The following is a 288,358-nucleotide window of genomic DNA, read 5'->3' as shown; positions in this document are numbered from 1 at the left end:
ATGGTATATGTTTCCATTTGTTTCGACCTTCCTTGGTTTATTTCTTCAGTGTGTTGTAGCCTTTAGCATAAAGATCCTATGCATATTTTGTTAGACTAACACTTAAATGTTTCACTTTTTGGAGGTGCTACTTTAAAATTGTGACTTCCAATTGTTTATTGCTAGTATATAGAAATACAGTAGATTTTTGTGTATTTGTCTTGTGTCCTGTAACTTGCTAAACTGACTTATTATTTCTAGGAGCTTTCTTGTAGATGCTTTAGGATTTTCCACATAATAATGTCTTCTATAAGTAGAATGAACTCTATTTCTTCCTTTCCAATATGGATACCTTTTATATATCCATGTTAAGGTCAACCTCCATCCCTGGTTAAAATTTTTCCCTTCCAAAAGCCAAACTGTGCAGTTCTTAAGAAGTTGTCCATCTCCCATACTGCATACTGACAACTAAAACTGGGGAACAACTAGATTACATCAGTCAGTATAGGTTAGGTTTTGCCGTAGTAACAAATAGCCCCAATATTTGAACAACAAATATCTCTTACAACAAGAAAATGTTTATATCTTGCACACAATACCTGTCCACCATAGCTTGACAGGACTCTTCCCTTCATGTTCTGTTAGGGACCTGGGCAATAGACCAGACACTCTCTTAAATACTGTCTGTGGCTAAGCCATAGCAAAGGAGGAGACTAGGAAATGCAATTCTACTCTACACCTGGAAGTGGAGAGCCAGAAATATTTTGTGAAGGCCACTAATGACTATTAAGGAATACATACACAGAGACACAGACACAGACACACAGACATACACACACACCACAGAGACAGAGAAAGAGAGAGAGAGAGGAGCGAGAGGAAAATAAGACAAATAAACATCATTCTAATGCAAGCTAGAAAGTGGCATGTGCCGCTGGGTGCGGTGGCTCATGCCTGTAATCACAGCACTTTGGGAGGCCAAGGCAGGTGGCTTGCCTGAACTCAGGAGTTCAAAACCTGACTGGGCAACATGGTGAAACCCCATCTCTATTAAAAATACAAAAAATTAGCTGGGCATGGTGGCAGGCCCCTGTAATCCCAGGTACTCAGGAGGCTGAGGCAGGAGAATCACTTGAACCTGGGAGGCAGAGGTTGCAGTGAGCTGAGATCGCGCCACTGCACTCCAGCCTGGGCAACAACATGAGACTGTGTCTTAAAAAAAAAAAAAAAAAAGGAAAAGAAAAGAAAAGAAAGTGGCATGTGCCTTTAGAGAGATAAAGAGAATGCACAATTGGAGTTTAAGCAAGGTTTCTCTTGTGTTAGATCAGGAAATTCTTCAAGCAGCAGGAACCTTATCCCACGCCTGGCCCAGAGGGTCTCATGCCCACGGAGCCTCCCTCATTGCTAGCACAGCAGTCTGAGATCTAACTGCAAGGCGGCAGCGAGGCTGGGGGAGGGGCACACGCCATTGCTGAGGCTTAAGTAGGTAAACAAAGCCACCAGGAAGCTTGAACTGGGTGGAGCCCACCACAGCTCAAGGAGGCCTGCCTGCCTCTGTAGACTCCACCTCTGGGGACAGGGCATAGCTAAACAAAAAGCAGCAGAAACCTCTGCAGACGAAAATGTCCCTGTCTGACAGCTTTGAAGAGAGCAGTGGTTCTCCCAGCATGGAGGCTGAGATCTGAGAACGGAGAGACTGCCTGCTCAAGTGGGTCCCTGACCCCTGAGTAGTCTAACTGGGAGACATCCCCCACTAGGTGCAGACTGACACCTCACACCTCACATGGCTTGGTACACCTCTGAAACGAAGCTTCCAGAGCAAGAATCAGACAGCAACACTTGCCGTTCAGCAATATTCTATTTTCTGCAGCCTCCACTGCTGATATCCAGGCAAACAGGGTCTGGAGTGGACCTCAAGCAAACTCCAACAGACCTGCAGCTGAGGGGCTTGACTGTTAGAAGGAAAACTAACAAACAGAAAGGACACCCACACCAAAACCCCATCAGTACGTCACCATCATGAAAGACCAAAGGCAGATAAAACCACAAAGATGGGGAAAAAGCAGGGCAGAAAAGCTGGAAATTCAAAAAATAAGAGCACATCTCCCCCTCCAAAGGAACACAGCTCATTGCCAGCAACGGAACAAAGCTGGATGGAGAATGACTTTGACGAGTTGAGAGAAGGCTTCAGTTGACCAAACTTCTCAGAGATAAAGGAGGAACTATGTAACCAGCAAAAAGAAACTAAAAACCTTGAAAAAAGAGTGGAAGAATGGATAACTAGAATAACCAATGCAGAGAAGTCCATAAAAGAACTGATAGAGATGAAAACCATGACACGAGAGATACGTGACAAATGCACAAGCTTCAGTAACTGACTGTATCAACTGGAAGAAAGAGTATCAATGATTGAAGATCAAATGAATGAAATGAAGTGAGAAGAGAAGTTTAGAGAAAAAAGAGTAAAAAGAAATGAACAAAGCCTCCAAGAAATATGGGATTATGTGAAAAGACCAAATCTATGTCTGATTGGTGTGCCTGAAAGTGACAGAGAGAATGGAACCAAGTTGGAAAAAACTCTTCAGGATATTATCCAGGAGAACTTCCCCAACCTAGCAAGGCAGGCCAACATTCAAATTCAGGAAATACAGAGAACGCCGCAAAGATACTCCTCAAGAAGGGCAACTCCAAGACACATAATTGTCAGATTCACCAAAATTGAAATGAAGGGAAAAATGTTAAGGGCTGCCAGAGAGAAAGGTCAGATTACCCACAAAGGGAAGCCCATCAGACTAACAGCAGATCTCTCGGCAGAAACTCTACAAGCCAGAAGAGAGTGGGGGCCAATATTCAACATTCTTAAAGAAAGGAATTTTCAACCCAGAATTTCATATCCAGCCAAACTAAGTTTCATAAGTGAAGTAGAAATAAAATCCTTTACAGACAAGCAAATGCTGAGAGATTTTATCACCACCAGGCCTCCCCTACAAGAGCTCCTGAAGGAAGCACTAAACATGGAAAGGAACAACAGGTACCAGCCATTGCAAAAACATGCCAAAATGTAAAGACCATCGAGGCTAGGAAGAAACTGCATCAACTAATGAGCAAAATAACCAGCTAATATCATAATGACAGGATCAAGTTCACACATAACAATATTAACCTTAAATGTAAATGGACTAAATGGTCCAATTAAAAGACACAGACTGGCAAATTGGATAAAGAGTCAAGACCCATCAGTTTGCTGTATTCAGAAGACCCATCTCACATGCAGAGACACACATAGGCTCAAAATAAAGGGATGGAGGAAGATCTACCAAGAAAATGGAAAACAAAAAAAGGCAGGGGTTGCAATCCTAGTCTCTGATAAAACAGACTTTAAACCATCAAAGATCAAAAGAGACAAAGAAGGCCATTACATAATGGTAAAGGGATCAATTCAACAGGAAGAGCTAACTATCCTAAATATATATGCACCCAATACAGAAGCACCTAGATTCATAAAGCATGTCCTTAGAGACTTAAAAAGAGACTTAGACTCCCATACAATGATAATGGGAGACTTTAACACCCCACTGTCAACATTAAACAGATCAATGAGACAGAAAGTTAACAAGGATATCCAGGAATTGAACTCAACTCTGCAGCAAGCAGACCTAATAGACATCTACAGAACTCTCCACCCCAAATCAACAGAATATACATTCTTCTCAGCACCACATCACACTTATTCCAAAATTGACCACATAGCTCGAAGTAAAGCACTCCTCAGCAAATGTAAAAGAACACAAATTATATTAAACTGTCTCTCAGACCACAGTGCAATCAAATTAGAACTCAGGACTAAGAAACTCAATCAAAACCGCTCAACCACATGGAAACTGAACAACCTGCTCCTGAATGACTGCTGGGTACATAACGAAATGAAGGCAGAAAGAAAGATGTTCTTTGAAACCAGTGAGAACAAAGAGACAACATACCAGAATCTCTGGGACACATTTAAAGCAGTGTGTAGAGGGAAATTTATAGCACTAAATGCTCACAGGAGAAAGTAGGAAAGATCTAAAATTGACACTCTAACATCACAATTAAAAGAACTAGAGAAGCAAGAGCAAACACATTCAAAAGCTAGCAGAAGGTAAGAAACAACTAAGGTCAGAGCAGAACTGAAGGAGATAGAGACACAAAAAACCCTTCAAAAAATCAATGAATCCAGGAGTTGGTTTTTTGAAAAGATCAACAAAATTGATAGACCAGTAGCAAGACTAATAAAGAAGAAAAGAGAGAAGAATCAAATAGACGCAATAAAAAATGATAAAGGGGATATCACCACCGACCCCACAGAAATACAAACTACCATCAGAGAATACTATAAACACCTCTACGCAAATAAACTAGAAAACCTAGAAGAAATTGATAAATTCCTGGACACATACACTCTCCCAAGACTAAACCAGAAGAAGTTGAATCCCTGAAGAGACCAATAGCAGGCTCTGAAACTGAGGCAATAATTAATAGCCTACCAACCAAAAAAACTCCAGGACCAGACGGATTCACAGCCAAATTCTACCAGAGTTACAAGGAGGAGCTGGTACCATTCCTTCTGAAACTATTCCAATCAATAGAAAAAGAAGGAATCCTCCCTAACTCATTTTATGAGGCCAACATCATCCTGATACGGAAGCCTTGCAGAGACACACACACACACACACACACACACACACACACAAAATTTTAGAGCAATATCCCTGATGAACATCGATGCAAAAATCCTCAATAAAATACTGGCAAACCGAATCCAGCAGCACATCAAAAAGCTTATCCACCATGATCAAGTGGGCTTCATCCCTGGGATGCAAGGCTGGTTCAACATATGCAAATCAATAAATGTAATCCAGCATATAAACAGAACCAAAGACAAAAACCACATGATTATCTCAATAGATGCAGAAAAGGCCTTTGACAAAATTCAACAGCCCTTCATGCTAAAAACTCTCAATAAATTCGGTATTGATGGAACGTCGGTATTGATGGAACGTATCTCAAAATAATAAGAGCTGTTTATGACAAACCCACAGCCAATATCATACTGAATGGGCAAAAACTGGAAGCATTCCCTTTGAAAACTGGCACAAGACAGGGATGCCCTCTCTCACCACTCCTATTCAACACAGTGTTGGAAGTTCTGGCTAGGGCAATCAGGCAAGAGAGAGAAATAAAGAGTATTCAGTTAGGAAAATAAGAAGTCAAATTGTCCTTGCTTGCAGATGACATGATTGTATATTTAGAAAACCCCATTGTCTCAGCCCAAAATCTCCTTAAGCTGATAAGCAACTTCAGCAAAGTCTCAGGATACAAAGTCAATATGCAAAAATCACAAGCATTCTTATATACCAGTAACAGGCAAACAGAGAGCCAAATCATGAATGAACTTCCATTCACAATTGCTTCAAAGAGAATAAAATACCTAGGAATCCAACTTACAAGGGATGTGAAGGACCTCTTCAAGGAGAACTACAAACCACTGCTCAGTGAAATAAAAGAGGACACAAACAAATGGAAGAACATACCATGCTCATGGATAGGAAGAATCAATATTATGAAAATGGCCATACTGCCCAAGGTAATTTATAGATTCAATGCCATCCCCATTAAGCTACCAATGACTTTCTTCACAGAATTGGAAAAAACTGCTTTAAAGTTCATATGGAACCAAAAAAGAGCCTGCATTGCCAAGACAATCCTAAGCCAAAAGAACAAAGCTGGAGGCATCACACTACCTGACTTCAAACTATACTACAAGGCTACAGTAACCAAAACAGCATGGTACTGGTACCAAAACAGAGATATAGACCAATGGAACAGAACAGAGTCCTCAGAAATAATACCACCCATCTACAGCCATCTGATCTTTGACAAACCCGACAAAAACAAGAAATGGGTAAAGGATTCCCTATTTAATAAATGGTGCTGGGAAAATTGGCTAGCCATAAGTAGAAAGCTGAAACTAGATCCTTTCCTTACTCCTTATATGAAAATTAATTCAAGATGGATTAGAGACTTAAATATTAGACCTAAAACCATAAAAACCCTAGAAGAAAACCTAGGTAATACCATTCAGGACATAGGCATGGGCAAGGACTTCATGTCTAAAACACCAAAAGCAATGGCAACGAAAGCCAAAATTGACTAATGGGATCTAATTAAACTAAAGAGCTTCTGCACAGCGAAAGAAACTACCATCAGAGTGAACAGGCAACCTACAGAATGGGAGAAAATTGTTGCAATCTACTCATCTGCCAAAGGGCTAATATCCAGAACCTACAAAGAACTCAAACAAATTTACAAGAAAAAAACAAATAACTCCATCAAAAAGTGGGCAAAGGATATGAACAGACACTTCTCAAAAGAAGACATTTATATAGCCAACAGACACATGAAAAAATGCTCATCATCACTCGCCATCAGAGAAAGGCAAATCAAAACCACTATGAGATACCATCTCACACCAGTTAGAATGGCGATCATTAAAAAGTCAGGAAAACAACAGGTGCTGGAAAGAATGTGAAGAAATAGGAACACTTTTACACTGTTGGTGGGACTGTAAACTAGTTCAACCATTGTGGAAAAAAGTGTGGCAATTCCTCAAGGATCTAGAACTAGAAATACCATTTGACCCATCCATCCCATTACTGGGTATATACCCAACAGATTATAAATCATGCTGCTATAAAGACATGTGCACACGTATGTTTATTGCAGCACTATTCACAATAGCAAAGACTTGGAATCAACCCAAATGTGCATCAGTGACAGACTGGATTAAGAAAATGTGGCACATATACACCATGGAATACTATGTAGCCACAAAAAAGGATGAGTTCGTGTCCTTTGTAGGGACATGGGTGCAGCTGGAAACTATCATTCTCAGCAAACTATCACAAAAACAGAAAACCAAACACCGCATGTTCTCACTCATAGGTGGGAATTGAACAATCACTTGGACACAGGAAGGGGAACATCACACACCAGGGCCTATTGTGGGGAGCGGGGACTGGGGAGGGATAGCACTAGGAGATATACCTATTGTAAATGACAAGTTAATGGGTGCAGCACACCAACATGGCACATGTATAGATATGTAACAAACCTGCACGTTGTGCACATGTACCCTAGAACTTAAAGTATAATTTAAAAAAACAAAACAAAAAAAAGAAAGCAAAAAAAAAAAGAAATTAGGGCTTGAAAGATGGAATTTAGACTTTCAGTATGTTTATATTTCATAACATAGTATAGCAGTTAAAAAGATATCCTGGAGTTATATTGTCTAGGTTTTAATGATCTGCCCAATACTAGCTGTTTGACCTTGGGCTAGCCACTTAACTACTCTGTGCCTAAGTTTCCTCATCTATAAAATGAGGCTACTAATAGTACCTGCTTCACAGGTTGGTGAGATAATTAAATGAGTTAATATTTGTAAAATTCCAGAGTAGTGCCTGGCACATAAGTGCTATGAATGGTACACACACATATCCCTGATGACAATCCATTATAAATCCAGAAGCCCAAACAAGCGCTTTCTTCAAGATCTTTAAACACAAAGACTGGATAGTAAAAAAAGAAAAAAAAAAAGTCAGAAAATGAATTATCTCTGGTGAAATTTACCCTTAAATTTTAGTTCCAGTGAACAAGGCCTACAAACTGACACTCCTTTCAATACTTTAAAACCAGAAATTCAGATCAGATTTCCAGATTTCTTAGCTATAGGTCAGCATTTTCCTTTCCTCTGTCCAGAACTAGCCAGGGCTGGATAATGACAGCTGAGCCTTTCCTAGGATATTTTTCTCACTAACTTTGGAGACTTTGGACATGGTGTTTAAGAAAGTCTGTTCATCAAACTATGTAAAACCAGACCTTCACTCATCATCTGCCTGGGAATGTCCTTGAGTACTAAAGAGGAGTAGAAACCCCACAGGACAGATAAGCATGTGAAAATATGGGATTTGCTCAGAGACACTCTGTCCTCAAAAAGAGTGGGACCAGCACGAGGAGACCTTCACATCTCGTGGAAGATGGGCAACTGAAGAAATATTTCTACTGTAAATGGGAAAACAGTAAAACTCCTAAGAGGAGTAATAATGAAAATTTCCATTGGTCTGGCTTCTCTAAATGAATAAAGCTCTTTCAAGTATCTTCCCATGTTTGGTTCTCATGACAACCCTATAAGAAGTGCAGGGGTGAGAATTAGTATTCCCTCTCATTTCACAGCTAAGAAAACAGGCTCAGAAAGGTGAAGTGACTTGCCCATGACATTGCAACTGGGAAGTAACCAAGAAGAAACTTGAACTCAGTGACGCTTATACCTCATTGTGGTTACCTGTGAGACCTGGTTTCCGAAAAAAGTGGAAGGCATACTGCTGATGGGGAATAAAATGATATAATTTTATATTTTGTATATTTATTAGAAAAAAATATAAAACCAGGACAAACTGGCGATGTGAAGCTTCCTTTTTTCAATAATTTATATTTAAAACATTAGTCAATTTTGAGAAAATCTTAAGCAATTGTTTTGCACAGATGATTCATGGATGTGGCCAAAATTGTGAAGGTGGTCCCCAAAGGTCTGAAGGCTGGAAGCCCTGCTGAAAAGTGGTTGGAAAGAAAAGTGACTTGGGTATGGGTTCTGTAGGCCTGGCTTTGTCACTAAAGGACCACGTGACCTTGGACTAGACACCGAGCTCTCTGAGCTTCTGTCGTATCCTATGTAGAATGACAGCATTAGTTGCAGTAATTTCTGGAGCCTGTCCAGTTGGAATCTTCCAAGATAGAAGCTGGGTGTTATGCCCAAGAAGAGTGTGAAGGGCTGGGTTTCTTTGGCCCCTTCTCCTGCAATCAGCTTTAATTTGCCTGAAATAAAGCTGACAGGAGGCTGCTGCATTCCGGGTACATTCCTCTGTGTCAACCACTCAAGATCTCTTTTCTCAGGAGCTTCTAAGGAGGGCCCGTTCGGCAGATTTGAAGGTCTCCTTCCCTCTTCTTGGCTGTGTGCCCTGGTCCCCACAGCCTGCTTAGAAGGGGAGAACATGACAGACAAAGAAGGAAGGAAAAGATTTCTGCAGAGCCGTCCTCCCATAATGAAAGAGCAAAAGAAAAGACTTGTAAAGATTCCAGCAGGGAGGAAATTTAGGGCAGCGAGAGGAATAAAATCCATGATAGGCCACTAGGAATGGGATCAGGGTCAGTGGGAAGGTTTTTCGGAAAAAGCCATGGTTCCCATTGTTTTAATTTTTTTTATTTCAATAGCTTTTGAGGTATAACTGGTTTTTGGCTACATGGATGAATTGTATAGTGGTAAAGTCTGAGATTTTAGTGCACCTGTCAACTGAGTAGTGTATATCGTACCCAATATGTAGTTTTTTTAATCCCTCACCCTCCTTCTACCCTCCCTGCTTCTGAGTCTCCAATGTCCATTATACATGGTTCTTATTTTAATGTGTCTTAGGTACTTGTGAGTGGGTGGAACAATGGCAGCTCTCCTACCACTGAATCAGGTCAGCACCCAGAACAAGAAGGTACAGGAGAGTCACCATCAGCTACTAAAATTATGAGAAAATCCAGGGCCACCTTGACCTGCTTTGTGACCTTGGGCATGAACTTAATCTCCCTGTGCTTCTGTGTTTCCATATGTGAAATGGACATTATAACTTTAACTATCTCCTAAGGCTATGGTGGGGATTAAATAAAATAATACATGTAACGCCTGGTGATAAGAACACAATAAATGCTACTGATTATGTTTACTACTGGTGATCTTATACTTGAAGGCTAGCATAGTGTTCTAGCTTGGAGTTAGACAAATGTGAATTGAAATCTTGGCTTGACCACCAATCAGTCCTATAACTTTGGGCTTCAGTTTTCATTGACAAAATGTGATACTAATGGCACTCACCTGAAGAGAGGGCTGTCATAAAGACTCAATTGCATAATAACATAAAGCTCTAAGCAGAATGTCCACACATTTGAATTGCTCAATAAAGGATATTTGTGATAGACGTGAAGCTCCCAAACCCTCCCTCAAGGAAAGACTCATTGCCCCAGCTGCAAGGAATGCTGCCAGCAGACAGTGTTCACTGTTAGCACCTTCGGGGACTGTGTGTCCCTAGTAAGTTTTCTGAAGCAGAATCTTCCACTTTGGGGTGTCCTCAAGATATTCAGCACAGCACTGCAAATATGGTAGGTCAACTCTAAATATTTATTGATGGGCTGACTAATTTAATGACTTGCTTCTGAAATATGAAGTAGATTTTGATGGAGTATACTTTGAAACAGTTCAGGTGTGAGGAGGGAGAAATTCCCATGTAACTTAATTCTAATTTCACAGCAAGAATGAGGTTGCCCTTGCTAGCATTTCTAGCCAACTTAAGAAGGTTTTTTGTTTTGTTTTTTTGTTTGTTTTGTTTTTATGTTTTGTTTTGTTTTTGTTTTTGTTTTTGTTTTGTTTTTGTTTTTTTTTACTTTAGATGGGACACAGAGCCCCAGCTTTGAGGGATCCGATTTAGTCCTCATCAAAATCCCTCCACTGTTTCCCAAGGCCTGGCTGGAAGAGAGGACACTCGCTTCATGCTGACCTTGTTTCCAGTCAAGACTGCCTGTGAAAATGCAGTCTTGGCAGATGTGCCCTTTTGAGAAGATTTTTATCTTACAGAACGTGACAGATTTTCAGCCTCACTCTTCAATTTAAAATTTCTCATATTACCCCCTCCCCTCTCTCCATTCCAACTTGGGTAATTTTTCTCTACAGCGACAGTTTCTCAGTTGGTGGTTGCATTCAGAGTGGGTTAATGTGAAAGGCAGAATTGCCACATCTTGAATAACTTAAGCCCAAGTGAGGACTGAATATGGGATTGACCAGAATGTAGCACAGTTCTGGGCTTTTGAGCAATAGTTTCCAAACACCAGTCCATGGACCAGGGCCAAAGTTCTGCTCTCGCAGAGTTACAATCCAATGGGGGCATGATAAAATGCAATACTGGCTGCCATACTTTGCAACCTCTCTCATCAAGAGGAAGACCCCATTTCTGTATCCCGTGAATCTGGGCTGGTCTAGTGACTTGTTTGACCAATCCAATACAACAGAAATAACACTGCAATTCCTAGCTTAGAGCTCGAGAAGCCCAAAAACTCCCACTCTCAAGCTCTTGGAACACTACAACTGCCATGTGAACAAACCTGGGCTGACTTGCTAGAGAATGCAAGAACATGTGGAGAAACGCCCCAGTACTCCAGCCTTCCCAACGAAGGCCATTATAAACCAACCAGCTGTAGCTGATCCTTCTGCTGACAGCACGTGCATGATCAGGCCCAACCCAAATCAGCCAACCCTCACCCAAGCAGAAGAAACACTCAGCTGAGCCTAGACCAAACTGGCAACCCACACAATCATAAGTAATTGAGTACGTGATTATTTAGGCCATTAAGTTTTGGGGTAGTCTGTTACACAATAAAACTGACAAAGGGGAGACTAACTGATATGGGGGAGATAGAAAGTAAAGAAGAAAACAAATAGATGACCATGATAATATAGATTGTAACACGTACATTAAAAGAAACAAAGAGGATGAGGCGATGGAGAAGGACTACCGGTGACATATTTGGGGAAGACCTCTCTAAAGAGGTGACATGTTTGCAGAGATCCAAAAGGAAGGAGCCAGTTAGGTGAAAGCCTTAGGGCAAAGGAAATTACAAGTCAAACCCTGTTAGGTGTATTTTCAAGAAACAGCATAAAGGCCAGTGTGGCTGGACTGGTGAGAGAGTGAAAATGCGGTCAGAGGGGAAGTCAGAAAGGTGAGCAAAGTGCATTAAGAAACCACTGGAGGACTTTAAACAGAAGAGTGACATCATCTGATCTCCGTCTTTTAGAGTTCTCTGATCTGCATCTTTTAGAATTCACTCTGGCTGCAGGGCAGAGGATGGATTGTAGAATTGCAAGAGTGGAAGCAGGAAGCCTAGTTAGGAGGCTGTTGTAAGGTCCAGGGGAGAGAAGATGCTGCTTAGACTAGAGAAGTATCAGTGGTGGTCGTGAGACGGGATCAGATTCTGGAATTATTTTAGAAGGAAAGCCTCATACAGCACATATGCTGGCTTGAAGCAAAATTTTATTACTTGATCCATGGGTCTAATAAACTTTAGGTCACTGGTATTGCTTTACTCTTCATATACTTATTCTACAACTTTTATTAAGGAGTTTTTTTGGTTTTATCTTATTTTTAATTGACAATAATTATATATATTTTTGGGGTACAATGTGGTGAATAAGTGTATCATTTCCTCATATTTCATACAGGTGTTTATTGTTAATTATTTATAATAGGCATATGAAGTTTTCCTCATACTTACAAAAGCAGATGAAACATAAATCCAGCATCGGTTGCGTGTAGAATACAGTATTTGGTCCACAATTCCTGTTTTTACAATTTTGTGAATAGGATTCAAATTTTCCCTAGTAAGTTCTCTGAAGGCAGAACCTCCTTCAGGGAACATTCCTCCTTTGAACATTTTTCACCAGAATTCCCATTATAGTCTCCCAAGATATCCACATTTGCTTATAAACCACTTTCTTAAAATGTTATTTTTCTTAGAAGTTAATTTGGAAACATTGGTTTGTTTAACAATTATCAAGAAACTGTATAGTTTGCTGACTAAAATCATGGACTCTGGAACCAGTCTGCCAGATTCAAATTTCAACTGTGCCATTTATTACTTGTGTGATGCTTGGCAGATTTTTTGAAATGAGGTAATAATAGTACCTCCCATATGGTGGTGTGTGATGATTAAAATACTCAGGACAGCTCCTCATACATAGTAGGTGCTTGCTCAGTGTTAACTATTATTGTTTCACGTCAAATGCCCTTGCAATGCCAGTCACTGGGTTGCATGTCTTTGTTAGTGTGACTATTCGAAAGGTGCAAAATAACATTCCATTTAAAAATGGACAAAAATAATTTTATTTCTGATTTTCCCTAATTCAGCACTGCCTTCCTAATTTTCTGGCTCTGTGAGTTCTGACTGTACTTCTGTTGTTTACTAATGACTGGCTGTCATGCTCACTGTACCCTTGGCCAGCAGCAGCCTTGAGTTCTCAACTGCGGATTATGTACATAAGGAAAAAAGCTGCCAACTGCATAGGGCATGGAAACTATGTCTGAAACTATCATGGTAAAGTTACCTGTTCTCCAGAAGAGGTGATTGCAGTTAGAGTGGTGCTGGGGCTGTTCATCTTGCAACCTTATTCGGTCAAATTTCCAGTGCCTGGGCTGAACCAACTGTGGCTCTGCAGGCATCTCTCTTTACTTCTTTAAGGTCTCTCCATGTGGCTTCTCCAACATGTCAGCCACACGGTAGCCAGACTTCTTACATGGGCAGCTCAGGACTCCAACGGAGCCTGTCCTAAGATAGATAGATAGATAGATAGATAGATAGATAGATAGATAGATAGACAGATAGATAGATGGAGCACACTAGGTAGAAGATGTATTGCCTTTTATGACCTAGCCTCTGAAGTCTATTATTACTAATCACAAATAACACTGTATTCCATTCCTTGAGGCTGTCGCAAAGTCCCACCCGATATTCAGGGTGAAACAACATAGACTCCTCCTGTTGATAGGGGAATAGCAAGGTTCTGGAAGAGCATGTGAAACTGGAAATATTATGGCCATCTTTGGGAAAATATGCTCAGCCACAGACAGAAAGAGGCAGTCAGTTCAAGCACGACTTGTGCTGGCCAAAATACCCATGTGAACAAAAAGTCACAGGCCCTACTTGAATTGGCTAAATGTGTAGCTTTACTTGAATGGCCTTACCTTTATCAGTTTAAGAGAGAGAGTGATTATGGGGCAAGGGAAAGGGGAAGAAGAAAACTCATATTTATTGAGTACCTATTTGTATGTCCTGAATGCTTTACATAAAGCTAACTATGGATCAACCACTATTGAGCACATGAGTCTATAGATGGCAATTTGAATTGGACTCAGCTGTGCAGTGTTCCTGAGCTAGGCCAGGCTCAGCAGATTGCTGGGCCTGCTGTGCATCACCAGTCAGCTGCTAGTCAGCTGAGGCTCCTTGGTTCTCTTCCATGTGGTCTTGCATTCTCCAGCAGGCTAGCCCAGACTTGGTCACAGAGCGGAAGGGTCCTGTAGTAGAAAGCCCCATTATGCAGGCACTTTTTGAGTCTTCGTATGTCATGATTGCTATTGTCCCATTGACTGAATCAAGTCACATGGCCAGACCAGATCCACAAACATTGCAAGAGTGTGGATACAGGGAAGGGAAGAATTTGTGACCATTCTTGCAACGTACCATAGCCTGAGACAGAAAATGTTGTTCACCTACTCGTGCACAATAATTTCCCTTAGAGGTCACAGTGAGAGAAGGACCGTGTTAAAGACTCCTTATGCTTCCCCCTGGAGGGGGAGGGAGGATCAGGGCCAGAAGTCTCCAGGGCTTCTAGTCTAGGGCAGCCCTACATGGTCCATGATCATGAAGAGAAGTCTAGGTACTATGTCCAGCCTGGAATGAAGACAGCATACTTTTAGGCAAGGAAGAACTGAGTGGGAGAAAAGAGATATATTTCAAAATATTTCTGATTGAAATATTGGGGATTTGAGAGGTAGAGAAAGTGAATTTGGGGGTGCCAGCAAGAGATGGCATGGTTAAGAAGGCTGGTTTTGCAGCCAGACTGCCTGGATAACAATCCTGGCACTCTGCTGCTTACCTATTTTTGACATTGAGATGTGATAATACATGTAAAACACAAAGTTTCTGGCACACAGTCAAGGATTAATGAATCATCATCAGCAGCAGCATCATCATCATCACTATCATCTGTGTGGAGGTTACTGACAGGAAAAGTGGTAGGCAAAGGATTTTGACGAAGTGTTGTAACATTTTACTTGCCCCCCACAATTTTCTTTTGGCATTTCTGTGTGTGTGTGTGTGTGTGTGTGTGTGTGTGTGTGTGAGAGAGAGAGAGAGAGAGAGAGAGAGAGAGAGAGAGAGAGAGAGAGAAAGAGAATCAAAGCTTGAAGTGCTAATTTCTTTCTTTTTTGTCTGTTGGACTGTGTTTTTCAGGTGGAACATCAACCGAGACTGGATATGCAGAGCTAAGGCTTATTTTGAGGGTAATCACACAAAATGATGTTCTCCTTTAATCCTCACAATTACACTGCAAAGTAGACATCGTTATTTTTCCTTTTTCCAGGTGAGGAAACAGAAGCCCAGGGAGGTCAGGTAGCTTGCTCAAGATCGCTTAGTATATAGCAGATCTAGGATTCAAGTCTAGATCTGTCAGATTCCAAGTTCCATGCCCTTTATTCCTTTCTTTCTTAAACTTAGTAGGAAAGTTTATTTTCCTTTCTTGCACTTCCTTTATTTCAAAAACAATATATGGTCATTCTACCAAGTGAAACAATCCAAAGACGTATAAATTTAATATTTTCACCCTAAGACCCTCCTCAGGATCACCACTGTGACCACGATTCCTGCCTGACCCACTCCCATATATTGCTGATGTATCTAATGTTATCATCATGGTATGTGTCTTTCTATGAAATTCTCCATACTCCTATAAACATATATACACATGTACAGAGGGAGTTAATTGCGGTTCATTTTTACAAAAATTGGATCATATTATAAATTACTCTACAACATGTTTTTCTACCTTAACAATACATCATAGCCATCTCTCTAAGGCAATTAATATAGAGCTAATTGATTCTTTGCAATAACCGCACAGTCTAAGGTACAAACATGATATACAATTTGTGCAATCATTTCTAATTGCCTGGTGTTCTGATTGCTTCGAGGTTTTTTTTCCCCTACTGCCATAGCACAAAGACATCTTTACAGATCTACTGATGATGTTATATCTATAAAATATATTCTGAAATGTGGGACTCTTGGGTCCCAAATATTGCAGTTACCTATTATTACTGTGCAACAAACCACCCCAAAACTCATTATTAAAGTTTATTGTTAAAAACAACAATTTATGTATGCCCTCAAATATCCAATTCAGGAAGGACTCAGCAGGGATGGATCATCTCTGTTTTCAGTGGTATCATTTAGGGGAGCTCAACTGGGCTCTGGAAGATCTACTTTCAAGATGGTTCATTCATATGGTTGGTAAGCTGGTGTCAGCTGTCAGTTGGGAGCTGAGTCAGGATCGTGGGTCAGGGTCCTTGGTTTCTCTCCACTTAGGCCACTCCACAGGCTGCTTAGGCTTTCTCACAGCATGGTGACTGAGTTCTAAGAGTGAGTGTCTCAAAAGAATTGCACAGAAGTTGCACAGTCCTTTTAGAAGCTAACCTCTGAAGTCATACAACATCACTTCCCACCACATTCTATTTGTGGAAATAGTCACAAAGCCAACCAGCCAGCTCCAAAGGGAGGGGCATTAGATTCCACCTTTTGATGGGGGAAGGCAAAGTTCTAGAAGAACATGTAAGATAGAAGCTACTACTGCAGCCACCTTTGGAAAATACAGTCCTGCCAGACAAAGATCGCAGAGCTAGTAAGTGATGAAACTAAGATTAAAAACCTGGTCTGTTTTCTCATTCCATAATGTGATGTTTCATTAGCAGATGAGTGGAGTCATCTCTTAGGGTTGGATTTGGTGTATACAAACCAAGTCAAGGAAAGACTGAACAGGGGAGCCAACTGTGCACTAAACTTTACGGAAATTAACCTACAGGATTATCCAAATACTTTTTTTTTATTTTTATTTTTTTGAGACCGAGCCTCGCTCTGTTGCCAGGCTGGCATGATCTCAGCTCACTGCAACCTCTGCCTCCCAGGTTCACGCAATCCTCCTGCCTCTGCCTCCAACGTAGCTGGGACTACAGGCACGCGCCACCACACCCGGCTAATTTTCGTATTTTTAATAGAGACAGGGTTTCACCATGTTGGCCGGATGATCTCGATCTCCTGACATCGTGATCCACCCGCCTTGGCCTCCCAAAGTGCTGGGATTACAGGCATGAGCCACCACGCCCAGCCTATCCAAAGACTTCAAAAGCCCCTGTCTATGGTGAGATGCCTTTATGCCTATAGCGTAGCAAAGTTAAAGACAAGGGGGCTAGGGACTCACAGGGACTTCCTAATGGTCTTGGCAACCAACTCCCTTCCAGAAGATGTCAGCCTAGCACTGCAGCTCCCATTCATCATTTACCATCTATCCCAGAGGGAGTTATAATTCAACCACAGTAATTCACAGTCATCAGCAAAGAAAGGAAAAGCATCTCAGCTCAGCTTTTTATTCTGTGCTTTTCTTCTTTTTACAGTTTTGGTTTGACAGAATGGAGCAGTTCAAACCAGGAGACTGGAAGAATGAAAGATTAGCTGGGCAGAAAAGCTCCCTACCACATAAATGAACAAGGTTACATGGTCAAAGTCCCAATGGTAAGTGTGTTACTGTGCAAAGTGAGGCCATGAGTGCATTTCAGAATATTACATTTAAAAAAATGTTCTTGGGTTTTTGGCCTTGCTTATTTCTTCCACTTAGATGTCTCCTCTATTTACCAAAAACATAAACCATGACCTTCCTCTGTGGCTACATCTACTTATGGGGGTTTCGTACTTTTAGCTAACAGTTTCATCTCCAAAGGACAATCCCCATACCCACATTCCATTCTCCTACACCTGTGCCTTTGCAACATCCACTTGGCAGGTAAACCCTTAATGGAGTTCCAAATGTCTGTTCCTCCTTCATTCTGGAGGATTAGGCCTGTAGAGTTGAGACCAGACACTGACAGCGGACACACTCTTGGCCGAGATCCAGGGCAACTTCTCCCCCAACTCCTGATATTTTTTCAGTCATAATAGCTGTAGGTAGGACACCCCTTGACTTTAGGTTTCTCTCTACTTATTTCCCAAATTCACAGGCCTGGTGTAGCAGGTTAAGGCAGCAACAGAAAACTGAAACAGCTGGTATTAATCTAACCCTAAGTAGGACTCAGGTTATGTTTCCCAGAAGCAGAGCCTAAGATAGGGATTTCTGTTCAAGTGATTGATTGGAAGGGAGCAGGATGGGGCAGTGGGGAAAGCCTAAGCAAGGATGTGGTTCTGGCCAGGCACAGTGGCTCACGCCTGTAATTCCAGCACTTTGGGAGGCCGAGGTGGGTGGATCACTTGAGGTCAGGAGTTTGAGACCAGCCTGGCCAACACGGTGAAACCCCATCTCTACTAAAAATACAAAAATTAGCTGGGCGTGGTGGCACACGCCTATAGTCCCAGCTACTTGGGAGGCTGAGGCAGGAGAATGGCTTGAACCTGGGAGGTGGAGGTTGCAGTGAGCCAAGATCGCCACTGCACTCCAGCCTGGGTGACAGAGCCAGACTCTGTCAAGAAAGAAAGAAAGAGAGAAAGAGAGAGAGAGAGAGAAAGGAAGAGAGGGAGAGAGGGATAGAGGGAGGAAGGGAGGAAAGGAGGAAAGGAAGAAAGGAAGGAAGGAGAGAAAGAGAGAGAGAAAGAGAGAAAGAAAAAGAAAGAAAGAAAGAAAGAAAGAAAGAAAGAAAGAAAGAAAGAAAGAAAGAAAGAAAGAAAGAAAGAAAGAAAGAAAGAAAGAAAGAAAGAAAGAAGAAAGAAAGAAAAGCATGTGGTCTCTACTGGAGACTTGCTTCAGCCTGATCCCACAGCAGCCCACGGGAAGCATAAAAGCACAATGAAGTTACTGAAACCTCAGGGCAAGGCTTTTATACCCCCATGCCAGTCAGTCATTTGTTAGTCTGGAAGCTGTGAATGAGTAGGGGCGGGGCACAGCTTGCAGAGATGGGAGCAGCTATGAGCTATCAGCCAACACTCACAGGTGCTGGGGAATGGGAACCCCTGAGACATAACCTTGGGCAAAGCAACCTAAATGTATAACACTCAGCTGCCTCATTGTTAGGCCACAAGCACAACTTTTTTCCCCACAATTTTACAGTGCATCTCTCCTGTGCCTTCTCAAAGATGTGACTTTGCCCTGATTAGCCCAAGGCACCTATTTGCTAGGAGGTGGAAGTGGGTGTGGTAGGGTGAGGGGAGATTGAGATTTTGCTAGAGGGGGCCAGGTGCAGTGGCTCATACCTGTAATCCCAGCACTTTGGGATGCCGAAGAGGGTGGATCACTTGAGGCCAGGAGTTCGAGACCAGCCTGGCCAACATGGTGCAACCCCATCTCTACTAAAAAAAAAAAAAAAAAAAAGCAAAAATTAGCCAGGCATGGTGGCGGCTCCCTGTAATCCCAGCTACTTGGGTGGTTGAGGAAGGAGAATCGCTTGAACCCAGGAGGCGGAGGTTGTAGTGAGCAGAGATAGTGCCACTACACTCCAGCCTAGGAGACAGAGCAAGATTCTGTCTCAAAGAGAGAGAGAGAGAGAGAGAGAGAGAGAGATTTTGCTACAGAGGGAATGTAGACAGAAAATCCAAAGTAATATTCGGCTTTTAGGGAATGTAGACAGAAAATCCAAAGTAATATTCGGCTTTTGACATTCAAAATCGGATTATGCAGCAGGCAAGAGGTTTAGAAGCCAAGAGATTGTCTTGAGGAAGGACTTTCCAGAATCCTTTGTCTCCTCCTGTAGCCAATAGTGAATAAAGTTGGAAGACTCAGCTCCTGGGTTTTTTACTATAGGGCAAAGGGGAGGACTTTGTCTGCCATGAAAGCTTCTCAAGCTCAGGTGCTACCTCAATTTCAGCTCGGTGTCCCCAGGGCCTGACATGCTGAAGATACTCAATGAATGTTTATGGAATGAATGAGAGCCGAGAGACCATCGTCAGTAAGCATCCTGTTGCTGAAGGTGTGGTCCATGGACCAGCAGCATCAGCATCACCTGGGATCTTGTTAGAAATGCAGTGTCTCAGGTCCCATCCCTGGCACACTGTCAGAATCTTCATTTTCACAAACCTCCAGGTGATTCCTGTGCACATTCATGTTTGAGCACCACTGCCTCAGCACACTGCAGGATCGGTGACTGGATGACCACAAGGTTGGCAAACTTCTTCAACAGTCAAACAGTAAATATTTTCACTTTGTGGGTCACATATGGTCTCTGTATTAACTACTCAACACTGTTGCTACAGCATGAAAGCAGCCAGTGGCAATAGGTGAATGAATGAGCGCAGCTGTGTTTTAATAAAACTTTATTTACAAAAACAGGAGGCCAGCAGGATCTGGTCTGTGGGCCATAGTTTGCTGACTCATGGTTTTCCAGAAGGCAAGGTGTCTGATTTCATGGAAATAATACTTTTTAATCCCAATCTCCCCTCCCACCCTTGCTTCCACCCTGAGCTTCCAAAAGGGAAGGAATTCCCAGTGACCCTCAGAGAAATGTGTAGCTTGACTTCTTAGCAGCTGAAGGAGCTCCTGTAGAATATCCTTTGCTTTCCATAGCCCCATTCCTATTAGGAAGTGTTATCTGCATGAAATTTTTGAGAGAAGAGATGCTTCAGAACTTTCTCTTTTTTTATTTTTCTCTTAAAGTATCAATAAAAATGTGTATATATTATACAAAAGAATGTATAAAACATACGCGTATTCATACCCTAAAGAAAAGCAATAAAATGAACACCCATGTACCATTACCCAGCCTAAGGAGTAGAGCTTTACCATATCCAGAAGCCCCCGCACCCCTTATGTCCATCTACAATTGAACCCCCCTCTCCACCCCACCAGAGGTAACCATTATCCTTAATGTGTCTTAATCTCCCCCCCGCTTTGCTTTCTATTTTTTTTATCACCCTATGCATGTATCCTTTTTCCTTTCATGAAACTGTATGCAAATGGAATCATACTGCATAACTCCCTCTATGATTCTTCTCATCAAACATCTCATTTCTGAGATTCAGCCATGTTGGTGCATGTAGCTATAGTTCCTTCATTTTCACTGCAGTATTGTACTCCATTATATGAATCTACCACAACTGATTTATCCATTCTATTGTGGGCAGACACATGGGTTGTTTCCAATTTGGGGCTCTTACACTTTCATGAATGTTCTTGCACACATCTCTCATACATGTATGCAAGAGATTCTCAAGGGTGTATGCCTTGGAATGAAATTGCCAGTTTGTAGGGTGTGCACATGTCAATCATTCTCCAACCAGCCATGGATAAGGCTTCCTAGTGCTCCACACCCTTGTTTCATGGATTTATTTATTCCAGTTCCTTCTATTCCTTCATCCCTTTTTTAGTCATAGTTCTAGCTTCATGCTTTTGGTTTCTTTCTCTAGTAACTCTTCAGTTCTGCTACATGATTCATTCATTTGGCATATATATACTAAGCATCTATGCTATACCCATACATTGATTTGGGCAATAGAGCTTGGACAAACATAAGACATGGGCTCTACCTTCAAGGGGTTCAGTTATTAATTAAGACAAACATAAAAACAAATTATTTAAAAATAATGTGGTTTGGGCAAAAATAGAAATTTGTGCAAGGCATTATGGGAGCACTGAGGAGGGGCACCCAGGGCTTGGGTCCAAGAGGCCATTGACTGCAGATGGGGTAGGGTGGAGATAATTACCAGCTTCTTAGACACTGTCAATGTGGATTACACACACACACAAGGATTCCCACCTCCAGAGTGCCAGCCAAACTTAAAAACTGACAGTGAAGTGTTAGATGTCAAATCCCAGTCCTTTTCCCACAGTGAAAGGTGCATGAATTAAGTTAAGTTTCCTTTGAAAATGTATTCTTCCAAGTTTCTAACATCAGGCTCTACATCCCAGGCCATCCTCCCTCCTCTGCTCGAGTTGTGTATTCAGTTTATGTCATGGCGAACAATGCCCTATATAGAGAGGGGCTTTGGAAGCCCCACACTTACCACAAAGCCTCTACCCTACCCGAACCATCCCTGGGAGTCCTGGGATCCAGGCAAAACTCACTTTGTGCTCTTAGCATAAAGGTGATATTAAGTGCTGTTCCAAAAGAAAAAAGCAGCCTCCAACTAGGCACAAGGTCACTGAGGAATAGGCAGAGACCATGAGTAGTCCACACAATTAGCCTCAGAGCCACTCCCCATTTTTGTACATGGTTGCTGGTGGGATTTCCCACCCAATTGCTAGCGCCCATGTCTTGGTTGGTTGGCTGCCCTAGGCTGCCAGAGCCTGCTTGGTCCTTGGGTACAGACATCTGAAATTGCTCAGGGAGCCCATTGGCAAAATGGCTGATGGGTACAGGGTGTAAACCCCCCTTGTCCCCTGATGGAGACACTATCTCCAGAGCACTGCTGCAGGATTGAATCAGTTTTATCTCAACGGGGTTTTCCCTGATGCACCCTTGCTTGGCCTCCTTCTCTTCTCAGGGCCACTTCTGCATTCCCCAACTGACCTTTAAATCAGTACTTTCCTATGAAGCCTGAAGTCAGAGTTTACTTCCGGGGAACTCAACCTAAGGCAAAAAGTGAGTATTGGTATTGGCAGGCTGTGGGTCCCTCTACTCAACTAGGTAAAGATGGAGCAGAAAAGAGAAGTTTGCTTAAGAGCCTCAGACCTTTGCATACACAATCTGGTGACAGGCATCTGGACCAGCTTGCCTCCTAGTTCAGCCATAAGCCACAAGGCGTGCCTCCCCTCAGCAACTGCCCTGTTTCTCTCTATTCTTGGCAAGGTAATGAGCCCCCCTATGTTTTCTAGACCAAGGTCTTCCCCACTAAAATGCAAATAGGTCTCCTGGAAGCTACTGAAAGTAGCATCACAGATAAACTTTGCTTGGGCTGGCCCTCGTGTTTCTGAAAAGTGTCATGGAAAAGGCATGCAGGTTTGAGTCCTGACCACTCCTCCTGGCGTTCCAATGAGGAAGGATTTGGGAGCACTTTCACCTGGGAAAGGGAGATAGCAAAAGAATGCTCATTTGACATCAACTGGGCCCTTCCTTGCCATATTTGCTCTGAAGGAAATTTAAAGGTATAAGTGTCCTTGATCACAGAGGGTTATGGAAATACTAAGGGAACATTTTCAGTCTTAATGGAGTGCCTCTAAATCATGTGTCTTGGTAGCACAGATCCTGCTGACTTGGGATTTTAGAACTAGCAGCTGTGAAAAACCCCTACCGTCCATCACTGTAAAACTCATCATTTCCCTGGGGTCTGAAGCTGGCAGAGCTAAGGAAGAAAGAAAATACACCGAGGAGGAGACACTGCAGGAAAAGCAGTCGGGGCTTTTGGAGTCACACACTGACATTCATCATCATTAGTCAAATGAAGAGGTAAGCCAAGGGCCAGCAGCCACCCCATTATTGACTCCTGCCTCTGAAGGGCCAGCAGAAGGTGGGCCAGAGATCTTGTGAGAGGCCCATGGTCTTTAGCCCAAGTGCCACTTGGGTGTGAGGTGGCCCCATAGAGACCTTCAGCAGAGCCATGGCTGGGTACCCTTGGTGTTCCTGCCCTGACCTATGCACGATGGGCAGAAATTTGGTACAAGGTAATTATCAATTAGAGCAGAACTGAAATGAAGTGTAGGATGGGTTTCTGGAGAGGGTGTAGGTAAGATCAAGAAGGTAAGGCCTCAAGAATGAAGATACTTCAGGGGCATATATGGTTGTGAACAGAACTACTCTATGTTCACTGAAATCGATTTCCTTCTCTTCTGCATACCGCTGAGGAAGCAACATTCAGTCCTTGTTCTCTGCTCTGAGCTGTCAGAAAATGGCCCACTAGAGTCAGGCTGGAATCAAATCTCTGTGTAACACTCCAGAGTCAACTCAGTCTGCTTAGTTAGCTTGGGAAGCAATCAATTACCTGCTGCTTTACCCTCTGGTGTGGGTAAATCTGTATTAAAGCCAGTTGAGGAGTCTAGAAGTGGCACTGAGAAGGGAAGGAGGCCAAGCAAGGGTGCATCAGGGAAAACCCCGTGGAGATAAAACTTTGACTTAATCCTGCAGCAATGCTCTGGAGATAGTGTCTCCATCAGGGGACAAGGGGGAGTTTATACCCTGTACCCATCAGCCATTTTGCCAATGAGGCTGTCCCTGGGAATTCCAGCTGTCTGTACCCAAGGACCAAGCAGATTCTGGCAGGCCCCCCAACCAAGACATGGGTGCTGGTTGTTGGGTGGCACAGAGCTAGATGCATTCCCCATCCTGCCTTGGCTTAGGCATTGACATGTGACTGAGTTCTGGCTAATGGAATGTGGACAGAAGTAAGGTGTACTGTGTCCTCACCTGGGCTGTGGAACCTCCTACAGGATCCTCCATACTTCCTTCCCCCACCTGCCTTTCTGAGGCAGAGGACCTAGTGGATGACACTGAAGCTCTAGGGGAGGGCAGAGCCTCAGGCAGAAGGGACCTGGATTTCTGCATGACTGCATGGAGCAAAACCTTCATCCTCACATGGCCAGCTGGACTTTATGTGAGCAAGAAATAAATGTCTATTGTGTTAGGCCCCTCAGAATTGGGGGTTTGTCTGTTGTAGCAGCTAACATTGCCTAAATTAATTCAATGAAGAAGCTGGACTATGACAAAAGTAATCTTCAATATTGCACTATTGAGCCAAGGATGGGCCCTGATGGCAACAATCCTAATGAGAGGCAAGGAAACTCACACAAAAAAACTAGCTGCCTGTATCAAAAATGTCCCTTCCCAATTTGAGAAGCAGGGTGGTATGCAAAAGCCAAGTGCTATGCAGGCCAGCAGGTAAAAGCATGAATTCTGCTTTTGTCATTTGCTAGTGATGTGACCTCACAAGGAGGCTTCCTCTCTAAGGCTTAGTTTCTTTATCTGTAAAATGGAGATAACCATGTCTAATTCTTGTGGTTCTATCACTCAGTTTCAATAAGATTATGCATTTAACGTGTCCATACAATGCCTGACACCTGGTAGGCCTGTCTGAAATAAGAGTTTTCCATTTTTTTCCTTGTCTTTCTCTACACCACCATTTCCCCCATAATCACTGGGTAGTGTTTGACCTCAACAAAATGGCACACACATATACCTTCTCCCAATTTCTCAAGTGTAGGAGAAAGGCAGAGGCTGGTGCTGGCCTTCTCTGTCATGCTGGGGCCACTTGACCAAGGCTTTCATTCCCTTGATTGATCACGTTCATTTCAAACTGCATTTGGCTGCCCAGAAAAATTCATCTCCAGCCTTCACAGTGAACTGGAAGGCTGGCCTGGCCCCAAAGACACCTCAGCAAATCTGCTACCCAGCTCCAGTGGCGGGCAGCCAGGCATCTGGTCCCTCAGTCTCAGTCATGCAGCTGTGACTGACAGCAGCAGGGAGCTGAAGCTCTGATGTGAAGATCTGCTTTGGCTTCTAGAAAAATAGCAGCAGCAGTAGCAGCAGCGGCGGCGGCAGCAGTGACAGCAGGCTCCATTGAAAAGCAGCCCTGCCAGCACAGCTGAGGTTGATGCCCCGCTGCCCAGAGACCCACACTGGAGGGTAAAACAGCAGGTAATTGATGGCTTCCCAAACTAACTTAGCAGACTGAATTGACTCTGGAGTTTAAGACAGAGGTTTGATTGCAGCCTGACCCTAGCAGGCCATTTCCTGACAGCTCAGAGCAGAGAACAAGAACTGAATGTTGCTTCCTCAGCTGTATGCAGAAATAATCCCTGGCAAGTGTGGGTGGCTCTAGTAGTGGGTCTCAACCCTGGCTGCACATTAGAATCACCTGGGAGCTTTAAAAATTCCTGATACCCAGGCCACGCCCCAGACCAATTACATCAGAATTTCTGGGGCCAGGACCCAGGCATCTGTTGTTTTTAAAGCTCCCCAGATGATTCCACTGTGCAGCCAGAGGTGAGAATTTCAAGTACCAGCCCAAGCATTAACTCCCTTGATGTATGCGAGGTAGTGTAAGTGCTGTTAATCCTATTTGACAAAGGAGACAATAAACTCAGACAGGAAGAATAATTTGCTTAGTCATATGCTTGATGAGTGAAGAAGCTGGGATGCAGTTCAGGCCTTTGGTATTTAAGTCAGTCACCTAATGCCTACTCTTCTGGCCTCATCTTCTATAAAATGGGAATAGCATTAGTACCTACTTTACAGGGTTGTTGTTAGGATGAAGTAACTCAATTATTATTTTTTTTTTAAATTCATTTGACTTAATATGTACATATAACCTTCCAGTGTGCCCAGGACTATTCAAGCACTTTACAAATGTTAACTCCAGTTAGTTTGCTAAAATGCCTCCTGTGCCCTCCTACACCACCAGGGAAATTGATCTAGGGAGCAATTTAGCAACACTATCAATTGCCTCTAAAATATGTGAACTTTTAACCCAACAAATCCATCTTTTATAATTTGTGAAAAAGAAATAATTAAGGGCCTATGCAAAGATTGAACCACAAGGGTGATAGGGTGATCACTGCAGTTTTATTTAAAATGACAAAAATACATTGGAACACTAACGTTCAAATATAAGGGATTCATTAAATAGTATATCAAAAGCAGAAACAGTGTGGCTCAATTCTAAGTGGTGTATGGCAAATGGATCCTAGAGTAGCTTCATGTTCATGCCCTGTGTAATGCTCCCACTTGTGGAGTGTGAGCAGGACCTGAGACTTGCTTCTAACAAATAGAATATGGCAACGGTGATGGGGTGTCACTCTTGTGGTTAGATTATGATATAGATAGAGATATAATACTTATCTTACAGGCCTTAAGGAAACAAACCACCATGTTATGAACTGCCTACAGAGAGGGCCACCTGGCAGGCAACTGTGGGTGGCCTCCAGGACCTAAGGGCAGCCTCCATTCAACAGCCAGGAAGAAGCCAGGCCCTCAGTCATACAGCTTCAAGAGAATAAATTGTGTCAACAACCCAAATGAGCTTAGATGAGAGAATTCTTCCCCAGTCAAACCTCCAGCTGAGAACACAGCTTGACCTACCTCATGCTAGCAGCCTTGTGAGACTCTGAGCAGAGAATCAAGCTAAACTGTGCCTGAACTCCTGATTCATGGAAACTGTAAGATAATTAATATGTGTTGTTTTTAGCCTCTGAATTTGTGGTAATTTGTTACATTGAAATAGAAAACTAATACAGATTATTTTAGATGAAAGACATTTATAAAATATGATTAAATTACAAAGCTCAGATTATAAAGGACTATGATACACACACACCACCCCCCCCACACACATACACACACAGAGACTCTGAAAAGCAGCAATACAGTAAAATTTGGAATGACTTTGATTTCTTTCTTTTTGATTCTCTGTACTTTCTAAAATTACTTTTATTATTAATATAATATTAGAAAACATTGAAAATAAATACTAAATAAAATATTCAAGTGTTAAGAGTGGTTATCTCTGGGTGGTAAAATTATATATTAATTTTATATTCTGAAATTCTAGGAAGTTATTTGAATTTTTCTGCTATGAAGAGCTAACACTGCCTAGTGTAATTAAACAGAATAAATAAATAATTCTCAATTGTTTGTTCCAGTGTAGAAAAAATTCTACCATCATTGCTCCCAGATTTAATTAAGACAGAAAAACCATCCACCTAGGGCCTGTAGTCCATTCTCACATTGCTATAAAGAACTACCTGAGACTGGGTAATTTATAAAGAAAAGAAGTTTGATTGGCTCATGGTTCTACAGGCTGTATAAGAAGCATGGCTGGGAGGCCTTAGGAAACTTACAATCACGGCAGAAGGTGAAGGAGAAGTAGGCACATATTACATGTGTGGAGCAGGAGAAAGAGAGCGAAGAGGGAGGTGCTACACACTTTTAAACAACCAGATCTCGTGAGAACTCACTCACTACCGCAACAACAGAAAGAGGGAAATCCACCTCCATGATCCAATCACCTCCCACCAGGTCCCTCCCTCAACACTGGGAATTACAAATCGCTATGAGATTTGGGCGAGGACACAGACCCAAACCGTATCAACCTGTCTGCCACAAATCAAGATACAGGATAACAGAGCTAACAGCACAAATTCTAGTATGACATGGCCAGGATTCTAAGCCTGGCTACCCAAGTATTGTATTTTCTGAAATTGGGCAAATTATTTGGCCTTTGTATATCTGTTTCCTCATCTATAAAATGGGATAATATCTATCTCACAGGGCAAGCGTATCATGGGGAATCAGTAAGATCATGTACATCATTTATCCTTAAATGAGCCTGACATGTAATAGGTACTCAAAGAACATTTGGTTAGTGTTACCATAATCATTATTATTATTAACCAACCTCCCATCATAGGGGTAGCCAATATTTCAGTCCCAGTATTATTCTTAGGTTCAGTTCTTAAAACAAGTGCAGAAGAAAAACATAAGAATTATAATTACGGGCCAGGTGCACTGGATCACGACTGTAATCCCAGCACTTTGGGAGGCTGAGGTGGGTGAACTGCTTGAGCCCAGGAGTTTGAGACCAGCCTCGGCAACATGGCAAAATGCTGTCTCCACAAAAAAAAAAAAAAAAAAAAATATATATATATATATATATATATAAATTAGCCAGGTGTGGTGGTGTGCACCTGTAGTCCCAGCTACTAGGGAGGCTGAGGTAGGAGGATTGCTTGAACCCAGGAGGCCAAAGCTGTAGTGAGCTGTGATCACAACACTGCACTCTAGCCTGGGTGACAGAGTAAGACCCTGTCTCAAAAAAAATTATAATTATGGCATATTTGTTCAGATACTAGAAGGAGTCTCACATCTCTTGAAAGGCCTAAAGTGGATGCTGTGGGATGCTGAAGACACATTTTGCCCATTTCAGTGTTAGAAAGAGGTTTAATAAAATTAGCATTATGCTTCTGCCAGGATGACATGGGTGGCAGAACTGGCCCTTTAAGAATCTGAGTCAAGCTGGTTTGAGGTTTATTGCATGCTATAATAAACTGGTTAGTTATGGTGTGAGGTGAGCCAGGTCTAGGTCAAAGCTCTCTCTCAACATTCCAGAGGCCTCTGGGAGCTGGGTGGGAAGCACTCCAAGGCCGCCATGAAGCACAGCTGAAGAGATACAGCTGCCCTTGGGATATTGTCAAAATCTGGGCTTGGCTGGGGCAGGCGAGGCCAAGAAGACTTGACAAACAGGCTGGAGCAGGGGAGAGGCCAACACCAGGGGACCCGTAAGCAGGGCGTCTGTTGGTGTGGCCACAGGCAATAGGCAAACACCCTACCAGGCAGACAGATGGAGTCAAGGATGTCCTACAAAGTTTTCCCTGTCTAAGACAGACCTGGCCTTTGGAGTGTGGCAGAGAGAGGTGGGCAGAGGCTAGGCCAAGCCAACCAATGTCACAAAGGAGCAAAGTTACTGGTGGCAGTGCCAGAGCTCCAAAGTGCCAAGGATGGCTTGTTGTCTCAAGGAGCAATTCTAAGGGATGAGTCTCTCTCAGAAGCATGTGGCTCCAAGACACTCCCATGCACAGGCACTGAATTTCCCTCAGAGTGATCAGAAGTGAAATCCATCTAAATCTTTCCCCAGAAAATTCCTAAGATCATCCTGTTTCCTCAGGAGGGCCTGTGTCCACTCACAAAGAAGAACTAAGCAGCCAAATGGTGGCATCCATTTTGTTTAGATTAGGATCTCAGTAGTGCATGACAGAAAGGAACAATGTATCCCAGACTCAGAGAAGGGACAGTGCCTCTCTGGCAGGTCCAACATTATTATCATTATCCTTTAAAAGAACCTTCGGATGTGTTTGTTTTTGAAGAATTGGCCTTTGAAGATTCCAATCTTGAAATGCTAGAGCCAGCTTTCTAACAACCAAACAGATGGAAACAAGTTTAGGCGTAAATATTTTCTTGTGCATGGTAGGACTGTCCACAATTTAACCAGTTTCTTACCCTGGAAGGAAAATGTCTAACTTGAAAGGACACTCTACTTTGGTGCTTTCCTTTTTGCTTTCATAGCAAAAGCCATATCCAGGTCATTGTCTCCTTAGTACCAGAACTCTGGAGGAGCCATTTTGCCCTGCCTTTGGCTGCTAAATCCTACATCTCCAAATCACTTTTCTGAGGTATACAATACCCAACTCAAACTCCTGTGATGGTGTCAACATTCGTCAGGGCAAGTAATGCCAGATGCTGTAACAACCACCAAATCTCAATGAATTAACATGATAAAAGTTTATTTCTTGCTCACGCAAAGTCCACTCTGATGAAAGGTTCTCCTCCAAGGGGAGACTCAGGAATTTGGCGTGTGTCCATCTTGAGGTGCTGCCATCCTGTGGGTGCAAGATTGCCTGGGTATCATCCAACTGCCAGATAGGACAGAGGGAGAGCTTGGAGTGTCCTATACCTAACCCCTAGCCATCTCAGTCTGAAGGTTACACACACCCCTGCCATTTGCATCCCACTGGAGAGAACTAGTCATGTGCAAAGAGAACTGGGACAAGACAGTCCCTGGCTGGGTAGACCCTCCCTGGCAAAAACTCAACACTACAGAAGGGGGAACCCAAATCTTTGATTTTCAGCCAGTCTTTTCTTCCATGGTGCTTCTTTTGTTTCCTTTTTTGAGACAGAGTCTCACTCTATCACCCAGGCTGGAGTACAGTGGCATGATCACGGCCCACCCTAGAGCCTCAATTTCCCAGGCTCAAGCAATCCTCCCACCTCAGCCTCCCAAGTAGCTTGGACTACAGGCATGTACCACCACACCTGGCTAATTTTTAAAAATTTTTTGTAGAGATGGGGTCTCACTCTGTTGCCCAGGCTAGTCTCAAACTCCTGGGCTCAAGTGATCCTCTTACCTTGGTCCCCCAGAGTGCTGGGATTACAGGCATGAGCCATCATGCCTGGCCCCACAGTGCTTCTTTACCTACTGAATTAATGCTGAAATCTTTGGGGTGGCATACAAAGCCTAATGTACCCCCAATTCACCATGGATGCCATCTTCTAGCTCATCAGGATGATCCAGTTTTCCCCTGGATATATCAGTTAGCTTTCATTGCGTAGCAAACCATTCCAAAACTTAGTAGCTTAAAACATACAGTTCTTCAAGTCACAATTTGCATTCAGCTTAGCTGAGAGGTTCTTCTGGTCCAGCTGGGCTCACCCATGTCTGTGGTCAGCTGCTAAGCTGGCTGAGGGCTATAAGTCTAGAAGTTTCCTCAGCTGGGACAGCTGGTCATTGCTTCACATGGTCTGTCATCCTCCAGCAGGCTAGTCCTGATTTCCAAATATGGCAGTTTCTGCTTTATGACAATGAGAGCAGAATTGCGTTGAGCCATCTGAGACCCAAGCTTAGAACTCACATAGCCACACTTCTGCAGCATTTTATTGGACAAAGCATGTCAAAGCCAGCTCAGATTCAAGGGGTAGAGAACAGATTCCATATCTTGATAAGAAGAAGTTCAAAACTACTACTGTAACCAATGTACTGTGCTCTCCCATGCCTTCTCTACAATGTACCTGTAACTGAAACCTCCCCTTTTTCCTTGTCTTTGCCTGTGAACAAGGCCCAATTCAAATGCCTCTGAATCCACAATAGCTTCTGCCTTAGTTTAAGTTGTTCCAAAAACAGAGCCTGAGACAAGAACTTGAGTACAGATATTGAGTGAAGAAGTGAAGAGAGTAAAACAGATATGGAGGACAAGCCAATATAAGGGTGCTCTACTGAGATCACTGTTGTAGGCAGTGAGAGGTGAATTCCACAGAGATCCCTGAGAAGCTATGAGATGCCTCTCAGACAGAGTCTTGCTCTGTTGCTCAGGCTGGAGTGCAGTGGTGCAATGTTGACTCACTACAACCTCCACCTCCCACGACAAGAGATCCTCCCACCTCAGTCTCCCAAGCAGCTGGGACTACAGGCATGCACTACCATGCCCAGCTAATTTTTGTATTTTTTGTATAAACAAGGTTTCACCATGTTGCCTAGGATGGTCTCAAACTCCTGGGCTCAAGCGATCTTCCTACCTCCGCCTCCCAAAGTGCTGGTATTACTGGTGAGCCACCACGCCTGGCCCCCACCTTCTATTGGTTGAGACTTACCCCACTGAACAGTATCTTCCCCGCACTTTCAAACTGCTCTTGCACATGGACCAAGCCAGCTCCCACAGCATTACAGAAAGCCCTGAGGCAGAAAGATACATGTGCCGACTTGAGGTGGGATGCTGTCAGCATGACTCCGAGTTTGCCTGGAAGTATCCACTGCAGCTGTGTCTGAAATCAGAGGGAGACCAGAGGTTTTGTGAGGTGCCAAAAATGTCAGGTATAATTTCCCTGATATCTTGTTGGAAGTAAATTCTTCCTCCTCAGAGATCCTGTGCTCCAAAGTTTCCATCACTCCAGTGGTACCCATCATACAGTTTTTAATTGCAGACATTCATAAATGTGTATAATCTCCCCTGCTGAACTACAAGCTCCTGGAAAACAGGAGCCACACTGGATAGAATTTTTAAAAATCCTACCTTAGCCCCTAATGCAAAGCTCTGTCAGTTTTGTTGGCTGCGTAATAGAAGAAACTCCTAGATCCAAGACATTGGAATATACTATTTCATTCATTTGTTCTGTCAACATGTGACTGTAAGTGCCTGCAATGGGCAGTACCAGAACATCTGTAAACAAACAAACAAATAAAAACAAGCAGGAGACCCACTCTCCCCAGTCTTGAGAATCTTTTAATCTAGTTGTATATATAAACCACACATATATACCATAAAGTCCAAAACACCCAAAGCAACAAGTAAGCATGTCTAAGGCAGTGTCATCAGAGTGACCTGAGTGGACGATAGTTAAGTAGGGAAGACTCAGGTGAGGTGTTACATTGGTCTGGTGGCTGTAACAGAGGTCTATCTGAACGAGATAATATAACAAAAAGGCAGTGCCATCTTCACCAAATGGTTCAAAATTTTTACTACGTTCTTCAGATCATATATAATATACACGCTTTATGGAAGATTTGGAAGAAGCCATAAAGAACAAAGAACAAAGTTAGTGCTCCCTCATAATCCTACCACCCAAAGGCAATCTCTGAAAACATTGTGGCATAGTTCCTTCTTGCCTTCTTCCTACATATTTATGTTATATGGTTGAAGTCATACTAGGTATTGATTCCTGGTTTATTTAGCATGAGAACTATAAGAGACAGAGAAAATTAAATCCAACTCCCACACTGTGTACATGAGAAATAGAAGCCCCAAAGAAATCAACATAAAAAGGCCCCAGAACTGAGATCAGAATGGAGGTCTCCCAATCTTAATCCAGTCCTTTTTCTATATGACACTACCTCTATTTACCTTTTCCTCACCACATAATTGTGAATCCAGACTTCAGAAACTTATGTTTGGGGCTTTAAAATTCCCCAAACAGTATGTACACCTAAAATTGTCTGTGTACATATGTATGCACCACTGTGGAAAGAACTAATGGCCACCAACATGGCTGCTATGAGAATTAAAGAAGATAACATAAATGAGAAAGCACCCAACATACAGCAGGGACTCTGTGTGACTGGGGCAGACACATGTGTGTAGAGAAGGGCAGAGAAGAAATCCCAGCTCTGTTTTCTCCACACATCCTCAAGTGTAGGCACACAATGTTCTGTAGCTCAGGCTGGAATATAAAATAAACTTCTCAGCCAGGAAGGTGGCTCTGCCAGGTCTCCTCTGTGTCTGGGTGGATTCGTTTTTCTATAAACTTTATGGTCCTTTGCAAAGAATGACTACAAGTGCTGCAGATGTTGCAGGCTCCTGTGAGCAGATGTTCATGACTGTAAAAATCTCAGGGAAATTATACCTCAGCCTTTTAAGTCAATGAGCTAAAACCCAACATAAGGTTCTGGGCTCGTTTATTATTTTCCCCCATTAGAGCAGGCTGTGTATTAGTAGCAATGAAACAACTGCACTTCTTGGGGAGTAGCCCACGGTCACTGGAGTCCCAGATAAGCCCAATCACTCTGTGTCTTAGTCACTATAATTATTTTTTTCTGGGCTTAACTGACAACACAAACCCTCTGGTACCAGAGGAGAAACACATTCAGGGACTCTGTGGGTGACAAAGAAAGCAACACCCCTTCCACCTCTCTTCCCACAGCAACTTCCAATCCCTCCACTGCTATTATCACACAGGTCAGTGACGAGAGGATCAGAGCACCGAAAGAGAGCTTTGGAATTATTTAGCTTCCCTCTTGTGCTGGAACCCAATATAATCATAAAAATTGTGTATAATAATCATGAAGGCATAAAGGAATTTTAGGAATAGAGCATTAGAAGAAGCCACAGCTTGCTTGCTTTTTTCTTTCTCTCTTTTTTCTTTATTTCAGCAAATGCAAGAACATCTCTTTTGTTCACATATATATCAGTGCCTTTTGCAAGGAGGGATCAGGTTACTTGTATAAAGCTATGAATAATTTCTCTTCAAGAGTAAGGACAGGACATAACATTCTCACCACCATGAGCAAACAAGTATGCAGGCTGTTCTTTTTCCTCCCCACCACCCAACCTCTCCTCCCTTCATACCACTCCTGCTTCCCAAGTTTAGAAGTAAATGAGTAATTTAAAACAACCTCCCTGGCATGATGCTTCAACATTAGGCCAGGGCATTGCAAAAAGCACGCTCCAAGTAATTTTCAAAAGCAGAGTCTGTTCAAAAGCACACTCTGCTCCTCCCTCAGACAACTAAACAGGGTGTAGATTGGTTTACAACCTGATTCCCTGCAAATGGAATAAAAATGGAGTAGCATCCCTTAAAACAGAATTCTGGAGAAAGCCACATGAAAATATTGAACCCACTTTAAATGCCCAAGGGGAGAACAAGATTCCCAGGAAGGCAAACACTATGAACAATTTCTAACCAGCAAACAAATAGGCACTTCATTGCTGAGCCCGTCCCAAGCAAAGCAGCCAGGAGCCACCCTGGTTCTTTTGGTGGCAGTAGGCAAAGGTCCAGGTTCCCTTAGTTTATCCAAAGTGGTTCATCATCCACTTAAATATGCAGAGTTTGTTTTCAAAAGTCATTGCCAAAGGCTTCTCTCACAGTCTGACTGACTCAATAGATCCATGGAGTGAACCAGGGCTGCTTAGTAAGTTTGGTGGTCAGAAGCTGAAGAATTTCCCATCTGACAGCTTCTATTTTCTCTATGAAAATAATGACAAGTTTATTTCCCATAAATTCAGTTCAAGTGGTGTGTGTTTGTGTGTGTGGTGGTGGTGGTGGTGGTGGTGATGGTGGTGGTGGAATGTCTAGGAAAATGAAGAGGGCTAGAAATAACCCCTGCAGAAAATGGGAGAAGGGAAGCTAAGGACATAAAAGATAACTGTTTCAAAAACACCACAGAACTGACCCAATAAAGGTTGGTTAATTTTGTTCATCTTTTCAAATACCCAGATTTTGGTTTCATTGATATTTCTCTATTGTTTTTATATTTTCTATTTCATTAATTTGCATTCTAATCTGTGTTCTTTCCTTTCTTCTGCTTTCTTTGGGTTTAGTTTTCTGTCGTTTTTCTAATTTTCTAAAGGTGGAAAATTAGGTTATTGACTGGGGATCTTTCTTCTTTTTAATATAGGTATGTACAGCTATAAATTTATCTGTAAGCCCTGCTTTAGCTGCATTTCATAAGTATTGTCTATTTCTTGCTTCAATTCTGACAGCTTTTGCTTCATGTATTTTAGGACTCTGTTGTTAGGTGAACATATGTTTATGATTGTTATATCTTTCTGATGAATTGACTCTTTTATCATCATAAAATGTCCTTCTTTGTCACCAGTAACAATTTCTGTCTTAAAGTCTATTTTGTCTGATATTAGAATAGCCACTCTATCTCTTTTTGATTACTGTTTCATGATATATCTTTTTCTGTCCTTTTGCTTTCAACTTATTTGTGTCTTTGAATCTAAAGTATGTATCTTGTAGACTGTGTATTATTGGATCATGCTTTCTGTAATCTATTCTGTCAATCTCTGCCTTTTGATTGGAGTGTTTAACCCATTTATACTTAATGTAATTATTAATAATGTGAGATCTACATCTACCATTTTGCTATATTTTTGAGTCGTTTTCTTAGTGATTGCCCTGGGTATTGGAACTTACATTTTAACATATAAAATTTGTATCTTAACATATAAAAAATCTAGATTCACAACTTATTTTCAATAATATACAATAACTTTTCTCCTACATAGTTCCATTCCTTCCTGCCTCTTTTGTGCTGTTATTTTTCTACAAATTACATCTTTATACATTATATGTTCATCAACAGATTTATAATTATTGATTTATGTAGTTGTCTTATAAATCAGAGAGGAGAAAAGAAAGAGTTACAAACAAAGTATATTTATACTGTTTTTTGTCTTTATCTATGTAGTTACCTTTACTGGTGTTCTTTTTTTCTTGATGTGGAGTCAACTTACTATCTAGTGTTCTTTCTTTTTTTTTTTTTTTTTTTTTAAATTATTATACTTTGAGTTCTAGGGTACATGTGCATAATGTGCAGGTTTGTTACATATGTATACTTGTGCCATGTTGGTGTGCTGCAGCCGTCAACTCATCAGCACCCATCAACTTGTCATTTACATCAGGTATAACTCCCAATGCAATCCCTCCCCCCTACCCCCTCCCCATGATAGGCCCTGGTGTGTGATGTTCCCCTTCCCGAGTCCAAGTGATCTCATTGTTCAGTTCCCACCTATGAGTGAGAACATGCGGTGTTTGGTTTTCTGTTCTTGTGATAGTTTGCTAAGAATGATGGTTTCCAGCTGCATCCATGTCCCTACAAAGGACACAAACTCATCCTTTTTTATGGCTGCATAGTATTCCATGGTGTATATGTGCCACATTTTCTTAATCCAGTCTGTCACTGATGGACATTTGGGTTGATTCCAAGTCTTTGCTATTGTGAATAGTGCCGCAATAAACATACGTGTGCATGTGTCTTTATAGCAGCATGATTTATAATCCTTTGGGTATATACCCAGTAATGGGATGGCTGGGTCATATGGTACATCTAGTTCTAGATCCTTGAGGAATCGCCATACTGTTTTCCATAATGGTTGAACTAGTTTACAATCCCAATATGTCTTGTAGGACAGGTCTGCTTGTGACAAATTCTTTCCATTTTTGTTTATTTGAGAATGACTTCATTTCTAAAGAACAGTTTTGCTGAACATCAAATTCTTGGTTGATAATTGTTCTTTCAGCACTTTGACTATGTCATCCCACTATTTTCTAGCTTCAGTGGTTTCTGATGAAAAATCAGCTCTTAATCTTATTGAGGATACCTTGTATGTGATGAGTTGCTTCTTTTTTGCTACTTTCAAGATTCTTTCTTTACCTTTGATTTTCAACAGTTTGATTATGAGGTGTCTTAGTGTGATGCTCTGAGTTTTTCCAACTTGGAGTTCATTGAGCTTCTTGGATTTGTAGATTCATGTTTGTCATCAAATTTGGGAAGGTTTCACCCATTATTTCTGCCCCTTTATCTGTCTTCTCTCTTTCTGGGACTCCCACTATACAACTAATGGTATGCTTGACAGTGTCCCATAGGCCTCTGAGGCTCTGTTCATTTTTCTTCATTTTTTAATTTCTTTCCTAAGATTGAACAATCTCAATTCACCTATCTTCAAGTTCACTGATTCTTTCTTCAGCCTAAAGAAATTTGCTGTTTTTCCCCTCTAGTACTTTTCAACCCTGAATTTTTATTTGTCTGCTTTTATAATTCCTATCTCTTCATTGGTATTCTCTATTTGGTGAGACGACATTCTCATGCTTTCCTTTAGTTTTTAAGATACGGTTTCCCTCCACTGTTGAATATACTTAAAATAACTAATTTAAATTATGTATTTATCTAATAAGCCCAAGATCTGGGCCTCCTCAAGAACAGTTTCTATTGATTGCTTTTACTCCCATATTTGGGGCATATTTTCTTGTTTCTTTTTATGTCCTATAATTTGTCATTACAAACTGGACATTTTGTATAATGTGATGTGGCAACTCTGAAAATCAGATTCTTCCTCCTCCCCATGGTTTGTGGTTGTTACTGTTTGGTGTTGTTGCTCTTTGTTCAGTGACATTTCTGAACTAATTCTGTAAAATCTGTATTCTTTGTCTCTACTCAGCTTAGTAGTTAATAATTGTACTGTCATTTCCTTAAATGCCTTGAACCAATAAATCTGAGTCTTTGCTGAGGGACTCTGTGCATGTTAGGACACACCTTTAACACTCAGCCGGTATGAATGGTCTTACAGTTCTTGTCTAGATTCAGCCATTTTTCTTTGTTATAAGCCATTGGTTAATTTACAGAACTAGTTTAGAACTCTGTCTTAGCCTTCCCTTTCTGCTTATGCAGAAGCCTAAGGTCAGTCAGAAGTGAGGACTTAGGACCTTCTCAGTTATTTCTTGAGCATGTATGCAGCCCTGAGTATGCACACAAACCTGTACATGTGAACATGTGTGTAGTCTTCTAAATTTCCAGGAATATGTGACAGCTTTTCAAGGCCATCTATGAACATCTCATTCCCTAGTTTTTCGATTTATGTTTTTTAGTTAGCTTGTTATTTGTCTCAACTTTTACCACTGCCTCCGGCAGCCATAATATTAAAAAATTGTTGCCGATTGTTTTTGACAAATGCCCTTGAGGAGAAGGCAGTTCACACTGAATGAACTCCGAGTCAGGTCAAATAAAGACAAGCATTGTGGGTGACCTTTTCCAGGGAACTATAAAATAGGTCAAATTATGACAGTTCTCTAAGAATGGGGCTTTGAAAGAGCTCCAACTCTGTTCTGACTCACCCAGTGGCTACCAGGTTGCTGGTTCTCACTGCAGTTGCATAGATCAAGCATACCCAAGCCAGTCTTTACTTCTGCAGGCTATTAGCTTTCAAGGCTATCACAGAACTGGGGAGAAGAAGATGGGAACTAGACAAGTTAAAATACCAGAAAACTCACTGTTCTTACTGAGGGCCACCCTATTTAAAAATTTAAATGCTTCCCAGATTGCTACAAGCTTTGGGTTAATTTCCAGAGTTCTGAAAAAGTTGATTTTGACCTCATTTGCCAGTGTTCTTGTTACTTTTATGCAGCAGAGGATTTTCAGAGGTCCCTGCTCCAACACTCCCAGTAATATTATTCCCAGGCAGTTCGCTTTTAAAGAATGCCTATGATCTTGGGCAGGAGTGAGATGGATTAGCTAAAAGTGTGGAAGTAAAGATGGCTGTTACTTCTTCTCAGTAGGTATTGCATTATTGTTTCCAATTATCCACCCTTCCCTGTATCCATGCCCTTTGCTCTGTGATGTTGCATTTCTTTGATCTACAGGTGGAGTATATTTCTCTTTTCCATTAATGATGTTTCTTGGCCATGTGGAACACAGACAAAAGTGAGCAAGTCAGTTCTGAGCTTACATCTTAAAGCACTTGATGTTCCCCCCACCCCTTTTATGCTTCTGCCATTGCTACAAGAACATATTCAGCTAAAACATTCTGGTCCAAGAAGGAAGAGAGAGACACTTGGAGCTAGTCTGGACCCAATCTTCAACTTGCAGCCAAGTTTAGCCAAGCTCAGTCTATATCATCCAAATGCCAGTCAACTCACAGGTGCATGAGCAAGAACAAATTATTTAAGCCACTGAGATTTAGAATGGCTTTTAATGCAGCATTATTGTGGTGATAGCCGAGTTATTGTGGTGATAGCTGAGTGATACAAAACATTTTTTGGTTACACCCTTAGAGTCTGCCTATTCTAAGAGCTGGATCTCAAATGTATCTATCAGTTATTTGTGCCACCACCACTTTCCCTTTTTCCCTCTAAACAAATGGAAGAGTTTGCTCCTCCTTCTCTGGACTAAGATAAGGAGCCATTGAAAATTTTTGTCAGTTATAGAATGAACATCTGATGTAAAAGGCAACAAGTATAACAGATCAAGCACACCCAAGCCAGTCTTTACTTCTCAGGAAAGCAACCAGCAAATCACTCTCCAGATAGCAGAAACCCAAAGTCAAAAGATCAGGTATTTTTTCCAAAAGAGAAATAGTCAATTCTTCCCTGAGGAACAGTTTGCAACATGGAAAGTTATAATGGAAACTCCAGTTTTCATTCCAGGGATTTTTTTTCCTCCAGAAAACTAGGTATTTCCTTTAAAGCAGTTTGAGATCATTCTTTTGTGATTGCATGACATCATTTGTAGGGAAAAATGTTTTTTGCCTCAGTACTTTTCTGGTCAAAATTTGCCCTGAAAAATGGTAGGCCGTGTGGAAGATATATGAGAAAATGGGTGGGAAGGTACATGGTAAACTTTGTAGGTGTTTTAAAAAGTATTGGTACTTTCTCTATTGACTACTGTCTTTTGCTCAGTTAAGTTTTTAGTCTTTAATAGGTAAGTGCTAACTTACCAATGATGTTAATCATGAATGATGATCAGTTATCATTAGAATAATATTAGAGATGAAAGTAAATATATAAGAATTGGTTAATCCTTTTCTGGATACAGGAAAGAGTGTGTTGGTGAATAAATATACATGGGTGAAAGTTGAAGCCCAGTAGTTCACTGTTTGATGCCTCTGTCCTCAATCTTAAGACATGTTTTATTTAAGTAACCCCCTTTCAAAAGGGGCCTGTGCACATCAAAGAAGTGATTTTCTAAATGAAAGAGAAACATATCTCCTTGAGAACCAAAAAGTAAACCAAGCACAACTGCTTGTTTAGGGATTTACAATATATGGTAGATTCACATTTTTCTTGAGTTTGTGATAGCCACTCTTTTTTGCCTATCATGACTCTCATTATACTCTTCTTTTAAGTAATGGAACCCTAATTTTATTCAATATAACTACAGTATAGCTTAAAGGTTACATTTTCCCAGTCTCTTGCAATTAGATGTAATCGAATGACTAAACATTGGTCAATGAAATGTAAAAGGATATATATACACCCCCCTCCACACACACATATGTATATGTATATATAGTACATATATGTATATAGTGTATATACATATATGTATATATAGTACATATATGTATATAGTATATATAGATATATGTATATATAGTATATATGTATATATAGTATATATGTGTGTGTATGTGTGTGTGTATATATATATATATATATATATATATATACACACACACACATATACATATATGCAGTTTACAGGAAGTCTCTTTGAAAGGGTGGTAATTCCCTCCTTCTCCTTCCTACTGTCTGAATATGGATGTGATGGCTGCAGATCCAAGCTAACCATATTGGACCATGATGTAACTTCGAGGAAAAAAAACCCATATGCTAAGGATTATAAAGCAAAATGATACTCAACAGGCTTCCTGACACAACATGAAGCCACCATACTGGCCCTGGCCTATTACCTCCAGATTTCTTTTACCTTAGATAAAAATAAAATTCTGCCCCTTAAAATCAGGTCCACTGTATAATGTACATGTGGTAGAATTCCACCTATTTTAGTTATACAGTTTGATGAATTTTGACAAGTTTACCCAGTCATGTAACCACCACCACATTCAAGATGTAGAACATTTCCATCCTACCCCCCAAAATTCTCTCATGTTCCCTTGCATTCAGTCCCTTCCCTCATCCCAGCCCCTAGCAATCTCTGATTTGATTTCTGTCCAAACAATTTACTTTGTCCAGAATGTCACATAATCAGAAACATACTATGTAGCCTTTTGTATCTAGCTTTTCTCAATTAGCATAATGCTTTTGAGATCTGTTCATGTCATTGCATGTATGAATAGTTTGTGCCTTTTGTGGCTCAGTCACCTCAATTTGTTTATCCATTTATCAGTTAATGGATATTTAGGTTGTGTCCAGCTGCTATAACTATTTGTGTACAAGTTCTTGTGTGGACATTGTTGTTCCTTTTTTTTTTTTTTTTTTTTTTTTTTTTTGAGACAGGGTCTCACTCTGTCATCCAGGCTGGAGTGCAATGGTGCAATCATGGCTCACTGCAACCTCCTTCTCCTGGGCTCAAGCGATCCTCCCACCTCAGCCTCCCAAGCAGCTGGGACTACAGGCATGGCCACTGATATGGTTTGTCACTGTGTCCCCACCCAAATCTCATCTTCAATTGTAATCCCCACATGTCGAGGGAGAGACCTGTAATCCCCACACGTTGATGGAGGGAAGTGATTGGATCATGGGGGCCATTTCCTCCATGCTGTTCTTGTGACAGTGAAATCTCATGTGATCTGATGGTTTTATAAGTGTTTGACAGTTCCTCCTTCACAAACTCTCTCTCCTGTCACCTTGTGAAGAAGGTCCCTACTTCCCCTTCCACCATGATTGTAAATTTCCTGAGGCCTCCCCAACCATGCAGAACTGTGAGTCAATTAAACCTCTTTCCTTTATAAATTACCCAGTATCGGGTATTTCTTTACAGCAGTGGGAAAATAGACTAATACGGCCACCATGCCTGGCAGATTTTTTTTTTTTTTTTTTTTTTAGTAGAGATGAGGTCTTACTATGTTGCCCAGGCTGGTGTCAAACTCCTGGTCTCAAGCAATCCTACCTGCCTGGGCCTCCCACAGTGCTGGGATTACAGGCATGAGCCACTACACCTGACCTGTTCAGTTCTCTTTAATGGGATTGATGAGTAGTATGATAGGTATATGTTTAATTTTGTAAGAAGTTGCTAAATCTGTTTCACTCACCACCAATGTATGAGTTCCAATTGCTCTACATTTTTGTCAGCACTTTACAGTGTCAGAATTTTTCATTTTATCTATTTTAGTAGACATGTAGTGGTACCTCTTTGTGATTTTAATCTGCATTTCTCTAATGATTAATAATGTTGAGCATCTTTTAAGGTGTTTATATGCCATCCATATTTCTTCTTTTATGAAATGTGTTCAAATCTTTTGCCCATATTTTTAATTGTCTTATTAGTGAGTTGTATTTAGAATATAAATCCTCCATAATACAGTGTGTTTTGTAAATATTTTCTTCCAGAGTGCAACTGATCCTTTCATATTCTTAAAATTGTCTTCAAAGAGCAGAAGTTTTCATTTTGATGACGTCTAATTAACCAATTCTTTCTTTTATGGTTTGTGCTTTTTGTGCTCTTTTAAGGAATACTTAAAAGAGTATTCCTTGGGGGAATTCCTTGGGGGCCGACCCAAGACCCCAAAGATTTCCCCTTACATTTTTTTCCAGATTTTTTATAGTTTTACGTAAGGGTTGAAATTCACTTTATTTGCATATGGTTATCTAGTTGTTTCAGCACCATTTGTTGAAAGACTATCCTTTCTACATTGAATGATCTTAGCACTTTTGTAAAAAAAAAAAAAAAAAGTTAGCCATGTATATAGTGAACTATTTATGGACTTTTATTTTGTCCCACTGATGTATGTCTGTCCTTATGCCAATGCCATCCTGTCTTGATTATTATAGTTTTATAGTAAGTCTTCTAATCAAATAGTGAAAGTCCACTGACTTTGTCTTTGTTTTTTTTTTTTTTTTTTTTTTAATTCTCTTGGGTGTTTTAGTTCCTTGAATTTTCCATACAAATTTTAGAGTCAGCCTGCCAGTTTCTACCAAAAAAATAATTCTTGGATTTTTGACTGGATGGCTTGGAATCTATAATTTGGAAAGAACTGACAATCTGACAATATTGAGTATTCTAATTTATGAACATGATATATCAAAAGAGAAAAGGGCTGGGCATGGTGGTTCATGCCTATAATCCCAGCACTTAGTGAAGCTGAGGTGGGAGGATTGCATGAACCAAGAAGTTCCAAGACCAGCCTAGGCAACATAGCAAGACCTCTTCTCTATTTAAAAAAAAAAAATTAAATTAACCAGGCATGGTGGCGCACACCTGCATTTCTAGTGACGTGGGAGGCTGAGGTGGGAGGATCACTTGAGCCTGGAAATTAAGGCTGCAATGAGCAATGATCACACCACTGCACTCCAGCCTGAGTGACAGAGCGAGATCCTGTCTCAAACAAAAAGAGAGAGAGAAAAAAAAGAAATAAAATGCAATCTTGTTTCAAACACTATTACCTAAAGTTTTTGCTACATGCAGCCAAACCTAATGCTAACCAATGTAGAAGTAGTCATAACTCTTCATGAATGCGGCAGACACTGTATTAAAATATAGAGATGCTGAAAAAAGGGATGGGGGCATGTCAAAAGGATACAGGAGACAACCTGAAATAGCCTCTGATTGGCAAAGGTGAAACAATTTTAGCAACAAACTAAACAACTCAAAGTATTACAATACATTAGATTATATTAGATGATGAGATTATAACTCAAAGATTACAATAAATAGTTATGAATCCACACTGACGTAAATAAATAATTGAATGAATAAACGGGAAAGAAGAGACAAATATTCCTTACAGAATTCCAATTAACAAATGTAGAAAGAATGAGGGAAATCGAAAAGTCACTCTGAGAACACCGCAGCAAAAATTGCTTCAGGCAAGATTCACTGAAGTGTATGCATATGTCAAAATTCACCCAAATGTACACTTTACATATGTACAGTTTGTTGTACATCAATTATGTCCTAATACAGCTGAAAAGTGTATAAATTTTATTGCATTTTATACTCCAGTGAAAAGTTAACAATTTGGTGCTTCACTCAAATAGGGGAGGTGAACTTTCTGTAGACAGAAAAACTGTTCTAATACCTATACTTAAGGTCTCAAAGCATATCCAAGGGAATCATAGCAGGCTCTGTTGGTGGTCTGCTCTTACACCCTCTCTCTTACTACTTCAGATGCTGGCCTGACTTCCTATAGCCAGCACTGCATTGGCCTGAGGGATTTCTGTGGCTACTGAAGCCCACTTTGCCTGCCCACTTGTCAGGCCAGAAGTGCCAGGGAATTGATGCCCCCACAGGAACTGCCCTCAACCAGTGAGTGCTAGGAGTTGACTGATCTTCAAATGCTCCAGCTTCCTCATGTCTTAGGTGGAGTAACTATGAAATGCATGTTCTACATGGTTTCCCAGAGTACCACAACAAAATTGTGCTCTCCGGTTGCCCACAGAGCTAACTTATTGACTGCCTTCCCATCCTTATCCCACTTCCTTACTGGTATTTCCTTTACTTCCAAATAAACTACTTGAACTTGAATCCTTCACTGAGGTCTAGCTTCTGGGGAACCTTAACAAAGACAAATACATAGTGGGTATCTTTGCTGAATAGATGAGCATCTCTTAGAAAAATTGCTAAGGAAGATACTCCCCCCAAATAGAAAAACTACCAAGAATTTAAAGAATGTAAACACTTGGCTTTTTAATCCTACAAATAGGCTACAAATTACATTATAGATAATATAATTATCTATAAAACCAGTACAATTAAAAATAAGCAATAATATTTGCAACTGGCTTACAGTTGATCTGCTTCTCACTGTTTCTGATGAATAACTCATGCAATCGCAGCCATGACTCAGTTTATTCTTAGCCTAGCAGTATGTATTTGACTATTTGTCACTTTTCAGCAACTCTTTGCCCCTGGAGTTTTTGGTTTTGCTACCCTTTACTTGTTTGTTTTCTTATCTGAGAAGAAAAGGGGAGGGCAAGCTCACTGAACAAAGCTGCACTTTTATAAGGCAATTATTTATCCCAATGAGAGGGGGTGCTGAGCTCAAGACTTGAACACAATGGGCTGACAATGAACAATTTGTGTCACACATTAACATGACAATTTAAAAACCATAAGAAATAAATATTGGAAATGAAATCATTCTGAAAATAGCAGCAACTGACATGATTACTTGTTACCTCTGTGAAGACAGTGTTGGTAAGTATGATAGATTGCAAAAACTGCCCCATATTCTTTACTTTTCCCTTTAACCACGTCCCCTTTGCCATGTAACTTTGCAGTGTCCTTCTCCTGTGCCTCTCTAGGCTGTCATGTGGCTTGCTTTAGGATAACAGGATGTAGGGGAACATAACATAAGCAGAGGCTTGAAAGGAGCTTCCATGACTGGACTGGCCTGCTCTTGCCCTCTGCCATCACCATAAGGACATGCTCAGGATGGCCTGCTGGAGGGTGAGACAGGCTTGTGGAGCACAGTGAAGCCACCCTACTCATTTTAGCCAAGGCTATCTCGGACCAGCTGACAGCCAATCACCAGATATGTGAGTGATCCCAGGCAAGACCAGATGTGATGCCCAGCTGAGCCCAGCTTAAATCACTAACCCACAGACACATTAGCTACATCTGTACTTAATATTTTAAGCCACTGAGTTTTGCAGTGGTTTGTTACATAGCATTTTGGTGGAGATAAATAATCAAATACAGTAAAGTTGGAGTTTAAAAAATATAGCCTTTCTTGGGGCAATGTGGCCCAAAATTCACATGAAAATAAATAAATTCAGCAAGTCATCTGAGTACTTATAAATATCTAGATTAGTGATGGATTCTAAAACACCAAGATCAGAGTTTGCAAGCTGTTGGCCCACCACTCACATCCAGTCTAGGGATGTATCCCTATAGAATGGTGAAAGCACAATTTATTGTCTTTTTTAAGTCAGAAAGAGTACATGAGTCCATATTAGACAGCTTATCTCTATTCATTTAAACTTCTTTCCCTACTATAAATTGGATGTAAAATCTAAAGCTAAGCCCTAGGTTCAGGAAAACTTGATTCTGTATATCAGCCAGGATTCAGAGAAACAAAACTACTAGGAGCTATGCAGAATAGGAATTTATTATAGGGATTTGACCTGTATTAACCCATTCTCACACTGCCATAAATAACTGCCTGAGACTGGGTGATTTATAAAGAAAATAGGTTTAATTGACTCATAGTTCCACATGGCTGGGAGGCCTCAGGAAACATACAATCATGGTGGAAGACAAAAGGGAAGCAAGGCATGTTTTACATGGTGGCAGGAGAGAGAGACAGTGAAGGGGGAAGTGCCTTTTTTAAACCATCAGATCTCCTGAGAACAAACCCACTCTCATGAGAACAGCATGGGGGAAACTGCCCCCACGATCCAATCACCTCCCACCAGGTCCCTCCCTCAACATGTGGGGATTACAACTGGATATGAAATTTGGGTGGGGACACAGGGCCAAATCATATCATGACTTAAGCAATTATGGGAACTGGTAAAACAGCCTCAGTTTGGTTGTTTCATCTGTGTCTAGTGCTGAGCCTGAAGTTGGGTACACATGAAGTAGGTGAGAAGGAGGGCAACTGGGACCTGTGAGAAACTAGCTGAAACTTATGTTAGCCTTTCTCCATCTCCAAGCCCCCACCTTTGCTGCCTTGGGTGACCTGCAGGAGACATTGGCACTCTTGCCATAAAGCCACACTCATACCTGGCCTGGGATATGGAGACACTGAAGGAAGAGATCCTCTGAGAACTGAAACTGCAAACCTGGCTGCTGACTTACCAACAAGATGTCCCAGCTGATCCATGAAAATGTGCACAAGCTGCAACAGGGCCTGACCTACTCCTGAGAGCAAACTGGCTATTTCCACCTTCCAAATTTCCTGCAAACTTATCCTGTGACTGACCCTAACTAGAAATATGCAGGGAAAGGAACTCTGGGAAATGTAGTACCAGCTTAATCAAGCTGACACATTATAGAGCCACCACATATTGACACTTATTTGAACAACTGAAAACTTGGGTGGACATCAGGAAGTCAGCTATTATATCCTAAGCTTTAAATTTCTGGATGAAAACTAGAGATGAGCCATCAAGTTCCTGCCGTGTGTCTCAGAAAGCTTTTGACTGCGAGTCAGACTGACTTAATATAGGGAAACTTTATTGTCTCACATAAGACGACGTTCAAAGGTAGTATGGTTTCAGAGAAGGGTAATTAATGGCTGAAGAACTCCATATAGGATCCACGTTCTTTCTATCTTTTTGTCCATCATCCTTAGCATGTTAGATTTGTCCTTAGGCTTATCTCTTCCTGGTCACAGGGTGACTGAAGCAGTTCCAATCATCACACCATAACATCCAAAGCTGTCTAGCAGTGAAGCATGAGGAAGCTTTTTCCAGAAGTCTCCCTATGGATCTCTCTTGACACTCCATTGGCCAGAACTGATCACATGTCCACCCTAAACCAATCATTGGCCAGGAAAATGGGATTACAAAAATTTTGCTTCATAAGCTATGTTCTCCACACAACTGTTTCTCTTATTTTGGTTATAACATATGCTCCAAAGTGCAGCTATTAGGTCAAAAGGCATGAATAGAACTTTTTTTTTTAATGTTAAACTAAACTGGTCCTGTCATTGACATCATTTTTCCCTTCTGTCACTAGAGTCTATCACTGGAGTGTTTATATACTGATAATCAGTCTATGAATGGTGTGGGCTGCCCTGAATCACCTGGTTACCCATCACCTGGATCAAACCAGGTTTCTATCAGCAAGGAATAACAGGACAGAGGGATGGGCAGTGGCTTTTTTGTGTGTCTATGCATTCACCTGGCATTTACTTTGCACCTGCAACCATATCAAGAGCACAAGATATGAAAGCCTCACAAATAACACGTATGGAGGGGGGAAGAATTTCTTCTTGGCCCAGAGAAATAAAATGTGACCATCTTGTGAATTCAATAGGGAAGCTTAAAAATAGATGTATAAAATGGCCAACAAGCATGTAAGAAGATGTCCAACATCATTAGTCATTAGGGAAATGCAAATCAACACCACAATGAGGTACTACTTCACACCCACCAGGATTTTCCCAAAACATGGAAAATAACCAGTGTTGGTGAGGATGCAGAGCAATCAGAACCCTTGTGCACTACTGGTGGGAATGTAAAATGATGCAGCTGCTGTGGAAACAGTTTGGCCATTCCTCAAAAAGCTAAATGTAGAGTTACCATATGACTCAGTAATTCCACTGCTAGGTATATACCCAAGAAAAAATACAAACATTTGTCCATATAAAAATCTGCATACAAATGTTCATATCAGCATTATTTATAATAGCCAAAAGGTAGGCAGAATACAAATGTCCATCAATGAAAGATTAGATAAACAAGTTATGGTATATACATATAATGAGATATTATGCAGCCACTAAAAGAAATGAGGCACTGATACGTGCTGCAATACAGATGGACCTTGAAATATTATGCTAAGTAAAAGAAGTCTAATATAAAAGGTCACAAATTGTATGATTTCAGTTATATGAAATGGCCAGAAAAGACAAATGTATAGAGACAGAAGCAGATTCATGATTGCCAGGGACTAGGGGAAACTAAATGGAAAGTTACTGCTCAGTGGGTATGTGGTTTCCTTTGGGGGTGATGAAAAGGTGGCAGTTGCACAACACTGCAAATGAACTAAATGCCACTGAATTGTTCCCTTTAAAACACAGCTAATTTTATGTTAGGTGACTTTCACTGCAATAAAAAAAATCATTTAAAAAAATAGAAACATGAGAAAAAACAGCTTTTCCCACCTTTAAATGTCATTGTTAAGACTAAAATGGTTGAAACTGCTACAGCCACCTTGTGATCATGAGAAAACAAGTGTGCTAGGATGGCAGAGCAAAAAGATGGAAGGAACCTGGGTTCTAGATGGGTTGCCAAGTCATTTAATTAAACCTGCCACAGATCACTCTTCCTTAGGACTTTTTATTTTGTGAGATAATAAATTCCCTTGTCAAGTAGTCCTAGGGATTAGATGTTTTGCCAAATGTTTTTACTTTTTTCCCTTTTACTTATATTTGCTTCTTGGAAGCTGCTAGATTTCTGGAAACTTAATGATTCCAGGTACTCCCATGATCATTTTCAGGCACCACAGCTTTTGAAAACGCCCCTATTTACCTGAAGAAAACAGACATGTACCATTCCTGCTGTTATGAAAGCCACCCCTGTGAACCTAACCATTCCGGGCCTTCCAGAAATGGGGACTGAAACAGGATAGCTCCCTTCTGTTCAGATCTTACCTACAGTCCATAGGCACCTGAGGTTCTACAGTCAGAAGGAACCTGATCTGCAACAGGATGAACCTCTTTCTTTCAGTCCCAATCTTTCTTCAATTAATTTTAATGTTTCCATATATGCTATTGGGGCCTCTTTCCATTCCCACCACCACATATAGGTGCATGTGAACATATGTGTACACACTTGCACAAGCCCCACAGTATACTCCCAGATAAAATACTTTTTATAATCTTGAAAATCACTCGGAAATCACAATACCACAAATCCCCCAATATAATTCTACCTCAGCCTTCCCAACCTCATCTCCAAAGGAAGCCACCTTGGTGGAAAGAGAAAGGCACCTTGCCACCTCCTGCCCCATCCTCTGGGATACTTGAGCCCATGATTGTGGAGTCCCATGTTGGAAGCCACATCTGCCATTCATCAGGAGCCCAGGCAGGGTCTCCTTTGTATTATCCAAAGTATTTTGTATGAAACACCCAATCAATGTCTATTAAGTTTGATGTCAGGTGTAACAAATCCCAACTATGACTTTGTGACACTGAATAGCTGACAAAATGCTTCCACATGCATCATGTTATTTTATTTGGACTACAGTTCCTCAAGGTGGCTCTTCTTCTTATCCATACTTTATGAAGGGAAGCCAAGAAGTTAGGAGGGGTGATTTTCACAGACCCATGGCCTGAAAAGACCATCTAGGACTCTAGCCTAGATCTTCTCACCCCAGATCTCTTGCTCTTTTTCTTTCTGTTCTCTGTTGTGGACACCTGAGAACCAGCTGCCAGTACCGAGTACTCAAGGCCCTCCTCTAGAAGACCCAAGAGTCTCCAGGGACTCCCTACCATCCTACCCTCACCCCCACCCCTATCCCCACCATCCAGGCTGTCGGATGCTCCTTTTCCTAACCTCATTGTTACAGCATCTATCTGCAACTGTGCTAAGAAAAGGCTGCTTTCATGGTCAGGTTCATGAACTGGGGAGGAAATAGTAGCACTGCAGGAGTGATGTAGACAAAAACAGAATCACCTCTAGAAATCCACCAGAAGCAGCCACTAAGCCACTATACCTCTAGGATCTTTTTCATATTCTAAAAGACAGTCTTTCATAAAAACCATGAATGCTTGGAGAGATCAGAAAGGGCCTTTTATCTTTTGGTCTTCCCCCACTCCCACCCTACTCCAACTCTAAGGAACACCTGGTGGACACCATAATGTTGGAAACTGAATACAGACTTTGTATTAGTTTCCTATTGATGCTGTAGCAAATTGTCATAAACTTAGTGGCTTAAAACAATACTGATTATCTTACAGTTTCTTAGGTCAAAAACCTGAGTACAGTGTGGCTCAACTGAATCCTCTGTTTAGAGTCTCTCAAAAAAGAAAAAGACAGGAGATCAGCAGGGTTATGATACTTTCTGGAGGCTCTGGGGATGAATCTGCTTCCACGCACATTCAAGTTGTTGGCAGAACTCAGTTCCTTGTGGCTATAGGGTTAAGGTCCCTGTCTCCTCACTTGTTGCTAGCTAGTTCCTTATGGTTGCCTTGCATTCCTCATTACATTGCCCACTCCATCCACAAGTCTTTTTCATGCTTCAAATTTCTCTGACTTCTTCTTCTGCATTTAAGAGCTACTGTGATTACATTGAGTCTGCTGGATAATCCCAGATAATCTCCCTATTTTAAGGTCAACTGCTTAGTAACCTTAACGGCATGTGTGAAATCCCCTTTGCCATGTAACATACTATAACCACAGGAGTAGCATCAGAGGGTGGAGATCATGACAGCCAAAATTCTGCTTATCACAGTCTGCCCTCTGGTGGCCCCTATAATTCCCACCCATTCCATGTGCAAAATATATTCACCCCATCCCAAGGTCCCCAAAGGTCTCATTCCATTACAGCATCAACTCAAAGTCCAAAAATCTCATCTGAATCTCACTAGTTCAAAAGTTCCACATCTTGTCATTTACATCATCTAAACTAAGTACAGATACAGCTCTGGGTATAATCCCTACAACTTCTGGGGCACAATTCCTCTCCACCTGTGGATGTATGAAACTAAAGAAACAAGTTATCTGCTCTCAACATACAATGGTGGGACAGGCATAAGGTAACAGTTACAGACATTATGTTTTTAAAAAAGAGGAAATAGAAGGTAAAAAGGAATCATTGATCCAAGGCAATTTTTAACTCCAGCCAAACTCCATTAGGTTTCCAGGACTAGAAATAATCCTCTATTTCTCAACTTTACCTTCTGGGTTCTCAGCTTCACCCTCTGGACTCTTGGTCCCACCCTTTGAGTCATCCTCCCTTTTTTATGAAAGCTGGTATTTGTTTGTACCTAAGTATTTATATCAGCTTGCTGCCTGCCAGTAGAGTTTGGGGGATATAACAGCCTTCTTCCATTTAACATACTCTCTGTTCCTTTTGGTGCAAGCCAACAGTGTTTCTAGTAGTATACAATTCTTAAGAACTTTGGGAATCTCCCATGGATGTCATGGAATGAAAGCCAGGTCCACAAAATTTTTGAAATAACTTCATCTGTTTTTGACTTCTGCTACGATGGCTGAGGGATAATGCTCTTAACCTTTCTAAAGACCACCTGATTTGATTGTGAGAATCTGTGAGTCACACATTTAACCTCTTTAGAGAGCCTTTGTGTGACTGAATACTTTGACCTTTGCAATCCCAACAGACTAAGGATTTCCCAAATCATCAAGTACTGGTTCCCTTTTGTTTAATGGTTCTTCCCTCAACTTACCTCTTTCCTCTCATGTTTAGCTAAAAAGAAAAAGAACAAACCGATGTGTACCTTCAACATTTTGCTTGGAAATCTCAGTTAAATTAATAAGTTCATCATTCACAAGTTCTGCTTTCCACATTATTGCAGGACACAATTCTGGTAAGCTCTCTGCCACCATAACAAGGATCCTGGGTAAGTCACTTCACTTCTCAAGATTAAAGTTTTCCTCATCTGCATAATAATTCTAGTTTCAATTTTTAGGAGAGAGAATTCCACAGAATGATCTAAATCATCTTCTGAGTAGCTTTGGATTTTAGACATTACTGGATTTCACAAAAAGAAGGATGTCATCAAATCATCCAGTGGTCACATTTTGACCAGTTCAAGGAAAGGAGGAGGGTCAATTTGGCCAAGTTGTTTGCCCATCTTTAAATCAAGAGTGGGCTGGTGGTCTTTGAGATACTCTCTGGGACAGAGGTCACATCTTCTATTTCCCAATGTTCATCACAATGCTAAGGCCTCATAGGTAAGCAGGCAACGGTCAATTTTTAATTTAACAAATACATGTCTAGCACGTACTAGGCACTGTTTTAAGTGATGTGCATTGTGGGGGGGGGGGGCAGTATTATCAGTAACGTATAGATGACGGAGTGAGGCACAGAGAAGCAAATAACTTGCCCAAGATTACAAAGTTATTAAGGAATAGAGCCAGGATTTGAATCCAGGCAGTCTAACTCCAGACCCCATGCTTTTATCAACTATGTTATGCTTCCAGAGTGCCATCCTTCAGGCCACCTACTCTTATTCATCCTAACAGTGGGATTACAAGAGGTAACAAGAGGAAATTTTCTCCAACCTCACCCCATTGCCTCCAACTTAAGTAAGAGTGGTGCTTGGAAGAAGGAAAGAGACTAGAACCAGAGTTTGGGAAGGCAGTAGAAAGTAAGGAAGTTGGATATTAATGAGCTTGAAACGTAAAAAGTTCAAACTCAGTCTGTTTCTGCATGACTTCTGCCTCACTGAAGCTTGAAGCTGACTTCCCAGGTCTCTAAAGTATCATCGGAGGAGGCTGAGACATTCTAGAGTCAGAGAGCAAACAAAGTGAAAAGGGGATCAGTTGTGGTCTTCACAGAGCCAAGCCAAGCTGAACACACAGTGGGAGCCAATGAAAAAAATTTGATGGAATCATATTTTGAAATATTCTTTACTTATCGCATCTATCAGAGAGGAAGAAACTGTTATTTAAGACTTAAACTCACTATAACCAGAGGTTCTGCCATCTAAGGGAAAATTCTTATTATTTGGAAACAAATGTCTACATTGTTGCTTCCCCTCACTGAGGCTGGTCAAGTATAGAAAGAAAATGTGGAAATGTTAAAGCCTCTTTCATTCTTCTGTGCTGCTAAAGGTGAGGTCACAAACAGGCAATGCGTGGGCCCAACCTGGCTTGCAGACCTGTTTTGTTTGGCCTGTGTATTGTCAGCCTGCACAGTGGTTTCTTTCCCCTCAGTGTTTTAAATTAGACATAGCTGCCAACATAGAAAAAACATGCAAGTATCCTTGACAGATGTATTGCAAATAAGTTCTACTGTTCTTCAGCTTGCCAAAACTCTCTTAGTCCTGAATTCTGATTAAAAGTTCTTAACTTTAATGAAATTCAATGTATCAATTTTTTTCTAAAGTTAGTGCTTTATATGCCCTGTTTAAAAAACTTTTTATGAGACACATGAATATATTATCCTATGCATTCTTCTAGAAGCTTGATTGTTTTATCTTTCACATTCAGGTCTATGATACATATTGAATTAATTTTTCTGCAAGGTAGGTATTCCAGGTTCATTCTTTTTTCCATGTGGATATCCAATTACTCCAGCATCATTCATTGAAAAGACCATCTTTTCCACCACTGAATTATGATGGCTTTAAAAAAAATGTTAAGTCAAGGGATCACATATGTGTGGCTATGTGTCTGGGCTCTCTATTCTATACCATTAACCTATCATTCGCAACAATATTACACTGTCTTAATTACTGTAGCTGTATAAGTCTTGGAACCTGGTAGTCTAAATCTAAGTTCATTCTTCAAGATTATCTTGATGATTCATTGTGCTGCACACTTAAATTTGGTGCATGTGTGTATGTAACAACCCAACTAAAAAAATAAATAACACAAAAGGGGGTTACTGTGGGATGAGGGAGACGAGATACTGAGTCTCTGTCAAGGAATCTGACATTTATCAACACAGGTGCCTGCATGGCAATAATTTAGGGCTGCCTTTATACACAGGGTATGCAGTCTCCAATTTGCCACAATCCCCACCATTCCATTGTTTCCTACCACTGAAGCAGATGGGCCAGTGCTCACTTCTCATGTTACTCCTGACTCACTTCACTCAATTTATATTGCTGCCTGAACCCTGCTGATATTTGAATTAATGGACTAATTTAGCAGAGCCTGTTGATATAGCTTTGACCATGTGAAGGGTTATTCCTGATAACAGTAAGAAAGCTAAATTGCTCTGGGTAATTCAGAGAAATGGAGAGAAGGCTGAGGGGCTCTTCTGTAACAGTTTCTCAGTCTTAGCACTATTGACATTTAGGGCCAGATCATTCTTTGTTGTGGGGGATTGTCCTGTGCATTGTAGGAAGTTTGGCAACATCCTTGGCCTCCACCCACTAGATGCCAATAGCATCCCCCAGTTGTGACAACCAAAACTATCTCTAGGCATTGCCAAGTTGCAGACATTGCCAGACACTGCAGAGGCAGAATTGCACTCAGTTGAGAACAACTGGCCTAAACCCATCATGGAAGCAGTAAGGGTAGAAGAGATCTGATGTGGGGGTAGAATAACTGGGTTAGAAATGGTTACAGGACCTCTAAAGTTCCCATCTCCCCACCTTCCTTCAGCCAGCAGAAGCAGAACAATAGAACTATAAAAAGCAAAAGGAGGAACACTTTGAGAGAGAGTGGCCTACGCAGCATGGAGCCGTAAAGAGCACAGCTGCATCACAAACTCCAAGGGGTGTCCTCTCATATAAAATACAAGGTGATGTCCTTGCCATGGTCAGAAATTTAAAAAATAATAATAAATTTAAAAATACAACATGAACAATGTCCCCTGGAGCTGTGCAATGTGATGGTTCTGGATATAAACTATTTAAAAGCTCTCATCTCTCTAAATATTCTACAAATTCTGCCCCATATCCATTCCACCCCATCCTCCATACACATACACACAAATGCCTCATGCAAATGATATTTTGGGGGAAAATAGACGGCCAATCTATCAAACTAATTCCTAGGAAGCATACCAGAGCCAGAAGTGACTAGGATAAAAACATCAGTCCCTCCACCATTACCTCTGCCTCTCAGAACTTACAGAAAGATTGGGATGCAGGCTCCCAGCACACATGGGTTGAAGTTCAAGCCAATTTCATTTGAATTTCAAAGGACCTGCATCACAATTCTCTGTATCTGTGTTTAATTTGCTTTGGTTTCCTTTATTCTGTTCCCTATGTATTATCTTTCTTCCCCCTGGCTTTCCTTCAGCCTTGTAGATTAACTCTAACACAGGGATGGAGGCACTCACTTTTTTCTGTAGTGCTATGCCCAGAATAGAAATGGTCCACCCCAGGTACAAGAATAAGGGGTGTATTCTCTGTAGAAAATGTTAAAACAATAAAATTGACTAAAAGTTACTTGGCTTTTATCATCATCATGAACCCATTAAGTCTAAACAATGTCAATGATAAAATACTCATCCTCCTAAAAAATATTTTGTGGTCTACATTCTAAACAATTACTGTGGCTATTGTTGAGTTTAAAATACACACACACATATATATATATGCATATGGGTGTGTGTATATATATACACACACACATACATACGTGTATATGGGTATATACACACATAGACACACGTGTGTGTATATGGGTATATACACACATACACACGTGTGTGTGTGTATATATATATACACACACACACATATATAATGTCTTCTGCTGATGATGCTAGAGGATTTTCACAGGTGAATCTTGAAATTTTTACAGTTTCTGTGTCAATTCCTTCTTTCTGCCAAATCTGCTAAGAGGATTTCAGGGCAAATAAAGGAAAATATATCTGGGTTATAATTTAATACCCAAAGATAAAGATCCTTTTCCCTCTGTTTGAAAGAAAAATGCAATGAGGTAAACACCACTCAGAGCCTGGAAATACTTTTGTTCACACTTCCAGAACACTTCACATTTGAAAAACAATACGGCAGGGTTCTTTGAAGTTACAGTTTGCCATGGAGATGCTTTATTTGAAGCATTTTCTCCTGCAGGCTTGGTAATTTTTCAAAAGTGTTAAATAAACTCATAGAGCACTCTTGTTCAAAAGAAATTGTATATTTCAGCTTCATTTCCACACTCTATTTCTGCCCTTTGATAGACTGCTTGATAAAAAGGGAGTCCTGTACCTACCTCTCAGTTATCTCAGGGCCCCTGACATCTCCCCCAAAAAGAGCTGAAGATGGAAAAAGTCTCACATCATTCACTAGGACTCCTGCTTACCAGGGTTTAGTCACTTGTGTTCTGAGCTTTGGTCCTTTGCCCAAACACATGCCAGAAGATACATAACAAATTAAACTAGCAGGTTTGGTCCATGTTAAAACATTAGTTTACAGTCTTCCAGTAAAGCATTTTCTTTCTAGGGAGTAGGAAAATTTTGGGAGAACACACATCATTCCTTGAATACTCATGAAGTAGGCAACTTCATGCACTTCTTAAATCTTGAAAAGAGCTGTAATCTCAGGGTGGTTTATGCCTTCTCATGCAAGGCCTTCCCATTTGGCCTTGTGCCCTACCTTTGCGTCCTTCTCTGCTCCATATTCCATATCCATCTGCTATAATTTGAATGTTTGTCCCCAGCAAAACTCACAGTGAAACTTAATCCCCAAAGTGGCAGTGTTGAGAGGTGGGGCCTTTGAGAGTTAATTAGGTCATGATGGCTGCCCTCATGAATGAATTAATCCATTCATGAATTAATGGGTTATCATGGGATTGGGACTGTGGCTTTATAAGCAGCAGCAACTGAGAGACCTGAGCTAGCATACTCAGCCCCCTCACCGTGTGATATCACCCACCACCTTGAGACTCTACAGAGAGTCCCACCAGCAAGAATGCCCTCACCAGATATGACCCCTCGACCTTGGACTTCTTAACCTCTATAATTGTAAGAAATAAACTGCATTTCTTTATAATTATCCAGTTTTGGGTATTCTGTTATAAGCAATAGAAAACAAATTATGACACCATCTATTCCATCCACAGGAGAATTTCTTTGCAGTTCCAGAATATATCATGTTCTTATCCTATCCCACCTTAGCACATGCAGCTCTCTCTGCCTGGAATATCCTCTTCTTCCTAGTAAATGCCTATCCCTCTTTTGAGACTATTCCATGAAGCCTTCCTGAATCCTCATAATCTGAGTTAAATATCCCTCCTATGTGTTTTCAGAGCAACCTGGTCTTGTGTCTTCTGGTACATACTGTGTTCACCAAAACTTTTTCCTCTGGAGCTCGCAGCTAGACTAAATTTCCTGGTCTCCCTTGTGGTTAACTTTTGTCAGATGACTGAATTCCAGGAAATGAAGAAAAGTGATGTGTGTTACTTCTGTGAAAGGTAATTGTATGTTCTCCACCATCTCTCTTTTCTCAAACTATTGGCTAATGGGAGGAAACTCCCCAGCCCTAGGGAACAATGGCACCACACATGTAAGGAGTCTGGGTCCCTGAACAACCACAAGGAAAACAGGACAACTGTAAGCATCCACCCTGGATGGTGAGGTAAATGAGATTCATTGAACTCCCAGGGTTCTTTGTTACAGCAGTTGTCCTACCCTTATACAACATAGCACCTATCCCACTCTGCACTGCAATTCATTTGTAGGTCTCTGTCCCACTGGACTGTGGGCTCCTTGGGGGAAGGAGGTGTGTCTTGTCAGTCTCATCTCCAGCCCCTAATGTAGTGCTCAGTTAAACAGGAGGAACACACAAAATAAATATCGATGGAAGGAGGGTCATGGAAAGGAACAAACTCATGGATAGAAAATGTAGCACAAGGCCGGGCGCGGTGGCTCAAGCCTGTAATCCCAGCACTTTGGGAGGCCGAGACGGGCGGATCACGAGGTCAGGAGATCGAGACCATCCTGGCTAACACCGTGAAACCCCGTCTCTACTAAAAATACAAAAAACTAGCCGGGCGAGGTGGCAGGCGCCTGTAGTCCCAGCTACTCCGGAGGCTGAGGCAGGAGAATGGCGTAAACCCGGGAGGCGGAGCTTGCAGTGAGCTGAGATCCGGCCACTGCACTCCAGCCCGGGCTACAGAGCAAGACTCCGTCTCAAAAAAAAAAAAAAAAAAAGAAAAAGTTAAGAAAATGTAGCACAGCAAAAACTATGCCCTGGAAACACAATTAGCCTTTGCTCTGAATCAGCTGAGACTCTGGATGAGTCAGTTTTGCCTTTCTGCACCACAGTTTCTTTGACTGTAAAATCAGATTGGCTAGTCAGTAGTTCAAGCTTTAGTGTACATCAGCATCGCCTAGAGGGCTTATTAACACACAGATTGCTGGGTTCCACTACCAGAGTTCCTGATTCAGTTGGTACAGGGGAGGAGTGGCAAGAATTTGCATTTCTAATAAGTCCCTGATGATGCTGATATTGCTGGCCTGGGGACCACACTTTGAGAACTGCTTGCATAGATTATCTCAGATCCCTTTTATCTCTAAAGTAAATGACCCAGTCATCCACATCAATGCTTAGGAATGGTCCTGGTGACCTCCAGCATCGTAGCTTATGGGCCAAATGATAGATGATTCTTCCAGAGTTAGTTTGTCCTTTGGGACTAGTAGATTGGAAATATCCTATGTGTAGCCCACCATCTGCATTCACAATATGGAATAAAACCCCTCACCCAATAGGAGAGGTGCCTCCCCAAATTATTCAAATTTTAAAAGTAAGAAACTATAACTAGGGTGCCAGATTACTTGGTTGAGATTTCAAGCCAACTATTCCTGATCCTTCCCGATCACCTCAACTCCAGCTAAGGACATCATGATGGGAATATTTCTGAACAAAAGAACACTGATTTTGAACAAAAGATAAAGCAAATAACCTGGCCACACATTAAGCCAAGTTTTCAATTTAGCAGATCTTTAAAATGCACTGTGAGTCAGCCATGATATCCCATGACTGCCAAGTGTTTACTGTGTGCAGGTATTTAAGAACCTGTCTCAGATCACCAGGAGGTAAAAATAACCAAATCTCAGACTTTGACTTAACTGGAAAGATTCCCAACTCCTTTTCCCATTACTTTCATTAAATGCATGAGACCAAATGCAAACCACAATATACTGACACCAAGACTTCATAAAACCCACACTTAGTTATCATACATTTATTTTTAACACAGCACCCCAGTTTCACATCATGTATATTTTCCAAAGTTAGAGATCTTTATGTTCTTCACAGACTTTTCAACAAGTGTGAAAAAGAGGCAGTAAGGTTAGCTTGAGTCTACAAGTCACAATCCAAATATAGGACACCTATGTTTAAGGTCAATATACATAATGTTCCCAAATGCTTAGCAAATGAATAAGACTCTGGCTGAGTAAAATATTAACACGACTTGTTAGCACATTATCATGAAAAGACAGAAGGCATCAAATATATACTTTGCTGTTACACTTTTTACTGTTCAATGTACCTGTAGTGAAAAAATATACATTTTTACTTTCAAGGTTAAAATAGACCATCAGCTCATTATCTCTCTTAGCCAACAGATATGAAGACTAAAATGGCTCTTCTGGCTTCTGGCTCACTTGAACATCTTATTTGTGCTAAAGACAAAAAGGATGGCAGTGCCAAAGAAAAGGGTATACCCGGTTCCCAAGATAGGTGCAGTTGAGGTTCTCGCACAAGGTGACTTAAAACAAAAATAACACAACTCAGTTGATCCAATCTCCACACAATGGGGTTGCTGCATCAACTGTTCCAGCCCCAGGGAAGAGTTCCCTGAAAGAGCTTTAGGACCTAGCCCTGTTGTTCAACAGAGTGCTTCAGGATGGAATTGGTACCTGAAGGTTCCTTTACTGTAGTTCCCAAATTCCAATTTAAGCCCTTTTAAAGTCTGGTGTCTTCTGGTCTTCAGAGTCATAAACCCACTTCTCTAATCTCCCACAGCCAATGACATTAGCTTACAGCAAGACCAGAGTATTCACAAAACATGAAAAAATAAGCATTCCCCAATTGTTGACAGCAGAGCAAGGCTTCTATAAGTAGAACATGTCCTGTGTATTGAAACCCTGCAATGCCTCCTAGAAAAGGTTCCTTTATCATCATGTGTGTTAGCATGTATAGAAAATAACTATACAAGCCTAAAAGCAACTGTGTACTTCGGATGTCTTGCTCATACTAACAGACTGACTGCTTTAGGGTATGCATGTAACGCAGCCTCCAAAAGCCTCTTTTAGGGGAGGGCAACAGCTCTTTGAATCTGCTTGCATTGCTTTTAAAGTCTGGCCCTCCATGTCTGCTGCTCTTGGGAAATTCGCATAACCAGATGCATTTCTCCTTACAAACAAGCGAAGCAGGGTACCACAGAGTAATACCCACATTCAAATTGCCATCAATGACTGATCTATCCGTGTGGGTGGGATCTCCCTTAGCTTGTGCTGAAGGAGGAGCGAAATATGTGAGCTGAGGACTCCAAAAACACAAATCCCCACTTCTTACTAGGAAACTGAACCATACTGAGTCATGATACAAAAAAAAAGTAACAAAACACCTATAACTAAAATATAAATTCAACTGATCCTTTGAAATCAGAGTTTTAAAAGAATACACTTGAAACAGTAAAGCAGTTAGAAAGAAAAACCAAAATTACTAGAGTTCTCTTTAAATAGAGGGGGAAAACACCTCTTAACTACTACATTTTGTTCACATTCAGAATGTTCAAACCAGAACCTAATGATCCCTACTTGTCAATAATATGGGAAGATCTGGTTGCTATGATATGTGATATTCTTTTCTTTTTCTTTTTAAAACCACATTCCCTTGGTGATATCTAGTGAGAAGGTGTGATTCTAGTTTGTGTTGAACAAATGTTTTTAGCTCTAAGGTGTTATACTGTAATTGAGATCTTTCCAACTACTGCTTAAAAGAAGACATTGGCAAATGGCTGCCTTAACTGCAAAAAACACGTGAATTCCAATATTACCTTATTGATCTTCTGAGTACACATCTATTATTACCATGGCTGTGAGATCATTTAAGAAACAGACAAATGTCATTTAGAAACAGACTATAGAATCAAATCACAACTAAAGAGAATGCTTTATGATAGCTCAGACAGTGGTAAGAAATCAAAGGCAAATTCACATTTTTGATTACTCACCCTAAAATATGCTGAAATTGAATATTTGTGACCCAAGTAACTAAAAATACACTGAAGAAAGCTGTAACTTAACTACATATTGAGTTCATTTCAATCACAGTAGTCTATTTTAAAAACAAACTCCCATAAGGAATACAGGAATGGAATCCATTGAAAGCAACAGCTGTCAAAAACTCTGCCAAGAAACTCAGAGTAACTTATTGCATCATAAAAGGTGAGGTGTTCAGGAAAACAAATAGCTCAATCATATTCTTTTCTTTCAGATTTTGTCACTTCAATCCAAGAGAAATTTCTAGAACTAAACTCCCTAAAACATGTTTTCAAATTTAAAGACTAACCAAGTCAATGAAATTCAACATGATAAACAGAAAAAAAAAAAAACCCTCCTAATCTATTTTTAGTATTGGTAGAGGGTAGAGAATCTAACTCAAAATCCATAAAATCAGGTTGGCATCCCAAATCTGCCACTAGTTACCTCTTTCTATGGATTTTTTGAGCCAGGTACTGTTGCTTCTTAGGACTTTGGTTTCCCCACATGCAAACTGCAAGTGATGGGTACCAGTCCTGCCCAGCTCTGACATCCTATTCTCCAGTGACAGTAAAATGGGCACAGCTTCCAGCTAAGCTGCCTCCTCTCCCAATCATGCCCAAGCACTTATTTAATATTTACAAAGCAGTTAGATCCTTCCAATTAAGGTAAATATCTGCCCAATTACAACATAAACATTCATTCCAGATATCTACCTTTTAGTTTTGCTTTGATGTCTGCTTCATAGGAAAGTGGCGAAAGCAATATGCCACATACGAGAGATGCCGAGGGACCCAATAAACCAGCTGTCAGCTACTACTGTGCTTTCATCTGTGGGACTGTAGGATCCCAATGGGGGAAGACCACTTAACAGCAAGGTAATTCAACCCCTATAGATGGGGGCAACATTGACCTTCTGTCTATAGAATTCTCCCCAATAGGCAGGTCTAATTTTGGAGTCGTTTTATAGAAGAGGTATAATGGTGATTTCAGTAACTCAGCCATCCTATAAATCACATTAAAGGCTCACAGAAATATTTATCAGGTGTTATAATCCTAAATTAAAGTACACATCCTAAGAAAACACACAGAGGATGAGCACTACTTAGGTAACAATAAAAGTAGTGTGTCATTACTTGTGTGTTATGCACATTTAACTGTTTTTTTAAAAAATCCACTTCTAAGCAACTAATAGACTGTGGTTACAATTAAGTCCACCCAAGAAGGTAGGCATACATATTATTAGTGTGTGCTTGCCTATCTTAAAATAATGATGACATTATGAAACTCGGAGGAATTTGATTGTCCAATGCAAGTTTTTTCCCTTAATGAAAACCAAGCCAACTAGACAAAACCCCAACAAACCTCCTAATTTGACTCACTCTGGCACTGATTTCATGGAGGGAAGGGCAAAAGCATGTCAATATTTTTAAAATGAATACTGCAGACTAACATTCCTTAGTTTATACGTCTGCCTAATAGAAATGAAGTGCTATCCCAACTGAGAGCATATGTACTGGAAGCTTATGAGATAAAGTGCACATGCTAGTCTTTCCTGGATTGAATTTACCAAAAGCCAAACATGCTGTGAAATGTCTGCAATAAGAACAGTGCTGATAGCCGGGCGGGTGGCTCACACCTGTAATCCCAGCACTTTGAGAGGCCAAGACTGGCAGATCACTTGAGGTCAGGAGTTCGAGAACAGCCTGGCCAACATGGCAAAACCCCGTCTCTACTAAAAATACAAAAATTAGCCAGGCGTTGTGGTGGGCACCTGTAATCCCAGCTACTCAGGAGGCTGAGGCACAAGAATTGCTTGAACCCGGGAGGCGGAGGTTGCAGTGAGCCGAGATTGCACCACTCTGCTCCAGCCTGGGCGACAGAGCAAGTCTCCATCTCAAAAAAATAAATAAATAAAATAAAAAAATAAAAGAACACTGTTGATAAAATCTGTTGTAGCCCCTAGATCTCAGAACATGGAAAAAGCAGTTGCCTAAAAATTTACGCTGATCCATTCATAATCTTCGGAAGAGTTTAAACTTACTCCCCATCCTTCCCCCACAAAAACAAAAAAGGCAGCAAATGGGAAAGAAAAAAAGGGAATAGAGAAATAGTTCAAGTTTCCTGATTTTCAAAATCCATTCAAAATCCTTAAATATGCATGGAATAGATTCAACAATTTGTTTTTCTGTGGAAAAACATCATCTGTTTGAGCCTTTATCCTCTGCCATTAAGCTATTGATAAAGCTTGCCAATGGACTAAGGAAACATTAAATAAATGCCTACTTGTTCTAAAAGCTCTCAGCTCTATTGAAATCAAAGGCTGAATCCCACATATTGCACACCTATCCAAAACTGCTTCAAAAAGACCCCCCCCCCCCCCCGCCGCTACCCTAAGAATGGGGAAATTAGTAAAATGCACAGGAGACAGCATTTCTTGCCATTAGTCTCTCAAAGTGGTGTTAATGCTGGCATGCCCTGTGAGGGTCAGTAGCCCTGTGCCCCTGTAGTCCCATTTTCAACCTGGGCTTTCAGGAGAAGCAGCAGCTACTTAAATTTCTGTAGGATACTTGCTTCTGCAATTTGAGCTTCCTGTTTTATGTCACCTACACTGGAGTTAACTGGGCTCCTCTGAATCTGATATAAACCAATCACTTCCCAAGAATACACTTTACAGAGAACAAAACAGTCACACATCCAGCATGAGAACCACTTTCTTTCATTATCTCTTCATACCCAATACATTTGCAATCCAGGTTAAAATAAAGAATAAAATAACTACTAGAGATTGTTGGTAACAACCATTTCCCCTTCTTCCCCAGTTTGGATACCTGGGTTCAAACAACAAATGTTTATCAATCCTAACAGTCTCATCAGCCTTTCATATTTGATGGGTGGTTTCCAAACTCATGCATTTACAGATATATTATCCCATGCAGGATAAAAGTAGAGATCTGGTAACTATTTATTTAATTTGGTCAGGCAAGGCAGTCAAAGCAGACTTCTCTTGCCCAAAAATTTACATGAAAGGACTGAGTTGTCTGGGTTGACAGCCTAGCTTGGCCAAGTTAAATAGCTCATTGCCAAAACCTCCACTTTACAGAGGTGTAAAGACCCAGTAAGTCTTTGACATTCAATAGAAAACAATAGTCATGTATTATTTATAGCTAGATAGAATATCAAAATGGCACTAGAGAAGCAATTTTTTTGGCATATAGTGGTAGAGGGCACAGCGCCAGTCTAAATCTGATGCTTTTATTTTTGTTTTATTATGGTCACACCAATGATTATCTAGTTGGAATTCCCAATTACTCAGGAAACCAACCTACTGTATGTGATATACATACAAAAAGCATCCTGAAGGTACTTGGTTATAAGGTTTTATAGAAAACATAAATTCTTTAAATAAATAATGCTCTAAGTTATTTTTATTTGCTAGAAGACTGATTTTTGGTAAGGAGCAGCATCTAATGCCTTGCAGAAGTACTTAAGAATAGGAGACAAATTCCACTGATAATTACCATTTCAAGTGTGATAATCAGTTGAAGTATTTTTTCCACCACAGTAAAACATACAAGTGAAGTGCAAGAGAAAAGGTCATATGGATTATATTTTGCTGCTCACAGCTTTTGACACGGTCAAACATCTATGAAAAGTAGTTGGGTTCAAAACATTCAAAAGAAAGATCTTGGCAGACAAGGTCACCCACTGTCACTTGAACCATGGGGGGGTCACAACACAGTGACTGGACGAAGTTGTTCCAATTGGTTTTCCAATGCAATTCGTTCTTGATGAACCTCCTGAGTTATACAAAACAGAAGAAAAACAAAAAAGCAAAGGGGTCATTTATTGAATTCATTCCTACTTCATCAGATATTAAAAGGAAACTTATAACTGGACCCACAAATACAAGTGCTGTATAACTCAAGAACAGGAAGACTGGGAGGTACCAGATTTAATGCTGGTGACCAGAAAAAAGGGGCTTCACAATTTGTAATCTCTCAACTCCTTTCTGAAGACGATGAAATGAAACTGACCTACTCCCCTCTACCACCCTGCTCTAGTTTTAGCTTGTTTTAACAAGATCAGTAGCTGGTAGAGAGTGTCATTAAAAATTAAAAGACTAGGAGAGAGCAGAAAGCAAAAACAGACTCCTAATACTGAGCAGTGAGCCAACAGGACTTAAATTTCTAGTTGCAATCTCTGGCTTGTAATTCAGCACCATACTCAGTCAGGTCTGAGGGCCAAAAAGGTATGCTAGTGGCCCCTCCACCAAAGTCTCATCCAGGTTTCTGCACAACGTATGGTGTAAGGTACGACATCTGGGTGAAAGGCAGAAAAGAGGCTGAGCAATCTGTTATTTTGGAATTCAAACTTTCGGGCCTAAAAGGGGTATTTTGGCAGGAAGAGAGGGGACACACAAAAGTATTCAAGTAGAATCGCCAAGGTGGGAAAGAATTCTGTATAAAGGCTGAATTGTGAGATTCAGAAGAATCAGCATACTAATAGTCAGTATACAACTTCACAAGTATTTATTCACATGCTCTCCTAGCCACCCAGTCAGAAGTCTTTTGGTTTCTATCTCCTACAGGTGAGGTAATGCTCTAGCTGTGATGGTATCAGCAAAGAATATGCCAGATCAGAGCAATAGGGCTTACATTCAAATGACTTGAGAAAGATAATAAAGTTAATGAACAAGATACTCCCAGAAGGAAATAAGATAACATAATAGAGAGTAACAGAGGGGGATCTGGGAGAAAGGAGAGAGAGTGGCCTGGGAAGCCTTCTCAGAGTTAGCACTACTTGAGCAAAGACTTGAATGAAATGAGGAGTGAGCCATATGAAGATATGGGGGGAAGAATATTTAGAGACAAAATGGCAACTGCAAAGGCCCTGAGGAACGAGTGAGTTTGGTGAATTTGATGAACAAAAAGCCTGTGTGACCAGAGTAGAGGGAACGAGGAAGACATTGGCAGGAAATGAAGTCAGAGATTTAACCAAGGAGTCAGATCATACAGGGCCTTGTGGGCAGAGGAAAGAGTATGGAAGTGTAGGCGGGGTGGTATTGAGGGTTTCTAATCAGGGCAGGAACACGACCCAACTTAAAATTCAAAATTTTCACTCTGGCTACTGTGTAGACAGTGGATTATAGCAGGGTGAGAGTGGAAGCAGGGGAGCAACTGGGAGGTTACTGCAGGGACTCAGGTGAGAAACGAAAATGGCTTCCATCAGGGTAGAAGCCATAAAGATGAGGAGAAGTGGATGAATTCTAGATAAATCTTGAATCTAGAACTGGTAGGAGTTGCTGATGAAGTTGATGGAGGAGAGAAGGAAAATCTGAGGATGACTCCTGGGAATTTTGTATGAATAAAGTAGCTGGCTGGTAGTGATATTGAGAATGAGAAGATTAGATAAGAAATGAGTATTTCAAGGATAGGGTTGACAATTAATTATCTGAGATGTGTATTGGATATCTAAGGAGAAAACATTGAGTAAGAAGTTATATATGCAAGTCTAGAGCACAGAGGAAAAGGGAAGCAGGGCTTGAGACATAAATTAGGTCTTCAAAGCCATGAGACCATACAACATCATCCAGCAAAACAGTATAGATAGAGGTTTCAGGTAAAGATGGAAGACTGACCAGGGGTACCACACTCTCTCCCTCCTGGAGCACCACTAAAACAATACAGCAACTTTTCAAAGTCACGGACCCACAAGACAGGGAAAACAAAAGGGACAAGATGATAGCAATAAAATTCAAAAGCTGAGTGGCAAACTGGTGAATGATAAATGACTTAGGAAATCCAGGAAAACAAATGTGTGCATTCTGCCAGCTTCTGAGTATGTCTATTCCAAGCATGCATTCCAGAGCTAGGGAAATAACCACAGGTTGAGTTTGGGAGTCCACTGGGTCCACTGTGAGATGAACGTAAGCTAAAACTCCATTGATCACCTGATCTCCCTAAGCCCCAACTCTGATGGGCCACAGTGACACTTTGCATCTCCTGGAATTAGTGTCAGTTCAGAGCCAGTGTCTAGTAATTCCCCAAAAGTCTAATTATTTCCCTTCCTCTAATGCACAGTCACCCTGGTAAATGGCAGCAGGGTCCCTTTGGGAAAGGTTAGGAGAAAGATTTACAGTATAAATTTTTGGCTGCACAGTGGGGTCCTTCCATAAGGAGACATAGATGCCCCTTCATCATTCAAGAGGCTCTGGATCTATAAACTGGCTTAGCCTGGGAATTAATTGAGAGGCTATGACTATAGTTCTGTTTCAATGATTCTTCAGACTTCTGTTCACTAGACTTAGAACTTTTCCACTCATACAGATCAAGTAAAGAAAGCTGAGTCCCAAGCTAACATGAAGAAAAATAAGAACCAATTTGATTTTACATAGGAGAATTTCTGAAAGACTCAAATTGGCAACACCAGATACCTATGAAAGTGGGAGTACATAAGGGGAGATGGGGGCTGGCGAAAACAAGTGCTGGCTGAAAATCTGTTTCAGAAGCAATTAAATCCCCAGATCATTCCTGCCACCAGGGCAGAATGCTGAAGGTTTATTTCTTGAAAAGGTACAACAGAGAGCATCTGAATTAGCAAGAAACAAGCACAGTTGAGGACAAGATACTGGGTCAGAAATAGGGAGAGTGAATGAATATCCTGGAATGCTGAGACCTACAGCCCTCTTGCTCCACTGAACCAACTCTTTCCCTACATGCAGGTGACCAAAACAGTCTCCACTCTGGAGACTTCAACCAGACCAAGAGGAAAGAGCTAATCATACTCCCTTTAGGGGTTCCCCAACTATAGAGCTGAGCCAAACTGCCAGACAGTGAAGCTCAAAGTTGACAAGCCTCACAACGTGCAATGAACTTCCAATCAGTGTTTTCGTCTTCCTTTTAAATATGAGCAAAGAAAGGGTCATCAGATATCGAAGGAAAGCATCTAAGATAAAGTACATGCAACACAACACAACACACACAAACAAACTATTCAGGAAGAAGAAAGAAAAATGACCATAAAAAAAGATCACAACGAGTTCTGCACATGTATCCCAGAACTTAAAGTATAATTAAAAAAAAAAAAGATCACGACAATGAAACAAGAATAGGATATCATAAAAAATAAACAGAAAACAAAAAATCATTGGTTATTAAACAACAGAAGATTTAGAATATACAATTAAGTTTCCGGAAATAGACAAAAATAAAGAAGAAAAGGTAGGAAGAAAGAGAAAAAGAAAACAGAAGAGAAAATATGAGAAAATTAGAGAACTAAGCTAAGAAGTCCAATGTCTGAATATCAGTAAGGGAGAATGAGAAAAAATGGGGGTGAAGGCAGGGGGGAGGAAATAATCAACGACAACAAAAATAAAAATAAAAAACCCTCCAGAACTGGAGAATATCGGTTTCCAAATTAAAAGGGCCCACCAAATATAGAGAACAATGGATGAAACTGGCCTACCCCAAAGCAGAGGGAGAGAGGAGAAAAACCAAAACCAAACAAAATGATAAAACAAAACAAGTTCACATACAAAGTTTTATAAAACAGAATGAACTTTGACATTTAAAAAACATTTTTTTTAAATTATCATAGGGTAAAACAATTTTTTTCTTTTAGTGTACAGATTTGTGTAACCACCACCACAAAGAAGATACATTACAGTTCTACCAACCCCAAAAGTTCCCTGGAATTACTCATACAAACTCTCATCTCATGCATAACCCCTGATAGCCACTGGTTTGTTTCACATCACTATAGTTTTACCTTTTCAAGAATGTCAAATAAAAGGAATCATACAGTACACAACCTCTTGATACTGGCTTGTCCCACTCTGCATAATGTCTGAGTTTCATCCAAGTTGTGTATCATTTCTTTTCTCTGTTGAGTACTATTCCATTGTATGAATGTATCCCAATTTATTCATTCATCTTTTGAAGAACATTTGTGTTGTTTCCAGGTTTGGGCTATCATGAATAAAACTGCTACGTACATTCATATATAGATTTTTGAGTGAACATAAATTTTCATTTCACTAAAGTAGAGAGACTGCTGGGTCACACGGTTAGTGTATGTATAACTTCATAGGAAACTGTGATTTTTCAGAGTGGTGGTACCATTCTGGATTCCCACCACCAATAAATGAGAGTTCTAATTGCCAGTACTTGGTGATGCCACATTTTTTTGTTTTAGCAATTCTAGTATGTGTATAGTGGTATGTAATTGTGGTTTAAATTTGCATTTCCCGAATGGCTAATGATGTTGAATACCTTCTCGTGTACTTATTTGCCATCTTTATATATTATTTAGTGAAGTGTCTGTTCAAATCCTTTGCCCATTTTTAAATTGAAATGTTTTGGAGAGTTCTTATTATTGAATTTTAAGAGCTCTTTATATAATTGAGACATAAGTCTTTTATCAAATATGTGGTTTGCAAATACTTTCTCCCACTCAGCAGCTTGTCTCTTAATTTTCTTAACTATGCTTAGCAAAATAAAAGGTTTTAATTTTGATGAAGTCCAATTTTTTTAGTTTTTCTGTTATAGATCGTGCTTTTGGTGTTATTTCTAAACTCAGATCATGAAGATTTTTCTGTTTTCTTCTGAAAATTCTATAGCTTTATGTTTTACATTTACATCTATGACTCATTTCAAGTTAATCTCTGTATAGATGTGAAGCTTAGATCAAGGCTCTTTTTTTAAATGCAAATGACAAATTGTTATAAAACAATTCGTTGAAAACTGTTCTTTCTCACTGAATTGATTTTGCACCTTTGTCAAAGATCAAATGGCTGTTTTCATGTGGTCTATTTCAGGACTCTGTATCCTATTCCATTGATCTACGCATCAGCATATTGATTACTGGAGCTTGATAGTAAAGTTATTCCTCCAACTTTGTTCTTCCTTTTCAAATTTGTTTAAGCAATTCCAGCTCCTTGGCCCTTACATATAAGTTTTGGGATTAGCTTGTCTAATCACAAAAAATACTGCTGGGATTTTTATTGGTTTTATAATAAATCTATAGACTACTTTGGAGAAAAATACCATTTGAAAAGATATTTCATAAAGATATGAAAGGTAAATAATCACAAAGAAAAGCGGTCAACATAATTAGTCAGCAAGGAGATGATAAAAACTGTATCACTACAGGGCTGCCTAAAATTAATAATCATAACACCAAATGTTGGCAAAGATGTGGAACAACTGGAACTCTCATACATTAGTGGTAGGAGTACAAATTGCTACAACCACTTTGGAAAACAGTCTAGCAGTTTCTCAGAAACTAACATTCCAATCCTAGGTATTTATCCAAGAGAAATGAAAACATATGTCCATACAGAGACTTATTCAAAAATGCAGTTTTATTCCAAATTGCCAAAAACTGGAAACAGCTCAGGTATCTGTCAATAGAACTGATAACCAAACTGTAACATATTCAACCAATGGAATACTACTCATCAATAAAAATGGATGAATTACTGATACACACAACAATATAAATGAATCTCAAAAACATAATACTAAGTGAAAGAAGCTTTATATGAAAGTATAAGTTGTAAGACATCGCTTATATAAAGTTATAGAGCAGGCAAAACTATGGTATAAAAATTAGAATACTGATTGCCTCTGTGTGGGTAGGGCAGGAATTGACTAGGAAAGAGCATGAGGGAGCTTCCTGGGGTGATGCTAATACTCTCTATCTTTATGGGTGTTTGGATTCAGAAAGTACATGTAATTGTTACAAACTCAGCAAATGTACACTTAGGATTTTTGCGTGCACTGAGCGTGGTGGCTCACACCTGTGATCCCAGCACTTTGGGAGGCCAAGGCAGGCAGATCACGAGGTCAGGAGATCGAGACCATCCTGGCTAACATGGTGAAACTCCGTCTCTACTAAAAATACAAAAAATTGGCCGGGCGTGGTGGCAGGCGCCTGTAGTCCCAGCTACTCGGGAGGCTGAGGCAGGAGAATGGTGTGAACCCGGGAGACGGAGCTTGCAGTGAGCTGAGATCACGCCACTGCACTCCAGCCTGGGTGACAGAGTGAGACTCCATCTCAAAAATAATAATAACAATAACAATAATAATAATAATAATATTTGTGCATGCACTTTGTGTAAACATTTTACATCATAAGAAAAAACTGTAAAAATATATTGAACTCCAGCTAATTATACGCATGCTAAAATATTTAGGGAAAGTATACAGATATTTGCAATTTACTTGAAAATATGTCAAAAATAAGATGAACTGATGGACACAAGGATAAATGGGTAGATATGTGATTAAAAACAACTATAGCAAAATGTTATTGTAGAACTGAAGTGATGTCTATACAAGCAGTCACTTATTATTCTTTCAACTTTCCTGTGTGTTTGAAAAGTTTCATACTAAAGTATTGGGGCAAATGGGGTTGGGGTATAAAAGTGAGGTCAGGGAAGGAAGACCAGCAGAAAATGAAAACGGGAAGCACCAGTGAAGCATAAGGAAAACCAGGAGAGTATGGTATATCAAAAACCAGTTATAAAAGCAATTTCAGAGGAGGAAATGATCAATTGTATAGAATTCTTCTGAAAAAATTAATAATATTAAAACAGCCCCATTGGATTTAGCCCCAAGACGGGTGTGAGTGGAGGAGGACAAAGCCAACTGAAATGGAAGGAGGAGAAAAATCACTGGTTCGAAAGTAAAGACAATGAATAAAAACCACTCCTAAGAAACTTTGCTGTAAAGGGAACCAAAGAAATGGGGCAGTAATTGGCCAAGTGTAATGGACAATACTGGAGCACATTTACGTGTGGATGGCGAATGATCCAGTAGAGAACTGGGGGATATAGTGGGTAGAATCATGTCCCCTCAAAATATATGTTCAAGTCCTAACCCCAGTACCTGTAAATGTGACCTTATATGCAAATAGGTTCTTTGCAGATGTAATCAAATTAAGATGAGGTCATGCTAGATTAGGGTGGGTCCTAATCCATTGATTGGTGTCCTTAGAAGAAGATACAATAAGAAGAGAAATTTGGACACAGACACAGAGAGATACAGGAAGAAGGCCATGTGACAACAGAGGCAGAGATTGGAATGATGCAGCTATAAGCCAAGGAACGCCCAGGACTGCCAGCAACACCAGAAGCTGGGAAGAGGTAAGGAAGGATTATCTTCTAGAGCCTTTGAAGAGAGCGTGGCTCTGCCAATATCTTGATTTCAGAGTTCTAGCCTCCAGAGCTGTGAGAAAATCATTTTTGGTTATCTTAAGCCACCATATTTGTAGTATTTTGTTATAGCAGCCCTGAGAAACTAATACAGGGGAGAGTAATGGTGAAGAGAAACAGGGGTGATGTCCTTGAGAAGGTGAAATAGAACCATTTGCAAGGTACCAGAGGAGGAGCCGGCCTTTGATAGTACCAGGGCCACTTCCTTCTACTGAAATAAGAATTTACGTCCTCTCTTTCAGAGAGGACATAAATAATTAAGGGCTTACCCAGAAGCTTTGGATAACAGAGAATGCTTCAAACAGCCTTTGTAATAGATTGTCTTTCCTTTTAACTCACACACAATATGAAGCCTACATACTAAAGTCACTACTCTTCCTCTGGCTATGCAAGAACCAACCCATGAAACTTAAATATAGTAATTCTCCACCTTCCAAAAAGGGTTTGAGAACAAAGAGGCAAGTCTTATCAACAGGGATGGAACTAAATGGTCAGCCAATGGTCACATCAGATCACTGTACATGATAGGTATGGAGACATCACTATGCACCCCACCCTATAAATATGTACAATTATTATATGTCTATTAAATTAAAAAAAAACTTTTTAAAAGCCAAGGAAAAGCCTGGTCATCCAAATCTGGGACTCATTCCTTACCTTGAGCTGCTGCTGGAGCTCACTGTTCAGCCGAGCCAGCACTGCGTTTGCCTCTTTATTTTTGCGGATAGCAGTTTGAATGGCCTTCTTCTGTTTGGAAGACTGCCTACAGAAAAGCACAAACACTTCAGTGAAAAAGGACTTAGAGGTCTGAACCCTTGAGGGTCAGAACTCTGGTTCATGAGAGGTGTTAAATTAACAAGTGGTTAACAACACAGGGCTCCAAAAATAAAATCTCATACTCACAGGTGGTCAGGCAGATAGACACCAAATGAAACAAATTTGTTGGGATGAATTATTTACACCTGAAGTAATTCCCATTTTATAACTTGAATAAAAGTTGTGAAGTGGGCCTTTTCAAACATTTGTGTTCCATTTATTCCAAGACATTTTAATAAGTATTTCTTCCTGACAAACCATATTAACTGGAATGCCCTTTTTGTGTAAGAATTAATAGCACTTAAAAGACCTGCAGGTGTCCCCTGTGGACAAGTCTGAAGGAAAATAATAGAAGAACATTCTTTTTCCCAAAAATTCTACATTAACTTAGCCAGACTACCTACCTCTACCTTATTTATTATTAGGCATGAATGCCTAACTATATGTGTGTGTGTGCATAAATGTGCACTCGTGTATGTGCATAGACCAGCATATATCTGTGGCACTTGAGAAAAATACAGAACGTTTTAATACCAGTATCTCCCAATTAACAGCAAATTCACAGAACAGGCATAACCAGAGTGACCATGCATCCTACTGTGCCCATTACAATCTCCATTTGAACTGTCTGTCCAGCATAAGTACATTAACACTCTCTTTACTTTTCAAAACCGTCCATGGTTGGGATGATAAATCAGTGTGGTTACCACAGGGATAATCTACAACCTTTCATCCCACAGCAAGAAACACCGAATTCTTAGAGCAAAAGAGCAACTGATGTTCTCCTAGAAAAACAGCCATATGTGCCATCACTGGGAGATGGGTTCTAGACAAGGGCAACTGAACTAGAATGGACTGTGACCACTTTACAGATCTGACTGATATTGACAATTGGCTGAGTGCAGTGGCTCAGGCCTGTAATCCCAGCACTTTGAGAGGTCGAAGCAGGATGGTCCCTTGAAGCCAGGAGTTTGGGACCAGACTGGGCAACATAGTAAGACTCCATCACTACAAAAAATAAAATGAAATTGGCTGGATATGGTGGCTCATGCCTGTAGTTCCAGCTACTCAGGAGGCTGAGGGGGAAAGGATCACTTGAGCCCAGGAATTCAAGGCTTCAGTGAGCCATGATCATGTTACTGCACCCCAGCCTGGGTGACAGAGTGAGACTTTGTCTCTAAAAAATAAAAATAAATAGAAATTGAAAAGACAGCCCACAGAATGAGAGAAAATATTTACAAAGATGGCTCAATTTTCTCATATATCTGACAAGGGAGTTGTATCCACAATATATAAAGAACTCATAACTCAAAAATAAAAAGATTAATAATCCAAGTAAAAGTGGGCAAAGGGTGTGAATAGACATTTCTATGTCTATTCACAAAGAAGATAAACAAATGGCCAATAGGCACATGAAAAGATGATCAATGTCATTAGCCACGAAAGAAATGCAAATCAAAACCATGAGATAACACTTCACACTCACTAGGATGGCTGTAATAAAAAAAAAAAAAAAAAAAAAAGGTAAGTGTTGACAAAATGGAGAAATTGGAACCCGCATACATTGCCAACAGGAACATAAAATGGTGCAGCCACTATGAAAAAGTGTGGTAGTTCTTCGAAATATTAAAGATAGAGTTACCACATGACCTAGCAATTCCACTTCCAGGTACAGACCCAAGAGAAATGAAAACGTAAGTCCACACAAAAACATGTACACAAATAGTATAGTGGCATTACTCTTAAGAGCCAAAAAGCAGAAATAACCAAAATGTCCATCAACTGATGAATGGATGAATAAAATGTGGTCTATCAATACAATGGAATATTATTCAGCCATAAAAAAATAAGTCCAGATTTATGCTACAACTTAGATGAACCTTGAAAACATTATGCTAAGTGAAAGAAGCCAGTCACAAAAGACCACCTTTCATTATTCCATTTATGTGAAATGACAAGAATATGCAAAGCCATGGAGACAGAAAGGAGATTCGTAGTTGCCAGGGGCTGAGGGGGAAGGAGAGAATGGGGAGTGATTGCTAATGGGCATTGATATTATTTTAGGCATGACAAAAGTTAGATTGTGGTGATGGTTGCATGACTTTGTGAATAAACTAAGAACAATTGAATTGTACATTTAAAAACATGAACTGTATGCTATGTGAATTATATTGCAATAAAGCTGTTATAAAAAAGAGAAAAAGAAAAGATCTCTGTATGAACTCCACCAGATGCCCTGACAACTACTCTGGAGAATGTTAAGCTACTGATGACTAAAATTAACATGAAGCTGAAATTGAAGTGGAGTGCTGGGGTAGAACGTGGAACAAAATTGAGCCGGGCGCGGTGGCTCAAGCCTGTAATCCCAGCACTTTGGGAGGCCGAGATGGGCGGATCACGAGGTCAGGAAATCGAGAAAAAAAAAAAAAAGAACATGGAAGAAAATTGAGCCATCTCTGTTCCTGATAGGGATTCACCTTCCAGGCTTAACAGGGGCTGGAAGATGGTCAAAGCTCTCGGTGAATGTGATGAACAAAATATACTTCCTCTATGGACTTATACCACCAGGGGCCTGTCCATTTGAAAAAAAGAAAATCACCTGAAGGAGAGGGCTGCAGAGATTCAGAACGGGACTTTGGCTTCAAAGACAAGTTGCTAATCTCCCACAGAACCTGCAGAACTGTTCTACAACAGTGTAAGCAGAAGAAAATCTGCAGCAGCATCTGAGACCTGCAAGACCCCAAAAGCAGGGTCATGATGGGTCTTGAGCATTATGTTAGTGACCAGTCAGGCTCACTTGCAGTCACGTGACAGGAGCAGGTTTCTGTCCTCAACACCTACCTCAATTTCACTACAAAGAAATTGAAGCAAGTGATGGCTCTTCTCAAAGCCAAAGTTTTACAGAGAAGAATAGTTTGTCCAGAGCATCATTGTCTCAGTCCCTGGCCATGTCCACAGATGTCTCCACCCTCCCTCCAACACCTGTTCCAGCTGGTTGGATAAATATAATGGAAGTTCTGTATGTATCCATTCTGTGCTGAGGCGACCAACAACAGAAACCATCACATACCACACCTACTGAAAGTGTGTCTGTGGGTGAAGGAGCTAGCCATTTGCCCTGAGGGAAAAGGAGATAACATGGGCAGAGAGGCAAAACTGCCATTTACAATACTGTCGTCTTGCCAGGAAAATCTGGGCCCTCACAAGGAAGAGGGGTAGGAAACAACAGAAGGTGAGAGAAAGGGAAAGAAATCAAACCAAACCAAACACCACAGCCTAGGACTCGTCCGCCCCTTTAGGTCAGGTTAAGTCCTATAGCTTATAAAGCCTTCTGTGTGACTGGGAGGCTTGAATCCCATCACAGAGACGAGCAAGATAAAACCTACAAGCATGAAAAAAAAAAAAAAAAAAAAAAAAACCTTAAAACCATGAAATCCTTCTGTTGGTGTGCATGTAAATGTCAACACATTTACATATCTGTGTACATCTCAGAGTGAGATTCCTACCTTGCTCTTGTTGATGTGGTCTACTTACTTTTGGACTGTTGGGTGCGGTTTCATGGTTGCTGCAGAAGCTGGCCCACTTGCAGCGGTTGAAGGCTCTTGGTTTTCTGTAGCTTGATTTTCTGGTCTGAATTTCCTACGAATGGGCTTTGATGGTGGCTGAGAATACGGTACATCCTGTGGATTTAAAACAAAATACAAATTAAAAGTTAAACATTTAAATATTCCCTCCACTCTTCCTGCCAGTGTCCCACATTCCTTTAGCCCCAACCCCAAGATCAGGAGGGTACTCTATTTACTGACCCATGGCTCAGCAAGAACTGGGGGGACACAGGCAGCAGAGTCCAGTGGTCTTCCCTTTTTTCTTTTTATTTTTAAATGTTTCAAGAAGTCTATTACTTCTTGTCACCTGAAACTCACACAGACCCTGTGTGCATCTCACACCATGGGGCCTTATCTAACTGAAGACAAGATAGGCTCCTGCCTCACTCTGAAGCCTTTTAAAACCTAAGCTTTGGAAGTTTTTAAAGGTCTTAATCATATGCTCATCATTCTCCTATCCCCAATTCCTACATAAAGTCAAGAAAAAGAGCCACAGTGTATTATGGAAGGACACAGTTGGCCTGCTTCCTTGGAGGACTCTACCTCACCTGTGCTCCTGAGTCCAAGGCCCACTCTCTCTGAAGGGAGAAGAGCCATGGAGGACAAGAAGAGGGTGAGGAGATGAATGGAGAGCATGATGAGTGAGGGGTACTTACTGAGCAAATGACAGGTGACCCAATGGCATGGCTGGGCAGATGCCAGGTGAAAATGCCACAATGCAAGAGGAAACCATGGTACAAAGACCAAGAAGGAGAGACTACCCCACTCCAAGAGGCACTCAAAGAGGCTTAGCAGGTGGATGGAGTTTTGCTAAAGACATCTGTCCCCCTCCACAGCCCTTTTTGATCTTGCCATAAAGAAGGCCACCATGTTTAGCTGCAGGGCTAAGGAGGTTGAGTATGTACTGTCATGTACAAAATGACATCAAGGGTCAAGCCCAGGAATCTTCAGGACCCCAATCTTCACAAAGAACCCACAGCCTAGGAAATCTGGATCACTGACATTCATTTCAGGACACAGAAACCTTAAAACAATAGATCAGCTAATAGAGATAAGAAGCCCATGGGTGGGACTCGCAATGCCATCTGACAGCATCCTCAGGCTGACCTTACCTTCTTTGCTGGACTACTTTCTACAGCCTGGCATGGGGCTCTGCTCAGCTGTGGGAGTAACTCGGCCTCTGACACTTGTTCAGACTGTAGAAAGAGATCAGAGAGAGGACAAAAATGCAAAAACACAATCACCTAAATATATAATAAAGAACACTTAGGAAGATAGTCACCAAGGGAAAACTGATTTAGGCCAAGTTGCAGCCAAGAATGCTTACGTCTGCTGATCCTTGGGTAAAACCTCCCATAGATGCTGCTATTAACTAACCCTCCTTCCCAGATTGTTCAACCTTAGGAAAAGAAATCATGGGAATTTCTTCTGTAATTGAACGTATGTATTGCTAAAAACCTAATGCTTCACAACAACAAACTCTAAAAATAACAAGGCTTATCAGAAAAACAGGGTTGAAAAAAAGATTTTAACTTGAGCACCAACAAAAACAATCATCATCATTAAAAACTCTGATTTTTTTAAATGTTAAATTTCTAATAAAGAAATACTCTATGAGCAGTGTGAAGAAGAAGTAAGAACTATCCCCCAGGCCAACCAAAGCCCACGTGCTGCTGCATCCCCAGATCCAGCACCTACATTCCACTGCAGTGGCCGCCACCATGCCCAAGACAAAGGCTGAAGGGGACGCTAACGGAAATAAAACCAAAGTGAGGACAAACCACAGAGAAGATCTGCAAGGTTGTCTGCCAAACCTGCTCCTCCAAAGCCCAAGCCTAAAGAGGCCCCTGCAGAAGGTAAAGGGGAAAAAGGGAAAAGCCCATGCTGGCAAGGAGGGGAATAACTCTGCAGAAAATGCAGAGGCCAAAACAGAGCAGGCATAGAAAGCTGAAGGCGCTGGGGATACCAAGGGAAGTGTGCGCATTTTTGATAACTGTGTATTTCTGGTGACTCTGCAGTTTGAAGTATTATTTTTTATTAAGTTTTATAAAAATGCAGAAATTTTTTTTTAAGCCATGTTGTTAGCACGCCGAACACATCATTGTTGTTTTATGGAGAAGGGGCATACGTCACTAATAGAATGTCTCTGAGGCCAGGCGTGGTGGCTCACGCCTGTAATCCCAGCACTTTGGGAGGCCAAGGCTGGTGGATCACCTGAGGAGTTCCAGACCAGCCTGGCCAACATGGCGAAACCCCATCTCTAATAAAAATACAAAAATTAGCCGGGCGTGATGGTGGGTTCCTGTAATCCCAGCTACTCAGGAGTCTGAGACAGGAGAATCACTTGAACCCGGGAGGCAGAGGTTGCAGTGAGCTGAGATGGTGCCACTGCACTCCAGCCTGGGCGACAAGAGCAAGCCTTCATCTCAGGAAAGAAAAAAAAAAATGTCTCTGAAGCTGGACTGATGTGGAGAAAACACCTTTCCCTTCTAGTTTTGAAAGACAGCTTCTTGGCTCCCAGAAAGAAGGACCGTCTGACGCTGACACACACAGTCACCTTGGCACAAAGGCCTTGTGGTGTGGAGAAACAAATTCCTTTTTATGTCCCCCTCTCCCTCTCTGCCTTCAGTATACACTTAACTCCCTCAAACCCAGATACCTGTGGGGGTCTGGCCCCCAATAACTGGTTACCAGTCAGGCTGGCAATCTGGACTTTCCAGAGAGAACCCTTGAAAGACCTGTGCTCTGTTTCTAGATTGTGGATCTTCAGATAAATTCTGCCATTTTCATTTCATTTCCTGAAAGTCAGGGTCAGCTCATGAAAAGTTGTTAAACAGCACGTTGAATGTGAAATGTCAACCCTCACTCTGAACTTTCCCTCTTCGGGGCACCAAATGAAGACTTCACTGGGTTTTACCACGGCTTTCTGATTTTGGAAGTCCATTGAAGGAGGGAGTCTTAAAGTTGTATACTGTTAATGATTGTCGCTCATGTCCTGCCTGAAATACCATGATTGTTCACAAAAAGTATCTTTAATAAAGCTGGACACAGTTTGGGGGAAAAAAAAAAACACTCTAGTAATTATGGCCCTTTACCTCAAAAAAGGAAGGGGGACTGTGGTCGAAGGAGTTATCACAAGGGTCGAGGGTGCTGAGTGGGATGGAATCAGTGACTAAACTCACCAAGATTGGCAAGGAATGTCCCCAAAGCACTTCAAGACAGAGTGGGTGCGAATCAGTCAAGTGGAAGAACACAGGGTGACTGGGCCTCATGAGCAGCTCTCTATGTCCCCCATTTCCCCCAGTCTTCTGCCTTCAGCTATGTTAGTCTGCTTTCAGCCACTAGTAGCCAGTGATGCCAAAACATTCATGTGCTGAGAACAAACCCTACATATGAACCAATGTGACTTCTACATCATACTGACACCAGTCATCTATTGACCCACAGATAATACTCATTACAGAAACACACATTGTAGCACAACAAACTGACTTCATCCCTAACCTGGCCTTCTCTAACCTCCTTCAGAGCATGGCTTCTTCCTCTGACTCCACTGAAATGGCTAGTTCCCAAGGGCGCTAACATACTCCCATTTAACACGTTATGGCTGCCTCTTCTCATCTTCTCCTCATTGATCTTCTGCCCAGTATAGCGCCTTTGACTATCTTTTTAAAACTCCTGCCCCTCGCATCTGAGAAGCTGCAATCTCCTAACTGTAGTCATTCGCTCTTTTTCCTGTTTTGACTCCTTTTATCCCTCAAATGTAGGATTTCTTAAGGTTCTGTCTTTAGTTCCCCCACCCATTTTTCCCTCCCTGTTCATTCTCTCCCAGGGTAATCCCATCTGTTCCTACATTTTATCCCAAGCAATTCCCCATCTCCTCTAAATCCACTATGCAAGCACTCAACATTCCTGATTTCTAGCTCCAACCAGTTCTTATAGCTTTCTCCCTTCCATTAAAGATAACTATACTGTTGTTGTTGTTGTTGTTGTTGTTGTTACCAACAGGTACTATGATGCACACAACACTTACTATGTGTCATACATTGATTAAAGGGCTTTGCATGTATCATTGCAATTCATCGTCACAGCTCTAGGAAGTAGTTATTATCCCCATCTTATTGGTGAAGAAACTGAAGATCAAGAAGTTAAGGAACTCACCCAAAATCACACAAATAGCAGAGTGTGAACACAGGCCTTGATTTCCAAAGCTGAGCTTATAACCACTATGCTATACAATCTCAGGTACTCTCAGGCCTGAGTGTTACTCATTCAAGACATATTTATTAAGCAGTCACTACAGGCAGGCTCTGTGCTAGCACTGGCACTCAAGGATGAACAAGATACAGATTCTGCTTAAGAGAAGCTTAAAATCTAGTGGGAGCAACAGGGAAGTGATAAAGCCAACTTGCTTCAGTGGACTGTGGAGGGCAAGTATGGGGACTACAGAAGTACCCAGTCCCATGGGTCAGCAAAGACTGAGGAGCAGGTGATGTCTCAGCTGAGGCCTGGGCTAAAAGAGCAATGTGTGGGAATGGTGAGAAAGACCCAAAAGTAAGCTCACAAAGGGCCTCTCATGCTCCAACATCCATAATTTCAGCTGGAGCTACCACAAGAACACTAAGGTCAATCCCCAAGATGGGAAACACAGGAGAAACAGAAGTGAGGGCGAACTCATCTTTAGGCAGACTGAGTTAGAAGTACCTGGGAAACAACCAAGCAAAGCTGTCCAGGAGCCATTCACTGTCAGGAGTCTAGGGAACACAAGCCCTCACCCTGCTTTCCCTGGAGGTTCATACAAATGGAGGCATACTCCAAGCTCTATGAGCCAAAAGTCAGTTTTATTAACAGCTGAGTGAGGGCCCAGTAACCACCTGAATGCAGGGCCTCCTATGAACCACGCTGAAGAATGAAACTTGAACCTGAGGCGCCTTCTTGCCTTTTATCTGGAAATCTATTGCTTGGAAGATAACATATGTTCTGGCCCAAGTCTACGCATGCAGCCTCCTGCAGGGACCACAGGTATGCAGCAATATCTTGCAGCAGGCAGGCAGAGAGACGATAATAGTTTCAGGCTCTCTGCCTTTCAGTTAGTTGGTTCTCCTCCATCATCAGGTGGACAGAGAAGTGTTTGCTCTACCACTCCATTCCCTGGTGAGATGAGCAAAGTCTCCTCATGGAAATATTGAAGGAGATGATAAATGGACCCTTTTTCAACATAAATGAGGATTCCAAAGCACAGCACAGTGTCTTTGTTATTGCCTCCTTTTCTCTTAAACATCTCTAAAAACACAAACAATGGGGTGGGGGATGAGGAAGCAGCTGTGAGATGTGTCTTAAAATGTTTTTCATTTGCAAATTTACCTTCCTGAACTTGTATGCAAGGGCCTGGGTTTTCCAGCTCTATGTCTGGTAACAGACCACTGCATGGTGTTACGTCAGGCTAAATCTGACCATCAATCCCCTAAATTGATCCATCTATCAAGCATTCGGAGGAGCAAATCTCGGGAGGGACCTGGAACACAGGCATCAGGAAGGTTCCAGAATAAGGCACAGCCTTGACAGAGTCAGACATTATCCCAGGAAAAGAGATGGGCAAAGATAACCAGCTTTGTGATAAGAAAAACTAAAGATGAGATTTAGGCATGCAAAAGACCTTCTTCACAATAAGCCTTCCTTCATAAAAATAGTTTGAGGCTTATGTTAAGCTTGGGATGTGGAAAGCAGAATAAGGTGGGGAGATTTCTTTGCTATTTCTTGAGACTTTTCTAAGTTACCAACTTTGGAAGAATGATAATCCAAGAAAACAGGGGGCCTCAGTGGTTCTCTTCCTCCTCTGTGTATTTGGGGTCGGGGTAACAACTCTGCCAACACGATAATATGGCTTTGTCCAAAAGTTTTGGTTTTCTGAACTGAAATCCAGTGACTGATTCTTGTGGGAAAAAACCAGATATATGGATTACAATTAATATTACAAATGGCAGTTCTGCCCTCATGGTTCCATGTGTAACAACATGTACCCAGTCAGGATGTGACAAACCAGGAAAATGTACTTTTAGCAAACAGCTCACTGAAATGTGAGCTAAAGTTCTTTTTAAAAATATATATCTAATATTGTAATATTAATACTTCCTTATTTACAAATGGTAAATATACTTTCATTCTAATTTTGCAATGAAACTCCTGGACTTAAAGACAGTGCTGCCACTCACGATGTGGCAAACTGTCCTGGGTCTTTGACCATTCCCATGGTTGATGGGACAATATGATTCCTGCTGAGCTGGCTTCCCAGAAATGGACACAGGTCCAGAGAGGCTAAGCATTTCTATGCATTCATTTATTCAATTACATAGATATTTCTTTTGTACCTCTGGTATGTCAGGGACCATGGTAGGTGCTTGGGACATGGGTAGGGGGAGGCCCACTGTAGTAGGTGCTGTGTTGGCCCCATCTGGGTCACCTTTCCCTGGCTGGCACACCATCCCCCAGTTGCTCTGAGTGTTAGCTACTGAGGACTCACAGCTGCCCTCTTCTATAGAGACTTATTCTCAACCAATGGGAGTCTACCTCCCACCCCAACCTCCAGCAGCCTATAATGACTGACTTAGAGAAGGATATAAAAGGCCAGTCCCCTGTCTCAAACAGGGTTAACTCTATTATGCAACTATGTACCAGAATCCTGCCCATGTGGATCAGGTCAAGATCAGATTTTATCTGAGACTACATCATTGCTTAGCTCCTTCCCCTTCCCTACTTTTCTTTCCTCTCCTCCTCCTAGGTTTTTTCCTAAAGAGCACTCCTTCAACAAATCACTTTTCAAGAATCCTCATCTCAGGTTCTGCTTCTAGGGAAGCTGACCTGAGATACCATGCAACGTACTCCCAGGAGAGGGGACTGAAAGCACTCTAGTATGCTCCTCCTTGTTGTCTCTGTTTCTATCTCTATCTCTCACTCTCATCGCTTGTTCTGGAGACAGTCAGCTGCCACACTGTGAGGACACCCAAGCAGTCCTAGCAAGGGGTCCACAGAGCAAAGAAGTGAGGCCTCCTGCCAACAGCCTTATGAGTGAGCCATCTTAGAGGTGGATCATCAGCTCCAGTAAAGTCTTCAGATGACTGCAGCCCTGGAAGACATCTTGACAGAAGCCTCATGAGAGAATGTGACCCAGAATCACCCAGCTAAGTCACTCCCAAGTTACTGACCTAAAGAGACTGTGAGCTCGTAAATGTCAGTTGTTTTAAGTTTCTAGGGGGACAAAAAGGCATCCTGATGTATCTAGAATTTGGGGACTTGCAGGGTGGAGGAAGGGTGAGGAGTCAGGAGAAAAATGGGAGAGCTGAAGCTGGAGAAGGACAGCAGGGGGTGACACATGGTCTCCCAGACCTCATTTGTTCTGGGTCATTTGCTAGACACTCAACACCACCCCTCATTTCCATGCCCTTCTCTACGCTGCAGCATGCAGAAGCCTGGAAATATTTACTCCTTTTCTTAGTTTCTTAAGTTTCTTAGTTTCTTAAGTAACTAATTCCTTAAATTAAATCTCTTCCAGTAGGAAATACCAAGAGTGGTTTCTGTTTGCCCAACCAGACTGACATACATCCATCCTAAGGATCAGAGCTTATCCTGAGGGCCACAGGGTCCACTGAAGGATTTTAAGTAAGGAATCAATCTGACTAGATTTGTATTTTACAAAGGTTATTCTAGATCCAGGACTAGAGGCAACTCGTACCTGGGTAAAAGGAACCCAATTCGAATGCTGAAAAAGAAAAGATGATAGTTATCTAGGCCAGGTTGGTAGGAATGGGTTCGGGCTGACTTAAGAGCTACTCAGACTGGAAACTGAAGACACCCTTGGCCATTTTTGGAATGTTGTAAGTGAAAGAAAAGATAAGGACACATGGAACCCAGGTTTGGATCCTGGATAATGGGTAAATGGTTGAGAGATAAAGTAGTTTAAAGCAAGAGGCAGGAATGATGGCAGTATGGAAATGGAATAAAATTAGGCAGATTTATCATAAAGCAGTACTGGAACAACAACTAGAAGAATGTGTATCTTCTAGTAGCATCTCTGAAAGGGGGTACCAGGAAGCACCAGTTCCATGAATTGTCTAGAAGAGGGATTAGCAAACCTTTCTGTAATGGGCAGACAGTAAATATCTTAGGCTTTGAGGGCCAGACTACCTCTGTAGCCACTCTGCAACTCTGCTGTTGTGCTAAAGCAGCTACAGACAATATGATGAATGGGCACAACTGTGTTCCAATAAACTTTATTTACAAAAAAAAGTGGTGGGATAGATGAGGCCTATGAGCCATAATTTGTCAGCCCCTGGCCTAGGGGGAAGAAGAATCTACAGATAAGCTTAGGAAACACTGCCTGGTCTATCTCTCCCTTGGAGAGTCACTGAGCACATAGCACATTACACACTCTGAAATTCTGAAAGGAAGTCACTTGCCTTTGCGTAGCCCATCAGTTCCCAAAATTATTTGGTTTCATCTCCTTATTCTCATGTAACTTCTATTAACATCCTGAAGAACTAATGTTCTGTGGAACATACTTTCAGAAACACTGACTACAGACTGGATTTTAGAGGAACAAAGGAAGAACATTCTATTTGACTTGAATGTCAAATGCCATGTTCCACACCTAACCCTTGGGGAGGTGCATTCTCCACTGTGGTTGGCAGATCCAACAGTTGGCCCCTGTTGCACTCCTCTCCCTTCTTGCTTTGGCTTAAGAGTATGATGAAGGTAGGGTTAGAATGAGGTTGCTGCCTCGCCAGAAGGGTGTCCCTTCTCCCTGCAGTAGCAGCTGTTGCTGCTGCCAACTACTTCTCTGCATGAATTTATTTACAGGGCTCCTTTAAAACCTCCTGGACAAAAACACAATAAAAATAGTTAATTATAATAGTTTAGGCAGATGAACATGACATTAATAAATTATGCATTTTTAAGGAGTTTAAAACAGTATGTCTCAGATTCCAGTTCCACTGAGGCAGGTTAGCTTTACAAAGGTCCCACTGGTCCCATCTGAGTCCACGCACTTGTCACACTTGTCACCTGGGCCACTGCAAAGACTTCAATAGGTCTTTTTCCAGCCTTCAGTTCTAGCCCAGTCTGATCCACCCTGCACACCACTGAGAAATTAATCTTGAAAAGCACCATCTAATCAAAAGGCTTTTTCTCAGTCTTTCACTGGCTCCCCAAGGCCTATGGCACACAACACAATCCCTCGGCCAGTTAAAGCTCTTCCATCCTCTGGCTCCAATTTACCTCTGTATCATAATTGGGTTAGTTTGCCCATATGGAACCTGCTCCAGGCATATAGGTATTCCCCAAATATTCAAGCACATCAGAAGTTTCTCCCCAACTCAATTATGTTTGTTCTAGACCCGCTAGCCCAGTGGCTCCCAAATATAACTGGAGCAGGATAATTATCTGGGGAACTTTTTATAAATTCAGACTTGTAGATGCTATTCCAGACTTCTCTCATCAGACTCCCTTAGGGATGGGGCATTAGAAACTCATATTTTAACAAGCTCCCTAGGTGATTTTTATGTAGCCAGCCCAGATCAACCGGGAACCACTGATGGTGCAAACTCTTCATTTAAGAGATGAGAAAACCTAGTCTCCAAGGCCCTAGTCTGGGCAAGGCCACAGGTGCTCTTGCAATACTAACTAGGCTTCTTAATTGTTTTCTCATCCATTCATCATGGAGGGAATGGGGGCATATGCCACATGGTTCTATAGATAAATATTTGCAGCTGGGCAAAATCTTCAGCAGTAAAATTTTGTTTAAAAGTCAAATTTGCAACAACAACAAAAAGTCAAATCCCACTTAAAAAATAAATGGTCTGGCCGGGCATGGTGGCTCATGCCTGTAATCCCAGCACTTTGGGAGGTGGATCACTTGACACCAGGAGTTTCAGACCAGCCTGGTCAACATGACAAAACCCCATCTCTACTAAAGATACAAAAATTAGCTGGGTGTGGTGACCCACTCCTGTAATCCCAGCTACTCAGGAGGCTGAGGCATGAGAATCACTTGAACCCAGGAGGCGGCGGTTGCAGTGAGCCGAAATCTCGCTACTGCACTCCACGTTCCAGCCTGGGTGACAGAGCAAGACTCTGTCTCAAAAAAAAAAAAAAAGTATATCTGTAGAACTTTGCCAAGGTGTGGATAATAGGTAACTTCTTTTTTAGGTTTGCAATATTGGCAGGTCAGAAAAAGAAACTCAGGCTTTATCATCCAAGGATCCAGGTGGATTCCAAGAATGGGGATCACAAAGGCAGCAGCTAAATTCTAGGCAGATGAGAAGACAATCCTGCTCCTGCCTCCAGGGCCTTTCCAGCATTCTGTCAGTATTCTAAATGTCATTTGGTGCCTAGTTTTCACCTGTCCCCCATCTCTGCTGGGCAAGAACACAACAGAAAGCCATTTGCTAACCCCAGTCATAGAAGATGTAGAACCAATGGCCTAGCACACCACTGTTCCACCCTATCATTCCCCAACCAGGCTCAGAGAGAGGGGTAAATAGAGCCTCAAGAAGGTCCAAAAGACTGAATTCTCAGCAAGAATGATTACCAAAAATCCATGACTCAAGTCACCTGTGAGAGACAGAACATGATGAATGAATGGTAAGCACCTGGAGGGCAGGATCTGTCTTGTTTCCCTATCATTTTCCTGATACCTAAGCTGAATGCCCGCAAACAACAGGTCCTCTAATCAATGTGTGGAATAACCCAGCAATGAACCCAATACTGTTTCGTGTTCCACTGGAGAAGAAGTCAGTAATTCATCCCTTGGTAACTGCACCCCCAGAGCACAGAACAGTTACAGGGTATAGGCTCTGGAGTCAAACCCAGGCTTTGCACTTGCTCGTTGTGTGAGCTGGTCACATGCTTAGTCTCTCTGAGCTGCAATTTCTTCATCTGCAAAGTGGAATAATTCACCTAACTCACAATATTGTGAAGATTAAGCAAAATATCTGTCTAGTGTGCTAAGCACAATTACATAGTAACTGTTCGACAATAGCAGCTACTATCATTAGGATTAAAATTATGATGGGTTTCCCAGGCATAGTTCCTCCTATTGCAAGCAGCAGCCAATCCAACATAAGAGCATTTTCCTCCTTGCCAAACAGATGAAAACCTAGGCTGAGAAAATGCTGGCTCCAATTTAGAATATAAGCAGATCCCACAAAGCAGGCTATCCACAGTCTAAATCTGTGCCACTGGATATTACTGCTACTAATATTGGAGGGGAGAAAAATTTGAAAATAAAAGCCCTTTCAGACTTTCATGTTTTACTGCTGCTTTAGCATAGATATCTCAGGCAGTGTGCAGTGAACATCTCTGGTGGGCACCCCCCTCAGTAGACCAATCCAACATTGGAGACACTCAGGCAAACACTGACAGAGAGGCTCAGGAACAACTTTGCTGAGAATGGGTACCAGTGACTATAATGGGCAACTAGTTGCTGGATTCAGCAGTCACATGGCAGAATGCCTTGGGGATTCCTGGAACCCATTAGATTATGGACAACATCCATGAGACAGACTTACTGTTACAACTAAAGGACTATGAGCACTTTATTTTGGTCTAAAGACAAATATTTTGACCATGACCTGGGTTTTGTTCTTCTATGTCCAATTTCTAGTAATGGAACAGAAATCTGAGTCAAGTCTGAACTGCACTCTCTATATCACATACCTAAAGCCATATTAAAACTCCATCTGCAGAGACAACAACATGAGCCTCACAGGTAAGGTGATCTAAAGCAGGATTCTCCAGAGACTCACGCTCCCCAGGGATGAGGTTGAAGAAAGATGCCCCATGCATGCCTCTTGCCAAACCAAAGAGACCCTTACTAAACAGCACCCACCAGCAGCACAATTGAAAGGCACCTCATTATAAGGCCTTTAGAAATCCTTTCTGTTGGGCCCCAATCCCTGACATATATAGGCCTGGCAATAATAACAAATGTATATACAAATTTCAAAATGCCTCAGAGCCCTGGCCTATGAACTGATATTTTATCACACTTACAATCTGAATTACTTTCCTGGTTCCTTTGCTCTGTGTATTGGTGTGATGCAGTGTTAGAGTAACACCCTTTCCGATTTACTGATAGTTCACACTTAGGCTGTGATAAATGTCCCCTTTTGGGTTGACATAGCCCTTCCTGCATGAGCCATGTCCATCAGAATAATGTGGCTTTAAAAATTTTCAATTAGAAATAGCTGGCCAGAAAGGGAGCTATAAAAATTATGTTAAGAGTTAGGAACCAGCCATAAAATAAATTCAGCATTGATGAGGACGTGGAACTGGAGTGGGAACACCATTAATGGAGTGTAAATCAGTACAAACACTTCGTAAAACTGTTTGGCAGTACCTATTAAAGCTGAACATATGCCTACACTATGACCCAGAAATCCTACTCTTAGGTATATATCCAAGAGAAATGAAAACACTCATCCACTCAACAACTTGGATACGAGTGTTCACAGCAGCGCTATTCATAATTTCCCAAATCTGAAAAGTACAAAAATGTCCGTCAATAGTAGAAAACAGTGTTATATTTGCACATACAATGGAATACTATACAGCAATGATCTCAATTACACACAACAGTATGAATAAATCACACAAACATCATTTAATAAAAAGCCAGACACAGAGTATACACTGCATGATTCCACTTACATAAAGTAGAACACAGGTCAAACTAATTTATGCTGTTAGAAGTCAGAACAGTGGTAACCCTAAGAATAAGAGATAGCAACTGGAAAACAGCACAAGGAGGGCTTCTGGGGTGCTAGTAATATCCTGTTTCTTGATTTGGATGCTGATTATATGCATGTGCTTTGCTTGTGAAAATTGAGTTGCGCATTAAATGTGCAATTTGCTTTTCTACATGCATATTATACATCAATAAAAAGTGTTTTGGGCCGGGCACGGTGGCTCATGCCTGTAATCCTAGCACTTTGGGAGGCCGAGGTGGGCGGATCATCTCAGGTCATGGGTTTGAGACCAGCCTGGCCAACATGGCAAAACCCCATCTCTACTAAAAATACAAAAATTATCTGGGTGTGGTGGCACATGCCTGTAGTCCCAGCTACTTGGGAGACTGAGGCAGGAAAATTGCTTGAACCCGGGAGGCGGAGGTTGCAGTGAGCTGAGATCGCACCACTGCACTCCAGCCTGGGCGACAGAGTGAGACTCCGTCTCAAAAAAAAAAAAGTTTTAAAAATCCAGTAGAGCCAATTTCCTGTAATGTCCTTAAAGTGCCACCTAGTGGCACAAGTTAAACATAAACAAGAGGGAAGTTTTGCCTCTAGCAATTTCAAAAATATGGCCCCATTTCTAATAGCACATTCTGGGATTGGGCTGAAACAGTGCCCTAGACCAAAATCACTGGCATGATACATAAAGAAAAAAGCTCTTGTTGCCTGGCATGTAGAATCCTGACACAAGGATTCAGAGGCAAGGGAAGCTGTCTACCACAGAGCATGCTAGTGTTAGTGAGCCAATGATACACATCTCTTCCCAGTTCCATTTGCAGTCAGCATGGTGGGAGCATTCACAACACAGACAGCAACAATGGCTGCAAACTGGGGCTTTCCCCCACCCCTCGGGGGAGAAGGTTTACCAATATACCACTGGGTGACACCTACAAAATTTGCTGGGCAGAGCAGGGTATTTAGGAAGAAGGTAGGAAGAAAAATTCCTTTACCCTGTTTTCTCTGGACAGGCTTGTTTGTTTCCTTCTTCCTCTCCTTCAAGATACAATACTGTGATGAGGCCTAGTCTGGCTTCTTTTAACTATGCTTGTGAAACAGAGTTGGGGAGGCCTATCCACTGCAAGCCTTTGAAGCTGCCAGTTGTATCAAAGATACTGCTCAGAGTTTTGCGAGTAAAGTCCGAAAGACAGATCATCTCGGTCAAATGTCCTCAAGGAAAAATCAGAAACTATAAACAAAGGCATGTGATCCTTGAGATAAGAGCAGGAGGGTTAAAGGCTGATGGGTAGGCCTATCCATCTGTCCACTGGTTCTTCTCATTGCCATTCTTTTGATCTATGGCAGGATTCTCGAGACTCATGTTTCCCAATGGAAAAGGTTGAAGATGCCCTATGCATGCCTCTTGCCAACTGATTCTCCTTCACATTTCCATTATTTATAGAAACAGGTGACCATGTGGATTTGGCCTGTAGGCTATAGTTTGCCAACCCCTGACGTAGTCAGAGAGACAGCCCATGAAAGGTCACAGATGAGGGTAACAACGTGCTTTGACTACAAGTGCTTTAGCGAGCCAGTTCAGCACTCATTCTGGGCTGGTGGCAACTAATTTCTAGCTATCTGGAGTCTGTTCTGTGTCTGCCAACTAGACCCCACCTCTGTTTCACTAGGCCTGTGGTGATAATTATAACAGCTAAATGTTGTTGAGGGTTGACCGTGGCACCAGGCATCATTCTAAGTGCTTTAGAGATCTTCACTCATTTAATCACCAGACCCCTATGAAAATGGATACTACCATGATCCCCATTTTACAGATGATGAAATTGAGGCACAGAAAGATGAACTTGCCCAAGTCACAAAGCCAGTAAGAGGCAGAGAGAGGATTTGAAACCCCAAGCCCATGCTCTTAAATCCTCTGTCAGGCTGCCTCCCTGAGCCCAACCCCTGGTTGTCCTCCACTGTCCTTTCCCATTAGCATGGTAGCACATTCGGGCATCCTCCCAATCCACATCTGCTCCTCCCCTGATCCCCTCAGGAGTGCTTCCTTAAAGTCACAGTGTAGGCCATGCACATTGGCTCACGCCTGTAATCCCAGCACTTTGGGAGGCCGAGGCAGGGGGATCACAAGGTCAGGAGTTCGAGACTGGCCTGGCGAACATGATGAAACCCCATCTCTACTAAAAATACAAAAATTAGCCAGATGTGGTGGTATGTGCCTGTAATCCCAGCTACTCAGGAGGCTGATGCAGGAGAATTGCTTGAACCCGGGAGGCAGAGGTTGCAGTGAGCCAAGATCATGCCACTGCACTCCAGCCTGGGCGACAGAGCAAGACTCTTTCTCAAAAAAAAAAAAAAGTCACAGTGCGATAGGGGGCAGCAGAGAAGAGAAATGAGGATTCCATTGCTCAGAAACCCAGAAAACAACCATAACTGAGCCCCCTAGGGGAAAACTGGGCTATATTGTTAGTTATTAGAAACATGGTGACCAGTTTATTGTCTACAACCTGTGTCAATAAAGCATGAAGAAATGGGTTTAAATGAGACACACAGAAAATGACTCAGTTATAAGAACCATGAGAGACTATAGAATAGACAGTGTTGGGCACGACTGCTGTGAGAGGGTGACGCAGGATAAAGGAGCTACAGGATAAAGATCACATCACAATCTTTGTGCTCCCATAGTTCTCAGCAAAGTGTGGGCCTACAGTGAGCATATTCCATTAACATCTGATGAAATGATTAGATGAACTTATGGCATCTTCCAGAAGAATGATACCAGCAGAGTGAGCTTTATATAATACAACAATATCATTGGCATAATATAATGAGGAAGAACCTAAGAAACAAAACAAGTCACCAGAAGTGAGGTAAAGCTAATTTTTAACTAGTTCCATAAAATAAAGTGTATCCCTGACAAATATAGTGTGTCAGTTTGATTGTTAAGAAAGTAATTGTGAGACTTGGTTTCACAGCACAGCATAGTAGTATAGTAGGAGCTGGCACACTGGGGCTAAATAGCCAAGGTAGGAACCATAGCCTTAACTCTTTCTTGCTGTCAGTGACCTCGAGCAAGTTGCTGAGGTTCTCTGTGCCTTCTTTACTTATCTGCAATGTGAGGACAGCAACAGAACCCACTACACATGGTTGCTGTGAGGCTTAAATGAGTTAATATTTGTAAAGCATCTAGAAGAGCATCGGGCACTCTGTTGAAGTGCTTGATAAATTAATAAAATACATGACGAATCGCAAAGCCTCTATGGTTTGTGTACTCTTAAAATCAATTTTGAAATGCATAAATAATTATTTATTATGCAAAAGTTCTCTTTCTGTTCCCTTTTAGGGGGTAGAATAAGGGTTACCCTTGGCCTTTTGCTACATCAAATATGGCCGACACACCAAATGTGAAGGCCATTTTGGTTAAGATGAATGTAAGTCTGCACTGGGGAAGGCACTTTAAAAAATAAGCATTTGAGATTAATGTAGGAAAGAGTTCACATTTAGAAGATTATTGGCAGGCACAGAGTGTAGAAATTTAATCAACTTTTACTTAGCAGATCTACAGTTAATTTTTGTGATGTACAGTGAATGATTTTTCTCTCTCTCTCTACATGCTTATTAAATTTCTAGCACTTCCCCAGAAACCTTTTCCAGCCCTTTTCTTCTACAGCAGGCTGGCTTACTTACCAACTGCGAGGTCCAAGTAGTTAACTTCTGCTCTCTGAATCTCAACTTCCCCTTCCATAAAATGATATGCAATGACAGATGTGAGAGTGTCAGCATGAAGAGTTAAAATTTAAAAGACTCAGTCCCACTCAGAAGCAAGATACAGGTCCCTGTGGGGCCAAATCACAAAGTGGTAGGTCAGGCAGAGGGTGCAGAAGCAGACAGAGGCAGCTGAGAGCTCCTAATAACAGGGATTTAAATGTCCCACATGAGGCAGGGGACTGGTACCAAACTCATTCCCTGATGCCAGAGGCTAAAGTATCACTTTGCTACCTGTGAAGCTGCAAAACCAAGATGAAGCCTGTGGAGATGCTCTGGGTTGCCTACTTAGGAAAGGAACTGAAGCAGATATAACACTGAAGCCTGGTTCTGGGCTAAGCACCATTGGGTGCCATCTATAAGACCCCTGACACCTGCACCAGATGGAAGTGCTGTATTTCAAGTATAAGAATCAGCTCTTGACTGGAGGCCATGGATGCCAGGAATAGTTGGTAGAGACAGCCACTGAACGGGTAGAAAGGGAGGAGCTCAGAGAACTGAGGATGAAATTGAACTCCAACTCAAAATAAGCCTACAAAACAAAATTCCAAAAAGCATGGTAGAACAGCCAAATAAAAAAGGCAAATTTGCTCCTGACAAAAACGAAAATAGAACAAGTTAAAAATAAAATAAGTATTTTAGAATCCTCAAAGTTAAAAGTGGAGAATAGATCTTTAAAAAGCATAGATGGGTATAAAACAAAAATAGGGAAAAGTAAAACAAGAACAGGTTGTTATAAAAAAGAATGGATTATAAAACCTAGAATCAAAGAATAGTGATAGAGGCTTAATAACAGAATAGGAAAAATTCTAGGCTATATAGTTATGCACAGGATTTTTAATTTGGAAGATGAAGATTTCATCCAGAGCAAGCCCAGAAAGATCACAACATAAATAGATGAAAGTGACAAGGTGCAGTGCTCACATCTGTACACCCCACCACTTTGGGACGTCGAGATGGGAAGACTGCTTGAGCCCAGGAGTTCAAGACCAGCTTGGGCAACATGAAAAAAACCCATCTCTACAAAAAATACAAAAAACTAGCCAGGTGTAGTGGCATGCACCTGTAGTCCCAGCTACTTGGGAGGCTGAAATGGGAGGACGGCTTCAGCCCCGGAGGTTGAGGCTGCAGTGAGCCATGGATTGTCCCATCACACAGCCTGGGTGACAGAGCAAGACCCTGTCTCAAAAAAGAAAAAAAAAAAAAGATGAAAGACTCATTACTAGAATTTTTTTTAAAATGTGTTGACAGAAATATAGTTAGTTTGAGTTCAAGAAGAAAACAGAAGAAATAAGTAGAAAAGCAAAACCCACAGAGATATCACTAAATGTTCTAAAATTAAAGATGATTTTCCAGAAGGAACATGCACGCCAAGTGTCACCTGGAATAAACAAATTTAAATCTATGCTTAGACCCATCACAGCGCCATCAAAACAGAACGCTGAAAATAAAAATAAACTTTTAAAAGCCACCCCAGAGGAAAGACAAAGCTGCACCAAAGGAATAAAAAATAGATCGACAGTACAATCCGGAGCAGTGGCAGCAATAAATGGTAGACGAGGAGGTAATGCATTCAAAATACTGAGGAAAAATTACTTTCAGTCTAAAATTCAGTACACAGCAAAATTACTATTTAAGAGTGAGGGCAATAAGAGTTTACTATCCAAAGAACATAGATTTTTAAAAAATGAATAGATGATAATACTTCAGTACACTATTTCTTTGAACCTCACAATTGCTAGAGTCATCATAACAATATAATTATGCAATATGTCTTATCACTATTTCTGACAGCTGGTCTCTAAAAGTAGTTTCCAAAGGTCATTTTATTCTGGTAAATCTTCAAATGATGTTTTATTCTAGTTGTCACATCAGAGGACTTTTTTTTCTTTTCCCCAATCCTTAATTGTAAGACAAAATTTTTAAAAGAAAAACTGTGTAACTTCCCTACCAAAACAGCCATTTAAATTTCTACCACTTACTCAGCAGTCTTCTCCAAGTATTTTAGCATTAGGCACTTCACATTTAGTATTGAACTGTCTGGAGACCTTCACAGATACCCCAATTCAAATAAAAACTACACATACAGAATCTCGCAAAATACAGAAACTTATAAAAACAAGTTACAAGACAAAATAGGTAAATTATAAATGAGTTATCTAAGCGATCCCTTTAGACCCCTAAAAAAGAGTTAGTAGAAACTTACTAAGGAGCTAAGAATCTCAAAACCCTACTGGAAAGGGAACAGTGGCTAATCTAAAGTAATTTAAAATCTGACCGCTGGAAAGGGGCCAATTACCATGCACCATGAACCTTCAAGGTCACCCCTCAGAGATGAGAAAAACTTACCATCAAAGGTGTACCATATACTTATGCGGTACAATCAGGAAACACTTCTGTATTCAGCTGTTACCCCTCTTTTCTACTGTTTGTCATGTAATCATTTTAATAGATGCCTAATATTCGAATTAGGCAGATATACATTACCCTTGACCAGTGCCTTCTTCCTAGACATTAAGGTTGTCTGTATTGTTTTTATTTTTATTTATAATACTAAAATAAAAGTCATCATAGAACTCTTCCTTTCTTTTGAATTAGTTACTAGGATTAATTTTAAAGACGTGTTGATAAAGAACAAAATGCTGAGTGCTTCTTTTAAAAAGAAGGAAGGGGGTCAGGCTTATACCTTTCTCCTCCATTCCAATGCTGGTATTTCATTACTAATTCTCACCCTCTCTTCTCCTTGCACTTATCACTATGGCCATTTCCTTTGCCTTTTGAATTTGTCATTCAGTGCCAACTGAGAATAGTTTTCAAATTTAAGAAATCCTCATAAGAGAACTTCCAATATTTCTTGAGATTCAATCAACACAGGTTGGTCTGAAACAGAATTGTTTCTTCATGATACATAAATCCGGAGATATGAGTAGCTCTGAGCAGTCTATGAACCAATTCTACAACTAGGGAACATATAGTAAAAGGTACTGCCAAAGTTAACAAAGGAAAAATACATTACACAAAGCAAGCATTCTACTTGAATATTCAACCTTGATAAATTTAAAACAATGTTATCTAGGCCAAATGACAAATTTATCAGAACCTGATTTGACTTTAAAATAGAGCCCTTTATTTTGACCAGAGGTTAACACATGCTTAATTATACTCTTGGTCAGTCTAGCTAAAGGTTTGCCAATTTCGTTGATCTTTGCAAAAAATCAACTTTTCAACTATTTTCTCTGTTGTTTTTCTGTTCTCTATCTTGTTTATCTCCACTCTACTCTTTATTATTTCTGTCCTGCTAGCTTTAGATTTAGTGTGCTCTTTTTCTTCCAGTTTTTTAAGGTGTAAAGTTAACTGTTGATTTTGGATCTCTTCTTTTTTAATGTTAAGTGTTTATAGCTAAAACTTTCCCTCCAAGTACTGCTCTCACTGCATCCCATAGGTTTTGGTATGATTTTGTTTTCACTCATCTCAAGGTATTTTCTAATTTCACTTATAATTCCTTCTTTGTGTTTTTAAGAGTACGTTAATTTCTACATATTAGTGAATCTTCCATTTTACTTCTATTATTGATTTCTAGTTTCATTCCACTGACATCAGAGGAGATGTTTAATATAATTTCAATCTTTTTAAATTTATTGAGACTTGTTTTGTGGCCTAACACATGGTCTATCCTGAAGAATATTCCAAGTGCACTTGAGAAAAATGTCTATTGTGCTGATGCTGGGTGTTCTATAGTTACCTGTTACATCAAGTTGAAGCATGGTATTGTTCAAGCTTTCTATTTCCTTACTGGTCTTCTGTCTACTTGAAGTCTCTAGTTCACTGTCACGCCAGTCCTCTTTCCTCTTTAAACCTTTCAAAGTCTTTGTTCTAGCCAGGCATGGTGGCTCACACCTGTAATCCCAAGACTTTGGGAGACTGAGGTGGGAGGATTGCTTGAGGTCAGGAATTTGAGACCAGCCTAGGCAATACAGGAAGACCCTGTCTCTACAAAAAATAAAAACATTAGCTTGGTGTGGTGGCATGGACCTGTAGTCCCAGCTACTCAGGAGGCTGAATCCCTTCAGCCCAGGAGGTCGAGGGTGCAGTGGGCTATGATCGCACCACTGCACTCCAGCCTGGATAACAGAGCAAGACCCTGTCTCAAAAAAAAAAAAAAAAAAAAAAAAAATCCTCTTTCCATTATAGTATGTCTGGGGGTTTTAGTTGTACTCAGCAGGGAGGACAGGGAAAATTAGTCCAACCTATCTTGTCCCTCAACTGTGTTTCATGACGTTTTATCTATATTACAAAAAAAATTCTTGAACAGAGAATACAAAATAGAATCAGACATCTTAGCACTAGTAGGATCCCTCTAGTCCAATCTTATTTTATAGAAGGGGCAATAGGTCCATGAGACTAACTTAATTCCCACAAAGCCATAGAGCTACACAGTAGCAGGGCTAAGGACAAGACCACAGACAGACACATTCATATTACTACATTCAGCACAGTGTAGTACAGCTTTCTGTATGTTCTTTCATCATCACAGCTGAAGGTACATTCTTGGTTTATATCTTCTTTCCTTAATCACTGAAATACTCATTAACATGTTGTGATTTTCAGCTAATCTACAGCATAGGACAGAACAAAGTAACACTTTGGAAGAAAATGAAGGTGGCATCTTAGGTGATATATGTTTATAAATTCACTTTGGAATAATTTCTGATTTTCTAATACATGCATAAATAGAAACTATCTTGATACATATTAAATTCATATTTTGATGAGTAAAAATTAGGATGTTGTATATACCTTTGGAAGTTCATAAATATGCTTTAACAGGCAGTATATTAAGGTGATTCAATGACTTTTATACATTACATGAGGTCATTTGAATATATTATAGCAAGAGATTTCATGATGTTTGGTGTTTATTCATGGAATTTTAATTTGATAAAGAAAAAACAAACATGCAGTTTTAAAAGCAGTGACATTTCTCTATTGTTTACATTAATGTTTCTTGCTATTTTCTTATAGATATTTGAAAGCTGACAATATGATACAGGTTAAGTATCCAAAATTCGAAAATGCAAAATCCAAAATGATCCAAAACCCAAAACTTTTGTTGTTGTTGTTGTTGTTGTTGAGACAGAGTCTCGCTATGTCACCTAGGCTGGAGTGCAGTGGCTCGATCTCGGCTCACTGCAACCTCCACCTCCTGGGTTCAAGCAATTCTCCTGCCTCAGCCTCCCGAGTAGCTGGGCATGTACCATCACGCCAGGCATGTACCATCATGCCAGGCTAATTTTTGTATTTTTAGTAGAGATGGGGTTTCACCATGTTAGTCAGGCTGGTCTTGAACTCCTGACCTTAGGTGATCTGCCCGCTTTAGCCTCCCAAAGTACTGGGATGAGGCATGAGCCACTGAAAGTGGCCTTTTTTTTTTTTTTTTTTTTTTTTTGAGACAATGTTTTGCTCTTGTTGCCTAGGCTGGAGTGCAATGTCGTGGTCTTGGCTCACTGCAACCTCCGCCTTGCAGGTTCAAGAGATTCTCCTGCCTCAGCCTCCTGAGTAGCTGGGACTACAGGTGCCTGCCACCCTGCCTGGCTAATTTTTGTATTTTTTTTTTTTTAGTAGAGACAGGGTTTAACCATGTTGGCCAGGCTGGTCTCGAACTCCTGACCTCAGGTGATCCACCTGCCTCAGCCTCCCAAAACTTTTTGAATACCAACATGACACTCAAAGGAAACACTCACTGGAGCATTTAGGATTTTGGATTTTCAGATCTGAGATGGTCAACTAGGTAAGTGTAATGCAGATATTCCAAAATAAAAAAAAAATCTGAAATCTAAGCCACTTCTGGTCCCAAGCATTTCAGACAAGGAGTACTCAACCTGTACTTCACTTTACTATCTTAAAAATTGATTTAGTATGTGTTAAAAATAGATTCAGTATATATGTTATGCTTTAATAACACATTTAAAAATGGATTAGATAGCCCTGTAACAGACTTACATAATCAGCAGAAATTCCCCCCGCCCCACCAAAAAGAGTGTGTGTGGTCTAAAACTCTTAATTTCTCCCAGAAGAATTTACTATTTTGAATCATCAACTGTGTATTAACTTGTGGAAAGAATAATTTAAATGACAGGATATTAATTCAAAGGATAGAGTATTAAAAATGGTATTGAATATTTCACAAATTCAGGGCCTACCAACTGCCATTTGAGTTTAAGTGAGCTGCAGTTTTTACTTCCAAATAAAACAAATGTAGTATTTTATAAAAAGTTGTATCTTAAAAATTTGTCTTTGAAAAAAGTAGCATGATTACCATATTCCTATTGGGTTCGATATCACTTTCAGGACCTGATTTTAGCCAGACGACGAAGTTAGATGAGGAATTAACTGAATGGACCACAGTTGTTCTGGTTTCCTCTCGAGGCCATCTGTGTTCATGGCTAGACTCTCACAGCAGTATACACAGGACCTGAGGCACACAGTGACTAGTTCTTCCAGCAGGACCTTCCTGTCACATCCTCTAGCCCTGTTCACAAGAGTCACCACAAGAATCCCTTGACTCCCAGGCCATCCCCTGTGATCTGAGTTCTTGTCCCCATAGGGTCTGAGTACATCCCCTAAGCTGACCTCATGCCTCCCCAACTCCAGAACCCCTTTCATTGTGCCCTATAAGAACTCATCAATAAAATTCCCTATATTCTCAACCTCTTCTCTATTCCTTCCTCTTGCCCTAATTCAGTGCTTCTCAACTCTGGCTGCACTTCAGAATCACCTGGGGAGGTTTTTAAAACTCCCAGTGGCCGGACCTCAGCACTCCATACCAAAATCTCTGGGAGGGGTTCCAGGCCTCAGCAGGTTTAAAGCTCCCCCAGATGATTCCACTGTGCAGCCACGGGTGAGAACCACTGGGCTAACTAAAACCCTGTCCTTCCGTCAGTTTCTGCTCCCCAGACAGAACTCCGTTGGAAGGGGCTGTTTCTCTCCCACAGCCCTACCGGAAATGGAACTAGAAGTGAGTAGGAGGCTTGCTCCCCGTGGCCACTTCCAGAACACTACAGCCATTTTCCCTACAATCTGGCTTTCTAAATCTCAGGCAGCTTCTCAAACATGCCAGGACCTCTTGCATGCCTGTTTCTCTGCATTTGGGGTTTTTTTGTTTTTTTGTTTTGTTTTGTTTTTTTCCTGCAGTAAAGCTCTGCATCTTTTAGCCAGCTAAAAAAGAAAGTTCTCTTGTTTCTTTAAAACTAATTTTATTGGTCATCTCACCCCTTCCATGAGTCTTCTTGGTCTCTCTAAGCTTAAAGGTATTCATCAAATGCTTCTCCCACAGCGCTTTCACCTTCCAGTGCTATTTTTAGTACTCATTACATTGCTAGTGAGGAATACTTTGTTACATATAAGGTGAGAAATTAGTGGCAGAAATAGGAAAACTCTGAGCACGTTAGTCTGCAGGGAACCCCAATTCATCAAATGTGGTGCTAATAGAAAACTTAAAAGATAATGTTTTACACCCCCAAAATCTTTTCTTTATTAAAGATAGTTACACTGAAGCTGTGGCTCTATCACAATTGCCATAAGAAAACTGTCATGAGATCAACACAATTAAAAGGACTTAGCTACTGAAGTACCAAATAGTCCCTTAGCAGATAACGGACCTACTGAATAAACACAAACTCATGGGGCACAGTGGCTTATGCCAGTAATCCCAGCACTTTGAGACGCTGAAGCGGGCAGATCACGAGGTCAGGAGTTCGAGGCCAGCCTGGCCAACATGGTGAAACCCCCATCTCTACTAAAAATACAGAATTAGGCTGGGCGTAGTGGCTCACACCTGTAATCCCAGCACTTTGGGAGGCCAAGGCGGGGGGATCACGAGGTCAGGAGTTCGAGACCAGGCTGGCTAACATGGTGAAACCCCATCTCTACTAAAAAAAATACAAAAAATTAGCCGGGCGTGGTGGCGGGCGCCTGTAGTCCCAGCTACTCGGGAGGCTGAAGCAGGAGAATGGCGTGAACCCGGGAGGCGGAGCTTGCAGTGAGCCGAGATCGCACCACTGCACTCCAGCCTGGGCGACAGAGCGAAACTCTGTCTCAAAAAAAAAAAAAGAATAAACACAAACTCTACAGATGGCAATTTACTGGATTTATTAAAATGACACAAACAGTGGACTAATACATTTAACTCTCACTTTAACACTGCTCTAGGCTGGGCACAGTAGCATATGCCTGTAATCCCCAATACTTTAGGCTGAGGTGGGAAGATCACTTGAGCCTGGGAGGTCAAGGCTGCAGTAAGCCCTGAACATGCCACCGCACTCCAGCCTGGGTGACACAGCGAGACCTCGTCTTAAGAAAACAAAAACAAACAAACAAACAAAAACACAAAAGAACGCACTGCTCTATATGAAATAGTTTACTTTAATTGCTTTTTGGTTATTTATGCTATAAATAAGTCTTTAAAAAAAAAAAATGTCACCTCTTCAGAGCTGAGCCAAAAGACCATGCCCTAGTCTCTAGTCTTGCCACAGGAAAATGTGAAACACAAACTACTTAATTGTGTATATAGTCACTAGGTTCTTCTTGATCTTACCTATAGTATGAAAAATAAAAAGATGTTTCTTTTAATTTATTCCTTTTCCTAACTCCAGGGCCCCATCTGTATAACTTAATCCAGATGTTCATATCACTGGCTTGAATAAGTACGAGCCAGCTAAACTGCATGTTATGCTGAAAACCTATACTCCATCTCTCTCACTTGATAAAAGAATAATATGCTTTTGGTGTATGTAGAAACGATCTTTATATATCTCTGTATGCATATTGCAAATGTACAAACTCATTTTTCTTATCTACTTAAAACCTGGAAAGCCAGGTTTGGTCTGTCTGTCTATGATCCCTAACTACTTGAGAATAGTAGTTTTCAAATTTAAGAAATCCTCATAAAAGAACTTCCAAAACTCTTGAGATTCAACCAACACAAGTTGGTCTGAAACAGAATTGTTTCTTCATGATACGTGAATCCAGAGATACGAGTAGCTCTGAGCAATTTATGAACCTATTCTACAACTAGGGAACCTATAGTAAAAGGTACTGCCAAAGCTAACAAAGGAAAAATATATTACACAAAACAAGCATTCCACTTGAATATTCAACCTTGACAAATTTAAAACAATGTTATCTAGGCCAAATGATAAATTTATCAGAACCTGATTTGACTTTAAAATAGAGCCCTTTATTTTGACCTTTGATCCTTTCCCCATTGCTTGTTTTTGTCAGGTTTGTCAAAGATCAAATGGTTGTAGATGTGTGGTGTTATTTCTGAGGTCTCTGTTCTGCTCCATTGGTCTATATGTCTGTTTTGATACCAGTACCATGCTCTTTTGGTTACTGTAGCCTTGTAGAATAGTTTGAAGTCAGGTAGCATGATGCCTCTAACTTTGTTCTTTTTGCTTAGGATTGTCTTGGCTATATGGGGTCTTCTTTGATTCCATATGAAATTTGAAATAGTTTTTTCTAACTCTGTGAAGAATGTCAATGGTAGTTTGATGGGAATATCATTGAATCTATAAATTACTTTGGGCAGCCAGGCGCAGTGGCTCACACCTGTAATCTCAGCACTTTGGGAGGCCGAGGTGGGTGGATCATGAGGTCAGGAGATCGAGATCATCCTGGCTAACACAGTTAAATCCCGTCTCTACTAAAAAATACAAAAAATTAGCTGGGCGTGGTGGCGGGCACCTGTAGTCCCAGCTATTTGGGAGGCTGAGGCAGGAGAATGGCGTGAACCCAGGAGGTGGAGCTTGCAGTAAGCCGAGATCACACCACTGCACTCCAGCCTGGGTGACTATGTGAGACTCCGTCTCAAAAAAAAAAATTACTTCGGGCAATAAGGCCATTTTCACGATATTGATTCTTCCTATCCATAAGGATGGAATGTTTTTCCATTTGTTCGTGTCCTCTCTAATTTTCTTGAGCAGTGGTTTGTAGTTCTCCCTGAAGAGGTCCTTCACATCCCTTGTTAGCTGTATTCCTAGGTATTTTAATCTCTTTGTAGTGATTGTGAATGGGAGTTCATTCATAATTTGGCTCTCTGCTTGCCTGTTCTTGGTGTAAAGGAATGCTTGTGCTTTTTGCACACTGATTTTGTATCCTAACAGGTATTTTATAAATAAAGATATCAATGGTCAAAGAAGCTAGGAAATTGCTGGCTTTAACAAAATTTACCAGCTTTACTTAACTGTGGGCCTCCAAAGCCTTTAGTGAGCTCACTTGCACAGCGACTCTCCCAGAGGGGTAGAGGGGCAGCAGTCTGCAAATCTGTACCACAGAGCCCTATTAATATCTCCCAGAGACTGTTTTATCACAAGCAGTTTGGGAAAGACTAGAATATATAGGTATCCCATACAAGTGGTTAGTTAAGACTCTCCTAGGGTCAATATCAACTTGACATGGCACAAAAACTAGATATAACCATGTGTTTATTGCCCAGGACTTCATATATTTGAATATGTGTGTCCCACTTACAGTGGGTGAAAGGAGGTAATAGGGGAGAGAAATGGAATGTGGATCTTCTGCCTCTGTTTCTTACACACCTGTTCCTAAAATCTGAAATCTCCATAGTTAGGCAGCTGAGCCGGAGGCTTAGGCTGAGTACTGGGCTCACTGTTTATATTGTGATGGGAAATCTAGTAGACAAAGAAGCAGACTCATTCATTAACAGTGACTAGAGAATTCCCAGTTCCCCCACTCAGATCTTTGGTGACTAAGCTCCAAAAGCAGGCAAGAAGCCCACCTCAAGCACCTCAGATGAAGACTGCCAATAGCAGCAGCATATTTTGGGACCAGGAAGTAACTACTGGCATTTGTACAGCAAGAGAAAGCTAGGAGGTTGGTTACAAAAGCCCTTTCAGACAGGTCTTCCATGCATTCAACCAAGTGACTCTCAAGCCCCAGGCGTGAACTAGCAGCTAGCAAATGCCTGCTCATTTTGTTGTGACAAAGTCCAGGTTTGCTGTTGGTGTGGAGCAGGAGCCTCATCTCATCAAGGTCCTCCTTAGGGGCCTGTGATGAAAGCCTCCATTGCAAGTGCAATGGATCTGCTGTCTGGCTGTATACATAGACCCTTAGACTCCAGTGATGGTAACAGGAGGGGCCTTTAGGAGACAGACAGCAATTTGGGAGCTGGCTCTACCATTTACTAGCTATGCCACCTTGGGTAACTTGCTTAGCTCCCGTATACTTCAACTTCCTTATCTGTAAAAAAGGGATAGTATTAGTACCTGTATCTACCTCAGAGGGCTTTTGTGAGGATTAAATAATGCACTGAAAGCACTTAGCACAAAGCCTGAATTATTGGAGATGCTCAATAGACATAGCTAATAATTTGAATGAGAAGAAATTACAGCCAAGGAAAGGCTTAGGGCAAAACTAAGGTTTGGCATTAGATATACAGCAGGGACTCAATAAATACTTGTTGACGGTTCAACCAATATCTCTTAAGGCCAATGTTAGATCCTGGAAAGGAGTTCTCGCTGGTTTATATGCAGGTCAGGAAGAAATGGGCTTTTTATTACCCTTCACACTAAAGCAGGAAGCCAATACCTCATAGTATTTGCATCTCAAGGTTGAGTGGATGCTAAAAACCATTTCATTCACTGAAAGAAGGACAAGCATGTGTTAAAAGTGGTTTCAGTGACTCATGAGTCCTGAGATGTCCCCATATGGAAGGATAGCTCTGAACCACCCAGAACAATGAAGTAGAAACAGGGACTGTCTACTGAGAAATTGCCCAACATTTTCTGCCAAAAATCAGAAAGGGTCTTTAAAGATAGAAAGTTTCTTCAGCAGCAATTAATAAAAGGAAAGATCTGTAGCACCACATACCACACTCCATGGATTTACTGTTTCCTTCTCATTTTCAGCTCTGCAAAGTATTGATGAGTAAGGCCATAGTGGCACATGTAAATAAGGCAGAATTAATTTAGGGGTAAAACAGATCTTGGTGACATGCTCTCCCACTCCTGCTATTTCAGCTTTTTGTTCTGAGGAAAAGTACCATCCTAAAGAAAGCACCATAGTCCAAAACCATGGCACTAATCCCATGTTGATAACCAGTTATTTTTCGTTTATGTAGAATTAACACAGCTCCTAAAGTGCTGACGAAAATATAGGCACTCAGATTGCACATACTATACAGAAAACCCATGCCCTACCTCCAATCAGAGAGAGGCCCCTTCTTCTACTCTTCTCTGGGGATGAAAACAGATGTACCCCTGGACAACCAAGAGTGAACTACTATATGTATGCTTGGTGGCTTATTGAGGAAACTTCCTTTTTCCACGTGAGGCTGGGGAGCTGGCTGGATGAGAATAAATTAAACCACTCTCTGCTCTCTTCACAGGGTAACAGCTTGGGAATCTCATGGACCTGATCTATGGCGATCAACCCTTGCAAAGAAGCACAGCGATAGGACAACTTCCCTATCACCGAACAGTTTACATAAATCAAATATGTCTCCTACCTGTGATGGACAAGGTCTCGGAGGGAGCGCAGGTGGTGGGGGTAACAATCCTGACTTGGTAGCTAAAAAGAAAAACACATACTGTTAAGGATCACCCCCAAAAACAAACAACAAAAAACTCTTACGCTTGTTAACTTGGAATGGCAATGGCATTTGCACTTAACATCTTTAAGTTTTTACAATCCTTCTGAAGGCTTAAGAAAAAAGAGTACATGTTATTTCTAATCCCTTTTTCATTTTCATCCTAACCCAAACTCAAGTATTTATGTAGGCTGTTATGATTAAGATGACATAATAAAACTACAGAAAAGACACCTAAAACACAGCATGGGAAAGGTGGTCAATTCCTCATTATTCTAATGTTATTTAGTTTCAAACAATCTAGGACAAAAGTCAGAAAGGGTCTTCTTTGATTTCTCTCATATTTCTCCCCAGCTCTCAGCCACTACACTGCTCATTAGCTCAACGAGTAGGCTACAGAAACTAAGGGAGCTGGAACCCAAATGAGGAAGCTTGGCTACCCTGTAAATGCTCCTGGGAATGGATCTGAAAGCAGTGAGGGAGGCTGACAGTGATGGACTGAAATGATATTTAGGTATTCCTCAAAGACCTCATTTTCTTTTTCTCTCCCTAATATTTATTATCAGGGATATCTAAAGCTGTTTCCAAAATAATCTGGCCACATCTGAAGAGTCTTTACAAAGTACCAGTCTAACTTGAAATTTTGTGAGATACAGAGAATACTGGGTTAAGCCAAGAACATCTGAATTGTACCTTAGCAGTGAAAATAAACAGCTGCTATGAAATTATAAATAAAGTTCATATTAACACACAAGAAATAAGTTTAGCATTACACACTGGCAAGTTAAACCACATTCTTTACAAACTCCTTAGAAAAACACCATCATCCAAATAACTATATGTAGTTTATTTGCAAATTTGTACTATGCATTTGGACAATCTTCTGTGCCTTAAAAAATAAATCAGAGCAATGTACCAAGAATATAAAAGATTTTGCAAATTACTGTTGATTTCCCTTAGCTAGCTGGATCAGACAAGCTAGAAGACGGAGTTTAGTGTGTTCCACAAATGTAACTCAGGGTAATATCACAGAGATTTTCATTTTGAGCCAGTGCATGGATACTGTACAATCATGTGGGCCTATCTATGATTTCTCTCAATCTGTCTTTCATTAAAATTTATGAAACACATTGGTGGGTCAAAACTCCAGAGGTGGTGAGACCTTGAACAGCTGTCAATAACAAAGCACACAGCAGGAGAGAATGCTGAAAGTCTTCAGGAATTATTCATCTCAGGGTTCCTAGTCTTTAGATCCTCACAGATTGGACCTTTAAAATTAATTTACTTTCAAAATAAATGAAACAGGCCAGGCATGGTGGCTCATGCTGTAGTCCTAGCACTTTGGGAGGCCAAGGTAGGCAGATCCCTTGAGCTCAGGAGTTTGAGACTGGCATGGGCAACGTGGAGAAACCCCTTATCTACAAAAAATACAAAAATTAGCCAGGCTTGGTTACTTGGGAGGTTGAGACGGGAGGATCACTTGAACCCAGGAGTCGAAGCTTCAGTGAGCCATGATTGTGCCACTGCACTCCAGCCTGGGCAACAGAGTGAGAACCTGTCTCATTCATAAATAAATAAAATAAAATAAAATAAATCTATGCAAGCTTCTAAGGGAAAGGCGAAGCAATTGTATTAATGTGTGTTAAAACAACTCTTTATTAACAAAAAAGAGGACTATACAAGATATGATGAGCCATTTAATTAAATTGACTTCTGCTTCCAGCCAAGATGAAGTAACAAAAAGCAGATTTACCCACCCATTTAAAACAACCAAAGACACATAGAAAAAAATATATATGAAACAACAGTTTTCAAGGCACTAGAAAACCAGACAACAAAAGACAGTGACCCCTGAGAGAGAGAAACCAACCAGGTAAGCCCTGTGGCTGACTGTCCCTACTCACTGCCTTGAGAGTTATTAGAAACAGTATTTAGATCCTGATTCGAATCTCATTAAGTTCTTTTGTATGATTTAATTTTTTTAAAAGACAAATGCCCTGCTCTTCTAAAAGATGATGTGTGCGTCTATTTCTGAATACACTTTTAGATAAAAGCATGTCACCTACAACACCATTTATTGGGGTTTATCAGAAACTGCCCCAAATAAGAAGAAGAAATGGGGTAAAAGACTGAAGCCATTTAATATGGAATCCTGTTTTAGTTTCTCACAATTGAGCTTCAAGCAACAAAATGGTATCACAAGTATGTGTCCGTTGTTCATTGTGAATCTCTCATTGTAAGAGTTGGCATAGGTTATTTTCCTCATTAAATTCTGAGAGCATTTTTTGGGGGGAAGCTCCCACACTTCTATAAAAAATATTATACTTGACAGGATATCACTCTGTTGCCCGGGCTGGAGTGCAGTGGCATGATCATTAACACTGCAGTCTCAAACTCCTGGGCTCAAGAAGTCCTCCCACCTCGGCCTCCTAAAGTGTTGGGATTACAGGTATCAGCTACTGTGCCCAACCATGTTAAATATTAAGAGCAGCTTTGTTTCATCTTTTCAGTACCTTTGCCATGTTTTTTATTTTTCCAGTCTTACCTAGTTAGAATTATCTACTGTAAAAGTTGAATTTCAATGGCAATAATGGGCATTCTTGTCTTTTCTTGATCTCAAAGGGGAGCATTTACTAGCTCACCATAGGGTATGGTGTTGGTGTTTGCTGTAGGTATGTTGTAGATACCCTTTAACAGATTATGAAGGCGGTGTGGCCAGTGGGTAGTGGGCAGCACAGAGTGCAAGTCTCTTTTGTTCGGCTGAGGGGAGGGCCATTGGCTGAGGGCTGTGGTACGCCATTTCAGTGAGGGGCTCCACTGCGGCTACCCTTGCTGCTTTACTGAGCGCCACTCCCGCGGCTGACCTGATGCGCCAGTAGTGCAGCACCGATTCCTCTCTGGCTCTTGGGTGCTGCTCTGAGCAGCATCACCCTTTACACCAGAAAGCTGGCGCATGCTATGGGGAAAAAACAAAACAAGAAGAAAGTGGAGGAGGTGCTAGAAGAGGAGGAACAGGAATATGTAGTGGAAAAAGTTCTCCACCCAGTGGTAAAGGGCAAAGTGGAGTACCTTCTAAAGTGGAAGGGGTTCTCAGATGAGGACAACACATGGGAGCCAGAAGAGAACCTAGATTGCCCCGACCTCATGAGTTTCTGCCGTCACAGAAAACAGCACATGAGACAGATAAATCATAGGGAGGTGAGCACAAAGCTGATTATGATTCTGAAGATAAGGGAGAGGAGAGCAAACCAAAGAAGCAGAAAGAAGAGTCAGAAAAGTCACGAGTCTTTGCTTGGGGTTTGGAGCCGGAGCAGATTATTGGAGCTACAGACTCCACTGGAGAGTTCATGTTCCTGATGAAAGGGAAAAACTCTGATGAGGCTGACCTGGTCCCTGCCAAGGAAGTCAATGTCAAATGCCCACGGGTTGTCATACCCTTCTATGAGGAAAGGCTGACATGGCGTTCCTACCCCAAAGAGGATGATGACAAAAAAGATGACAAGAATTAACTCTCCTGAGTACCAGTCCCTGTCACATCTGACTGTGGGTTTCAAGTGGGAAGGAAAGAAGTTCTACTTGTCTTAACACCACAGAGGTGGCTTGAGAAGATGCCCTTTGAAGAGCCAGTATTGTTTCTGTGCCCTGCAGCAGCCCAAGTGTTTTAAAGCCATTCCAAGCTGTATAGTTTGCACATCCATCTCAGTGGAGGGGAGGGGGATAAGTGCTTCAAAGCAACCTTTTCTGCGCTTTGCTGAGAAAAAGCAAAGGACCCTCTATGAAGGACAAAACTTGTAGAACTGGGTGTGTGGGAGAGCAAAAACATACTGTAGATAACCAAAGAGCATCTCCGCAATGCACAACTTTCTTCCCAATAGTGTTAACTCTGCATTTTTACAGCGTAGCACATGTGTAGTTTTTGGCTATTACTGGTGTATTATGTGGGAGAGGGAGTAATGGGAAGGGGGGAAAGGAAGATGGGTAGCATCATTTTGATTAAAATTTGGGGCCTGATAGGGGAAATGTGAAGCAATGCAAAGAACAGAAAACTAATGATTTGCTTCTATGTCCAGAATATTTTACCTTTGAAAAAAATGTCACTGGCACCATAAATACGGACTGTGAGAGACTGTTTAAAAGCTGTGAATGTCTGAAATCTATAAGCCAAAGTGTTTCCTGCCTAAACTTAATGCACTTAGTCCCACAAAGGACTAAGCCAGTTAATAAGTTACCAGAGTTGCCATTTTGGAGATGGAAATTGACTGAGGAAGGAAGGTCTTTTATTGGAGAGTGTATAGTACAAGCAGATCATTCTGCCTCAGAGGTACTAATTCCTGAAATTAGAAGACACTTTCTTTTCCAATAATGAAGTTATAAATATCAGCTTGTTCACCCTAGCCACTGGCTGAGGTGTTGGGGTGGTAGAGGAGATGGTAAGACAGGAGGGAAAGGGCCCACGCTCTTAGTTGGGAGAACTTTTGCAGCCATTCTCTTTTTTGAGCTTTGAACACTGAAACCATTGGTGGCAGGGTTCAGTCACTGATAGCACAAGTTTCACTGAATTGATTCAAGAGTTGAATGATTTCAAAACTCTTGGTCTCAGGAGAAGATTAAACTTTCATACTGGGCAGTGATTCACTTTAAAACACACACACACACACAAAAACAAATAAAACCACTTTTTAAGAAATCCTAAGAAGTAACTGATACCCAAAATGCTCCGTCTTGAGTCGTGAGATTCATCAGTTCTTGATATCATCTAGACTTGGATCTAGAGCTACATTGTAAAATCTTTTTAGGCATGTGTTAGATTTCTTTGAAAACTTTGTTTGAATGTAAACTTCATACCACACTGTCAGTTTTTATCTTAATAAAACTATAGATTTATAATCCCTGAAAAGAAATAGATTATTATGAAAATTCCTATCCTTATTTTGAGACTTCTTTTCAGGATAATTTGTTGTTGGATTTTAATCGGAGCTATAACTCCAGCCACTGAGATGATGGTATGATTTTTTCCTTATAATTTGTTAATGTGGTAAATTACATTCTGGATTGTCTAATATTAAAACACCCTTGCAGACCTGGATAATCTCAACTTGGTCAGGTTTTTGTATCTGCTAGATTTGGTTAGCTGATATTTTGTTTAGGATTTTTGCAACTATCTTCATGAGTGAGACTGGCAAGTGATGTCCTTTCTCATATGGTCCTCTATTATGCTTCATTCAGGTGGACAGCACCAGCCCCCACCCCCTACCATGCCCTGTTTATACTCTTAAATAGGTTGTATAAGATTGGAAATTTTTTCTTGAATATCAAGTAAAAATTTTCCCAGGAGAGCCACCTGAGCCTGGAGTTTTCTTTAAACAAGATTTTAAACTAATGATTCTACTTCTTGAATTGTTATAGGACTCTTCAGACTTTCTAATTCTTAAGTCGATTCTGATAAATGATATTTTTCTAGGCATTTATTCATTGTCTAAAATTTCAAATTTATTAGCATAAAGGTGTCCATACCCCCCTCTTATTATTTATTTTAATCTCTGCATGTGTAATTGTCTTTTCCCATTCCTCATACTCAAGTTTTCCTTCACTAATCTCAGCTGGCATTTTGTCAGTTTTGTTACTCTTTTCAAAAAACCAACTTTTAACTTTTTTGAGCCTCTGTATTGTATGCTTGCTTTCTGTCTTATTAATGCTGCTTATCTTCTTCCATTTACTTTCTTTGGGCATATCTTGTTCTTTTTCCACCTTAAATTGGTTGCTTAGTTCACTAATTTGTAGCTTTTATTTTCTAATGTAAGCATTTAGGGTTATAGATTTTTTTCCAAGTACCTCCTTAGTAGAATATCATAGGTTTTTATTTGTGATATTATCACTCAGTGCTAAAAGCTTCCTAATTTCCATTACAGTTTATTTTATGATGTCTAAAGTACGTCTTTTAGAATTTCCTTAATTGAGAAGTCTATTAACAGCAAACTTAGTTTATTTGACTGAAAAGTCATTTTTCCCCTCTTGAAAGAGGATTTAATTGGGTATAGAATTCTAAATTGACAGCTATTTTTTCCCAGCACATTGATGGCAACATTCCACTGCCTTCTGGTTTCCACTATTGCTATTAAGGTGGGAACTGAACAATGAGATCACTTGGACTCGGGAAGGGGAACATCACACACTGGGGCCTATCATGGGGAGGGGGGAGGGGGGGGGATTGCATTGGGAGTTATACCTGATGTAAATGACGAGTTGATGGGTGCTGACAAGTTGATGGGTGCAGCACAGCAACATGGCACAAGTATACATATGTAACAAACCTGCACGTTATGCACATGTACCCTAGAACTTAAAGTATAATAATAAAAAATAATTAAAAAAAAAAAAAAAAGAAGCCAGCCTTCAGTCGAATCACTCTTTTGTTAGATAGACCATCTTCTCTCTGGTTGCTTTTAAGGTCTCCTCTTTGTTTTTGGTACACCGAAATATCAAACTTTTTCCTATGTCTGCACATGTATTTCTCTATCATCATTTTATTTTATCACTTTGCTTGAGCTTTACTGGAATTTCTGAACCATGTAGCAACCCATTAATTTTGGTCAACTCTCAGTGATTCTTTAAATGTTGTCTTTTTACCATTTTTCCCTCCTCTCTCCTTCAAGAGCTTTCTAACTGTACTGCGTTCTAGATAATTTTCTATGATCTACTGTCCAAGTAACCACTTCCCTCTTTAGCTGTCCTTAATGTCTAACAAAATCCAGTCTTCAAGTTTATTTTACGGAATTGTTCTTTTCTAGAAGTTCTATTTGGTCTTTTTTGAAAATGCTTTTTCATTTTTATAATTTCTTGGCCACTCATTTTCTTCCTCTTTTCTTTCAACATATTTATATAATTTCAATATCTTAGGGCTTTGTATTTCCTGTTTGTTCTTGCTCATTGTGCTTCATTTCCTATTGTGTTTAGCAACCTGTGACTCTGAACTCATATTCCTTGGAACTTTATAGGAAAACTTTGAGGCATGTGGAAAGTGAATTCCTCTTCCCTCTATTGCTTCTGCCAGAAACCTGAGGGTACTATCAACCAGGGACCACTTTAAACTAAAATCTTGGCTTGATACTGTGTAAAATTCCTCGTTTCTGCTATATGACTCAACGTTTTATTAAATGTCCTATCCAAAGACTTTTGAGTATAGATAGCAGTTCAAATACACGCAACTAACCTCACTCTTAACTCATTAACACAAAAATGAAGAGAACTGTTTAAGCGCTCTTGTTTAAATTTGGAACTGGGAAAACAGATGAGCAAGTGATAGCTGACTAGACAGATCTGAGAAAGCAGGGAGCAACCAATTTGTACCACAGAAGACCCCAGTTCTCAGGAATTGGGGGCATCAAACTCCTTTGAATGTAGGGGTAAAATGAGGAAAGCAATAAAAACCTAAAGCCATGAACTAATAGTGGATTTATTTCCTATCCTTCAGGAAAAGGGTATACTTTGACAAGACCCTTCAGGATCTGGTTCTAGCTATTCTTCATGATGTTTTTGGCTTCAGGGGCCCTACTCTTACAATCCCCTCTGCTGTAGTATCTATGCCTTATATCTGTCTCACCTGATAACTCAAAATACAGTATAAGCGATCAACAAATATTTCTTTAAACTATCTTAAGATCTATGGGATTATGTTCCATCCTCACAAAAAAGAAAAAAGAAAAAAAAAATGACTGATCAAAGCAGTTTAGGAGCAGTTAGATCCCGAGATTTTCTCCCACATTCTGCACAGTTTCAGCATGTTTCTCACTCCAGCAAAATGCTAGATATAGTTTTCTTTTCAGGGAAGGCACCAGGCCCAGATGAAGGCATGAGGGCCGTGCTGAAAACAGACAGATTCAGTAAAAATATGCACTCTGGATGCTGAGATTCTTCCAGTCTTCTTCTTCCCTTCTGCTCCCAGACTGCTGTGTCCTTCCAGAGATTAGCAGAATGTGTTCCAGAGAATCAGATCAGCCAGGAAGAGACATCTAAAGAATTGATATCAAGGGATCTCCAACAGGACGGCCTGGCCAGACCATTCTACCATGAAGCCAATAGCTGGCAACTTCCATCAATTTGCTCATATATTCCAAACAACTTTTTATCCTTCATTATTAAATATAAGTGGATGACTAAGTATTACCAGACATCTGCAGAAAATGTTCTAACCTAAGGTAGTGATCAATAAAAACAGGAAGAAGTGACCCCAAAGAAACAGACTAGACCTTTACTAGGAGAAAATGTTAAAATATATATTATTAATATCATCAGAATGATCATTAAGTTTATTCCAGAAACACTTAAACACTATGTGGGAGGTATTGTTCAAGGTATTGGGAAAATATCCATGGGAAAAACAGGGGAAAAAAGCTACACCCTTATGAAGCTCATATTCTACTGAGAAAAGAGACAATGGGGTAGGGAGTGACAGATAAAATTTTAACTAGGGTCATCAGAGACAGTCTCAATAAGACACAAGATATGCTATTTGCTAAGATGAAATAATGGGATGGTATTTAAAAAGAACATTCAGAAAACAAAACAAAAAAAGAATACTTGGAAATTAAAAGTAAGATAGCAGAAAGAGAATAGAAAGGTCAAAAATAATCTGAGGAAATCTTCCAGAAAGTAGGGTAGTAGCCAAATAAAAGATCCACAAAGAGAAACAGAGAAAACGGCAGGAAAAATAATCAATTAAATAGTTCAATAAAATTTCCCAGAAGTGAAGAATATGAGTTTCTAAATTTAAAGGACCCACTGAATATCCAGGACAATGGAAGAAAACAGACTCATGACAAGGTATATCATGAAATTTCAAAGTACTAGAGTCAAAATAATTTACAAGTTTTCAGCAGGGCATGGGAGAAGAGAGCAAGTCATATACAAAGGATCAGATGTCCAAATGGTTTTAGACTTCTTCATATATCATTAGAAGCTAGAATCCATTGGCACAATTCCATCAAAATTCTAAAGAAAACTTATTTCCAACTGATGACTGTATATCCAAAACTAGCAGCCTGCATGATGATACAATTAAATACATTTTTAGACATTCAGGGTCTCAAATTGAGCTCCATGCACCCTTTCTAAGGCAGCTACTAAAGGATGTGTTTCACCAAAACAAGAGAGTAAACCAAGAAAGAGAAAGACACAGGATACAGTATAAAAGAAATCCAACATGGGAAAAAGAGGAAGGGAATCCTTGGATGACAGTGTAGGGAGATCCCATGATGAAAACTATGTACCAGGCATTGAAGACAATCAGTTTATATTTCTTCAAAAAGCTGAAACTGGCAGAACACCTGAGGTGTGAGAATTTCATAAGAGGAACTCTGGAAAATTGAAGAAGTCTGTGGTTGAATCAAGGGCAAGTACATTGAAAAGAAACAAGTTGATATTCACTCCAAGGCAAACAAAAACCTGTGCAAGTAAAAAAGGTAACTAATTTACTATATGGCTTACATGGCCATAACAATAATATGAACACTAAATATTAATCTAACCAAAATTATAATACAACTATCAGAAGGGTGGAGAAAGATACTGGGGGAGGGAAGATGATGGCAGAAATTGAAGTCTACAAGAAGTTACACAAATGTGTTATTTAGAACTACGAAGGAAATACCAAAATAATCAACATTTTAAAACCCTGCAGCAGAGTGCATTCTCCTAACTCTTGGAGTTCTATCAATGGCCTTGGAGGAACTTCTCAGACTTCAGTTTGTCCCCTCAGTTCAGCATGGAGCCCTGGGCCTTCCCCCTCTACAATATCAGGATATCAGCTATGATTATTTACTTTTCCAGCTCTCTTTCCTGAAGTCATTTCCACTGACCCTCAGTCAAGAAAAAGGAAAATTAAGAGTACTCATTCATTTCACTTTGCTCTAGATCTAGGGTCTCGATGAGAAATCTCAAGATTTGCCTACTCACACACACGGCTTCTGCAGGGAAGCAGGCAGAGTCGGAAGTGCACCCAAAGCCTTAGGGTTTCCCTCAGTTGCCACTTTTTCAAAAAAAAAAAAAAAAAAAAAAAAAAGCATTAGCTCATGCATTTTTCCTTGTTCAGTCACTGCTGAGAAATCTCTTCCTTGTATTTATAATTTTGTGTTCCTTTCCTTTAATGGTGGGATATATTAATCTAGCTACATTCTATCAATTTTGTCTAATTCACCTTTATGTCTCCCACAGCACCTAAACACACTACCTTATGTTTAGTAGGCACTCGCACAGTGGTTGAAAATTGGAATTAAATTTAATTTAAAAATCTTCTTACAATATTTTCAGTCCACTCTTGACTTAAAATTGGATCCAAATATTTTATCCAGTATGCCCCAATCAGTCAAAAGAAAAAGTACGCCTTCATGCAAAGTGAAATTTTAAAAATATTTTGATCACATGGTGGAAGGCAAAGGAAAAAAAGAAAAAAAAAAAGCTGAATAGTGTACATTTGCAAAAGATGACAATGTACTCATTAATAGTAAACAGTTGCCTTCCTGGGAGGGAAAAGAAGGCAAGAAGACGGGAGGAGAATGTTGTTCCCACATACTTTAAAAAGTGACCATACTTGTCAAGCAATTCCAGGTTTATTCATGAAGTGTTACAGTTAATAAAGTGGGATACTAGTTATCAGCAAGGCTTTGTCCAGCCAAAAGTTTTTATAAGTGTAATCCAAAAGAAAATAATAAATACCCCAATCCTGAAAACCACATTAAAAACTTCAGGAAAAGAAACTGTCATTTAATCCTAAATTCAGAAGACAGACTAATAATTTCTAGTGTTTAAAACAATTTCTTAAGTTTATTGAAAGACATGCAGATTCTGATACTGATCTATTGGATCTCTCCTTCCTGGTATCTTCATCCAAAACTCCAACCTCTAACAATTTTTATCCTGTTATTTAATTATGCTTAGAAATTTCTAGGTAAAACATTATTCATAAACATTACTATTTACTAATTTCCTTCAGATTTTTACATAGCCCCTAATCGATAACTAAATGAAAATACATTCCAACTTATTGAGTGGAAATAAAGCAGCAGATGTGGCCACTGAAAGCTTCAGGAACAGAAAGTCGATTCTTCAGGGGAACAAAACTTGGAATAACTTCAGCTGTGGAAAGGGGCTCCCATCCCCCCTAACTAAGAATATTTTATGTGAAGAAAATAAAAGCATTCGAATACCAAAGGGGGGAAAAACACTCAAGGAATGGAAAACGTTGAAAGGAGCCTCCCAGTGGGACCTATACTTTTAAATATCAATCAAGTAAAGAGCCACATGCAAAGCTTTAAGGATTTCATCAGTAAGGACCATTCCTCTTCTTGGCAAGTTCATAAAAATAGCTGTTTCTTTGTAACAGAAATTGTTCATTCTTTCTCTCCTTTCTAATCATAAAAGCATGTATGACCTTATACATATCTCTTGATCACCCAGCATACACAGTGATGGGCATGTATGTCATATACACCTGTGTATGTAACAAAATGTTTGCCAAGAACACCTTTCCAGAAATACCTGCCTCTATCCCCTGATGACCACACACCACCCCCTGAAATATAAGCTCATTTAATTCTCTATGGAACAGAATATACTTTTTCACCAGTTAAAAGAGATTAACTTACACATGCCTTGTAACTGTTCAACAAGGAAAATATTAATGACTGAATTTAGAAAAGTAGTGAGATCAAATCTGATTCTTTCACTTTACAGATGAGAAAATTAAGACCTGAAGAAATAAATGACCTTGCCAAGGACACAAGGCTACTTTCGAGCAGTAATCAGGATCACATTTTGAACCTACAGGGCAGGCAGAGCAGAAAAATGCAGAGATGGAGGATAAACAGCTAGACAGAGGGTATTCTATATTCAGGGAGTAAGCATGACAGAAGGCTTCAAAGCAAAAAAGTATTGCAACCTCAAGGAGCTCAAAGGATCCTACTGAACATGCTACAAACCACAAATGAAGTAAATAAGATAATATATACTATCTAAAAAATATGCCATTGTAGCAAATACTTAGACTTCTGAGTCATGGGATTATTTCTTTGCAAGATTATGTATGACTCCCCTGTGTTTAAAAACATCCAGTATAGTACTAGCATAAAAATAAACATAAACCAACAGAACAGAATGCAGCATCCAAAAATAAGACCTTATATTTAACAGACAAGTGATTCTCAGCAAAGGTGCCAAGGCAACAGGAAAAGGAGACTATTTTTTGACAAATAGTGCTGGGACAACTGGATATTCATATATGAAGAGATGAACTTAGATCCTTACCTCACACCTTATACAAAACTTAAATCAAAATCGATTCAAGATCTTAATGTAAGAGCTAAAACTATAAAAATTTTAGAAGAAAACAACAGAAAATCTTCAAGACCTTAGGTTAGGCAGACTTCTTAGATATGACACCAAAAGCACAATCCAAAAAGGAAAAAATTTAACATTACACTTTGTCAAAACTCAAAACTTCTGCACTTCAAAACATATCATTAAGAAAACAAAAAGACAAGTCACAGACTGGGAAAATATTTGCAAATCATCTATCTGATAAAGGATTTGTATCCAGAATATATAAAGAATTACAGAATACACAACTCAACAATAAGACAAACACTCAATTTTTTAATGAGCATGATTTGAGTAGACATCTGATATGGTTTGGCTCTGTGTCCCCACCCAAATCTCATCTTGTATCTCCCATAATTCCTATGTGTTGTGGGAAGGAGCTGGTGGGAGACGACTGAATCATGGGGGCAGGTCTTTCCCATGCTGTTCTCATGATAGTGAATGGGTCTCACGAGATCTGATGATTTTAAAAATGGGAATTTCCCTGTACAAGCTCTCTTCTCCTGTCTGCCACCATGTGAGACGCGCCTTTAGCCTTCCGCCATGATTGTGAGGCTTCCCCAGCCATGTGGAACTGTAAGTCCAACTAAATCTTTCTTTTGTAAATTGCCCAGTTTTGGGTATGTCTTTATCAGCAGCGTGAAAACGGACTAATACAACATCTCATCAAATAAAATACAGGAATAACTAATAAGCACATGAAAAGATGCTCATCATCATTAATCATCAGGGGAATACAAATCAAAACCACAAGGAGATGTCACTTCACACACACTAGGATGTAGGATAATCAAAAAGATAATAAGTATGGGTGAGGATATAAAGAGTAACCCTCATACATTTCTGATGTGAAGGTAAAATGGTGCAGATACTTTAGAAAACACTTTGTCCATTTCTTAAAAAGTTAAACATAAATTTACCACATACCCAGCAATTCCACCCTTACATATCTAGCTAAGAGAAATGAAAACATATGTTCACACAAAGACTTGTATTCAAATATTAATGGCAGCATTATTCACAACAGGCAAAAAGCAGAAACAATTCAAATGTCTGTCAAACTGAAGACTGGATAAACAAAATGTGATATAGCTATACAATGGAATACTATTCAGCAATAAAAAGGAATTAAGTACTGATACATGATACAACATGAATGAACCTCAAAAACATCATGCCAAGTAAACAAAGTCAGACACAAAAGACCCCATATTGTAGATTGGGTTTATATAAAGTGTTCAGAAAAGGAAAATCTGCAGAAACACAAATTGGGTTAGTGGTTGCCTGGCGCTGGGCATGGGGACTAACGGTAAATACGTATGTGGAGTATTACTGGGGTGCTGAAAATGATCTAAAACTGGGTTATGGTGAAAGTTGCACTATTTGATAAATTTACTAGAAATCATTAAATTTTACACTGAAAATGGATAAACTTTATGATCTACATACCTCAATAAAGTTTTTGTTGAGCTAAGGGTAGAAAAAAGTATAATTAATAATGTGGAGGAAGATAGATATGAAACAAGATGGGACACAGTCGATAACTGTTGAAGTCAGATGTTCAGTATACTATTTGTCTTATATTCTTGCTATATTTAGAGTTTTTAATAATAACTTCATTTTTGAAATGTAAAAAAGCAAATAGATATATTCCTAGGATTTCCAAGTATCTATGAAGGCAAAACCTCCTTTCCTATCTCCCTGAAGTACCTCAGAGAAATCTACTAACATTTTAAATCACATAAAAGGAAACACAGGAAAAAAAAAACACATTAGAGTGCCTTGCAAAGGTTACCATATTCATTCTTTAATACATCCTTTAACTTTAGATATTTAGTGTTTCTGCCCATAGAAAAGTAGTAGGGTGTGCCCCCCAAATTAATTTAATGTAGATTGCTTTCTTTGATACCAAATCTGCTGCAACAAAGATTTGAACAAAGATTTCCCATATTCGAAAGATTCTGGGCAGGATGCGGGGGCTCACACCTGTAATCCCAGCACTTTGGGAGGCTGAGGCAGGTGGATCACGAGGTCAAGAGCTTGAGACCATCCTGGCTAACACAGTGAAATCCCGTCTCTACTAAAAATACCAAAAAAAAATGTCTTCTTTTGAGAAATGTCTGTTCATATCCTTTGCCCACTTTTTGATGGGGTTGTTTGTTTTTTTCTTGTAAATTTGTTTGAGTTCTTTGTAGGTTCTGGATATTAGCCCTCTGTCAGATGAGTTGATTGCAAAAATTTTCTCCCATTCTGTAGGTTGCCATCATACAGCCAACAGACACATGAAAAAATGCTCATCATCACTAGCCATCAGAGAAATGCAAATCAAAACCACAATGAGATACCATCTCACACCAGTTAGAATGGCGATCATTAAAAAGTCAGGAAACAACAGGTGCTGGAGAGGATGTGGAGAAATAGGAACACTTTTACACTGTTGGTGGGATTGTAAACTAGTTCAACCATTATGGAAAACAGTATGGCGATTCCTCAAGGATCTAGAACTAGATGTACCATATGACCCAGCCATCCCATTACTGGGTATATACCCAAAGGATTATAAATCATGCTGCTATAAAGATACATGCACACGTATGTTTATTGCGGCACTATTCACAATAGCAAAGACTTGGAATCAACCCAAATGTCCATCAGTGACAGACTGGATTAAGAAAATGTGGCACATATACACCATGGAATACTATGCAGCCATCAAAAAGGATGAGTTTGTGTCCTTTGCAGGGACATGGATGCAGCTGGAAACCATCATTCTTAGCAAACTGTCACAAGAACAGAAAACCAAACACCGCATGTTCTCACTCATAGGTGGGAACTGAACAATGAGATCACTTGGACTCGGGAAGGGGAACATCACACACCGGGGCCTATCATGGGGAGGGGGGAGGGGGAGGCATTGCATTGGAGTTATACCTGATGTAAATGACGAGTTGATGGGTGCTGACGAGTTGATGGGTGCAGCACAGCAACATGGCACAAGTATACATATGTAACAAACCTGCACATTATGCACATGTACCCTAGAACTTAAAGTATAATAATAATAAAAAATTAAATTAAAAAAAATACAAAAAAAATTAGCCGGGCGTGGTGGTGGGTGCCTGTAGTCCCAGCTCGGGAGGCTGAGGCAGGAGAATGGTGTGAACCTGGAAGGCAGAGCTTGCCGTGAGTAGAGATCGTGCCACTACACTCCAGCCTAGGAGACAGAGCGAGACTCCGTCTCAAAAAAAAAAAAAAAAAGATTCTGATGAAAAACAAAGCTATTATATTGCCTGGCTCTTAGTCTCCTCATTGGTAATATGTGAGAGTTGGCCAAGATGACATTCAAGTTCTCTTTTAGCATTGACACTTTATGACTCTAAAATTTATCCATGTTTACTAATAACTCCTTTTTCCTGCACCATAGGATACGCAATAAGGGTTAACTAGGTCCTGGATGGACACATGGGCAGACTTAAGTGACAAAAATGCATGAGATTCAATCTTGGTCAAAGATGGGTCTCTGGTTTCTTCTCTCATATTACATTTACATAAATGCAATCCTCCTAAGCATTTTACTATTAAAACTCTTAGGTTGGTTGAAATCACTAGTTGTGTGTCTGTATAAGTTTTCAGGTAAATCAAACTAAAATTTCAAGAAGTACACAGCTTTTTTTCAGGATTAGTTAGTACTCATTCACTAGCAGCTGTTTCCATCACACTTTCATTAGAGTTGAATAATGTGGTGTGGGGGAGAGAGAGAGAATATGAATGTGTGTTAGGAAGAAGGCAATCTACAAAAAGAGTCTATCATCTTGGAAATGGCTCTTTTCTACATCTATCTATCTATCTTATCTATCTATCTATCTATCTATCTATCTATCTATCTATCTATCTATTGACAGAGTCTCACTCTGTCGTTGCCCAGGCTGCAGTGCATTGGCATGATCTCGGCTCACTGAAACTTCCACCTCCCAGGCTCAAGCCTCAGCCTCCCAAGTAGCTAGGATTAGAGGCACGCATCACCACGTCTGGCTAATTTGTGTATTTTTAGTCGAGACGGGGTTTCTCCATGTTGGCCACGCTGGTTTTGAACTCCTGACCTCAGGTGATCCACCCGCCTTGGCCTCCCAGGGTACTGAGATTACAGGCATGAGCCACTGCACCTGGCCACTACCATTATTTTTTAAAATGTGACATACTGTCAGACCAACTGCTAAGCCTTTGACATTTCAAAATGACTTTGTGATGACAACTTCTCCACACCAAAGTTCCTTGCTTATGCCACAACCTTTTGCAATCTGGCTTAACCCTACCACTCTAATGGGACTGTTCTCCTAAGATTTCCCAAAGACACTGTCTACAAACTCCTTCTCCACCAGTCTCCATTTTTCTTGGCCAGCCAGCCAACTTGAATCTTCCAGTCTCTACTTCCTTCCTGTAACACACTCCTCCCCAGGCACTCCAGGCCACGGTACTGTGTCCCTTACTGAGCTAATATAATCACATGGCTTCGAGTTCAGTTCCACCAGAAATTTGTTGTTTACATAGCAGGTCCTGAAGAGTTTTGAGTAGGGAGGTGATCACAGCTGTGCTCGCAGAAAATTAATCCTGTTGCCTCATGAAGGAAAGAACAAAGCAAGCAAGCCAGATTTGAGGCTACTATAGTAGACTCCCAGGAAGCTAGTAATAAGAAGTAAATCAAGACAGATGTCCAAAAAGAATCAATAGGATTTGACTGAAAAGTCATATCCTTCAAAGTTTAGCTCACCAGCCCTGTGCACCCCCTGCCCACAAATCCACTGACGACTCTAGTTAGCAACCACTCAAACTCAAAACCCTTCTAACAATCACACACAACTGTGACACTGATTGGCAGAGTTTGGGGGCATATCCATATTCCTCTTGAGATTCTCCAAAGTGCCAAGTACCCAGTAAATGCTCATTAAATACTGGTTGAATAAGACACTATTCTGGTCACCATTACTGAGGTCTATTTCAGTTTTCATATAATTCTATAAATTCAGATGCATATAAAGAATTTACTGATGTACTGAGAATTATATTGTTTTATGATCTCCTTCAGCTCACAAGCTTCATGATAGTCACAAACTAAATGTCCAACAATAGGAAAATGCTTAAATAAAACATAGTCCCAATCAATAAAGGTAGAAAAAATAAAATAGAGTATCGCCATTTTGCAACTACTGATAAAATAATGGATCTAAGCAGTGGTTTGCTGGAAAAAACTCATGCCAGCTTGTGAGAGCCAACTGTGTGCATCTGTTCCAACCTCCACATTCAGTAACACATCAGTAGGAATGAAATTAGCCGTGGCAGGAGTGTTTACACCATAAAAATTGGCAAGTGGCCGGTTGTTAAGCATCTGCTGACACACCACTGGATGTAGGCAATGATGATCAATAGCTGATAAAACCATTATTTGAAAGGTCGCTGGGATCTTTATCATAACACATGGATCAGGCTAATACTAGGTAAATGCACTAATCAATCAAACATCACAAAAATAAAGGCATTAGACACTAGAGATCTCTTAATGTGGTGCAGTAAGAAGTACACAGCATCTCTAGGTAGTATTCTTGTCAAAAATCTAAACTAACTCTAATCAAGCCTAGACCTACCTATCATTTTCTAGGAAATACAGGGGATGGAAGAACAATCAGCAAAATACAGAATGTGGAAAAAGTCTACAGGGTAGATGATTTTTTATGAATAAATGAATAGCAAAGAGAAAAAAAAAGACTGAGAGAAGAACCTATCGGTTAAGAGACTTAAGATATACCAAAACAAGTGCAATGTGCATGTAGCCCTTGTTTGAATTCTGATTGGAACAAGCTAGTATAAAAAGACATACTTGAGACAATTCAGGAAATATGAACACTGGCCAAATATTAAATGATATTAAAGAATTGTTAATTTTGTTATGTATGATAAAGGTATTGTGCTCAAGTATTTTAAGACCTTATCTCCTAGAAAGATATATAAAGAGTTTATATATAAAATCATATGATATTTGGAATTTGCTTCAAAATAATCTGGGGTGGAGGTTCTCAACTTTTACATAAATTTGAAATTTTTCATAACAGTTTTTAATAGAGTAGCCAGCATATAGATGATATATAAAAGAAACATAAAATTATCAGTACTGACATGGTTATCTCCAAGAAATAATGTATAATGTATATAAAAAAGGCATGAAGAAAACATGCATAATGTGATGAAAATTATTTTAAAGACAATTTAGAATTGTATCAAAAAGAATAAAACTCTTAGGAATACATGTAACAAAAGAAGTGCAAGACTTATATACTGAAACATTGTTGAAAGACACTTAAAGACCTAAATAAATGCAAAAACATACTGTATTCATGCATTGGACAACTTAATGTTATTAAAACAGCAATACTAACCAAACTGATAGACAAATTCAATGCAAGCCCTACCAAAATCCCAGCTGACTTTTTGTTTTTGCAGAAATTGACAAGCTGATCATAAATTTCATGTGGAAATGCAAGGGACTCAGAATAACCAAAACAATCTTGAAAAAGAATAAAGCAGGAGGACTCACACTTCCCAATTTCAAAACTTACTATAAATCTACAATTATCAAGACACTGTGGTACTGGCATAAGGATAGACCTATAGACCAATGGAACAGAAATGAGAGTCCAGAAATAAATCCTTATGTTTATGGTTAATTGATTTTCAACAAAGGTGCCAGGAAAATTAAATGGAGAATTAATAGTCTTTTCAACAAATGGTACTGGGACAACTGTATGTCCACATGCAGAAAAATGAATTTGGACTCCTATCTCATGCCATATAAAAAAATTAACTCAAAACAGAACAAAGACCTAAATGTAAGATCCAAAACTGTAAGACTTTGAGAAGAAAAGAGGAGTGTTTGTGACCTAGAGTTAAGCAGTCATTTTTTAGATATGACAGCAAAAGCACGAGCAACAAAAGAAAAATACATAAATTAGACCTCATCAAAATTAAAAACTTTTATGATTCAAAGGACACCATCAAAAACATGAAAGGACAACCCACAGAATGAAGGAAAATATTTGTAAATCAAGTATCTGTAAAGGAAATTTTATGCAAAATATATAAAGAACATTTACAAATCAACAATAAAAAGACAACTCAATTTTTAAATGAGCAAAGATTCTGAATATTCTCCAAAGACAACATAAATATGACCAATAAGTACATGAAAAGATGTATAACATCATTAGCCATTAGAAAATGCAAATCAAAATCACAACACCACTTCATGCGCACTAGGATGGCCAAAATTAAAAAGGCAATAACAAGTGTTTTGAGGATGTGAAGAAACACAATTGGAATCCTCATAAATTGCTAATGAAATAGTAAATTGCTTCCGCTGCTTTGGAAAATACTTCAGTAGATCCTCAAAATGTTCAACATAGAGTCACCATATGAACCAGAAATTCCAGCCCTACCTATATACTCAAGAGAAAGAAAAAATATGTTTACACAAAAACTTAGACATGAATGTCTATAGTAGAATTATTCACAATAGTCAAAAAGTGGAAACAACCCAAATATCAAAAAATGTGGTTTATCCATACAATGAAAGATTATTCAGCCATAAAAGGAATGAAGGATTGATTCATGCTACAACATGAATGAACCTTGAGAACATTATACTAAGTGAAAGAAGCCAGTCACAAAAGACTACATATTGTATGATTCCATTAATACAGAATTCCGGAATGGGCAAATCCATAGAAACAGAAAGTAAGTTAGTGGTTGCCAAGGGATAGGGGAAGAAAAGGGAGGAATGGGAATGATTGCTCATAGGTATGGGGTTTCTTTTGGGGGTGATGAAAATATTCTGAAATTACATAGTGCTGATGGTTATATAACACTATGAATATACTAAATATCACTGAATTGTGCACTTTAAAAAGGTGAATTTTATAGTATATGGGTTACATCTCAATAAAGCTTTCATTTAAAAAAAAACTGCCCAGACTGCCAAATTGAACCCTTGGCTAGCTGTGCACTGTGGACCCAAAAGTTTGGGATGGGTCAGAAATCCCATAGTCCTACTAGATTTTAAAAGAAACAAGTAGCACTCACAGGAAAAACACAATAAGGAAATCTATAAGGTCAGAGCTGCTTGTGTGGCCAAATTCATCTTTTAGAGAACCTGAAAGGTAAGTTTGGTATTAGGAACATCTCTTACTCAAACTTACCCAAGCAGTTTACCTACTTCTTAAGTTACAGAAACAAATATTCATTTATAGAAAACCCAGGAAAGACTTCTCAATTCGCCACTCAATAAACACAGCCACTTCCAAGTTAAGACAGAGCCCTTACCACGACGTTTTACCCAACTATACATCTCACAATGTAACCTTTGGGAGGTCGTCCAGAACTACTCCTCAGTGTTGGAAGGGCACTGAAATGGAATCTGAAGAACACATGAGAGCTTAAAAGGCTGCTCAGAGCCGGGTGCAGCGGCTCATGCCTGTAATCCCAGCACTTTGGGAGGCCGAGGTGGGTGGATCATGAGGTCAGGAGATCGAGACCACCCTGGCTAACACGGTGAAACCCCATCTCTACTAAAAATACAAAAAATTAGCCAGGCATGGTGGCAGGTGCCTGTAGTCCCCAGCTACTCGGGAGGCCGAGGCAGGAGAATGGCATGAACTCGGGAGGCAGAGCTTGCAGTGAGCTGAGATCATGCCACTGCACTCCAGCCTGGGTGACAGAGCAAGACTTCATCTCAAAAAAAAAAAAAAAAAAAGGACTCAGAACACTTCTGTCATTTCAGCTGCATTCCAGGAGGTGGTAGCAGATGGTCATAAAGACACCCTGAATACAGAGTCGTAGGGAAGTCTGAGATAGGTAAACTCAGGCAGGAAAGACATCTCTGGTACTCTCAGATACCATCATTGCAGCTAAAGAGTGAAAAGCAAATTTCTTATGATAGGTGACATCTGTACATGAGCCAAAATTAAAAAGATACAAATAGGCATTCAACAGAAAGTCAGCTTGTTTCCCAGTCCTGTCCTCAGTCATACTGTTCCCCTTCCCCAGAGGCAACTATCATTGCCAGTTTCTTTAGCATCATCCTGAAATTGTCTATACATTCATAAACATACACATTCTGCACCATGCTTTTGTCACTTAATTTATCTGAGGTAGCTCTCCATGTAGTATACGTACCTGTTCTTTTTAACAGCTTCATACAATTCCATAGGATGATGTACCATAGTTTCTTAACCATGGAATGAGTTGTTATTATCAGTATATCTAAAGCAGAGACAGGAAATTAGCTACCCACGGACAGACACTAGCCCCGGATGTGTTCTGTTCAGCCATCACAATGGTTTTAATGTGTGGATCTCAATGTATTTGGCCATATGGGGTGTGGTTAAAAAAAAAAAACTAACCATCAACATCCCCTTCTCCTTTTTTGCAGTAAGAAGGGTATTTCTGGGAAATGGCTGCCCTGCCAAGGACTACATTTCCCAGCTGCCTGGCAACTAGGTCTATCCATGGGCCTACGTCTCCCCAGCTAGATTTGAGTGGAAATGATGAAAATGCCCAGTCTGAAACTTTAAAGGAAGGCTATGTCTCCTCCACACCATATCTGCCCCTTCTGCCAGGCAGATTCTCAATGACTGGAACAAGGCAGAGCTAAGGCTTTTTACTGTCACCATGGAAACCTCAGGCTACAAACCTCAGGCATGGCTTTGAGAAGAGGCAGGTCTGAATCAAGAGTGGAAGAGAGGGGTAGTTCTTACTGTCTCCGTGGACAGAAGAAACCCTTTTTTATGAAAAAAAAAAATCACCTCATGAAAGTAACTGTTTCATTGAGGAAAAGGAGATTAGGTACCAGCTTAGTGTGATTTTTCTTACAGGAATCTCAGTAATAAAAGATGTTTCATAGCTATAAATACAGAGCTATAAAATCCAAACATCACTAAGCAAATTCCAGGTCTGGCTGCCTCTACGTTTTGCATACTTGCATTGTCACTGACTTAGACTTTCCTGCACATTTTTGCTATCTCTCAAACACAGCAGTTGTGTGGGACTGTGAGGCAATGGCTCCAAGAACTGGGTCAGCTATTACAAATGGTTATCTCCCTGTTACACACAGCAATCATAGTGTATCCACTTCTCCTTATGAAAACACATGCCTTGGGTTTGACGCCAGTACCTAGAGCCCTGGAATCATCTAGGCTACTATAAATCACACATTCACACTCTCTTTACAGATACCAAAGTTGAAGCCAACTGTTCTATATTTCCAAAGTTGGCTTTGTTCATTTTTATAGACTTACATTCTAAATCAGCCCTTTGTTCTTTTTCCCCATATCATGTCACCTATTCTCATAAATGTAAAGGCATTAATGCCACCTACTTCTAAGCTATTCCTTTAAATGCTATTTGAATCCTATACCAAGAGTCTGTGGACTTTCCTTCCATTGGTCCTACAATTTTTTATTCTATTTCCTGCTTTTTCCTTTGGATAAACATCATCACTCCTACGTAACAACCATCCCATCTTTCTCTTCATTTTCCTCTTTCATTTTTCTTTGCATCTTCTCTCCATCCTATTTCCTCTCCACACTATCACTCCACTTTAAGCCACTCTGTCTCAGCACCTTAGCTTCAATCACTCTGTTTTCACAATCCTGCAAGTCTCATTTTATTAAACAAGGGCTTAATTTTATCTTTCCCTTTCAACTCAAGTCCACATCTTGCTTCATCTCACATTATTTTCCCCTCTTTTCTTTACCTTTCCTTATTCTTCTATTGTCATAAACAGGGTGGCCCAGGCAGTCTGTCTTAAGTGATAAAGTTGGCAGAAGGAGGAGATATGGGGGTGCAGGGGCTGGAGGGACAAGGAAGAGCAGAGCAGCAGGTGAGGTAGGCTTCCCCATGACCACCCTCACATTCCCAAGTGCCTGACAGGAGGGAGGTCCAGAACTTAGGCAAAATGAAGAAGAAACAAGTGGTCCCCGTGGTTAGGCAAAGAGAGATGTAGCAACAGAAGCTGGCCGAGCCTTCTGAGCAGGCAAATCATAAGAGAAGAAATATTCATGGCCAATAACAATACAAAAAGATTCTCAGCCTCACTAGGAATCAGAGACATGAAACTGCCTATTATATAGGTAATGATTAAAAAGATGAACATTAAGTAGTGTTGGCGAGATTATGAGGAAACACTTTCAGACAGTGTTAATGATGGAGCAAGTTGACAGCTTTTCCACCTCACCCTTTGGCAACATATAGCTACACTTTAAACATCTACAGCCTTTGACCCTGCAACTCCAACCAGCAGGATTTAACCTAAGAAAATAATTAGATGATGAAACAAAGATATGGACATGAAATTATTAATAACCTCTGCCTTGTTTATATCATAAGAACAAGGTGGTGGTATGGGGGAGCTTGGCAAGGGGAGGCTGAGGGGAGGCTCATACCTGTGGAAGAGTGAAGGGGGAGAAAGACAAAAAGAGAAACAGAGGGGTATAAAGAGGACACGGGGGTCAGGGTGGAGAGAAAGGTTTGCAAGGGTGAGAAAGGAACGGAGGCTGGGGTCATGGGGTGGTGGGTGAGCTTAAGAGGAAAGTATGGGGAAGAGAAAAGGCAGAGAGAAGGAGGGAGAGAGATCTCTCCATCAAAGCACAGTCTACCATGGTATATCCATATCATGCAGACCTTACAGGGAATGGTGCAATCCTCTATATGAAATAGAAAGATGGTTAATTGGAAAGATCAGGATACAGAACAGCAAGCATAGTGTGATCCCATTTATCTAAAGTGATACATAAAGATAAGTGCAGCAAAGGGATGCCTACATGTACACCATGATTCTCAGTGAGTAGACTCTTCTGGTGGATTTAAGTTCTACTTCATGCATTTCTAGTTTGTCAGCATTTTGATAATTAATTTCTAGCAATATGCAATACACTAAAATTCTATATAATTTAGACAGACGCTTATACTTTCCTGTGAGAATTAACCAACATGAAAATAAAGTAGATGCAATTATACCAGCTGCTTTTCATACTGCAGAAATGTTCTACTCTTCATGTGATAAATTTAAACTGCTCATTAAAATTTCATCTGTATAAATTTGTACTGAAAAGACAATGGAATTAGGCTATGAACACAGACATCACCCACCTAGCTATTCTTTGTCTAAATATTACATTTATCAGGCCCTACCACAAGGGACCTCGCCAGGACATTATCAAACCAAAGTACTTTTCATTTTGAAGTCACATCACACAGAGATATCAAACAAAGCTGTCTTAATTCAGGTTTTCCCTAATTAAGCCCCTGACATATGAACTTGAGAACAGGTATATTAGTCGAGTGAGGGGAAAGTGAGACAGGGCAGGAGGGAAGCAAAACAAGAAAAAGTAAATCAATGAATGGGGTACTACGGCAGGCAACTGGGGTTCAGTCCTTTTGTGAGCCTTCTGAGAAACTGGGTAGGAGGAATCACAGAATTGTCCACTGGCCGTCAAGGAAGTCGGGGTGTTATCCTCATTGGTGGAGGCTTGCATTTCAGGCATTAAATTCTTGATACTTGCAGGCCATGGGAATATGGGCCTTACATGCTTACTAAGGCCTGTGGGTCAAACACAGTACTACAGGTTGAGTATCCTTAATCCCAAAATCCAAAATCCGAAATGCTGTAAAACCCTAAACTTTTTAGTGTCGACATGACACTCAAAGGAAATGGTCATTGAAGCATTTCAGATTTTTTAATTATACGCTCAATTGGTAAGCACATAATACAAATATTCCAAAATCCAAAAACATCCAAAGCCTGAAACACTTCTGATCCCAAGCATTTTGGATAAGGAATACTCAACCTGTATTTGGATTATGTTTATTATCTCACCAAAACCTTACAACTCCATGGAGTATTGGCTCTACTGTACAGATTAGGAATCTGAGATGCACAAACATTAAGCCACTTGCTGAAAATCAGTGAATAAGCAGCTGAGCTGAGGTCCAAACCCAGTTTTGTCTCTTCCACTATGTGATACAGTGTCATAAAAACCACAGCATGTGAATTCTCCAGTACAGCTGGCATCTCCTTACTGGGTCACATAACCTGAGAGAGACATGTGAGCATTTCCAGCCTCCCTCCTTGCAAGGTAACGGTATTGAAATAGCTTCCCAGATTGTTTGAATCTTCTTGCATCCATAGGAAAATCTTCCAGGTCATAATCTGCCAGCCATGTGAAATTTTTATAGCATCATCACCCGTGGTTACTCCTACCCTAAATACCAGTCACTATGAAATTTATGCCAGAATTCAGATCAAAGTATGACAGGAAATTCAAGGCAAATTTTTGTCTGATGAACTCATGGCAGAGAATTAAATTTGATAGAGAGTTCCAGGTTCTAGTATATTAAAAAACAATCTATAACTTTACTGTGAGGAGAACACTTTATTAGAACAAATAAAACATGCTGAGCTCTGCCCAGACACAGAGGTCATGCTAATGTGTGAGCCAAGGAAAGTCTTTTCTTGCTTTAGTAGAAAAGATAATAATCTGCAAATCACTAGCATCTGAGGCTGGCCTGATTTAAAATGCACATAGATGGAGAAAAAGTTCCAGGAAATCATTGTATTTATAGCTTGCCTGCATGAGTCAGTGGAAAGGCCCTTGCTGCTCCCAAAATAATACTTGGGACAGCACTGTACCCTATCACCTTCACTAAAGCAAAGGCATGCCTCTCATCTTCTATTCCTTAGGTTCCTTAGGAGGATATCTCCTACCTCACAAGAAGCCAGGGGAGCAGATAGGGCCCCTCTGGGCCTCCCCCACCTCCAGCCCAGCTACACAACAGCTGGCTCAAGAACATCCCATCCCCAGAAGCCCAGGGCAGCCCACCTGAAGGAGCCCGTGCCCTAGGACCCTCCACCAACCACCCAACCAACAGTCAGATTCAGAGTCCCCACAGCATTAAATCCTACAGGACACAGGATCTTCCCACAAGTGTAAAATGCAGGAGAAGGTTCTGGCTAGGCCTTAATCTCTAAGATCTTTCATAGAAGACCACACAGGCATCTGAGGAAATGACAGACAGCGATCTATCTTGTTCACAAATTACCAACCATGCAGAGAGTAAGACCCCAGCCACACACTCAGCAGGCTGCATGGAAGTGAAGCATTTTTATCCTCTTGGTAGAGAATTTCCTAATTCTTGATCCATAACAAGTGTGGGCAAGGCTCCAGACACATGTGCTACATATGTGTCTACAACTGTTTTCTCTCCCAAGAATACCATAGCCACGTGAAGACCTTCACGGGATGCGAAACTGCCAGGTCTGTTCTTTCTCCGGACTCACAGAGGCCTCTGTGGCAGACACACATCCGCTGGCTCCAACAGGAAACAGAAGGGTTTGGGGGCAAGGGGCACTTCACCTGGCACACTGGGCTGGAAGACTTTATTCAGATCCAAGGAGGAGGCTCTGGAATGGGTTTTCTGTGGCCGAGGTGGCGGGGTGGGAGGGTCCTCGCCCCTTTTCATGGCCTCTTCTATGGAGGTGCTAGAGTAAGATCTGTAGCAAAATAAGGGAAGGTCAGAAGGGAAATAGCAAAGCTTTACTCTCTGAAGTTGGGGTGAAATGGAAAATAACCACAAAGTCAAAGTGACTACAGAGAACTGATCAGCTACCAAAGCAGCCATAAATTCTATTACCCATTAAATGCCACTATGTACAATAATTGTCCAAATCCAACTATGAATTGGGATCTTTTTAACCTCTTTGGTCTTATTATACCTTAGATCTAAATCGACCCCCCCCCAAAAAAAAAAAAAAAAACTTTGTGTAAATTCAAATCCATTTCTATGGGAATTGTTAATAAAAAAACGGAGCCCTTCAGCTTAGGCATTTCCATGTTCTAACAGAAGGCCTTCATGGTATAAACTGATCAGAGAACTTTTCTCCTGTTCACTTGCAAATGTGATGACAGGTTCAAGTGGAATTGGGACAGATAAGCTGAGGGTAAGAATCCAATGTTCAGGGGAATATGCCACAAACGAAGCTAGGAAAGGAAAATACACATCAATCAGATTGAGGGGTCTAGCTTGTCTTTCCCTGAGAAAGCAAAAGTCTCATTTTTAACCTTCTTCCTCAATCTACAGCAAGGCATAATTAACTAGGCAACTTCTGAGATTGTAACTCCAGTAATATCATCTTTTTAAAAAGGAACTAAATAACTTGCAAAAGGTCAGACAGAAAGTTACACAGTTCGTTTCAAATTCCAATCTCTGTTTCTATATCCCATTTTAAAAACGTTTTCATACTGCCTATGAGTCAGGGGGGAAATACTTTGGTGATAGCAACTAGAATATTTATTGAAGACCTACTTACTTTCCAAATAAAATTCAACTCCATACACTGCTTAGAAATAGGTTTAAGGATGGGTTCCCAATATGATGATTGCGAAAAGGCCCTAAAATGTAGATGTATACATCTATTGTATTTAGCTTCTCAACTAGCTTCATGTCAAAGCAGAAAACGACCTTTGAGTCAGAGGTACATCCTAGAGACAAATTAACCTCTGAAAACCATTCTTCATACTTAGCTATTAGAGTGGCATTTAGGAAATTAGAATATATCAGTTACTATTAAACCCCTTCAGTTCTTGACAGAGCTGTTTTTGACATCATGAGTTTTAATTTTCCTGAATAAGTTTCTCAAGGATTCTTTCTGGTAGTTGAGGGTTCTGTCTGTCTTAAAGATTGCAACTTTAATAAAGCCACCATAATGGCATGTGACGTGTTCTGGGGTGGGCCCTGTAACATAACTAGCAAGAGAGACAAGGCAACGGCAGGCAGAAACTAGCAGGGAAGAATGCTCTGACTCTTTCAACAAGAATCAAAGGGAACTGATACGGACGGACAAGGTTCTTACATGGGAACGCTTCACTTAAAAAAGACAATTAGAGACCCTAGCTAGAAATGAAAAGAACTTTCTATGCCACATATAGCTTTTGTGACATCTTTCACTCAAAAAAGAAATAATGTGTGTGCAAATAATGTGTATGCATGCACATAGTTAAGCACACAATCCCATAGCGCACATTCCTCGTTTTCATTTTATTTTCATATATAACCTGTATGTTTATATCTTCATATGGAAAGTTACTGAATATAAAATAAGTGAGATTGTATAACCATGACTGCTGCAACCAATTAAAACATAAATGTGTAGGGAGTTAACAAAATGATGAATGCAGTGGTGTTAAAATGGTGATTTTCCCTCTTTTCCTTATATTTCTACAAAACTTTAATATTTCAAAAAAGAGGATAAAAATAATTCAATTCTCTTCTTCCCAGTGAGAAGTAATGAAAATAAAATCTTCCAAATTAGACCAAAAGCACAATCTCTGAAAGGATAATATGTAAAATTTAGCCAGACACATTAATAATAGAATATGTGGCTATGAGATTTTATAATTTCACTGGCTTTCAGGGAGCAAGGAAGTCAGCAGAAGCTAAAACTTTGAGGTTCGATTTATGGTTAACATAGTACACATAACAGATTTCTGCAATTCAATGGCAATTCCTACTATGAAAGTATATCCCAAAACTAGTACAGACTAGTTTGTAAAAGATCCATTCATCCTTTTAAAAAGGATGAGTAAATGTGTTGACCACAGAAAGAATGCCTATACCTTTTCTTCCTACCTAAAAGAATTACTCTATTGTTTTTAAATATAGACAAATATAAAAATATAGATATCTGTATCTTACATAAACAAGGAAACAAAAACCCAATTTGGAAAATGCAGATAGAAACTAAAGGATAACTCTTTGACTTACAAAGAGATGAGGTTCCTTAAATATCAGTATTTCAAGCATATTAAATATGATCAGACTTAAATTTACTTTTTCAGGATTGTGTCTAGTAGGCAAAGGAGGGGAAAATGTCTCTAAGAGCCAAAGCAAAACAGAAAGCACACACATGGTATCCTTGGTATCCTATCTTACACTGCAGTTCTACCAGTGAAATACAGTACCAATACCATTTCCCTTCCTTAATGGATTAATTCTATTAGTGTCTCTGTATTTCCCCTCTGCGCCTCTTTTCTGAGTCTCACATCAACCACAGCTCTGCCTTACTGGCTTTCTCTCTTTTAATAGCCTCTTAAAAAATGTGAAGCCGAGAGGGGCACTAAGATAGGCTCAAACAGACCATAAACATTGCTTACCTGAAGCTGCAAGCTTCACTGAAGTTATCACAAGCATTTTCTTTCCCTACTCTAGATTTTATTACCCAGACTTTTTACTTTTTGGTGTTCACCTTGTCATGATAGCAAATTTTCGTGTTTGTTACCTTACCCATATTTTCCTCTTTCCAAAGCTACTTCCCCCTATTAGTTATCATCTTGCAACAACTGGGTCATCTCACACAATCCACTTCATGTTGAGGGGCCATAGGGCACTAGTGACCACCTTCTAGCACTAGTGACCACAGAAACCAAGGCTCCCAGCATTACTGCATGTTCCCATCAGGCCACGCATGAGTGAAATGGATCATACCCTAAGCTTTACATCTAAAGGAAGAGGAAATCATGGGTTGGGTTTTTGGTTTGTGGTTCTTATTTCTAGGCAGGGGGCAGGGCACAAAGGGCATTAAAGCAGAAATTAAATGAACACTACCTGGATCTTGGTCTTGCTTTGAGACTGTTGGAATCCTTGGAAGTTGCTGAAACAAAGATTATTTGTTGTTTGCTTGGGTTTCATTTCTGCAGTTAAACAAGTTTATATGCAGCACCTGGGCTAGTACAGAACACATCAACAGGCAAATGTGAGGTAAAAATGCCTATGTGGAGAACTGGACATCTCCCACATTTTCATGATTTCCTTGTTTTATTTCAAAATCTAAAGGAACGATTAAAAAGAAAGAAAACCCAGCATATTTTTCCTTTGGCCAGAGCACTATTTGAGAGGCCATTCTCAAATTCAAGTTGATTAATGAACACATTCCAGTATAAAAAGACAACCCCTTTCAAGGGGGTTGTCTTTTTTATATAACGATGGATTCACACTTGAGGGTTTCTTGGTCTATCATGATAGTCTAGTAATAGATTTTGAACCAGTCTACCCTGAAGGATAGGAAGAAGTCTATCTAACTACATTAAAAAACAAAACAAAACAAAACAAAAAACAAAAAAACACTACCAGAGCAGCATGGCCACAAAAAAACAAAGCTCTCACAAGTAAGTGGAAATGAGCTATACAGCTTCTCCTGTAAGAAAATATCCTTGTGTCCCACATCTCTGTGACCAAATCATACAGAGAATTATGAAAAAAAATTGCTGAATCTTTTCCCAGCCATATGACTTTTCCTCATCAAATTTAAATCATAAACTAACTTGCTCACTGCCAACACCCATAGAGCCTTCTTCCCCATCACAAGTTGTGAGGCGTAATTAGAAACATTTACAAAAATGCTAATCCTCTTTTTATGCTTTCAATCCTCTATGGAAGACAACTTTAGGAACCAGTAGCTATGCTCAGGTGTTACAAACATTGCAAATTTTTCATCATAAAATGTCATTAAAAATCATAGAAAAGGTGCTAGTAACACAGAACAAGAAGAATGTAATGTCTTTGTTTGCATGAATTCTTCCAAAAAGAAAATGTCTCACTGCATTATCTCATCCTCTTTTACATTGCTCCAAAGATAAAAACCCTCCTTGGTATGAAGCAGCCTGAATTTATGATGATCATTAAAATCCTTGGGTTAGGTAACAGGGCAGAGAGGGGAGGCAAAAATCCTCATAAATGCTAACAAGGCACAAAGCAAACTACTGGTCAGCTGCACAAGAGATGCACTTCTCCCAACCCAAGCATTTTGGCTTGTTGTAGTGAGAACACAGGGGTCTTCCAGCTTCAAACAGCTGAAATGCTGCCAGAGTGCAGGAAAGCCTGGAAAACCCAAGAAGTTTGAGTCCTCTTTTGCCCATTATCGTGCACCTGCACCTGGATATGGACAGAAAAAGATCTCCCTCCCTCCTACAAACCCCAGGCAGCAAAGAAAGCAGCCTCAGGAAGCCTCTCTCCCAGCCCAGGAGGCTGCCTTGGGGCTGGGTGGACAGAGTGGACCAGACTCACCGCAGAGCTGGGGAAGCCCTCTGCGCAGGCTGCCTGCAGCTGGCTCCGTGGCCCTCTTCTCCCTCAGGCCCCACTGCTTTCAAGAAATACGTGGGTAGGAGAGGTCCCGGACATGATAAAATACTGTTCCCCAAACCAGACCATGGTGACTGTTAATTCCTTTGTCAACTGCCATTATCTTTGTCTTTTTGCTGGTAGGGATGGGTGTGGAAGGAGGGGTGAGCCCTGCTGGTGAGAGATAGACAGACAGACAGACAGATGGGGTGAGGGTGTGGATGAGTAGTGGAGAGACAGGACTAGAGACCAGGCCAGGAGTCCTGAAACTAAGGCCCTCCTCCTGGCCATGACACTAACTAGCTGTTACTTCCCTGAACCTCAGTCTCCTCACCTAGAAAACAAAGGCAATAAAAATGCAGTCTCTTTCTCACAGGGACAGATATGGTGAAAGTACTTTAAAAACTGAATGTACTTTAGAATTGCAAAATACTACTATTGTAGAGTGCATAAATAAAGGTTCCTAATTTTTCAAGCCTGGAAATGTGGTTTCTAAATTTAGTTCCTTCTAGGACAGCAAAGGAGGTTCAGGTGGGAGCAGGTAACAGAAGGACAGAACTGCTCTACCCCAATAAAAACATGGGGTGATAGTTGGCAATGGAGCAGCTGTTAGAATCACCAACAGCAGTCTAAAGACAGCACTGTGAGGGTGAACCAGCTGAAAACACCTCAACATGGGCCAGAGACATCAAGAAAAAGACCATCATTGTGCATGGTGCTCTGTTGAATTAGGTTGGAATGGGATATTGGTTAAAAAAATCTCTTAAGACTCCGCTAATATAGACACTCTCAGCAATTACAACAAACGGATCATAGCTTCTCGTGTAGCTAGAAAGAGGAATGCCAACTTCCTAGAACACTCAAGGCATGTCATCTTTCCAGGAAATGGGAACGGAAAGAGGAGCAGGCCTAGAGATTAACCCTCCAAAAGGCAGCAACTGAACTGAGGTACACATGGAAGGACAGCCATCCAGAATTCTAAATCACCACCTTGAAACTCTTGTGTCTCCCACTGGGAATCCAAACATTTCCCAGAAAAGGGGGGATTAACTATGTTTAAGATGAGGAACTCCCTCATACCCAGAGAGGGGCAGTAGTGGGAAAAACAAATCAGAAAACACATAGCATGCTCCCAGGCACAATGTGAAATCAATTCCCACATACTTCCCATGCTGTGGCACACCTGTTGAGTTTTATTTGGTGATGCCATGTCCTAGTCAATGAAGGAATGTTTAAAATGAGATCTAAAGCTCATGCCCCAGATGACACTTGATCTTGTGCTAAAATCCCTTAAAAAAAAAAAAGTAGGAAGAGTTATGATACTTAAAGGCTGTTGGAGAAGCACCAATTTAACACTCCAAATTTAAACAGCTTTTACTAATACGACAACATGAAGTTTACGAAACTGGAATGCATCCACTTTAGCTCCAGAAATAAGAGCTAGAAAGAACTGCCCCAGGTGTTGGCCTACATTAACAGAACATTTCACCCAATAAGGAATGAATTCAAATCTGTTTCAAAAGTCAAAATTAAGCTTCGGAATTCCCATCACTTTTGGAGTCATGGTTGATCTATAACCTTAATTTTCTATTTTGTAGCATCACCTTCCACAGCTGGTGGTTCCCAAAACAGGCTATGTACCAGAACCAACTGGGGCGCTGCCAAAAAATACAGTTTCTCAGGCCTCCATAATTGAAATCCATCATCCATATTCATTCATATTTATTCTCATTCTCATATTCTCTCTTTCTCCTTCCCCCTACCGTATTTTTCTCCCACTCCTCCAATTCCTTCCTCTCCCTCCACCCATCTCTCTTTGAAACTCTGAATGAACTTGACATTTGGGAAATATTGTACCACAGCATAAGCCTCAACATTATATTGATTCCTCTGTTCCAGCGTTCAACAAATAAGCCCAGGATGATAGCTAGCTTATCACAACAAACATGATTGACTTATTTAAAATATGCAAGAAAGATAACAGCAAAAGAGAAAGCAACAACTTCTTTCATGTCCTTATAACTAGAGCTCCAAATAGTAATGTCTTCTGTAGTCACTTTGTTTTTAACTAGATTCAACTTGGTTCAATGATGGCTCCATCAACAGAGAGCTGAGGACACAGGGGCAGCCATTCTCCATGACTCCACAGATACAGGTCTGACTCTCCAAAAAACTGTACAACTTTTATTTTTCTTCTTGGAATTCACTCCATATATAAGCACATATAGTTGCCTTCCTGGTGGTGAAGTATAATAAAAATATTTGAGATTTCTGCTTTGGAAATGGAAAATACCAACTCTGGGCCTCCAATTGATCTACCCCATAAGTTTCTTACTCTACACAAAACCCAAAATGCCTTGTTGAAATCATCTCAGCCTCAAGCCTTCTCAAGTTTGCACTTAGTAACATGACCCTATATTCACACGGAGTGATCCTTTCAGTGAAACTTAAAAACTTGAAAAGATATCACCCTGTTCTCATACCTGAAAAGAGAGAAAGGGTAAAAAGCCAAAAGGTTTCCTTGTAATAAAATACAAGACAAATAAATAGAGAGAAACAGACACACTATCACAGAGGTATCAATCTTCTACTCACTGACTTGCTGTTTTTTATTTAAAAATAATTATATAGAATATACAAAAATGGTTTTCTCCTACCTGGATCCTCAGACACGTCCTTTGATAAGGCTTCATTGATAGTACTTTTCAAAGCTAGTGGTGCTTTGTTTTTTTAAGCAACAAGAAAGGGAAAAGAGGAAAAAAAATTGAAACTATAAAATGTCATTTCTGAGGCAAATTGGATTAAAACAAAGAATTGCTAGTCATCACTTACAAAAACAGGTCTCACAAACCTCTAAAAGTTGCTATAGCATTTACTAAAACAATAAAGACCTCCTGGAGTATGGAAATAGGTTCTCCTTCTACAAAGAGCAAAGATGTATTTTCAACTTCCCAGAGACAGCACCTCAAGCAGATAGGAGGAGTATTACCAGGAAGTATTGGGAGTTTCTCGCTCTTTCATTTCTGACACCCAGACTGATGACGTGAGAACCCCTGGTTGTGCAATCCAGGTTTCAATATTTTTATAGTTTGCCCAGTTATTCCACTGTAGTTAGGAGAATGGTCAGAGTACATGCTACCGCAGACAATGTCCACTTCTACCTGTCTTTCCCAAACAAGTATTTAAATAGAGAACATGCAATTACTGTCGCTTAATGGAAAACTTATTTTTCATGTTTAGCCCCCATACAATGCCTAATCAATGGCAGGCCTCAACAATAAAACCTGAAATAGCTTCACTGATTTTTAGTCCCTTCAAATAAGCCTCTTATTCATGGGTAGTAAATCAATATCAAATAACAGGCAGAATACTGGCTTGAGGCTTAGAAAAAATCTTGGTTTTTGTCCCAAATCTTTTTCTTAATAACTAGGCAAATGATTCATAGTGTCTGAATTTTAGTTTACTCACCTCTAAATTTCAGGTGATAAAACTTACCAGCCTCCATTCAGTTTTGTGAGGACTGAATAAGACAGTATATGAGGAAGGACCTGGTAGATTATAAAGCACTATACAAAGTGTAGGAGGTGGGGGAGAGGGTCCCTCCCACACTTCTAGATATTCCCAGGCCAACTCATCCCTGGCAGTAGCTCTAACACGGAATGCTGTGCAGCACTGCTTCTCAGCTGCCCAGTAAGATAGGAAAATTATAGCTGGGTTCCATGTCACACTCCCACACTCACAAAGACAAGAACAGATAAACGCTAAGGACAAAAGCTCTGTCCAGAAGAGAACTTCCTCATGGATTAGAACGGTGTGCAAATGTGCATTTACACTGATGTCTGGGATCACATCTGCAAACACATGTTAAGCACTCAATTCGTTCAGCTTCCAGTCATTTCCTAATTGCCATGATCAGATTCCAGTGTAAGGTGTTAAGAGTAGCCTGAGGGTCAGCAAAGACTAAAGGGCCAATGAGTTGGAAGACTCTGGACACTCAAGCTCTTGCTACCACTTTGTGAACTACTGTTTTATGACAATGATTTGAACTACTTACTCTATCCAAATGTGTTTACATGCTGAGAACCACCCTCATATGCTCTAGAAGCCACCATTCCAAGAGGAGTAGATAAGATAACAGAGGTAGAACGTTGGTTAAGGAAGAAAACTGATTCTTTTCCTACCTTGTTTGTCATCACTAGTCACATCCTGGGTAGGGACAGGAAGGTCAGCCATGTCTTTAACAGATGTCTTCTTTGAAAAAGAAAAGTAAATGAATTAAACTGGTTGGAACAGAAATTAAGTGATGCACACATATGATGAAAAAAAAATTTTGTTTTTTTTTTGAGACGAAGTCTCGCACTGTTGCTCAGGCTGGAGTGCAGTGGCTTGATCTCGACTCACTGCAACCTCCACCTCCCGGGTTCACGCCATTCTCCTGCCTCAGCCTCCCGAGTAGCTGGGACTATAGGCACCCACCACCACGCCCGGCTAATTTTTTGTATTTTTAGTAGAGATAGGCTTTCACTGTGTTAGCCAGGATGGTCTCGATTTCCTGACCTTGTGATCCGCCCGCCTCAGCCTCCCAAAGTGCTAGATTACAGGCGTGAGCCACCGTGCCCAGTCGAAAATATCTTAAAAGCTATTATTTCTTGCCAACATTTCCATCTGCAGTAAACCCTGCATTTAATACTATCTTATTTTTTTTAGGTTCCTAGTGAGGTGTATGTTAATTTGTATTGAAATTTTACATACACAGAGGAAAAATATGATTCAGATTAAGGGACATGTATTAAATCTGAATTCAGACTGGGATTCAGCCACAGAATTGCATAGCAACTCTTGTCCATTTGGCCAAGAACAAACCTGTCCTTTATGTATTTTTTCACAAACACAAAGAAGTTCTGACAAGTGGCCCCACAATGTGGGTGTTTGCCAAAATCTGTCATGCAGACGGTGTCTAAACCTGATTAAAACAGCCTTCTTGTTATGGGATAAAAGAATTTTACAATAAGCAGATTAACATTTTCTCCTAATGCAAACGGGGGGAAGTCCTCACTTACACTAATGTGAATACCCAAATCTATTAAGTATGAATTAGTTTTAAACCGTTTAAAATCTACTTACTGTAAATTTATTTCTTATAAATTCTCAATTTAACACACATTCTAACTATAGTTAATAACAATGTATGGTATATTTGAAAACTGCTAAGGGAATTGATCTTAAATGTTCTCACCATACCAAAAAAAAAAGGTAACTATGTGAGAGGTGACAGATATGTTAATTAGTTTGATTGCAGTAATCATTTCATATACACAGATCAAAACACCGTAAATATATATTTTTGTCAATTATACCTCAAAGCTGGAAAAGAATATGCACTCTAAGGCCTATAAGACTAAAGAATAATATATATTCACATTTGCTTTATTTATATACACAAACTCTGGAAAGATATGTAAGAATTGAAAGGTGACTTGGTAGATGGAAGACTTGTCATCATATGCCTTTTGATACTGTTTATATTTAAAACATAGTCACAAATCAAATAAAGATAAATTGTAACATTTATCTTGAAGGAAAGAGAGCAAATTCCTGGAGCCATCTGGTGTTCCAAAAAGTTAATTGGTTTACCTCTCAGAACCTAAACAACCCCAGAGAGATAAGCAACACTTTTGTTTTAAACTGTTGTTTTAAACTATTCCCAAGAAAGAGACCGAAGTATTACTTAGTAGAAAACTGGTCTAGGATTTAACAGTCTTCACTCAAGTAATTGTTTGTTTGTTTGTTTGTTTGTTTGTTTGTTTGTTTGTTTTTGAGATGGAATCCTGCTCTGTCCCCCAGGCTGGAGTGCAGTGGCACAGTCTTGGTTCACTGCAACCTCCGCCTCCCAGGTTCAAGCGATTCTCCTGCCTCAGCCTCCTGAGTATCTGGGACTACAGGCACGTGCCACCACGTCCGGCTAATTTTTTGTATTTTTAGCAGAGACAGGGTTTCACTGTGTTAGCCAGGATGGTCTCGATCTCCTAACCTCGTGATCCGCCCACCTCGGCCTCATATAGTGCTGAGATTTACTCATTAAAATGAAGTATCTAGATATAATTTCCTATCCGAAGTCTACTATCTCCAATAGAACAATGTACCGTAACAGTGCATTTCCTTCATTGTCTTTTGCCACCTGCATTACAAATCAGACCCCTTTGGAGAATAACATAATTTAAAAGTAGGCAATGTAGATAAAAAGAAATCTCAAAAAACTGTTGAAAGAAATTAAATAAATGGAAAGACATCTCATGCTGATGAGTTAGAAGACTTAATATTGGTAAGGTGGCCATACTCTCCAAACTGATCTACAAATTCAATGCAATCTTTTTTTGTCAGAATTTGGCAAGCTTGTCCTAAATTTCATATGGAAATGCAAGGAAGTCAGAATAGCAAAATATTCTTGAAAAAGAGGAACAAAGTTAAAGAATTCACACTTCCTGATTTCAAAACTTACTACAAATCTAAAATTATCAAGACACTGTGGTACTGGCATAATCATAAACATACAGATCAATAGAATAGAACTGAAAACCCAGAAATAAACCCTTACATTTACGGTCAGTTGATTTCCAAAAAGGGTGCAAGACAATTCAAAGGGGAAAAAAGTGTCTTTTCAATAAATGGTGCTGGGATGACTAGAAATCCACATACAAAAAAATAAAGTTGGACCTCTTCCTCAGAACATACACAAAAATTAACTCAAAATTAATCACACGCCTAAATGTAAAGGTCTAAAACTATAAAACTCTTAGAAGAGGCCAGACTCAGTGGTTCATGCCTGTAATCCCAGCACTATGGGAGGCCGAGGTGGGCGGATCACAAGGTCAAGAGATCGAGACCATCCTGGCCAACATGGTGAAATCCCATCTCTACTAAAAATAGAAAATTATCTGGGCTTGGTGGCGCACACCTGTAGTCCCAGCTACTCAGGAGGCTGAGGCAGGAGAATCGTTTGAACCCGGGAGGCAGAGGTTGCAAATGAGCTGAGATCATGCCACTGCACTCCAGCCTGGCAATAGAGTGAGATTGCATCTCAAAAAACAAAACAAAAAAAGACAAAAACAAAAATCTCTTAGAAGAAAACACGGGAGTAAATCTTCGTGATTTAATATTAGGCAATGGTTTCTTAGATATGATGCCAAAAGCACAAGAACACTTACAATTCAATAGTAGACAAGTAATTCAATTTTAAAATGGACAAAGGACTTAGACACTTCACCAAAAAAGATATACAAATGGCTAATAAGCACACAAAAAGATGCTCAATGTCATTAATCATTAGGAAACTCAAATCAAAACCACAATGAGACACCACTTAATTCCACTAGGGTGTCTAAAATCAAAAAGTCAGACAATAAGTATTAACAAATACTTATTGGGAAAATTGGAACCCTCATACACTGCTAGTGGAAGAATGTAAAATAGTATAGTTGCTTTGGAAACCAGTTTGGTGATTCCTCAAAAAGTTATGATACAATCCAACAACTCCACTCCTAGGTATATACTCAAGAGAACCGAAAACACACATCCACACAAAAACCTGTACATCTATGTTCATAGTAGCATTATTTATAATAGCTAAAAGTGGAAGCAATGCAAATGTCCATCAACTGATGAATGGACAAACAAAATGTAGCATATCCATACGATGCAATATTATTCAGCATTAAAAAGGAATGAAGCACTGATACATGTTATGATCTGAGTGAACCTTGAAAACATTATACTAAGTGAAAGAATACGGTCACAAAACATTACATACTATATGCTTCCATTTATATGAAATGTCCAGAATAGGCAAATCTAGAGACAGAAAATAGATTAGTGATTATCAGAGGCTGGCAGAGACAGAGGAATAGGAAGTGACTGCTCATGAGTATTGGGTTTCTCTTTGGGCTGATGATGTTCTAAAATTAAACTGTAGTGATGGTGGAACAACTGTTAATATAATAAAAATTACTGAATTATATACTTTAATGGGTATGGTATGTAAAGTCTCTATCAGTAAAGCTGTTTAGAAAAAGAAAGAAATCCAGTAATCTAAGAGACACTCATAAAGAGAAATATACCTGAAATTATCATCTGTAATTCTTAATGGAAATAAGTGCATGGCTACAGCTCTGCTGTCTTTAGAAAAAGATGTATCACTAAGCCAATTTCTCATGACCTGGGACCTAAATCAGCTGCAGCTTTGTTCAGAACACAACCACCTATACTGGAGTCATCAATCACAGCGCTAGTTCCAAAATCTAATTAAACTCCATGCATTCATGATATATTAAAAGATTGGTAGAAAGAAAAATCAGTAATAGTTTAGAAGAACATGAAATACTGAATCATTATTGCAATCTGACCCATACTTCTTAAATGAACAAACCATCAATTAACCCTATTACTTTGTCCTTGAATTCTGTTTACTGCATTCATTGTCTAAAACCATAGCATCCTCAAAAATAACAATTTGGTTGGAAAAGAGGGATTTTTTTGTTGTTGTTTTGCTTTCTTCTTTGGATAGGGCCAAAAAAAAAAAAAAAAGACTAGGTAGTTTTTAATCTCCCCTCCCCAAGAAGGTCACTTAAAGTATACAAAACTATATAAAGCTAGCTGCATATAACATCCACAAAGGTGAATATATGTAACGTCATCCAGGACATTAGAGAGAGAGAGAGAGACAAAGAGACAGCGAGAGAGACTCTGTGTGTGTGTGTATGTGTGTGTGTAACAGAGTATAAAAGACATCAGGGTGTGTGTGTGTGTGTGTGTGTGTGTGTAAGAGTATAAAAGACATCGGGGTGTATGTGTGTGTGTGTGTGTGTGTGTGTGTGTAACAGATTTTATGGCCATTTTAAAAGAAGATCAACTAATAACTTCATCATTTTATGCAAGCAGGGGGGCCATCATACACATATATACACACACAGAGTCAGAGAGTCATAGAAGTATCCATCCTGGTTTGATAAACAAAGCTCTTTAAACACTGCTAGAATCTCCAAAGTAAACCAAGGGCCATGAAAAGTGGCAAACTATTTTATCTGTCTCTGTCATATGCATTCTGCAGAAAAAAAAAAATTTTAACCAAAATTCTTCAAATGCACATCTGTCATTCCTCCTGAAGTGACTTTTCTTTATGTCTTTTTCCCATGAGTAGAAATCTGAGGAAAGTATCATGGAGGATACAACTCAAAGAAAGAAAAGCAAAGTGGCAAACAGAGATGTTAGTCAGAGGAGCACTGGAAAGGCAGGCTTGACTGGCTCACAGGGGAGCAGACGATGCCATCCATAATACACGCTACAGGCATGAGGGCCTCATGTGAGAGAATAAATCATCATGCACAGTCACAAGAAATTAAAGAAATGTCCCTGTTCCCTGCCTTTGACTTCTATCATCTTGCAATGGTTTCAACTAGGGTCAGAGGACTCTAACAGGAGTCTGTGAATAAAGCTCCATTTATTAAACATTTCCAAATTTTTTAAGGAAGGGAACAGCAGGTATCCTAAGTTGTCATCATAGTAATCATAATGGTGATAATGATGATAATGACAGTGGTGATGACAACAATAACAACTCCTATTTATTGATCCATAGCTAAGGCTCCCTAAGCACTTGGCTAAGTCCTTCCATCCATGGCCCAACACTGGGGGAATTCTCCAAGTTCCTTTTGGGGATCATCCAAATCAGTCCTCCTTTGGTCCAAAAGCTAAAAACCCTGAAGGAATTCCGAATGTGATTTGGGGCCCTCATATAAAGTCTTCAAACCTCTTCTCAAAGCAGTTCTGGTTCAGTATAGCTTATTAATGCCCAACTGATAAAAATACAATTAAAATTATTTACTAGGGAATTAAAGCTTGGTTAAAGTAAATAACTTGGCTAGAATTTTCTGGCTTAGTTTGGCTATATCTACTTTTCGCATCTAGAAGGTCTAGAGATTATGTTACTTACTTTAGCACATCCAGTTTTAGGGAGAAAAGGGGAAAAATTATAGATACATCTGGTGTCTAGATCTGAAAGGCTGAGCATCAAAGTATTAATAATTACCAAGTACAAAAAGGAAATGTTATAAAAGCTCATTTTCAAGCAAAAAAAAAAAAAGTTCATTTTCCAGAGTTCATAAAGAACATAGGCTAATGGATTTAACTCCATACACATCCTTATTTATCAGCATACGAAAATCTTTACCTCCATCCGATTCAAGTCACGAGGTTGTTGATTTGCCGGCAGTGACTCAGAATAAGAATCAAATAATTGACAGTCCCACTTGGGCTTAGGAAAAGCTAGGAAGAAACAAAAAGAATATATAAAAATATTTCCTAGAGCCATAGTAATCAGTGTTTCCCATCAGCTTTTCTGTGCTCGTTAAATATAACAACAAAATCAGCTAGCTCTGATAGACCACTTATGGCATTCATCATGCTAGGGTAGTATTTTCAGTTCTTTACATGGACAACCCAGTACTTCTATTATCCCCATTTCACATGTGATGAAACTGAGAACAGGGAAGTTAAGCAACTTACTCAAGGTCATACAGCTGATAAATAGAAGAGCAGGGACTTTAACTCTCAGCAGTCTGGCTGAAGAGTATGTGCTCTGAACACTTCATTTTATAGCATAGTAATTTTCCACATTAACCATCACTATCACAATATGTAAGTCTTAACCATGTTACTAGTGTAGTTTCTAATGTATAGGGACATTAACTAAGGAAATACATCATTTAACTATTGTTGGATATAGGCAAGATCTTATAATGACGTGCACCCAAGGTAATTTTATGAAATATTTACCTCCTTGGTTGTCAGGAATGATAAAATAAGAGCATAAATTCTTGCTGATTTACAACAAAGAAAAAAGAATCTCATTAAGGGTTTCTTTCAATATGCAATAGTGACACTGGCTGTTATTTCAGTAGTTAAGTGAATTCACATGAGGAAAGATCAGTCTACTTGGTAAGCTAATTACTTCACACCAGGCTATGTCTTAGAAGCAGATTCTGCTGCACTACTTTGTCACAAAGTAATTAGGAAAGAAATATCTCAACAGCTAGAAAATTTGTCAATATTCCAAAGAGGAAAAGCAGACTGTGCCAGATAATAAACAGAAGCTACAAGTCAAGACAAGCTATTAGGAAATAAAATTGTAATGCAAGGTTTAAAAAAACTTGAATCAAATGTGAAAAGTGGATTGGCATTGTTTTAAATCCTTCCCCACCCTCCCACTCCCATCAGGGACTGAAATGCCAATATCCTTCTGCAGTAAAGTACTGACCATTGGCCAGGCATGGTGGCTCACACCTGTAATGCCAGCACTTTGGGAGGCCAAGGCAGGAGGACTGCTTGAGTCTAGGAGTTTGAGACCAGCCTGGGCAACATAGTGAGACCCTGTCTCATCTGTCTATGTATCTACCTACCTTCCTACCTACGTGTCTAATTTAAATAAATACATACATGCATACATATATACAGTAAGTAAGGAAGTAACTACTGGTCTGAGTATCAGCACCACATGGAGTTAAGAACAAGCACCTTGGCGGGGCGCGGTGGCTCAAGCCTGTAATCTCAGCACTTTGGGAGGCCGAGACGGGCGGATCACGAGGTCAGGAGATCGAGACCATCCTGGCTAACGCAGTGAAACCCCGTCTCTACTAAAAAATACAAAAAACTAGCCGGGCAAGGTGGCGGGTGCCTGTAGTCCCAGCTACTCGGGAGGCTGAGGCAGGAGAATGGCATAAACCCGGGAGGCGAAGCTTGCAGTGAGCTGAGATCCGGCCACTGCACTCTACCCTGGGCGACAGTGCCAGACTCCGTCTCCAAAAAAAAAAAAAAAAGAACAAGCACCTTAATTTGTTCATTTGCTTACTCTGGTCTGAATTTCACCAGTATCAGATGGGGCAAACTGTGGGCCCTGGTGATTTTTCTGACCATACCTCATAGTCTGTTTCCTTGGTAAAAACTCAGTAAAAGCACCATTCCTCAGTCCAGCCCCAAGAGTGGTGTGAACCATTATTAAGATTTCTCTTTCTGGTCTATCAATCAAGGCTCTGACTAGTATTATATGACTGATGCTTTATCATGAGGGGATCTTCCTGTGAAGAAAGCTAACACTTTCCAAAACTATAAATGTTGTCAATTACCTGCTAAATCTCTCTCCAAGGTGTCCACATCTCTCCATCTCACTGTCGCCTCCCCAGTGCAAGCGCCCTGCTGCTCCTGACTGGCCAGCTGCCACAACTTAGTCTTCTGGTTTCTACCTGTGCCCCTCAAAACCTGTTCTCTGGACCTGCATGATCCTGCATGATCTGCATGATCATTTCACATAGCAAATCTGATTGTGTCTCTTATCAGCCTAAAATAAGGTAACATTATTGCCCGTCATATGTTCCCCACCTTCTTCCTCAGCTTCAACCCAGCCCCTCTACCCTGGTTCCGTGCACGCCAGTCACTGTGGCCTGAAATTCTCACTCCTCCTATGTTCCAAGTCCCCTCTCAGAGCCTCCCCAGCAAACCTGCTGTTCCCCCTTCTCAGAACCTAAGCTTCTCCCTTCTTCACCTATGTAGTCCCTAGCTCAGTCTTCACATCTCAGCCCAAACATTTAAGGAAATCTTCCCTAAGGTCATGCACCCTCTTGCTGCATCTGTGCTTCCCCTTGATGGCACGTATTAACTGCCCACTAGTTCATGGGAGTAGGAGCTCTGTTTCATACAGCATTCTGACCACAGTGAACGATGTGGTACCTCTCACACAGTAAGTACTTCACAGATATTTTTTAACAAACTCTATGGCAAAAATTTCTACCAGAACCCACCCAATCACCTATCAAAAGGTGACTTTTTTTTTCATTTTTATTTTATTTTATTTATTTATTTTTATTTTTATTTTTATTTTTTTTGAGACGGAGTCTCACTCTGTCACCCAGGCTGGAGTGCAGTGACGCTATCTCGGCTCACTGTAACCTCTGCCTCCCAGCTTCAAGCGATTCTCCTGCCTCAGCCATCCAAGTAGCTGGGGACCACAAGTGCGCACCACCACACCTCGCTAATTTTTGTATTTTTTGGTGGAGATGGGGTTTCACCACGCTGCCCAGGCTGGTCTTGAAATCCTGACCTCAACTGATCCTCCTGCTTCAGCCTCCCAGAGTGCTGGGATTACAGGTGTCAGTCACCTCACCCAGCTGAAACTATCAAAAGGCTAGAGGGTAAGCCACCAACTAATACAACTCTGTCATTGAAGTTTTACTATTAGGGAAAAGAGACTATTTCCATAATTGCAAGTAAAATGGCATCAGATAGAATTCCTCTTCCATTATTTTACAAAACAGTCCAGGTGTGGTGGGTGGCTCACGCCTGTAATCCCAGCACTTTGGGAGGCCAAGGTGGGTGGATCACTTGAGGCTAGGAGTTCGGGACCAGCCTGGTCAACATGGTAAAACCCCGTCTCTACTAAAAATACAAAAATCTGTAAAATCTGTCAGGATGGTGGCAGGTGCCTGTAGCTTCAGCTACTCAAGAGACTGAGGCAGGAGAATTGCTTGAACCCAGGAGGCAGAGATTGCAGTGAGCCAAGATCATGCCACTGCACTCAAGCCTGGGTAACAGAGCAAGACTCCATCTCAAAAAAATATATATTATTTTAGAAAACAAGCCTGTCTAGTTATGAATGCATGAAGATATTAACCAAATTTATCCTCTTCACCAATCTTATCAAAAACTGGATTAGATTTTTTAAAGACTGAATATAGATCAATTAGAAAAAAGTTGGAAAAAGGTGAGAGTTAAGCTTTAAAAAAAAAAAAGAAAAGAAAAGAAAAAAAGCACTAGGCCAGGCACGGTGGCTCACGCCTGTAATCCCAGCACTTTGGGAGGCCAAGGCAGGCAGATCACGAGGTCAGGAGATCGAGACCATCTTGGCTAACATGGTGAAGCCCCATCTCTACTAAAAATACAAAAAATTAGCCGGGTGTGGTGGCGTGTGCCTGTAGTCCCAGCTACTCGGGAGGCTGAGGCAGGAGAATGGTGTGAACCCGGGAGGCAGAACTTGCAGTGAGCCGAGATTGCACCACTGCACTCCAGCCTGGGCAACAGAGCGAGACTCCGTCTCAAAAAAAAAAAAAAAAAAAAAACTAAATGAGATGCCATTAAAATGAACAAAAAAATGAATAGGATCACTCATATTTTGCAAAGAAAAGCAAAAAAAAAAAAAAGCACAGAGGAGACCTAGGTGGTTCTGGCCATTTTCTTAAGCTTCATACAATGATAAACATGAGTGATAAAGCATTTTAAAATATACCGTCACTGAGTTTGATAGAGTTTTATGGGTTATTTTCATGTTTTCTGTTAGAACTATATAATTATTATTTAAGATTAATCCCACAAGCCCTGGAAATGATGTGCAATTTTTGTTTAATTGAAGTGTATATGACAGATTCTTGCCTTGTTCCTGTATAAATGCATTCTGACAGTCTCCATAAAAGACCAGGAAGAAACATGAGGCTCATTGGTGTGCTTTTTTATAGATTCCCCTTTACTGAATAAGCAGGTCAAAAGAAGCCATTGGCAGTAGGAAAGGAATCAAGAGATTACTTCTTTCCTGTTAACATTTCAGATATCTAAAAATTATGTCAGTGATTTTTTTTTTTTTTTTTTTTTTTGAGATGGAGTCTAGCTCTATCACCCAGGCTGGAGTGCAGTGGTGTAATCTTGGCTCACTGCAACCTCTGCCTCCCAGGTTCAAGTGATTCTCCTGCCTTGGCCTCCCTAATAGCTGGTACTACAAGTGTGTGCCACCACACCTGTCTAATTTTTGTATTTTTAGTACATGGGGTTTCACCATGTTGGCCAGGCTGGTCTCAAACTCCTGACCTCCAGTGATCCACCTGCCTTGGCCTCCAAAAGTGCTGAGATTACAAGCGTGAGCCACCACACCCAGCCATTATGTCAGTGACTTTTGAAATAGTCTGTGAAACACTTGGACACCTACAAAAGTGACTTCTCAAATAAGGAGTCATGGCATGTCCCACAGGTTCCATGGCCATATGGCATCAAAATAATAAAACAGCACTAGTTATGACCCCCAAACAGAAAACTCAGTGGGGGTATGGGAGATGAGGTTACCCAGGACTCTCTCCAGGGCTTGAAAGAGGACACAGTGAAGGTATTAAATATAACTAACCCTAGAACAGAACTTGGCCCTTTGCCAGCTGTTAATTCCCTTGAGAGAGAGACAAAAGTCCCATGTGTCTCCAATCCCAAGAAAAGAGGTTCTTCTATGGCCCTGCACTGCCTTGGCAATGAGAGCCATGTAGGTGTCAAGATAGCCCCCAGAATGCCAGTGCTTCTTTGCCCTCATTCAAGAGAAACAGAAAGGAGAGGAGGAGAGGGGAGAGGAGGGGAGGGGAGGGGAAGGGAGGGGACAAGAAGAGGGAGAGAATGAGATGGAGAGAGAAAGACACCAAAGAGAAAAGAGGAGTTTCCCATGCTCCTCAATTGCAAGCTAATTCCTGGGACCCATGAGGATCTTCCAAGCATCTAAGGAAGGGCAGCAGGCTGGAGTTACAGCCTGCAGTAGGGAGAAAGCAGGTATTGTTAGCAAAATCCAAGTCCACAGATTAGTAGATTTTGCTCTCTGATCTCTCCCCTTCATATATTTTATGGGGACATTTGAAGAAGATCCCAGAATGGGTCACTCTTCCCCCAACATGTTTACCTGTCACTTAGCAGCAGCCACAAACTTGGCCTCTTCCCTTTGGTTGAGTTCCTATCCTCTCACTATTTAACACAGAAAATGACAGATTCTTTATTTAAGAGAGTCAGAGGCACCGAGACTGACTTAGATAAGACATTTGCCACTTTGAATCTGGTATCATCATGAGGAAGGGACTAGACAAGATAATCCAAGGCCTTTTGCAGATCTAATCACAAAATTTATACTCTACTAATAAGTAATTAAAGTTTCTTTAGACACTGCTCTCTCTTGCTAATAATCACCCATGACTAAGCTCTCATTTCTTTAACAGCCATTCCCTAAAAATTGAGAAAGGTTGTTGAAAGCACCAGCTATTTCTGGGGCCTCTCAATGAGCACCATACTTCCATGAATAATGGAAATCAGACCAGTGCCCACTTGCCTTTGAATAGGGCAAGACACACTATTAATTTTTCCACTCTCCCAAAGGAATTAATACATATGTTATACTCACCATGACTCTTTCCTATCTAAAGGGTCCAAAACAATAATTTGAGTGAGACTGTTTTATTAAGGAGAAACATAACAGTTCTATTCTAACCTTCTGATATGCTAGAATATTCTATATCTGATTGCAGTTACATGGGTGTATACATATATAAAAATTAATCGAGCATACATTTAAGGTGACAACACTTTGCACACTTCACTGCATGTAATTTTTTGACTTTTAAATTAGGTATAAGAGCTCTATTCCACTCCATTGCCCAGGGCCACCTGGAGACACTGGGGTGTGCCTAAAAATGCCAAGTTAACACTTGGCTCTACAGGATCCTCCTCTTCATTTTATACCAGCTGGGAATTTCAGTACTTGCCTATTTCACAACTGTCATGAAAGGGTAAGTGACTTTGGTTCAAATCCATCCAGAGGGTATAGAATGAGAAAAACAGGTAATACACACTTACCCAGACCAGCCCTATTCCTCACATTATGAGATGTAAAAGTCTAATAGCAGTTAAAGAAGAATAACTGTAAATACTAAGGACTCCCCAAAGTATCTGGACATCATTTTAAGAAACAAAAGTTTTTTACACAGCCTGGAGGAAAAGTACTTAAGGTTTACAATTGATGGTGAGGCCTTACCCGCCTGCAGGTACTCTGGCTGCAGAGTTGGAGGCAGGCCCTCAGGCAATGGGTAGCCGTTCTTTCGAGCCACAATGAGATGAAACGCAGCACAGAACTCAGGCAGGGTCAGGGCTCCATCACAGTCAGCATCACTAAGCTCCCTAGATGAAACAAATGTCATGAGTACCTACCATGGGGCTTACAGAACAAGTTACTTGGCACAAATGTGCCAATAAAACTCCCAGACTCTATGGTGATGGCCCTACCAGTACCCAAACCCTCCTAGCCAAATCCATTTGAAATCTCTGGGGGCCACTCCAAGGAAGAAAAATGTTGACTGATGGGATCAGCATCAGTAGCATTTTATAAATAAAAATTTAAGTTCTTCAGGTTCCATTGTTGGTGTGTCTTACAACGCTGAGGACACAGCACAAGAAACTATGGCACAGAAATAAAAATGATACCCAGAAGTCCACAGTCATTCAGTAAATGCAGGCTGCATGGGGTGAAAAGCCCTGGACATGGTGTTCAAAACAGGCAGAGGAAGGGTGGCCCCAGCCATTTTATAGTTGTCCCAGCCACTATGCGGTTTACCTGGAGCACAGAAATAAGCTCTTTGTTTTTCAGCTTTAAGGGAAAACCTTGAACTTTTCAAGTCACGTAAATCTTTGTACCAAACTGTTCTTTGCTTGAGAACTCCCTACTGGGAAAATACAAGCAAGCTCAATAAAAAAAGGAATGAATGATGTTTTAGGATAAAACTAGTAACTAAAGAAGACTGGAACCAGATAAGACAAAAATGAAGAAAGGGGAGTCTTAAACAGGCTTAACTTCAGTCATTATTTCCCACTAGAAGGCACAGACCTATTTACTGAGCACAAAAGAGACTGATTTGCCAAAGAATTATATCTAAGACCCCATAAGCTTAACCATCTCTAAGGTAGACAGAGACAAGTATACTTGTGTTAGGACAAGCATAGAGATAAGACATAAACAAAATTATTCTAGAAAGGTATTACTATTTGAAAGAAAATATATTTCTAAGGTAAGCTCCATAACTTTCCTTTAGACCATTCACATCCTCCTCCTCCAGTTTCGAATGCACTGGGGCCCTGAAATAGCTGTTCCCAGAGTGAGGGGTCAGGAAACTGCTTCATATGCTGGATAGAGAGAATACCACTCAGCTTTCATGGGCATGTCTCAACAAAAAGATAGGAAGCCTCATGCCAATAACGTTTAGACTGGGAATTCTGCCAAAACAAATGGTATTCTTTTCAAAATGATAATTTCTTTTTTCTTCCCTAGCCAGAAAATCTAATATAAGGGCCGGGCATGGTGGCTTATGCCTGTAATCCCAGCGCTTTCAGAAGCCAAGGCAGGAGGATTGCCTGAGGCAAGGAGTTCAAGACCAGCCTGGTCAACATAGCAAGATTCTGTCTCTAGAAAAAACTGAAAAGCTAGCTGGGAGGCTGAGGTAGGAGGATCTCTTGAACTTAGGAGTCAGAGGCTGCAATGAGCTATAACCATGTCACTGCCCTCCAGCCTGGGTGACAGAGTGAGCCCTCGTCTCCAAAAAAAACAAACAAACAAACAAACAACAAAAAAAAACTAATATAAGACTTGTAAAAACAAAAAAATTATGCCAGAGTATATATTGTTGAAGAACCTAAATCCAGCTCAGAATCCCAGATGCATTGGCATGCATGAGTATTATTGGAGTAGTTTTCCAATAAGATGCACAAAACATGACAAGCAATTTTAAATCCCAACATAATTCTGTAAATCCTCATGCAAAAGGCTTTATATAAACATTCCAGTGTTTTTAATTATATATTTATAGCAGTGTGATCGCCTGCCCAGTTTTGGGGAAGAACTAGCCCACACACAGCCGAGAGTTTACAGCAGCACCGAGCATTTTCATGAATGCAAATAGAGCCATCTGGACCATCCCAGCAGAGCCCTTCTGGAGCCAGAGTGCATAAAGGTGCAGTGGATACCACAGCTGCAAGTCTGAATTAGGGCCCAGCTGATAAACACCAGCCAAATTTACAAAGCTCAGAGGCAGCTAGAATAGTCAAACCTAACCTAACTCCAAAATATTCCTCAACCTGTTCACTCAGCCTTATAAAATATAAAAACTAGTTTGTCAATCTCCTCTGGTTACTTGTATCCCATCTAGTAGAAAAGTCTGAAAATGAAATCTACAGGATGGTAAGTTTCATATGCCCACAATTGCCTAGACTGAAAAGGGATTGAGATGGGGATAATAATTAGGAAATTACTTTAAAATAATAGTTAACACTTATAGTGCTTAATATGTGCCACACATTGTTCATTGTACTTTTCATATAACATTTAATTTTCACAGCAACAAAAATCTGAGTTGTATTCACTCTTGTAGTCTGTTAAAAACATCATTCAAAACATAAGACTTTTAAAAATGCAAAGGTAGGAACTAAAAGATGGGTTATGGATGATGGTATGAATGCCATATGGCATTAATTGTACTTACCATATATAGGAGAGTTCTGGAATGGAAAGCTTTGATTTGGTGAAGAAGTTCTTGGCCACAGAACCTGTCAAGTGCCATTGTTTAAATAAACCATTAATTACTCAGCTAGAGTAGCTTTTACATTTATATACAAATGAATCACAATTTTTTCATTCAGCAATCTCTTCTGTATAACCACAAACATATTTATTCCTCAAAGCAATTATGAATCATGGAACCAAAAGCAACACATGATTAGCTTTTTTAAAAATATGTAAATTACAATAGGGCAAAAGAAGCAATAACATAATGCTCATGAAAGATGCAAATCACATAAATTAATTTCTGCTTCATTTTTACCAAAATTTGCAAAAGTTTGCCACAAATTTAAAAGACGAATTTCAAAACTTTGAACAAATTTGGCACATTTCAAATAGAAATTTCAAATAGAAAAGTAATAGAAAACTGACCAAAAAGAAGAAAATTAATACCATTGATCCCACCACACAGAGATAAGACAGACATCTTGTGAAAGATTTTTGGTGAGATTTAAGAACTCCTAGTGGCGTTTTGAGAAACTTATCCGGGAATCTTTCTTCCTTCATTTTTGATTTACCTGTATCAATTGAAATCAGGCAATCATTCTACTTTACATGTTAACATAACTGCAAGACCCAGCTGTACTTGAAATGTTAGACCTTACTGAGATTGAATCTGAATGCTTTCAGCTCCCAATACAGTTTGATCTAGCAATTCTACTCCTAGGTATTTATTTAAGAGAAATAAAAATATATGTTCACATAAAAACTGGTACACAAATATTCAAATCAGCATTATTCTTAATACTCCAAAAGTAGAAGAACCCCATATGCCTATCAACTGATGAATAGATAAATAAAATGGGATGTACTGATATAATGGAATTATTCAGCCACAAAAAGGAATGAAATTCTGGTACATACAACATGAATGAGCCTTTAAAACATTATGCTAACTGTTGGTGGGAATGTGAATTAGTACAACCACTATGGAGAACAGTTTGGAAGTTCCTCAGAAAACTACAATTAGAGCTGACATATGACCCAGCAATCCCACTACTGGGTATATACCTAAAAGAAAGGAAATCAGTATATCAAAGAAATATGTGCGCTCCCATGTTTGTTGCAGCACTGCTTACAATAGCTGAGATTTGGAGGCAACCTATGTGTCCATCAACAGATGAATAAAGAAAATGTGGTATGTATACACAGTGGAGTACTATTCAGCCATAAAAAAATAATGAGATCGAATCATTTGCAACAACATGGATGGAACTGGAGATCATTACGTTAAGTGAAATAAACCAGTCACAGAAAGACAAACATCGCATGTTCTCACCTATTTGTGGGATCTAAAAATCAAAACAATTGAACTCATGGACATAGCGAGTAGAATGAAGGTTACCAGAGGCTGTGAGGGGTAGTGGTGGGGAGCGAGTAGGGGGGAGGTGGGGACTGTTAATGGGTACAAAAACTAGTTAGAAAGAATGAATAAGACCTACTACTTGATAGCACAATAGGGTGACTATAGTCAATAACTTAATTGTATATTTTAAATAACTTAAGGAATGTAATTGGATTGTTTGTAACTCAAAGGATAAATGCTTGAGGGGATGGATACCCCACTCAACATGATGTGATTATTATGCATTGGATGCCTGTATCAAAACATGTCACATACCCCATAAATATATACACCTACTATGTAGCCACAAAAATGTTTTAATTTAAAAAAAACTAAAACATTATGCTAAATGAAAGAGACACAAAAGGCCACATATTACGAGATTCCATTTCTAGAAAAAAAGGATACATTCTGAGAAATGCATCATTAGGTAATTTTCTCATTGTGTGAATAGCACAGGGTGTACTTACACAAACCTAGATGGTATAGCCTACTACACACCTAGGCTAGATGGTAGAACCTATTGCTCCTAGGCTACAAACCTGTACAGCATGTTCCTGCACTGAATACTATAGGCAGTTGGGACACAATAGTAACTATTTGTGTATCTAAACACAACTAAATATAGAAAACAGCCTGGGCAACATAATGAGACCTCCTCTCTACCAAAAAAAAAAAAAAAAAAACTACAAAAAAAATTAGCCAGGCATAGTGATGTGCACCTGTAGTCCCAGCTACTAGGGAGGCTGAGGTGGGAGGATCACTTGAGCCCAGGAGGTCAAGGTTGCAGTGAGCCAAGATCACATCACTGCACTCCAGCCTAGGCAACAGAGTAAGACCTGTCTCAAAAAAAAAAGAAAAGAAAAAAGAAGAGAAAAGAAAAAAACATGGAAAAGGAAGAGTAAAAATATGGTATAAAAGATGAAAAATGGTTCACCTTTATAGGGCCCTTACCATGAATGGAGCTTGCAGGACTGGAAGTTGCTCTGGGTAAGTCAGAGAGTAAGTGGTGAGTGAATGTGAAGGCCCAGGACATTACTGTACACTACTGTAGACTTTATAAATACTGCACACTGAGACTACATTAAATTTACCAAGTAAAAATTCCTTTCATCAATAATAAATTAACCTTAGAGTGCAAGTTTTTTACTTTATAAACTTTAAAATTTATTTTAACCTTCTTGACTCCTTTGTAACAACACTTGGCTTAAAACAAAAACACACTGTACAATTTTAAAATAACTTAAAGAGTGTAGTCAAATTGTTTGCAACTTAATAGATAAATGCTTGAGGAAATGGATACTCCATTCTTCATGATGTGCTTATTTCACATTGTGTGCCTGTATCAAACATCTCATGTACCCCATAAATATATACACTTATGTACCCACAAAAAGTTAAAAATTTAAAAAATTTGCACAGCTGTACAAAAATATTTTCTTTCTTTATATCTTTATTCTATTATTCTATTTTTTAAATTTTTAATTTTTTTACCTTTTAAACTTTTTTGTTAAAAACTGAAACACAAACACTTATCAGCCTAGAACTTCACGAGGTCAGAATCATCAATAACACTGTCTTCCACCTTTATACTGTGGAGGTGACTAGAAGGGGACAATAACTCATAGGGAGCGGCCATCTCCTAGTATGACAATGCCTTCTTCTGGAACACCTCCTGAAGTTCCTGCCTGAGGCTGTTTTACAGTTAACTTTTTTTTTATAAGTAAAAGTATACCCTAAAATAACAATAAAAGTATAGCATAATAAAAGGCCAGGTGCGGTGGCTCACGCCTGCAATCCCAGCACTTTAGGAGGCTGAGGCGGGCGGATCACGAGGTCAGCGGTTTGAGACCAGCCTGGCCAACATGGTGAAACCCCATCTCTACTAAAAATACAAAAATTAGCCAGGTGTGGGGCACGTGCCTGTAGTCCCGGCTACTTGGAAGGCTGAGGCAGAGGAATCACTTGAACCTGGGAGGCGGAGGCTGCAGTGAGCCGAGATCGCGCCATTGCACGCCAGCCTGGGCAACACAGCGAGACTCCATCTCAAAAAAAGAAAAAGAAAAGAAAGAAAAGTATAGCATAATACATAATAGGCTAATAATAGCCGTTTATTATTAAGTATTATATACCATACATAATCATATGTGCTAGGCTTTTATACAACTGGTAGCACAGATATTTTTACCAGCATCATCACAAAAACGTGAGCACTGCCTTGTGCTACAACATCATGATGGCTACAGCATCACTAGGTGATGAATGGAACTGGAATTTTTCAGCTCCGTGATACTGTTACGGGACCGCCATCATTGACTGACTGAAACATCCTTATGTGGTAACTGTAGGTAAGAGAAAATCATTGGGACTATGTGATAGGTACACAGAGGTTTGTTATACCAGCCAGTCTAGTTGTGTCTACATCTGAAACTCTGCAAGATACAAAAGTTAAAAGAAAACAAAAACATTTCTAACAGGTATCTGTTTGAATTTGGCTAAATATCTGCATATGTCGTGAAGAAACTCACTTGAGCGCGGGGTAAGGTTAGCAAGTGGTCAAATCGTGCAATATGGGTTTCTGTTTATTTTCCTTAATCATGACGTCAACATTAATTTGTTGTATCTGTACTATTCTGCTGTCAATAAAGCCATCACCACCAATCAGTAAATGATGTTTGCAATTACTTATACAAGTATATTTCAATTATGTGCCTCATTTCACAAGATAAAACTAATCTTTACCCACATGTCAATATGGCAGGTTATGATTATTAAGGACATACTATTATTCTTCAAATTTCAACATCTAAAAAGAAAGCTTTATGAATTTTTCTTCTAGACTCTACTATTTCACTGTTAGTTTAGTCCTTCAGCCTAGTAAAATGTAGCCACACTGGCATTAAACCAATTCCTCTCAGCTTGAATTTTACATGAGAACTCAACAGGAATCTATATATCTGAAGACAACCCAGAAGAACTGACAAGTGGGAAAGCGCTGGCCAATTTTCCTCCCCCATTTTAATTTCTCTCAGAAAAACTGGAGGAGAAACATTTGAGCCAAAGAAAACGAGCCTGAGTTTGGAGTTTGAAGGCACATATAACATAAAAAGACTTGTGACACCAACTCCTTAGGAGGCCACATTCTGTCCTTGCCCGAGCTCTAATATAATGAGGAAGCAATGAGAGGTGGCCCCTTGGAGCGACATGTTAGCATTTCAAGAACTGCCTCAGCTGATAAGGTGCGGGGTCTCGGCCAAGTTTCCCCCAAATTCCCATTTAAGCCCACTGAAATGGAAATATAATTTTCCAAACGTCATTGCCAACTTTTTTTCTGCATGGTTTACATCTGATAAGAAATTCGACTTTAGAGGAAAACCAAACTGAAATCACAGAAGGCTGCCATACTCATTTTGTGTGAATGATTTCTCAAGATGGTGGCTGTGATTCTGGTGAGAGTGATGCCTGGGGAGCCCACATTCTTACCTGAAATGAAAGAGCTTGGGTCTGGCTGAAGGGATCGGAACTGATTGACATAGTACTCGCGCTGTTCTTCTGTTATCCTCCAGGGTTCATCGGGGTAACTGCTGTTATCCTGTAGTTCTCTCTCCACTGAAAAGGACTTTAAGAATAAATTTAAAAGTAAATGCTCAGAGAACCTGTCTTTAGTGAGAAGTAGAAAAATTAAGCACCAATAAAAGTTATTATGTGTTATGCTTAATTTTTTTTCCTCAGGTGAAGAAATTTAACTGCCTCATAACTAGAATCTAACCAGAACACAAACTTAAGGGCAGACATCATGCTTTATATATTTTTTGTATTCTTCAAAGTTAACAGCACCGAGGGATAAAATACTGAATACTCAGTAAGTGACAAAAAATTTCTAATTGTAATGAAGGAAGGGTTAAAAAAAAGATGATCATTCTTATTTTCCACTATTCCTCACATTTTTATCCTTTAAGATTAGCTGAGTAGATAGTAAAATAATCTGGATTCTTTTTAAACAATGAAAAAGAAACTAGAACAGCTATAACCACATCTTTTTTACTGTTGCAGTTACACTGAAACTCTGTATAAATCCAGGAATTAAAAGCTCCAATTCAAATCCCACATTTCCAGCTCCTACTTGAGTGGCAAGTCAGGACCACTGAACCTCTCATTCGGCATTTGTGAATTACAGAAAATATTTAGTAACAGCTGGGTGGTGAGAACAGCTGTTATGGTACCACAATAAACAGGGTAACAAGGGGTGCATCAGACCTGCCACTAGAGGGCATGCAAGTCAAATTTGAGGATTTAAGAGCCTAGAAAACCAAAGTAGTGCAGGAGAAAACAAAGCTAGGGTAGGCATTGGGTGAAGAAGGGAAATGTCGATGCTAGGAGGAGGCGTGGGCCTTCGTTCTATCCCTCCCACGAACCCTAAGACTAAAGTGATACTTGCCAAGGGCCACCTTCATGGGACCAAGAGGTGAACACAAGAAGAATGAGGCTTGGCCGGGCGCAGTGGCTCACACAAGTAATCCCAGCACTTTGGGAGGCCCAGGCAGGCAGATCATGAGGTCAGGAGTTCAAGACCAGCCTGGCCAACATGATGAAACCCTGTCTCTACTAAAAGTATAAAAATTAGCCAGGCATGGTGGTACATGCCTGTAATCTCAGCTACTCAGGAGGCTAAGGCAAGACAATCACTTGAACCTGGGAGGCGGAGGTTGAACCTGGGAGCAGAGGTCGCACCATTGCACTCCAGCCTGGGCAACAGAGTGAGACTCTGTCTCAAAAAAAAAAAAAAAAAAAAGATAGGGCTTTATGATAAAAGGAGGCTAGGAAAGAAGGGGAGGGGTACTGTTGCTAAAGAGCCATCAAAGTGCCTGCTTCTGAACACACTATCAAGGAGGGAATTAATCACTGGGTGGGCGATTCCACCCACTAACCTTAGAAAAGACGCCGGCCATCTCCTCCCCTTCCCCACACCCACACCCACACCATTCCAGGAATTAATTCTTCCCAGGAACGCCTGTCTCCCCTCTGACAATGTTCAGAGAAGAAAGGAGACTAGAAAATGTCGAGCTACTACAGAACCTTGAGATGTCATCTCTGAAGTAAAATATGTATTACTTTGATATCTCACACCTCGGGTTAAGGGTGCTTTGGGAAGGCAAGGACAATGGATGAAATACTACCTGTAGAATGGATATTTCCAGAAGTGCTAAGTGAGAATTCACCCAGCAAACAGGCTATTCCTCAAAGTCATCTGGGGCCTTTAGTCAGAAGGAAGGTTACATAAAGAGATGGAGAGCTGGAGGGTTGTTAGTCGTTTGTAATAAATATATCATTTTCATACTAGATTAGTTTCTACTAAATGTAAATCAAACCACTCTTAAATGTTCAAGAAGTCATTACCCATTAGTTAATACCTTAAATTTCACAGAGTGCTTTGAAATTTACAAAGCATTTCACACACTCCTACTTTTTTAGCACCTCAAGACTTTGGAGATGTAAGCGGGTATTAATTATTATCCTTTTTCTGAGCTCAGGGAACTTACCCATATCCCTTAGTGAACCCCTGCAGGCAGCAAATAATGACCATCCTTTTTTCAATCTCTTGTTCAAAGGCAGGATTTTGCATATCAGGATTTTTTTTTAACTGGGTTGCAGCTACCTGAATTTTTTTCAAAAACCTCTTATTATTATAAAAATAAACAGGCCCAGAGCAGTGGCTCACACGTGTAATCCCAGAACTTTGGGAGGCTGAGGTGGGTGGATCACCTGAGGTCAGGAGTTTGAGACCAACCTGGCCAACGTGGTAAAACCCCGTCTCTACAAAAAAAAAAAAAAAAAATACAAAAAATTAGTCAGGTGTGGTGGCAGGTGCCTGCAATCCCAGCTACTCGGGAGGCTGAGGCAGGAGAATCACTTGAACCTGGAGGCGGAGGTTGCAGTGAGCCAAGATTGTACCATTGCACTCCAGCCTGGGCAACAAGAGTGAAACTCCATCTCAATAAAAATAAGTAAAGCAAAAAAGATGAAAAGTTATACCTGATGTAAATGACGAGTTGATGGGTGCAGCACACCAACATGGCACAAGTATACATATGTAACAAACCTGCACGTTATGCACATGTACCCTACAACTTAAAGTATAATAATAATAAATTAATTTAAAAAAAAGAAGAGTTTAGCTATTCTTAGCATTTGCAAATAAATTTTAAAGTCAAAAAAAAAGAAAATCCAGTCCGAGCACCAAACAACCAAACAGACCACACAACCTTCCAAAATGCTCCCACCAAATTCCAAAGCCATGCCCTAGCAGCACTTACTGAATGAGCCCAGATGTCTGATCAGGTTCCGTTGGTAGAACACAAGGTGGAGGATGTCAGCTTGAATTGCATTGGATTACTGGCCATGATATAATGTGGAGAACTCATAGGAGCACTGCCCCCCAGGTCAGCCCTGACAGAAATAGCCAGAGCAAAGGAAACTAAAAGCTAGGCATGGGCAGGAGAGACAAGAACAGACCTATGAGTCAACGATTTGGTGGCAAAGATGATTTGTGAAGAAGGTGGGATGTGGGTTGGAAGCTCTGTCCCACCACTTCCCAGTGAATGAAGACACAAATCTCCATGCTGGGCGGCTCTCATCGCAGCTGCAGCTGCTTCCACATAGCTGCTGTGGTCAAAAAGAAGCCCAGAGTCAGTTCCCTTGACCATCACCATTCTGTTTGCTATAACTGATCTGTAACATTTTGGGAAAATACAGTTCCATTGAAAAGAAAAAGAGAAAAAATCTCCAAGCTGGATGTTGGGTCTGCTGCATTCCTGGGTCTGACATGGAAGCTGCTGCTCCCCTAGAACACGCCCTTTCCCTCCTGCTCAGAAAGCTGCTGTGTAGCTGTCCCTGTCGGCCCACGTGTGCTCTTTCCTCAATACCATAACCATCTGCTTTCTAGCTCCTCTCCTACATCACCTCACTCCAGTGTGGTGTTAGTGGCCTCTTAGCAGGTCTCAGGTCTACTCTGACAACAGAAATCAGGAATGAACAGAAGGGGGTGATTAACTCCTCTGCTTAAAAGCCTGCAGAGATGACCTGCTGCCTAACAAAAAAAGTCCACCTTCTCCACCTGGCCTTCAGAAGCCTCGCACCCCAGCTTCCTCTCAGCAGGCTTTCCGACTGCACATGCTCACTCCTCAGGGGTAAGATGTGTGTCTTCTTCCCAGAACATTTTTCCCTGCTCAGATCCTCCAATGTACCTGCCATACCCACAGCCATGACAGAGGGCACCGCCCATTCCCATGCTCTGCTGGAAAGGTGGGCCTGGCAGCCTTGTGTGGGCACCATGACCCACCTCACACCTGGTGTCACCTGAGTGGGAGTAAGGGTTGGTGGGCACACAGTATACTGGCCTTTGGGATGCTCTGACAAGGGCTTAGGTCAGATGCTCATTCTTGGGAATGTGGATGAGAAATATCAAGGCCAATGAGCAAAGAAAGTAGATCCTAAACAGATGCTCAGCGGGGTCGTGGTATAGAGAAAGGGTAGGTGGGGCTTAAAGTTATGAGGGCACCAGAACCAAGCATCAGCAGAAGTTGGGAGGTAGGTACACAAAGGACACAAAGCCAGCAGGGCAAGAAAGGCTGCGGAAGCCTAAAGATAAGTGGACAGCGGAACAAACTTAACGCAACCAGGGCAAGGCCTGTTAGCAGAACAAGCATGAACAGTCAATAATTCCCACCCCTACAGACCTGTGGGCCACTCCTTGGCTCTCATTTCTTAGATTCCCATGAGAACCTCAACCCCTCCTCCTTTTCAAGAAAACTTAAGTGGGCAAGGATAATTCCTACTCCCTAAACCTAAAAAGGCCTTAGGACAAAGGGAGAGGGCACACGAGCTCTGTGTAACCCATAGAGTGGCCCTTCTACTGGTTTGCACCAAGTGTGCTAACCTACCCCCCATCTCTTTCCCCTTGCTTCTTGCTGTATGCTTGAAACTGATTTAATAAACCAAGTTATTTGAGCATCTTAAAAAATATGAATCTTGGCTGGGCATGTTGGCTCAAATCCCAGCACTTTGGGAGGCCAAGGCAGGCAGACCACTTGACTCTAGGAGTTTGAGACCAGCCTGGGCAACATAGCGAATCCCCATCTCTACAAAAAATATTTAAAAACCGCCAGGCATGGTGGCATGCACTTGTAGTTCCAGCTACTCAGGAAGCTGAGGTGGGAGAGTCACCTGAGCCCAGAAGGTCAAGGCTGCAGTGAGCCATGATCGTACCACTGAACCCCAGCCTGGGCAACAGAGCAAGACTCTGTCTCAAAAAAATATATATGAATCTTTATGATAGTCATGGTAAGTACCACAGTTTGAACATTTAAAGTGTTCCTAAACATCTTCACCCAGGTTTCAATCTGAAGGACAAGAGCCATATCAGATACTCCTTTATCCCATCTATAGTCCCTGGCAGGTACATCACAGATACTAAAAGGTAGTGTGAGCTCTACTTATTGACAGGCTTGAGGAAGTTCAGAAGTATGTCTTGTACTGCAAGAGATGTGGAAACACTGCCCTATGATGTTCTTTGTGAAAGAAAACCTATGAGTCTGTTTGGTAGCTCAGCACCTCTTTGTCAGCAGCTAGGGGCCATCTCACCGCAGGACCCAGATGCGTGAACCCATCTCTTCTGAACCAACCCAACAATCAACCACAACAATCTTCTCAAAGATCTGAAAAGTCAGTCACCTAAGAATGGTTCATTGTGAAGCCTGAAGGCACTGAGAAATGAGGGTGAATAAGCTGTGGAGCCTTAGCTTTCCAAGTAGAAGCGAGGACCAGGAAAAGCTCCACTTCTGCATGCACCCTAAAGAGGCCTCCCCCGGTCAACTCCAGCTCCACTGGTTTTGTTGGCTGAGCAGAGATATTTGCTACTTGGTGCCAATTTTGAGCTCTGCCAGTGTTCTGTTTTTTAAATAAAAGGAGAGACTGAGAAATCTTTCACATCTGTCTGCTTAAGCCACATACATATGGTTCATTATACAGTTTCTCTAGACATAGGAGAATTAGATTTGCTTATATTTAAAACATTCAACTCCTTGGTTTTGTTTCAAGTGAAATGCAAATATTTGGCACGGCAAGTTATTATCTCTGGGGAAAGCAGGTTGTTTATAATGAAAGACTTCAAAAGACACATTAAAAAGTAATACCATTAATAAAATCCCAAAAGGTGACATTTACCCCTACTATCAAACTATCTTAAAAATCAAACAAAGCTAAATAACATGAATTGCAAGGAAGCACTGTTGGAGAGAACTTAGGGTGTGTGTACTGTTTCAGTCATAGAACATTTCTGTTTAAAATATAAGCCCACCCTGAAGGCATCCTATAAATGCTGTTTTAGAGTCCAGCCATTTCACCTATGAGAGGGTAACGATCTTCTAACAGTGTCCTGTTAGTGCCTTAGTAAACAAACTATCTAGAGTAGCAAAAACTCATACTAAGCCCACAGTGAATATCTGAGGATGCCTCCTCTGCCAAAAATATTTTGGAAATAAGATTACCATAAGGCAATCACTGATCAAAACATAATCTCATAGCAATGTGAGAAGACTCGATTACTGTAAACAAAAGGATAGCTAATGGGCTGGTGAGACTACACTATAGCCCAAGTGAATATTAATTTGCCTAAAGAAAGATTATGGGAATTAGTCAGTCATGGGGCTGAGAAAAAAAAAGTCACAGAGGCAAGTGGTGGCAGTGCTGATAGGTGGGATGACAGCAGACTCCTCCAATAATTCATGCTCTACTATGCCTGGTGTAGAGGTGTCACTAAGTGGCTGTCCAACCAGAAATGACTTTTTTCCAGCCTCCCTTGAAGTTACATGCAGCCATGTGACTGAGTTGTAGCCATTGCAATGTGAGCACCAGTGGCCTGCCCTACTTCCAGGCAGGACTAGTACCCTGTGGCACTCCTCTACTCTCTTTCCTATGTGCCCACTGAACAGATGATGGCAGAGTGATAGGACAGAAGGAGCTCTGGTGCATGAATCACCATGCTGAGGACAGCGGCCTGCCAAACTGTTATATTAGTGAGAAATATACCTACTGTGCAAAGTCATTAAAATGTGGGGTCTATTTGTTATAGCAGCTGTTCCCCCAATGAATGTATCCTTCAAGCAAGGCCCAAAGGAAAGGAAGATCTGCCCTTTACAACCACACAGCCCATCCTGAAGATGGAAGCCTGAGGCTATCATGGTTTTGCAATCTGACCAATGACATTAGACCATTATGAGCCCAAACAACTTTCTAATTCTAATTTGATTATCTATGCAGACTATCTATAGGACCAGAATGCTGATTCATTTTTACAACAGTCTTTATGTGTTTGAGTAATATATGTTAATCTTCCATGGATTTGAAGGAGATTCCCAGTTAAAAAGAAAAGAGAGCTCAAGTAAAATTGTGGGGAAAGTATTCAATGAGGAATGAAGAAAAGGACCTAGAAAAGGAGACAGAGCTCAGCAATTTTGTTTTAACATGAAACCATTCCATATTATGCTTGATCAATCTTATTTATGCTCTGCCTCTCACCCTACCCCATACTATCCCATAAAGCCCATGAGGACAGAAAATTTTGTCTATCCTGATCATTGCTATATCCCAAATGTCTGGAAAAGTGACCAGCACATACAAAACACTCAATAAGTATTTGCTGAATGAGTAAACAAACATTCGAAAAAATTCTCAATCCCAGTCTAGAGACAGAGAACAGTTAACCTGAGTTATCTTAAACTGACTGAAGCTGAACTTTATATGCATTTATCACATAATGTCATCCAACATTATAAAGACTGAGCCCTCTCCCTTACTTCTGAAGTCAGAGAACTTTTTAAAAAAAATTCCTTCTTTCTAGTCTTTATTTCAAAATAATTATAGATTCACAGGAAGTTGCGATAAATAATTTGGTTTTGTCTGTAGAGAAGTTAGTTAAAATTAAGTCCCAACAGAAAAATTTAACCTTATCTGTTTCTTCAGGGAAATAAACCCACAAAGATGCCTTTAATCACATATTACCAAACTTACTTAGGGATCTAATTTCAATAGTTCAGAAGGTTGACTGCCAAACTGTAGGAATCTCTCTGAGCCTAATGTGCAACACACAGTTGCTGCTTATTACAATAAGCTATACTTTTTAAAACTATCACTTAGACATAGAAGAATGTCAGGTAACAAGTATTCATTGCTTTGCTAAGTGCCAGGCACTGTAAGTACCTAAATGCACACAATCAATTTTCATCTTCACAACCCTGAGAGGTAAATCTGGTAATTCCCATTTTGCAGAATAGGAAACTGAGGATTAGGTAAGGGAAGTAATTTACCAAGACCACACACCTATGGCAAATGGCAGAGCCAGAATACAAACTGGGTGCAAAGTATGTACTCTTGATCATCAAGCTCTATAGTTATCTCTATCTGTTCATCCATCCTGTAAAAATAGAACATTTTTTACAAAAAGAACCTCACTGCAATGCCTAAATCATTGCTGCAATTTTGCAGATTGAGGATCTGTGCTTGAGCTATGACTATGCTGTATTACACCCTCCTCCCCATCATCTAGTTTAGATTTTGGCTGGCGAACTATTAAATCATACTGACAGAGCACCATTTTATTTCTCACACGATTTTTGCATGTAAGCATCTGGCACGTCATCACAGAAGAATCCTAGAGATAGCCATACAATCCAGGTATTTAATCATTTTACTGTGATTGCAGTATGTGGCACTAATAGTATCTTGATTAACATAAGAAATGCTCATTAGTAACCACTGCCTCCAATTCTTCCCTCAGGGGCCAAGATCTGCTGTTCCAGAAGGGCATTTTTCCTTCACTGTTATCAGGATTTTGTGCTCTGCTTAGAGGAGAAAGCCAAGAAAAATGAGAAATCAGCAGTAAGAGGAGACTCTGACAAGGCTGCAGACTTCCATTAACGAAGCAATGACGTTCCCACCCTCGTGCTTGCTGGTCAGGCCAAGGCTGCCTGTCTCTTCACTACGTTCTCCCCTTCACACTCAAGGCAGCCTGAGTTCAGATGGGAAACAGACGCATCCACAACTTGGACAGAATTCAAGAATGCTTTGGAGAATGAGGCTACTGACTGGAGGTACAAAAAGAGTACAGGTTCCAGAGGCAGATAGACTTGGGTTCCAATCTGGCATGGTCACATACTAACCAGTAAATTAACTTCTGAGCCATCAGCTCCCACCTGCAAGGCAGTCACATAGCCCACAGGGCCCTGCCTCCCTCTCCGACTTCATCTCCCTCCCACTCCAGGCTCTAGCCATAGTTGCGTTCTTTCAGTTCTTCAAATGTATCTGCTCTCCATGAGAAATATGGTAGAAACTGGGTCACTCAACGTCCATTCCACCCCTCAGCATAATAAGTCCCAGCACTGCACAAGCTGGCTAGCTAAAAACTCCACTGTTGAAACACCTTTGCTGCTACAATTCCAAATAGGACTTAGGTTCCACTCAACAAATACACCCACAGAAGACTGATGCAGACCCAAGTTACAGGCAGGGAACAAAGCTTTCATTTGGCTGCCAAGGTTGTGTGTAGTGTGGATCTTGTTGGAGCTGACACTAGGGCAGCAGTTTCCCAATGCTGTTGCTTTCTGATTGTGGCAGAGGCAAAGCTCTCTCAGCAGCCCAGCTCTGCTATGAGGTTTTGGAGATTGTTCTTGCAAACTCAGAATAGGGTCTGTATCTTCAGCCCTTCCAAAGAGTTAGCAGGCTGTCCAAATCCCTTATTAAAAATCACTATTTGCTTCAACTAGCCCAAGGAGATTCTGGTGTCCATAATTAAGAACCTTGATCAAGGTGTGCCCTTTGTCCAGGCTCTTACCTCTACAGGAAATGCTCCACTCCTCTCCTCACCTCCCAGTACCATCCTTCCTTTGCCTGGTTAACTCCTATTCATCCTTCACAGCTCAGTTCAACAGATACTTTGTTAAAGGAGCCTTATCTCACTTTCTAGCTATAGGCTGGATTCCTTTGCTACATGGTACCATGCTTCAAGGCCTTTAGGGCAATTGTCAGTTTTTAATTCCACATGCATAGGTGGGATCGTTTGACTCAAATCTACCTCCCCTTTTTGACTGCAAGCACCTAGAGAGCAAGAGGCTGTATGTGTAGTTCTCAATGTACCCCTGGCATGGTGGCCGACTCATGGAAGCCACTTAAATATTTCCAAATGGACAAATGGAAGATGTAATACCTACCTTGTGAGATTGTTGGGAGGACTGGAAAGGGCCAGCACAGCACTGGGACCAAAGAAGCATCTCAGTCAGTAGTGATTATTGTTGGGATAGGCAACTGGGGGCATGACACCCCCTGCTCACCTGAGATCAAGGGAAAGACTGATGGGCCCAGGGGCTAAAATGGTGCCAGTTGTAAAGAAGTCTTCCATATCCACAGCTTGGCATATAACTGAGACCAAAAGGTTCTGGGGAATAAGCTACTATCCTTTCCAGATTTACAAAGTACTGCCTGGAACCAGGGGTTCAACCCAGTGTTTTCAGCTACATCTGGGAGGCTAAATTAACTAAACATCTCTTTTATTGTCAAGAAGTGTGGGTACACAGTGAGCACCTGAGGAATACACTAAGAAACAGGTTGAGGCCGGGCATGGTGGCTCATGCCTGTAATCCTAGTACTTTGGGAGGCTGAGGTGGGTGAATCACCTGAGGTCAAGAGTTCAAGACCACCCTGGCCAACATGGTGAAACCCCGTCTCTACTAAAAGAAATATATACAAAAAAAATAGCCAGGTGCAGTGGCGCACGCCTGTAGTCCCAGCTACTCAGGAAGCTGAGGCAGAAGAATTGTTTGAACCTGGGATGCAGAGGTTGTAGTCAGCCGAGATCGCACCACTGCACTGCAGCCTGGGTGACACAGCAAGACTCCATCTCAATAAATAAATAAATAAATAAATAAATAAATAAATAAATAAATAGAAAAGGAAAAAAGAAACAAGTAGAAAAGATCTGCACTGAGAAAATAAACTTCAGTATCAGTTAAGATTAAATGTTTCCTTCCTCAAGAGTTAAGGGCTAGAAATCCTTCCTTGAAAGTTAAGGGCTAGAAAATCAGAAGGAGAACTACAAGCAGGTGAAGAAAATAAGTAAGCAGGAGACTGAAGGCTATGAAAAAAATAGGACCTCCTCATGGCAATAGTGTCCTTTCAGGTATATGTGGGTTCTACAGGAGACTCAGTGAAGTAGGACACCTGGAGGACATGTTAACCTTTGACCCCTTAGGAGATGGTGTAAAAGTCCAGCTGGGGTCTCAAATAAAATGGGGAATGAATTTGGTGAAAGAAGATCTCAAGAATAAGGCACATACATACCTAGAAAATGCATCAAACTCACTCTTTCTAACACACACTCACATTCTCTCCCTCTGTCTATCTTTATCTCTACCTCTATCTCCTCCTCCCTCCCATTTCAGTGAAAGGAACAGAATTTAGCTGTCTAAGCAATGCTGAGAGGTCAACACACACACACACAGTGTTGACATTTACCATCTCTAACAACAGAGGACTTTTTTTAGTCCTAATCTCTACCCATAAACTAAGTAATTCAACTTTATTGTCATGACCTTATAAACAAGAAATCCCCATTGCAGGCAGGCCTGGGGTTCTCCAGAACTGGGAAGCAGCTGGGGTCCATAACTCCTTCAAGAGCCTCAGGTGCCAGCATCCCCTCTCACCACTCAGGGAGCAATCTTCCACACACACTCCAGTATATCTCTGATCCAAAGGAAAAGACAGATCAGCTTCTGGTTTCATGCCATTAAGAATGACAAACCAATACTCAAAAGAAAAAGGGGCACTGGATATGAATCAATAGTTCACAGAAAAGGAAATACAAGCGACTCATAAACTTAAGATATTTCACTTCACTAATAAAGAGATATGCTAATTAAACTACAGTGAGCTATCATTTTTCACCTATCAGATTGGCAAAGACCCATAAATGTGTTAGCACATTGTGTTCACAAAGGTACAGGAAAATAGACGTTTTCATATATTGTTGGCAAGTACATTAGCTGCTATACTTCCAATTTGAAAGTCGTTATCAAAAATTACAAATATGTAGGAATTTTCACCCAATATTTCAATTTCTAGGAATTGGTCCCCCATATATCTGCAAATAATGCAGTGATTGCAAGTATGAGATGTCAAGAAAAAGGGGCTGGCTAAATGATTTACGCAAGAGCAGGCAAGGAAATACTATGCATTTGTAAAAAACAAAAAGATAAGGAAGTACTTTATGTGCTGCTATAGAACGTTAATAAAGCTTATTGTTAGTGCTAAATGCATGTTAGACGTATAGTGTGCCACCATATGTGTAAAAAAGTATAACTGTGTTTTGCATATATTACATAATTATATATATAATACCTATTTTCACTTGTATATAAATAAGATATTCATATACAATATTATATAAATGTTTTGTATAGGACTATTCAAAATAAATGGGTCATATCAGTTGCCCCTGGGATGAGTGGCTGAGGGGGGAAATGGTAGGGACACTTTTCACTGTGCTCTTTTGTATCTGTTGAATGTTTGACAGATTTTTAAAATCTGTAATTGCTCTGAAGAACAAGTTTGTTTGAGAGTTCACACACATTCATATGAACACTTACTTACCAAGTAATGCCTTGGTAAATAATTCTTGAACCCCAAAAGAACCCGGGTGGTCCTGACCTGCTTCATGGGTCAATTCCCTGGACTGAGTATTAGGTTAGACAACCAGAGTGGCCAAGACCTTACCCAGTATGCCCCACTTGTTTACCTGCTTCATTCTTCTTCCAAACTCAGATGACCAACTCTCTTATGACTCGACTCTAACCCATCTCATTCAAGCCCATCCCAACCCATCAGTCATTCTCACTCCTCCGCTCTCCTTATCCTCCTTGCATCCAGGTTCGGTCTACCCATAAAATATCTTTCATGCCACAAGAAGATCTCTTGGTGCGATGTCAGCCTCTCCAAAAGGCTATTTCCTGCTGTTTTCATTAAAGCTCTCAGAATGAACAATTTATTTGTGGTGACTATCAATTATCTTTTGACTCAGGCCAACACCACTCCAACAGAGCCTCAGGAATATTCATTTCTTTAATCATCTTTCACATACTTGCCTTTTCTCTTGGGTTCCAAGAGGACCCAAGGAGTGGAGATCACCTGCTTCTAGCCATAAGTACCTGCAGTTATATCTAGGGGAGGAGGTACAGCAAGAAACTGAGATGAAGAGAAAGTGAGGGAGGAAAGGAGATAACTAAGTTAAATAAACATGTTTCAAGTTATGCACTTTGAGATGAATATGGCGCTGGCTAACAATGCCTAACATCCCCTCCCCTACCTGATCATTAGAAAACTTACACCAAAAACATAGATAAGCCCCCTGAGGAATGGCAGAGTAACAGAGGTCTCTAAACTCTATTGGTCATTTTTTCATCTCTGAAGAAGAGTAGTGAGTGTTGAGAATATGTTCTAGAAAACTGTTACTTTTCATCCCTCCAAAAAGCAAAGAAAATATCACAACAGTATCCTGAGGGTTTGAAAATTGAGTGTGTTTTGGTTTTAAATAAAAGATAATTTTTTCTAGTGCGATCTAGCTGGAAGGATATTTCATTTGCCAAACCTGTCTCCCTAAAGTCAGGTAAAAATATATTGCACCACTTTGGGAGGCTGAGGCGGGCAGATCACCTGAGGTCAGGAGTTCCAGACCAGCCTGACCAACATGGAGAAACCCCATCTCTACTAAAAATACAAAATTAGCCAGGAGTGATGGAGAATGCCTGTAATCCCAGCTACTTGGGAGGCTGAGGCAGGAGAATCACTTGAACCCGGGAGGTGGAGGTTGCCGTGAGCCGAGATGGTGCCATTGCACTCCAGCCTGGGCAACAAGAACGAAACTCCGTCTAAAAAATATATATATGTAGCCGGGCATGGTGGCTCATGCCTGTAATCCCAGCACTTTGGGAGGCCGAGGCGGGTGGATCACAAGGTCAGGAGATCGAGACCATCCTGGCTAACAAGGTGAAACCCCGTCTCTACTAAAAATACAAAAAATTAGCTGGGGGTGGTGGCAGGCGCCTGTAGTCCCAGTTACTCGGGAGGCTAAGGCAGGAGAATGGCATGAACCTGGGAGGTGGAGCTTGCAGTGAGCCGAGATTGTGCCACTGCACCCCAGCCTGGGCAACAGAGCAAGACTCCATCTCAAAAAATATAGATAGATAGATAGATAGATAGATAGATAGATAGATAGACAGACAGACAGACAGACAGACAATGCATGCGCGCGCACACACACACACACACACATTAATATATACGAATACCCATATTTGCATGTACATGTGTAAAATGTTCCTAGAATGATACAAAAGAAACAGGCAACCCTGGTTGCCTCTGAGATGGGAAACCAATAATGATCAGACACCCATCCCTCTGGCTGAGTTTCACACATAAATGGGCTGACAAGCAATGGACCTTTTTCTTTTTAAGAATGAAAAAAAAAAGGAAACATCGCATATACAAGAAAATATCAGAAAACACTTACGTTTCACATTCTCAATGGAGAAAAAAGTATAGATGAATTGAGACAAAAGAAAAAACAAAGAAGGCAAAAGTGAGGGTGAAGAGTAAGGCTCCCATGCAGAGAACACTGACCATCCTGGAAATGGCCAGAGAGTGGAGGGAGAGTGGCAGTGAGCTGCTGTGGCTGAAGAGGTAGGTGAGGGCCAGACAGCAACATGGATGACATGTTAAGAGCCATGGGCAGAGAGGGACAGGCTTCAATCAAGTCAGCAGGATGATCAGATTTGTGTTTTTAAGATTGTTTATGTGTGCAATGAGAATAATGAATTGGGAGAAGGCAAGAGTGGAAGTAAGAAGAGAGAGAGGCTGATACAATACAGTCAGTGAAAAGGATAATGACCTGAACGAAGAAGCACAGAGGGATGGACAGACACGAGCTATTTGAAAAGTGGTATGGTCAGGACTTGGGGACTGAGCAGGCATAAGGAAAGAGAGAAGTCAAAGACAATGACCAGCATTCTGGCCTGTGCTGATGGGTGGGTAGAGCTAGGAGTGGAAGGGTGAAAGCTGATTTTATGAGAAAGACATGTCAGCTGAAAGTGACAGTGGAACATTAGAATGAAGATGTCTGGCAGATGGTGCTATGTGGTCAACAGCATCCACATAGCTAAAGAGTAAGTAGAGTGAGAAGTGGGCCCAGGGGTCTCCCGCATAACAAGCAGAGGGCAGAGGAAGGAGGATTGAAAAAAATGAGGCAGGGGCAGCAATAGAAGCAGGAGGAAAACCAGGAGAGCAGGCATAATGGACACCAAATGATGAGAGCATATCGAGAAGGTGGTCAATGTCCACAGCTGCCAAGGAAACAATAAAGACAAGGGCTTAACACAGTTTCTCACAACCCTTGCAGAAACAGAGGCAGTCGAGAACAGAAGGAGTAAAGGGTGCAATTCTAAATCTTTTGCCAGCAAAATTACAAACGACTACACCATCTAGATGTTGAGGGTAATTTGTGAAAAATAAACCACAAAACAACCTCTAAACATGTGATAATAGACGAAGCAGAAAATAAGTCTTATAATTTCTTTACAAAGTACTATCAACCATCCACCAACATAGAATATGCTTACTGTCTGAAATTTCAAAGGGAAAAAAATCCAACACCCAAACAAAAGTGAAATTCCTAAAAATAGTAAGCAAAAAGACAAATCATTCCAATGTTTAGGCACTGGATTGGCATAAGCACCTCTAAAATGCCAACACCATGGGTTGCAACAGCATTGGCTGGGAGTCCCTAAAGGCTTCCCCCAGGACCCAGAGGACATGGTCCCTTGTAACCAGGCAGGAAGAACTGGAATACAAGGCCAGAGAACTAGTTAGAAGAGAAAGAAGGTTGCCATCGGCACATTAACGTGGCAACATGAGGGGAATTAGTCACCCCAGCCTAGGCCTACCACCATGCCCAGTAAACACTAATCCCTTATCACCAAGAACCTTCACTTCAAATCCCCTCATCTACATGACTAATTCAGGTTGGCATTTTGCTTTCTGGAACATGGAGTCCAGCCAAACCAAGTTAACAGGCATAAGAAGGAAACCTAAGAACAGAGGAAAGAAAAACACATCAGCCATGAAAACCACAGACACATTAAGAGAATCGGTCTGTTGCTGATTGTTACAATGGGCTGTTAAATCCATTCGAAGTCATTTGTATTACAGAAAAGAGAAGTAACTTGCCCAAGGTCACACAGTTTTGTTGGACTTGGGCAAGCACCTGCCTGGTTTTTTCTGCACTATACCATGAGACCTTCTGATAGCCAATTGCTGCCAAATACCTATGTCCAGCCTAAGCTTGCTCCCAAGCTCCAGACCCATGTAATCTACCAGTTCTTCAACAACTTCTCTGGACTATCTCAAAACCTCAGTTCCTGACATCAAACACTAAACTTGTAATCTTTCCCCAGTGCCAGTGTTTCACCTAGGGCTTCCTAACTCAACAGGTGACACCACCATCCATCTGGTTCCTGAGCCAGGGACTGAGGAATCATGTCCAGTGTTTGAATTCCAGCCCTGCCACTTCCTAGCTGTGAATGTGGGCAAATCAAATAAGGTCTCTAAATCTCAGGTTTTGTCATCTGAAAAATGGGATAACAACACTAATTACTTCATAAGCTAGCTGTGGGCACTGAAAGAGATAATGTCCATAAAATGCCAAACCCATAGGAAATGTCTTTGTATATGTGGTTCCCTCCATCTTCTCACCTGCTCCCGCACTCCCACCCCATCACCTGGGTAACACCTATGTACCCTTCTCATAACTCGAATGTTGCTCCCCCACCAGAAGCCTTCTTTGATCAGCCCCTGCCCCTCAAGGCTAGGTCATACCCCACACCCATTTTCATCCTCAAAGTATAGTGTAATTCCTACTGATATCCCATATCACAATTATATATTTACTTTGTGGTGGTTTGGTTAATGATCATCTCTCCAGTAGCTCCATGAGGGCAGAAACTGTTAGTGTTATGCCTCATTTCTGTATTCTCAACACAGTGCCTGGCACTTAATAGGTGTTCACTAAATATCAGTTGAGTGAAGGGCTCCCAAAGTATGTTTGTCAGCAGAAAAGGGAACGTGGAGATTAGAAGACAAGCCACAGGGTGCCAATCCAAATGAGCATCCATGCCCATGCCATCCAGAGGGCTAAGTAGAAAGGGTCTGGTTAGCCCAGTCACACTGCTGTGAAGCTCAGTATGCACTGGTAGTTTGACTATCATCCTAACCATTCAGGATCTGGCCTCTGTAGACCAGGACACACTCTGTAGGAACCTGCACAGCCACATTTTGCAGAGCTTAGGGATAAATCCCAGTCCTACTGATACCTTTTCTAACGTAAACCTCACTCCACAGTGGGTGTGATTCTCGTGCTTAAAGGCACATATTTTTGTACCACAGGATCTCTAAACACACAGCCAACTACTACATCTGGAGCTCAGCTGAAGAAACAAGTGTCTTTTCCAACTTGGGGATAAAACTGAGCTGTACTGGCCCTGGGAGCAAATGGCATATTGGTTCTCCAATGTGGTACCAATAAGGGATTTTTCAAGAGTATTTTTCACTACACCCAACGTTTCTTTATGTACCAACTCTAGAACCTAGCCTTCTTGTAATATGGGACTCTAATGTAGGCCAAAGTAATGAAAGGAGCAGGTTTTGACATTGGACAGGCCTGGATTCAAATTCTGGCTCTGCCACTGACTAGTTATGAATGAAACCTTAGACCAGCTATTTGACCTCTCTCAACCACAGTCAACTCACTTATACTATTAGAAGCAGCAGTAACTAGATCTTATGGTTGTAGGAAGCATTAAATATAAAAAATAGCCTATGGCTAAATTATTATCTTTAAGAAATTATTTGTACACAGAGTCCCACCTTAGAAGATCAAGTTCTGCACCCTGTCTAACACAGTGCCCCATCCCCAGAAGGTATTCCATGAACCCCAGGATCTTCTTAAGACTTTGTTTATTCTGTTCCAAACTAGCAGCCCACGTCTTTATAGGAGTGTCTGACACCACCCTTCTATTCTGAGTAGAAGTGCCTGTGCAAAAATGTTCCTTCTTCCCGAGTTAGATGACTGAAATGTTATACAAACCGCCCCACTTCCTCGTCTTTAGTGTCAAATAGTAAACCTGCACACCCGCGTGCATGTACACACACACACACACACACACACACACACACACACACACAGCCTTCTTTGAGAATATAACTTCCCAGCACAGGACCCAGAGACACTACACAAGGCAACAGCTGCAGACAGAGGACAAAATAAGAGCTCTTTATCCAAAGGAAAACACTGCAGAAAGGGAAGCCGAAATTGTCTAAGCTGTGGTATAGCCAGAAGCTTTTGCCATATTTCTTTTGTATTTATTACATAAGGAAACAGTAGCTGCTGCCACTTGTACAATAACTGTTCTCTTGGTCTAGACACTGAGAGAGAATACAGAACTACCTCTGCCTTCCAAAAGTTTACCATGTAATTAGAGGCACAAAACAAATGGAAAACAGTTAACCATGCATTAAATGAGTAATAATAAAGAATAAGGCAGAGACAAGACGGGCTGCTTTAGAAAAAGTGAAGCTCTCCTGAAGGTGGTGGCTAATGACTAGACAGGTGAAGGCAGAGGGACATTTTAGATATACTAAACATCAAGAAGCAGCCTAGTTTATTCTAGAGACACTGAGAAGGCACAGAAACATACACAGTAGAAAAGAATTAGGAATTTATACAAGCAACCAAACTAGACATGCAATATCTGCATGAAGGAGCAGTTTCATATCTTCCTTTCAATGAAAAAAAGGGTCCATCAAAAAGCCATGTCCCCGAAGTCCAAAGCTTGACTGTACTGTCCCATTGGCATAACCCTGCATCATCACTTACCCGGATAAGGGAAGCCTGATGCCGAAGGGGCTTGGTTCCTGGGCCCCCTGATGAGGATCCCTCGGGCTGGACAAGCGGCTGCCTAGCTTCATAAGGAGCTGAAAAGGCAGAAAGGAAAGTCAGCATGGTATGCAAAGATTCCATCCAAAAATTACGACTTCACATTCAAACTGATACAGCCTCTGCTTTTCAAGAAAGAACTGGTAACAGAATCATGAGTATATACTCATAGGGCCATCTAGGACTGACAACCCCTGATTCTCTTTGGCACAATTTCATTAAACAATCTAAAGACATTCAACCAATTCATGATAAGCAGAAAAATATTTACATTGGGTTAAGATTAGGAATAAATTGTGAAGGTGGAACAGTGAGAACTTCAATTGGGATAGAAAGCAACAATAGCTAGAAAAGTGTCATAAGTGTTCAAATTCTAAATATGAGGTAAATTCTATATATCCCCCTATGTAAATGTCTTCCACTGATCATCTACTTCCCCAAGAAGAAAACTAATGTGCATTTTGAACACTAAGAACCAACATTATTTTTGAAAAATAAATCAAACGGAATGTAAAATCATGTAGAGAAAACTACAAAAATGAATATATTTTATATTTATTATTCTACTATTCAATAACCAAACTTTAAAAAAACAATTTTGCTGCCTTTAAAATAACTTTTTAAGCCACAAAAACAAATGTATGTTTTCCCTCCTTTTATTTCCAGAAGACTTAATAATGACCTTACCAATATGGCAGGGAGACAGTTAAACATAACCAGGTAGTATGCAGCTCCAACAGAAAGCAGAAATGATCACCCAAGCTGAAATTATTTCTCATCTCTATAAGTTAATAGTTCAAGTTTTTGAAAATATATAAATAAGTAAAATGTTTTATTTCTGTAGCTTACTTACAAATAAAATTAGGTAGAGAGCAGAGCAGCCTGTTATGACCTCATGTTTAACACAGTTTGCTCTTTTTAAAATAAAGAAGGTACAACAATAGCACATCAAGAATAATACATCACTCTTGGGCTCACATCTGCTTTTTGTATTTCTTCCTAGTAACCGGAACACAAACGTTACAATGTATTAACACACATTAAAATAGCAAAACAATTGCCTGGCAACCCATTAAGTAGATTTTAAGAACCTGCTACGAATGAATACAAATATAAAAACTGCAAAATAAACAAACATAGAGAGCACATAATCCAAATCTTAAAAAGTAAGTCTCAGCGGGTAGGCTGCCATTGTCTTCTGAGAAGTAGGACTTTTAAAATCATTCCGTGTTGTTGGAGCACCGAATTAAACCACTAATACCAATTGCGCTCTGCCAAAAGGTTTGAAACACAGTGAACTGTGGCATGGTTGGGGTGATAGCGGTCATGAGCTTTCCTTAGGAAGTGAATCCCACGTGCCTCTGCTTCCCATAAGAGCTTCTACTTCTACTTGCAGGGGAGACACATGGGGGAACAAGCCACCATCTGGCCCTTGGCTTCCATCCCTCACCTACAAGGGCCTTCTCTTGGAAGAGACAGAACTGTCTCATCAGTAGGGCTTGGATGAAGACTCAGCTGCATGGGGGGCCATTTTTGGAGAGGCAGATTTTCTCTTCCTACTTGTGTGGGAAACCTGGGATGGCCAAGCCTGCCTGTGACTGGAAAGGTGAGTGTCTAAAGCCCATCTGGTCACAAATCTAAGACATGTGCTCTGATCAGCTATATCAGTAATAAAGCCGATATTCAGGCCATCAATTGTCTGACTTCTGGCTCCTTCCTCAATTGGATCTGAATTCAGGAGGTTAAAAAGTAGCTATTACTTAACTCTCTTTCTTCCCAAATGAAACCCCAAGCATGCAATACAATGCAAAACAAATAATTCTTTGATCCCCTTACAAGAGGTTTAATAAGAACTGGAAGTACCATCTTTCTCCAAGGAGAGGTGTTAAAAAAAAAAAAAAAAAAAAAAAAAAACCTAAAGATTTCATCACTCTGAAGTGAATGAACTACTGATACAACAATACAGATAAATTTCAACCATTACGCTGAAGGAAAGGTGGCAAACATTTATGAGTACAGTCAGTCATCCTGTGTGTTTTCATTCGTATGAAGTTCTGGAAGAAGCAAAACTAATGATAGTGATGAAAATAAGAACAGTGACTGCATTAGGGGGCAGGGAGTGACTGGAGAGGGTCATCTCTGGCATAATGGATATGTTCAATTATTGATCGAAGTGGTAGCTACATGGGCCTCTCCATTTGCTAAAACTCAAGTTGAAGATTTAAAACATGTGCATGGCCAGGCACTGTGGCTCACACCTGTAATCCCAGTACTTTGGGAGGACAAGGAGAGCAGATCGCTTGAGTCCAGGGGTTCGAGACTAGCCTGGGCAACATGGCGAAACACTATCTCTACAAAAAATACAAAAAGAAAATTAGCCCGGTGTAGTGGCACATGTCTGTAATCCCAGCAACTCAGGAGGCTGAGGAGGGAGGATCACCCAAACCTAGGAGATCAAGGCTACAGTGTGCCGTGATCGCACCAGTGCACTCCAGCCTGAGTGACAAAGTGAGACTCTGTCTCAAAAATAAACAAGTAAAATGTGTACATTTTATCATATGTATACTTTACCTCACTTTTTAAAAAGTATGAAAAGAAATGAAGGCATGGACAGCTTTGGCACAGGCTGCTGAGAGTCAAGAAAGATGGAGAGAAGCAAGCTGCTTCATTACCACTGGGCGAATGGAAGCCCAATTTGTATGGAATGAGGAGGGAATGGGACATTAAGTAGGAGGTACAGAAACGTTTTATAATGAATACCAAAGTAGAACTTGCTGACAGGCTGACTCAGTAGAACAAAAACAGTTTGACCTGTGAATTGAAAACCAACTTCCAAACCCCAAATAAGATTAGAAATAGGAAAAAAAAAACCCACTCCTGAAAATAGGGAAATCAGACAGGGGAAACTATAAGAGGAAAATGAAGAATTCTCAATTCCATTTAGTTTCTAACCCCACTGCGATATTCAAGTTACAGGACAGTGATTTTTTTGTTACCATCCATTATCAACATCATCTTGCACGTGCATAGGACTTTACTCACATTCTCACTTGATCCTCTAATACCCCTCTAGAATACTGTTACTCCATTATGAGAGAGAAAAGGTAATCGTGGTTCAGAGATGTTCAATGGTCTGCCCAGTCCTACAGCTAGTCACAGAAACCCACAAACCTTCTGCTTCCAATCAAAAGCTATTGCCACTATGCCACGCCTGCTTCTCTCTGCAAGATTACAGCCTCTCTTTATTCAGCCTAGCACGCAGTTTTATTTCTGTGTCCCTCTAAAAGTCACCACTATTTTTAATGCAGTAAAAAACCTGCAGAAACTGGGTCATTTGGTGCCACCGCCCACAAAATAAAATGGGGGGTGGGGCAGTTTCAGATATCCAATTCTAGAATATCTTTAAATTGGTCATATCTTAAACTAGGAGTCTGAACCCCAGGAGGACAAGATGCTGCAGTGAATTTCCAGTGCTTTAGGTACTGCAACCTGAGCAGCGAACTCTGCAAGTCATCCTCAGAACTAACGTATTTTACTACCTAACGAGGCCAGCAGAGCATAAATGTGAGCAAGGAGGCAACCCCACAACTGTGCATGCTACATACCCCTCAGCAAAATGCTACCCCTAGCATTTCCTTTATCCTTATTCCAAAGCACAGGACCTATATATTTTCATTTATGTGCTCAGTCTTCAAAGACTGGATCAACTCTTTTGCTTTTACGGTTATATTTCTTAAGAAATTTCATTAAAGCAGTTACTATATAAATATCTTCAATGTGTTTGCAGAAAGGAATAACAATTCCAAAAAAATACAAGCCCTTAACATGGTATGTTCTACTCAATAAAATCTGTGTATGAAAGATTAAATCATCTTGTTGTTTAAAAGTCTAAAGATGAACTAATTTCTAGGACAGGAGACGAAACATTACTCAAATATATTTAAATCTATTTTTTAAAAAAACCTTGCTTGAGAATATAAAATTAAATTGAGCCATGTTTCCAAAGACAGGGGTAATTAAATCAGGAAATTAAGCAGCTTGAAGCATCACTGACTGGTAAATTAAGGAGTCTCTAAGACACTGCCTGGGACAGCTGGCCCCCAGGTCGCCTCTTACCTGGATGCATCTGTTCTGCGCTGCTCCGCAGTTTGCTGTAGCCATGGCTCAAGGGCACCCTCTGGTAATGAGGCGGGGAAGAAGGAGGGGAGGCGAGGGGTGACATCGTGGGAGACTGTGTTTCCTGCTTCAAAGAACCAGATCAGAGTTCAGAGGCAATCACTCAAGCCTGGCGTTCTGAGCTGCAGTCAGGAAGCATAACGCAACTCTACTGCTGGTGACCCAGCTGGTTTAACAAATGGGGGGAAATGTTTTCTCAAAAATGCAGCATGGTTAAACAGCAGTGTCTGAGGATTCAAAAAGTCTCCCAGAGAATAAAATCTCATCAGTGCTGAGTTACCTAAATTACTAAAAGCAGCCTGAAACACTTTTGGTTATTCCAATAATATTTTCCTTTGGAAAATGAAAGACACTGATCACACGAAATAACACTCATACCTACTCCCAACTACGATCTCTCTGTGGATAGACTTCATTTTCGTTCATTAATAAATTTATTTCCTGGATTTACACTTATCAAGTCTTCCAGCAAATGTGAATATTAAAATATATATTTCTAAATGATTAATACTTAATATTCTTGGAGCTTACTATGTCAAAGTAAAATGCTAGCTTTTTTTTTTAACAGCGAGAGACTGCAAAACAATTCATTATAGGTAAACCATTCCAACCAGCTTACTCCCAAACACTAAGATGAAATATTAACAAGCTACAATTTGAATCTCAATTCAAATATGAACCTGATGTAGAACCCTAGGCAAAGTAAGCAACCTTATCTGCTGCTGGGTTTCCTCTTTTAAAAAAAAAAAAAAAAAAAACTTTATTAGTAGACTGGTAACTTTGAAGTATTCAAGTAACAAAAAAACAGTGCTTTTTGAGACAGGGTCTTGTTCTGTCACCCAGGCTGCGGCACAGTGGCGTGATCATAGCTCACTGCAGCCTTGACTTCCTGGGCTCAAGCAATCCTCCCACTTCAGCCTCCCCAGTAGCTGAGACTACAGGCATGCACCACCACGCACAGCTAATTTTTTTTTTTTTTTTTTTTTTTTTTTAGAAATGAGATCTTGCTATGTTGTCCAAGCTGGTCTTGAATTCCTGGGCTCAAGCAATCCTCCTGCTTCGGCCTCCCAAAGTGCTGGGATTACAGGCGTGAGCCACTGCACCCAGCCAAAACAATGCTTTTTATCAACACACAGACTATATATATATAGGCTCCCTTAGTCTAAAGAAAAACATGTAATCTGAAATACTGATCAAATACTCTTTTTCAAAACAAAAGCAACATATTTGCTCTAAAGCATAAGCTCACACCCATAGACTGGGTGGGGCATGCATAAACTCAGCCTGAAGTGAAAGGATATATTCTCATTCACAAAGTCAGGGACTGGGCCTGGAAATTTCGCAGGCCATCAACCACTGTGGGACAGTGGACCCTCATTCCTCTCCAAATGCTGGTGGGAAAATATGCCAAAGAATACTGACTGAAAATTCCTATACCTCCTCCTTTTTAAATATATCCCTGAAGAACTGGTTTAAAATGTGTCAGAATTATGAAAGTGACAGTACATGGAATTGTTTAACAGGATGTGCTACACCTCCCCTAACTATCCACATAAAACTTCTGTAGCAACACCTCATCTATACAACATCACAGGTTAAGTCACAGAAGTTAGTTTTCCAACATAATCGTTTAATATTCATTGCATTTTAAAAACATTTTCATTCTAGTCTTCCTTTTTTTTTTTTTTATTTATTTATTTTTTTTTTTTGAGACACAGTCTTGCTCTGTGGCCCAGGCTAGAGTGCAGTGATGTGATCTCGGCTCACTGCAACCTCCGCCTCCCGGATTCAAGCCATTCTCCTGCCTCGGCCTTCCAAGTAGCTGGGACAACAGGTGCATGCCACCACGCCTGGCTAATTTTTGTATTTTTAGTAGAGACAGGGTTTCGCCATGTTGGCCAGGCTGGTCTTAACTCCTGACCTCTTGTGATAAACCCACCTTGGCCTCCTAAGTGCTGGGATTACAGGCGTGAGCCACCGTGCCCAGCCTCAAGTGTTCCTATGATATAATAAATGTATTTACCTTATAGAAGACACTATGTTGAACATAATTTGACTTCTCTGCATGATTCAGTATCTTTGCTGGAAGTATCTTGTAGCTTGATGCCTGCAGGGTACACTAATGTGTAGACTATTTACTTCTTCTGGATAGGCCCACTCTTCTGAGATTTTATACTGTTGTCTCCACCAATCATCATCTGACTATTGCAATTAGTAGTCTAATTTTAACAGCCTATCCTCCCTATTCTGGTTCCAAACCTGCTAAATGGGTAATGGTAGCATTTCCCAAGATAGTATTCCAAATATGTTCCGCAAGAAAGAATTTCCTGGTGAAAAAATTTAGTAAACGCAGATTTCCAGGTATCTTCACTGCAGAACTTCTCACGGCCTTTACCGTGCTAATGTGCTCTACAAATTTCCAAGACTAAGGATTTAGTTCTTCCCTCAACAAGGGAATATGAAGCAGCATTCTCCAAACACATTTATTATAATAGGAGAAATCTTTTCCACAGACTTCTTTTTGTAGAAGAGAACCCATTAAAAACTCCTGGAAGTTACATTTCCAAGAATCCATTTAGAAAACCACTGACCTAGTGAAATCAATAAATGTATTAAATTGGTAGCCTTATTTTAGATACAATTCTACTTTAAAGTAGGCTGTAAAGGGCCTTTAAGTGGCTGGTGGTGATTCATATGTGTCAGTCTCTCTTTCTTGCTAAGAGAAAACTTTACTGGCTCACTTCCAAGTCTGTAATTGGGTTCCAGATGATGAGATTTGCTGGAAGCTGAACAGTAGATACGAGGCCCTGCTACATGCGGTTTCATGGTCAGAATCAAATGAACATGTCTGATTAAACTGTTTACCTGTTTATCCTCATCGTCCATTCTTTTGAAGGAATTTTTTTCTGTAGTTAAATATGGAATCTGAACCTTAGTTCCATGCAGCTCAGCTGGATTCCCAAATCGTATCTCACCATCATTCTTTGACATCATAAAGCGAGGCAGAGGCAATTCTTTAGGACCAGAAATCAGAGAAGCTCCAGTCAGACTTTATTTAAAAACTGCAAAAAAGGGGAACTCGATGGCCAAAAGATGAATCATTTTTGAGGAAAAATTCCAGAGCACTAAATATAAATTTAGATTTAGAAACAATGAGTACTCCTATAATAATGTCATGATTTTTAAAATGCTATAGTTTAACCAAAGTATTCTGGTTTAACATTTTTCAATGTTGCCAAATCGCAGAATAAATTCAGATTTGGGACTGATCTCCCATTTCATCCTTCAGTTCAACAACCAAGAAAAAGGATATGACATTGCATAATACAATAATAAATGACAAATGGTGGCAGGTAAAATTCACATAGTACTTAAATATGCCAGGCACAGTATGAAAGATTTCCAAATATTAACTCATTTAATCCTCGCAACAACGCTGTATGATGAACTCTGTACTATCATTACCACCCCCACCATTACAAAAGTGGAAACAGTCATAAAGGAGCTAAGTAATGTCCCCAAGATCACACAATTCATCTGTGGCAGAGCCAAGGTTTGAATGCAGGCAAGCTGGTTCTTAACCAGTGCTCTACAGAAAGGTCCCTTGTTTCTAGGGCAAACGTAGTGGGTAGAACAGTTTCTCACCCTATGTAATTCTTTAAGGAATTTTCACATCCAATCTCTGGTTGTCTTTTCATAATGGAATAAGGAAAACAATATCAAGACAGAGCAATCAATCTATCATTCAGCCACAATATCAAGTCAGAGCAATCAATCTATCATTCAGCCACATTCTACTGTCAAAACCATTAGCCACTCAAAATGCTACAAAGAGTTGAAATGCAACGGTCTGGTATATTTACTTATCTTTCAAAATTCTAACAAAACTATTCTGAAAGCGGAAATGATACTTTGGCACACTTCTAGTTCTCAGCACATCAAATCACACACAATCACGTAGCACAAAACCCTACAAAAATGGGGACACTATGGATTATGCATAATGATTTGCATCTGTATCCATTGTTCAGGATAATACTCATCAGTGTGCCTTTGCACTTCCATCATCTCTCTATTCCAAAAACACAGCTGTACTTTCAATGACTGATGCTGTGCTAAGGCCAGAAAACATCTTAGCAACAGCAAGCAAGTATCCTAGAGCTCCCCAGGCAAAGAAGGCCCCTGGTTCTCTAATATCCACATGATGTTTATTTTTAGTTGCTATGTCCACATTTGATTCAAAGAAGCAGGTGGCCGGGCACAGTGGCTCACTCACGCCTATAATCCCAGCACTTCGGGAGGCGAAGGCGGGTGGATCTCCTGAGGTCAGGAGTTCGAAACTAGCCTGGCCAACCTGGTAAAACCCGGTCTCTACTAAAAATACCAAAAATTAGCCAGGTGTGGCGGCAGGCACCTGTAATCCCAGCTACTCGAGAGGCTGAGGCAGGAGAATTGCTTAAACCCAGGAGGCAGAGGTTGCAGTGAGCCAAGATCATGCCACTACACTCCAGCCTGGGCAACAAGAGCAAAATTCTGTCCCAGAGAAAAAAAAAAAAAAAAGGAACAGGCAATATGACAAACCCCTGTGTGATCAATCAGCCAAGGACCCAAGAGACATAAATAGAGTAACCAATCTTAATGTTTCCCAATCTCAGGCAGCTCTCCAGTACTCAAAGCAGGAATGGGCTTCAAAAGCAAAAAAGCAAGAGAAAAGAAAATCTAGATTCTTAGTAAATCAAATATAAGCTAATACTATGGTTTAGGTCTCAGGTATGTGCTCCAGCTCGGTCTGGAAAAAGGATCTAAAAAGATGAAACAAGATCACATAAAATAATTTGCACCCTGATCTGCCCATAAGAGGATGACTCTACTTCCAAGTACTTCTTGAGGGAGAAAAGAAATAAATGCTCAGTATTTATAAGCTCCCTGACCAGTGTCTTACTGGCATTCAACAGATACCTCCAAGGAGCAATGGAATACACTAACTGAATTATGAATATCAATTAATAGGACTTAAGTAGGGCTCTCAGATATCGTCTAGGACACTATCACTTTACACATTCTTCCACCCTGTCTATGACACTTATTTAGAACTATGTGCCTAGAAAACCACCTCTCTACCCCAGACAGCCACCAAACAGCAAAAGACAAAATACAGCTGAATTTATCTCATACTTTATTTGGTCATGTGGTTCTAAGCAACTCTAACTTAACAGAATTGTAACCATACATAATAATATTCTTATCATGGAAAACTTTCATGAAGGTGCCATTTCCCTTAAACTGATGCAAGCTTTTAAGAAGTGAAAGGTAAAAGTAGCTTGTAAATTTTCAGTCTGAATTTTTTTTTTTTTGGTTTTTGGTTTTTGTTTTTTTGAGACAAAGTCTGTCTCTCAGACTAAAGTGCAGTGGCACTAACATAGTTCATTGCAGCCTTGAACTCCCAGACTCAACTGATCCTCCTGCCTCAGCCTCCCGAGTAGCTGGGACTACAGGTGCTTGCCACCATGCTGGCTAATTTCTTTTTTTATTTTTCATAGAGATGGGGTCTTGCTATATTGCCCAGACAGGTCTCAAATTCCTGAGCTCAAGCAATCCTCCCGCCTTGGCCTCCTAAAGTGCTGGGATTACAGGCATGAGTCACCATACTCAGATTAGTGTTCTTCCTAGTCACACGTACACAAAATTTGATAGTGAAACGTTGAAAAAATTAATCAATAAAGTATCTGCTATACAATGATTCTGTCAAGAAGAAGGTCTATTTATAGTCATTGGTTAGAATCTTGTCTCCCAAACTGAATTGAATTAACACACAGCAAACAAAGTAAGAGTTCAAACTAAATGTTCAGAGGGTCTGAAGAGACAATGAGAGTGGCCATCCAAGATGACAATTTGTTTCATAATGGTATCTTAGGTTACATTCTTTGAACATAGAAATGCTTTGTATATTAAATATAAATGACTATTTTTCCCTTCCATAAAGAAAATTATGCCTGCTCCTTTTTAAACACTTGACCCTCTACAAAAGAGAAAAATCCTTTGCTTTCCCATATTTGATAGAGATACAGATATATTAGGAATACTTTAGGCTGAGAGTGGTGGCTCATGCCTGTAATCCCAGCACTTTGGGAGACCGAGGTGGGAGGATCGCTTGAGCCTAGCAGTTTGAGACCAGCCTGGACAACACAGTAAGACACCATCTGTTAAAAAAAAAAATTAAAAAATCAGCTAGGCATGGTGGCATATGCCTGTAGTCCCAGCTACTCAGGAGCCTGAGGCAGGAAGATCGCTTGAGTCCAAGAGTTCAAGGCTGCATCATGTCACTGCACTCCAGCCTGGGTGACCCTGTCACTCAAAAAATAAAAGAAAAAAAGAAATACCTCAATTTCCTCAATCCATTAGAAAAAATGTAAACAGCATAAATGCAATAATAAATGGCAAGTGACATTGAGCCTCTTTAGCTAGACAATACGGAGGGGAGGGTACTGGGAAGAGAACTCATGTTCCATCAAAATGGCAGCAGCTGTTCACAGTGTTTCAACATTATCTGCCAAAAAAGAATGAGCCACATTTTTTTAAAAAAAGGAAGTGAAATAAGCTGGTCACGAAAAGACAGGTACTGTGTGGTTTCACTTATATGAGGCATCAAGAGTAGTCAAACTCATGGAAGCAGAAAGTGGATGGGCAGGCCAGGTGCAGTGGTTCATGCTTGTAATCCCAGCACTTTGGGAGGCTGAGGTGGGCGGATCACTTGAGGCCAGGAGTTCAAGACCAGCCTGGCCAACATGACAAAACCCCATCTCTACTAAAAATACAAAAATTAGCTAGGTGTAGTGGTGCATGCGCCTGTAATCCCAGCTACTCGGGAGGCTGAGGCACAAGAATCTCTTGAGCCTGGGAGGCGGAGGTAGCAGTAAGCCATGATCACGTTACTGTACTCACAAAAAAAAATAGTCAGTTGCCAAGAACTGGGTAGGAAAAAGAAAATGGGAAGGTGTTTAATGAATATTAATGAATACAGTTTCCATTTTGTAAGGTGAAGTGAAAAAGAAAATGGGAAGGTGTTTAATGAATATTAATGAATACAGAGTTTCCATTTTGTAAGGTGAAGTGAAAAGGTTCTAGAAACTAGTTACACAACAATGTGACCATATTTACATATTGCTGAATTATACATTTAAAATGGTTAAGATGGGAAATTTTATTTGTATTTTATCACAATTAAAAAATTTCTATGTCAAAACATTTTAATGGCAAAATTTTAATAATCTATTTTAATCCAGTATTATCATTTCAACATGCAATCAACATTAAAAACTATTAATGAAATATTTTACATTATTTTTTCATATTAAGCCTTCAAACTCCCATGTATATTTTACCCTCCTTGCATACCTCAATTCGTACTTGTCACATTTTATGTGCTCAATAGCCACATGCAGCTACTGGCTACCATACTGAAACAGCACAGCTCTAGTTGATAGTTGCTACATCAGAATGTGAGCCATTGTGGCCAGAAATCTGTATTTTATTATTATTATAATGTTAAATGTAAGCAGCTAATTGATTTCTTTTTAAATTATGTAAAGAATATTCTGTATGGTGGGATGATTTATAGGGAACTGTAAGTGTTCCACTTGAAGAATTTTGACAAATATATATATACAAACATATATATATATATATATATATATCTCCCTGTAACCAACACTCAAATTCCCAAATTAAGATACAGAATTTTCCTTCATGTTCCTTTCCAGTAATCACCTCCCTTTGCTCCACCCAGCAACCTCTGTACTAATTTCTATACTTGCAGATTATCTTTGCCATTATGGAACTTCATAAATTGAATCATACAGTATTTGTTCCTGTGACTAGCTTCTTTTACAACCTTTTTATCTGTGATAATCACCCAATGCATTACACACATAATTCATTCTTTTTCATTGCTATGGAGCAATCCACTTTTAAGAATATATTGAGCCGGGAGCAGTAGCTCACACCAGTAATCTCAGCACTTTGGGAGGCCGAGGTAGGCAGATTGTTTGAGCTCAGAAGTTCAAGACCAGTGTGGGCAACATGGCGAAACCCCATCTCTACAAAAAATACAAAAATTAGCCAGGTGTGGTGGCGCACACCTATAGTCCCAGCTACTCAGGAGGCTGAGGTGGGAGGATGGTTTGAGCCTGGAAGGTGGAGGTTGCAGTGAATCGAAATGGTGCCACTACACTCCAGTCTAGGTGACAGAGCAAGACCCTGTTTCAAGAAAAAAAAAAAAAAGAATATATTGAAAATTTTAATCCATTATCCTGTGATAAACATTTGGGTTGTTTCCAGTGTGGGGCCATTGTAAATAAAGCTGCTGTGAAATTCTTATAAATGTTTTTTGATGGACATGAATTTATTTATCTTGGGTGTATACCTAAGAACCAAATCTAGTCTGCTGCCTATTTCTGTACATCCCGCAAGTACAATGTTTGAATATTTGCCAAAAAACAAAAAACAAAAGAAAAATATTTCATGATGTAAACATTATATGAAATTCAAATGTCAGTCCAGGCGCAGTGGCTCACCCCTGTAATCCCAGCACTTTGGGAGACCAAGGCGGGCAGATCATTTCAGGTCAGGAGTTTGAGACTAACCTGACCAACATGGTGAAACCCCATCTCTACTAAAATACAAAAATTAGCCAGGCATGGTAGCATAGGCCTGTAGTCCCAGCTACTTTGGGAGGCTGAGGCAGGAGAATAGCTTGAACATGGAAGGCGGAGGTGGCAGTGAGCTGAGATCATGCCTCTGCAGCACTCCAGCCTGGGTGACAAGAGTGAGACTCTGTCTCAAAAATAAAAAATAAAAAAATTTTAAAAATTCAAATTTCTGTGTTTATAAATAAAGTTTTATTAGCACACAGCCATGCTCCTCTGTTCACACGTTGTCCATGGCTACTTTCATACTACAACAACAGAGTTGAGTAGTTGTAACCAAAATCATACTGCCCACAAAATCTATCCGACCCTTTATAGAAAAAGGTTGCTGACCCTCGTCTTACAGAATTCAAGGTTGAAGTGAAATGTGGTCCTACTAAATCAATAAGGTTGCATTTAACAGAAAATATTTTAGTGTTTGAAGCCTTCTATTTAAATCATTTAATTAAAAATTCAGTTTCTCAGTCACACTAGCCACACTGCCACACTTCAAGTGCTCAATAGCCACACATGGCAAGTGGCTACCATATTAAATAACATAGTTGTAGATGCTTTTCTACAACGTTTGATAAGGGATTCCCTGATTTTGTGCTTACAACTCTATAAGGCAGGTGTTACTGGTATATCTTTTCTTCCAGTGAGTCATTTGAAACAAAGAAATTAAGAAACTTGCCTGAGGCCACACAAATAAAAGGTAATGAAGGAAAGATTCATAATGAGGTAGCCTATTGCTAGGACCTACATTCCCAGACACAAGGCTATATTGCCATCCTGAACATTAAAATTCTTTCTAGTACAGATTTGAACATTTAGCATGAAACTGTGGCATTTCAGAAAATAATCTAGAGAAAACCTGCTCAAATGTCTGCATTTTGCAGTTAAGGAAATAAGCCCAGGAAAGGGAGAGCAAGACTTGTCTTAGTCATGTAGCAATATAGTGGCAGAGCTATGACCATAACAAAAATTCTTGACTCCTGACTCCTGGCTCCCTTCTCTCCCACTACATTTTCTTACCTATTCACTTATACCAGCTACTTATAGGTTAACAAAGAATTATGACAATAATGTTCTACAATTCCAAAGTGAAACCATCCCTACACATTTTCCTGAAGTTACTTTGGGGGAAAGCAAAAAACAAAAAAACATCAGGCCAGTCTTATCAACCCAGGCCTGAGTAATCAAAGCCATCTAGTCTCCTATTATCCTCCTATCTACCCATTGATCTGAAATACCTCTTGTCAATTAGGAAATGGGTAGGTAATAGCTAGATGGTGGGGTGGAGGTTACAATGGGAAGGGTGATCCTGTAAATTTGTGGCAGCGGAGGATGGTGGATAAGTTAAATTTCCTGGCCATACCAAGGGTAGAACCCCAGGAGTGAGCCCAATCCACTGGGCTCTGCTGCTAACAAGCAGCATCCCCTTTATTTTGCCTCTTTGGGCTTCAATTTCTCCACTATGTCTCTTCCAACTTACATCCTCTATATCCATCCCATACATTACATTTCTCTAGAAGAAGGGCTCTTCACTGGGCTCCATGAACCAGCTCTAGGGGTCCAGAAACTCCGTTGACATTGAAGGCAACATTTTTTACAATGTTTTATTTTAATGTCAATGTGTATTTTCCTGCTAAGATCCAGAGCTTTTACTAGATTGTCAAAGAATCCCACAACAAAGATTTTTACAAATAACGTGGGAATCCACAGCTCAGAAGGTTGGGGAGAACCTTTGGGAAGGAGCAACAATAGAGCTAACGACAGGGGTATGGGGTAGAGGGACAGACCCCTAGAAAACACAAGTGCCCAGCCATACAGTCAGTGAACCTGCATAGGTGAACTTTGTCCAAAGCAGCTCTGTGTCCCTGTAGCAGGGCTGAGAGAGGGTGTAAAGGAAATCGACAAAGGAACACTGAGGGAAAAAAAGCAAAGGGGGATTGGGTTGGACATTAGTCAGAAAGGATGAGCTGACCTTAGCTTGAGACATCCCAAGATAGTATTCAGTGCTCAAAATACAGAGACACTGTGTGGACGCACACACACACCACACACACATCACACACATCACACACACACACACACACACACACACACACACACACAGAGCCAGCTACAACCTTACCTCCTGGGTTTCTTTCTTTACGCTTGGGCTTCCTATCCTGTCTTTTCTATGAATTACCAAACTGGTTGTCACACTCAAAAGATTTCTCTCCTAGCCCTAAGAGATAGGGAGGGTTTGTCAAATAGGCAAAGCACAGGGACCCCCACCCTCAATTCAACCAGAGAATATTTGCTTTTATTTTTCCTTGAATAAAATAATTCTCATTTGAAAACAAAAGCCACAGAAATAGGACTCAATTCTACAAAATCCTTCTACCTTTCTTGTATGATTAAAAAAAAAAAAAAAAACTAGAGCACAGCAGGATTAGAGTTCCTAAGTCTTGATACTTATTTTACAGTAGGCTTTCTCAGTCTCAACATTACTGGCATTTTAGACTAGGTAAGTTTGTTGTTGTTGAAAGAGGGGGTCCCGTCCTCTGCAGTGTAGGGTGTTGAGCAGCATCCCTGGCCTCTACCAGCTAAATGCCAGGCAGTCCCCCTCCGCAGCTGGGACAACCAAAAATGTCTCCTCACATTGCCAAAAGTCCCTAAAGGGACGAAATCACCTAGGTTGAGAACAACTGTTTTGCAGATAAGGGAGGAGTCAAAGGGAATTCAATGATTTGCCTCAGTATCTTCTTAGCAGTAGAATCGTGACCACAATAGTGGCTCACAAATTTTGGGATTTCACAAAATCGGAAAAATCTCTCCCCCAGCAACAACAACAAAAGAAATGAAGAAAGCCAACACAGAGTTACCAACATTCTATCTCGTCAAGAATTTTACCCCAAACTATTACCCATTATCAATTTCACAAAGGACATTTAACAAGAGGAACCAAAAAAAAAAACCCAATCTTAGATTTGATACATTTAGTTTTATAAATAACTCATCCTTTTGTCCTAATTCTCTCTCCTTCCACTGCAAACTGTACCAGACTGCAACCAGACCATAAACCAGTTTGGGGAACACAGCCCCAAAGACCACATGAATCATGTCATTGCACCATCAGAGTTCACAAGCTAGTGAACTAGTGAAAAATCATGGGTTCTGTCACCTTGACTAGGAAAAAGAAATTACATCTTTATTTTCCCTACTGTAACTGAAATTTAGCATTTCTTTCCATTATGAACGTAAGCAACAAGCCACTATAGCATCACTAGCAATATCCATAACTTTGTCACCTATCAGATTAGGGTTTTGGGTTTTTTGTTTGTTTGTTTGTTTTTTTGAGACAGAGTCTCTCTCTGTCGCCCAGGCTGGAGTGCGATGGCGCGATCTTGGCTCACTGAAAGCTCTGCCTCCCGGGTTCATGCCATTCTCCTGCCTCAGCCTCCCAAGTAGCTGGGACTACAGGTGTGTGTCACCACGCCCGGCTAATTTTTTTCTATTTTAGTAGAGACGGGGTTTCACCATGTTGGCCAGGATGGTCTCAATCTCTTGACGACGTGATCCGCCCACCTCGGTCTCCCAAAGTGCTGGGATTACAGGCGACAGCCACCATGCCAGGCCGACATCTTGAAGTACTGTTTATGCATATCACTACTTTGAAAAAGTAGTGGTTATTTCAAACACTGTTAGATGTTTTATTTAATGCATTAATAAAGAAGCATATATGCTTTGGGGGTTGGGTTTTTTGTCTGTTTGTTTTTGTTTTGAGATGTAGTCTCACTCGTTGCCCGGGGTGGAGTACAGTGGCACAATCTTGACTCACTGCAACCTCCACCTCCTGGGTTCAAGCTAGTCTCCTGCCTCAGCCTCCTGAGTAGCAGGGATTAAAGGCATGTGCCACTACACCTGGCTAATTTTTGCATTTTTAGTAGAGACAAGGTTTCACCATGTTGGCCGGGCTGGTCTCAAACTCCTGGCCTCAAGTGATCCGCCCACCTCGGCCTCCCAAAGTGCTGGGATTACAGGCATGAGTCACCGTGCCAGGCCTAGAAGCATGTATGTTGTTATATAACAATTTATTTTAAGTATTTTAGTGATTATTTCAGTATAATTGGTTTCCATTATAATCCTATGTCTTTGTGGCATTTAAAACATAATTCTGAGAAGGGGCCCACAGGCTTCAGACTGCCAAAGGGGATCCTGGCACAAAAATGATGAGAAACCCTACTCTAGGCTCTGCCTAATCTTCCCTCAGTCCCCACACGTGCTCAAGTTCAGACCCTGGAAAGAAAGGTAACAGCAGGTCCCAGGGCAAATGTTCACCACATGCTTTCCTCATCAGAAATTCTCTACCACTCCTTACTTTTCACCTTCTTTCCTTCTGCCCTAGCTGTTTTGCCATCTGTTTAACCCCAACTCAGACTAGGGTAGGGCTAGACATATACCTAGTGCCAATATTTGAGGAGGCACTCACTCTCAGGGTGGTGTAAATGCAGAGACGGCACCTGCCCTGAGAATAAGTGCCCTCTTAAATCATGTGCCCTGTGTCGTGCAGCACCCTAGTTCAGATGCAGCTACTATAACTACACACACACACACACACACACAGAGAGAGAGTTTAAGCAAAGCTCTTGAAAATGCTTGATACAGCTTTTGTTCTTAAACCTGTCTCCATATAAGAATCACCTGGAGAGCTGTTAAAAATCCTGATGCTTAGACTGGACTGCAGCTATATGAAATTAGAATTTCTGGAGATGGACCCAGGCATCTGTATTCTTTATTTTATATTTAAAGCTCTCCAGGTGGTTCTCAAGTGCAGACAAGGTTGAGAATCAGTGCCTAAGAAAGATGATATGCAAACTGAGATGACTTCTGTAAAAACTCCTCTGGAGTTCCAGGAGAATCTGAATTCCAATCGTTTTAGTTTAAAGAGTGGTAGATGATTAAGACACCCTCCTCACGTGTAGACATGCATCTCTTCATTCATTCATTCAACCAATACACACTGAGTGCCTACAATGCCCCACAATGCAAGGGGTGTCAGATCCTCTTCCCTCCCCCTTACACAAGCTGGACAAGTGAGGAAGAGAGACAAAAAAAATAGTGAAACCTGTAAGGAATATTTGCAAACTCTGGTAAGTGCTATCAGGAAACAGATGCTGGGAAAGAACAAAGTGGAGAGGAGATTGCCCTGCAGAAGCATTACCCAGCAGGCCCACCCAAGGATCACCTCACTTCCTAGGGATATGGACTTCTGCTCTGACTTACTGTTTACTCTTGGTTGGGCATTTGATAATCCTGAACGGGTAGATATTAACTTGGAAAAAACTGTTAGCTAACAAGTAATTCTTGTCTTATGGCAATGCAAATACCTTCATCTTAGAAAAAAGTACAATAGCCAGGTTGCACTTATATTACCCCATAGGGCATTAATTAGCTTTATACCTAATTTAGCAATTCTGTTCCAGCATCTTTTCTTTCTATGACTATAAATAAATCTGACTATACTTTCTTGAGCCAGTTTTACCATATGCTGGTTCCTTCATGAATTAATGAAACTGACAGAACTATTTTAGGTAGGATAACAGGGACAGACTCTGAATCCTGAAGGTTGGGAAGGAGCCAGCCAGGGGAAGCAGAAAGGAAAAACAGATCCCTGGGAACCCAAGACCGCAAGATAAAATGGGCATATGGCCTGCAGCAGGAAAGAGGTCACCCAGAAATGGGTAGAAGGCCACTGAGACTGGGTAACATGTAGTGAGCAAGGGGTTGAGGTTTGAGATGAGGATGGAAAAGCAGGGAAGAACTAGATTGTGTAGGGTGTTACAGATCAGTGTAGGGACTTTGAATGTTTTACAAAGCACAACAAGCAAACTACTGGAGGGTTTAAAGGAAGAAGATGGAATAATCTGCTGTGTATTTTGAAAAGATAACACTTTCAAAAGTAGGAAAAGAGGCTGGGTATGGTGGCTCATGCCTATAATCCCAGAACTTTGGGAGGCTGATGCAGGAGAGTCACTTGAGTTCAGCAGTTCGAGACCAGCCTGGGAAACATAACGAGACCCCCATCTCTACAAAAAGACATATATACTAGCCAGGCATAGTAATGTACACCTGCAGTCTCAGCTACTCAGGAGGCTAAGGCAGGAAGATCATTTGAGCCTGGGAAGCAGAGGCTGTAATAAGCCGTGATCATACCAGTGCACTCCAGCCTGGGTGACAGAGTGAGGCCCAGTCTCAAAAAAAAAAAAAGTTGGGAGGCTGACGCGGGCCGATCACTTGAGCTCAGGAGTTCAAGACCAGCCTGGGCAACATGGCAAAACCCCATCTCTACAAAAAATACAAAAATTAGTAGGATTAGTAGGGAGCGGTGGCGCATGCCTGTAGTCCCAGCTACTTGGGGGGCTGAGGTGGGAGGATCCCTTGCACCCAGGAGGTCAAGGCTGCAGTGAGCTGTGATTGTGCCACTGCACTCCAGCCTGGGTGACAGAGCGAGTCTGTCAAAAAACAAGCAAACAACCAACCAGTGGGAAAAGAGACAGCACAGTAGAGAAGAGAGGAGGGGCTAGGATGCCAATCCATTGTGGTGTCCAGGTAAGTAGTTGAAGGTTACTTGGTCTAGTAGGGGCAAAGAGATAAAGGCAACAGGGAGTGAGATTGGAGCCACATTGCTAGGACTTTTGATGGATTCTATTAAGGAGTGAGGGAAAAGGAGGAATCCAGGATGACTGCTGGGTTTCTGGCTCGTGCAGCTGCGGATGGTGGTAGCATTTACCAAAACGGGAAGGACCAGGGATTAGAGGGTCACACACGTACACACAGGTGCATGTTATTCATGACATAAGGGTGCCCATCCACAACTCCCTGGGTATGACGCCCTGGGTGTGACAGGGCTAGCACAGTCTTTCAGATTAGGTTCTCACAGAGTGATCTCTTTGGCCTTCAAGATTTGTGTCATCAAGCATTAAGCTAATAGATTTCAAGCAACAAACTGGAAAATTCTAAGTGGCAGCTCAAAGTTTGGCCCAATCTTGCCCTAATTCTTATTCAACACATGCTAAATGCAAATAATTTTTATTCAATCAATCCTTAAACAAAGGAAGATAATTCAGAATTAACTCTGGGTATATATAAACCCTCAGAGGTTAAAAGGCAGCAACTGGGTTTATAAAATAAAACTGAGAAAGCCTTATATTTGTGATAAACTGTTAATCCTTTACACAAGTGATAACTTCAACAATCACGCTCCCTGACCTCAGGAAATTAAACTGTCAATCTGGGCACAAATCAGGTAAAAGACTTAGGTCTAACTTAAAATCAGTAACAAAAGTGTCAAAAGTTTATTCTGTATATAATAAAGCAGCTCTAACTTTCCCAGAAGATAAAATTGGAAGATACTATAATAAAGCTTAATGATCATTTACAATGGAATAAAAACTATCAGTGCCTACCACAAATCCAAATTCAATGTGATGCAACTTTCAACTAATCAAAGTAAATGACCGCTATGTCTTGCAACAATGAATACTAAGCCTGCCTGTCAAATGACACTCCATCAAGAAACTTATTTCAAAGAACCAAATTCTGTCATACCAAGGGATGCCTTTCAAGTCCGATATTTTTTCCATTCAGAAAATATTCCATAACAGATTACCGTCAGCATCTTACTAAATAGAAAAAATTGAGACAAGGTTATTTTGCATAGAAATTAAGAGCATGGGGACTGGAAGTAGATCCTGGCTCCAAATTCTACTAACCTTATGTTCTTAGGTAAGTTACTCAACCTCCCTAAAGTTCAAATTTCCATATTTGTAAGATATGAACAACGGCAGCACCATAGTAGAGACCCGCAGTGTGCAGCCATAGTAGAGACTCGCAGTTGTCCTCTCCTTGCAGGCGCAGGAGAGAATTGTGTTCTCCCATCTGCTCTGCGTTGAAACGGATTAATGTGACAAGTTCTGGCCAACGCAGTGTGGGCAGCAATAACTTCAGTCATGTCTGGGCCAAAGCATTTAACCACTAGGGTGAGATACTCTTTCCCTGGTGTGGCGATTATGGGAACAGGTGTTGTGTCGGAGGTGCCACAAGATAAAGCAGCCACGATCACATGGTCACCACATAGAGGGCAGCTGCCCTGGAGGGTCACCCTGACCCACTGCAAAGTGGAAAACGGACCTCCATCTTGTTGAGGCACTGAGATTGTGACATTTGTTATCGCAGCTTATCCTAAGCAATGCAAACTGACACAAGTACCTAATTTAGTAGGGTGTCATGAGAATTAAATGAAACAGTGTCTGGCACACACTAGCCCCCTGATAAAGATTAGCATGATGAGTGCCACCTCCTGATGGTTAGTGTGAAGGGCTTGGTCTTCCATAACCAGCCATCTATGGAATCTTCTCAGCCATTTGGATTGTCCTACGAGGTTTCCATGGGCTCACCATAAATCCTGATCCACTTGTATGTCTATCAGAGACTTCTCAGGACAGGTGTGAACAGTTAAGAGGTTTTTAATCTCAGAATGAGAAAAAGAAAAAAAGTTCCTGCATACCTATATGGACATATGAAAGTAATCTGTATCAAAGTGAATTATCGAGGACCTTGGAACACCCCTTGAATAATCACCTGTTTCATACATATTTTTAAAACCAATCCGGAGGCAGTAGAAATACTGCTAACAGTTAGGGGCTTTGCTTTTTGTTTAAATTGTAGAAAGTGCTCAAGCATATAGTGGGCTGAGGGCAGGGATGGCAAGATGAGAAAATATTAAATCAGAACCTTAAGAAGATAAATTCATTCTGCCAAAATTTTGGTAGCACCCAAGTACTTACCAGCATCAGAATAGTGCTTTGGAAACAGAATTAAAGGCTGAGCACTGGCAGGGATGGGAAAGAGAAAAGGCATAGTTCCATTCAAACTCCCTTATTACTCCTCCCCTAATCCCTAACAGAGCCTTCAATAACATTATAGATACCTCAAGTGGAAAATTAAACTCAATGTGATTATTTGCCACAGGCTCTAGAATTCCTGGCCCAATCCCATCCTGCTAAAGAACAAAATCTATTTTAACTGCAAATCAGTTAAAATGAACTAATCTCAGGTTACTCTCGGAATTTTTCCCCATTTACAAAAGAAAGAAACTAAGCTACCTACCTGCTAAGTTTTCTTATTTCATTTTGCAGAAGAGTTGGAGGAAGCAACGAGAAATTCCAGAAAAGTTTAAATCCATTAAAAATGGTTCTCATAAATAAGCAACTCGCCATGGACAATAAAACATACAAATGTGAGATACTCACCACATTTAATACTCTCTATCCGCACCGGGAGGCCAGATTGTGCTGCAGCAATTAATTTCAGGGCAATGTAAAACTGTGTTGCACCAAAATAACCAACTCGCTTTGCACCACACAGTTCTGTGATCTGAGAACAGACAAGAAAAACAATGCTGAACACCCAATTTCACAACAGGAAAATGAGACAAGATAAATGATGAAATCTCAAGGATTTCACCTAGTGGCTAACCAAAACAGTCCCTTGAGAACCTATGTGTGCCCGCTGGTCAATTTCCTCTTCTTCCTTCAGTTTACAGGGAGGTTTTAAATTCAGACTACTAAATTCTACCTACTCATGATGTTTCAGAAGTGAGCCACTGATTATTCCTCCTCTTCCAAAGAGAAAAATAAAGGTGACAAAGGACAGCTGTTGCTCTACTTACAAAGGAGAGTGACTTTTTCAAGGAGTGAATTCTAATGTTCAAAGTCTAGAAAGTCACTGGGGTGAAAAGAGAACAGATTAGTCATTACCACTACTCATGGACTATTCTAGTTTATCTAAATTAAAAGTGAATTAATTATTTTTATAAAGTCCTCAGGCAAAACAATTTCCTAATATTGGAAATTACACCTTGGGTGCTCAGTTCAGAGGAACAAAAAAGTTTTATATACACATTTTTCAAGACATTGCAATAATTGTCGGTTTCCATCCCATCACCTGGAACAATGACATCCTCCTCCCCACCTAGATTGAACTCAAATGTTACTTTGCTGTAGCTCCTTTCCACCTCCCCGATACAGTATATTTTCCCAGTGTATTCTCAGAATACTCTATCCAAGTATCTATTAATGTCCATCACATGATACACTGTCTTAGACTTGCTTCAAAATAAAAGGGGAAGGTGAGGAGGTGGGGCACATGGGTGAAACAAACATTACCAAGAGTTAGTAATTGTTGAAGTTTGGTAATGGGTTCATCAGGGTTCAATATCCTGTTCTCTGTACTTTTGAAAATCTCCATATTCAAGTTTTTTGTGACTATTTCCAAATGTATCACATTATAATTAATTATCTGTTTATCTCTGCCTCCCATTAAAATGTCTTCTCTTCAAGGCAGGGGGCAACTTCCATTCATCTCTTAGCATAAGGATAGGCACCCAAGATACAGTCAACAAATTCTCAATCAAGTGAATGAAACCTACCCTCAAAAATAAAATGTCTCTGAATTTTATAATGTACCCCTTATTGTGAATATATACATTATGTATCTTAAGATACAGACTATCCCACACAAGGAAAAAAACACACCAACAACATTAGTGTAGTTCCAACATTGAGATAGTTGTCTTGCAGAATAACTCCTACTATTAAGAAATTGTAGGCCGGGCACAATGGCTCATGCCTATAACCTCAGCACTTTGGGAAGCCTCAAGGAAGATCACTTGAGGTCAGGATTTCAAGACTAGCCTGGGCAATATAGCAAGACCCCATCTCTACTTTAAAAATAGGAAAAAAAGAAATTGTAATCCTTGGTATGTGAAAAAATTAACAACTATATTTTCATTGAGTGTTAATCTACTATCAGGTTAACTTTCAGTTGCTCCTTTACCATAGCTACCACATCAAACTGGAAAGCTCTTTACTACAGGTAACTGAAATTGCTGGTGAAACATTTATGGTACTTGAAGACTAATACCTTAATCTGACATTAGTAAACGGCCTTATTTACCTGAAATCTGTCCTTTGGTCCCATATCACCACTAGAATCATTGCTTTGGAGCCAAAGTAGAATATATACACATAAGTGAGTTAAGCCCATAGGTTACTTTCCTTGCTCTTTGTACACCAAACCTCCAAGAGAGATACCAAGAACATTCTGAAATATTCAAGCCTCAAGGAAGAGAAAAGAATTATAAGCCTTTGGAACTTACACATGGACTTCTGAATCAAAACAAAAAAGGTTAGTTCTGAAAGGTTTTTTTCATTCATCAAGGTTCAAAGTTTTCTAAGTTTAAAATCTCCACGGAAAAGCTCTAAGTTGTGGGTAGAAATGTTTAATGGTATCTAAAGAAAATAAGGTGAAAAAAAATTTATCCCAGATACTCAATTAGTGGAGATGTTTTATATAATTGCTCCTTCAAACAGTCCAAATCACTGGGCTTTCCTCAAAATAAAGGGGGAAAAAATGAAAAGATTCCACTTCTCTTCTTTAGTCTAAACTCCAAACCTGTAACACTCCCAGCTGGATCCAACTCGCAGCTGGATCCATCTTAGGTTACACATTGTGCAAATTCCTAATACAGAGTAAGAACCTATGGACCAGTGTTTTCTCAGGTGGAAGGCAAGAGATGAAAAAAAGGAATAGATTAAATCAACTTCCTTACAGCTTACAGATGTACACTAAACGTCTGGGATGCTGGATACAAATCAGAAAAATTCACCGATCATTTGGGAGAAATCTGAACAAAGTTCTGGAAGAAGGTTGAAGGCCACTAACATAGCTTCCCTCCTACCTAATTCTATAAGATTAGGCGACTGTGCTGAGTAACCAGTCCACACATGTTCCAGTTTGCCTGAAATAATACTTTCTTTCCTGGCTGAAATGTAATACATTTTCAGAACTGCTCAAGGGTTTAAATAAGCTTCTCTCAAGTATTATTAAAGGTTTCCTTAGAAAGATTTTAAAATGTAAAAACTCTTAGTGGGAGGGGCTGGAATAATTCTCCAAGAGCACCCCTATTTTCTACTCTCCCTCTGCTGCAGCTAGCAAAATCCAGATTCTATGCTGTCGCCTCGACTGTTTCAAGTCCTGTCTCAAGACGCACACCTTCACACACCAGCTTCCATATTTCCTCCGTGACCTCTTATCAAAACCACATCACCCTCCAACTTCAAAGGGCTTCCAGGACTCTTCATGCCTTTCCTGTGAAACCAAGCATGGCTTCTGAGGTCCTCCTGTCTGGCCCACACTACCTTTCCAACATCATCATGTCTCTCTCCTCCCCACCCTGCAGCTAATGAAGACTTTAGTCATACCAGATGCCCATTTCTTTGCCTGCCAGGCTCATTCTTCAAGTCACCTCAAGACCAACCTTATCTTTGTAGTCAATTCCACATGGCATGTACTCTGCATTCCCATAACACTTTTTACTAGCTTTCTATCACATCCCTAGCCTTGCAACACAGCACAATTGGCATTTTGATAATTATCTCCACTGTAGCCCATCTCCTTTCCCTATGCCCCAAGTGCTCAGCAGAAGACAAGAGTATATTCTTATTATTTACATCTCCCGGGGACTCATATTTTACTATGCCTGCTGTATGCTCAGTAGCTCAACAAATGAATGTTGAATTAGTCTTCACAGCCTGTTGCAGCAGAATCTTTCTTCTTCCCCTCCTCTTGTATTACTTTTACAAGTAGCTGTTAAATGGGCTTTAGTCATCTCACACTAGCCATAAGAGTTCCTGCAGGAATATAAGAGAATATTAATTTCTCTGTTCCCTTCCTGCTCAGCTAAGAAGATACTGATTAGGGTCAAGGCATAAGGAAAGGCAACTGCCATTCTTTATCCTGGCCCTAGCCCTCATAGCCCAGGAGAATACTTCAGTGATGCCCCAGCCAGTCAGAACTCCAGAGATACACCTTCGTCTACTCAGCACAGCCCCAGGGGGTGTCAACCCTCCCCAAGTGGGCAAACTCAGCAACAGAAATACAGAAGAGAATCTGAAGTACATGCTTACAAATTGTACCTCAGCCTCTCAGGGAACAGCTGAAAACACAGGTCAACCTCTATGCTGGGTTTTCCCTTCCCATTCATTTATACTTTAACATTCAAGAGAGACTTTCAGTCCAGAGGGACATGGGTGAGCTACTCAAGAAAACATGAACCCCCATATCTGATTACCCAACATTAGGCATTATAGTATATGCCTAAGCCAAACGACACTGCTAAAGAGAGGGCAGACAGGCAGTGCTGAGGTGTGCTTTCAGAGAATCCTAATAAAACCTTAAAGTACTTGTTAGTTTAACAAGTTTTGATTGGGCACCTCCCCATCAAAAGCAATGTGCTGAGTGCTATGCTAAGAACTGAGCAGCAATGCACAGAATCACCTATTCTACATACACACACACTCACACACATTCTCTCTCTCCCTCCCTTCTTCCCTCCCATTTTGCCAAACCATCTGAAAAGTGAGTTGCAGACACACCTCATGACACACCCCCAAGTACTTTACTATTCACCTTCTAAGAACAGGGATATTTTCGTACACCACTGCACCATCATCACCACACCCAAGGAAACCAACTTTAACACAATATTATCATACAACATGATACGGTTTGGCTGTGTCCCCACCCAAATCTCAACTTGAATTGTATCTCCCAGAATTCCCATGTGTTGTGGGAGGGACTCAGGGGGAGGTAATTGAATCATGGGGATTGGTCTTTCCCATGCTATTCTTGTGATGGTAAACAAGTCTCATGAGATCTGGTGGGTTTATCAGGCATTTCTGCCTTTGCTTCTTCCTCATTTTTCTCTTGCCACCACCATGTAAGAAGTGCCTTTTGCCTCCCACCATGATTCTGAGGCCTCCCCAGGCATGTGGAACTGTAAGTCCAATTAAACCTCTTTTTCTTCCCAGTCTCAGATATGCCTTTATCAGCAGTGTGAAAACAGACTAACATACGACATATGGTCCACATTCACATTTCCTCGATTATCCAGAAAATGCCTACAGAGCTGAATTTTCTTTTCCACATCCAGGATTTAATCAATGTTCATGCACTGCATTTTTATCTTATTTTCCCTTAGTCTCCCCCTAATCTAGAACAATCCCCCTTGGTTCTTAATGACACTGAATCATTTAAGAATCCAGACCAGTTGTCCTCAGAATGTCCCATGTTTTGGATTTGTCTGTTTTCTTGTGATTACATTAAAGTCAAACGTTTCTGGCAAGAACACCACACAGGTGACACTGTGATATAGTGAGAGGTACACAGCAGTGAGGGGCACACAATGTCAGAACATCCCACCATTGGTACTGATTGCAAAGCTTGGCCATTTGATTAAGGTGGTGACTGCCAGATCTCTTCATTGCAAAGTTATGTTTTTACATTGTACTTTAAGACCATGTGAGCATTCTATCCCTTGAAAAGCCAGTTTTAAAATCTGTTAAATACTAATTTTCTAGGTAAGTCTAGCTAAATTATATCAGCATCTACAGAACTAGAATACTAATGTAAAATCACAAGGATGGGGGTAATATTTATTCCATGAGATAGGTGTCATTACACCCAGTTTATACACAAATAAACCTTCCCAACTCAGAAAGTTAAGTGATATGTTCAAGGTCACAAATTCAGAGCCAGTACTCAAACCTACATGCATCCAGGTCCAAAGCTCATGGTCTTTCCATTACATCAGTGGTTGGAAAACTACTGCTCATGGGTCAAATCCAGCCCACTGCTTGGTTTTGAATGGCCCACAAGGAGAAAATAAATGGTATTTACAGATGAACATTTGCAATCGATTTGATGAAAGGGAACACTATTCTTTGAATCCCATTAAGCAAAATGTTATCCCCAAAATAAGAATGTTGTTCTTCTTATAAGTAGACCTGTATTACCAAAAAAAAAAAAATGTACTCAGTTATTATATTTTGAATTTTGTCAATAAAAAGCTTGTGGACATTTATTTTTTCTCCTGTTACAGAATTACCTATGTAATATCTTTGATTCTGCTTCTTGGCCTGCAAAGCCTAAACTACCAACTGACCCTTTCCAGAAAGAATTACTAACCCCTGCCTAACAACGTGCTACTTCCCTGGGCTATACTTTATATCCTTTCAGATACCCTCAGTAGCCATGCAGAAAGTGTATTTTCTTGAAATAATCAACTGCACTAGGTAAATGCCAACTTAAAATACTGAAAACACAGCCAGATGTGGAGACCCGTGCCTGTAGTCCCAGCTACTTGGAAGGCTGAGACAAGAGGATCACTTGGGCCCAGGAGTCCGAGGGGCCAGCCTGAGAAACATAGTGAGACCCTGTCTCTAAAAAAATTTTTTAATAAAAAATAGTGAACACTTCTATGAGAAGAAAACACATGTATTCACCTTCTTCCTCAGCCCCCATTTTTCACCCATTTATATACATTTGTTTAAGTTTTTCAGGAGCTTTCAAACAGGAGCTTCCTATGTTACTATAAACTTTCATGGCAACCAACCAGAGCAATTGGATGCCATAGTTCAGATATTGGATATTGGCAAAATCTATGCAATAATTCACACACTAGAAATAAGATTTTGCTTTTTTAAAGAGAAAAGGTGTTATAATTCTTTAGAACCATTCTTTGAAAACATCTTTATGCATTTGTGAACACATAACAATCCAAGATGTAAGCTACTCCTACATTGCAAATCAATTTTGGAAGCGACGTTATCTTTTAGATACCCCAAGATGCCATTTAATTTAGGGCTAGCAGGACTACAATAAACTATAAGCTAAATCCAGTCCAGATGCTAAATACAGTCTCTGTTGGCACAGGTTATGGCTCAGATCTGATTTGTCAGTATTCTTGGCCCAAGGCCCAAAACTCACCCCAGTAGCAGGGAAGACTCAGCCTGCCACTCTGGCTCAGATGGAATCTAAAAAAGGAAAAGACTCTAGGCAAAAATAAAAAATAAAAAATCAGGAACATCACTACTGGAAACAAGGATCAGTATAGCATCCAGAAACCATTTGGCAATATCCATAAGAATTACAATTTACCTTTTGATCTAGCAATTCCACTGCTAGAAATTTATATTCCATTTTACATTAGCAAAATGACACATGTATATTGTCATTAATACAGTATTGCCTAAGTCACAGACTAGAAAACTAGAAAACACTTAGAGGAATGCCATCTAAGATATTAGTTTAATCAATTGTGGTTGATCCATACAATGGAATTCTAGGCAGCTCTAGTGGACATTGCCATATCTGTGACTGTCCATCATATTTTGAAAAGTATTTCTCTATTTGCTGAAATTTCACCTATTACAAGTCCCACCTCCAGGTTTAAAAGTTGAGAATAAAATTCCTAGACTCTATTAAAGCTAAGATGCAAATGTGTCACCCAGTCACCACTAATCAGATACATCCACACCAGACTTTGCTTCAGAAGTGAGAAATGTAAGGAAAGAGGCTCTGCTCAGAGCTACTTTTGCAGGTGTCACTGCTAGGTTGCCTTCCTGGTGCAGAGTGGAGGTAGAAGCAGTTGCAGTCAAGTCAAACACCTAGCATCTGCTGTTCAGTGGAGGCAGCAGCACAGGTGGCTTCCACTTAATGCTAGTACTATGTATGTCTTGGGGCTTTGTTTCTGGGCACCCGGATGCTAGCCTGTTCCTCCAGCCCTCCAAAGGATTTCATGAGTTACCTAAAATCCTAATCCCTTTTTGGCTTAACCATCTAGGGTGGACTCAGTTGTTTGCCATAAAAACGACCAACTAACCAAGAGGAAGCTCTTTATGTGCCAATATAGAAAAATCATCATGCTAAAGTGTGAAAAAGAAAAAAAGCAAGGTGCACAAAAAGCAGTTGGTATAGCAGGTATCATTTCTTCTAAAAGGGGGTTGAATATAGATGCATTTATTTATATTTTCATAAGCCATCTCCAGAAGTTGAAACTAACAAAATTGGTTTCTGGATGTCTCCAGGGAAGAAAACAAGGTGGCTAGGACACAGTGGGGAGAAAGAGTTTATTGTATATTATTTTGTACCTCTTCAATTTTGGATCATGTGGATATATTATCCATTTTTTTTTTTTTTTTTTTTTTTTTGTAGGCAGGGTCTCATGCTGTCATCCAGGCTAGAGAGCAGTGGCACAATCATAGCTCACTGCAGCCTCAACCTCCCAGGCTCAAGTGATCCTTCCGCCTCAGCCCTCTGCAAATAGCTGGGACTACAGGCATGTGCCATCACACCTGGCTACTTTTTTATTTTTTGTAGAGATGAGGGTCTCCCTATGTTGCCCAGGCTGGTCTTGAACTCCTGGACTCAAGCAATCTGCCCACCTTGGCCTCCCAAAGTGCTGGGATTATGGAAATGAGCCACCACACTTGGCCATTATTATCTATTAAAAATAAAATTAGAAAAGTTGTAAAGAATACAACCTAACCGAAAGTCAGCAAGAAATACTATAAACATACCCAAGAACCATTCCCCTTCCATCTGATATAATTTCAAAACAAAGTATCCAAGAGGGTTTGAGTCCCATTTGGGTCACCAGGATTTTGTTACCCACACAATAGGTGGGTTTGATCACTTGGCAGGTTACAGTCCAATGACCCCAACCAAGGAGGATATAATGACAGGGTTTTATTACTTGCAACAAGGAAGGTGCCTCCCCCAAACAAAGGTGAAAACAAGGCTTTTATTGGGCTGGTTAGCTGAGTCATTGTACACAGAGGTGGAGTAAAGGGAGTGCAGGCACCAATCATGCTTCTACATACACGTATAGAAAATGGCAAATAAGCGCCTCCCTGGGTGGGATTTTTAGTATGGTAATGAGGAGAGTTAGCCAAAATTCATCTTCAACTCAGGCATGTCAGGATCCAGCTGGGCTTTTGCTTTTCCAAGACTGTGCTTCTACATGGAACTTTTTGAAACAAGAACTCAAGGTGCAACAGTTAAGCACATTGCAGCCTTGAACTCCTGGGCTTAAACCACCCTCCTGCCTCAGCCTCCTGAGTAGCTGGGACAAGAGGCATGTGCCACTGCACCCAGTTAATTTTTTAAAAAAATTTTGTAGAGACAAGGTAGGTCTTTTTTCACAGTACATACCCAAAACACTGGGGAACCCTGGGTTACAGTTGAACAAAGCTTCAAAAGTCTCCACTCACCAAACCCAGATTTAACTCACAAATGCAGTACTCTTTCTTCTAAGCAACAGAACAAAGCAGTAGTTTGCTTTATTAAAACTAGCTATCTTTACTGAAGGTGGCACTGTCTGGTGCGACTGGGTAACTGTGGAGAAGACACCTGACCTCATGTACTGGAATTAGCAGTCAGACTGAAACTAACCCAACAGTCCCATAGACAGTTGTTTTGGATAAACATAGAAACTGACCCTTCTGCTCTTAAAGCTTGAAACTTGTTTATCTAAGTTCCTTCCTCAGGAAAGGACTTTCAGGCCTCTCAAAAAAAAGTATCAAAGATCTGAAACTCATCAGATCACTGCACCATATGCCTCCTTGTCCCTCCTTAGTTCATATTTTCTTACACATTGTTACATTTCTTTCCTGCTATATAAATCCCTAGTTTTAATCAGTCAGAGAGATGGATTTTAGACTGAGTTCCCATCTCCTCAGCTGCAGCACCAGATTGAAGCCTTCTTTCTTGGCAATACTTGTTGTCTCAGTAATTGGCTTTCTGTGTGGCAAGCAGCAGGACCTAGACCAAACCCCTGATGTTTCAGTAACAAGACTAGATAGAATACAATGCTTTTTTGAGATGCACAGATTCTATATAAAGGAATTCTATGGGTGAAATCTAAAATTATGGTTTCAACCTCTCCTTTTGGTATATACCACTTCTACTTTTTACTATGACTCTCAGTATACCTGCTACATTCTCCTATAAGACTATAAGTTTCTTGAGGGCAAGTCCTGCATTTTAAAAATCATATTTGCATTCCTCACAACACCCACCCCATTGATTTCCAACTAAGACGGCTCATGAAATAAAATACATACGCATCCTGTGTTTTAACTCTTCATGGCATGATGAGAACCCCTACATATGGTGTTCTGTATCTTTGAATATTGAATTATGTGACTCTATCAATCTATTCAAATAAATCAATTGTTTAAAGTTTTAAAGGATCAGAGACTCCACCCAATCATAGGATATCAAGAAACAGAACCTCAGGTAAGTCATTTTGTAATTACCTGATTCCACGAAGGAAAGCCAAAGAGAAATACAACACATCCTCCCAGAAATTTACTCAGCTTGGTTGGGGGTGTTATATTAAAATCCAGAGATATGTTAATAAATCAAATAAGAATTAGCACGGTTCTTTTTTTAAAAAAAAATAGAGATGGAGTCTCACTATGTTGCCCAGGCTAGCCTCAGGCTCTTGGACTTGAGTGTTCCTCCCACCTTGGCCTCCCAAAGTGCTAGGATTACAATCATGAACCACTGTGCCCAGCTGAGTATGGTTCTTAAAGATGAGAATTCAAAGAAATTCTATACTCAGACCAGCTGCTTTCGTTGCTCCTGACTCCCACAGTGTATTCTCTCCTCTGCTATTAGGGGCCAGCAGAAAGGTCTGGGATAGTCAGTATAAAATTCATTAGAAGTAGGAACTGAGGTTCTTGCACAACTGATTGCACAACTATGATGGGCATACATAGGCTTGACAGAGTAATTCTACAGATTGTTTTATTATGCACCTAAATTGTTTTTTGGAAAGAGAAAGGATAATAGGTAGTGACAGCAGTTGATGACAATGATCTCTTATGACTTTTGTAAACTAGCCCTTCTTTGGCAAGTCAATACTATGGCTTTCCAAGCTGCCCAGCTGGCTGCACACATGCAGGCATGCATTACCACAGGGTCAGGAGTTCCTCGGGGTTGGCACCTGCCTAGGGCAAAACCAGGATCTAACAACTCAAGGGTGAGGAGAGGGAAAGAGGGCAAGGGAATGAACCACTGAGGCACAAAGGAAGCATATACCCCACTGGTTTAGAAGAAAAGAACAACAGACTCGGCAGTAAGAACTAACATTTACTGAGGGTAGACTATGTGCCAGGCACTAACTTAAATGCCAGAAATTAATGACATGAAGTAAACACACACACATACAAAAGCAGTCTTCACACTAGAACCGAGTTAAAATGTAATTACGGCTCAGATTACAAAAGAAAATTAGTTTTAGCATTCTGGCCCAGGTTTCGAGGCTCTGCATATCACAGAATTTTTGTACAGCTGGAGGCAGAGAAATCTCAGGTGAACGCAAATGTACTGCCAAATTATATAAAGCTTTAACTGGTTCTGGCAACTTAGACTTATCTCACCAGCCAAAGGATTAGTTTTTCAGACAATTCATTTATTGATATTTTTAGTGCTTTTCAAAAATAAAATTACAGATTGAGGTTATTTGGTATTTTTATAAGTTTGTTGATTTCAGTCTATTCTATATTTTATGCACACTTACACGTGCATGTGCACACACATGCACACACACATATACACATTTATTTTTTAGAGAAGTGAGTGACTAAGTGAGAGGAATTGAGCAAGCCAGGATATTTCAAGTAAATGCAACACCAGTATATTACACACAGATCTTCGACATGCTTCCTCGGGGAATGAATGTGAATGGAAGTTCAGTCTCAGATCACACTGAAGTTCTCTCTCTCAAGCCCAAATCTAAATATATTGAGATTCTCTAGCATAGAGCTAAACTCATACCATAAACATTCACTGTTGGCGGGATAGGCAATCTGACTTCATTAATTTGGTTTCTTTGTAGAGCTCCTAGTGAAGACCCAATCCAATTGTTAAAATAACAAATGCACCTCTCGCCTCTCTGATATTCTGGCAGCTCTCTCTGAGGAAGCTGGCCCTATTCAAAGCTGCCGGCTCCAAGGCACACTAAAGCTGGGGAAGGGCCTTTCTACTCTGTTCATGACTGTTCTCCCCAAAACAAGATCTCATGACAACCAGCACACTCAGGTCCCCTGCATCACCATGGCAAATCCAAACAGCTCTAAGGGGCTCTGCCTCAACTAACCAGAACCAAGCCCCAAACCTGTCCTGCTCTTGGCCCTCCTGTGACCTGATAGCCACATTATATTGCAGACTGACCTCTTTCCATGACTGAATACCCTTTCTGTGTCCAAGCTATGCCCATCCATCCTCTTCCCTACCTAGACACTCATCACTTTAAGGCTTGGTCTTCCTCTCATCTGTCTTTGTCCTGCACCTCATCCTCAGCTACCTGCTGACACTTCCCTGATATTCAAATTCCTAAACCTTTCCCACTCTTACAACTCCTGCCACTGAGCAATGCTTGCCAGGACGTACATCCCTAGGAGCCAGGTAGATCTCCTCCTTCCTGGATACCTCCTCCTACTACTGGATACTACCTCCTCCTACCTGTAGATACTATTCCATCTTCCTAAACTTTCCACTGACAGATCTGATAAAATCTACCCATCCCCCTAAACTGACAGTCCCACCACAATGCATGAGCTTGGATCTAGGTCCTTATTGTTCCCAAGATGCTCTATCCCAAGTACAGTTCACTGTTCACAGTTATGAACAGGGTGGAATGGCCCTTCTCCAGCTTTAGTGCCCTGGAGCAGCCAGCTTTGAACCAGGCCAGCCTCCTCAGAGTGAGCTTGCCAGAAAGTCAGGGAGGCAAGAGGTACATTTATTATTTTAACAATTGGATTGGGTCTTCACTTAACAACTGAGAGAAATTCAACACAAAAAGGGCAAGCTGAGTCCTCAAAGAGTTTCTAATCTTGTTGGGGTGTGTGCATCGAAGAAGTCTGAGGGAAATGATCATTTATTGAACATCTATCACACCCTCTAGGAATTGTGCTTTTCTCTTTATGAGTATTATTTCTAATAATGAAACGAATCCTATATGGATGGTTTTGCAAATAAGAATTTCAAAGTTCAGAGAAGTTATCAGAGAAATTCTGAAAAACTAGAAACCATCTGGATTGAATGATCTTGCTGCCCAACAAGTTGTATTATAAATGTTACATGAACCATATTCACCGAGCAATTAGCCAACCCCTTAGATTCACACAGATACCATTCATTCAGTTCTCTTATGTGGCACACTATGCCAGTGAATGGAGTCTCTGGGCCCACCAACTGAAAGACACATACTCTTTGTACCTTAGCAGCCAGGGACAGATGCAAGTTAGGTCCCACTATTTCCTGGCCCTACAAATGGCTATCAGCACACATCTGTGAAAGAGGGAGCAGGTGTAAGGGGGACAACCTCAGAACTATTTTCTTTCAATAAAACAAGAACAAACCACAATGCTGGCTTCATCACAACTGTGCTGTAACCAACTGAGCTAACCAGAGTATACAATAGAAACTAATGAACATTTGCCATTTTTCTTTTGGCTGCCTTTTATCCGAACCCCTTGCCAGTGTTTATGAAATTTTCCACCTGCTTTCAGCTAAATAAGCTAAAAGTGTCAGATTCTCACTTTCCTGATTTCTTTTCCATCAGGGTATGGGCACAAGACCTATGCTCTGCCAGACACCACCCACACAGGCATTTATGTTTTTATTATTACTTCAATAGCTTTGGGGGAACAGATGGTATTTGGTTACATGGATAAGTTCTTTGGTGGTGATTTCTGAGATTTTGATGTGCCCATCACCCGAGCAGTGTACACTGTACCCAATGCGGTACCCAATGTGTAGTCTTTTATCCCTCACCTCCTCCCACCCTTCCCTCTGAGGCCCCAAAGTCCATCGTTTCATTCTTATGCCTTTGCATCCTCATAGCTTAGCTCCCACTTGTAAGTGAGAAAATACAATGTTCGGTTTTCCATTCCTGAGTCACTTCACTTAGAATAAAGGTCTCCAACTCCATCCACGTTGCTGAAAATGCTATTATTTCATTCCTTTTTATGGCTGAGTAGTATTCCATGGTGTATGTACGTATGTGTGTATATATATGTGTGTGTGTATATATATGTATATGTGGGTATATATGCACACATATATACCCACATATACATCACACACATACATAAAATATATTTTTGATATATTTTCTTTACCCACTCGATTGATGGGCATTTGGGCTGGTTCCATACTTTTGCAATTACGAATTGTACTGCTATAAACACGCGGCACACGGGCATCTGAATCAGTAATGAGTGCTGTGAAACAGCAAGAACAGTAGATCATTGTTTTCTAGTGACAGGAGCAACATCCAGTTCCAGAAGCAGCCCCACACCCAACATCCAATGCAGGCAATGGTGGTGGTGTAGGTGGAGGCATCCAATATTCAGTAGCTACCAATTCTGTGAGGTTATCTGGCTGTAGTTCCGGCAGTACTGCCTCCTAGTTGTGCAGTTTTCAAGCCTTATCCCCAGTCTTCCTAAAGAAAGATGTAGCTACCCAATATCCTGCCAATAAACTGTTTTTCCACTTAGATTAGCCATAGGCAAGTTCTGTTATTAACAGGACTGTGTTACTAAGAATCTTGGGTTTTATAGAGGACAGGTCAAAGGTGAGCCCTGATCATTCCAGAGCTTTCAAACTTGGCTGTATCAATTATCTACTGCTGCATAACACACTACCCCAAAACTTAAGTGCCTTAAAGCAACAGCATTTATTTAATTCATAATTCTGGGGGTCAGTAATTTGGGCTGAGTTCAGCTGGACAATTATACTGATCCGAGGCAGGCACCACTGATCTCAGATGAGGGTCACTTATGCTTCTGCAGTCGACTATTGGGTTGGCTGGGTACCTTCATTTTCCTCCCCATAGTCTCTCTTCCTCCAAGAGGCCAGCCAGGGTTTTTTTACAAGGTTCCCAAAGCAGCAAGAAACTGAAGCTCTACCTCACACCTAGGATCAAAATCCACACAAGGTATTTTCTACTATATTCCAGGGTCAGACCAAATCAACAGGACAGCCAAGATCCTAAGGATAGGGAAACAGACTCTACCTCTTGATGGGAAGAGTTGCAAAATACTGTGAGCATTTTGCAATATACCATACCTGACTGTTTGATAAAGAGTACAATGGGGAGGCTGTCACAACAGAGATAACACTAGGAAAGTCTCATTTATTAGAATTGCATATACCTAGAATCTGTACTCTCACCACCATTTTCATGAACCATTACCAACTCCAGCCACTGATACAACAATAGCTAACTAGAAGCAATAAACACACAGTGCTGAGCCAGCAAACTCCATAGCCTGTAAATGGTTTGTACAGGTTAGGCCCCTTGGATGTCTTATCCTGCAGGACGTACTAAAGAGCATGGACCATAGTCATGTGCCATGTAATACCAGCTCCCTGGCTTTGGCCTCTCTTTCTGAGCCTCAGTTTTCCTCCCCACGAGACTCAAAAATAACATTTTCTGCATATGAATAAATAGTCTGATCACTTCAGAGAGAGGACTAGTTAACATCCCTAAGTTACAGAAAAACCTAATATAACTGGAAGGGAACCTAAAAAGGCTCTGCTCTGGATTTGTATATCACGATCTTTAAGAAGTTTAACCAAATCCCCCTTCCAAGAGACACTCAAATTGGCAGACCCCACAAACATTTATTTAATTGAAACTAGATGTTTCCTTGACAACTGTTGAACTGAGAAAGTAAAGGCTCCTGCAAGAAGTCTCCATGGAAACCGCCCAGTCCTTGCATCTACCATTCACCTTATACTTTGGCTGGCATTCAAGCACATCAAACCAGCAATAAAAACATAAGGAAGTTGGAAGGACTCTGGGGCAATGAAGAATGCCTGTTTCATACAGTGAGATTTTTTTCCCTGGAAAAAGAAGGCAGAGTCAGTCCAAATATCTAAGGACTCAGATTAAGAAGCCTCTGAATGTTCAACCCATTTTTAAAAATACCCCATATCTTAATTTGTTGGGGCTGCTACAACAAAATACCTTAGACTCAGTAATTTACAAACAACAGAAATTTCTTTCCATTCTGGAGGCTGGAAAGTACAAGATCAAGGTGCCAGCAGATTCAGTGTATAGTGAGGGCTCACTCTCTGCCTCATAGATGGCACTTTCTTGCTGTATCCTCACCTACTGGAAGGGGCAAACAAGCTCCCTCAAGTCTCTTTTCCAGGAACACTAATCCCATCATGAGGGCTCTGCCCTCATGTACCTCCTAAAGGCCCCACTTCTTAATACTATTGCATCAGAGACTAGGTTTCAACATAGGAATTTGGGGGAGACACAAATATTCAAACCACAACATCCTAAAAATAAATCAAAGGCATAATATATTGGTTTCCTAGGGCTGCTATAATAAAGTACCACAAATTGGGTGGCTTCAAACAACAGAAATGTATTTATTATCCCACAGTTCTGGAGACTGGAAGTCCAAAACCAAGGTGTCAGCAGGGTGGGTTCCTTTTAAGGGCTGTGAGGGAGAATCAGCTCCATGTGTCTCACCTGGCTTCTTGCAGCCTCAGGCGGTCCCTGGCTTGTAGATGCACTGCTTGAATCTTCATCTTCATAGAGGGTTCCCACTGTGTGTCTGTGTCTTCACCTGACTGCCTTCTTCTGAGGACACTCGTCATATTGGATTAGGAGCCCACTCTACTCCGGTATAACCTCACCTTAACTTAATTATATCTGCAAAGACCCTCCTTCCAAATAAGGTCACATTCTGAGGTACTAGGGGTTAAGACTTTAATATATCTTTTTGTGGGGGACACAATTCAACCCAGAACACACAGCTTTTACATAAAGTATTTTATTTTACCTGTTCACTAAATATTGGTTAAAGCGAATTGATAGCTCCACTTATTTTGTAGCTTAATCTAAATAGAACATTCACACTTGGTCAAACAAGCATACCTAGCTACAATGAAATGTGGGCAGTACAATCTTTACTCTGGGCATCCAGGTGCCCAGCTCAAAACTGGAGTTTCTACTTCAAAAGAGAAGAAGAGAATGAGTATCTCCATCATGCAGGCAGAGAGAAGAATCACTTGGGATAAACAAGCCTAGTGTCTGGATACCATGGCCCTTAGGTGAAAACCCACTGCATAAATGAAATCATAAAAGTTAACCGTGCTCAGAAAAGACCTTGGAACTGACATTTAAAAACTGTGTGTTTTTTTTTGTCTAACAAAAAACCAGAGGCAAGAGACACTCAAAGGGCACACAGTGAAGAACATCCCAAATTAGAAGCACTTGAGGGAAAAAGTCAATCATACACCTATGCACAGGGACTCACTCACATGGACCCACGTGGCTCCATTTCATAACAAAACTGAACCAGAATTTCAGAACATCACCAAATACAAAAGTGCTTCTTATTTAGCATTTGTGATTCTCTGACCCTGATCTTTTTAGATCCTGGGGTTCTTTTTCTTAAATACTTTTTTAATTAAACTTTTTGAGACAATTGTAGTTTTATATGCAGAAGAAATGATACACAGAGATCCTATGTACCCTTTGCCCACTTCCTCCCAATGGTAACATCTTGTAAAACTATAGTGCAATATCACAACCATAATCTCAACATTAATACAGTCAATAGAGAACATTTCCATGCCCACAAGGACCCCCCCCCATGATGCCTTTTTTTTTTTTTTTCCTAAGACAGAGTCTCGCTCTGTTGCCCAGGCTGGAGTGCAGTGGTGCAATCTCAGCTTACTATAACCTCTGTCTCCCAGGTTCAAGCAATTCTCCTGCCTCAGCCTCCTGAGTAGCTGGGATTACAGGCGCCTGCCGCTACGCCCAGCTAATTTTTGTATTTTTAGTTAAAACAGGGTTTCACCATGTTGGTCAGGCTGATCTCAAACTCCTGACCTCAAGCAATTCACCTGCCTCAGCCTCCTAAAGTGCTGGGATTACAGGCGTGAGTCACCACGCCCAGCCTCATCATGCCTTTTATAGCCATCCATTTTACTCCCGCCCTTGCCCCCTCAACCCCTGGCATGCACTAATCTGTTCTCCATTTCTACAATTTTGTCACTTCAAGAATGTTATATAAATGGAATCATTCAGGATTGGCTTTTCTCACTCAGCATAATTCTCTGGAGATCCATCCAGATCGTTGCATGTATCAGTACTTCACTCCTTTTTACTGCTGGGTAGTATTCCATGCTATGGATATACCAGTTTGTCTAATCAATCATCCATTGAAGAACATCTGTACTGTTTCCAGTTATGGGCTACTATGAATAAAACTCCTATAAAACATTCACATACTGGCATTTATATGAACATAAATCTTCACTTCTCTGGGATAAATGCCCAGGAGTGCAATTGCTGGGTCATATGGTAGTTGCATGTTTAGTGTCTTTAAGAAACTGCCAAACTGTTTTTCAGAAGGGCTGTATCATTTTACATCCCATCAGCAAAGTATGAATGATTCCATCATTTGATGCTGTCACTATTTTTTATTTTAGCCATTCTTATAGGAATGTAGTGATAGCTTACTTTGGTCGGAATTTACATTTCCCTAGTGGCTAATTATGTTGAACATCTTTTCATGTGCTTATTTGTCATCTGTATATGCTCTTCAGTGAAATGTCCCTTCTTGTATTTTGTCCACTTTCTAACTGGGTTGTTTTCTACTGATAAGTTTTGAAAGTTCTTTACATATTCTAGATGCCAGTCTTTTGTCAGATACGTAGTTTGCAAGTATTTCCCCCCCACTCTGTAGTCTTTTCATCCTCTTACGAGGTCTTTCTCAGAGTAAGTATTTTTTATTTTGATGAAATCCAATTTATCAATTCCTTTATGGCTTTGGTGTCAGGTCTAAGAACTCTTTGCCTAGCCTTAGATCCTGAATATTTTATCTAATTATTTTTATAGTTTTATGTTTTACATTTAAGTTTGTGATACATTTGGAGCTATTTTCTATAAAACGTGTACTATTTACGGCAAGGGTTTTTTGTTGTTTTTGTTTTCTTTGACATACTGATGTTTCATTGACCTAGCACCATTTGTTAAAAAGGCTATCTTTCCTTCTCCGTTTAATTGCTTTGCAATTTTGTCAAAGATCAATTGGGCATATTTCTGTTGGTCTCTTTCTAGGTTCTTTGTTGTGTTCTGTTGATCTATACATGTATCCCTCCACCAATATCACACAGTCTTGATTACTGTAGTTATATGTCTTAAAATCTTACAGACTGATTCCTCCTGCTTTATTATTCTTTTTTGAAATTGTTTCAGCTAGTCTAGTTCTTTTCCCTTTCCATATAAATTTTATATCTACAAAAAAAATCTTACTAAGATTTTGACAGGAATTACATTAAACCTGTATATCAAGCTGGGGGAGAAATTATATCTTTATTATGTTGAGTCTTCCAATCCCAGAACATGGTATGTTTCCCCATCCATTTAGACTTTGATTTCTTTCATCAGCATTGTGTAGTTTTCAGCACAGAAGTCCTGTGCATGCTTTGTTAGATTTATACCCAAGTATTTTTTGAGTGAATATAAATGGTACTGTATTTTTAATTTCAGTGTCCATTTGTTTATGGCTAGTATGTAGAAATGCAACTCATTTTTGTATGTTATCTTATATCCTGAAACCTTGCTGAACTCACTTAGTTAGGTCTAGGAGCTATTTTGTAGATTTCTCAGGGTCTTCCATGTAGACAATCATGTCATCTGCAAATAGAGACAGGTTTTTGTTTTGTTTTCTGAGACGGGGGTGTCACTCTGCTGCCCAGGCTGGAATGCAGTGATACAATCACCATGGTTCACTTGACCTCCCAGGCCCAAGTGATCCTCCCACCTCAGCCTCCCAAGTAGCTGAGACCACAGGCATGCACCAAAACACCCGGCTAATTTTTTTTTTTTTTTTACTTTTGTAGAGATGGGGGTCACCCTACATTGCCCAAGCTAGTCTGGAACTCCTGGGCTCAAGCAATCCTCCTGCCTTGCCTCTCAAAGTATGAGTAGCTGTACCTGGCCAGTTTCATTTTTTTTCCTTTCTGCTCTGTATGCCTTTTTTTCCCTTTTTCTTGCCTTATTGCACTAGTTGGAATTTCTAGCACAATGTTGAAAAACAGTGATGAGAATAGACATCCCTGCCTTGAAAATGACCCCAGGAAGAACCTCAAAGATATAGCAAGAAATGAAGGGAAAATAAATACATATCTAGATAAATCTAAATTAGGCGTTGTCAAAGTAACACCTGCAGGCCAAATCTGGCCTACTGTCTGTTTCTGTAAATAAATTTTATTGGAACATGGGTACACACAATCATTTCCATATTGTCTATAGCCATTTTGGCACTATAAGAGTGGAGCTGAGTAGTTGTGACAGCGACTATAAGGCCTGCAGGGGTTAAAATAGTTACCATCTGGCGTTTACAGGAAAAGTTTGCTGAACTCTGATTAAATAAACAATGCCTGCATAAAATAATGATGTCTCGTAGAGTTTAATATATAGTATTAAAATACAAGGCAATAACAACATAGGTTAAAAGGAGGGATAAGTGGAGTTAAAGGTCTTTGCATTATCTATGAGAAAGATAAAGGTAAACATTAATGCTAATAACTTTTTACCAAAACATCCCCTAAACACGTCCTCTTAGAAAGTTTAGGTAGAAAAACTTCCATCTCTTCTCTTTCCATTGTTTCTTCTGTCAAATCAAAGTAGAGTCACTCATTCACTAGCATCACTGGGCAGCAAGGTGCTACATGTCTCTAATAAATCCCTCCTTAAAATATTTATAAAATGGCTAGGCATGGTGGCTCACACCTGTAATCCCAGTGCTTTGAGAGGCTAAGGCAGGAGGATCACTTGAGCCCAGGAGTTCAAGACCAGCCTCGGCAACAAAGCAAGACCCTGTCCCTACATACATACATACATACATACATAATAGCTGGGTGTGGTGGCTTGTCCCTATAGTTCCACCTACTGGGGAGGCTGAAGTGGGAGTATCGTTTAGACCCGCGAGGTTGCGGCTGCAGTGAGCCATGATCATGCCACTGTATTCTAGCCTGGGTGACAGAGCAAGACCCTGTCTCAGAAAAAAAAAAAAAAATCCATAAGGGTACTAACCAGTTCCAAACCATCCATCCCCTTACTTTTCACTGCTAGGGTGACTAACCATCCCCCCTCCCCCCAGTTTGCTGGGGACTGAGTAAGTTCCTGGGATGTGGGACTTTTCAGTGCTAAAACTGAGAAAAGTCCAAGTTGTCACTCTACTTCCAATATCCCACAATAGTGAAACAAACTGAGTGGAACTTAGGTAGTTCTTCTCTTTTCCATTCACTTCTAGTGAGGTCAATTCTAATGACCCAGTGAGCAGGTCACTTAATGAACTTGAACTCATTAAAATTGAGTACACAGCCTCACCTACAGGAGTTATTTATATTTGCTCCCCCAAATGATGCCTGAAAGCACACAAACTCCTTGGTTCCTCAAAGGTGCAGTGTGTCAACAAGTTAACTGAAATAGAACTCATGGATATCTTGTCTGCCTCTGTTTTCTTGCTTTCTAGATCCCAGTGTCCTACTAACTAATACCAGTACATAGCACAGAAACAAAATCTATTTTAATCTAAGAGAATTGGGAAACTTCCAAAGAGCACTGACCTGAAAAATCTTGACAGAGCAGAGGAAACTGATTTTCTACCAAAGCCATGCAGAGGATTAGACTCAGATTTAGGCCAGTAAAAGATTTACATTCCACCCTGGTCCCAATATAACATGATGCACAGATAAAAACTCACTCATGAGATGACATAGCTGACACATATTAGAAAGTCCAAAATAAAAGTCAGCTTTTAAGAATGCTAGTCCCAAAGGTAACAGCACAATATATAAGTTGCATTAAAATTTCAGCGATAGAGCATAGCATAATGAGTCTTTGAAATGGATTTTCAAAATTAATTTTTATCCTCATCCTGGCCTCTTTTCAAAAAGATTTCCCACAAAACCTCAGGACTGGAAAATAGCACCAGTAATGCATTTATAATGACCAAAATGAATTCTTAAGATTGATAATGAATAAAATTACAAAAACCTCCAGCTTCCTGACTTTCAGATCTTAGGCAACAACTCCACCTCCATGTCACTACCCACAGAGACAACTGTATGACTATACCTTGTTTTCATTATAACCTCTATTAATAATGCTAAGAACTCCCATACACAGCTGCGTTTAAAACCAAAAGTTGTATTAATGACCAGACCAGCTTGACCTTGATTGATCTGGGTACCTACACTGGACAGAGTAAAATGAGAAAGCAAAGCAAGCCTGCCCATCAGGAGGCCACCTATTCTGACTACAGTGAAAATTAAAATTAAAGCTGCCTCTTTCACAGTGCTTTGCACTTTTGCAAGTTTTCTTCAAATCATGGATTTTTTTCAGTCTTCTCTATATCTAAGAAAAGAAATATGATGCACAGGATGTCAAGTCAACAGATAAAGCCAGGAAAAGCTATCCCTGGTAAATGAAGCATGACATTGGGACAGCAGGAGTCAAGAACATAAGTGAGTGTGCCAGTCTCTGTGTAAAATTGGTCACAACCAACTGAACACAATTTTGAAAGAAAAAAGGAAAATACTTGAAGGAAGCACAAAGCTCTAAGCCAATGCAAACAACAGTGGTTAAAAGTGATGGGCTGATTCCTGAAGTGGAAACGTTTATTTCATGGTTGCACGATTAGACACAGTAAATTCATATACCTCTGTACCTAGCCAGGGCCCTTCTTTTATTCCCAAAAGCTCAAAATCAAGTGTAATAAACAAAAGTATAGTTAAACTGCTTCAGGAAGATTTCCACTTAGCATCTTCAAGTTTCATGAAAACCTAATTTAACGTTGAAGATACACAGGAAAAAAAAAAAAAAAAACACCTCAATTCTAAATTTGTACAAACTGAGCCCCTTTCTAAGAGCCACTCAAATTGATAGTGTACCACACATTAACTGGAAGAGGATGCCTCCTAGCAATAGCTGAATGAAAAAATGAAGGGCTCCTGAAAGAAGTCTCCATGGAAACTGCACAGTCCTTGCATCTACGATTCACCTTATACTTTGGTTGGCATTCAAGCACATCAAACCAGCAATAAAAACATCAGAAAGTTGGGTGGACTTTGGCAAATGAAGAATTCAGTGTTTGGTACAAGGAGATTTTCCAGGAAAAAAAAAAAAAAAAAAAGTACATCCGACCAACTTTTCAGGATTCAAGAAGCCTCTGCTAGTCAAACCCATTTAAAAAAAAAAAAAATCCCCCAATGAAGTATCTGTACCACGGCCTTCATTTTACCCATTCACTAAGTGCTTACAAAAGCCACTTTGTATTTTCACTCACATTCGAAACGATTTGAGTATCTTAAAGTACAAAACAGGTGTTTGGAATATTAGAATATGAAAAGGAAATATAATTCATAATTTTGTAACTATGGCAAATGAGGATCATTGACATGTAGTAACCAGCCTCCACAATGGCCTCCAATGATTTCCATCTCTTAGTATTCTTGATGCCCTTATATCATCCTCTCCCACATTATATCAGGGTTGTGTATGCGACCAATAGAAAAGAGCAGAAGTGATCATCTGTGACTTCTAAGGCTAGGTCACAAAAGATATTGTGGCTTCTGCCTTGCTGTCTCTCTCAGATCCCTCACTCTGAAGGAGGCCAGCTGCCATGTATGACAATCAAGCAACCCTAAAGAGAGACCCACATAGTGAGGAACTGAGGCCTCCCGCCAACAGCCCAGTGAGTGCACCACCACGGAAGTGGATCTTCCTGCTCCAATCAGGCCTTCAGATGGCTGCAGCCCTGGAAGACAACTTGTTTGCAATCTCCACAGAGATCCTGAGCCAGAACCACCCAGCTTAGCTTCTCCTAAATTACTGACTCTCAAAACTATGTCAGACAATAACTGTGTGTTGTGTTAAAGTGCTAAGTTTTGAGGTAACCTGTTATACAGCAATAGATAACTAATACAACACATAAGTGTTAGAAATCAGGATTACCTTCATTTCTCTAAGTTAAAGCCACTGCTAAAGAGGTAGTATAGCAGTGTGGAAAGAACAGGGTTCTGGAGGCAAACAGATGTGCTTCGAATTCTAGGCCCACCACTTATAAGCCATGGGATCTTGGTCAAATTACTTAACTTCAGTGCTTCAATGTCTTCATCAAAAACAAAATGTAGGGCCAGGCATGGTGGCTCATGCCTGTAACCCCAGCACTTTGGGAGGCCAAGGCTGGGGGATCACAGGAGGCCAAGAGTTAAGAGACCAGCCTGGCCAACATAGCAAAATCCCGTCTCTACTGAAAATACAAAACATTAGCTGGGCATGGTGGCACACGCCTGTAATCCCAGCTACTCAGGAGGCTGAGGCAGGAGAATTGCTTGAATTCAGGAGGTGGAGGTTGCAGTGAGACAAGATCGCACCACTGCACTCCAGTCTGGGCAACACAGCGAGATCCTGTCTCAAAGCAAAACAAAACAAAACAAAACAAAATGGAGGTAAGGAATATCCGTTTCAGAGAGTATTTGTAAAAATTCAAAACACAAAGAGCCTGGTGCCAAACAAGCATTTAATGTTAGTTCTCTCCCTTTTTTAAAGGGTACATGATTCTGCTAAAAATGAGCCTTGATTTACAAACACAACTACAATTAAACTGAATACTGAACCCTAGGGAAGTTGGAAAAGACCCACAAATGCAAGAGAAGACCTCAGAGCCATTGCCAAGCTCTGTCACACAATTACCAAAAAAAGATCACCCTGTTTGCTGTATTTTATATATTTTTTTCCATTTAATCTTCTCAACACCCTACCGTAATCAGGATAAACTAGGTTATACTAAAGCAGGGTTTCTAAACTTCAGCACTATTGACATTTTGGATCGGATAAGTCTTTGTTGTGGGAGCTGTCCTGTGCAGTGTTGGATGCTTAGCAGCATCTGCCCACTAAATGCCAAGAGCACTTCCCCACATGTGATAACCAAAAAATGTCTCCAGACATTGCCAGATATCTCAGGGTGAGAATTGCAAAACTGCCATTGCTTGAGGACCACTGTGCTAAAGTATCAAATAGTCACCAAATCTCGATGGCTTAAAATGATGCTTTTTCCATACCCATGCAACAAAATCTATAAGGGCTCTGCCCCACATCATTTTCATTCTGATACACAAGCTGATGAAGCCTGTGTCCAACTGGAACATCAATGGTCATCATGGCAGAAAGGAAAAGAGATGAGGCAAACCACCAGCTTCTGCCTGGAAGAAGGCACACATCACTTCCCCTCACAGGCCACTGGCCAAAGCAAATCCGTGGCCAAAGTTGATGGTAAGAAATGGACAGTAAATTTTTTAAGCAATAATACAGTCTATCAACTCCTAAAACATCCAGAGGTACTAACATTCGATACTCAAAAAAAGATGTTCACAGGTAACTCGACAAAATTCACACAGCCTATAAAATCAAGATTCAAACGATGTCTACCAAATACGTGCACAAAAAAATCAACACTCTCTCCACTTTAACACTGATTTGCAAACTGTTCTATGGAAGTGAACAGTTTCTAAAAGTGCTTCAGGGATTCTGCAACATTAAAATTTGATTTTGGTTTAAAAATATATATATATATGATTCCACTCCTAGGTATATACTCAAGATAACTAAAAACATATGTCCACATTAAAATGTATACATGATGTATACATGAATGTTCATAGCAGCATTATTCATAATAATAGCACAAAGTGGAAACAACTCAAATGTTCATCAACAGATGAATAGATAAAATCTGACATATCCAGAAAATGGAATATTTGGCCATAAAAAGGAATAAAGTACTGATACATACTCTTATATAGGTAGACCTTAAAACATTATGCTAAGTGAAAGAAGCCAGTCACAAAAGGTAACATACTGTATAATTCCATTTACATGAAATGGCCAAAAGAGGCAAATTCATAGAGACAGAAAGTAGGTTAGTGGTTGTTAGGGCCTGGGGTTAGAAAACTGGGGGCCATAGTGGGGTGACTGCTAAAGCGTATGAGGTTTTTTGTTGGGGGTAACAAGTGTTCTAAATTTGACTGTGATGATGGCACAATCGCATGAATATACTAAAAACCATTTAATTTGACACTTTAAATGTGTGACTTATATGGTGTATGACTTGTATGGTAATAAATTATTACCAAAAAATGTTACCAGAATAGAAATAAAGTGTGTCTGGTTTTTGTTGTCATGCTTTTTTTTCCAGATCACTGTAAAATAAATGTAATACAATTTTTGCCTACAGGTAAGGATAATCGATGCTGTCAGGTACAGTGCTTGATCACACTTGGAACAAGGTGGTGGATCCAGAGTCACAGACTTGCTGGTGAATAAAAATGCATTTGAAGTTTCACAAAAATATGTATTTTTCTGTTATAAGATAGCACCTGTCACAGAACCAAATACCAACTCCCCACTCCTTAAGTGTGCTCCTTCAGCATTCTGCTAGAGAACACTAAAAGGTGACGAAAACTGCTTTAAAGATAAAGTGGCTGCCCTTAATCAAGTAAAAGTCCAGAATGATGCTCTCATATCACAGCAAATTCACTCTGCCACTTTTTGCAAAACAATGTGTTAAGGAAAAGCCACATATGAGATTTTATTTAAACCTTCCTGCAGTCATTTTGCTTGTGTTTTCTGCATTCCTACTCCCAGCCATGAATTGACACAGTTTCATGGATAAACCTCACATCAGTCCCCACTAGGATAACGCAAAGCATGGGGTTACAATTCCCATGGGGCATCCAAGTTCCCACATCTGCCCCATGGAGTACTGTGGGGCAAGAAAGGAGGAAGCAGAGGCACTGTCTAGGGAAATTTCTGCAAGAATACGACTGACTCCTACCACAATCCACAAGACACTGAATGGAACTTTTCTCCGCTCCCATAGATTTAACAATGTTCTACAGAATGCAACCCATCATATACCTGAATGCCTTTTCTTCCTCCATTTCTGAAGACAAACTCTCAAACGAAAGTTGGACATGACTGCAAAGTATTTTGTAGGGCCCACACGTGAGCCAGCACAAAAGAATTCCCTTTTAACCTTTAAGTTTAGATTTTCTGTGAAAAGCACTTAAGTAGGAAACTCTTTCTTAAATTGTGATCAGAAAATGAACATATGATAGTGCTTCTAATCTTCATTCCATTTGGCACAGGGTTCTTAATGTCCTGTGCCATGGACACTTTGGCAGTCTGGTGAAGCCTTATGGATCCCTTTCAGGAATTATATTTTTAAGTGCAAAAATAAAACATATGATTACAAGTGAAGCCACTTATACTGAAATAGTTATTAAAATATTATAAAATGCTAATTCGTGATATAGTGATACATGTGCCTTTTGTTACGGCATTAAGTATCAAGAACTGGTGGTAATGTGGCCAGGCACGGTGGCTCACGCCTGTAATCCCAGCATTTTGGGAGGCCGAGGTGGGTGGATCACAAGATCAAGAGATCGAGACCATCCTGGCCAACATGGTAAAACCCCGTCTCTACTAAAAATAGAAAAATTAGCTGGGCGTGGTGGCATGCTCCTGTAGTCCCAGCTACTCAGGAGGGTAAGGCAGGAGAATCGCTTGAACCTGGGAGGTGGAGGTTGCAGTGAGCCAATATCACACCACTGCATTCCAGCCTGGCGACAGAGTGAGACTCCATCTTAAAAAAAAAAAAAAATTTAGCCAGGCCATGGTGGCGTGCGCCTGTAATCCCAGCTACTTAGGAAGCTGAGGCAGGAGAATCGCTTGAACCTGGGAGGCAGAGGTCGCAGTGAGCCAAGATCTCACCACTGCACTCCAGCCTCGGGGTGCCAGAGAAAGGCTGTCTCCAAAAAAAAAAAAAAACTGGTGGGAATGCCAATAACTGCCCAAATTTTGAAGCAGTGTTTAGAATAAACAATATTTCAAGATATCTGCAACAGCTGTGATACAATATGAAAATATCTGTGAGTTATTGAGGACAAACTCAAAGGTGGGGCCAATAGTACTATGATTTGTCACCTGCATTCATTAATTGATGAAAATGCTAAATATCCATGGTTAGTCAAAATAAAGATGTACTTTTTCTCCATCCAAGAAGTCACCTTGAATTCTATCCACCGATTTCTTGGAGATCTGAGAACCCAGGTAAAAAACCCATGTACCAAAAAAAAAAAGTAATAACCTAAGGGATAAACCTTTCTCAGAGGAATGTGAATTTTAAGATGTCTGTAGACATTATTTAGGATGTTTTCCTCATAAACAACAAAAATACAAAGGGTTGTAATTCTAACGCTTTGTACCAAGTACGTAAGAAAGCTAATGTTAATAAACAAATAATAAGTAACATTAAATAAATGTTAATAAATAAATATACCTGGGGTAAATGAAACAACCCATGTTCACTTTTATTCTGGACATTCTCTTGACATAAATCCTGCTGTTAGACTTGGCTGACTGCCTAGAATTTTTCTGGACTAGGCCTTAACTATGGAAGAGAAAGCAAATTTTATACTATCCTCAAAATTTATCCTCTACCTACACCCTACACTTCTTGAGATTGTTCTCAGATTTCTTAATCAATATTGAAGTAAAAATCTCCTGTGGCTATGAATCTTGGCACACTTAATAGTATCCATGGAAACATCCTAATTGAAAACATTCAGTTCCCATTGGATCATCTCCTATCCCACGAAGCATTTAAGACAATTAGTTTAAATCCTCCTACATACTTGACACCCTATAAAGAATCTTGCAGTGATAGGTAATATAGTGTATGGTATGGGGGCAAATCTATAATCTAAGCTCTCAAAATAATTCTAGAGAATTGCTTATGGGCACTCAAAACTCTGACCTAGGGCATTTTACAACACTTGTTAACTTTAGCATTTTGTTTGTAATATAAACAGCAATGTGAAGTTAAGGTAAAGCCTATCAGAAATTTCCTTTTTTACTGAATTAAAAATGGATCATTCATTAACTTACACCACAGAAAATAAGGTGTTAGAAGCTAGGAGCCACTTGGTTTCTCACCTTTCCTCATAATTTTGCCTCATGTGTTATTAAATGCCCCATAATTTCTAGTTAGAATCAACATCGCTTTTCCTAGTTTAGAGATCCAGTGCTACAAATAATAAATGCAGGATCATGAAAAGATCCAGCTCTATTATTTTTCTCTTGTGCAAGGAACATCTGTTTTATGTTAACAATCGTTGCTAGGATGAAAGAGGGTAAAGAATCAGATGCTGACATTAAGAAAAGCCGTTTTATCTTTTTATACTTCTTCCTTACCTGCAAAATGGAGGCTGGGATTCTGTGCCCCTCTTCTACCAAGAACTTCTGAGGATTACTGTAATTGAATCCAAGCCTTACGTTCACCACTTCTGCATCCCAGCAAAACTGCTCCTCCTTTTAGAGCTCAGAGCATCCTTTTGAAGTCAGCAGGAGTGGCTCAACAAAAAAAAAAAGAAGAAGAAGAAGAAGAAGAAAAGAAAACACAAGGGCACAGAAGGAGCATGGAAACCAGCCAAGACTGACAGAATTTCAATAACCTGGGATTTGAAAAGCTGTACAAATATATTTATTATCAAGATGTTTCAACTTATTATTATTAGCTTACTTTTATTGAGTAAAAGGTCTTCTGTGCTCATGCCAGATGGCCGGGAAAGTATTAGGAAATCATTTCTGAAGGATGGTGCTCAGTAATCCAAAACAAGCCAAAAGTTGAACCTCCTGCTATTTGTACAACCCATCATCCACACAAAGAGCAAAGAAAATGAAGTGTCCTTCTTTCTTTCAGTTTTCTACCCTGATTGGGTTATAATTATGATGTAAGAAAATGACCCCACAATCCCAGTACTAAATATTTGTAGCAATATTTAACTGAACTTAGAATAGAGGCTTTCAGTTCATCCCTACTCTGTAAGAAGAGTAACTACCCAGGGACCACCATGATGTGGGAAGCTAAGGCATGTGGAAAGGCCAGGGTGGATGAGATACCACATGGAGAGAGACTGGCCACAGACACTGAGGAACTATTCACAAGAGTGAAGAAGCTATCTTAGAAGTAGAACCTCCAGTCCCAGTGCCCAACCAATGTCACCTGGGGCAGAAATGAAGAGCTCAGCTGACATCTTCCCTAATCCCTCACTGACAAAACTATGAAAACAGTTATCCTAAGCCACTAAGTTCTGGGGTGGGCTCTTAGGCAGCAGGATATAACCAAAAGGGGCAATCATCACATCTTTTTTTTTTTGGGGGGGGGGACAGGGTCTTGCTCTGTTGCCCAGGCTGGAGTGCAGTAGTGTGATCACGGCTCACTGCAGCCTCAATCTCCTAGGCTCAAGCAATCCTCCCACCTCAGCCTGCCGAGTAGCTGGGACTACAGGAGTGCACCAACATGCCCATCTAGATTTTTAAAATTTTTTTAGAGGTAGGGGTCTTCCATTGTCACCCAGGCTGGTCTTGAACTCCTGGACTCAAGTGATCCTCCTGCCTTGGCCTCCCAAAGTGCTGGGATTATAGGCGTGAGTAACCGCATCCAGCCTTGTCATTACATGGCCTTTGATACCACCAGAGAAGTAACAGTAAGGGAGCCTAAGCATTCTTCAGACAAGAATAGAAAGTGAATGAAGGTCCTTCCAGCTGGCTCAGGACCTCAGAATCACCCATCCTTAATACTCAGGCAAAAGTTAGTTTCAACATGAAGTGAAGAGCCTCACTTCTGGCTAACTCATCCAATAGGAATCATTAAGGCCCTACAGGCACTAATGGCAAGAGACTACCTCATTCAAGTAAAGGTGTCCCAAGAGCAAGAAGCCAAAAGAAGGCCCCTATAGTAACTGCTGAATCTTCAGGTAAAAGACCTCTTGCCTCTAGGAATTCTTCCCAACTGTATGAACTACAGAGAAACCCCGCAAATGGTCTGGCAGATACCTAACTGATAATGGGTATGCAATCTATCCATATGCTAATCTTTCAAGAGCAAGAGACTCAGGCTCATCCTGGTGTCTCCTATTACAGCCCATCTGAACCAAGGAATCTGCCCACAGTTTCAAGGCCTTTTCAAATTCATCAGGGAAAAAAAAGAGATACCCAACACCACACAGCAATAAACTAGGTGGGTTACCACCTAGGCAATTTTATTATTTGAGTATTTTTGAACCTGTAGTTATTTATTCAGCTCCAGGCACGCTATCTACAGTTTACAGTGCTATTAAAACTAGTTCTAATATATATTCCTAACTCAGAGGAATGATTGGCAGTAGGTGAATTCTTGAAGAACATTGAGGAATGTTACTAAAAACAGGGACCCCCCTTCTACTCTGCAAAGTGTTTTACAGTTTTGTCTCAAAGCGCCCTTTGGAGAGAAGTCAGTTTTGTTATGTTCACTTTACAGACCAAGGAACATGGGCCTCTAACTGCTGGAATTTATTCCAATTTATAGGTATTTATACCTATCAAGCCAGGTATGAAAACATGGATGATCTGAGCGACTATATCCAATTGGTAGACAACCAAAGTGAAAAACATAAGAAACAATTTAAACTCTGGTCTGCCACCCTAGAGGAATAATTTCACCTCTCTTTGTACTCACCCCCTCCAAAATACCCCACCCCCAGAGGTAAAGATTATCAAACTAATGGTTATTTTTGTTTACTTTCAGAACAAAAATGCTTCCCTTACCAGGATTTAGAGTTGTAATATAGTAATTCATGCCAAAATCCAGAAATTGCCCTGTTAGTATATAGCAAATAATATTTTTTTATCATAGTTCTGATCTGGGAGCAAAAGTCAAATGATCTTACCCCAGGAAGTTGGTGTTTATTCTAAAATATTGTGATGGCATATAAAATGAGGTTACCAGGGGGTGGAGAAGGAATTGGGGAGTTATTGTTTAGTAGATATGGTTTATGTTTGGGATGATGAAGAAGTCCTGGAGATGGACGGTAGTGATGGTTGCACAACATTGCGAATGTACTTAATGCCACTGAAGAGTACACTTAAAATGGTTAAAACTTAAGTTTTACAGTAAACTTTAAATTTTTTTAAAGAAATAAATGCCTGCATGAGAAAATAAAACTCATGAATGGCTAAATCATGCATTACTATTTCCATGGTGGAAAATAAGTTGAAAGAAAGGTTAAAACAGTTTGGATTTCATGTTAGGCATATTCAATCCGAATGACTGTGAAAGCCTTTTCACTCATAATTTTTCAATCTAAACACTGTTGTAAAAGGCTTCACAGTATTGATCACTCTGATACGTCATATCTAAAAATAGTTTACACTTAAGAAAACAGTAATTTAACCAAATTATCAAAATTACAATCACCAATGAGGGGTTGAGACATCATGTGCCTCCTGATGCATTACCTGAGAAGGACATGTCACTTACGCAGTATTCCAGACAACGAAAAGCTTTTAAGATCTGTTCCAGATCAAAGGAAACTAAAAAGTCATGACAAATAAATTCAATACGTGATCCTGGACTTGATACTGTATCAGGAGAAAAAAAATATTCCACTGAAGAACATATTGGGGATAATTAATGAAACTGGAATACGGACTGCATACTAAAGTACTGATATTAAATTTCCTAAATTTGAATAACAGTGTGCTTATGTACAGTTTTCAAACTTAATACTTCAGTGGGAAACTGGAAAATCATACCTTGACTGGATATTGCAAAACTAAAGAATAAAAGAACGTATAAATGCTGTAATCTAGTTAGTGAAAGTGTTTCTCAAACAGATATGGGTTAGCAATTCTGAAACTATGTGTATACCAGATTTAAACAAATAAATATATTAAGTTTAAACTATTAAGGCATAGAAGAACATGATGTATGTGATCTAATCTCAAGTGATTTAGTATGTGGCAATCAATATATAAATACAGATATATAAAATACATATACATATATGAATAGACAGAAAGAAAATAGGGCACGTGTAGCAAATGTTAAGTAAATCTAGTAAAGGGTATACAGGATTTCCTGGTACTATTCTTGCATCCCTATTTTCTGTCAGTTTAAAGTTACTTCAGTATAAAAAGTTTAGTCTGGATCCTTGAATTAACATGACAGAAAACTGCCTACACAACCAGAAATGCCCATATTGGGAAGAAAAGCATCTGCTGTGCTAAGCTCCTGAAAGTTGAGGAACACAGCTACTAGCGTTGTATTAACCAATACAATAGGATTTCAGTGTAATTGATATTTGCTTCTTGTAGGCCATAGCTTTATTTCTGTTAATCAAATATTTGTCACAAATACTCTATGATATAGTGTTCCACCAAAGAATGAAAAAAATCAATAGACAAAAATCTGAGGATAAATAGGATATCTGCGTAGTCTCAAAGCATATCCCCCAAGATATTTTAACCTCAAAGAGAAAAAGTAATAATTTTACAGTAGAAAAACCCTGCAGACAGCAACTTAAACAAGGAATCAAGGTAAATGCCACCAGTAACAAGACACATAAACATCATTAACTCCTTGATATGATGCACTGAAAAATATGCATCATTATATTATTGCCAAAAATGCACAACCTTATCCATAAGAAAACATCAGACAAATACAAATTGAGGAACATTCTACAAAATATTGATCTGTCCTCTTCAAAGGTGTCATTGAAGATTAAGAAACTATTACAAACTGGATGAGACTAAGGAGAAATAATAACTAAATGCAATATGGGATCCTGGAGAGGATCCTAGGACAGAAATAGACCACCAGTGGAAAAACTGATGGAATTCAAATAAGCTCTGTAGTTTAGTTAATAATACTGTACCAAGATTAATTTCCTATTCTTGATCCCTTATATAAAATGCTAACATAAAGGGAGCAGGGTGAGGAATATAAGGGAATGCTACTACTTTTGTAACTTTTCCATAAGCTCATCCCTTGAGTGACTGAATGAATATTCCTACTAGATTGATGTACAGGTTAACCTCCACTCCTACTGAAAATTCCACTATAAACAATAATACCTGGCTTGTTTTTAAGACTTAAACCTACAAGCACAAGGGAAAGGAAAAAGAGAACAAAATTAAAGTGGCTGGGAAAACAGATGGACATAGAGTGACTACAGGAAGAAGGTTAATTTATACAACAGACTCTGGGAAAGGACCCAGCTCCTTCTGAGGTGTAGACAGAGCTGGAAGCAGGAGGATAAGAGCATTTCAAAGCTAAAACACCAGTACTTTACGTGGCACTAAAAAAAAATGCCAAATAAGATATGACACAGTAGTCTACCACTTAGCATTTATCTTAGGCTTATTAAAGGAGTTCTTTTAGACTTTTCATTTATCATTCATATACACATAGAAAGGGAAACAAGAAAAATTAACTGCTCAAGGTTTTCCTAAAAATTCCTCACATTTAGAATTGAGTATTTGTCCATCTTTTTTACTCAGACTGGTCAATGTCCATATTTTTCCACAGTGTTGTCTTCTATGCCATCAACAGCATTTGGTGATACAGCACTTCTTAAAAGAATCCATAAAAAGAAACTGGAACCATCAGTACTCAACTTTGAAATTATGTAAAGCTAGCCTATTTTTGACTGCCACTTTGGGATGGCTGCTAAACACTTGGGAAGCATCCAACTTACTGCCTCTCTCACTTCCCCACCTTCTAAGTATTTGGTTCCTATGAGTTTCCAACAGCCCCACTTTAGTCTCCAATATATTTTCTCAAGCCACTTATACCCAGTCTGCAAGTTTTGATGCATATAAGACATAATCAATTGTGAAACATTTTAATCTTAGATCAGGGAGCAAAAGTCTGCCTCAAAAATAGATTAAACAAATCAAGACAGTGTGGTACTGACACAGTCTAGACATAAACCCTTACATTCCTTACATTTAAATACATAAGGTCAATTGATTTTGCACAAGGGTTCCAAAACAAGTCATTAGGAAAAGAATAGTTTGTTCAAAAAATGATGCTAAGACAAGTGGATATCCACAGACAAAAGTATGAAGTTGAACTCCTACTTCACACCACATACAAAAATTAACTCAAAATGAATCAAAGACTGACATATAGGAGCTAAAACTATAAAACTCTTAGAAGAAAACACAAGTGAAATCTCTGATCTTGGATTAGGCAACGGTTCCTTAAATATGACACCAAAAACACAAGTGACAATAGAAAACAATAAATAAACTGAACTTCATCAAAATTAAAAGCTTTCATCTTTCAAAGGACACCATCAAGAAAGTAAAAAGACAACCCACGGCCAGGCGCGGTGGCTCAAGCCTGTAATCCCAGCACTTTGGGAGGCCGAGATGGGTGGATCACGAGGTCAGGAAATCGAGACCATCCTGGCTAACCCGGTGAAACCCCATCTCTACTAAAAAATACAAAAAACTAGCTGAGCGAGGTGGCGGGAGGCTGAGGCAGGAGAATGGCGTAAACCCGGGAGGCGGAGCTTGCAGTGAGCTGAGATCCGGTCACTGCACTCCAGCCTGGGCGACAGAGCGAGACTCCATCTCAAAAAAAGAAAAAAAAGACAACCCACAAAATGGAAGAAAATTTTTGCAAATCATTTATCTGATAGAGGACTAAAATATGTATTATATGTATTGCATCATATGTATTGAATCGAGAACATATAAAGAACTCTTACAATTCAATATTTTATAAAGATAAATAACCCAATTTAAAATGGACAAAGGATCTAAATACACATTTCTCTAAAGAACATATACAAATGGCCAATAAGCATATGAAAAGACATGCAACATTATTAGTCGTCAGGGCAATTCCACTTAAAACAACAATGAGATACCATTACACACCCACTAGGATAGTCATAATCAAAAAGACAGACAATAACAAATGTTGGTAAGGACGTGGAGAAATTGGAACCCTCATATATTGCTCATGAGAATGTCAAATAGTACAGCAGCTTTGCAAAAGAGCTTGGCAGTTCCTCAAAAGGTTAAACATAGAGTTACCATATGACACAACAATTCCACCTCTAGGTACATATTCAACAGAAATAAAAACATATGTCCACACAAAAACCTATATACAAATGTTCAGAGTAGCATTATACATAATAGGCAAAAAGTGGAAATTACCCAAATGTCTGTCAACTGATGAATTGATAAATAAAATGTAGTATAGCCATACAATAGAACTGGCAATAAGAAGTGCTGATACATGCTATATTTAAAACATGCTAAGTGAAAGAAGACAATCACAAATGACCACACACTATATGATTTCATTTCTATGAAATGTCTGGAATAGACAAATCCATAGACAAAAAGTAGATCCATGGCTGCCTAGGAATGGTGGAACTGGAGGTGATTGCTAGTGAATATGGGGTTTCCTTTTCAGGTGACAAAAATATTCTGGAAATAGTGGTGATGGTTGCACAATTCTGTGAATATACCAAACCCATTGAATTGTACACTTTAAATAGGTGACTATATGGTATGTGAATTACATCTCAGTAAGACCGTTACTTTAAAAAGTGAGAAAACAGGCCAGGCACGGTGGCTCATGCCTGTAATCCCAGCATTTTGGGAGGCCGAGGCAGGTGGATCACCTGAGGTCAGGAGTTTGAGACCAGCCTGGCCAACATGGTGAAACCCCATCTCTACTAAAAATACAAAAAATTAGCTGGGCGTGGTGGCACATGCCTGTAGTTCCAGCTACTCAGGAGGCTGAGACAGGAGAATCGCTTGAACCCAGGGGGCAGAGGTTGCGGTGAGACTAGATCACGCCACTGCACTCCAGCCTGGGGGACAGAGGGAGATTCTGTCCCAGAAAAAAAAAAAAAAGTGGGAAAACAAGAGACAAAGGAGAAAACCTTTTTAAAAATAATAATAATCGCAAGAATGTTCTAGATTTGATTATGGTGAGTGTATTAAATCCAACCTGATGAATGTAGAAGATGTAATCTTAACCATATGCAAGATTTATTAAATTAAAATATTACAATCAGTCCAGGTGGCTTAGTTCAGATTATTAAACTGTCAATATTTATATGTTGGCTGAAAGTCCAAAAGTAGAAAGTAATATAGTTAAAAATAAAGAGGGTTATAATTACTAGGAAATATAATTCCTGATCTAGCAAAGGAAGCACACTAACTAACAAAATGATAAAATTCATTACTCTCCCTCATTTGGAAAGGGTTATGATTATTATGAAAACCAATATGGGTATGGGAAGAGCTGAAATCAAGTATATTTGCGACATGACATAGTACATGAAACCAAGCTTATGACAAGACAAACGTTTAGTGGAAAAAAGAAAAATATATTGCATACCAAAAGAAAATTCATATACATATGAACCTGTACATAAATCCAATCTGTTTATATATTTTTTGAGACAGGGTCTCACTCTGTCACCCAGGCTGGAGCACAATGGTGTGATCACATCTCCCTCCAGTCTTTACCTCCCAGGCTCAAGCAATCCTCCCACTTTAGCCTCCCAAGTAGCTGAGACACCAGTGTGCACCATCACACCTGGCTAATCTTTGTAGAGCTAGGTCTCACTGTGTTGCCCAGGCTGATCTTGAACTCCGGCTCAACTGATCATCCCACCTTGGCCTTTCAAAATGCTGGGATTACAGGCATAAGCTACGACACCTGACCAATCTGCTATTACTATTGAGGACCATCTGCCATTCTAGATATAGAAGAATATAGAGAAGGGATTGGCAAACTTTTTCTTAGGGTCTGGGGGCTATATGGTCTCTACTACAACGACTCAACTCCGCCACTGTAGTTCAAAAGCAGCCATACCAATATGTAAACAAATGAATGTGGCTGTGTTCCAATAAAACTGTTTATGGAAACCGAAATTTAAATTTCATGTAATTTTCACATCACAAATTATTCTTTTTATTTTTTCCCAACCATTTAAAACTGCAGAAACCATTCTTAGATTATAAAACATACAAAAAATGGGTGGCAGGATGAATTTGGCCCACAGGCTGAATTGTGTCAACTCCTGATAGAAGAATGCTTTCAATATGAAGAACACTTCAACATACCACTAAGCAAGTCTTCCAATACAGAAGAATATTTACTCACCAGAAACAGAAAGGCATGCTAACAAGTACGCCTCATCTGGGAAATAGTCACAAAAACTGTCAAGAATGTTTATAGGAATAAATGAGTTAATACATAAAATGTTCTAAAAGTAGTATTGGACACCCAGCAAACCACTCAACACTTTATTCTGATATTATTAGTAGCAAGATATCCATACTGACTCCAACAGAAAAGACAAAGGCAATGGTTCCATTTCTGCAGTAGTACCATGCATATCAGAATTAGAGCTGCAGATTAAGCATCCCTAATCTGAAATCCAAAATGCTCCAAAATGTGAAAGTTTTTGAGTGCTGACATGAGGTCACAAAAGAAAAAATCCATACCTGACCTCATGTGACAGGTCATAGTCAAAACACAGTCGAAACTTTGTTTCATGCACAAACTTATTTAAAATATTGTATAAAATTACCTTTAGGCTATGTGTATAAGGTATATATAAAACACTAATGAATTTCGTGTTTAGACTTGGGTCCCATCCCCAAGATATCTCATTATGTAAGTGCAAATATTCCAAAGTCTGAAAAAATCCAAAATCCAAAACACTTCTGATACCAAGCATTTCAGATATGGGATACTGAAACTGTATTACTTTTAGGTCTCAAATTTCCAGCTGTGGTATTTTCTTAAGAGGGTCTCTCAAATTCTCAAAGCTATAATAAATTTCATTTCAGTAGCAGGAAGCTGTTATTTACTCATTACAATTAAATCAATACTCATTTTGATAAGTAGAAGAAAGGTGAGACGATGATGACAAAATGTTTGAGAGTTACTGCTCTAAGAAATTGCCCAAAGGATTTTTCAAAGGAAAAATTAAGATTTGCGTCAGATTCTATCCTTGGCTACATGTGTGAAGTCAATACTAAAAGCAACATGGAAATCTGACCTTTCCCAAGGAACTGTTCCACCTAAGAACCTACAAGAAATTCAGATTTGATTAACAGCTCAGAGCTCATCTCTTCCACCTGACCGCTTTCTACTTCTTGGTTTATAAGTAAGAGGTGCTTAGGAAGAACCATGTGTTCAAGAATGGGAAAATTATCCCTACCAGCCCCCCAGCACAACCTTGTGCTGCACACCCTGACACAAAGAGTAGAGAAGTCGTTTACTTATTACAGTGAGAGGTGGCTTCAATCATCATATTGACCTGACCTGCAAAGGAAGGCTTGTAATTCATAATTAAACAGAACACCACTGCCTGCCTTTTCCAGATAAAATTACATTTTGAGAGAGAAAAAAATTAATACTCATTTTGATTTCACAACTTTAAACAAAGGAATGTTGGGAAACTATTCTTGACAAGGCAGCCTACTATACATTCACCCAACCACCTGTCACTAACATCATTCTCAAACACAAAGAGCTATTTTTATGTAGTACATTACCGAGGTAGATAATATCCCATTGCCATAGCAACAAGTTTTCCAGAAGATATGTTAACCCATGAAGAATGCAAAACAGAACAAAGCTATTTCTTTGCATTTGCCTTTAAAATATATGAAGAGGATTGTAAGATTTTTAAGGCATGGTTTGCTCAATAGAGCCTTAGTGGATTTGAGCAATGTATAAAGAAATCCCAGGCCGGGCACGGTGGCTCAAGCCTGTAATCCCAGCACTTTGGGAGGCCGAGACGGGTGGATCACGAGGTCAGGAGATCCAGACCATCCTGGCTAACACGGTGAAACCCCGTCTCTACTAAAAAATATGAAAAACTAGCCAGGTGAGGTGGCGGGTGCCTATAGTCCCAGCTACTCGGGAGGCTGAGGCAGGAGAATGGCGTAAACCCGGGAGGCGGAGTTTGCAGTGAGCCGAGATGGCGCCACTGCACTCCAGCCTGGGCGACAGAGCGAGACTCTGTCTCAAAAAAAAAAAAAAAAAAAACAAACCTTATGCCATTGACCACTGCCTATGAAAAAAGAAAAAAGAAAAAAAGAAAAAGAAAACAAATAGAACAAATCCTGAATGTATACATATACACATACAGCTATTTTTTAATCTTTTTTTATTTAAGAGATAGGGTCTCACTCTGTCACCCAGGCTGGAGTGCAGTGGTGCAATTGCAGCTCACTGCAGCCTCGACCTCCCAGGCTCAAGCAAATCTCTTGCCTCAGCCTCCCGAGTAGCTGGAATCACAGTCATGCACCACCACACACGGCTAATTTTCAAACACATTTTTGGAGAGGCGGGTTTCTCACTATGTTGCCCAGGCTGGTCTTAAACTCCTGGCCTCAAGCAACCCTCCTACCTCAGTCTCCCAAAATGCTGGGATTACAGGCATGAACCACCATGCCTGGCCTGGCCCACATATAGCTATTTTTATGGCATAACTTTAACGTGTATGACATGATGCTTTGATATACATATCCATAGTGAAATGATTACTACCAGCAAGCAATCTGACATACTCATCATCTTCCATAGTTACCTTTGTGGGGAGAAGAGGTAAGAGCACCTAAAATCTACTCTTAGCACATTTTCCATATACAATACAATATTATTAACTACAGTCCTCCTGCTGTACATTACATCTCTAGACTTACTGGGCCTACATCACTGCAAGTTTGTTCACTTTGACCTACATCGCCCCATTTCCTCCCCATTCCCACCCTTGATAACCACGGTTCTATTCTGTTTCTATATATTTGACTCTTTTTTTCAGGTTCTAGATAAAAAAGATTATGCAGTATTTTTCCTTCTGTGTCTCACTTATTTTACTTAGCATAAGTTCATCCATGTTGTCACAAATAGCAGGATATCCTTTTTTAAGGTTAAATAATATTCTGTCATCTGTGCATGTGCGTGTGTATGCCATGATATTTTTAGCCACTCATCCATCAACAGTCACTTAAGTTGTTTCCATATCTTGGCTATTGTGAATAATGCTGCAATGAACACAGGAGTGTAGACATCTCTTTGACACACTGACTTCATTTCCTTTAGGTACATACCCAGCAGAGGAACTGCTGGATCATATGGTAGTTCTACCTTTAATTTTTTCAGGAACTTCTATACCGTTTTCCATAATGGCTGTACCAATCTACGAAAGTATAAAAGGGTTCTCTTTTCTCCACACCCTAACATTTGTTATCTGTTGTCTTTCTAATAGCCATTCTAAAAGGTGTGAGCTGATATCTCATAGTGGTTCTGATTTCCATTTCCCTGATGATTAGTGATATTGAGTACCTTTTCATAACCTGTATGGCTTCTTTGGGAAAATGAATAATCAAGTCCTTTGCCTATTTTTTAATCGGGTTATTCGTTTTCTTACCATTGAGTTCTGGGAGTTCCTTATATATTTTTGACATTAACTCCTTATATATGTTAATATCCTTTGATATTAACATATATATAGATATATAGATATATATATCTGTGTGTCACAAATATTTTCTCCTAATCCATAGGCTGTCCTTTTATTTGCGGATTGTTCCCTTTGTCATGCAGAAGTCTTTTAGTTTGATGTAGTACCACTTGTTTATTTTTGCTTTTGTTGCCTGTGCTTTTGGTGTGATATCCAAAAAATCACTGCCAAGGCCAATATCAAGGAGCTTTTCCCCTATGTTTTCTTCTAGGAGTTCAATGGTTTGAGTTATTAACATTTAGGTCTTCTTTTCCATTGTGAGATTTTGTTGTATATTTTAAAAACATATTTTGAGTTGATTTTTGTATATAAGCATCCAGCTTCATTCTTTTGCCTGTGAATATCCAGTTTTCCCGATATCATTTATTGAAGAGACTATCCTTTCCCCACTGTGTCTCCTTGGTGGCCTTGTCAAAAATTAGTTGACTGTATATACTTGGGTTTATTTCTCGGATCTCTGTTCTATTCTATTCATCTATATGTCTGTTTTTATGCCAGGATATACTATCTTGATTTCTACTGCTTTATAATGTATTATAATCTGAAAGAAGGAAGTGTGATGCCTCCAACCTTGTTTTTCTTTCTCAAGATTGTTTTGGCTGGCCGGGCGCAGTGGCTCACGCCTGTAATCCCAGCACTTTGGGAGGCCGAGGCAGGTGCATCATGAGGTCAGGAGATCGAGACCATCCTGGCTAACACGGTGAAACCCTGTCTCTACTAAAAATACAAAAAATTAGCCGGGCATGGTGGCGGTCACCTGTAGTCCCAGCTACTCAGGAGGGTGAGGCAGGAGAATGGCATCAACCCAGGAGGCAGAGCTTGCAGTGAGCCAAGATTGCACCACTGCACTCCAGCCTGGGCGACAGAGTGAGACTCCATCACAAAAAAAAAAAAAAAAAAAAGATTGTTTTAGCTATTCCAGGTCTTTTGTCATACCATATGAATTTTAGAACTGTTTTTTCTATTTCTATGAAAAATGCCATTGGTATTTTGAGAGGGATTGCATTAAACCTGTATATTGTTTTGGGTAGTGTGGACAATTTAACACTATTAATTTTTCCAATGCATAAACATGAGATATCTTTCCAATTTTTTGTGTCTTCAATTTCTTTCATCAATATTTTATAATGTAATGTACAGATCTTTCACTTCCTTCATTACATGTATTCCTAAGTATTTTATTATTTTTATGCTATCATAAATGGGACAGTTTTCTTGATTTCTTTTTCAGATAGACTATTACTGGTGCAAAGAAATGTAACTGATTTTTGTATGCTGATTTTGTATCCTGCAAGTTTACCGAACTCATTTTTTAGTTTTAAGAGGACTTTTGTGGAGTCCAGGGTTTTCTACATATAGGATCATAACATTTACAAAGGGATAATTTTACTTCTTCTTTTCCAATTTAGATGCCTTTTATCTCTTTTTATTGTCTGGTAGCTCATGTTAGTACTTCCAGTGCTGTGTTGAATAAAAGTGGCAAGAGTGGGCATCCTTGCTTTGCACCGGATCTTACAAAAAAAGTTTTCAGTTTTCCCCCACTGATTATGATATTAGCTGTGGACTCTACATAAATGGTCTCTAATGTGTTGAGGAAATTCCCTTTTAAACCTATGTTGTCGAAAATGTTTATCACAAAAGGCTGTTGAACTTTGTCAAATGCTATTTCTACATGTATTGAAATGATCATGGGTTGTTCTCTTTTTTTTTTTTCTTTTTTCTTTAGAGACAGGGTCTCGCTGTGCTGACAAGGCTGGAGTGCAGTGGCACAATCAGTGCTCACTGCAGCCTCAAACTCCTTGGCTCCAGTGATCCTCCTGCCTCAGCCTCCCAAGTAGCAGAGACTACAGGTACATGCCACTATACCCACCTCATTTTTTTAAATTTTTTGTAGAGACAGTGTCTCACTATGTTGCCCAGGCTGGTCTTAAACTCCTGGCCTCAAGCAATCCTCCCACCTCAGCTTCTCAAAGTGTTGGGATTATAGGTGTGAGCCACCACACCTGGCTTGTTTTTTATCTCTTACTTTGGTAATGTGGCGTATTACAGTGATTTTTTTTTTTTTTTTTTTTTTGAGACAGAGTCTTGCTCTGTCGCCCAGGCTGGGGTGCAGTGGCCGGATCTCAGCTCACTGCAAGCTCCGCCTCCCGGGTTTAGACCATTCTCCTGCCTCAGCCTCCCGAGTAGCTGGGACTACAGGCGCCCGCCACTTCGCCCGGCTAGTTTTTTGTATTTTTTAGTAGAGACGGGGTTTCACCGTGTTAGCCAGGATGGTCTCGATCTCCTGACCTCGTGATCCGCCCGTCTCGGCCTCCCAAAGTGCTGGGATTACAGGCTTGAGCCACCGCGCCCGGCCACAGTGATTGTTTTATATATGTTAAACCAATCTTGCATCTCAGGGATAAGTGTCACTTTGGTCATGGTGTATAATCTTTGTGAGGTGTTGTTAAATTTGGTCTGCTAGTATTTTATTTAGGATTTTTGCATATATGTTCATCAGACATACTGACCTGTGGTTTTCTCCTCTTATGGTATCTTGGTATCTTTTGTCTGGCTTTGAAATCAGGGTGATGCTGGCCTCAAAAAATGAGTTTGGAAGTATTCTCTCTAATTCTGTTTTTTCGAAGAGTTTAAGAAAGATTAGTATTATCTCTTCTTTGAATGTTTGGTAGAATTCAGCCATGAAGCCATCTGGTCCCAGGCTTTTACTTTTCAGGAGCACATATAGCTATTTTTGGGTAAGGAAGAATTGCTACAGAAATCGTATCCTATTGGGAAGGAAAAAGCAAAACCAATGCTTAGCCATACCCCCAAACATTATAAAACACTCTCTACTGCCTTGAATTTATCTCCATTCCCAGAGCAACCTTTCCCACCATATGTAGCTACTCCTAGCAGAATCTGTAAGAGGGTCACTCCATTGTTGTATGTTTTCCAGTGTCATGAATAAGGACAAACACTCCAACTCGTGGAAAGCCTCACTCTGACCAAAAAGCATACATACAGGCTGGGTGTAGTGGCTCACATCTCTATTCCTAGCACTTCTGGAGGCCAAAGTGGGAGGATCACTTGAGCCTAGGAGTGAGGCCAACCAGGGGAATATAGTGAGACCCTGTCTCTACAAAAAACTTAAAAATCAGCCGAGCATGGTGGTACATGCCTGTGGTCCCAGCTACCTGGGGGGGCCTGGGTGGGAGGACCACTTAAGCCCAGGAGGTAGAGGCTGCAGTGAGCTGTGATGGTGCCACTGTGCTCCAGCCTGGGTGACAGAACAAGATCCCGTCTCAAAATAAATAAAAGTATACACACACACATATACTTCCATATCCAAATGCAAACAGACAACCCCACATTCCTCAAGGCTTCCTTGGAGAAATAGGAAGAATCTCAGATTAACCAGTCACTCCTATTCAACCCTCTCTGCATGGAGGTCTGTATTCCCAGGCTCTTTCTGGCACAAAAAGACTTTCATTGCTCCTATCACTGGCCATGGCCCATCCTCCCTAGGATCCAGGGTAGTGTTTCCCACTCCTGCTCATAGCCTGTGCTGGTTGTTGCTCTATTTTCCCCCTAGAACCACTCTCAGTCCTTTTCATCCACTCAGCCCAAGAGGCTAATCTCGATAAGCTTCAACACCCAGGCTCTGTTGCCTCTGGCTTCTAGTTGGGCTAGAACAATGAAAGGCACTGCAGCAAATCAGAGGGCAGGAAACAGAAATTGGTTACTTCTCCCCCATCCCCTCATCCCATTAGCCCCTCTCTGACCATAGTTCTAGCAAAGGCTGTATTCTTTCATGACTATTGTTCCTGTAGAGGGAGTACTTTTCACAGCTCCAGCAACGACATTCCCTCCCTTTGCCCCTCTAGGTCTAGGGATGGCAATAGCTTCCTGCTGCTAGTTCCTTCATGCCTCAACATTCCTGTTTTCACCAAAACCCTTTAAGCATGCCATTTCCTGTGGGCCCCTGAGTGATACACAGCCTTACCCCAATTTCCGATGGCTTCCTTGGTTTCAAAGTTTTATCAGTTATCCTTGGCCCTAGAATGTCTATGTTCTGCTTCACCATGCCACAGAAGCTTCTTAGAAATGATCCAAGTCCTTTACTCAGACACATGCCCATGGAATCACCTCGTTTAAGCAAGAATTCCAGCATTTACACAGAATCGCTATGAAAGCAATAGCCTCTCAATTGAGATATCATCAGGAAACTCCTGTTTTTACATCCTTTTTCAGTCTGTCTCCTCAATTAAGACTGAGATTCAACCCATATATATTATGAAAAGTATTTCAAGAAGTCACTTTTATCTATGTGACCCTGTGCAAGTAAGTGAACCTCAGTGCCTCAGCTTTTGCTTTCTTCAAAATGGGGATGATACAATAACTATCTTATGGTTTAGTTGTGAGAATTAAATGACAAACATTTTACAAAGTATATGATAAAACCAAATACATGGTATTCAGTGAATAAATGTCGGTTGCTACCATGGTTGTTATCATCATATATGTAGAACTAAATTGTGCCCCCAGGAGACATCTGACAATGTCTGGAAACATTTTTTGTTGTCACAATCACAACAATAGCTACTGGCATCTTGTGGGTAGAGACCAGGGATGTTACTTGACAACCTACAATGCACAGGACAGTCCTCCACAACAAAGAATGATACAGCCCCAAAGTGTCAGTCATGCTGAGACTAAAACATCTTGATCCAGAACAAAGAATAAAAGAGACTCGAACATCCGCATGCTAAATTTTACATGCTTTACTCAGTATTGGGACTATAAGGGTACCAGAGAGTATGCAAAGGAGAGGAGTTAAAACATTTTAAAATAATTTTAAAGAAAGCCAAAAAAAAAAAAAAACTCAAAAAGCAGAGCACACCAAACACCTCCAAGGGCAAAAAACTGTTGCTGTATCATCATCTGTTTTTTACAAGGCTGACTCTGAAGTAAGGGAGAGACAAAGAGATTACCGTATTAAATATGTTCTTTTGAAGGCATGGGGCAAGCATTACACATCTCAGAAGGTCTGCACTTAAGAAACAACCTTTTTTCTTTTTTTTTTTTTGAGACAGACTCTCGCCTCTGTCGCCTAGACTGGGGTACAGTGGCACAATCTTGGCTCACTGCAACTTCTACCTCCCAGATTCAAGCAATTCTCCTGCCTCAGCCTACCAAGTAGCTGGGACTACAAGCACATGCCACCAAGCCCGGCTAATTTTTATATTTGTTGCAGAGACAAGGTCTCCCTATTTTACCCAGGTTGGCCTCAAACTCATGGCCTCAAGTGATTGGCCTACCTCAGCCTCCCAAAGTGCTGTAATTACAGGCGTGAGACATGCACTTGGCCAAAAACAACAATTCTTAATTGCTGGCATTTATGGGATTCACTTTAATTAGCTGGAAAATTAACACAGGTGAAACATATAATTACCTACCTCCAGGAGACGGAATCAAAGTATTTTTCTTGTAAACCAGTGGCAAAGTGTTACAAATGAATTCAGTCAAAGTGAACATTTCCTACTAGCCTAGTGTTAATAATGTCCTCTCCTGGTTCTGAATGATATTATGAGGATGGCTGAGTTTCTCAAGTCTGTTAAAATGACTTTTTTCTTCAGGTCTATGTTCTAGTCCAAGTCTCTGAAGTAGAGATAGCAGTAGTAAATAAAACAGGCCAAACAAGCAGCTGGCACTGGCCCCAGAGGGGCTTGTCCTTCCTCCTTTGCAGTGAAGCACAGCTGAGAGGGCCAGATAAAATGGTCAGGAGCAGAGCTCAGAGCGGGGACTATAGGAACTGTCCCTGGTGAGGTCTCAGAGGAAACAGCTGAGCATCCATTCACTCTGAGCTTCCTGCAGGACAGACTGGAGGAGGAGGGACTACAGCAGCCTGAGGGACTCTCACTCCTGACCATGGACTTGCCAGCAGCACTGCTGTCATTTGACCGAAAACAGTGAACCCTATTGCCTAGGCAACATGGCAAAACCCCATTTCTATAAAAAATACAAAAATTAGCTGGGTGTGGTGGCATGCACCTGTAGTCCCAGCTACTTGGGAGGCTGAGATGGGAGGATCATTTGGGCCCAGGAGGCAGAGGCTGCAGTGAACCAAGATTGTGAAATTGCACTACAGCCTGGGTGACAGAGCAAGACCCTGTCTCAAAAAAAAAAAAAAAAAAAAAAACTGCTGTGGTTTTTTGCTTACATGCATAATAGAAGGAAGTGCTCAATCTCAGTTGGGGGAAGGGCAGTTAGTTAAAAAAAAAAAAAAGATGTAGTTCTTTTCCACATCTAAATTCACAGACCCCTGAACTGACCCAGGCTGAGAAGGCCTGCTTTAGAGCACTGCGTGCAGGAGTAGCCAGGCAGGGCATTCACATCTGCTTTTCCACTTTTTTTTCCCCTGCCTCCTACTAGTTAAGAGGAAAAACAATTGCCTAAAGACTAAAATTGAAAATACCTAAGAAGTTACATATTTGCCAGTTCTACTTAGGATGAATTATGCATGAAAATGTTTCTTAAAAAGATAAAGGAATTCTAAATTAGTGGCTGAGCAAAACATATGTATATTCTGGCCACAAAAAGGCTCAACAGAATAATTTTCTACTTCAGACAAATCCTGGAAAGCAAGTGTGGTGAAAAGATCCCAAGGTGTCCCCCGCAAAATTCTCACCTCCTGGTATCTGTTCTTTTGTATAATCCTCTCCCCTTGAGAGGAGACAGAACCTGTGACTTGCTTCTAACTAATGGACTATGACAAAGGTGATGGGATGCCACTTGTCTGAGCTGACTGGAGAGAGACACTCTCCTGCTGGCCTTGAAGAAGCCAACAGCCATGTTGTGAATTGACTATGGAGAAAGCCATGTGGAGGGAACTGCAGGAGGCCTCAAAGTTGAGAGCCTCAGTTCTAAAATCACAAGGAACTGAATTCTGCAACCAAGTGTTGGACCTCCACAGAGGTCTCCAAGCTCCAGACACCTTGATTGTGACTTTATGAAACTCTGAGCTGAGGACCCAGCTGAGCCATGTCCAGACTCCCGAGCCACAGAAACTGGGAGATAATAACTGTGTGCTGCTTTAAGCTGCTAAGTTTGTGGTAATTCATTAAAGAGCAATAGATAATGAATGCAGCAACCAAGAGAGGGGGTGACCATCCCAGTTTGCCTAGGACTGTCTGAAGACTGAAGTTCCATGCCCCAGGAAATCCTTCAGTCCTGAGCACCCCAGGTTGGTTAGTTGCCCACCAATAGATAAGTATGAATAATAGAATGCCATAAATACAAAACATGAGAAACTTGCCTATACAAAACAAATAGAAAGTTTGAAAAACCCTGGAAAGGAACCAAACCCTCTTTTTAAAGTTATAAATAGGCCAGGCGCGGTGGCTCACACCTGTAATCCCAGCACTTTGGGAGGCCACGGTGGGCAGATCACCTGAGGTCAGGAGTTCAAGACCAGCCTAGCCAACATAGCAAAACCCCGTCTCTACTAAAAAATATAAAAATTAGCCAGGCATGGTGGCGGGCGCCTGTAGTCCCAGCTACTCGGGAGGCTGAGGCAGGGAGAATTGCTTGAATCTGGGAGACAGAGGTTGCAGTGAGCCGAGCTTGTGCCACTGTACTCCAGCCTGGGTGACAGAGTAAGACTCTGTCTCAAAAAAAAAAAAAAAAAAAGTTAGGCCGGGCGCGGTGGCTCAAGCCTGTAATCCCAGCACTTTGGGAGGCCGAGACGGGCAGATCATGAGGTCAGGAGATCGAGACCATCCTGGGTAACACAGTGAAACCCCGTCTCTACCAAAAATACAAAAACTTAGCCGGGCGAGGTAGCAGGCGCCTATAGTCCCAGCTACGCGGGAGGCTGAGGCAGGAGAATGGCGTGAACCCGGGAGGCGGAGCTTGCAGTGAGCTGAGATCCGGCCACTGCACTCCAGCCTGGGTGACAGAGCGAGACTCCGTCTCAAAAAAAAAAAAAAAAAAAAAAGTTATAAATAATTAGCAAAACAACCCAAGATTTCCTCAAAACCAATTATCTACACCCTTAAAATAGACAGCCCCTACTTAGGGGTGTGAAACCAGAACAATGTTCAAATCTATCTTGTATTCCTGGTCTTCAGTTGGTTACTTTTTCAATCTCCCTACAGGTTTCCCAACTATTCTAAATCAGTTCTCAAGCATGTCTATCTCCAGGACAGCCAAAGGCTTGACAGTATTGAACCATTATCAGTCTTGCCATTTGACCATAGGCCACAGGTACCTTTTCTGGCCAACCTAAACCCCTGCATGTTTCCATTCCCTTCTTCCCACCCTGGTTTCTTCCTTAAAGATAAGTCCTATGAACCATATGATGTTTGAGACTTGCTTCAGGATGACAAAGGGGAGAGGGAACAAAGATAGAAATGTAGATGGAATAGAATTAACCACACATTGACAGCTGTTGAGCCTGAGTGGCAAGTGCAGCAGGGTTTAATGCATTATTCTATCTACTTGCTTATTTAAGATGTTCCATTTTTAAAAAGATGAAAAATGGCAGGGTGTGGTGGCTCACACCTGTAATCTCAACACTCTGGGAGGCTGAGGCGGGAGATCACTTGAGCCCAAGAGTTTGATACCAGGCTGGGCAATATAATGAGACACCATCTCCACAACAAATTTTTAAAAAGAAAATTAGCCAGGCTTGGTGCTGCACACCTGTATTCCCAGCTACTCGGGACCTGAGGCAGGAAGATTGCTTGAGCCCAGGAGGTTGAGGCTACAGTGAGTCATGATCAGATTGCTGCATTCCAGTCTGGGTGATAGAGCAAGACCCTGTCTCAAAAAAAAAGAAAAAGAAAAAAAAAAAAAGAAGAAAAAAGAAAGCCCATGAAAGTTAATTAATTAGCTCAAACATCCCCTAGCACACTCAAGAATGTAAGTGTGCATTCTGCTATCTATGAAGGTGTTCCAAATTTTCATACACGTTTCGAACAGTCCCCCAGTCATGTGACATTCTATATAAATAAGGAAACATGCCACCTACTTCCCTTTGGCATAAGGGTCTCTACTGCACTGTAACAATGAGTCATTATAAACGTAAGTAGTAAAGATTTTTTAAAAGGAAACATAAATGAACTGAAGTTACATGTGTCAACAAGATGAATTCCAAAAACATAACAATGGGAGGAAAAGCAAGTTGCAGAAGGTTACACAGAATACAATATTCCTTAAGTTAAAAAGACATCCAAAATAATATATTTTTTAGTGATTTATATATACACAAATATATATATCCACATATACATACAATAAAAGTAGAAAGAAATCTTCAAGTCATTCACACCAAGTTCAGGACTCTGGTAACCTCCAGGGTAGGGAGGGAAGGGAATGGGACCAGAGAAGGGGACATAGGAAGCTTTCACTCTAGCTGGGCTGTTTTACTTATACGGAGTGGTGGATATACAGTTATTTCTTGGGTAACTCTCTAGTTTTACATGCCTGAAATATTTTATTACAAAAGAGTCAACAAGTAACTATTATGCAGAGGTACTCCTTTTAACCTGGCAATGGTTTAGCTCTGGTACTTCCTACATCTGCTGGCATTCATTCTCTTTTAGAAAAAAGTAACACTGTCAATCTAAAACAGCATAGAGTTAATCCTAGTTATGTGTGTGTGTGTTTGTTTTGGTCTGTTTGTTTGTTTTTGAGATGGAGTTTCACTCTTGTCCCCCAGGCTGGAGTGCAATGGCGTGATCTCGGCTCACTGCAACCTTCGCCTCTCTGGTTCAAAAAATTCTCCTGCCTCAGCCTCCTGAGTAGCTGGTATTACAGGCATGCGCCACCACACCCAACTAATTTTTGTATTTTTAGTAGAGATGGGGTTTCGCTATGTTGGCCAGGCTGGTTTCAAACTCCTGACCTCAGTTGATCTGCCTACCTCGGCCTCCCAAAGTGCTAGAATTACAGGCATGAGCCACCGTGCCCAGCCCCTAGTTACTGTTTTAATATGCTGGCCTCTATTTCCCTAAAGTATAGTTATAAAATTATACGATCTAAAGATGTAAAAATATAAAGTTGTTTCATTTACATTTTTTAAAAATAGTTCTAGCTAATAATCTAGCAATGAGCGAAAGTTCACAAGAATTTGTCTTTTACCTATAATTTTCTTTAATGATTAAACAGTTGCTTCAAAAAATCAGAAGACAGCCTTCAGAAAAGACTTCTCCCCAAAGGTGAGGGCATGCGCACAGATTTTTAAAATATTTCCTACTTCCCACAGCTTTGTTTTACTTATTTACCTCAATCAAAGCTGCTTAAACAATCAGACAACACTTATCAGGTTTTTTTTTTTAACCATTCACTGATTTCCCTTGATATGGAAGCAATAGTGTTTTATAATTATTCCCCTTAATGTCCAAGAATTAACTACCATAAAAATGAAAACCAACATGGATGAAGCTGGAAACCATCATTCTCAGCAAAATAACACAGGAACAGAAAACCAAACACCGCATGTTCTCACTCATAAGTGGGAGTTGAACAATGAGAACACATGGACACAGGGAGGGGAACATCACACGCCAGGGCCTATTGGGGGGTGCAGGGCTAGGGGAGGGATAGCATTAGGAGAAATACCTAATGTAGATGATGCGTTGATGGGTGAAGCAATCACTAAGGCACATGTGTACCTATGTAACAAAACTGCACATTCTCCAAGTGTATCCCAGAACTAAAGTATAATAAAAAAATTAATACAGATGAGATCTGGAGCATATGTGTATAATTACATAAGTCATGTATGTTTTACATGAGCATACAAAAAAATGTAAAAAGATACGCACAAAATTGACTTTTTTATATATTCTTCTGTTACTTGGCTTTGAAAAAATAATGTTCTCATTTTTGAATTTTAAAAGAAAACTCCAATAAGATGTGTATATGTTAAAAATATTTTAAACGAAAACCAATTTTAATGATGACTTCGAATATACACAGCATTCCAAGAGACTGACACTATCCTAAAAGATAGATATTATAAAGTGGTCTGTTAATTCATTACATCAAATACAAAACTTGCTGCTCTAAGGTAGATATTTTATTTATTTATTTATTTAATGAGACAGGGTCTGACTCTCTCACCCAGGCTGGGGTGCTGTAGTGTCATAATGGCTCATTGCAGCCTCAGACTCCTGGGCTCAAGGGATCCTCCCACCTCAGCCTCCAGAATAGCTGGGACTACAGGCATGCCCCAGAGAGAGGTAGGTAGAGGGGGTGTGTGTGTGTAGACGGGGTTTTGCCATCTTGCCCAGGCTAGTACTGAACTCCTGGACTAAAGCAATCCTCCAGCCTCAGACTCCCAAAGTGCTGAGATTTACAGGTGTGAGCCACTGGACCTGGCCATAGCCTATTTTAAAAGGTCTTTTGGTCTCTTTATAGAGTATTTATTTCCCTGTGCTGACTTGTTTTAAGAGCAGTATTCTAGCACTAGGTGGAAAATGGCAGAATGGAACACTTTTAAATTAGAAAAAGAAAATATGTCTATGAACAGGTAATGGTTTTGTTTAGTATTTCAAGACAGAGCAACAAATGTTAGAGTAGTTGGTTTCCCAGGTTATGAAGTATTTTGTTGGTATTCAAAGGCCAGCATTTCACTAGAAGGCATAGTGCGTGGTGAGAATCAGGTCGCGGTTTGACAACGTATTTGGTTTGGGTTTGACAGGCTTATTTTACTTTATTTTGATACAGGGTTTTGCTCTGTTGCCTAGGCTGGAGAGCAATGGTGCGATCATAGCTCCCTATAACCTTGAACTCCCAGGCTCAAGCAATTCTCCTGCCTCAGCCTCCAGAGTAGCTAGGACTACCAGCGCATGCTACCGTGCCCGGCTATTTTATTTTGTGTAGAGACAGGGTCTCACTATGTTACCCAGGCTGATCTCAAAGTCCTGGCCTCAAGCAATCCTCCCATCCTTGGCCTCCCAAAGCACCGGGACTACAGGCGTGTGCCACGGCACCAGGCTGACATTTTATTTTTGGATATTATATTTCAAGTCTTTTCTCAACCAAATAAAAACTCTGAAGTGTAAAAACATTTGCATGGGAACATAAGCTCCATGAAGACAGAGATTATGTTGGATTCACTATTATAACCTCAGCACCTAGGATAGTACCTGACACACATCAGAAACTCATATGTTTTCCACCTAATGCTGGAATCCTGCTGTTAAAATAAGTCAGCAAAGGAAAATAAATACTCTGTAAAGAGACCAATTCATTGCTGATGGGAATGCAAAATGGTACAACCACTTTGGAAGGCAGTCTGGCAGTTTCTTATAAAACTAAATATACTCTTACCACACAATCTAGCAATCATGCCCCCTTGCTATTTACCCAAATGAGTCAAAAGCTTATATCTTGCATGTAACAAAAAAGCCTACATACAGATGTTTATAACAGGTCTATCCATAATTGCCCAGACTTGGAAGCAACCAAGATATCCTTCAGTAGGTGAAACTGTAGTACATCCAGACAATGGAATATTATTCAGCACTATAAAGAAATGAGCCACCAAACCATAAAAAGACATGGAGGAATCTTAAGTGCATATTACTACATGAAAGAAGCCAATGTGAAAAGTCTACATACTGTATGACTCCAACTATATGACATTCTTAAAAAAGCAAAACTGGCCGGGCGCGGTGGCTCAAGCCTGTAATCCCAGCACTTTGGGAGGCCGAGACGGGCGGATCACGAGGTCACAAGATCAAGACCATCCTGGCTAACACGGTGAAACCCCGTCTCTACTAAAAAAAAATACAAAAAACTAGCCGGGCGAGGTGGCGGGCGCCTGTAGTCCCAGCTACTCGGGAGGCTGAGGCAGGAGAATGGCGTGAACCCAGGAGGCGGAGCTTGCAGTGAGCTGAGATCCGCCACTGCACTCCAGCCTGGGCGACAGAGCAAGACTCTGTCTCAAAAAAAAAAAAAAAAAAAAGGCAAAACTATGGAGACAGTTAAAAAAAAAATCAGTGATTGCCACATGTTAGTGGAGAGGGAGGGATGAATCGATAGAGCACAGATTTTTAGAGCAGTGAAACTATTCTGTATGATACTACAATGGTAGATCCATGTCATTATACATTTGTCCAAACCCACAGAATGTACAACACCAAGAGTGAGCCCTAATATATAGACTTTGGGGAATAATGATGTGTCAATGTAGGTTCACTGATTGTAAAAACTCTATTATTCTGGTGCCGGATGTTGAGAGTGGGGAAAGCTACTGGTGTGTCAGGGCAGGGGATATATGGGTACTCTGCTAAATTTTGCTGTGAACCTAAAACTGCTCTGAAAAAAAAAAATAGCCTATTAAAAAATATGTTAAGGCCGGACACGATGGCTCACGCCTGTAATCACAGTACTTTGGGAGGTCAAGGTGGATGGATCACCTGAAGTCAGGAGTTCGAGACTAGCCTGGCCAACACGGCAAACGGCTGTCTCTACCAAAAATGTAAAAATTAGCCAGGCGTGGTGGCATGCGCCTGTAGTCCCAGCTACTCGGGAGGCTGAGGCAGAAGAATCGCTTGAACCGGGGAGGCGGAGGTTGCAGTGAGCTGAGATCACATCACCGCACTCCAGCCTGGGCAAAAGAATGAGACTCCATCTCAAAAAATAAATAAATAATAAATAAATATTTTTATAGACCATTTACTTGTGGTAAGACTGCAAGATTCTCATTCTTCCTGGAACATTATTATGGTAATCTTAATTGTACGCTTATTAAGAGGAAAACCTGGTTGTTACCATAGAAAATACCAGGGCTGGTTAGTGCCTCCAAGATTTGAGCAGTTATACCTGTCGGGGCACTTAAATCTCAACTTACAGGTTCCTGTTTAACAGGGAAAGGATAAAAACATCTATGTTTGTTTTAAAGAATGGCTAATACACCGATGGGGTAATACAAATTAAAGTGGATGGAGCATACACACACCACCACCACCACCAAAGTGATGGGTGAAAATTAGGGGTCTGCTGGTTGCTGACTTTGTTTGACTCTCTTAGGATTACATGTCCGGGATGCCTTCAGTGTTCATTTTCACCTGTACCAAGAATAATGAGTTATGGTAATTTTGTTGGATTGAAGGGGGATGATGTGTTTTGCTTTGCTAGGCTGAATAAGGGAGCTTCAAGCTCTGAGAGATTTACTCCAAGCAATACTGTAGGGATGTCCCCTTTGGCCAGTATCTGAAGCAGTCTTTTGCAAGCAGATTTCAACTGGACATCAAAAATATAATCTCATTCACGCACAGGCACTGTGCCTTGGGTCCTTTTAAAACCATATGTACCTCAAGAAAGCATGGGTTCTAACATCAGGAAATCCTTCTTCCCAGTTCCTAAGGAGGCATCGACCAACATATTCAGATTTACTATGCCCACCTCCTCTTATCCGATGCATTACTGACAACAAAATAAGCCTTAATAGGTACCCAGCTGTCACTTACTTGCTGCATAGCCTCAGTCAATTATTCCTCTTTCAGCTGGGAAGCAGTTACAGCATTGAATAAATGTGTTATGCTCGGGAGTATTCTGAGGGCCTCAAGTAATAGTCATGGTTTGTGTTTTAAGACACTGATTTTCTCTTTACCTGATCCAGCTCAACTACTCGTCAGCAATGGCAGAACTGTCTGTATATCAAGGACTTTTTTAGGGACAAACAGCCATGCTAAGTTCTGTGAATACTAATTATATTTTCAGAAATCCCAAATTCAAAAGGGTGAAAGATTACAAAGTGTTTAAAGTTACGCTCACAAACACAGGGCAGTACAAACACTCTAGCAATATAAAACGCAGTCTTAAGTAATTTCTTTAAAAATACGTATGAACACAATGACATTGCAAGTGAACCATAAAACCCTCAGTTCTCCTTTGAAACTAGATTTTAAAATACCACTCACCACTCTAAATATTCCATTGGTGTTAATAACATTCATACTATTGCTTTTAAGGAAAGCTTCATTTGACGTTTTGAACCTGATATTAACAATCTTATCACCATGAAGTGCTGGTGACATGAAATGACAGACAAAGGCTTATCAATTAGTCTTTCTCCAAGCTCCAAGGAAAGCACAAAACAAACACAGCGTCTGGTATGTATCATCCCCTAGTCCTTTTCCAAGTATAGAACAGTCAAAAGGTGGTAGCTATGACACCCCTTACCTTTCAATTCTATTTCAAGTCCAAGTAATGATAGATGGGAAACTACAGCTGTTTCCCATGGTGGACTTCTGAAGTCCACCTCTAGCCTCAAATGGGAAATTTGGTTTTGACTTGACAAACGTCCTCTTGCAGTCCCGTGTCCCTGTTCTGCAACTTGTCATTAAGGTTTTTGATTTAATATTAATATTTAGAAATATGTTATGGGCAATTACATATTGTAGATACGTATATATCACAACTACATACAGAGGACAACATTCAGCCCTGGGCCTCCAACCCTACAGACACACACACCCCTCAGGTTCAAATCCCAGCAAGGCACCCTGACAGCCCACTCAGGAGAGGGAGGGGCAGGAGCAGCGAGCAGAGGTTAAACCAGGCAGCAGCCAAAACAAACACCACTTCCAGAACAGGGCAAACTTTGGGTCTGGGCGGCTGCAGAACCCCAGAAATGGCCGGGGGAGGGGAGGGAATGTCAGACAGTCTCAGGGAAGGAAGATGGGGAGCGCGCACCCAGCACTGACTGGGCGAGGAGCTGAGCTGCGGAGGAGGCTGGTGTCCCCCGGGTACAAGGGCGTCGCCGCTATCCCCGGCTGCAGAGTTCTCTGACAACTGGCCGAGGCCTCCGGGTCCCTGGGGGCAGCCCTGTCGCCCCACTCGCAACCTCCGCCCCCGCAGACACTGCCCCACAGACCCGCAGGGACAAGAGGCGGAGGGACCCACCTGGTGCAGCGTCTCGGCTGGCAGCTGCGACGCCCGAAACAGGTCAGCCACTGGGCCGGCGGCTGCAGTGGCCGTGCCGGGGGCGACTCTGGCGGCCTCGGGAGGCCCAGACCCGGGGCCCCCGCCCGCGGCGCCGGCACAGCGCGCGAAGAGCTCGGAGTAGCACTGCTGCTCGCCCTCGCTCAGCAGCAGCGGTGGCGGCCCGGAGCCACAGCCCCCACCCGCCGCCGCCGCCGCTGCCGCCTCCATGGGACCAGCAAGGGGGCGCGGCGGAGCCCTGTCCCTAGCTGGGGTGCCGCTGCGTCCGCCACAGCCACCGGCTCCTCGGCCTCAGCCGACGCCGCCGCCACCCCCACGCCCCGCAGCTGCCGCGCGGCCGCTTCCTCCCGGCGCGCGCCGGCCCCGCCCCCGGGCTTGAATGTTGTGCCTCAGCTGCGCGGCACATGGAGACAGGCGCGGAGCGGCCCAATCACAGCCTGATATCTCACCGCGGCCCCGCCCCCGCCTCCCGCCTGCCCCGCCCAGCGCCAGGTAACTAACCCAGCGCGCTGCCTGCCCTCCGCGCGTCACCTGCTCCGCTGCCCAGGAAGGCGAGCCCCGTGCCTTTCCAAGCCTACCCTGCAAGGGAGCGGAGTCTTTGGCCATCCGCCCTGGTTGGGAAGGGCGCATCTAGACCCAACTGGAGAAAAGCTCTTTTCGGGGAGCGGGGAAGGTCGTGGTGTTTTTTCGCCAGAAGGCTGGGGCAAGTGTGGTGCCCACACCACGCCATGCCCTTTCCAGAAAACGGACAAGGCATGGGAAATTAGGTTTCCTTTCTTCCATAGCAGTAGTGCTTATGTCCTAAACAGCTGGAAGACACAGACGTCTGTACAAACAGGGTCCCACTGACGCCAAACTGTTCAGTGGGTATTGGAGTTAGGCCACCTCTTCAGACATGGCTCAAACCAGGAGTTGAGACTTCATAAGGAATAACATCGGTTACTCGTAAATACTAGAGTAGTAAAAGACCCATTTTGCAGATCATTTTGTCCAAATCCTGCTTTTACATATGAGGAAACTGCCATGTTCACCTTCATTCCTTCAAAACTAGTTGAATATCTCGTATGTAGCAGATTTATATGCTAGGGCCTGAAAATACAAACCTCAGTAACAGAGGATCCTCACTCTCCACAGGAAGCACTTATTTTGGTAGTAAAACAGGAATTTTTTTTTAAGTACAAAACTTTTTCAAGCTCACGCCAAAAATCAATGCGAGAACCCACATCTTTCCATCCCTGTCCATGTCCTCCTCTCTCTCCATTCCTCCCTATCCTAAAGCATACACACTGTATTTTTCAAATGTGCTTGCTTCCCCCTGGCTAGTACTCTAGCCTTTTTTTTTTTTTTTTTTGAGATGGAGTTTCAGTCTTGTTGCCCAGGCTATAGTTCAATGGCACAGTCTTGGCTCACTGCAACCTCCACCTCCCGGGTTCAAGCAATTATTCTGTCTCAGCCTCCCGAGTAGCTGGAATTACAGGTGCCTGCCACCATGACTGGCTAGTTTTTGTATTTTTAGTAGAGACGGGGTTTCACCATGTTTGTTAGGCTGGTCTCGAACTCCTGACCTCAGGTGATCCACACACCCCCCACCTCGGCCTCCCAAAGTGCTGGGATTACAGGCTTGAGCCACTTGAGCCCTCTAGCCACTTTTAAAAGAAAGTCCAGGCCGGGTGCGGTGGCTCATGCCCGTAATCCCAGCACTTTGGAAGGCCAAGGCAGGCAGATCACCTGAGTCCAGGAGTTCGAGATCAGCCTGGCCAACATGGTGGAATCTCACCTCTACTAAAAATACAAAAACTAGCTGGGCCATGGTGGTGAGTGCCTGCAATCCCAGCTACTTGGGAGGCTGAGGCAGGAGAATCACTTGAACCTGAGAGATGGAGGTTGCAGTGAGCCAAGATCACACCACTGCACTCCAGCCTGGGCAACAGAGCGAGACTCTGTCTAAAGAGAGAGAGAGAGAGAGACCAGAAAAGAAGCCACTGGAAAAAAAAAAAAGTCTGTCCCACCATTGCACTGGAAGTTCCAGCATCAGGTCCACATATCTGCATCTCTTTTCCAAAAATTATCTTTTTAAATGTCATTTTTCCTGGGAAGACCTGCAGAAATATATGCATGAAGCCTCACTGGGAAACACTAACCCAAAAGAAAACATCAGTCTAGGGTTAAGCACTAATAAAAAATATATTTTACTACAAAGAAAGCTACAAAACATTGATTTAAAAAATTGAAGAGGACATAAAAACATGGAAAGGCATCCCATGCTCATGGATTGGAATAATTAATATTATTAAAATAACCATACTACCCAAAGAAATCTATATATTCACTGTGATCACTATCAAAATACCAGTGACATTCTTCACAAAAATAGAAAAAAAAATCCTAAAAATTGTATAAAACCACAAAAGAACCTGAATAGCCAAAGCAATCCTGAGCAAAAAGAACAAAGCTGGAGGCATCACACTACCTGACTTCAAAATATACTACAAAGCTATGGTAACCAAAACAGCATGGTACTGACATAAAAAGAGATACATAAACCAATAGAACAGACTGGAGAACCCAGAAATAAACCCACACATTTACAGCCAACTGACCTCCAACAAACCACCAAGAAAATACATTGGGAAAGGACAGTCTTTACAATAAATGGTGCTGGGAAAACCAGCTATCCATAAGCAGAAGAATAAAACAAGACCTTTCTCTCTCTCTCTCAGCATATACAAAAATCAACTGAAGATGTATTAAAAACTTAATTATAAGACCTAAAACTGTAAAACTACTGGAAGAAAACACTGGGGAAATGCTTCAGGACATTGGTCTGGACAAGGATTTTATGGCTAAGACCTTGAAAGCACAGGCCAAAAAAACAAAAATAAGCAAATGGGAATGTATTAAACTGAAAGGCTTCTGCACACCAAAGGAAACATCAACAGAATGAAAAGACAACCTGCAGAATGGGAGAAGATATTTGCAAACTATTCATCCAACAAGAGACTGATATCCAGAATATAGAAGGAACTCAACTCAACAGCAAAAAAATAATAATAATCCCATTAAAAAGTGGGCAAAGGATCTGCATAAACATTTCTCAAAATAATACAGATAGCCAACAGGTATATGAAAACATGCTCAACATCATTTATCATCAGGAAAATGCAAATCAAAACCACAGTGAGATATCATCTCAGTCCATATATAAGAGAAAAGGAAAGTCTTATACACTGTTAAGAATACAGATTAGTACTGCCCTTATAGAAAACAGTGTGGACGTTTCTCAAAAAACTAAAAACAGAACTACTATATGATCCAGCAATCCCACTACTGGGCATTTATTCAAAGGAAAGGAAATCAGTAATTAAAGAGATACCTGCACCCCCATGTTTATTGCAGCACTATTCACAATAGCCAAGATATGGATCAACCTAAGTGTCCATCAACAGTGCGTGGATAAAGAAAATGTGTTATATATACACAATGGAATACTATTCAGCCATAAAAAAGAATGAAATCCTGTCACTTGCAGCAACATGGATGGAACTGAAGGTCATTGTGTTAAGTGAAATAAGCCAGACACAGAAAGACAAACATCACATGTTCTTACTCATATGTGAGAGCTGAAAAAGTTGATCTCATGGAAGTAGAGTGATAGCTATCAGAGCCTGTGAAGGGTGGGCTGGAGGATGAAGGGAGGTTAGCTAATGGTTACAAAAATACAGTTAGAAGGAGTAAAATCTAGTGTTTGATAGCATAGTAGGGTGAGTATAATTAACAATTTATTGTATATTTCTTTTTTCCTGAGACAGGGTCTCAATCTGTCACCCAGGCTGGAGTGCAGTGGTACAATCACGGCTCACTGCAGCCTCGACCTCCTGGGCTCTAGCAATTCTCCTACCTCAGTCTCCTGAGTAACTAGGACTGTAGGCGTGCACCACCATGCCCAGCTAATTTTTGTATTTTTTATAGAGACAAGGTCTCGCTATGTTGCCCAGGCTAGCCCACTCTTAGGGCTCAAGTGATCCACCTGCCTCAGCCTCCTAAAGTGCTAGAATTACAGGCGTGAGCCACCATGCCCAGCCTATTGTACATTTCAAAATACCTAGAAGATTTGAAATGTTCCCAACACAAAGAAATGATAAATGTTTGAGATGATGGATATGCCAGTTATTCTGGTTTGATCATTACACATTGTATACATGTATCAAAATATCACATATATCCCATAAATATGTACAATTAATATGTATCAATAAAAAATGTTCATACATTTTAGAATTTGCTTTAATAAAGAGATATATAAAACTTTCACCCCAAATAGTTTTATTTTTACTAAAAACAGAAGACAAAAAATCTCAAGAAATACCACTGATGATAACAAATATACTTTGGTATTATGGTCAACTAAAGGACTAAGGTCAGGAAGAGAAGCGAAGGGGAAAAAATCATGAAATTGTAAATACAAAAAGAAGGAAAGGAAAGGGGAAGACAGTGAAGAGAGATACATAAGAAGAAGAAAAATGAAAAATGATGTCAACCTCAGTGATAGCCAAAGTAATATTTACCTTTTGGAATCTAGAAAAATGGAACAGAGAAGAGGATCTTCTCCAGAAGGAAGAAGTTCTCACCTCTTCATTAAGCTTTCTTTATACTACGTCTTGCATCCAACCTGCCAGGAGGGAACTAAAACAGCAGAAAGCTTCAGAACGGGAACGAGAGTGCAGAAAGGATAGGTAAATTAGGAGCAATAAAGACTAACTTCACTTGGGAATTTCCATTTCAAAATCTCACCACCTGGCTGGGCGTGGTAGCTCATGCATGCAATCCTAGCACTTTAGGAGGCTGAGGCAGGAGGATCACTTGAGCCCAGGAATTCCAGACCAGCCTGAGCAACCTAATGAGACCCTGCTTCTATTTAAAATTTAAAAAGAAAAAAAGAATTTAAAAAAGGAAAGAAGATCAGGCACGGTGGCACATGCCTATAATCCCAGAACTTTGGGAGGCCAAGACGGGCAGATCACTTGAGGCCAAGAGTTCAAGACCAGCCTGGCCAACATGGCAAAACCCTGTCTCTACTAAAAATACAAAAATTAGCTGGGTGTGATGGCTCACGCCTGTAATCCCAGCTACTCGGGAGGCTGAGGCACAAGAATCTCTTGGACCTGGGAGGCGGAAGTTGCAGTGAACTGAGTTTGTGCCACTGCACTCCTGCCTGGATGACAGAGCAAAACTGTCTTGAAAAGAAGGAGGAAGAGGAGGAGGAGGATGAGGAGGAGAAGAAGAAGAGGAGGAGGAGGAGGAGGAAGAGGAAGAAGGAAGAAGAAGGAAGAAGAAGGAAGAAGAAAAGAAATTTCACCACCTTTGTAGTTTCCATAGCTGTGATACCTTCTCAGGAAAACTGGAAGCCCGATGTTTATTCTCTTCCTACCTTTGTGGTTGTACTCGGGTTTCCCTGAGAATGGCCCACCATTCTAATAAAGGCTAGAAGGGGACATAACTCTGTGTGATAAACACGAAACCCTCGTTTACCCTGTGACTACTGTCAAAGGAAATGTGAGCTATAATAATCCCTAATATTCATGCAGTGGAGAAAAAAAGCTGCAAAGCTTTTTAAAGCACTTTTATACCTATTGTCTCATTTAAGCCTCATAGTAACTTTCTGAGGTAGGTTGGGAAGACATTTTTAATCTCCATTTTGCAGATGAGAAAATGGATGCAGAGACGGTGTGATTTGTCTCACTGAATACCAGATTCAGAACTGATCTTTATGACTCAACTAAGTATAATAAATTTGACATATTTATTAAGCACCAGATATGACAGAGACAGGTAGAAAGTCTCACATCTGTGCCTATCAATCTATCAGCGAGACAATCAACATTTATTGATAGAACAGAGAGTATTTACTGTAACCCTACCAGAGTACTAAGAGGAATTTTTCTTTAATACAAGATGTGTTTCTTTCAAGGAGTTTGAAGCCTCACTGGAAGAGACAAAACTAACACAACAAATAAAAACAAATGAAAGACAATATATAATTAAGTGCTAAACTGTGTATTCTGGGTTAACCGCTGTGGGAGTTGAGAGAAGAGAGAAAATTCATGAGCCAGAGCTCAGCGAGGAAGGCTTGATGAGGGGGGCTGAGATGGCTGTTGACTGAGACTGGGTGGAACTGGGGAGGTAAAAGGACATGACAGAAAGGGAGGAGCCCCAGAGACTTGGCAACCAGGAAATAATGAGTGAGGGATGGCAGGCTGGGTCAGAAGAAAGGGCAGCTCTGAAAGTCTCCAGTATGTAAGAGAGAAGCTGCTCAACAAAAGATGTGGGGCACAGCCAAACGGGACCCAACAGCAGTAATACCCAGGGCACAGGAAGAAAAAAAAATGGCAATTGTAAAAATGTGTTAATATCTAAGGAATGCCAAGTACTGTTCTTTATTTCTACAAGTTTTTTCAGTAGAAGAAATAGTTATCAAACTTCAAAATAAACACAGATAAGAATTTAGAAACTAGAAGCACTCATGTCCCTTAAGGTTGACAGTAAACAAGAACTTTTTAGAAGGGAATATCTTTATACTTTTTTGTGGTTCAAAGCTTACACACTTGTTTTGGCTCCATGTTGGCCGGAAAAGCCAGAGGGATCATATTTTCAGAAATAGTCAAGAGATATCAAGAGATATCCTTTTTTATTCTTTCTCATGGAATCCAATTACTCCCATTGCAGAGCTATTCTTTACGTTATGTTCCCCCCCCGCCGAAAATTGGTACTGAGGAGTGGAGCATTGCTATAAAGATACCTGAAAATGTGGAAGTGACCTTGGAACTGAGTAATGGGCAGACACTGGAAAAGTGTGAAAGGCTCAGAAGAAGACAGGAAGCTGTGGGAAAGTTTGGAACTTCCTGGAGACTGATTGAATGGTTATGACTAAAATGCTGATAGTGATATGGACAGTGAAGGCCAGGCTGATGAGGTCTCAGATGGAAATAAGGAACTTATTGGGAACTGAAGCAAAGGCTACTCTTGTTACATTTCAGCAAAGAGCTTGGTTGGATTGTGCCCCTGCCCTAGGGATCTGTGGAACTTTGAACTTGAGAGAGATGATTTAGGGTATCTGGCAGAAGGCATTTCTAAGCAACGAAGGGTTCAAGATATGGCCTGACTGCTTCTAACAGCCTATGTTCATATATGTGAGCAAAGAAATGACCTGAAACTGGAACTTACATTTAAAAGGGAAGCAGAGTGTAAAAGTTTGAAAAATCTGCAGCCTGGCCATGTGGTAGAAAAGAAAAGCCTATTTTAAGGGGAGGAATTAAAGCAGACTGCAGAAATTTGCATTAGTAAAAAGGAGCCAAGTGCTAATACCTAAGACAATGGGGAGAAGGCCTCAAAAGCATTTCAGAGACCCTCATCACAGCCTCTCCCATCACAGACCCAGAGGCCTAGGAGGGAAGAAAGGTTTCCTGGGCCAGGCCCAAGGCCCTGCCACCCTGTGCAGCCTTGGGCCATTGCTCCCTGCATCCAAGCTGCTCTTGCTCCAGCCCTGGCTCAAAGGGGTCCAGGTACAGCTCAGACTGCTGCTTCAGAGGGTGCAAGCCACAAGCCTTGGCTGCTTCCACGTGGTGTTAAGCCTACAGGTGTGCAGAGTGCAAGAGTTGAGGCTTGGGAGCCTCCACCTAGATTTCAGAGGACGTATGGAAAAGCCTAGACTCCAGGCAGAAGACTGCTGCAGGGGCAGAGCCCTCATGGAGAACCTCTACTAGGGGAGTGCAGAGTGGGAAATGTGGAGGTGAAGCCCCCACACAGAATCCCCACTGGGGCACTGCTTAGTGGAGCTATAAGAAGAGGGTCACCATCCTCCAGACCCCAGAATGGTAGATCCACCAACAGCTTACACCCTGCACCTGGAAGAAGCACAAGCACTCAATGCCAGCCCATGAAAGCAGCCATGGAGGCTGAACCCTGCAAAGCCACAGGGGTGGAGCTGCCCAAAGCCTTAGGAGCCCACCTCTTGCACCAGTGTGTCCTGGATACAAGACATGGTGTCAAAGGAGATTAGTTTGGAGCTTTAAGATTTAATGACTGCCCTGCTAGGTTTCAGACTTGCATGGGGCCTGTAGCCCCTTTCTTTTGTCCAATTTCTCTTTTTTTGAATTGGTGTATTTTCCCAATACCTATCTCTCCTTTGTATCTCAGAAGTAACTAACTTGTTTTTTATTTTATAGGCTTTTAGGTAGAAGGGACTAGCCTTGCTTCAAATGAGACTTTGAACATTGGACTTTTGAGTTAATACTGGAATGAATTAAGATTTTTCAGGGACTATTGGGAAGGCATAATGGGATTTTGCAAGGTGAGAAGGACATCAGATTTGGGAGGTGCTAGGGGCGAAATGATGTGGTTTGACTGTGTGCCCCCATCCAAATCTCATGCTTAATTATAATCCTCAGTGTTGGAAGTGGGGCCTGGTGGGAGATGATTGAATCATGGGGATAGATCCTTCATGAATGGTTTAGCCCCTTCCACTCGTTGCTATTCTCATGATGGTGAGTGAGTTCTCATGAGATCTGGTGGTTTAAAAGTGTGTGGCACCTCCCCACAACACCTCTCAGTCCTGCTTCTGCCATATAAGATGGCTGCTCCCACTTTGTCTTCCACCATGAGTAAAAGCTCCATGAGGCTTTCCCAGAAGCAGATGCTGCCTGTACAGCCTGCAAAACCATGAGCCTATTAAACCTCTTTTCTTTATAAATTACCCAGTCTCAGGCATTTCTTTATAGCAGTGTGAGAATGGACTAATACAATCATGCTGTGCTTGCAGGTTTGTAGTCTAGGATCAATAGGCTATACCATATAGCTGTCAACTTAAATATCAAAGAGAGGCTCTCTAAAAGAAAATGATGTTTATGGCCAGGCACGGTGGCTCATGCCTGTAATGCTAGTGCTTTGGGAGGCCAAGGTGGGTGGATCATTTGAGCCCAGGAGTTGAAGACCAGCCTGGGCAGCATGGCAAAACCCTGTCTCTACAAAAAAAAATACAAAAATTAGCTGGGTGTGGGGCATTGTGTCATGCACCTGTAGTCCTAGCTACTTGGGAACCTGAGGTGGGAGGATCGCTTGAGCCCAGGATGCTGAGGCTGCAGTAAGCTGTGGTTGTGCCACTGCACTCAGGCTGAGCAACAGAGGGAGACTGTCTCAAAAAAAAGAAAAAGAAAAAGAAAAAAAAGAAAAAAGAAAGAAAAGAAAATGTTGTTCATTTGGGAATAGGGCATTGCAATGGGAATATGTATGCCACAGTAAACTTGTGCATATTCATGGAGGTAAAGGAAGACAAACATTTTTCAAGGAAAAATGAAGGTTACATAATTTTTTTGAAATGGTTATTTTTGGCGACAAGGATCAATAACAAGGGTGGCACCACTTCAAGGTTAGACAGGCAGTTGCTGGGCAGATGCCTTTACAGAAGGTTGTGATGATATTCGTGCAAGTTTGCAGTTTTTGCAGTCTTTTGTTGTAATTTTGTTGTCAGGCATAAAAGTGTGAGAACCCTCTCTTCATAGCCTTCCTCAGCTCTATGTATCAGATTTTTTTTTTTTAACGCAAGTGACTCCATTTTGATTCTGACAACTTTCACGTAGCCTAGGTGTGTAGTAGGCTGTACCATCTAGATTTGTGTAAGTACACTCTGTGATGTTCACACAACAACGAAGACACCCAACAACGCATTTCTCAGAACGGACCCGTCAGGCTGGTCTTGAACTCCTGACCTCATGATCCACCCGCCTCGGCCTCCCAAAGTGCTGGGATTACAGGTGTGAGCCACCGCACCCAGCCGACAATTAAATGTTACAAATTACTGTCTCAGCCAGGCATGGTGGCCTGTAATCCCAGCACTTTGGGAGGCCAAGGTTGGTGGATTGCTTGAGCCCAGGAGTTCGAGACCAGCCTGGGAAACATAGCGAGTTCTCATCTTTACAAAAACTACAAAAATTAGCCAGGCATGGTGGTGTGCTCCTGTAGTCCCAACTACTTGGGAGGCTGAGGTGGGAAGATCACTTGAGCCTGGGAGGTCAAGGCTACAGTGAGCTGAGATGGCACCACTGCACTCCAGCCTGGGTGACAGAGCAAGACCCTGTCTAAAACAAACAAACAAACAAATGACTGCCTACCATAAAACTAGCTTGGAATTTTGGTAAAGTTATATCTTACACCCACCCTTGTGTGCATGTGTGTGTGTGCGTGTGTATGTGCATGTGCACCCATGCAGATGTGTGATTATGTGCCCTCCTTCTTCCTATACCAACTGTGTCCTCTGAAGTCCAACAAACTGAGAAAGTGGCTGCTCTCAAGTAACAAAGAATTGTTCCCAGCAGCCCTGCTGCCCTCTTATGTAAAGTATCAGACAGTTCACTCCTCTCCGTGGAATTAAGGCTTTGGTATCCCTGGGAATGGCTGAGCAGAAATGTTAAAAACTTTCTGTGCACTGGTAAAGCCCAATAGTTAAGTGAGACAAACTGGAACCAAGAGTTCTCACTACTTGCTAACCTTGGGAAAGCAGCTTCCTGCTTTGTTTCGCAGAACACGGTTTTGGATAATTATTATCGCGACCACATCTTTTTATAGTGCTTTAAAAAATTGTCCATAATACTCAAATGTATCATTAGAGCTTTATTTTTAGAGCTTTTTTTATTTTTTAAAAGACTAAGAAAGAATTTTTCAGTTATTCAGCATTTTAGTCATCATAGAGTTGAAAGCAAGGATTATAATTGATTAAATTGATAGAATTCTGAAAATCAAATTTTCCAAAGCTGGTTATGTTTCTGAAAAATGGAATGTCCAGCAAATGAGTCAGGGTAGGCTAACTGCTGTAACAATCCCCAAATGTCAGTGGGTTAACATAATTCCGGTTTATTTCCTGCTCATGTCACCCCTGTAGAAAGGGTAGTTTTAGTCATTTTCATTCAGCGACACCGTCTGCTGGCTCCTCCATCCCCTAGGTTCTCAAAGTCCTCCGCTAGATCTTCTGCATCTAGTGGTTAGAAAAAGAAAGCAAGTGGGAACTCGGAAGAGCTGGAAAGATGAGGGTTTATGGGGGGGTCAGGCTCAGAGGTGGCACAAATCACCTCTCTGCTTTCCATTGGTTGGAAACCAGTCATATGGCAAATAAGGCTAGGAAATATCATCAAGCTGTGTACCCAAGAAGAAGTAAGAAGTTTAGGGAATATCTGGCCAGACTCTGCCATAATGACCATGAGAAAATTTCAGACCTAGGGTAGGCACTGTTGTTTTACTGCCAAGATTCCCTTCACCAGATGATGGACATACCAGTGAGTGCTGTCTGCTAATGGTTCACAGCTGCTCCCTTCTTTGGACACTACCCTGACACTACCCTCAGCCAAACTAGTCACTTCAGGGAGGTTACACCTCCATCACCTCCCATGAAACAGCCCGCAGGCAAGGACTGACTGACTCCCATACAAGGCCAGCTCCTTGACTCAAAGTGGGACCGACTCTGGTTCTGATCATGCTCCAGAGTGGCCCGTGGGTTCAGGCTAAGGGAAGTCTCCAGCAGAGACCACTTCCTTGCGTAGCTCCCTCTCCAGCCCTGTCCTGCTTCCCTCACACCTCTTCTTCTGAGAGCACTTCCCCATCAAAGCACCAACACAAAAAATCCCCATCTCAGTTTCTGTTCCCAAATAATCCAACCTGAGCCAGGATTTTATATCAGAAAGTAATATGATCCATATCTCACAAAAAAAACATGTGCAGCACAAGCCAACCTGTAAATACTTAAGTGCTTTCAGTACAGTCTATATAACATTATGCTTAATAAACAAAGACTGCTACCCCAGCACTGCAAATAGGATCCTTTTACGGTGAATATAGATTGTGGTCTCATTCTTCATTTTTCTTTCCTACCCTATTCTACTTTGACCAAGTTGATGTGGCTACTGAGTCATCTGGGATTCGATTCTCTGCCTTGCAAGGCCACAAATGCATTTATCACTTCCTTGGGGGTGACACAACCCACAGAACAGTGCAGGTACATAAATCACAATTCCAGTTAACTGATTTACATCGACAGTGATGCCTGCTCTGTGAACTATAACTCTTGTACACATAGCATTCCTCTTCTTGCTACATAAGTTCTCCCTGGAGATAAATTTTAAATAAGAAAACTGCTTTGGCAAGTGACACTGGTGTAAAGAAAAAAGAAAAAGAAAACTGCTTCTTAATACAGAGCCATAGAAACAAACAAAGGAACTAAATGAGGACGATGAGGCCAGTACACCCTTTTTCACGGTTAAGGATATTTCCAAGTAGCATTTTGAAGACAAAGAGCATGTCTTACTCATCTGATACGTAATAAATAATTGTTGATTTACTTTCTACCAAAAAGATGTATGCACTCACATGTTCATCGCAGCACTACTCACAGTAGCAAAGACATGGAATCAACCTCAGTGCCCATCAATGGTGGATTGGGTAAAGAAAAAGTGGTACGGCCAGGCGCGGTGGCTCAAGCCACTCCGTCTGGCTTTTTGACACTCCGTCTCAAAAAAAAAAAAAAAAAAAGAAAAGAAAAAGTGGTACATATATACCATGAAATACTATGCAGCCAGGCCGGGCGCGGTGGCTCAAGCCTGTAATCCCAGCACTTTGGGAGGCCGAGACGGGCGGATCACGAGTTCAGGAGATCGAGACCATCCTGGCTAACACGGTGAAACCCCGTCTCTACTAAAACTCCAAAAAAAATTAGCCGGGCGAGGTGGCGGGCGCCTGTACTCCCAGCTACTCGGGAGGCTGAGGCAGGAGAATGGCATGAACCCGGGAGGCGGGGCTTGCAGTGAGCTGAGATCCGGCCATTGCACTCCAGCCTGGGCAACAGAGCTAGACTCCGTCTCAAAAAAAAAAAAAAAAAGAAATACTATGCAGCCATTAAAAAGGATGAAATCATGTCCTTTGCAGCAACATGGATGAAACTGGAGGCCATCATCCTGAGTGAATTAACACGGAAACAGAAAATCAGATATCACATGTTCTCACTTATAAGTGGGAGCTAAATCTTGGTACACGTGAACATAAAGATGGGAACAATAGACACTAGGGACTCCAAAAGGAGGGGAAACCAGGGGTTGAAAAACTATCTATTGGGTACTATGTTCACTAACTGGGCGATAGGATCAATAGAAGCCCAAACCTCAGCTTCATGCAACATACCCTTGCAACAAACCTGCACATGTACCCCCTGAAATTAAAATAGAAACTTAAATTTTTTTAAATGATGTCGATTTAAATCAAACGAGGAATCAGAATTACCTGGAAAGTACTAAAAACACGGTGGTAAAGTATCCTTCCGAGATTTCCCCTCATAAAAGGTTTATGTTTTCCTTTGCAACTAAATCCCCTCCTAGTTTAAACCTACTTTCATGACATAATTTCATTCCCAATTTCATGTCTTTTTTTTTTTTTTTTTTTTTTTTTTTTTTTTTTTTTTGAGACAGAGTCTTGCTCTGTCGCCCAGGCTGGGGTGCAGTGGCCGGATCTCAGCTCACTGCAAGCTCCGCCTCCCGGGTTTAGACCATTCTCCTGCCTCAGCCTCCCGAGTAGCTGGGACTACAGGCGCCCGCCACCTCGCCCGGCTAGTTTTTTGTATTTTTTAGTAGAGACGGGGTTTCACCATGTTAGCCAGGATGGTCTCGATCTCCTGACCTCGTGATCCGCCCATCTCGGCCTCCCAAAGTGCTGGGATTACAGGCTTGAGCCACCGCGCCCGGCCCCAATTTCATGTCTTATTTCACATTTTTACTCTCATTTATTTAATTCTCTTCTCTAGGAGTTCCAGTCACTGAAAACTTAAATTTTAGTTTAGCTGCTTCCTGGTGACTTCTGAGCAAATACTATAATCTCATGAATAACAGTTTCCAAAGTGACAATGTAGATTTGGTTGTGTCTTGGAAATGTCCCTCTTCGTCTACTCTAATTTACATATTATAGCAGAATCTGGTGGAAAAGATTAATTTCATATTCAGGCAGCTGTCCAAGCAGTGTGAGTTCAAGGTGCCCAAGATGTGGAATTGTATTAGTCGTCTCTTGCTGCATAACAGCAGCTTGAACAACAAACATTGATTATCTGTTTCTGAGGGTCAGAAATTCAGGAGTGACTTAGCTGGGTGGCTCTGTTACTGGAAAGGGGTCCCTACCAGACCCCAAGAGAGGGTTCTTGGATCTTGTGCAAAAAAGCATTTGGGGCACATCTATAGAGTAAAGTGAAAGCAAGTTTGTTAGAGAAGTAAAGAGACAAAAGAATGGCTACTTCATACGCAGAGCAGTGGCATGCGCTGCTTGACTGAGTATACTTATGGTTATTTCTTGATATATGCTAAATAAAGGGTAGATTATTCATAAGTTTTCCAAGAAAGGAGTGGGGAGTTCCCACTCCTGCTCCCCTCCCCCACCACTGCAACTAAGGGTTCCTCCCCCTTTTAGACCATATAGGGTAGCTTCCACATGTTGCCATGGCATTTATGAACTGTCATGGAACTGGTGGGAGTGTCTTTTAGCATGTTAATGTATTATAATTAACATATAATGAGCAGTGAGGATGACCAGAGGTCACTTTCATCACCATCTTAGTTTTGGCAGGTTTTGACGGCTTCTTTACTGCATCCTGTTTTATCAGCAGGGTCTTTGTGACCTGTATCTTGTGCCAACCTCCTATCTCATCCTGTGACTAAGAATGCCTAATCTCCTGTGAATGCAGCCCAACAGGTCTCAACCTTATTTTACCCAGCCCCTATTCAAGATGGAGTCTCTCTGGCTCAAATGCCTCTGACAGCTTTGGCTCAGGGTCTCTCAGGAGTCTGCAATCAAGCTGTTGACCAGGGATGTAGTTATCTGAAGTACTGATTGAGGCTGAAGGAGCTATTTCCAAGACAGTTAACTCACATGGCTATTGGCAGGAGACCTCAGTTCCTTCTTATGTGGGCCTCTCCACAGGATGCCTGAGTGGCCTCATGACATGGCAGCTGGCTTCCAAACCCAGAGCTAGTGATCTAAGAGAAAATACTTCTGCAACCATATTGCCTTTTACGACCTAGTCTCAGAAGTGACACATGAAGAAATTTTATGGGTACGTTTTAAACCATAACACTGATTCCTAACTTCTCTCTTGTTCTTCACAGAGTTTCTCTCATATTTGCAAAGTGCTTTTTAATATTATTTTGGGGTCAAATTAATGTCAATCTATTCATAAACTTAGAACAGACAGGATTTTTACAAATTCATGAGCATTTTTTATTTTATTAACTTTTTGCAGTAATTTGAGATTCACAGAAAATTGCAAAAATAATACAAATTACCCCTGTGTACCTCTAACCCAGAATTTCCAAATGTTACCACATTTGTTTTATCAACAAACGTTTATTATTTCTCTCTCTCTCTTTCTCTCTCTCACTCTCTCTCGACAATTGAAGTGAGTGACTGAAGCATGAGTCTCAATCATCTAGGTATATTAAGCCACTTTAGAGGGCTTCCGGGAAAAACACCAGCCACAGACACATTGGCTGCTGTTTTTCTGAAGTTTTCAGGTTTTGTGTTTTTACATTTCCTTAAAGGGAGGACAGGTGTGTAGGAACAGGGGCAGGTAAGCAGTTAGGCAAATACTATATTTCATATAAGATGAAGTGAATATCTGAAAAGAGAAAGGGAGTAAAGGAAGAGTCAATTATGCAGACGTCTCTGGGTAGGCGGAGGAATGAGCCTTGTCTTTGTTCTGCACCTGGGAAGATAAGCGTGTGATGACATTATCAGTGCAGAATGGACCAGACTAGTTTTATGAGGTAGACCTAAAGTTATCATTGGCATGTCCTTCTTTCTGGGAAGTCAGCAAAGAATTTACTTATGAATAATCTGTGGAGGCCATCCTTCACAGATACGTGAGGCCTTTTATCTCTCCATGGGGATCTGACTGCTGCATTAATGTTAATAACAGCTATTCATTTGGGAGAGGGTGTTGCAATGACCTTTCCTGTTGCACAAGGAGGATCCTGAGATTTTTTAAATTTTCCTTTCCACTTTCCATCTATTTTCTTTTTCTGAGTCATTTGAGAATAAGTTGCAGACATAATACCCTTTTACCCCCGAGTACTTCAGTGTACATTTCCTAAACACAAGGATATTCTCTTGTATAATGACAATATGATTATCAAAATAAAAGAAGTCACTATCATCTAATCTACAAATTTTATTCAATTTTTACCAATTGTCCCACTAATGTACTTTCAAGTAAAAGGGGGGAAAAAAAACAAAACTTTTTTTTCCTCAATCAGGATCCAGTCCAGGATACACTGCACTTAATGGTCATGCCTCCTTTAATCTGAAGCGGTTCATCAGTCTTTCTTTGTCTTTCATGACCTTGACATTCTTGATGTCTACAAGTCATTTATTATGTAGAGTTTATCACAGTTTGGGAGCAGATGGTATTCAATTTGCTTACAAACCTGCATCTTCATTCCTCTGTAAGCTTTGTAAATCTTCCTGAGACTCATAAAAATAAGCAGTCCTAAATATTTTTTAAAAATTGCTTTTGGCTGGGTGCAGCGGCTCACACCTATAATCCCAGCACTTGGGGAGGCTGAGGTGAGTGGATCACGAGGTCAGGAGATCAACACCATCCTGGCTAACACAGTGAAACTCCGTCTATACTAAAAAAAAAAAAAATACAAAAAATTAGCCAGGCGAGGTAGCCGGGCGCCTACATACAGTCCCAGCTACTCCGGAGGCTGAGGCAGGAAAATGGCATCAACCCGGGAGGCAGAGCTTGCAGTGAGCAGAGATGGCGCCACTGCACTCCAGCCTGGGCGACAGAGCGAGACTCCGTCTCAAAAAAAAGAATTGTTTTTTGAGACAGGATTTCACTGTATCACCCAGGCTGGAGTGCAGTGGCACAACGTTGGCTCACTGCAACCTCCACCTCCCGGGTTCAGGTGATCCTCCCACCTCAGCCTCCCTAGTAGCTGGGACTACAGGCATGTGCCACCACACTTGGCTAATTTTTTTATTTTTGGTAGAGATGGGGTTTCACCATCTTGCCCAGGCTGCTGAGCTCAAGTGATCCTCCCACCTCAGCCTCCCAAAGTCCTGGGATTACAGGCATGTGCCACTGCGCCCAGCCTAAATAATTTTCGTCTATCAATGGCTTGTGAACTGATAATTTTGAGAATTAGTAAATAAAAGGAAATAATCAAACACTGACCTTGCCTTCCATATCAATCTTTACCACTGGAGAACCAAATGTAAATGAGGTAGGTGAGTGGGGTTTCTCTTTTTTTTTATTTTTTTTTTAGAGACAAGGTTTTGCTCTGTTGCCCAGGCTGGAGTGCAGAGTCATGATCATAGCTCCCTGTAACCAAAATCCTGGACTCAAGCATCCTCCAGCCTTAGCCCATGTAGCTGGGACTCCGGATGGATGCCACCTGGCCCCTAATTTTAATTTTAATTTTAAATTTTATTTTAATTTAAATTTTTTTATAGATACAGAAGCTCCGTAGGTTGCCCAGATTGGTCTCGAATTCCTGGCCTCAAGCAATTCTTCCACATTGGTCTCCCAAAGCACTGCGATTACAGGCGGGTTTGTCTTTATGTGTTTTAGCAACTAAGTACCAAAGGAATGACAGAATTAAAATATCACCATTTTGCAATTCCTAATGAATAAATAGATCCAAACATTGATCATCAATGGCTGCTAACATCTCAAAAGGAGTCAGACATGTGCTTCTGGCCAGACACACCCAAAACTACTTATGAAGTACAACTGCTAAAAAGCAAATCTGAATTTTAACGAGTCTCTCTAAATCAGCACTGTCCAATAGAAATATGATGCAAGCCACATATGTAATTTTAAATCTTCTAGTGGCAACCATTTAAGGCAACTAAAAAGAAATATGTGAAATTAACTTTGATAATTATCTAACTCAAAATATCATCATATCAACAAGAAATCAACATGAATTAATCAGTAATTAGATAGTTTACATTCCGTTGAAACCTGATGTGTATTTTACACTTACAGTCATCTCAATTTGGACTGGTCACATTTCAAGTGTTCAATAAACACATGGCGCCAGTGGCCACTGCATAAGACAGTGCAACTCTAGACAAAACCATCAAAGTGCAGGAAATACAGAAGGCAGAGAAACATGTTAGACACCACCACAGAGAAGTAAACAGCCAAAGCAAACTGTGGGATTCTCTACAAGAAAATTTTATTTATTTAACAAATAAATCACAAGTGGGGAAAAGGAAATGGATGGGGAAATTCTACATGAGAAGAGATTTAAGATGGATATAATCCAATCATGATCTGTGGATCTTGTTTGGACCCGGATTCAAACAAACTAACTTAAACAAATGATGGCGTTTATAACACAAATGGAAATGTGAACACTGACTGGATATTTTGTGATAGTAAGTAATTATTATTTAATTATTCAGGTGTGATCATAGCCTTGTGGTTTTTAAAAATGAGTTCTTATCTTTTAAAGATATGTTCTGAAGTATTATGGATGAAATTATACAGTGTTTCAGATTCATTTCAAAATTATTAGGAGCTTTTCATTTCTATTAAATATCCAGAAGAGGCATATCCATAGGGAAAGAAAGCAGATTGGATGTGTTTCTTTGTTTGAAGACAGGATCTCACTCTAATGCCTGGGCTGGAGTGCACTGGTAAGATCATGGCTTACTGCAGCCTCGAACTCCTGGGTTCAAGTGATCCTCCCACCTCAGCTTTCCAAGTAGGTGGGACTACAGGCGTGCACCAGCATGCCTGTTTAATTTTTGTAAAAAAAAATTTTTTTGTAGAGACAGGGTCTTGCTATGTTGCCCACGTGGGTCTCAAGTGCTCCTCCTGCCTTGGCCTCCCAAAGTACTGGGATTACAGGTGCAAGCCAGCATGCTGGGCCTGAAAGCAGATTGTTACCAGGTCTAGGAGGAGTGGGGAATGGGGAGTGACTGCTCAGTAGGTATGTAGTTTCCTTTCAGAGTAATGAAAATATTCTAGAATTAGATAGTGGTGATGGTTGCACAAGATTGTGAATTACTAAATGTCACTTAATGTACACTGGTGAAATGTTGAAAATGGTTAATTTTACGTTAGGTGAATGTCACCACAATAGAAAATTGTTTAAATGATATGATTGAAAGATAAAAACTATAAGGGGCAGGGGAGAAGAACATGTGGGTTATGGACGAAACATTGAGTTTGAGCTGATAATTGTTGAAGGTGGGTGATAGGTACCTGGGGGTTCATTCTACTATTCTCTTCATTTCTGTATATATCTAAAATTTCCAATAGTAAAAAAATTAAAAATAAAATCTGTTAACCATGAGGGACACTTGAATATGAACTGAGTATTCAATTATGTTAAAGAACATTGTTTATTTTTAAAGTGTAATAATATCATAGTGTTTATGAAAAAGAAACCCTTGGCCGGGCCTCTTGGCTCACGCCTGTAATCCCAGCACTGTGGGAGGCTGAGGCGGGCTGATCACGAGGTCAGGAGATCAAGACCATCCTGGCCAACATGGTGACACCCCGTCTCTACTACAAATACAAAAAAATTAGCCGGGCGTGGTGGCGGCACGCCTGTAGTCCCAGCTACTTGGGAAGCTGAGGCAGGAGAATTGCTTGAACCTGGGAGACAGAGGCTGCAGTGAGCCAAGATCGTGCCACTGCACTCCAGCCTGGGTGACAGAGCAAGGCTCTGTCTCAAAAAAAGAAAAAGAAACCTTTACCATTTGCCAATGCATTCTGTATTATTTATGGGTGAAATGACATGATATCTTGAATTTGCATTAAAATACTCAAGCACAAAAGAAAAAAGCAGAAAGGGGATAGTTTGAAAGACAATTTTGAGAGTACTGACCACTGTTTTAGCTGAGTGATAGGTACAAGGAGGAGTATTATATCAATCTCTCAATTTTTTTCTGTTTGAAATTTTTTGTAACAAAATATTTTAAAAATATATCAACCCCTTCTTCACAATAGCAAAGACGTAGAACCAACCCAAATGCCCATCAATGACAGACTGGATAAAGAAAATGTGGCACATATACACCATGGAATACTATGCAGCCATAAAAAACGATGAGTTCATGTCCTTTTCAGGGACATGGATGATGCTGGAAACCATCATTCTCAGGACACAAGAACAGAAGATCAAACACTGCATGTTCTCACTCATAAGTGGGAGTTGAACAATGAGAACACATGGACACAGGGAGGGGAACATCACACACCAGGGCCTTTTGGGGGATGGGGGGCTAGGGGAGGGATAGCATTAGGAGAAATACCTAATGTAGATGACGGGTTGTTGGGTGCAGCAAACCACCATGGCACATGTATAGCTATGCACATGCACCTGCACGTTCTGCACATGTATCCCAGAACTTAAAGTATGAAATATATAAACTTTTATCAGCAATCCCTTTGCATCCCCATTTGTTCATTCCAATATGTAAGCCCTCAATGCAACTCTGGTATCTAAGTGCTTTTGAATGTTAACATTAAACAGAAATTTAAAACAAAAGAATAATATTAAGGCATGCCTTTCTCTTTAAAAATAGTGAAATACCTGGCAACTAGTCCAATTTTTTTGTTGTTTTAGAATGAAGCTTCATGAGAAAGTTCAGCACATCTGGATGACAATGGCTGCTTTCCTTTCGCACGGGAAGAAATAAAAGTGTATGTTCATTTTGAAGAGGATGTTTATTTCACATGTGATGTATTATCTTCGTGAGACTCCACCCTTTAACTAAAATGGGAGTTACGAACAAGAGAACTGCAAATAAACTGGATTTTTTTTAAGCTTCAGAACCTCTTGGAAGAATATGTGTTTGTAAACAGTTTCTGTATTATTACACATGCCAGTCAGGTAACTATGAAAATAGTAACACTGGATTAAAACACTAAAAAGTTGATCACCTCTGTAATTATTTCCATTTTAGAACTAGAGTACTGCACTTACATTGACAGAAAAAGGCTTAAATGCACAATGAGGCTTTAATCCAAGGCCTGTGCAACAGAAAACTTGGAAATATTTTGTAGTTCATAAAACTCATCCTAAATTTTGACTGAAACCAGCTGTTTCATTTAAGCCAACAGAGTTTTTTTTAAAAAAAGAACTATGGTTTCTGGAGCCAGATCCCACATAGCAATACCTCAACAGACTTCTGATCCTTTAGGAAATCACTATTAGAAATATTTTACAAGCATGTTATGTCTCCAAGGATTGTTTTAAAGAATTGGCTTAAACTGCATATTTAGCCAAGTATATAAGAGTTCATCAAATATATAGCATGATTTACTGAGACAGTTATTATCAAAAAGAGGGACAATAACAAGTGTTGGTGATGATGCAGGGAAACTGGAACTCTCATACACTGCTGGTGGGAATATAAAATGGTGCAACCACTTTGAAAAACAGTCTGGCAGTTCCTCAAAACTTTAAACGTAGAGTTACTGTATCACCCCGCAGTTCCACTTCTAGGTATATACCCAAGAGAAATGAAAACATGCATCCACATAAAACTTGTCCACAGATGTTCATAGCAGCATGGCTCATAATAACCATAAAGTAGAAAAACCCAGATGTTCAACAACTGATGAGTAGATAAACAAAATGCGATATAGGCACATAATGGAATATTATTCAGTGAAGTTCTCACACATGCTACAACACAGATAAGCGTTGAAAACATACCAAGCAAAAGAAGCCAGACACAAAGGACACATATTGCATGAATCCATATTAATATAAATAGACTTGTTTATGAACTGTCCAGAATAGGCCAATCTAGAGAGACAGAGTGATTGCCTGGGGCTGGGTGGGGGTAGGTTGAGGAAAAATGGGGGCTTCTTTTTGAGGTGATGAAAGTGTTCTAGAATTATTAGTGATGGCTGCACAACTTTGTAAATATACTAAAAACTACTGAATTTTACACTTTACAATGGTGAATTGTATGGGATGTGAATTACGCCTCAATTTTTTTTAAAGTGTTTTTAAATACAAAGCATGCCACTACCACATCCCTATTTATTTCCTTGTATAAGCAAATGAAGAGCACTGTGTAGTGGGTAAGAGAACAATCTAGTTCCTCTCTTTTGCCGAAGTCATGCTTGGAATTTAACTCTCCAGACATATCAATCTACACTGATCCAAAGAGGTGACACTTCACACGAGGTGTTGCCATCCTTTCGTCACTTCATTGCATTGTGAAAATGCCATGATCGTATTGGACTTTGTCAATTAAAAGCAAACATGAAGACTCTGCAGTGAGAGCAGTAGGAGTAAACCTTCTCAAATGGTGCCCTTTCTAAATCTTGTCTTTCTCTGCCTCTCTCTTAGCCTGGATCAGGGCCCCCAAAAGAATTCCTTGTCTCCAGAGAGTAGACCCATATGAGGCATCTTCATCTGAATATCCAGTTGGGGAGGGCAGTTCTCCAGCCTTTTCCCAGCCTTCCTGACAGCCATTTCTCTTTCCCACCCTGTGTTGGGAGTTGTGTTTCACTTGATAACCCCTATGGTGGGATATGTTTCAGATACATCTCTAAAATTTTCTGTATAAACCTGATTTTTATAAAAATCAGTGAAATTTAAACAAATTCAGGACAAGATTTAAAATAAATCTTATGAATCATTTTAGCAAATGACTAATCACTTCTATTTCTTTGTTGGGTCGTATATCTAGTTTACTTAAAGAACAGGAGACATTCTATATTACAGATACATATATAAGTGTGTGTGTCTATATATAATATATATATAACTGTATAATATATATTATATATAAATATATAAATATATATTTATATAACTGTATAATATATATTATATATAACTGTATAATATATTAATATATATAATATATTTATATATTATATATTATATAAATATATGTGTGTATATATATTTTATATATATATAATTCATTAGAGAAAAGCTTCCTGAGCCCAGAAAATAGTTAGGTTCAGATCTTAAACAGTGAAATTAACGTAAAGCTTTCTTTTTAGCAAGTTTCAAAACCACACATCCAAATCTTAGTACGGCTAAGTCTAGGTAGGTTTTATTTATTTATTTATTTATTTATATTTTTTAACTAAATGAAACTTCTGTCTCATATCAGCTTATATAAGAATTAAGCAGGGTATATATACATGTAAAATAACTACATTTAAAAAAATAATAATTGTGTTGCACAAATACCATCAACAGAAATGGGTAAATAAATGTGATATACATGTACAGTGGAAGAATATTCAGCCTAGAAAAAAGAGAAAATTCTGACACATGCTGCAACATGGATGAGCCTTGAGGACATTCTGCTAAGTGAAAAAAGTCCATCACAAAAAGACAAATACTGTATGATTCCACTTATGAAGTACCTAGAGTAGTCAAATTCATAGACACAGAAAGTAGAATGACGGTTGCCAGGGGCTGGGAGGAAATGGGAAGTTACTGTTTAATGGGTACAGAGTTTTAATTTTGCAAAATGAAAAAGTTCTGGAGAACTTTTTTTAGTAAATATACTTAACACTACTGAACTACACTTAAAAATAGTTAAGATAGTAAATTTTATGTTATGTATATTTTACCACAATTAAAACATTTTTAATTAAAAAATAAATGTCTCGAAACACCCCAATTCTTACTTAATAAAATCTTTTCAAAAACATACTTCCTACCCAACTTGTGGGATTATGATTTTGGCAAATCATAATGTTGATGGCAATGGTTCTTCCTCCTATTGTCAAGGCTTTCCTGTCCCCAATCACTTTTTAAAATTGATACATAATAGTTGTACACATTTATGGGACACATAATATTTTGACAGCTGTATACAATGTGTAATGATCAAATCAGGGTATTTAGGATATCCATCACCTCAAACACTTATCATTTCTTTGTTAGGAATATTGCAATTCTTCTCTTCTGGCTATTTTGAAATATACAACATATTATTGTTAACTATAGTCATCCTACTGTGCCATCAAGCACTAGAACTTATTCCTTCTATGTAACTGTATGTTGTGTACCCATTAACTGATGTCTCTTCATCCCCTACTACCCTCTTCCCTTCCCAGCCTCTGGTAACCACCATTCTACTCTCTACCTCCATGCAACCATCTTTTTTTTTAGCTCCCACATATGAGTGAGAACATGCGATGTTTATCTTTCTGTGTCTGGATTATTTCACCTAACATAATGACCTCCAGGCTCATCCATGTTGCTGCAATGACAGGATTTCACTCTTTTTTAAGGCTGAATAGCATTGTATTATATGTACCATATTTTCTTTATCCATTTATCCATTGATGGACAGTAACGTTGATTTTGTATCTTGGCTATTGTGAATACTGCTGCAATAAATATGGGAGTGCAGATATCTCTGTGACATACTGATTTCCTTTCTTGTAAGTATATATCCAGCAGTGGGATTGTTGTATTGTATGATATTTCTATTTGTAGTTTTTTGAGGAACCACCACGCTGTTTTCCATAATGGCTATACTAATTTACATTCCCACCAACAGTATGAGAGTTTTCTTTTTTCCACATTCTTGTTAGTGTTTGTTACTTTTTGTCTTTTTGATAATAGCCATTTTAACCTGGGTAAGACAATATCTCATTGTGGTTTTGATTTGCATTTTCCAGATGATTAATCCATTTTGAGTTGATTTTTGCATATGATGGGAGTGGGTTTAGTTTTTTTCTTCTGCATTTGGATATTCAATTTTCCCAGCACCATTTATTCAAGAGACTGTCCTTTCCCCACTGTATGTTCTTGATGCCTTGATGTAAATGTGTAGATTTATTTCTGGACTTTTTTATTCGATTCCTTTGGTCTATGTGTCTGTTTGTATGCCCCTACCAAACTGTTTCGATTACTATAACTTTGTAGAATATTTTGAAGTCAGGTAGTGTGATGACTCCAGTTTTGTTCTTTTTGCTCAGAATTGTTTTGGCTATTTGGGGTCTTTTGTGATTCTATACAAATTTTAGAGCTATTTTTTTCTATTTCTGTGAAGAATGTCATTGGTATTTTGATAGAGATTACATTGAATCTATAGATTGCTTAAGGTAGTATGGGCATTTTAACAATATTAATTCTTCCAATCCATGAGCATGGGATGCCTTAATGTGTTTTTTGTTTGTTTGTTGTTTGTTTTTTGTCTTTTTGAGACAGAGTCTTGCTCTGTTGTCCAGGCTGGAGTGCAGTTGCATGATCTCATTTCACTGCAACCTCCGCCTGCTGGGTTCAAATGATTCTCCTGCCTCCACCTCTTGAATAGCTGGGTCCCCAAGCGCATGCCACCACACCTGACTAATTTTCGTATTTTTACTAGAGATGGGGTTTCACTATGTTGGCCAGGCCGGTCTCGAACTCCTGATGTCAAGTGATCTGCCTACCATAGCCTCTTAGAGTGCTGGGATTACAGGCGTAAGGCAACACATCTGGCCTAAATTATGATTTTCACAGAAACTTCATTATGTTTTCAATTATCATCACAATCCTAAAGTTTATGCATTCACTATAAAGACTCTATTAGTCAGTTCCTTTTGCTAATATTCAGTTTCTAGAGTACATTTGATGTCAGCTAATATATTTTTATCGTTTACATACTATTACTTACATTCGCCCAATTTGGATTTTTTGTTGTAACCATAGTGCCCCATTATATTCCCAGTTTTTAAAAATGGATCAACAGTTCATTGTAGTATAAAAGCGGTTAAGAAAAAGTTATCTAAATACTGCAGTGTGGGATAATTCATAAATATAAATAATACATAAGAAGTCAGTGTGAATATAGAGTATGACTCTATTACTGGGACAAAAGAATATGTAATAGTGATAGCACAGAAAAAAGGAATAGGAATGAGAAATACAATAATTATATGAGAATCAGATGCTATCTATAGATGCCTGTGCTTCACTTATTATGAAACTGTCAAATAGTGGCAGGAAGCCACCACAGCCTTTTTATACTTTTCAAAAACAATGCACAATGACCTCTCTGGTGAACCCACTGAGATTTTCCAGAATAAGCTAAAAATTGTGCTTTCCAGGATGCTAAAGGTTCAAGTTGTACTGCTGCCAAGAACTTTGTAAAACCACTCACAAAGTTAATAGAAATGTTGTGCAAGAAGGAAAATTGAATGGTCTGTTGGCAAAACTCTCCTACCAAATGATGGTGTTGTACATCATCTAATATCAATGGCATTCTGCAAAAACAAGTACTTATTATGGTGTTTATGTGAGCAGATATTTTACATTACAGCTAAAATATGTTTGCTTTTGGCATATGTAATGAGCATACATGAGTGAGATGTGCTCAGTGTTTTCTTCTGTTGATCTCTGAATACCCAGGTTACAAAAGTGATTTTTTATTTAGGTAAAAATTATTCTGGGAGCCAGTACTGGGGTAGCACCCGCTACACAAGCAGCAATGCCAAGCTTTGCTAGGTGAGTCAGATTGATGGGAAGTGATAGAAAAATAATTGCAACTGCCTTAAGCCATCGAGTGTTTATTCGCTCACACAATTGAATTCAGATACTCAAGCAATATCATCACATTGGTTTTGTCTCCACCTTTCCTCTCTACCTTCTGCCATGTTAGCTTCAATTTCAGGCTCTGCAGAGTGTCTTCCAGCTGTTCCAGTCACATATGCTCTCATGTTGAAGTCCAAAGTGCCACATTTCCAATAGCCCCAACTAAAGTTTATGAGAATTTATTGGCTGAGTCCAATTGGGTCACATGCCCATCCATGAATCAGTTTCTATGGCCAAGGAAAGGCAATGCTTTGACTGGTCACACCTGAGTCATCATCCACCCCAGGAGAAGAGGTTGAATTCAACTCTCCCCAAAACAGAGTCTGACATGCAGGGAGGGCTGGTATCCCAAAGGAAGATCAAAGAATTATACCAAGAAAAAATTGAATGGATGATGGAGAAGGGCCAATAATAGATGTCAACTATAGTGTCTTAGTAAAATGACAGTTTTTTCACATTCCTTTATTCACTTAGGACAGCTGGATGTTAGCAATATGCTTCTTGAATCAGTATGGAAGTAATCTGACTAAATTGCCACTACTCAGAGTATGTTTCTTCAACATACTGTGAAAAGTCATAGGAGCATGCATAAGATGGCTTTTCCACACCAGAGTGCATTAACTATCAAGAAAAAGATGCTGACACTGCGTACAAGCGTGACACTGATAATGCCAGCAAGGACCATTTCCGCATGTCGCGGTGCTTGCTACTTTCCAAAGTGCAATTCAGTGGTGCATTTATTAATGTATTTGATACACTATATATGTACATATTTCTGAGGCACATGTGATATTTTGTTACATCCATAGAATGTATACTGATCAAGTCAGGACATTTAGGGTATCCATCACCTGAGTATTTATTATTTCTGTGTGTTGGGTACATTTCAAGTCTTCTCTTCAAGTTATCTTGAGCTATCCAATACATTGCTGTTAACCACAGTCACCCTACTCTGCTATCCAGCATTAGAAGTTATTCCTTCTATCTAACTGTATAGTTGTACCTATTAACTAATCTTTCTTCATCAGCCCCCACCCCATACACCCTTCCTACTCTCTGGTTTCTATCATTCAACTCTCTATCTCCATGAGATCAACTTTTTCAGCTCCCACATATGAGTGACAACATGCGATATTTATCTTTCTGTGCCTATTTCACTCAACATAAGGACCTCCAGTTCCATGCATGTTGCTGCAAATGACAGGATTTCATTCTTTTTCATAACTGAATAGTATCCCATTTTTATATATATCACATTTTTTCATCCATTCATCTGTTGATGAACAATTAGGTTGATTTCATATCTTGGCTATTGTGAATAGTGCTTCAATAAACATGGGGGTGCAGGTATCCCTTTGATATATTGATTTCTTATTTTATTTA

The 288,358-nt window shown here is 40.5% G+C and overlaps 1 protein-coding gene, 1 non-coding gene and 1 pseudogene across 32 annotated transcripts; 2 read left to right on the top strand and 1 right to left on the bottom strand.

The window, feature by feature from the left end:
- Positions 1–59,921: 59,921 nt before the first annotated feature.
- On the bottom strand, positions 59,922–260,693 carry REPS2 (RALBP1 associated Eps domain containing 2). 31 transcript variants are annotated; one of them, XM_015443485.4, is made up of 19 exons: positions 260,331–260,693; positions 203,318–203,441; positions 188,197–188,345; positions 185,272–185,398; positions 181,096–181,193; positions 162,552–162,687; positions 157,647–157,710; positions 155,153–155,295; positions 148,511–148,605; positions 142,470–142,539; positions 140,946–141,008; positions 136,777–136,822; positions 133,530–133,666; positions 128,293–128,379; positions 106,624–106,685; positions 78,714–78,797; positions 77,531–77,676; positions 73,838–73,943; positions 59,922–65,762 (listed from the first exon to the last, which is right to left on the bottom strand). In XM_015443485.4, the coding sequence occupies exons 1-19, from the start codon at positions 260,577–260,579 to the stop codon at positions 65,694–65,696; spliced, it is 2,055 nt and encodes a 684-aa protein (XP_015298971.3). In that variant the 5' UTR covers positions 260,580–260,693; the 3' UTR covers positions 59,922–65,693. The 31 variants fall into 31 exon arrangements, with proteins under 31 accessions (XP_015298971.3, XP_065394316.1, XP_045239970.2 ...); XM_065538244.2 differs by having other exon boundaries at positions 140,946–140,999; XM_045384035.3 differs by having other exon boundaries at positions 142,470–142,536.
- LOC123571254 (chromobox protein homolog 1 pseudogene) lies at positions 109,663–110,213 on the top strand (annotated as a pseudogene).
- On the top strand, positions 165,692–165,823 carry LOC123571480 (small nucleolar RNA SNORA16B/SNORA16A family). Its single transcript, XR_006695636.1, has one exon. It is a non-coding gene; the product is annotated as a small nucleolar RNA SNORA16B/SNORA16A family (small nucleolar RNA).
- Positions 260,694–288,358: the final 27,665 nt, after the last annotated feature.

The sequence above is a fragment of the Macaca fascicularis genome, chromosome X, assembly GCF_037993035.2.
Source record: "Macaca fascicularis isolate 582-1 chromosome X, T2T-MFA8v1.1".
Lineage (NCBI taxonomy): Eukaryota > Metazoa > Chordata > Mammalia > Primates > Cercopithecidae > Macaca > Macaca fascicularis.
The sequence above is the reverse complement of the archived record's forward strand: the minus strand, read 5'-3'. Positions and strand labels throughout refer to the sequence as shown.

Coding starts and splice junctions, on each gene's coding strand:
- REPS2 (XM_015443485.4), bottom strand. CDS start 260,579: ATGGAGGCGGCAGCGGCGGCGGCGGCGGGTGGGGGCTGTGGCTCCGGG. Junction 162,688..181,095: donor ATCAGGCTTCCCTTATCCGG/GTAAGTGATGAT, acceptor TTATTCTTAAAG/TCCTTTTCAGTGGAGAGAGA. Junction 133,667..136,776: donor AAAGCAAGACCAAGATCCAG/GTAGTGTTCATT, acceptor ATTTTGCTACAG/ATCTTACTCTAGCACCTCCA.